Here is a 277,579-nt window from a genome sequence, read left to right as displayed (position 1 = left end):
TCGTCGTCTGTTTCCCTGTCCAACATTCATCCACGTCTGTTTCTCCCAAAAAATGATCTTTTCAAAATCTTACTTCTTTGTGGTTAGGGTTGGCTCGCTAATTGGTTTTGTAATTATTTTGTGGGTTACAAATGTTTGTTGACCCATTTTATGGATGAAATCTAGTAGGGGTCTGATTTTTCTGTTCGTTTCCCACATTAATAATTTCGAAAACAGGACGTCCTTCAACTTCACAACAATCGCAATTTGAAGGTGGGCATTCTATTTGAGTAGCATGTCGAATTACTGGGTGATTACAACTGTATGTTCAATGGGTGAATGTAGTATTTGTATGCTCATTAATTGATTGGATCTGTACATTACATAGCTGTATATATGCATTATATAATTTGTTTTATGCATCATGTGACTGCAGTTGTACATTGGTCAAAGAGTGAATGCAATATTTGTATGTTCATTACTTGGTTGAATCTGTATATTACGTAGCTATATCTATGCATTATATATTCTGTTTTATGCATCATGTGACTGCTGATAGTGCATTGGTGAAAGATGAATACAGAATTTGTATGTTCATTACTTGATTGAATCTGAACATTATGTTACTATTTCTATGCATTATATATCATGTTTCTTTCATTATTTATGTAGTAGTTTACATTATTTGTCAAGTATTTGGCATTATTTGAATGCTTGCTGAGTGATGTGGGTGAAATGTTGAATGCAATATACCTATGTGCATTATTTGATTGAATCTGTACATTATTTAGCTAGTAGTTTACATTATTTACCATTTATTAGGCATTATGGGACTGCTTGTGTACATAGGTGAATGGTGAAAGTCATATTCCTTTGTGCATTATTTGATTGCTTCTATACACTAGGTATCAAGTATTGTACATTATTTATCAAGTATAAGGCATTATGTGACTGTTGTGTACATGAGTGAATGAGTGAAAACCAGAACTCCCGAATATGCTTGTATAATATTCCTTAGTGCATTATTTGATTGAATCTGTACATTATTAAACTAGTAGTATACATTATGCATCGAATATTATGCATTATTTGACTGCTGTGTACATAGGTGAATGGGTGAAAGTCATATTTCTTTGTGCATTATTCCATTGCTTCTGTGCACTATTTATCAAGTATTATACATTATTTAATGAAAATGTGACACAATATTGATAGCTTCCCATTTAAATAATGTTCTGATGTTGTATGTTGGACAGCAGCGAAGCAGCTGAGATTCAGGAACAACGAAGTGAAAAAAATCGCAGATAAATACTGAGAAAGCAGATGGATGAAGACGAATCTGTACATTATTAAACTAGTAGTATACATTATGTATCACACATTATGCATTATTTGACAGTTGTGTACATAGGTGAATGGGTGAAAGTCATATTTCTTTGTGCATTATTTCATTGCTTTTGTACACTATTTATCAAGTATTATACATTATTTACCAAGTATTATGCATTAATTGACTGCTTGTGTACATGGGTACAATCACCACTGTATAAAATCACCAAAAAATATCTCATCCAACATTTACATTATATATCATAAATGGTCCATTACAGAAACTAAAAAAACCATTATAGAGTAATATATGTACATTATGGGTATCACTAAAAACTACTTCCCTAGCCGAGATGATATATAAACCCTAGATGAATGAATGAAACACGTGGACTTTGGCGGCGGTTTTGTAACTTAATACAAACTACAACCTATCCCCATGGATTGCTAAACCCTTGGGGAATACATGAAACGTGCTCAGCAAACATTTACATTACAGATCATAAATCGTCAATTACTGAAAAAAAGTCATTACAGAATAATATATGTACATTATGTGTATCGGTAAAAACTACTTCCTAGCCGAGATGATATCTGAACCCTAGATGAATGAGTGAAACTCGTGCATTCAATTGGTCATCCTCGTTCGACTTCTTCTTGCCTTCCCTATTGCATACAAAATAATACGAGGTTGTAACATCGTCCATCTCTAGGGACTAGAATTTCTGACCGATGACATGCTTCAACTCAGGAGAACAATCAGGTACAACCACTACTGTACAAAAACGAAAATAAAAACGGCTCAACAAACATATACATTACAACTCATGTCTCGACCATTACTGAACCTAAAACAACCAGTATTTAGTATAATATGTACATTATGTACATCATGCATTATAGATCCTAAAACAACCATTACATAATATAATACGTACATCACGCGTGGCATACTCGCGGTCCTTCGTACAGATTGTGTTTCACCCAATATACTACAACCCTAGCCCCAGAATTGGGCAACCCTAGGGGAATGAAGAAAACCTAAACCCCACCATATCAAAACCTGGAAATCATGTTTCCATATAAACATAGTGAGCTACGACGACCGGCTCATTAAATCTAATCATTGCCGTTTACATATCATGCATTATATAGACAATAACATCCATTACATATTCATATTTTGTGCATTATTCGAAGCGATTTAAACTACTAACCTAGCCACGACGAAAACTAAGACCTTCATCATACTCGCGGTCATTCGTAGAGTTTTTGTTTCACACAATATACTACAATCCTAGCCCCCATAATTGGGGCAACCCTAGGAGAACGAAGAAAACCTAAACCCCACCTTATCAAAACATGGAAATTATGTTTCAAAATAAACATAGTGAGACACGACGACACAAAACACGAATTGTCTGCTCTACAACGAACGGATACTGTAACTGATGTTGATTGAATTTAACATCTCCGATACGAAAACAAGAACGGAAAGAGAAAAATTACATTCTTCCATTATCGAGAGAACGATGACTGCCACAACGCCAACAACAGACGTTTATAATACTGAGCATGCGTCGACCACAGCAACGCCGATAAAGATTTTTGAGGGAGTAAAGCGTGAAGAGAAGGAGTAGGGAGAGAGAGAATTCTAGAGCGTGAGATTGGAAAAAAACCTCAAAGATTTTTGAGGGAGTAAATCATGGATATTTCCTTAACAACCATATTGTTGATTCTCTCTATTGCCCTTTACGTATTTAATATGGATTAAATTTAATGATTTCAGCAAATAAGTTAGGCCATAGGATTACCATAAAGCAACGCATGAGATTTAGAAGGAGAAAGGATAAATTATGGGAAAAGGATTTGAATACAACTATATATATATATATATATATGGGAGCGTTATTCTCATATTCACCCCTTAGATCCTTTATTCTTCTTAATATGGTCCGTTAGATCTCATTCATCAACGGTCCAGATAATCTGCATTATTACACTATAATGGTGCATTATTAGTCGGTGTGCATTATTCAATTGAAAATCTGCATTATTAAATGACACGTGGCACCAATCTAACCGTCGGATGACAAAATCGTGGAGCTGAGATTAAAAAGAACAAAGAACAAAAGATAAAAAAAAATAAGGACGGTTGTGCAAAAGATAAGGTGATGAGAGCATCCACATCCGTGCTTTTGCCAAAGAGCACGAATGCGGGCCCGAACCTACTTTTATTATTTTTTTACTCCATGTTCTTAGACAAGAGCATAACACTTATATCCATATTTTTCTGCAAGGACATGCTCAAGAGTCTCACCTTGCGAATGCTCTAAGTTTCAAGAAGTGGTTTTCCAAGATTTTGACGAATTCATTATCTTTCCCTCTTATTTTTTCAGAATATAAAATGCATGATTTCGAGCAAAGTCTTTTGTTTGTTGCGAAAATTATGACACAAAGTGAAAAGAGCTATCACAATAAAACACACAATTTTATAAATATATATATTTAGAAAGTGAAAATTAGAATATGGCCATGCCGATTTTTTAGCGTGCTAAATTTGACACGGCAAAGAATCATCATATCTTTTGGCTTTTACTTCAACCCCAATTTTCGCTCTTTATTTTTTAACAAACATTTCTATTTCAGTTTTTCCTTTCCAACTTTTTCCCTAGATTTGAAGATAAACGCGGAAAATGTGACCTGTACAATAAAATATGGTTAGAAAGATTAATTTTTTAGTCAAAATCAAATTTGAATTTGAAACTAAAAGATTTAGTATGCATTGGAATTAATAAAACATGGAAGTAAATATTTATTATATTTAGAGATTTGAATGGTATGAATACATTATAATATTATTAATATATGGGAGTGAGACCTTCTTCTAATTGAACAATATTCGAATCGTATTATTATCTCCTTCAGTTACAATATTTGAATATTTATTCAAAATCCAGTACATAAATATTATAAACGTATTTGTTATTAAAACCATGACTCAACAAATAGATTCTATCCTCCACATAAAAGAAACCGACATCACTCAAATGTAAAAATTAGTCTTTGCTAATTAATTAATTGATTTTAGAAGATCTCACATTTATATATATTCCCTAAACATCATTCCCATCTTCTTATCCCATGAATTATCACAAAAGTTAATCCAAGAATAAAATCCCCACACATATCCTACTCACCCCATCTATGTGTAGAAATAGTGTGATTCAATAAATATATATGTAAAATTGTCATGCTACATATGGACGACCATCATTATCATTTAATGCACATTACCATTACTGCTTTTTAGCAATTTTGTTATAATCTAGTACATTAACAATTAACATAGACGTTATTAATTTAACCAATTAAAAAAAATCAAAGCTCAGTTTGTAGGTTATTCTTTCCTTCAAAGTTAGATAAAAAAAAATAGACCAATAAAACATAAATATTAAAATTAAACTAATAATCCATCAACTCATTTTGCTTTCTCTATTTACTCCATGTTTTTAATAAACCCAAGGGGTCGAGGTTGTCCTTGCTAGAGCATCTCCAGTGGACGGACATCCCACTAGGACATCCACTAGGACATCCCAAAAACACCTCCTGCCACGTCACTAGGACTTCCCATCCCACTGCCACGTCACTAGGACATCCCCTCCTATGTCCGCCCTTCCCACTAGGACATCCCGCAATAAAAAAATCACAATAATTTAATTACGTAAAAATGGAAATATAATTTTGACACGGAATACGGGCAAGCAAAATACGGGCAAAAATACATATTCATAAAACATAAAAAAAAACATAGTTAGAAAAAAGCAAAATACATAGTCATTCGAAAAAAGAAAAATACATAATCTGTTGGATATTTTAGTGTAATTGGATTAACTTGATCAATATAATTATAACGAGACATCAAATAAGTTGGAAGTGCGGAGTGCACACTTATTTGAATTCGTTATGATTAGACGGGGGTTCGGGGGCAGCGCCCCCGAGAGCGGGGTCCAAGGGGCGGCAGCCCCTGGCTGGGCCAGGTCAGTTTGGAATTTTTTTATTTCCATTAAAGTTACTGTGCAGAAATCTTCATCCGGAAATGAAATTTTCGATAATTGAAGGACCAAATTGCAATTTTATAACCCGCCAACAATCAGTTATTTTCGGTTGTGAAATGAAGGGATGCAACGTTTCATCCTAAACCTCTACATAATCCAACATCCCCGGCTCACTCCGCGTTGAAATGAAGTTCAAAGAGCCGTATATATAGAGTTTTTAAAATAAAAAAAAAAATTCCGGACGTCCGACCGGGACGTCCGACCCTTGCCACAGTGGCGGACGTCCGCCCGCCCGTCGCCGGGACGTCCGAGGACACCCGACGTCCTCACGGGACGTCCGTATCCGACCTAAACGCCACAATGGCGGACGTCCCGGTCGCCCGTCGCGATGTCCGACCGGACGTCCGCCATTGGAGATGCTCAACGCCCTTCTCTCACCAAACAACTGTGTGAAAATACTCATTTTCTTTTTTATTATTATTAAAAAAAGTTGAGAATCAACTGTTGTCTGTCCGCATACACACGCCCCCTCACACGTGCTCCGTTTACTCCAGCGGGACCCACCTCCCCCAACCCCTCACGTTTCTGCAACTGCATCTCCTTTTCAGAATTAAATTAAATTAAATTAAATTAGAAAATAAGGAAACTGTGGCGTACGGGTGGTGGTGGGGTCCAGTACCTGCATCTGCAACGTGGCGTAGAACCATGCTGTCAGTTACCGTATCTGCCCTCACCGCCACGTCAACTTTCTATTTTATGGTATTTTAAGTTTAGTAATACTAATACTAGTAGAAGCAGTATATTGTTTAGATTTTAGAAGAAATAAGTATTGAATTTATTCAACGATATTGTTATTTATATAAATAGTATTTTATAATTAATTGGTATAGATTTATCTATTTATAAGAAAAATAGCTACAGATCTTCTATTTTCATGTAACATAACACGCAAATTTTGCTAAATAAGGACTAATTCTCGACATATCTTTTTTCCAAAACGTATTTTTTAGTTTAATATAAATAGGATTGAGTTCACCCACTTTATAGTTTACGAAAAGTCCATCAAATACACTCCTAATAATGGAAAAAATTCGATGAGATTGTTCTAATTGTATGGGTAAGATTAATTAAGTAAATTACATATTTTACGAAAATTAACGTATCCACGTAAAAAAGAATGAGTATATTTGAAATGGAAATCATTCAAAATCTTATATAAATATTTAGTAAATGAATAAGAGGATAACGGTATGAAAATAGTGCTGACTTAGGGAATGGGAAAATATTTAATGTGCTGATTTTGCTCTAAGCACAAATTTTAATTAATTGAGTGAATTAATGTGACATATTTGCTTTATTTTAATATACATAATCAGCCATACTGTTTGCTGAATTCAATGTTGAAATATTAAAATAACAAACTGACCCCGTTCCTCTCTCAAAATAATTGATTTTCTCTCTCCTCCAATACCAAACTCTTTAAATAAAATCCATAACCCCATCCATTTTCTCTTCTCTCACTGCATGCTTCTCTCGCAATTCTCTCTCTAGAAATTGAGAAACCACAAAAACAAACTAAATCTCTGATTGATTCGATGGCAGTCGATGCAAGGCCTCACAATCTCTTCTCGCCTCCGCTCATCCAAGACAGGTGCGGTTCCTTTTATCAATCTCTTTACGCTTCGTTTTGAATCTGAATTTCCGATCAGGTCGATATTGATTTTTTATTTTTTTGATTATGCAGAGAGTTGATGAACGTGATGAGTCAAGGAAACGGCGGCTCCGCCGCGTACAACGCGCAGCAGATGCGGTTCCTCGGGATCCCCTCCGCCGCGGCATTGCCGGATAATCAATTCTACCACCACCACCACTCAGCGGCGGTGCTGTGCGAGGCAAAGACGTCGGTTAACACCGACAGCGGCGTCACGTATAACAACATCTCCGCGCCGAGGAAGCGCTCATTCGCTCAATTCAACGCCGTCCAGAATTTCGCCGCGCCTCCGCCTCAGAAGAGGCTGAACCAACTACCGACGCTCGCCGGCGACGAAATCATGCCGCAAGCGCAAATCCAGCAGTATCAGTCCGAGATCGACGCAATAATCTCTCAACATGTACGTGTTTAGTTTAATTCAATCGTTTTTCCGATACATCGAATTTCTGCATCTCAACGGTATCTAATCTGAGTTTTAATTTTCAATAGACGAAGAAGATAAGATTCGAATTGGAGGAGCGGCAGAAGCAGCAATCTCGACTTCTCGCGGCGGCGATCGGCGAAGGCGTGATGAAGAAACTCAAGGAAAAGGACGAACAGATTCAGAGAATGGGGAAATTGAATTTGGCCCTTCAAGAGAGGGTCAAAAGCCTCTACGTCGAGAATCAGCTATGGAGAGATTTAGCACAATCAAACGAAGCCACCGCGAATTCGCTACGGATCAATCTAGAACAAGTCATCCAGCACGTCGGCAGCGGCGGAGAGGAGCGCATCGCCGCTGCCGCGGCGGTGGAAGACGACGCTGAGTCGTGCTGCGGCAGCAACGACGCCGAGGCGCAGGATAAGGAGGAAGGCAGCAGCAGTTGCTATAGTGACCGGCGGTGCAGGCTTTGCGGTGACAGACAATCGTGTGTTTTGCTGCTGCCGTGCCGGCATCTATGCATGTGCTCCGTCTGCGGGAGCGGGTCCCACCAGCTGCAGTCGTGCCCCGTGTGTAACGTTAGCATGACCGCCACATTGCATGTTAACATGTCTTGATTTTTCAGGCGAGAATTAGGAAAAACAATTAATCGAAAAAAAATCAGGATTTTATAGATTTTTGGATGTAAATTAATAGTTGAAATCTTTTATTCTTTTGTTACTACTATAATTCATGATTTTTTTTATTTCTATGAATTAAGTTTATTTATGTAGTGATTTATTAGGAAATGGTAAAGTCTTATACGGTGAAATGTGGACAATCTTCTGCCATACTTTAAAGCTTTTAAAAGATACCATTACCTTTTGTTGGCAAAAACACGTCAACTGTCAAACAGTAATATGAAATCTTTCAATCTTTTCTTTTTCTTTCTATGTATTCCCAATTGAAGTAAAATAAATAAAGTCATGATTCAGATCGTGATAACTTATGTTGGGAATCCCACTTTTTGTTTGAATATTTTTTACTCGTGACGCTTTTTAACCGGCTAAGTCTTGATTGTTGTGTGGTCCTATTGAAATTTCATTAGGTGGGTTAAGATTATGTAGTGGGCATTGATTACAAGCACAATGGCATAAGCGTTTGTGCTCATTAATGGGGCTGTCGTTTGCATAAATTTTGTGACAATAATGCCCCCACTTATTGAAAGCTAGAGTGGTTCCCTTATTCATTAAGTGAGTCAGGTTGGGTTGGATTGGATTGGGTTAGCTGTTATCATCGTGCAATTCGCTTCAGGTCTTGATCTAGCCACTCGGTGTCCCTAGCTCTCCCTAATCCGATTATCAATGGAAAGACTGCTTACAAACATCCTATAGCGTCTAACCATATCAAAAATATTCAGAATTAAGAATTGAAATTGATTACTAAGTAGAGATGGCTCGAGTTGTGTTATTGAATCTCACGGTAATTGGGTGGGAGTGGAGGAGAATTCATTCCCGAGCTAGTCTCTTGAGTCTGTGTTACTCCTCATATTTGCTTTTCTACAAGGTCTACTTTTAGGTATGGCCAAGCCTTTTAGTTTGGTTGAGTAGGTTTAGGTTAAATTGTAGGAAGCCTTTGCTCGGTTGCTTTATCTCATAACATTAGGCATAAAATTTTGGAGATTCGTTAGCATGGTAAATATTAGTTGTGGATCATTTTAAATTGAAGTTATTTGTGACAAAGATTCATTAGAATATCACTATATATAATTATGGATCATGTCAAATTGTTTTTTTTTTCAATTGAGATTTTTCTTTTAATAAAAAATGAAATTGGGTTGGGACGAGTCAAGACAAAAATGATGTCAATGGTAGTAGTTTTAGTTTTTGGTGATATATATTGCAATAAAAGGTGAGGGACCATTTTTTTAATTTCTTTTCCCTAGTAGATTTGTCAGACCATGTGAAAGCAAAACCTATTGGATTGATATTTGATAGAGAGTACCAAGTTCAAAAATCATGCCTTGGGACTTTAGCCTACATTTAATGCAAAATAAAATTTCTTTTCTTTTTATCTTTCAAAGATAGGTGTGAATTATTTATTGATTGATTTGTGAATAATAGTAGTAATATTGATTGCTCATGGGGTTTTTGTCATCACATCTACCCGTGAAAAAAGTGGCATAGTCAAGTCATAAGGCATTGGGTTATGATTGATGCTAAATGGCCATATGGCCGGCCATAAAGAGTTAATTTAGTTAATTTATATGTATAAAAAAATTAGAATTACCGATATAAATTTATATGTGTGTGAATGGACTTGTGAGTTGATACTTATCTTTGAATTCCATTACGTAAAACACATTATTATCACGAATTACTGTATACGTTGAGCAACAATCAAGAAATGATAGTAGTATTAAGTTGAGCAAAAACTACGAAAGAACAACACTAACATGTTGAGCAACATATAATGAAGATGATATAAAAGTAAAATCAAGTAGTATTAAACCAAAAATTTGAAAAAAAAATAATTTTTTTTATTATTTAATTAATTTATGGCTGGCCATAATGTGGCCGCATAGCATTATTGTTGGGTTATTTTAACTACTTAGGTGATTATTTATTACTATATATGTCATTTAGTGTCACACCTCACTTATTTATGGCCAACTTTCATGCTATGTTTAGTCAATTTCAACATGCGTCGTATTTATTATCTCGTTTCAACCACATATATATTGTGTGAATGCAGTAATGCGCATGTATATTAATTTTTGTGGGAATAAACCATGGCGTTTAAATTTTTGAATGAATTAATATGCAATTCATTAATATTTATGTATTTCTAAATAAAATACTATGCAATTCGTTTTATGTATCTATAAGATTTGAATGTATTAATAGGCTATCCCAGAATTTAATTAGGCTGGACTGAATTGGTGGAGATTAGGGTTGTTTTTTTTTCATTATTGCACTTATCTAGTTTATATTTTATAGTCTGGCACGATAGTGTATTTATGGGATCCATAATTTCAAATTAACTTATGGATTGTGACTTTTTATGTATTAGGTAAATGACAGACACAACTGACATATTTGTGTGAAAAATAACAAGGTAAGATAGTGAATCTAGCATTTAATTTTAGAATAATGCTATGTGGCCATATTATGGCCAGCCATAAATTAATTAAATAATAAAAAAATTGATTTTTTTTCCAAATTTTTGGTTTAATACTACTTGATTTTACTTTTATATCATCTTCATTATATGTTGCTCAACATGTTAGTGTTGATCTTTCGTAGTTTTTGCCCAACTTATTACTACTGTCATTTCTTTATTGTTGCTCAACGTATACAGTAATTCGTGAAATTAATGTGTTTTACGTTATGGAATTCAAAGATAAATATCAACTCACAAGTCCATTCACACACATATAAGTTTATATCGGTAATTCTAATTTTTTATACATGTAAATGGACTAAATTAACTCTTTATGGCCGGCCACATTATGGCCATTTAGCATCACTCTTAATTTTATTACCAAATTTAAATAAATATATATGTAACGTATATAGACCGTAACATTTGTCATTAAATATCACACTATAATTTGTTGTTGGAGTTTTCCTTTATGGGGCACAAATACAGGTGCAATGAAGACAAACATGTCACTGGAAATTTAAACACTTTCACATTCTCTATTATTGCTTCTTTCAATTCTGGTGGCTCCCATTTCTCTTTTTTATTTAAATTTCCAATAAAATCTATCAAGAAAAGGCCAATTTCCTCTTTCCTTCTATCAATTTCCTTTCTCCTTCACATTTCACATCTACCCCTTAAAAAAGTTAAAATATATATAAAAATTAATTCAATCAACTTTTTTTTTTGTGTTGAAAGATTTTGAAATGCATATAATAGTCCAAGAGTGGAGTCATTTTCCTGGAATCATCATATCCTGAGTCTCTGGCTTTTTTCAATATTTTTAATTAATTTGTTCTGTGACATTTGGAATCATTACAGTAAGGTAATGATGATTGTCTTTTTAAAATACTAGTATTTTTATTCTATATTTCACTGCAATCACATTATATTGGGTTTGTTTTTTATTAACGAAATAATTAATCATTCGTCCAGATTTGAACGTGGACCACGCAAAATCTGGACGCCTTTATTAACTGTTTTTGGAAGCTAGAATCCTCTATTATAAGTTAGAAGAGAGAGTCAATATATATCTTTAATTTGATGATATAATTAAAGCCCAATGCAAAATCTTTACTATTATTAGGTATAAATAGTACTCCCTCCGTCCCGAGCTACTCGCTCATTTCCTTTTCGGCTCGGAGATTAAGGAATGAGTGTATAGGAAAGTCAAAAATGACGGCTGTAGGTGAAATTTTTTATTAAATATGGAAAGAGTGCAAGTAACTTGGGACGCCCAAAAAGGAAATAAGTGCGAGTAGTGCGGGACGGAGGGAGTATATTTTAATGTTAGTTGAGGAGTAGTATTTTATCAATTTCCGAATAAATAAATTAAGTGTTAGTAACATAATGAAATTACATGATGTGATGAAACAGAATATACCTACAGTATTTTTTAAAAAAATTATAGTAAAAGAAAAGCGTAGATATTATAATTTTTGCTCTATTTAATTACCCAATCCAGAAACATACATGAACCAGAATTCTATTATAGGGACCATAAATTAGACAAGTGTGTGTAATTATATCCAAAATTGCCGAACTGATTAGCACGTGCCATGTGGCTGCCAAGATTCTGACACTCCACTTTCAGAAATTAAAAAGAGAGAAAAAAGAAAAAGGAAAAATAGTGAGTGAGGCCCACAACGTGTGAAACGAACATCACTTCGCATCATATCTGCTGGTGTGCGCCAGCGGCTGGGCGCATTTTAGCTGTCGTATTAAAATCAACGCCAATCTTGAAAAACAAACTTAATTAAGTTTGGTGAAGCAGTTGTCTGTGGGGACCACGCAGGCGCACCGACTAGGGAGATAACCCTTAAACTGCGCCGATACTCTACAGTGACCCCACAAGCTTACGTTAGTGGTCCTGCGTCAGGACGTTGTACTCGATGCATATTCGTTTATCTTTTTTTTTTTCAAATTTGTAAATTACTCCATTTTTCTAATTGAAATCATTGAAGGGCAATGCACAATATGGCACCCTATAGTACATGCATCCATAAGGGCACCCGTAACGCTGTGCCGCACCCGTTCCTATGCCGTTCCGGCGGAACGGTTCCGCGGCGGCACGCGTTGCAGCGTGCGTTCCGTCGCCATTCCGTGCAGCCCCCGTTCCTATGCCGTGCCGCGTTCCGTTCCGGAGGAACGCGGAACGAAACGTTCCGCCACGCGCCTAGGCGACGTGGCGGCCTCCCATTCGACGCGTGAAGCCCACTCGCTGCCCCGCGAGTGGGCTTCGTCCCGGTGACGCAATAATTCAATTTCTTTTAAATACGAATTTAATAAAAAAAAAAAATTGCAACGGTAATGTGACCGTTTTTTTATATCCGTTTTATATATTTTTTATTATTTATTTATTTATTTATTTATTTACTCTATAAATACTCCTATTTCATACTCATTTCAATCACAAACACACATCTATTCCTCTCTATTTCAACCCCAATTTCCATTTCAAATCAACTCTCGTTTCCTTCTCCCAAATTTAATCAAACTAATGGATCCTTTTGAACAAATGCGTCAAATATTGCAACAATCACTAGAAGAAGATCAACGACGGGAGGCCGAAGAAGCCGCGCCGCCCCAACGACGCTCCCGTACGTACATCCATCGTAACCGGGAGGAAGCCGCTGCAAGGTTAGTACGCGACTACTTCTGCGATAACCCGGTTTGGGGAGATACGTACGTACATCCAAACTAATGGATCCTTTTTTTAGGATTTTAATTGTGTGCTTTTTATTTTTTTTAAGTTTAAGTTGTAATTTTTTTTAATGTTGTGTGTTTTTTAATAAAGTGTGTTTGTTTTTTAATAAAGTGTGTTTTTTTAATTGAATTTAGTTGGAAATAAAAAAAAATGAAATTGAATGAATAGTAATTTAAGGAACGGTTAAGGAACGGAGGGTTGCAGGTTCCGTTCCTTAGTTAAGGAATGGAGTAAAAAAGTACAGTGGGGCCCTCAAATAGTGGTTTAAGGAACGGTATAAGAACGGTATAGGAACAGCGTTGTGGATGGCCTAATGGACGTCTAATGCTCCGCCACATTAGTATTTCATCCTCCTATCCTACCACCTGTAATGGGATGTCCTATAGGCCGCCCTATAGTCCGTTCAAAACATTTTATTTATTTGAATATTTAAAACACTATAAAAATTGGGAAAAAAAACTCCATTTCAATAAAATTCAAACATTACACTACGAAATAATAAAAAAAAAACTACAATTATCAACGGCGGTTACGGTCCCAAATTTCTTCAATCATATCGTTCATGAGCTGAGTATGGTCTTGTTGGTTGCGCATTGAGGTCGAGTCAAGGCGTGACCCGCAGTGGGCCGACAATACCGCAGACGATGTATAGGGCGCGGACGATGCATCGGGCTACAGTGGCGGACGATAGCCCGTCCGATGCATCGGGAGGACTATCGTTCGCCCCACTATGGATGCTCTAACATTTGGATCTTATTTATGATTAGATCGAGATTTTAAAGAATATTTTTCTTAGTTTGATTCGATATGAATAATTCATTTGATTCATTAAATTAGATATTAATCGATAGTTATTAAAATTGGTCATCACATTTTGTTGCTAAACAAATGTCTTATGATATAATTTTTAAGAAATAAAAATTAATAATTACAATTAATATTTTTATATAGAGTGAACTACGTAAATGGTACATGATCTTTCACTTTCGCACATAAATGATATCTGATCTTTATTTTATATCGTTCTTGGTACCTGTGACAAAAATAACCCTAGGTACCAAACATGTGATTTTTTTTTATGGAAGATATTTTTAGAAATTTCAATTATACCAAACATGTGATTTCTTTTTTTCTTCTCTAGTTCTTCTCCTTTTTTTTCTTCATTTTCTTCTTTCTTTTTAGTATTTTATCTTCCTTACTTCTTTCTTTTTTCTCCTTAGTTTATATTTCCTTTTTTTTCTTTTCTCTTCTCTTCTCTTCTCTTCTTTTTTAGTATTTTATACATACATCTAATTGCATTCGCAATATAAATCAAGAACAAAACACCTAATTAAATCAACTATTTCAACTAATTAAATCAATAAATATTTTTAATTAAATTATTTTATACTCATTTTAGGATGGAAACACTGAACTAAAATATTTATTAGTTTATATTATTATGAATACAAATCACAAATTTAAATTTTTATTAAGACTATATTGATTAGTTATTAATTTAATATAAAATAATAATAATAATAATAATACCAATAATAGTTATTATTATTATTATATAATATTATATGATTCATAATTTATAAAATCATACTATAATTATTTATTAATTAATACTAGGTTTTAGCATTGTAACAATAATATTATTATGATAATAATAATTAAATATAATTATGACTATAATTTTAATTAAATATATTTAAATAATATTAAAAAATAAATAAATTATTAATTTATAACATTACAATAATAATATTAGTATTGATTAATAATAATAATAATAATAATAATAATAATAATAATAATAATAATAATAATAATAATAATAATAATAATAATAATAGAATAAAGAGTGAAGAGAATGAGAGAAGCTATTATAATATCACTTTTGCTACTAATTTTGTGTATTCCTACAAATAACCTAAACAACACAAATAGAAAAATGTATTTGTTTAGAGGGTATTTTGGGGTGAAAACTACATTAGGTACAAAAAATGTGATTTTAGGTACTGAAAACTATATAAAATAACCTGGTCCGTTTATGTACGAAAGTGAAAGATCAGGTACCATTTATGTAGTTCACTCTTTTATATATTACTTCATAAAATATTAATATGAGGTCTATTTTTACAATATTTGAGTAATTTGAGATTAATTCAATATCGTGTAATCTTGAACAACTTTAAATATCGTTTATATTTAATTTTATTTTCGAATCGTTTGGAACTAAACACAAACAATCGAAAACTTACTACTTAAACTCACGAATTATTAACCAAATATTTCCTAGGTATAATGTGTATAATAGTTAATAAAATCAAGACGAACAAAATGATGAACATCCTAATAGCGTAGTAGTAAAAGATAACCATGTTTCAAGATTTTGCCGACATAATGAAACAAAAGAGACAAAGGTATAAATAGTCACTTTCTTTTATAAATTACTAATTGATTTCGTATTTTTTTTCCGTGATGCAAATGGACTATCTATCCCTATAAATATCCATCATTCGACAATATATTTCTGTTTTTAGTCATATATTTTCCACTCAATATAACATAAGAAATCTTTTTAGGGGATTAAAATTGGATAAATTGTTTAAATACAAATTCATCTATATAGGTTAGATTCTTATTTCCTTCCCAACAAAGTAAAATACTCCCTCCGTACCTTAAAAATATGCACTTTTTTCTTTTTAGTCCGTCCCAAAAGAATATGCAATTTCTAATTTTTGAAAGTCTTTTCTCTCTAATGAGATGAGACTCAATCTCGACTAACAATACTTTATTTATATTTCTCTCTTACTTTACCAATTTTACATTAAAACTCGTGTCGACCCTAAAGTGCATATTCTTTGGGGACGGAGGGAATAATTATTTACACAATACCGAACCCGCCTTTAGCAGAATCGACTAATCTTGCTTGGCCGGGTTTGCGGATTAAGGCCGAAAGTCTCTCAGCAAGTGGCGGGGTTTGAACACGTGACCTTAAGATCATCACAGCTCCGCACGTTTCATAAATGCAATTCATATCTTTATCGCAATTTTGAGTGTGTTTGGATTAAAGTTATGGCTATTAGTTTTATATCATTTTCACAATTAGGGTTGCCTCATGCTCATGTGCACTATTATTGTTGCTTTTCCCTCACCTATTACATACTCCTATTAATTTTGGGTAGACTCTAAGAGTAGTACATATTGCAAATAAAATTAAACTCTATGGTACTTAAAAAAGCATAGTGATTTGGCCCACATAGACTGGTCGATGATGGCTAAACTGATGAGGAAATCTTAAATGTGGACCCCACGAAATGGGACAGGTTTGTCCCTCTATGTCCTGCACAAAACAAAGTACTCTAGCTAGTTTTGGGATTATATTTTTGTATTTTACTTTTATTAATATTTTAATTTACTTTTGCGAAAACTGATTTTAGGTTGATGATAAGTTGCGAATAAATTTTGGTTTAGAAACCATGATGAAATATGTTAGTTTTAGGGTGAAATCTATATGTTAGCTATGGCCTATGGGGGGAATTGCATGTAACATCGTTAATTTTGGTCAATTCTTTTTTATGTTTATATCTTTTAAAGTTTAATATAGTAAATTGCAAAGATTAAAAAAACTGATTTGATTAGATGCATCATTTGATTTTTTTATTTTATAAATTTTGTGATTTATTATTCAACTTATAAAAGAAATCAGACAAACCAACATTGATGAGCATTTTTCATTATACTTTACGATATCACCAACATACTATAGTTCACATAAGTGTTTTAATAGTACTCCTTCCGTCTCATTTTTAGTAACATATTTTCCTTTCTGGAATATTCCATCTAAATAAGATTTATAAAGTGAATAATGCTACATATAAATCAAGGTTTTATATTTAATTCCACTTTTTGAATTGTAATGATGTTAACTAATCGAGTTTTATTTAAAATAATTTATAAATCTAATTATTGTAATTAAAATATAACCTCCGTTTGATATTAACGTAAAATGATCTTTATAGTATGTTTTCTCAAATAGTGTATATCAGTCATATAGAAAATCTGAAAATGTTGATGAATTTGACCATACTTAGTCACCGTAATAATTTGTACACTCAATTATTTTTGAAATAGTATTTTAAATTATAGGAGTACTAGTTTGTTTGACTAAATGAAGGTTCATAGCACGTCCCTCCTAGTTATTAAGCATAATTTATTGTTTATTTAGTAATAGTGCTGGAATATCAATAATTAAGGTTGGGTGGCCTAATTAATTTGACTAAGCTAACGGTTTATCTCAACGATTTCATCAAATTTTCAATCTACGTATTATAGTGCTATTGTGAAAGTGAGAAATGTTAATGCGATATTATGAGTATAGTATTATAGGGTACAAGTCAATAATAGAAGTTGCAATTTTCATATATTTTGTAACGTTTTCTAGAAAATATTAATTTCGAATTCAAATAATGCAAATGAAAGCAACGACGTATTATACCATTCCAACGCTCAATTTACTAACTTTTTTAGTCAATTTCAACGTTCATGTCTCACGTTTCTATCACTTGAATAGTTCTATAAATTTTTAGTTTGAGGAAGACTAAAAAAGTACTACTATTAAATTAAGGAGTATATATCTATTTGCCTCTTCTTATTAACGTAACGAAGAATATCCTTTTTTTCGCTAGAAGGATTGGATTTTATAAATTGATATATGGCCTTTAATTCGAATATGAAATGAACATTGCACCCAAGGTTAAAGATGAAATCTAAATAAAATACATTAGTTAAAAATTGTAAGATATATATGATTGAAGTGAAGGAAATTATGGCTTTTGCTATCCTCGTGGTAAAGCATGAAAAGTGTTTATATTATCACATAAATTCACTTTTTGTTGGTAAAGTTATTAATTAAATGATTAGTCGTAACTTGCTCACACTTTTTTCTATATAATGCTCTGACACTAACAAATTTCATCTAATTAATTGACTACCACTTTCATTTCTCTCTCTTCTTTTAAACAATTTTCAAAGCATTCCACTAGATCGATCCTTGGTTTCTATTGCCCAATTGATAATGGGAAGAAAGAGAGTATTGGCGTATGCTTCCATCAAGTAATCTTATCACATTCTTGAAATTATTTCTTTAATTATATATGAATCAAATCTAGTTCGACTCTATAATATAGGAGAAAGAGAGTTATGACACTGACATGAGATGAGTTCATATCCATACTAACAAATCTTTGATCCTTAATTAAATCTTAAGTTACAAGGCTAATATAAAATTTGATCATCAAATTGTAACATTGAGGACTCTTTAATCTCTAAATCATTCTAATAAGAAAATATCTCAACATGAGAAATACTAAAACAACGAGTAATAGGAGTATTGCGAACCATTGGAAAAAATTACATAAAAGTAAATGTGAATATTTTTTTTCGTTATTAAATATGAAATGTTTTCATTATCTAATTCGTAGTTTGACACTTTTGAATATTACTCCATAAATATAGGAGATTTAAGAAAAATGAGAGTGGAGAAATTATATTATGTCATGCTAGAGAGAAATTAAGAAGTAATGCTAGGGAATAAATACAATAGTAATCGCAAATATAATGAATGAATACATTAATTGTTTACCCATTTTAATACCATGTATATTTACTTTCCGAGGTTAAGCTAAGCTAAAAATTCCACTATCGTTTGGATAAAATGTACAATGAAAGAATATGTATAGGCAATACATTAATCACTAATTTAATAACAATGAGAAACATTTACACTATTATGATTACACATACAAACAAAGGTGAAAAAGATAAGAAAAAACCACTCGAATGCATTGCAATAAAATACCATAAATCGATGGAAAAGAGAGAGAGGAAGAAGACAAATAATTGAGAATTAGATGGAACAATTATAATGGCGTTCAAGAATAGACAATATCATGAAAATGCCAACCTAACAAAAACCCCACATTTTTATCTCCCCATGATTTTGGCAACCGAAAGCTCAAGAATTTATTGTTCAATTATATTTATACCTATTCCACTTCATGGGCCCCACCACACCCCCCATCAAGAATTGACCCAACCAAAGAATCCCAGTATTGTTGGCCCATGTTTGTTTATGTACACATTTGTGATGAGAGCTTTTGTGGGACCAATAGAAAGTGATTGTACAAGAAGTTGTCCACTTTGCACATTTATTCCCACATTCCCATTTTCTTAGAGTGTCCACTATGGGTAGGACGCGGCTATAGCCGCGTCTGGGGGCGGTGGGCGGGCGGCTATAGTGGGGAAGGTGGGCGGACGCGGATTCGGGGCGGTAGGACGGCGGACGCGGGATAGCCGCGTTCGGGGCGAGACCGCGGCTAGGGAGAATGGGTGGGGCGAGGGCCGGAGCGCCCTATTGTGTGGAAACGGGGCTAATGCGGGCGGCGCGGCGGAGAAACGGCTGTGCAAGAAGGGGGTGGCGGTGGGAGTCGGGCGTCCTCACCATAGTGGACACCCTTAGGTGGATCATATGTGAAAGTGGATAAAACAATGCAATGAATAAATTGACCCCTATTATAGGGGGTGGTGGGTGGGTTGTGGGGGACCCTAAGGGGGTGGGGGTGAGAGGTTTCAACCTTTTATGGCTTTTGGGGGCACATACAAATCTTAGCCCATTCACTTTCTTTGAGATGATTTTTTTGTTGTTGTTGCTGTTTCTATTGGATTGTGATTGTGATGTTACCATTTTTTGGTGTCGATGTGTTTTGCATTGTATGTGGACGTTATGTGTAGTAGTTATAGTGATAGGGCAATTAGTGTTGATTGAATTATTTTTGTCGGTTGATTCGAAGAGAGATACATTATATGTGACATACATAATCAGTGTTTTCAAATAAGTGAAATTGTTCGATTGCTCTTGGATTAACTTGTCCTGAGATTAGCGGAGTAGTTAGAATCCATTATATTATTTATTAATCTGCTACTTCCTCCGTCCCGCTTTAGCAGTCCTAGTTGCTTTTGAGCACTCGTTTTGTAAAAATGATAATAAATAGTTAAAGTGAAGAAATGATAAAGTAAGAAAAAAATAATATAGAGAAGAATCTTGTCTACATTATTCTCTCTCGTACTTTACCATTTCTCCACTTTAACTATTTATTATCATTTTTATAAAACGAGTGCTCAAAAGCAATTGTGACTACTAAAGTAGGACGGAGGGAGTAAAATCTAAAGTTTTGTTTGTAGTACTAATTGAGTCATAAAATAAGTGTTATGCTATATCTTGTTAATTAAGTTGTTATTGCGTTTAGACATAGTAGTAATTTTCAACATAAATATAAATAAATAAAAAACTTGGAGCTATATATATGTCTTACGAATGTGCTAATTTTATGTTTTGGGCTAAATTAAGGCCCATATATTTTTTAGGATCATAGGACTGCTACAAAGTATTTGGGCAATCCCTCTTAATGGACTTACTATTATATTTTATTTGGATCGTTTTATCTGCAAGGCCCATTTATTAATTTACCTCACTATACAGAATGTGGTTCACCAAAAGGTTGAACAAAATTATCCCAACCAAATAGCCTACAAATATTAGCCCAATAAAATAGCCTCCAAACTAAGTTAATGTCGTAATGACACTAAAACATCGTAAATCGGAACTCGTAGGGTCACATAGTGAAGAGCCCGTCGATGACATTAAAAGTCAAGAACGATGTAGCTTGCATCAATGACAATAGATGGCAGATGAAGCACATAACTAGATAGGGCTTAGTAGAACCGATGCATTGATGATAACTTCAAATACAAGATTTAATGATTTTTTTCGGATCCTTATAAGCTTGTGGTGTGATCGATCTACCCCGGAACTTACATGAATCGGACACTACAACTCTACTAGTGAGTAAAGAGAGCTAGGTGAAGATATAAAAGAGGAAATAATTACCAATGCAATTATTTAGGTGGTCTCTATCTAAATGCCCTTTCTCTCTAATTTCTAATTGTTTACCTACCATACCAACTGTTTACCAGAAAATGTGATTTAGTGGACTCACTACTAACTTATTTTCATTATATTCCTATACTCTATTAAATAATTGTGACAGTTCAATGTTGTACAATTGGTCACTAACCCCACATTATTTTGTAATAAAAACGAGCAAATATAATTATATAAAATCATCTGCGCCTTTCATATACACATTTCAATAACAAATTATTAATCATCTATGGGTTGATGAGTTGTGCCAACTTACTATTTTTCAATAAATTCATAATTTATGTTTCCAAATTTGGAAAATACTAGATTTAAAAAAAAAATCAAATTTAAAGACTGAATCAATCTGTAAAGACTGTAATCATCAATTCAATGTGTATAAATTAAATTATTAATTGATAATACTCGTTTCAATATTCATGTCAGTTTCATGCAATATTATTCTAATAATTAAATTCTTAATTGGTAATCCTCGGTTCAATATTATAAGTATTCATGTCAGTTTCATTAACTGCAATTTATAAAAATAAATATGGTCAAAAGTGTTTAACTAACTACCAACTCTGAAGTAAATTCCAAGTTATTTAGAGATGAAAGTTAATTGGGTGGATTCGAATAACCTACTTACCAATTACTTAAAGAAAAACTGGTCAAACAATTCCTGTACAAGTACTGACTTCTGACATGCAATCAGTAATTAAATTACATCAATGTTAGTCCCACTTTAAGGATGCCATAATCATGATTATCAAATATTTAAATAACACAATCAAACTATTGGATAATCAAACAATAAATAAATATATACTAATAACAGCTGGATAGAACTGTGATTATCTCATGAAAAGGTGATCTACACTTTCCGAATCGAATTAGTGGGTATTAGAGCATTAGCAATGGGGCGCCCTTAGGCGCGCCCTATGCACCGCCACATCATTATTTTTATCATCCTATCCTCCCACCTGCAGTGTGGCGCCTTAAGGCCCGTCCTATGCATTTTATTTTATTTAGAGGGAACATCATTTTAGGTCAACGAACTTTGCCAGAGTATCATTTTAGGTCCGTGAACTTTGAGTTAGTATCATTTTAGGTCCTTTTTACTATTTCCAAGTTTTTTGGGACGAAAATACCCTCAATACCTTAAAATATATATATTTTTAATAAATTTATCATATACTCATATTTTTTATAAATATCTTTACAATATATTTTTGACAAATTTTCTAAATATAATTTGACCTTAAATATTATCACTTAATTTTGTGACATGCAAGTAAAATTGCTTCTTCAATTTTTTATATTAATTTTTTTTAAAATTGAATAAAGAACTTTTCTTTAATAATAATAAAATTGAATAAAGATCTTTTTATAAATATCTTTACAATATATTTTTGAAAAATTTTCTAAATATAATTTGACCTTCAATATTATAATTTAATTTTGTGACATGCAAGAAAAGATCTTTATTCAATTTTTTTTTATTAGAGAAAAGTTATTTATTCAACATTAAAAAAAATAAGATAAAAAATTGAAGAAGCAATTTTACTTGCATGTCACAAAATTAAGTGATAATATTTAAGGTCAAATTATATTTAGAAAATTTGTCAAAAATATATTGTAAAGATATTTATAAAAAAAATATGAGTATATGATAAATTTATTAAAAATATATACATTTAATGTATTGAGGGTATTTTCGTCCAAAAAAACTTGGAAATAGTAAAAAGGACCTAAAATGATACTAACTCAAAGTTCACGGACCTAAAATAAGATTTTCAAAGTTTACGGACCTAAAATGATACTTTGTCAAAGTTCGTAGACCTAAAATGATGTTCCCTCTTTTATTTAAATATTTAAATAACTACAAAAATTGGGAAAAAGCTTCATTTCATTTATAAAAAGTAATACATTACAATACGAATTAAATAACTATAAAAATTAAGGTTGCATCTAAGGCTTCAGAGGTCGGACTACCTGACTCCGAGGAACTAGAACTAGTGTCGTCGTGGTGGTTCATTTTGGTATGTGAGAGAGGTAGAAATATGAGAGATGAGAGAAATGAGAGAGGCGAGATGTTCGTATAAACAAGTGAATGAGAAACGAGGTTTAAATAGACAAAATTCGAAAAAAAAAAAAAAAACGCGTGCCATCGTCCGCCGAGCCCACTATGGTGCCCGATGGCGTGGACGATAGACCATCGTCCGCGCTTCTTCGGCGCCCGAAGCTTTGGGCGCGCCCTATGGCCAGCACCCACAATGGAGGAGGCATCGTCCGTGCCCGAGGACGATGGCACACATATGGCGTGATTTTGAAATCTAGGGTAGTTTTCATACGTACAAAATCAGATTCAAATGCCAATCAGGTAAAATTTTAAACACAAACAAATGAACAAGGTCCTAATTTGGAAATATCATGAAAGGTGATCTACAAGTCTCAGCATAGGATCGATGACAACTATCAAACTGAATTTAACAAAGGTTTATTGATATTCATGAGCAAACAGTTAGATTGATCCAAAAAGCTTACCAGACCCAAGCATTATTTCAAAATAACTACAGCATGGTTATTTAAAAATTCATGCTACTAGTAAATTACAAAAAGCCAATGTAAAGTGCAAACAAGTCAAACAGATTAGGCTTGAAACAAACGCAAGGGACATGTGCTTCTACTGTTTGTTGGTTTTTGATTTTATTTTTCGAATCTTGAAATTAATTTAATACATTACTTCATATTTTTGTCTGGCAATTAAGTGCGTCATTTCTAAATCATGTGAACAGAATATAATGGGGGGGCTCACATTCCATGCGCTAACCTCCAAATTTAATCATGCACCTCCGCCTTTTTCAAGCTGCCACGTCCTTAATTAATCACGTGTGGGCCCCACCAACACAGTTTGTAATTCTGCGCTGTTTTTTAATGCAAAAAAGAAAATCATTTCCATTTTTTAAATAAAGTAAATCATAATTTGAGTAAATTAGCAAAGCATACACGAATGAATTATACGAAGAATTTGAGTAAAATACATGCAGTAACTAATTATTTTAATTTGACCTGCATTTTGTGTGATTCTAAGCTCGGATTTCAAACTTATGAATTTATTAAATTATATATTTATGTGACATAAAGAGAATATAGATCAGTAGTGCTTGAGTTGAATCTAGTGGGAGAATAAATACTAGACAAAAGTAAGAGATAAGAATATTTATTTTATACTCCTACTTCTTTATCTCTTTCTGTTAAAGATCATATTTTGTGGCTAATTTCTTGGATTTCTTTTGCCATTTCCACATAGTGGTAAAAGCTCCAAACTTCAGCTTTGCAAAAAATTAACTTTGTTAAATAGAAAATCAACAAAATAGGAGTATTAAGCTCTGCCCAAAGCCACAGTAACTGATCTCTCTCTCTCTCTCTCTCTCTCTCTCTCTGCAATCAAGAAAGAAAAATTATGCGAATGCCTATTTGCAGACACAAGGCAGGATTTGCCGGATTATGGCTCTGTGAATGCAAACATTTGTATATACATGTTTATTACTAATAAACAAAGTAATTCTCTCAGATACAGTGTCAGGTGATTCTTCCATTCTCTGCATATTTCTGCTTTGTTTTTAAATTTGTGGATTAATTATTTCTGCATACAGAATTGCGATGTGGGTTTTTTGCTTTGTTGGGTTTATGAACACATTAAAATAATTTGTTGAATGCCCTTTTTTGGTGGTGGGGGGGAGCTTCTTTTGTGGGCTAATTTTTATGCTGCATATTATATTTGTATTTGTATGCTTTATTTCGAAAAATTGGATCTTGAAGCTGATGTGTGGTTCTTGAATATCCGTACAGAGTTCGGTATGAGGATTGAAGATAATCAGGAATGCTGATAAGATTTTGGTTGATGTTTGGCGAAATTTGTTGATTTCCTGGCCATTCATTTCCTCCCCTGTATCTGGTTGAAGAGTGATTTGATTTTTTTTTCTATTTTGGGAGATTTTTGAATCTGAGATATCTGGAAATAAAGGAATTTTTGGTGATTGGGGGAAATTAGTGGATGGCAATGGATGAAGAAGGAGTTCTTGGCAGGAATTTAAACATGGAAGGTGGGAGTGAAGCATTGGGTTTGAGGGTGGAGGAAGATGAAGACGATTTCAAGAGCTGCTGCGAAGATGAGGATGAATTGAAGGAGAAGGAAGATCATGTGAAGGTGGATTTAGATGAGAATGTAGTTAAAATGTATTTTAAGGGTGTGTCTGTTATCTGCCCCGGTGATTCGGGGGCTAGGATTTCTGGAATCGGGGTGGTGATCGAGAGGCTGGGATGTTCGACTCTGGTTCAGGTCCAGAAGAAGCTTGATTTCTATGTAGAGGAGCTGGTTGCAGAGTGTTTGGCATTGCTGGATGGTTTCTCTGAGGCTGCACAGCACGAGGCTAGACGCGTTTTAGCCTTCACGGATTCTGAAATCTTGCATAGTCAGGTGAGGAGCTGCTAAACCTAAACCCCCAAATTCACGTTCTTGCAGAATTCATTGTTGAAATATATTGATCAAGAATTTTTTTGATACATTCAATGTTGAATCTTTTGTGAATTTCTTTCTCAGATTGTTGATAATAAGGTTGTTGAGAGTCCTCTTTGGCAGCATTGGGTCAAAGGATCATGGAACAGGCATGTAATTTCGAGACGTTTGTTCTAAAACTCGTCCCAACTAGTGACGTACTCAAGGCGTTAAGTTTAGCTCAAGTTGCTGTTGGTATAGTCTCCTCTCGTTGTAACGGGGAGGAACCAATGGAGAACTGCTCGATTTGCTGCGAGGAGAAGCTCTCCTCGATGATGCTCTCGTTCAAATGTTCCCATAGGTTCTGCTCCCACTGTATGAAAACCTATGTGGAGGGGAAAGTGGATTACAGTCAAGTGCCAATCAGATGCCCTCAGTTGGGATGCAAGTACTGCATTTCGGCTTCAGAGTGCAGGACATTTCTTCCCGTTGCCTCTTACGAGTCTCTGGAGAGAGCCCTCGGAGAAGCAGACGTGCTGAGCTCTAACAAGATGTACTGCCCGTATCCTACCTGCTCAGTGCTGCTTGACCCTTACGATTGCTTGTCGACTAGGGCAAGCTCGTCGAGCCAGTCGGACAACAGCTGTGTGGAGTGTCCCGTCTGTCAAGGGTTCATCTGTGTTGATTGTGAGGTGCCGTGGCATTCTTCCATGACCTGCGATGAGTATCAAAGGCTCCCGTTGGAGGAGAGAGATGCCTCTGATTTGACCCTGCATCGTCTGGCCCGGAACAAGAGGTGGAGACGCTGCTTGCAGTGCAGGACGATGATCGAGCTAGCTCATGGCTGCTACCACATGACTTGCTGGTAAGATGATTTTGTTATCTAGCGTGACAAATTAGTACTACCATAATCGATACTACGACACGAGTTTTAATGCACGATTGATAAAGTAAGAAGGAGATAGAAAGAAAAAGTGGTTGAAGTTTTGTTAGTGGAGAATGAGTCCCACCTCATTAGAGAGAAAAAATTTCATAAAATAGGAAGTTTCTAATTATAAGGGATAGACCAAAATAGAAGTAGTTTCTAGTTTTAAAGGACGGAGGTAATGTTAGGGTTGATTCTACCTCCAAAGTTAGGCAAAATAGAAGTAGTTTCTAATTAAAGGACGAAAGCTCGTACAGTTAGGCAAAGTTACCCCTTGATATTACCCGTCAAGAGTCGATAATTTCAAGCTCTTGCTCGTGTCTTTATTGTTCGTTGGGTTTCGTATTGGGGTTATGTGTTCCGCTCATAATTCACGTTGAATTGGCATGGTTAAATGCTGAAAGAGACGAACGAGGCAATTTTGTGTGCTCGATTCTCATCCCATTTCTCCTTTTCAGGTGCGGGCACGAGTTCTGCTACTCGTGTGGGGCAGACTACAGGGACGGCTGCGGACATGCCACTGCGCATTTTGGGAAGACGATCACACAGAGGAGATGGCCGCGTACCCTACCCAGCAGCTGGAGCAGTGGGCGTGGGACTCGTTTGCGTCACTCCCCGATGACAATGGACGCTTACTCGGATCAAGAGCGGTCGCAGCTGGCCCTGATCCAGAGGTTCCTTGCCGGAGGGTTCGGTTTGAACGACCAAAATCCATATCAAGCGCCCCCGCAGTGCACGGACTCGTATGCAGATGCGATGAAGGATCTGCATCAGCTGCCTTGGCTCGAGAGGTTTCGTCTCTGTTATAAGCGATAACTACTACGAAGACTACATACAGTGGACGCTGGAACGTATATAGGAGAGGTAGAGCACCTCACTCTCCACTCCTTCGGGGCTACCTTTCGGTATTGCTTTAGCTTCGTAAACCGAGCTCGTGCTAGTGCTCGTGCTCGATTACATCATATGTATAATGATCGAGATTTCTGTCCGATTCTTGATGAACAGATTCAAGAGGAGAGATATGAGAGGAAAATATATTGTTATCGTCATTGAAAAGCAAAATGAAAAAGAAATTAATACTCCATCAGATTTCATGTTATACTCCTACACTCCTACTGGTTCACCTCTTTGTTGTACACTTGTAGTAGATCACGTGTTCTTAATCTAACAAGTAGATTTCCACCTATGTTCTACACAGCATTATTTTAATGATTTCGCAGTGTTATTCGGACCCACCGAATTGGTTGGACAATTTAACCATATTGAAATTTTAGTTCAGTTAACAACATTATTACTACTCCTATATCCTCTACTTTTCTCTTTCAATACTTTAGGTGCTAGCCCAATAATCGATATTTTATATCTTTTCCTCGTCCTATTTACACACTCCGATAGTCGTTATTTCTTTACTTATACAACACAGTCAAACTACGTGACCGGCCTTATATTTCAACAATGGAAACAAGGTTGTCCATGTACTGGATTGGAGCAATCTATATATGGAATGTTGGTATGGTGTAGTGATACAACAATTGTTAGATTCGTATATCTTTACTCCATACCAAGTTGATATACTTGATATTAATGTAATTATGCACGTGAAATTGAACACACAAGACGAATTTATGAGATTCGGTTTAAAACATACATCCACGGGACAAAGATGATCTTTATTATTAATATGATTCAATGAAGAATGTCTACACAAGAATACTCAATATTCTATATCCATCACTAAACTCTAAACTTAGCTATATAGAAATTGCCGTTGATTCAGAGCAGAAGCCGTCTTAGCTCAGCTGGTAGAGCGCGTGGCTTTTAACCACGTGGTCGTGGGTTCGATTCCCACAGACGGGCGGTTTTAATTTTTTTTTAACTACAAAACCACTTCGCCAACCCTTTCCGTTTTGATTGCATTTCTAAACAATATTTTTGTTGCTTTGCTTATTAACAATGTTTTCTATCTTATGTTACTTGAACTTAATAAAATTTGCTATAAAATTATTTCAAAATTAGATATTAATTAAATATAAATTTTGCTAATATTTTTAATATCTTCAATAATTAAATTAAGGTAGGCCAGACCGTAAGTATTCACTAATTATCTTCCTATTTGACATTAATAATAATAATTAAAAAAAAATAGGAGTTCGTCATTTTGTAAAATAATTTTGAAACTTCAAACCTTAATTCTGCAACTGATTCTTCTTCAATGGACGGCGAATCGCCTCAGTCGCGGCGGCGGCGATCAGAGACCGAGCGGCCAACAACTCCGGGGGAGTCTCCATGATTCCCGCTACTGTTTATTCCGGATAGTCCTAACACAGTGGATCAATGTTTTTTGCCTGACAGCCGGCGGCAGAGGCGCCGCAAACAAAATACAGACCACCGCACCTCCGGATCCCGCAGTCTAGCAATGCCGGGGGTGAGCATCAGTCGCCGCCGCTTCAACGGCAGGGGTGTGGGCCGGTCTAGCGAGAGCGCTCCTGCTCTCACTCCCCAGCGAACTTCTATACTTCCTATACGTATGATTTTGCTGTTTTCCCCTCAATTGTGGTCTATAAAGTAACAAATCGATGTATTTGCCTTGATTCTATGATTTTCTCTCCATTTTTTTAGTTTATTACTGTGATAGCTTACTTGCCTCTATTATGATGAATTTATTGTTGTTGAGATTTTTCCCTCTGTTTTTGCTTTAAAAATATATCAGGACTGGTTTTTTGTGAGTGTAATTGCTGATTCCTTTGTACTACTACGGAGTATTATTTTGGTTGTATGATTTTCTGGATAGTGCTGAACTTGGAAACTTTGAATTGTTGAGCATTTCAGAACGGCAGCCCTTGTGGAGGCGCACCCCACCACAACAATCCGAGAACAGAATTTTACCTGTTAGGCGGCCCGGAGAGAGCAGGGTCCATTGCCGGAAAGATCAGTCAACCTACTAGTAAAACCATTTTCTTGTCAAATTCAACCAAGGAATACCATATACCATTATAGTTTGGATATCAGACAATTAGTATCGTATGAAAAAAGACCGGCAAGAAGGTTGAGGAACACGGGTGGACTTCGTTTGATACTGAACAAACTCTTCCTCGATGATCAAGCGCGGTTTCCAGCTAATTCGGACTGCTTATGATGGTGAAAAGAATCTCTATCAGTGCAGTTTCGCTACCCCACTGGCCAATTCAGAGTGGAGCTATCGGCTGAAGACTTGTCTACTCAGACATACGTAGTTTTCGATCAAGATAATGAATGAGCTGAAGCTTTCCAAGCTGGAAGAATATTTGAGTGGTAAGGTGCCTTATGTGCCTCGTGACATACTGCAAGGGATGGATATGGTAATGAAGGAGAATCCTTCGAGGTATAGGATCTCCATTGATAGATACTTTTACCCTTCCAGTTTCAGGGTCGAAGATGATATTGGGGGTGGTATGGCAGCATATAGAGGCTTCCAATCAACTTTGCGGCCTACTGCCCAGGGCCTGCATTGTGCTTGGACTGCTCGGTTATGTCATGCCGCAAGCCGTTGCCAGTTGTAGAGTTCCTCAGGAGGCATATACCTGAATTTGATGGAGCATTTTCTTGATTTGCACTTGAGGCGGAGGGTTGCACATGCTTTGAAAGGGTTGACAGTTAGAGTAACTCATAGCGTACCAAGCAGCAGTTCACTATAAGCTGGGTTGACTGAAAATTACCCGTGATCTTTGGTTTTGATTTTGTTGATCCCAAGGACAGGATCCTACTGTCAAAGTCAGTCTTGTGCAATATTTCAGGGAGAAATATGGGAAGGTGATTGTTTACCAGGATATCCCTTGCTTGATTTCTCGGCAGAAATATCGTACAAATCATGTTCCGATGGAATTCTGCATCTTAACTGAGGGGCAACGGTACAGAAGAGAGCTTTTGGATGAATCCCGACAGGAGAAAATGAAAGAAAAATGTTTGCCTCGGCCACCAGAAAGGAGAAACACAATCAGTGAGATGATGCAAGATCATGATGGACCCTGTGGGTGCGTTTCATTAACTTTTTCTGCATGTTTGTGTGTTATCGTATGACATCTAGCATCATTCTGCAATCTGATTAGCATACTTTTTTTCTTTCCATCTCCATATTTTAATCCTTTATGTGCCGTCCAGTTCAACTATTTTTCCCTGTATGTAGTTCGATTTGGAACTATTGCTGTAGTTGTTTTGAGGAAATAGTTATTATCTTGACTTGAACTCTGCTTGTCGATGTCTCTTTGATGGCATTGTTTGAAATTAAACGTGAAATATAAGCTCGCAATTAAACTCTCCAATATTTTTTGTCTCAGAGATGTCACTCGAAATTTTGGATTTCAAGTTGAGACGAATATGACATCTGTAGAAGGTCGGATAATTGGCCCACCAGATTTGAAGCTTGGTGCCGTTGATGTAGTAAGAGTTGAAGACGAGAAACGCCAATGGAACCTGGCTGAGAATTCTGTTGTGGAAGGAAAACGAATTGATAGATGGGCCTTGATTGATTTCAGCTTTCTTGATTTTCCAAAGCTCAGAGCAAAGGATTTCATCAGCAATCTGAGAAATCGATCCAAGAGTTTAGGAATCGTCATGGAAGAGCCTTTGCTCTGCCATTCAACCGGCATGCGCGACTTCTCTTCAGTGAGCAGACTGGAAGAGCTTCTCAGAAATGTTGTTCATGAAGGCAACAGAAAATGTTGGAACAAATTGCAGATAATAATTTGTGTCATGGCTGAGAAACACCATGGATACAAATACCTTAAATGGGTATCTGAGACGCGAGTAGGCGTTGTAACTCAGTGTTGCTTGTCCAACCATGCGAACAGAGGAGATGACCAGTTTCTTGGGAACCTCTGCCTCAAGATAAACGCAAAGCTTGGAGGAAGCAACGTGGAGCTCACTCGAAGACTTCCTCATTTCGAAGAGGAAGATCATGTTATGTTCGTTGGTGCTGATGTTAATCATCCACTCTCAAAGAAATCGACCACTCCATCTATAGCTGCCGTCGTCGCCACAGTTAACTGGCCTGCTGTGAATCGCTACGCCGCACGAGTTCGCCTCAAGACCACAGAACCGAGAAGATTCTGGACTTGGGGCCCATTTGCAGGGATCTCGTCAACACGTACCACCAGCTCAACGGGATTAAACCCAAGAAAATCGTTGTTTTTCGCGACGGAGTGAGCGAGGGGCAGTTTGATATGGTGCTGAACGAGGAGCTATCCGCCTTGAAGAGGGCCGTATTTGACTATCATTACCAGCCAAGAATCACCCTCGTCGTGGCTCAGAAGAGACACAAAACGCGCCTCTTTCTCGAGAATCTCGGGGACGGAAGCGCCACGGGGAATGTGCCTCCCGGGACGGTTGTTGACACGAAGATCGTTCACCCGTTCGAGTTCGACTTCTACCTCTGCAGCCACTACGGGCGGATTGGGACGAGCAAGGCCGTACGGTACTGCGTGCTGTGGGACGAGAACTCCTTCTCGTCCGACCAACTGCAGGAGCTTATATACAACCTGTGCTTCACGTTCGCGCGGAGCACGAGGCCGGTGTCGCTCGTCCCTCCGGTGTACTACGCGGACCTCGTAGCCTACCGCGGGCGTCTGTTTCAAGAAGCGGCAAAGGAGTTCCAATCTCATTCCGTTCCGGCTTCGAGGCCTCGCACTTTCGATCTAAGTTTCTATCAACTCCACCCTGATCTTCGGAACATCATGTTTTTCGTTTGATGTGCTTGTACACTGTAGAGTTTGTGTGTGAATCTAAAGACGTGAAGAATAATCGAGTTATTCGAATTCACGATGAAAATGCACAAATTGTTTTTGTTTGTTTTGTTAACGTATTCATCTTATGATAAGAATTATGATGTGATTAGGCAGTAGGGATAATACTTTGGAATTTTAAGTAAAGTATGATGTGATTAGGCACTAGGGATAATACTTTGGAATTTTCAAGTAAAGTAAAAGAATAGAATAAAGTGAATTATCAAGAAAGAGTACATGTCAAGACTGTTGGTCGGTGGGTCCCACAGTACTTGAGTCAATCAAAGTTGACGTCATCTGCTTAAACTACAAAGTCGTTTGTCGTTTCATACTATTGTTAGACTATGCTTTCGCATTTCTGTATACTGTAGCATGCTAATCCATGCAAGTAACTGATTTTCCTTTTGTATATTTCCACGCACTTTCGTTCTTTATCCTTTTCTTTTTTCAACACTCCTTTTCTTTTGCCTATTTACTTACTACTCCTTCTAAAATCTTTTGTTACCTACATTGTAACTTTAAAATTTGGACAAACATGTTTTGACAACATCAACTAAAATAACGTAATTGATGGCCGCAAAATTAGAATTAAGTAGTAATATTTTGGTTGCAAAACTTGACAAATCAATACAATAGCACAATATTTTAGAGTTGACATCGAGTCGGTATTGGTTTGGTGAGAGTTTAAGAATTATTAACAATTAATGATATATTTTATTTGAGAAATAATATGCCATGTACTTTATGTGAGATCAGCACTACTCTCATTTTATGTACATTTAACATTGTTCGTTTCGATTTATATATTTAGTTCAATTATAATATATTAAAAAATGTTATTGAAGTTTTTAATTTCACAAAATTCACGAAAACCAAATCGATTTGTTTGTTTATTAATTTATTTGAAGTTTAAAGAAAACGAGCAAATCGAGATTTGATTTTTTATGAATTTTGTAAAATTAAAAACTTCAATAACATTTTTTAATAGATTAGAATCAAACTAAATATATAAATCGAAACAAACAATGTTAAACGTACATCAAACGAGAGTGGTACTCACATATAGAGCTCGTATAAGGTACGTAGCACATCATTTCTCTATTTTATAATAATCCAAAATACTACGTTTTCTTTTGAAAGAAGCAACGCATAATTACTTTTCCTGCGTAATGTGTATTCATAAATAAGATCGTTTTTTTAACAAACTCTTGCTATCATACATTCCTCAACACACTTAAATCAGATCATTTTTTTCTCTTCCACTCAATTTTCCCAAAAACAAAATGGCCGGCGGCAAATGCAACCTCGAACGCGGTGGCAGTGGCAGTGGCGGAAGAGGAGGACGCTGGCATAACCAGAATAAACCGAATCGTTACCGCGGCGCACCTAAGCATGGATCTCCCGGTTCAGATAAACCAGCCCCCGCCACCGCAGGTAGGAGGTGCTGCTCCGCGCCGGATCAGCCTCCTCCGCAGCACGGTATGTTAATAACGGACACACATGTACCAATCAGGGGCTTAAGCCCCTAATAAATCTATTTTTTTTTTAAATTTCTATCTTATAAAGTAGTTCAATTTATGCAGATTTTGTGTAGATTGTAAGATAAAAGCTCCTATCAGCAATCTACATCACCTAAAAATATACTAGTACTTTCGAATAAATTTTACTAGTAAACATAGACCGCTCTTGATTACAGATCTCCACCGTGAATTTTCTGCATTGATCGATTCATCTCGTTCGTGAAATGCTTCAATTGATTACAAAATTCAGCGATTTAATTGACTAATTGTTGAACGATGTAGGAAATGAAGTGTTGATTCGAGTTCGCGGATGCGGACTAGGAGAATTCTGCTGGTCGATATCGGTGCAGTGGTGGGGCCGCTTGTTGATCTCCTTGAGCTACTCGCTGGGAGAGTGATGATGCGAGCCGTCATGTGTTAACCTCCCTCCTATGCATAAACGTTTGCTCTCCGCAGATGACACGTTTTTATGCATAGGAAGTAGTTTGTACGTGAATCTAATTGGACTAGGTCCAAGTTTGAGTGACTTTCCAATGTGTGAGATGTTTCTATTTGTGTGTGTGCTTGTTAGTTTGTACGTGAATCTAATTGGACTAGGTCCAAGTTTGAGTGACTTTCCAATGTGTGAGATGCTTCTATTTGTGTGTGCTTGTTAGTTTGTACGTGAATCTAATTGGACTAGGTCCAAGTTTGAGTGGCTTTCCAATGTGTGAGATGCTTCTATTTGTGTGTGCTTGTTAGTTTGTACGTGAATCTAATTGGACTAAGTCCAAGTTTGAGTGACTTTCCAATGTGTGAGATGTTTCTATTTGTGTGTGTGCTTGTTAGTTTGTACGTGAATCTAATTGGACTAGGTCCAAGTTTGAGTGACTTTCCAATGTGTGAGATGCTTCTATTTGTGTGTGCTTGTTAGTTTGTACGTGAATCTAATTGGACTAGGTCCAAGTTTGAGTGACTTTTCAATGGGTGAGATGCTTCTATTTGTGTGTGCTTGTTTTTTCCTTAGCATCAATCTCAAAATGTACTTAATCGATTGAATTTGGGTTATGGAGTCATCATTATGTTATTTGTGCGCCATATTGCACTCTGATAGGTTGTCAAGAAGCTACTCTAATGCTAGAATAATTAACCATGGATTGAAGTGAGATTATAATACCATAAATAGTTTTTATATATACTAAACAAAATTAAATATTCTAGCACATAAAGTTAAGTTGTGGGCTATATTGCACTAAACAAAATCAAATATACTAACTTCTTGAAGACAGTGTATACAGTACTTTTTTCTAAAGAAGATTGAGACGATCACAATTTTTAATTTACCACACTTAATTCGGTAATATATTTAAGCAAGTAGCAACGATCAAGTTGTAGCATGATAATATCTTTTTATCCACGGTTTATCAAATTAAAAAAGAATAATAGGTTGTAACAATATTTTGATAAAATTCTAATTTGACATAGTATTAATTTAAAAATCAGTTTCAGAAGTATTAAACTAATTACACTTTGGTCCAATTCAGTATACTTATCGGCTAACATTATTTACAACTTGTCATGGTTTTTTTACTGAAATGGCATGTAATCAATTGAATTTGATTTAAATACGAAACAGAGTCACGAAATTTGAAAATTTTCCTCGTACATAAACCACTATATATGTGGGCAAACTTTTACACACAAAATATGTTGTTTTTAATAATTTTGACGTAGGCAAAAAGAGCAAAATAACGTGGGACCTGATGGTTGGGCGAATTTTTGATAGTAGTAAATGCAGGTAATGAATATAGATCACAACACAAGGAATTACGTGGTTCGATTTACTGAGGTAAATCTACGTCCACGGGAAGAAAGGAGGGCAAGATTGTATTGCTTGATCTGGTTTTCCAGCTTACAAATACAAACTTGCTATATGATATTTGATGTCTGGCCTCTCCTCCATCTGATCTAAGTTCTATTTATACATTGAACTAAGATCGTGGCTTGCATCACCACTAACTAGGTCGTGGCTTACATCACCACTAACTAGGTCGTGGCTTACATCACCACTAACTAGGTCGTGGCTTACATCATCAGTAATTATGTCGTGGATGTCGTGGAGGTCATGAGATCCTGCATGGGTCCACTATCTCTTTGTTTGGTCCGCTATCCTGCATGAGATCCTGCATGAGTTGACACCACTATCTCCCAGTTCGGTCGAATAATGAGACCGAACTGCTGAACTATTGCCGAGCAGCTTTTGCCAATCTGAGAGTAGAGCTTGATTGGTCGGCTTTTACCGAGCTGTAGGCTGGGGCCGAACTCTTTGGTAATGCCGAACTGATACTCTTCCTTGGGGACCGAACTGCTTGGTCGGCTTTTACCGAGTTGTAGGCTGGGGCCGAACTCTTTGGTAAAGCCGAACTGATACTCTTCCTTGGGCTTTGGGCTGATGGGCCGTCACTGCTATTGGGCTTGTTTAGTACGTACCCCATCACTACCCCCCCCGAAAAGCGAAGTGAATCACTTCGGCGAAGCGAGTCACTTCGGCATTCTGGATAAAGGTACGGGGAAGGCTGACGTCAGGGGACGTGCCTTGCGCGTGACTGCATTAAATGCGACAGTAAAATCCGGCCGTTGAATCCTGAAAAGGTGGGATTCGAAACGGTGCGATGATTTTGAAATCTTCTCCGAATCTGATAAATACGTCCTTTCTTCATCATTTGAACACTTTTGCTATTGCTTCTTCTGCATTCTCTCTGTTTCGCGTAAAAATTTCCTTCCGCTTTCAAGAATTTCTTCAGAATTTCTTCAGACTTTCAAAGAGTAAGAACTATGTCTTCTTCTTCTTCTTCTGAGTCAGGTAGCGGTAGGAAAGGGGATAAGGGGTCTTCTAGCCGGAAAGAATCGGGGAGAAGACCGTAGAGTATTTTCACAGCATCTTGAGTAAGGATACTGTGATATCCCTACACGAAAAATATTTTTTTCCTGGGGGAAGGTTGCGATTCCCGACGACCTTCATAGGGCTGACTCGCCGCCGGAGGGTTACGCCACCGTTTATGAAGCCGGCTTGGAATGCGGGCTTCGTTTCCCTCTTCCCCCTGCCTTTGTAGAGCTGCTTGATTTTTTTCAACTCCCTTTAGGTCAGGTGACTCCGAACTCTTGGAGGCACTTATCGGCCTTTGCTGCCGAACTGCGTAGCTAGATAAGGATCTGTCTCTGAGGGCAATCCTTAATTTCTTCCAGTTTAAGAGAAAAGGATCTTGGTTTTACTTGATCCCTTTACAGCCTTTTAGGGCTTCTGCAAAACCAAGTGGCAAAGTGGCAACATCGCTTCTTTTTTTATAATAGGACAGCGGCTCCGGGCTTTCCCTGGAGAGGCCGAAGTCCGTGATTCCTCATCCTCGGTTAGAACCGTTGGACGAGCTCGAGGGCGCTCAATAAGATTCCTATGATTAGGAAGCAGTACCTGGAGTCTGAGCTCGTCAAGGGCGACTTCGTGTTCGACTCCTCGTCTTCGGACGAAGAGGCTGAGGGTGAGGATTTCTTTTTTATGCATTACTGCCTTGACGACGAAAACTAACCTTGTTTTCTTGCTTTTTGGCAGTGAACTTGCTAAACAAGTTCGGTCGCAAATCCTCCGAATCTAAGGAACCGGAGAGGCCGAAAACCACCAGCTCGGCGTCTGATGCCGAGAAGAATCCGAAGAGGCAAAAGACCTCTTCTTCGGATCCAAAGAAGCCGGAGTCGACTTCGGCAAGTAGGAAGGGGAAGACCCAGAAGCCCCCAAGAGCGCCGGAGAAAGACGTGGTCTTGGCGCCTCCTTCGGAACATATCTGTGAGCCCTTTTTATGGCCCACGGACTTCGCCGAGGTGAATTCTCTTCTTGATTTTCTGGCCTTGCTTTTTTCCTGTATTTTTTGTGCCCCTCGGTTGACTTTTTCCTTTTTCCATTTTCAGAGGAACGATATGCTCTCCAAGCTCGTCGCCGTTGAACTCTCCAAAGCGTCCAACGATTATGCTGAGATGCAGAGGAAGTTGGCGGCTGCTCGTCACCAGGCCGAACAGGCTAAGGCAGACTTTGAGAAGGCCAGAGCTGCTAGGATCTCGGCCCAGGATGAAGCCCAGTTTNNNNGATTTTTTGTTCATCATTGGTAACCTTGCATCACTATCCGGCATCGGTTTTTTTTTTCCCCTGGTTTTCTCACTTTTCATTTGAGATCAAGTCGTCTAGAGCTTAACGTAGAAACGGCTTTGCAAGAAGGGGTTGGGCGGTGGGAGTCGGCGTCCTCACCATATTGGACCCCTAGGTGGATCATATGTTAAAGTGGATAAACAATGCAATGATAAATTGACCCCTATTCTAGGGGGTGTGGGTGGGTTGTGGGGAAACCCTAAGGGGGTGGGGTGAGATGTTTTTCAACCTTTTATGCTTTGTGTGGGCACATACAAATCTTAGCCCATTCACTTTCTTTGAGATGATTTTTTTGTTGTTGTTGCTGTTTCTATTGGATTGTGATTGTGATGTTACCATTTTTTGGTGTCGATGTGTTTTGCATTGTATGTGGACGTTATGTGTAGTAGTTATAGTGATAGGGCAATAGTGTGATTGAATTATTTTTGTCGGTTGATTCGAAGAGAGATACATTATATGTGACATACATAATCAGTGTTTTCAATAAGTGAAATTGTTCGATTGCTCTTGGATTAACTTGTCCTGAGATTAGCGGAGTAGTTAGAATCCATTATATTATTTATTAATCTGCTACTTCCTCCGTCCCGCTTTAGCAGTCCTAGTTGCTTTTGAGCACTCGTTTTGTAAAAATGATAATAAATAGTAAAGTGAAGAAATGATAAAGTAAGAAAAAATAATATAGAGAAGAATCTTGTCTACAATTATTCTCTCTCGTACTTTACCATTTCTCCACTTTAACTATTTATTATCATTTTTATAAACGAGTGCTCAAAAGCAATTGGGACTACTAAAGTAGGACGGAGGGAGTAAAATCTAAGTTTTGTTTGTAGTACTAATTGAGTCATAAAATAGTGTTATGCTATATCTTGTTAATTAAGTTGTTATTGCGTTTAGACATAGTAGTAATTTCAACATAAATATAAATAAATAAAAAACTTGGAGCTATATATATGTCTTACGAATGTGCTAATTTTATGTTTTGGGCTAAATTAAGGCCCATATATTTTTTAGGATCATAGGACTGCTACAAAGTATTTGGGCAATCCCTCTTAATGGACTTACTATTATATTTTATTTGGATCGTTTTATCTGCAAGGCCCATTTATTAATTTACCTCACTATACAGAATGTGGTTCACCAAAAGGTTGAACAAAATTATCCCAACCAAATAGCCTACAATATTAGCCCAATAAAATAGCCTCCAAACTAAGTTAATGTCGTAATGACACTAAAACATCGTAAATCGGAACTCGTAGGGTCACATAGTGAAGAGCCCGTCGATGACATTAAAAGTCAAGAACGATGTAGCTTGCATCAATGACAATAGATGGCAGATGAAGCACATAACTAGATAGGGCTTAGTAGAACCGATGCATTGATGATAACTTCAAATACAAGATTTAATGATTTTTTTCGGATCCTTATAAGCTTGTGGTGTGATCGATCTACCCCGGAACTTACATGAATCGGACACTACAACTCTACTAGTGAGTAAAGAGAGCTAGGTGAAGATATAAAAGAGGAAATAATTACCAATGCAATTATTTAGGTGGTCTCTATCTAAATGCCCTTTCTCTCTAATTTCTAATTGTTTACCTACCATACCAACTGTTTACCAGAAAATGTGATTTAGTGGACTCACTACTAACTTATTTTCATTATATTCCTATACTCTATTAAATAATTGTGACAGTTCAATGTTGTACAATTGGTCACTAACCCCACATTATTTTGTAATAAAAACGAGCAAATATAATTATATAAAATCATCTGCGCCTTTCATATACACATTTCAATAACAAATTATTAATCATCTATGGGTTGATGAGTTGTGCCAACTTACTATTTTTCAATAAATTCATAATTTATGTTTCCAATTTGGAAAATACTAGATTTAAAAAAAAATCAAATTTAAAGACTGAATCAATCTGTAAAGACTGTAATCATCAATTCAATGTGTATAAATTAAATTATTAATTGATAATACTCGTTTCAATATTCATGTCAGTTTCATGCAATATTATTCTAATAATTAAATTCTTAATTGGTAATCCTCGGTTCAATATTATAAGTATTCATGTCAGTTTCATTAACTGCAATTTATAAAATAAATATGGTCAAAAGTGTTTAACTAACTACCAACTCTGAAGTAAATTCCAAGTTATTTAGAGATGAAAGTTAATTGGGTGGATTCGAATAACCTACTTACCAATTACTTAAAGAAAAACTGGTCAAACAATTCCTGTACAAGTACTGACTTCTGACATGCAATCAGTAATTAAATTACATCAATGTTAGTCCCACTTTAAGGATGCCATAATCATGATTATCAAATATTTAAATAACACAATCAAACTATTGGATAATCAAACAATAAATAAATATATACTAATAACAGCTGGATAGAACTGTGATTATCTCATGAAAAGGTGATCTACACTTTCCGAATCGAATTAGTGGGTATTAGAGCATTAGCAATGGGGCGCCCTTAGGCGCGCCCTATGCACCGCCACATCATTATTTTTATCATCCTATCCTCCCACCTGCAGTGTGGCGCCTTAAGGCCCGTCCTATGCATTTTATTTTATTTAGAGGGAACATCATTTTAGGTCAACGAACTTTGCCAGAGTATCATTTTAGGTCCGTGAACTTTGAGTTAGTATCATTTTAGGTCCTTTTTACTATTTCCAAGTTTTTTGGGACGAAAATACCCTCAATACCTTAAAATATATATATTGTTAATAAATTTATCATATACTCATATTTTTTATAAATATCTTTACAATATATTTTTGACAAATTTTCTAAATATAATTTGACCTTAAATATTATCACTTAATTTTGTGACATGCAAGTAAAATTGCTTCTTCAATTTTTTATATTAATTTTTTTTAAAATTGAATAAAGAACTTTTCTTTAATAATAATAAAATTGAATAAAGATCTTTTTATAAATATCTTTACAATATATTTTTGAAAAATTTTCTAAATATAATTTGACCTTCAATATTATAATTTAATTTTGTGACATGCAAGAAAAGATCTTTATTCAATTTTTTTTTTATTAGAGAAAAGTTATTTATTCAACATTAAAAAAAATAAGATAAAAATTGAAGAAGCAATTTTACTTGCATGTCACAAAATTAAGTGATAATATTTAAGGTCAAATTATATTTAGAAAATTTGTCAAAAATATATTGTAAAGATATTTATAAAAAAAATATGAGTATATGATAAATTTATTAAAAATATATACATTTAATGTATTGAGGGTATTTTCGTCCAAAAAAACTTGGAAATAGTAAAAAGGACCTAAAATGATACTAACTCAAAGTTCACGGACCTAAATAAGATTTTCAAAGTTTACGGACCTAAAATGATACTTTGTCAAAGTTCGTAGACCTAAAATGATGTTCCCTCTTTTATTTAAATATTTAAATAACTACAAAAATTGGGAAAAAGCTTCATTTCATTTATAAAAAGTAATACATTACAATACGAATTAAATAACTATAAAAATTAAGGTTGCATCTAAGGCTTCAGAGGTCGGACTACCTGACTCCGAGGAACTAGAACTAGTGTCGTCGTGGTGGTTCATTTTGGTATGTGAGAGAGGTAGAAATATGAGAGATGAGAGAAATGAGAGAGGCGAGATGTTCGTATAAACAAGTGAATGAGAAACGAGGTTTAAATAGACAAAATTCGAAAAAAAAAAATTCAAAAACGCGTGCCATCGTCCGCCGAGCCCACTATGGTGCCCGATGGCGTGGACGATAGACCATCGTCCGCGCTTCTTCGGCGCCCGAAGCTTTGGGCGCGCCCTATGGCCAGCACCCACAATGGAGGAGGCATCGTCCGTGCCCGAGGACGATGGCACACATATGGCGTGATTTTGAAATCTAGGGTAGTTTTCATACGTACAAAATCAGATTCAAATGCCAATCAGGTAAAATTTTAAACACAAACAAATGAACAAGGTCCTAATTTGGAAATATCATGAAAGGTGATCTACAAGTCTCAGCATAGGATCGATGACAACTATCAAACTGAATTTAACAAAGGTTTATTGATATTCATGAGCAAACAGTTAGATTGATCCAAAAAGCTTACCAGACCCAAGCATTATTTCAAAATAACTACAGCATGGTTATTTAAAAATTCATGCTACTAGTAAATTACAAAAAGCCAATGTAAAGTGCAAACAAGTCAAACAGATTAGGCTTGAAACAAACGCAAGGGACATGTGCTTCTACTGTTTGTTGGTTTTTGATTTTATTTTTCGAATCTTGAAATTAATTTAATACATTACTTCATATTTTTGTCTGGCAATTAAGTGCGTCATTTCTAAATCATGTGAACAGAATATAATGGGGGGGCTCACATTCCATGCGCTAACCTCCAAATTTAATCATGCACCTCCGCCTTTTTCAAGCTGCCACGTCCTTAATTAATCACGTGTGGGCCCCACCAACACAGTTTGTAATTCTGCGCTGTTTTTTAATGCAAAAAAGAAAATCATTTCCATTTTTTAAATAAAGTAAATCATAATTTGAGTAAATTAGCAAAGCATACACGAATGAATTATACGAAGAATTTGAGTAAAATACATGCAGTAACTAATTATTTTAATTTGACCTGCATTTTGTGTGATTCTAAGCTCGGATTTCAAACTTATGAATTTATTAAATTATATATTTATGTGACATAAAGAGAATATAGATCAGTAGTGCTTGAGTTGAATCTAGTGGGAGAATAAATACTAGACAAAAGTAAGAGATAAGAATATTTATTTTATACTCCTACTTCTTTATCTCTTTCTGTTAAAGATCATATTTTGTGGCTAATTTCTTGGATTTCTTTTGCCATTTCCACATAGTGGTAAAAGCTCCAAACTTCAGCTTTGCAAAAAATTAACTTTGTTAAATAGAAAATCAACAAAATAGGAGTATTAAGCTCTGCCCAAAGCCACAGTAACTGATCTCTCTCTCTCTCTCTCTCTCTCTCTCTCTGCAATCAAGAAAGAAAAATTATGCGAATGCCTATTTGCAGACACAAGGCAGGATTTGCCGGATTATGGCTCTGTGAATGCAAACATTTGTATATACATGTTTATTACTAATAAACAAAGTAATTCTCTCAGATACAGTGTCAGGTGATTCTTCCATTCTCTGCATATTTCTGCTTTGTTTTTAAATTTGTGGATTAATTATTTCTGCATACAGAATTGCGATGTGGGTTTTTTGCTTTGTTGGGTTTATGAACACATTAAAATAATTTGTTGAATGCCCTTTTTTGGTGGTGGGGGGAGCTTCTTTTGTGGGCTAATTTTTATGCTGCATATTATATTTGTATTTGTATGCTTTATTTCGAAAAATTGGATCTTGAAGCTGATGTGTGGTTCTTGAATATCCGTACAGAGTTCGGTATGAGGATTGAAGATAATCAGGAATGCTGATAAGATTTTGGTTGATGTTTGGCGAAATTTGTTGATTTCCTGGCCATTCATTTCCTCCCCTGTATCTGGTTGAAGAGTGATTTGATTTTTTTTTTTTCTATTTTGGGAGATTTTTGAATCTGAGATATCTGGAAATAAAGGAATTTTTGGTGATTGGGGGAAATTAGTGGATGGCAATGGATGAAGAAGGAGTTCTTGGCAGGAATTTAAACATGGAAGGTGGGAGTGAAGCATTGGGTTTGAGGGTGGAGGAAGATGAAGACGATTTCAAGAGCTGCTGCGAAGATGAGGATGAATTGAAGGAGAAGGAAGATCATGTGAAGGTGGATTTAGATGAGAATGTAGTTAAAATGTATTTTAAGGGTGTGTCTGTTATCTGCCCCGGTGATTCGGGGGCTAGGATTTCTGGAATCGGGGTGGTGATCGAGAGGCTGGGATGTTCGACTCTGGTTCAGGTCCAGAAGAAGCTTGATTTCTATGTAGAGGAGCTGGTTGCAGAGTGTTTGGCATTGCTGGATGGTTTCTCTGAGGCTGCACAGCACGAGGCTAGACGCGTTTTAGCCTTCACGGATTCTGAAATCTTGCATAGTCAGGTGAGGAGCTGCTAAACCTAAACCCCCAAATTCACGTTCTTGCAGAATTCATTGTTGAAATATATTGATCAAGAATTTTTTTGATACATTCAATGTTGAATCTTTTGTGAATTTCTTTCTCAGATTGTTGATAATAAGGTTGTTGAGAGTCCTCTTTTGGCAGCATTGGGTCAAAGGATCATGGAACAGGCATGTAATTTTGAGACGTTTGTTCTAAAACTCGTCCCAACTAGTGACGTACTCAAGGCGTTAAGTTTAGCTCAAGTTGCTGTTGGTATAGTCTCCTCTCGTTGTAACGGGGAGGAACCAATGGAGAACTGCTCGATTTGCTGCGAGGAGAAGCTCTCCTCGATGATGCTCTCGTTCAAATGTTCCCATAGGTTCTGCTCCCACTGTATGAAAACCTATGTGGAGGGGAAAGTGGATTACAGTCAAGTGCCAATCAGATGCCCTCAGTTGGGATGCAAGTACTGCATTTCGGCTTCAGAGTGCAGGACATTTCTTCCCGTTGCCTCTTACGAGTCTCTGGAGAGAGCCCTCGGAGAAGCAGACGTGCTGAGCTCTAACAAGATGTACTGCCCGTATCCTACCTGCTCAGTGCTGCTTGACCCTTACGATTGCTTGTCGACTAGGGCAAGCTCGTCGAGCCAGTCGGACAACAGCTGTGTGGAGTGTCCCGTCTGTCAAGGGTTCATCTGTGTTGATTGTGAGGTGCCGTGGCATTCTTCCATGACCTGCGATGAGTATCAAAGGCTCCCGTTGGAGGAGAGAGATGCCTCTGATTTGACCCTGCATCGTCTGGCCCGGAACAAGAGGTGGAGACGCTGCTTGCAGTGCAGGACGATGATCGAGCTAGCTCATGGCTGCTACCACATGACTTGCTGGTAAGATGATTTTGTTATCTAGCGTGACAAATTAGTACTACCATAATCGATACTACGACACGAGTTTTAATGCACGATTGATAAAGTAAGAAGGAGATAGAAAGAAAAAGTGGTTGAAGTTATGTTAGTGAAGAATGAGTCTCACCTCATTAGAGAGAAAAAATTTCCTAAAATAGGAAGTTTCTAATTATAAGGGATAGACCAAAATAGAAGTAGTTTCTAGTTTTAAAGGACGGAGGTAATGTTAGGGTTGATTCTACCTCCAAATAAATCAATTTTCAGTCGTTCTGATGCATAACACGATTGTTAATCGCCCCAAATTAATGCTGACGTGGATGCTTGAAACGTCTAGATGGCTTAACGACGCTTCAGTACATGGAACCAGAATTGGGCGAAAGCTCGTACAGTTAGGCAAAGTTACCCCTTGATATTACCCGTCAAGAGTCGATAATTTCAAGCTCTTGCTCGTGTCTTTATTGTTCGTTGGGTTTCGTATTGGGGTTATGTGTTCCGCTCATAATTCACGTTGAATTGGCATGGTTAAATGCTGAAAGAGACGAACGAGGCAATTTTGTGTGCTCGATTCTCATCCCATTTCTCCTTTTCAGGTGCGGGCACGAGTTCTGCTACTCGTGTGGGGCAGACTACAGGGACGGGCTGCAGACATGCCACTGCGCGTTTTGGGAAGACGATCACTCAGAGGAGATGGCCGCGTACCCTACCCAGCAGCTGGAGCAGTGGGCGTGGGACTCGTTTGCGTCACTCCCGATGACAATGGACGCTTACTCGGATCAAGAGCGGTCGCAGCTGGCCCTGATCCAGAGGTTCCTTGCCGGAGGGTTCGGTTTGAACGAGCAAAATCCATATCAAGCGCCCCCGCAGTGCACGGACTCGTATGCAGATGCGATGAAGGATCTGCATCAGCTGCCTTGGCTCGAGAGGTTCGTCTCTGTCATAAGCGATAACTACTACGAAGACTACATACAGTGACGCTGGAACGTATATAGGAGAGGTAGAGCACCTCACTCTCACTCCTTCGGGGCTACCTTTCGGTATTGCTTTAGCTTCGTAAACCGAGCTCGTGCTAGTGCTCGTGCTCGATTACATCATATGTATAATGATCGAGATTTCTGTCCGATTCTTGATGAACAGATTCAAGAGGAGAGATATGAGAGGAAAATATATTGTTATCGTCATTGAAAAGCAAAATGAAAAAGAAATTAATACTCCATCAGATTTCATGTTATACTCCTACACTCCTACTGGTTCACCTCTTTGTTGTACACTTGTAGTAGATCACGTGTTCTTAATCTAACAAGTAGATTTCCACCTATGTTCTACACAGCATTATTTTAATGATTTCGCAGTGTTATTCGGACCCACCGAATTGGTTGGACAATTTAACCATATTGAAATTTTAGTTCAGTTAACAACATTATTACTACTCCTATATCCTCTACTTTTCTCTTTCAATACTTTAGGTGCTAGCCCAATAATCGATATTTTATATCTTTTCTCGTCCTATTTACACACTCCGATAGTCGTTATTTCTTTACTTATACAACACAGTCAAACTACGTTGACCGGCCTTATATTTCAACAATGGAAACAAGGTTGTCCATGTACTGGATTGGAGCATCTATATATGGAATGTTGGTATGGTGTAGTGATACAACAATTGTTAGATTCGTATATCTTTACTCCATACCAAGTTGATATACTTGATATTAATGTAATTATGCACGTGAAATTGAACACACAAGACGAATTTATGAGATTCGGTTTAAAACATACATCCACGGGACAAAGATGATCTTTATTATTAATATGATTCAATGAAGAATGTCTACACAAGAATACTCAATATTCTATATCCATCACTAAACTCTAAACTTAGCTATATAGAAACTGCCGTTGAAATAGAGCAGAAGCCGTCTTAGCTCAGCTGGTAGAGCGCGTGGCTTTTAACCACGTGGTCGTGGGTTCGATTCCCACAGACGGCGATATTAATTTTTTTATTATAACTAGTTAACTACAAAACCACTTCGCCACCCTTTCCGTTTTGATTGCATTTCTAAACAATATTTTTGTTGCTTTGCTTATTAACAATGTTTTCTATCTTTATGTTACTTGAACTTAATAAAATTTGCTATAAAATTATTTCAAAATTAATATTAATTAAAATAAATTTTGCTAATATTTTTTAATATCTCAATAATTAAATTAAGGTAGCCAGACCGTAAGTATTCACTAATTATCTTCCTATTTGACATTAATAATAATAATAAAAAAAAATAGGAGTTCGTCATTTTTTGTAAAATAATTTTGAAACTTCAAACCCTTAATTCTGCAACTGATTCTTCTTCAATGGACGGCGATCGCCTCAGTCGCGGCGGCGGCGATCAGAGACCGAGCGGCCAACAACTCCGGGTGAGTCTCCATGATTCCGCTACTGTTATTCCGGATAGTCCTAACACAGTGGATCAATGTTTTTGCCTGACAGCCGGCGGCAGAGGCGCCGCAAACAAAATACAGACCACCGCACCTCCGGATCCCGCAGTCTAGCAATGCCGGGGGTGAGCATCAGTCGCCGCCGCTTCAACGGCAGGGTGTGGGCCGGTCTAGCGAGAGCGCTCCTGCTCTCACTCCCCAGCGAACTTCTATACTTCCTATACGTATGATTTTGCTGTTTTCCCCTCAATTGTGGTCTATAAAGTAACAAATCGATGTATTTTGCCTTGATTCTATGATTTTCTCTCCATTTTTTTTAGTTTATTACTGTGATAGCTTACTTGCCTCTTATTATGATGAATTGATTGTTGTTGAGATTTTTCCTCTGTTTTTGCTTTAAAAATATATCAGGACTGGTTTTTTGTGAGTGTAATTGCTGATTCCTTTGTACTACTACGGAGTATTATTTTGGTTGTATGATTTTCTGGATAGTGCTGAACTTGGAAACTTTGAATTGTTGAGCATTTCAGAACGGCAGCCCTTGTGGAGCGCACCACCACAACAATCCGAGAACAGAATTTTACCTGTTAGGCGGCCGGAGAGCAGGTCCATTGCCGGAAGATCAGTCAACCTACTAGTAAACCATTTTCTTGTCAAATTCAACCCAAGGAATACCATATACCATTATAGTTTGGATATCAGACAATTAGTATCGTATGAAAAAAGACCGGCAAGAAGGTTGAGGAACACGGGTGGACTTCGTTTGATACTGAACAAACTCTTCCTCGATGATCAAGCGCGGTTTCCAGCTAATCGGACTGCTTATGATGGTGAAAAGAATCTCTACAGTGCAGTTTCGCTACCCACTGGCCAATTCAGAGTGGAGCTATCGGCTGAAGACTTGTCTACTCAGACATACGTAGTTTCGATCAAGATAATGAATGAGCTGAAGCTTTCCAAGCTGGAAGACTATTTGAGTGGTAAGGTGCCTTATGTGCCTCGTGACATACTGCAAGGGATGGATATGGTAATGAAGGAGAATCCTTCGAGGTATAGGATCTCCATTGATAGATACTTTTACCCTTCCAGTTTCAGGGTCGAAGATGATATTGGGGGTGGTATGGCAGCATATAGAGGCTTCCAATCAACTTTGCGGCCTACTGCCCAGGGCCTTGCATTGTGCTTGGACTGCTCGGTTATGTCATGCCGCAAGCCGTTGCCAGTTGTAGAGTTCCTCAAGGAGCATATACCTGAATTTGATGGAGCATTTCTTGATTTGCACTTGAGGCGGAGGGTTGCACATGCTTTGAAAGGGTTGACAGTTAGAGTAACTCATCGTCGTACCAAGCAGCAGTTCACTATAGCTGGGTTGACTGAAAAAATTACCCGTGATCTTTGGTTTGATTTTGTTGATCCCAAAGGACAGGATCCTACTGTCAAAGTCAGTCTTGTGCAATATTTCAGGGAGAAATATGGGAAGGTGATTGTTTACCAGGATATCCCTTGCTTGATTCTCGGCAGAAATAATCGTACAAATCATGTTCCGATGGAATTCTGCATCTTAACTGAGGGGCAACGGTACAGAAGAGAGCTTTTGGATGAATCCCGACAGGAGAAAATGAAAGAAAAATGTTTGCCTCGGCCACCAGAAAGGAGAAACACAATCAGTGAGATGATGCAAGATCATGATGGACCCTGTGGGTGCGTTTCATTAACTTTTTCTGCATGTTTGTGTGTTATCGTATGACATCTAGCATCATTCTGCAATCTGATTAGCATACTTTTTTTCTTTCCATCTCCATATTTTAATCCTTTATGTGCCGTCCAGTTCAACTATTTTTCCCTGTATGTAGTTCGATTTGGAACTATTGCTGTAGTTGTTTTGAGGAAATAGTTATTATCTTGACTTGAACTCTGCTTGTCGATGTCTCTTTGATGGCATTGTTTGAAATTAAACGTGAAATATAAGCTCGCAATTAAACTCTCCAATATTTTTTGTCTCAGAGATGTCACTCGAAATTTTGGATTTCAAGTTGAGAAGAATATGACATCTGTAGAAGGTCGGATAATTGGCCCACCAGATTTGAAGCTTGGTGCCGTTGATGTAGTAAGAGTTGAAGACGAGAAACGCCAATGGAACCTGGCTGAGAATTCTGTTGTGGAAGGAAAACGAATTGATAGATGGGCCTTGATTGATTTCAGCTTTCTTGATTTTCCAAAGCTCAGAGCAAAGGATTTCATCAGCAATCTGAGAAATCGATCCAAGAGTTTAGGAATCGTCATGGAAGAGCCTTTGCTCTGCCATTCAACCGGCATGCGCGACTTCTCTTCAGTGAGCAGACTGGAAGAGCTTCTCAGAAATGTTGTTCATGAAGGCAACAGAAAATGTTGGAACAAATTGCAGATAATAATTTGTGTCATGGCTGAGAAACACCATGGATACAAATACCTTAAATGGGTATCTGAGACGCGAGTAGGCGTTGTAACTCAGTGTTGCTTGTCCAACCATGCGAACAGAGGAGATGACCAGTTTCTTGGGAACCTCTGCCTCAAGATAAACGCAAAGCTTGGAGGAAGCAACGTGGAGCTCACTCGAAGACTTCCTCATTTCGAAGAGGAAGATCATGTTATGTTCGTTGGTGCTGATGTTAATCATCCACTCTCAAAGAAATCGACCACTCCATCTATAGCTGCCGTCGTCGCCACAGTTAACTGGCCTGCTGTGAATCGCTACGCCGCACGAGTTTCGCCTCAAGACCACAGAACCGAGAAGATTCTGGACTTGGGGCCCATTTGCAGGGATCTCGTCAACACGTACCACCAGCTCAACGGGATTAAACCCAAGAAAATCGTTGTTTTTCGCGACGGAGTGAGCGAGGGGCAGTTTGATATGGTGCTGAACGAGGAGCTATCCGCCTTGAAGAGGGCCGTATTTGACTATCATTACCAGCCAAGAATCACCCTCGTCGTGGCTCAGAAGAGACACAAAACGCGCCTCTTTCTCGAGAATCTCGGGGACGGAAGCGCCACGGGGAATGTGCCTCCCGGGACGGTTGTTGACACGAAGATCGTTCACCCGTTCGAGTTCGACTTCTACCTCTGCAGCCACTACGGGCGGATTGGGACGAGCAAGGCCGTACGGTACTGCGTGCTGTGGGACGAGAACTCCTTCTCGTCCGACCAACTGCAGGAGCTTATATACAACCTGTGCTTCACGTTCGCGCGGAGCACGAGGCCGGTGTCGCTCGTCCCTCCGGTGTACTACGCGGACCTCGTAGCCTACCGCGGGCGTCTGTTTCAAGAAGCGGCAAAGGAGTTCCAATCTCATTCCGTTCCGGCTTCGAGGCCTCGCACTTTCGATCTAAGTTTCTATCAACTCCACCCTGATCTTCGGAACATCATGTTTTTCGTTTGATGTGCTTGTACACTGTAGAGTTTGTGTGTGAATCTAAAGACGTGAAGAATAATCGAGTTATTCGAATTCACGATGAAAATGCACAAATTGTTTTTGTTTGTTTTGTTAACGTATTCATCTTATGATAAGAATTATGATGTGATTAGGCAGTAGGGATAATACTTTGGAATTTTAAGTAAAGTATGATGTGATTAGGCACTAGGGATAATACTTTGGAATTTTCAAGTAAAGTAAAAGAATAGAATAAAGTGAATTATCAAGAAAGAGTACATGTCAAGACTGTTGGTCGGTGGGTCCCACAGTACTTGAGTCAATCAAAGTTGACGTCATCTGCTTAAACTACAAAGTCGTTTGTCGTTTCATACTATTGTTAGACTATGCTTTCGCAGTTCCTGTATACTGTAGCATGCTAATCCATGCAAGTAACTGATTTTCCTTTTGTATATTTTCCACGCACTTTCGTTCTTTATCCTTTTCTTTTTTCAACACTCCTTTTCTTTTGCCTATTTACTTACTACTCCTTCTAAAATCTTTTGTTACCTACATTGTAACTTTAAAATTTGGACAAACATGTTTTGACAACATCAACTAAAATAACGTAATTGATGGCCGCAAAATTAGAATTAAGTAGTAATATTTTGGTTGCAAAACTTGACAAATCAATACAATAGCACAATATTTTAGAGTTGACATCGAGTCGGTATTGGTTTGGTGAGAGTTTAAGAATTTATTAACAATTAATGATATATTTTATTTGAGAAATAATATGCCATGTACTTTATGTGAGCTCAACACTACTCTCATTTTATGTACATTTAACATTGTTCGTTTCGATTTATATATTTAGTTCAATTATAATATATTAAAAAATGTTATTGAAGTTTTTAATTTCACAAAATTCACGAAAATCAAATCTCGATTTGTTTGTTTATTAATTTATTTGAAGTTATAAAGAAAACGAGCAAATCGAGATTTGATTTTTATGAATTTTGTAAAATTAAAAACTTCAATAACATTTTTTAATAGATTAGAATCAAACTAAATATATAAATCGAAACAAACAATGTTAAACATACATCAAACGAGAGTGGTACTCACATATAGAGCTCGTATAAGGTACGTAGCACATCATTTCTCTATTTTATTATAATCCAAAATACTACGTTTTCTTTTGAAAGAAGCAACGCATAATTACTTTTCCTGCGTAATGTGTATTCATAAATAAGATCATTTTTTTTTATCATACATTCCTCAACCCACTTAAATCTCAGATCATTTTTTTCTCTTCCACTCAATTTTCCCAAAAACAAAATGGCCGGCGGCAAATGCAACCTCGAACGCGGTGGCAGTGGCAGTGGCGGAAGAGGAGGACGCTGGCATAACCAGAATAAACCGAATCGTTACCGCGGCGCACCTAAGCATGGATCTCCCGGTTCAGATAAACCAGCCCCCGCCACCGCAGGTAGGAGGTGCTGCTCCGCGCCGGATCAGCCTCCTCCGCAGCACGGTATGTTAATAACGGACACACATGTACCAATCAGGGGCTTAAGCCCCTAATAAATCTATTTTTTTTTTAAATTTCTATCTTATAAAGTAGTTCAATTTATGCAGATTTTGTGTAGATTGTAAGATAGAAGCTCCTATCAGCAATCTACATCACCTAAAAATATACTAGTACTTTCGAATAAATTTTACTTAGCAAACATAGACCGCTCTTGATTACAGATCTCCACCGTGAATTTTCTGCATTGATCGATTCATCTCGTTCGTGAAATGCTTCAATTGATTACAAAATTCAGCGATTTAATTGACTAATTGTTGAACGATGTAGGAAATGAAGTGTTGATTCGAGTTCGCGGATGCGGACTAGGAGAATTCTGCTGGTCGATATCGGTGCAGTGGTGGGGCCGCTTGTTGATCTCCTTGAGCTACTCGCCGGGAGAGTGATGATGCGAGCCGTCATGTGTTAACCTCCCTCCTATGCATAAACGCTTCCTCTTCGCAGATGACACGTTTTTATGCATAGGAAGTAGTTTGTACGTGAATCTAATTGGACTAGGTCCAAGTTTGAGTGACTTTCCAATGTGTGAGATGTTTCTATTTGTGTGTGTGCTTGTTAGTTTGTACGTGAATCTAATTGGACTAGGTCCAAGTTTGAGTGACTTTCTAATGTGTGAGATGTTTCTATTTGTGTGTGTGCTTGTTAGTTTGTACGTGAATCTAATTGGACTAGGTCCAAGTTTGAGTGACTTTCCAATGGGTGAGATGCTTCTATTTGTGTGTGCTTGTTTTTTCCTTAGCATCAATCTCAAAATGTACTTAATCGATTGAATTTGGGTTATGGAGTCATCATTATGTTATTTGTGCGCCATATTGCACTCTGATAGGTTGTCAAGAAGCTACTCTAATGCTAGAATAATTAACCATGGATTGAAGTGAGATTATAATAACATAAATAGTTTTTATATATACTAAACAAAATTAAATATTCTGGCACATAAAGTTAAGTTGTGGGCTATATTGCACTAAACAAAATCAAATATACTAACTTCTTGAAGACAGTGTATACAGTACTTTTTACTAAAGAAGATTGAGACGATCACAATTTTTAATTTACCACACTTAATTCGGTAATATATTTAAGCAAGTAGCAACGATCAAGTTGTAGCATGATAATATCTTTTTATCCACGGTTTATCAAATTAAAAAAGAATAATAGGTTGTAACAATATTTTGATAAAATTCTAATTTGACATATTATTAATTTAAAAATCAGTTTCAGAAGTATTAATCTAATTACACTCTGGCCCAATTCAGTATACTTATCGGCTAACATTATTTACAACTTGTCATTGTTTTTTACTGAAATGGCATGTAATCAATTGAATTTGATTTAAATACGAAACAGAGTCACGAAATTTGAAAATTTTCCTCATACATAAACCACTATATATGTGGGCTAACTTTTACACACAAAATATGTTGTTTTTAATAATTTTGACGTAGGCAAAAAGAGAAAAATAACGTGGGGGCCATGTAAATAGTGAATAATTTATTAAACAGAGTAAATAGGTAGGTCCGAAATTAGTGAATATTGATAAAATTATAATTTTATACAACATTAATTCAAAAATCTACTTTCACAACAGGTCCAAAATTTATTTGCAAGTACTACTGGTAGTAGTGTGCAAAAGAAGAAGAAAACGCGTCTCAAGATAAGTATCCATGAAATTGAATGTAACAACTAATTTTGTCGTTTATTACGTCAACTTCTACTCAATTAAATAAGTCTTGGTCTATGCGTGACATGTTAAATCCCTAGTGGAAAATTTTCCAACATTATAACGTAACTTTAGTTTTAGTTCTTTACTTTGATGAATATAAACGTTCCTTACTTATTAATAAGATCATACAGATTTTATTTAAATTAATTATATTATTTCTTAGTACTATTAAATTACTCCTACTTATATATCCAAAGATGTAATAAAAAACAATTTGGCTTGAATGATTTACAGTTTAATTTGAACATAATTGTGCATTTAATATTTTCATAAATTTGCACATATTTAATTTAAAATTTTGAACTTTAATAAATTCTTAAAAGGGTAAATATGTAAAATGTTACTACATTTTAAATTAATTAATATTCATAAACCGAAATTTTAATAGGTCCATTATTGCTACTCAATTATGTAAATTATAAGCTACTATATTTTATTATTATTATTATTATTATTATTATTATTATTATTATTATTATTACCATTATCAAGGTATACATTGGCGTACCTAATGACTATTTTTCGCGCTGATTTATAGTCACTTCAATAGATGGCACAAGTGACATCACTACTGTAGTACTGTACTTTAATACAACGTCTATTAACAAAGTGTCAATACAAGCTCCATGTATGTCTATTCACGAGTAATATTTTTACATTGGATATTTTAGGAAAAATACATGTAGCAATTTCTAACATTCAATACAATTATCTTTATTCTTATCTAAAATACAATTCTCTTGAAATATTTAATGTGACATGTAATAAAAACAATTATCCATAGAAATAAATCATGAACAAAGTGGGCAAGTGCCATAAATAAATCATGCCTTACAAATTAATATAATCCTATCTTCGAAATATATTGACTAAATACTATATAAGTCACCTATTCAGTATTCCATACATAAATTTTTATTTAAAAACATACTGTAATTCATCCTACAAACCAGGGCCCACCACTGCACCACGACCCACACACGACATTCAGTTTCAAGTTTAGAGCCTATCTGTTTCTCAGTTGCTTCTAAAACCTTAACGGATCTTTCTAGAATGTCCCAATCGGATTCCCATTCTACCCCGCGAAATTTAATCATATTCTAGTAAATTACTCATTAATTTCACTCATGCTTCCTCACTAAGCAAGAGCCCTTTTTCGTCCAATGAATTTCCACATCGTACCTTAATTAATAGGCGAATCCTATTCCGCTTAATCATCGCTTTACTAAATCACCTAAATTCTCTGCTCTTAAATTCGAAAATCCTTCGCTTTGCTTGATTCATTACAACAATGGAAAGTAACAGAGGCGGTAACTCCGGGCGCGGCCGTGGCCGCGGCGGCGGTCGGCGCGGTAACTACGACGATCAGCAACAAGGAGGCCGTGGCGGCGGCCGCGGAAGAGGATACGAGGGTTCCGGCCGTGGATCCTACAACCAGCCTCCCGCTCGGCCGCAGCAGTGGGTTAACCGCCCTCCGCCGCAGTCGAATCAGCCTCCGGCGTGGGGATACAGACCGCCGCAGCCGCAGCCGCAGCCGCCTCCTGCTCAGTCAGTTGCTGCGGGGCCATCCACGTGGACAGGAAGGCCGTGGGGCCCTCCTTCCTCCGCTCAACCCGTTCGCCCCCCTCCTGCTTCTCCTTCTGCAGCTTCTCCTCCGGCGCCGGCGCCAGCGCCAGCGCCAGCTGGTATGTGTTTTCAGTTAACAAAAAAATCTATTCCTCAATCGATGTATTTATTGATAAATCCATTCCTCAATTGGTATGATTTTCAATTCCACAGTTGAAATTCGGCGCGAATCTGAGAAACCTCTTTCCCCGAAGAGCAAAGAGGGGCAGATTGAGGCAATTCGCCGCCCCGATCACGGCACCCTTGCCGTCCGCAGAATCAACCTCGTCGTCAACCACTTCCCGATCTCCTTCAACGCCGAGGCCACCGTCTACCACTACGACGTCGACGTGAAGCCAGTTTCCTCCGACGGCAGCCGTCCGGCGAAGAAACCACTCCGGAAATCCGACCTCCGCTTCATCAAAGACCTCGCGTTCCCCGGCGCCGCGCTTCTCAAAACCGTCTACGACGGCGAGAAGAACGTCTTCAGCGCCGTCCGCCTCGGCGAGGGCAAGTTCCGCGTCGACGTCCCCGAGGGCGAGGACGTCCGATCCGGATCGTACACCTTCACCATCAAGCTCGTGAACGAGCTCCCCCTCTCGAAGCTCAAGGACTATCTCAAGGGGAACATCGCTCAGGTTCCTCGCGACACATTACAGGGGCTGGACTTGGTGATGAAGGAGAATCCGATGAGGAAGCGGATCGCTCTCGGCAGTAGAAGCTTCTTCTCGGACCGAAACGCAGCTGATCTCCGCGGCGGCCTTGCAGCTTACAAAGGCTTTATCCCGAGCCTCAAGCCCACGGGCCAGGGCCTGTCTCTATGTATCGACTACTCCGTTCTCGCGTTTCGGAAGCCGTTGCCTGTTATTGAGTTTCTGAAGCAGCATTTGAATCTGAGAGGTGTGAATGAGTTCCCGAGGGCGGGGAGGGATATCATCGAGGTTCTTCGGGGATTGAAAGTGAAGGTGAATCACCGTCGTACGAATCAGAAGTATACGATTCGAGGGCTGACGAGAGAGGTTCCTCGTGATTACTTTTTCGAATTGGTTGATCAAGAGGGTGGGGCGCCACCGAGGAGGGTTAATCTTGTTGATTATTTTAGGGAGAAATGGGGGAAGGAGATAGTGCACCGGGATATTCCGTGTTTGGATGTGGGAAAACCGAACAAGCCGAATGTCATACCTATGGAGTTCTGTGTGTTGGCTGAAGGGCAGAGGTTTCCGAAGGACAATTTGGATAAGGATACTGCTGTTTACTTGAAGAAGCTTACTCTTGTTAAGCCTTGGGAGAGAAGGGACAACATTTGTGATATGGTGAAGGCTGAGGATGGATGTTTTGGGTATGAAATTCTGTCTTTCTTTCTTACATTGTTAGTTGCTATCATTCTTACATGATTACATGGTAAAGTTTGGATAGTGTAATGTTGTTTGCTAGATATATATAAGCTGTAGATATGTGATCATGTGTTTTTATTTGGTGTTTTTGTAGAATTGTTTATGTTGTTAGTTCCTAACATTTGTAGATGTTTACTTTATGTGCTCAACTTATATGAATATACTTTTTTTGGGTAAAGTTTGGATAGTAAATTCTTTTTAGTAGATATACTGATGTAGTAGTTATATGTTAGAGGATATTTTGTGGATTTGATTACTTGTTTGTGATGTGATGGAAGTGTTCAAAATTTGATTGTTTGAATTGGTTATTTGTAGGGAGATTGCTAGGAATTTCGGGATCAGTCTTGATACAAACATGACGAAGGTTGGAGGCCGAGTGATAGGTGCTCCGGAGTTGAAAGTAGGTGGTTCGCGTCCAGTAAGAGTGGATGCTGAGAAATGCCAATGGAACCTTGTTGGGAAATCATTCCTGGATGCGAAGTCTATGGACTGTTGGGCCTTGTTGGACTTCACGCAAGGTGACCGTTACAATGGGCTGATGGTGGGTGCTTTTGTAGACAATCTGAGAGGTCGGAGCAGGAATCTGGGCATTCAGATGGCTGAGCCTGTTGTGTATCGTCTCACTCGGATGCAGGATCTCTCTTCTGTGGACAGGCTCGAGAAGATTCTCAAGGAGATTGTGAGTGAGGCGTCCAGATTGAGCAAGGGGAAGAAGCCGCAGATGATTGTCTGTGCGATGAGTATAAGGGATCAGGGGTACAAGTACATTAAGTGGATTTCGGAGACACAGATTGGTGTTGTGACACAGTGCTGTTTGTCACAACCAGCAAATAAGGGACAAGATCAGTATCTTGCTAATATTTGTCTCAAGATCAATGCCAAGTTAGGAGGGACTAACTTTGAAGTATCTGGGAAGCTTTCGGGTTTCGAGCCGACTGACCATGTGATGTTTATAGGGGCTGATGTGAATCACCCTGCACCTATGAACAAGGAGTGCCCGTCTATAGCTGCAGTCGTTGGTACAGTGAATTGGCCTGCTGCGAATCGCTATGCTGCGAGGGTGAGTCCCCAGAAGCATCGATGTGAGACTATCAAGAATTTCGGGGCCATGTGTTTGAATCTGGTGAATGCCTATGCTCAGCTCAATAGGGTTAGGCCGAGGAAGATTGTGGTGTTTCGTGATGGGGTCAGTGAGGGGCAGTTTGAGATGGTGCTCGGGCAGGAGCTGCTAGATCTGAAGGCGGCCATTTACAGCGATGATTACCAGCCGCCAATCACAGTGATAGTTGCTCAGAAGCGGCACCAGACACGCCTCTTCGTTGAGAACAAGAACGATGGTGGCCAGACAGGGAATGTGCCTCCGGGAACTGTGGTGGACACCACAATCGTTCATCCTCATGACTTTGATTTCTATCTGTGCAGCCACTATGGGGGGATCGGGACGAGCAAGCCCACTCACTACTACGTGCTTTGGGATGAGAACCGGTTCACATCCAACCATTTGCAGAAGCTCATATACGACATGTGCTTCACCTTCGTGCGTTGCACCAAGCCTGTGTCGCTCGTTCCGCCCGTCTACTATGCTGATCTTGTTGCTTACCGGGGTCGGATGTTCCAAGAGGTCGCATTAGAGAAAGACCCCCGAGGGGCCTCATTTGATCAGAGCTTCTACAGCATGCACACGGATCTGTTGAACAACATGTTCTTCGTGTAGAGCGTGGGAGACGGAGAACACCCATGAAGACGTCCAATCTCCTTTTGAAGGGGTTTGTGCGTGAATCTAATGGGTGTTGCTTCGTGTATCGTAGCGTCAGCCAACATGAAGCAACCCCCATTTGTTTTTGTTTTTGCTTTTGCTTTTGCTTTTGCTTTTGCTAGTGTGTGTGCCTGTTTTATCTGGTTTGGTGTTTGCGTTGAACTCTGTTGTTTTGCTGTGTGAAGTTTGTTTTGGATGAAATCTTCTGTCGTTGTTTGGTACTATTTTCTTGTTGAATAAAGACCGATTGTGTTCGAATTACGTTCCAAAATGTTGTTTTATTTTCGATTTTCACATGAGACAAACCTTTTTAGGTTTAAAGAGTCCAAAACTAGCATTAATTTTGCACAAATGAATCAAGAAAGCCTAGCAAATACTCTATTACAAAGATCATTATATACAAGAACACAAATTGGCTAATTACACTCACATTTTAAGACAAGCAAGATTTAGACAGAGAGAAACCTCACAGATGATGAACTGTTCTTGATGAGAGAAACTAGCTCCTTTGCTGTCCATGTCGCTCGAGACAGCTTCTGCAAGCAGTTCTGAACCTCGTTCTCGATTCTGGGCTGCTGCGAAAAATAATCTGATACAAGTTTCGTTGCGAAAATATTAAGTCACAATGTGTTATAAGTGATGCATAATGCTAAAGGTGAATCAAAATTTTGCCACATTTTCTTACCTGTACCATTTGTAAGACTGTACAATGAAAATGAGGCTAAAATCTTTTCCTCAAGGTTGTTGCTGTTATTTATCAAGCATTCCATCAATCGTGGGGCAATAATCGAGCATGCTGCAAGGCGGAGATCCCTATCCCCGATCGAAGGGAGATGGCTGCTGATCCAGCAGATGGTAACGAGGCAAGCCCGAGCCAGGCTCGGGATGCTGTTTGCAACGGACTCAGATAGGGCAGAGAGAAGCCTTGTGTTTCCGCTTGTGAGAAGCGCTAACGCTGCTTTCCTCTGCCAGTTTTCTCTCATCTGCTCGTCTTCCTTCTGAAACACGACAAGCACATTACAAAAGTGATCGAGGTGGTGAGTATGTATAAGCTGCTTGTATCCTTCGTTACCATTAGGCCGACGCAGATGTCTCTGATTTCCGCTCTTCTCAGGAGCCATTGCTCGATTTCCTCCTCCCCGGTGTAGGAGAAGTGGCCTCCGAGGATCAAGAGGGCTCTGGCTACTTGCTGCTGGACTTTTTCTTCGAACACGGAGCAGTCCAGCGCTGAAATGATTGCGTCCACTGCCTCGTCTCTGTAGACGCTGCCCCCAGAGGCGTCGCCCTAGCAGCAAAGGAGAAGCGTGTCAGCGCCACATCTAGTAAACATAATTGGAGAAAACGTTCGGCTTCAGACCAGAAGGTCCAGCTCGAGCAGCACGACAGCAACGGGTGGCCTCTCTTCCTGCCGCGCCTTGTGGAGGCGCAGCAGCAGAATGTGGAGTGTGTTGAAGCACTCCCACCCCTCCCTTAGCCCAGCCAAGAACTCAATCCTCTTGTTTAACCTAAACAAAACAACACAAAAATGAACAAAACTGCAAATCAAGTAAAGATCAAAGGTAGCATTATAGTAAAATCACAACCTGCTAACACAAAGCAACTCAAAAAGCAAAGCAAGAGCATGATTCTCTTGGTTCTTCTCAAGCACTAATAGTTCCAAAATGGCCTCCTTCTTCACATTCTTCACCAAGAAATGCCGGCAGCTCCCATCTGCCCGTATGCAGAGACGAAGAAGAGACGCTGCACGCCTCTTCTCAGACACGTCCCCCACGTCCATCCTCCTCGCCACCAACCCCAACCCCCCGAGAGAAATCATCTGCTTCGCATTCTCAAAATTCCTGTCCTCATCGAACCCGGTCAGGAGCTCGTTTAGGAAGTAATACGCCGCCTCGTGAGGGCTACACCTCACGGAGAAGAGTATCTGCAGCTGATCCCCGAACTCCAGCACCCGGAGCACCAACGGGACCCACTCTGTCGACACCATCTGCTTCGCCCTCGGCCTCACTAGGTAGAGCAGAGCCGCAGCTTTCAGGAAGAGGCTGCTGCTCCTCAGCAGCCTCAACCCCACGGAGAGCTGCGGATCCGAGGCCAGGACGCAGCGCTGGTTGGCCTCGCTCAAGGCCGCGAGCTCGGCCAGAATCGACACGGCCAGCTCCAGGATTTCGTCATCGTTCGAAATGTACAACACCTCCAGCATCCCCTGTATCACTGCAGCCTGAGACAGCGATGCCTCGAGCTGCAGGCGGGCGTCGCCCTGAGTGGCCAACCAGGCCCTGCTCAGGGCGCGCACCGCGGCCTCGCAGTCGGTTAGGCTCTCGGACGAGCAGACCGTCGCGATGGCCCCCGCCACGTCGCTCGACCGCGAGGGGACGTCGCTGTTGTCATCATTGACACTGATTTTCTCGATTTTCGATATGAAACACTCTGCTGGCTCAGTCTTACAACCTAGGAATCTGAAGTAATCTGATTTGTTGGTGTCTGGTAATAACTCTGCCTTTTGTATATCATCTTTTAAACTCGATGATCTTCTATGAGAAACTGCTTTTTTCTGGTGGAATTGAATAACGGTTATAACTCAAAATTGAATCATAATTGATAAAATAGCTACTTACATGGATATAATTGCAATGCTTGACATCCTCTCCCACAAAATCCCATACATTTCTTGAATCAAAATCCATTGATTGCCTCTTCACATTAGCACCAAAAACTGCTTGATATCTATATGCAAAAATTTGTAAGCTATTTTTTTTCTAATAAAAAAATTCTAATAAATGTAAAAAAAATGGAAGAAGAAAACTCAAAACTCACAGCAGTTTGCTGCTGGAGGAGTGATAAGAGCTCGTAGACTCCGATGATTTCCTTCTCGATTTCGACATCGGCTTGGACGGCAGCGAAACCGCGGGGACCGAAGGGGCTTGAGCTCCGGTTTTCAGCCACTCTTTGTAATACAAAGCGAATTCAACCGTGCCGGAATCCATTTTCTCACGATAGAGATGATTCAAGCCTTTGATTCTCTTCTCCTTCTCCGCGCCGTTGATTAATCCGGCGAGATTCTCTAGCTCGCTGCTGTACCATATCTTCAGATGAAGGAGATGCGGGAGGAAAAAATGCTCCCACAGCTCAGGCAGGAGGCGCGTGCGAGCAAGTTCCGGCGCGTCGCAGAAGACCTGAAGCAGATTCCGCGCCGCAATCTTGTCGTTTCTCGCGATTTTGTAGGTGATGGATAGGTAGAGGCGCGCGCATGCCGCCACGCGCGAACTTGTTTTCCGACACGAGTGAGAGGAAGGAAAACCGTCGTGGTCCGATGATGACGAGGCGGCGGAGCGGTCGAGGATTTTGATGCATCGCTGCAGCGACTCCAAATCCAATTTCTTCTCTCTGTTTCCGTCCACTAATCTCTCGACGCTCTCGATTCCAATCTCCATGAGTTTGAGAATCTCGCGGCTATCCTCATTTTCCGCCGCCGTCGCCGCCGATTTTTTGAGAATTTTGATGGATTTCTCGCGAATGCTGGCGCGGAAGGCGGCGGAGCGGGAGAACTGGCCGATGTAGCCGGTGAGGATGGCGATCATGGCCTTGGTGGCGGCGGCGTCGATGTCGGGGTCGGAGACGGACTTGGCATCGGAGGTGAAGCGGGGGCGGTGGGAGGAGGAGTCGAAGGTGCGGCGGCGATCGTGGCATATGTAGATGGGGAGAGTGATGGCGGCGGAGTCGGGATTGTGGTTGAGTTTTTTGGGGGGTTTGCGAGGGGGGAAGCCGTCTTCGGAGAGGAGGTTATGGAGGGAAGCCATGGGCGTAGGTTTTGGAGCTTAGCCTGTGGGCATTGTTTTTTAAGAGCCAATCAATTAACGTAGAATTCGACAAATTTTGCACCTCAATTTGGTTTCGAAAACCATGTGTTTTTACTGTGTTTTGTTGGTAATTTAATTTTGTTTTAGATGGGTTTACCTTTTACTGAGTTTGTTGGATTGGGGAGGGAGTGCTTTTCTTGACGGTTAGTTGGTTTAGATTGCGCAATTATGAAATTGGTTCAATTCAATGAGCCACATTTGTATTTATAGGTGGACGATGGAATAATAAATTAAATACCAAAATTAATATAAACTAGAATAAATGTAACACTCGCTTAATTCATACCCAATAGCCTTATTTTTTTCAATGCATCCCACAAAAATTAATCTACTTCTACTTTTTTTTTGCATGACTCACTGACTTTTTCATTTTTAATCCTACTAATATTTGGTTATTACTATTACTACAACTACAGCCATTCTTTTATCTTGTTATCAATTTTAGATTTAACATTTTCATCATCCAATAAATAATAAGGCTAATGATAAAAACAAATAGTTAAACTTATTATTTTATCTCTTGATTTACTATAAGAATAAATTTAGTTGTGAATTATTCTTTAAATAAGTTCACAATCCAATAATAGATTTAGTGCTGAATTGTCCCATTTAAAAAGGATAGAAAATGAAATTATCATAAAGATCTCTACTAATTTTAGAAAGAAAGAGATTACTAATTATAGACAATAGTGTTAAATAGGAGTGTGCCGAGCAAATTGAAAAGTCATTAATGCAAAGTACTTGAACAAGAATATGCACATTTTAGGATACGTGGATTGTGTTCAATTTAGTAATTCAAAAGGTTTAATAAATTGATCAAGCCAAAGAGAGATAGGAAAATGAGGGAGAGAGAGAGCATGTGCATGTGCATGTGCATGTGCATGTGTGTGTGTGTGTGTGTGAGTGCGTGTGTTGATAGCTAATGAGGTTCGTCAATATTGGTTGTCCCAAAAAGTTGATGTCGACCTAAACTAATAACCCTTGTCATCAACCCCTTCTACTTTCATTGCATGTGATGGGTTTCATTGTTTCAAACCTATCCCCATCCCCCACCATTTACTATTCTATTGTCCTAACATTCCCTCCTTCTAAGGGAATCCTTCCTTATAAATGCAACACACCCTCTCTTCAAACTATTTGACACCGGTACGCTAGTCATGGTTGAGTACGTTCACCACGACGATTTGAGCTGGATGGGCTCGAATAATTGCGTATACGGGCCGATTCGATTCTCTACTCTCGAGCCAGTAATCATGGTTACAGATGTACTGTTTGTTTGTTACTAGTGAAACTACTTATGTAACTATTTCAACTTTTATGTTTAATTTAATTTTTTTTTCTCAAGTCCTTAGCGATAAAATTCTGGCTCAACCGCTGATTTTTACATTGGCGTGGATGGAAAAATAAGTTTTGGGGTTAACATTATTAGTGTAGGGTAAAAAGCTTATATGTGTGGAGGAACACTATGCATGGATATCAACGTCGTGCTTTTTTCTATCCTTTTATATCAAGATTGAAGCAATAAATATAGTTACTCTAAATTATTACTATGAGATTTGAAAAGAAGTAAGCTATAAATGGAATAAGATAAGAGTCAAATGGAACCAAGTGCTTGAATATAATTAGAAACTTTTCTGGCACTGGAATTCTTTCACAGCTGAAAGAGTCCAACTGCTGGCCTCCAGCCAATGGGATATGACAAAAACCACTCAGAGATAGTGGTTTCTCTCTCTCTCTCACACACACACACACACACACACATACACACGAACAAATACTCCTACTTATTTTTTGTTGTCTAACATATCTTCTTTCAAATTTTATATTTACTTTTTTCAAAATTATTCGAACAAGTATAAAAAATGAATGTGTATGAAATAGGGGGTTTTCAAATTTTGAAATTGTATATTACTAGTATAATATTTGAAAATTGAAAACAAGTACTCCATATGAAAGGAGTCATTCACGTTTTTGTCTTTAAGTGGTGATTTATTATGTTTCTTTCTTATCTTATTTTTTTAATAATTAAATCAATGTTTATTTCTTATCGACTGGTCGTTTTTCTTGTGGATTTATTCAAATCTGAACAATTGTTATAGGAGTACTATATTAATCGAAGATAATGTAGTTGGGCTAGACTTTTGAAGCCCAAATATCGTGGAATAGATCCAATAAGCCAGAGGAGGCCCAAATTCCTGTTTTTAGACGAAGAGCACAACAATATTATATACCTCATCTTGTTAGCATTTTAAAAAGTAGGGTTGCGTTAAAGATAGAACCATTCTTAAGTGTAGAACCTAGAACTCTATATATTTTATTCATTGGATGAGGAAAAAATGACGGTCAAGATTAAAAATCATACATATTAGACTATGTTTTCACGACATTCCAGACTCAACATGTGAAAAAACTCACATGTTGATGGAAGAATGAATGAAACGAAGAAGAGTCCATGCATGCTTTATTTTTTCACTTCTCTGCATTCACCCATTAATAATAGTTTTGGTTGTAATGGGAAGTTGTTGTGCAAATCAACACCATTGGATTAAAAGATCTAACGACCTCCGTTCGGCATTTGTTCTACGTTTAAGAATGGTTCTACGTTTAAGAATGGTTCTATCTTGATCACAATCCTTAAAAAGTATACCCAAATTTTTAAAATCGATCTTCTACGGACTTTTTGATAAATAAACCTGAGTTGCAAGCAATCTATGGCAACAATCAAATCGAAAATGTTATACAAAAAGTAAATCAATCAAACTTGACGCCTGATTCCATCAAAAAATTCAAAGTAACTAATAAAAAACATAACAACATTTTAGTATTTTATCAGTGAAATTCATAATACTAGTCGATCTCATAGGTATAAGTTATAGCATGCACCACCAGCAATCTAGCCACTTTTGTACATTACATTTTGAATTTTTTTCAAAAAACAAAATATCATTCCTTCGTCGCCAAAAAAAAAAATCCCAAAACTTTTATATCGAGTACTGCTATTTTGCTGAGGTTAAATGGAGGGAAGAAAAGTACAAACCGACAAGCAAGGAGTACATGCAAGTAGCTTTGCTTACAATCCAGTATCAATTTGCTCATTTCTTGGTATGGGAAACGGAATAGTGTGACAAAAGAAGCATTCAGTTTCGTGCTATCTAATCTAAGCCTAACATTGTGGGACATGTCATGAGGTAACTATCCAACTTTTATTTCTTTTATATGTTCATTGAATTATTAATTTAATCAGTGATGCGTGAGTGTCATCGTTCTAATATTAGTGCACCAAAGTTTATGTGCTAAAATCATTGATTCTTCGTACAAAAATAATCAGCAATAATAGTATAATACAGCTTCACGTTTTTGCCATTTATTTTGTTTATTGTTAAATCATATATTTTGACAGCCTATATACATCTAATCAATAAATTTCACGCGTCATGTTATGCAACTACTTCAGTTAGGTTTGTGCATTATCATTTCATACTAACAACAATTCTATTTTCCTAAGTCGTTTTATATGGGAAGATGAGAAATAAATATATAATCATGTATCTAGTTGGAATTGGAGATAAAAAGTATTTCCAATTTGTTAAAAATTTATTGGTAATAGGATTACCACCTTGGTATTCCTTGACTTTGGAAATTTTTTCTCCTAAACCACCTCTTTAGTGGGATTATTACCTTAATAAATTATTATATTAATTAATTAATTACTAACATTATTAATCTCTCTCACCTCTCTCACTATCTCTCACACACAGAGCACCCAACCGAGAAAACCAAAAAGAAGCAGCATTCACGAATTCACGCACACACGCATTTACCATTTTCTCGATAATCTTGCATCGATTCTGCTTTCCATTCTCGTGCTTACTTCAACAACCTCTCTCTCACTTTCCATACTCTCTTTTCCCCCCAATATTCGCTTCTCTTTTGTCAATATTTTTCCAAAACCCAGGAAGAAACACAGATCATATCCATATCCACCTCTGGCTGAATGCGGAATGCGATTGACTGCCCTAGGGGTTTTTGCGGGTTTTCAAATTATTAGGTATTGCTAAAACTTTTTTCTGCATACTATTTGGATATTTCATTTTTTTTCTGATTTTTGCTGTTGAGATGTTTATAATTTGAATTTAATGAGTTTTGAGCTGAGTAATGTTGTGATCTCCAGCTGCATTTGCTGAGATTTGTGTGTTTTTACTTGATTCGGCGGCAAGGGGGTTAACGGCATCACCTTGATCTAGTGTTGTACATCCTGCAACTGATTGTGTACTTTTGGGTTTTCGAGCTTCACACTGTCACACTGGTCCAGATCAGGGTTTCTCTAAGAAAATCAATAGGTTTCGGTGTGTGAGATTTTAGGATTAGAATAGCAATTGGTCTGAGATTATGAGTTTTGTTTGTAATGATCTCTGCATATAAAGGATATGAATGTCAATGGTTATGGTTTTGAATCCGAACAGTGTGTACTGTGTTTTGACTAGGCATTTCTATGCGGAGAGAGGTAGATATTAGTTAATGTCAGTGAAATAGGTGGTCCTTATTTGTGTTGTTCATTGTTCCATATTTTCATATATTGACTGCGTGATGTAGTTCTAGAAGCACATGATGGCATCCTTTTAATTGGTGCAACTTTAATTCATGCACTTCCTTTATGTGCATTGATGATATGGTACACCAAGAATTCTGGCAAATGCTGCAGACTCTTGAAATAAGCACATGAAAACAACTGCACAAAAGACCCTTTGATTGCAGCAAAAAGGCGATTCCGTCGCCTTGGCGGCCCCCACACTCCGGCCCGACATCATGTGAGGGGGTTCAATCAGGGTACGCAGTAGTCCGTTAAGGGGGAGGCCTTAACCCACTGTTGCCAGAAACCCATCCCCCAAGGCCTCACACTGGTGCCTGAGAGATGGAAGCAACTACACGACAGCAGTGAGATTCGAACCCAGGCTCATTGCAGCAAGATCTGCCCCTCCGTTGCCAACTGCGCTACGCCCTTTGATAGCTATATCTAACAAGGCTCAATAGACTTTGATAAATCCTTTTTAAATCTCATTTCAAATTAGGTCAAATAGTTTCTGTGTTCGTTCATTTGGAAGGATGGTGCTTGTCTTTTCATTTGCTAACTTTGATTGTTAATACTATATTTTCCCTGTTGCTGGTTGTTGTTTGAGGTTATTATAATGGATTAAGCACGTAGAGGCTATTTGTTGTGTTGGTGAAAGGTGTGCCATTCCATAGGTTTAATGTTTCGTTTCTTTTCTTCTTTGTTTACAATAATCCATATGTAGATTTGGTTATGTATCGAGTCTGAATCTGTGAATTTGATTTCAGGAGACAGGGTATTATCAAGTCCTATAAGGTACAGTAATTCAGAGTGATGGGGCGTACTTTAAGAACTGTTGGGACACTTAAAGCTTATCAAAACCAGGCTGGTGTGTTGGTCAAAAACTATGTACTAGCGGATCCTTACATTCCATATACTTCTATTGTTCTTGGAATATTGACTTGCAAATTGGTATGTCAGTCCTTCCCAATTGCTTCTAGTTTGCTTCATCACTAGTTTTAAAGCCCAGATCGTTTTCTCTTACATTTGGAAGCTGTAGTGATTGAGTGTGAATGTCCTGCACTTATTCTGTTTTGCATCGTATAAAAGGAACAACCATAGATCCATAGTTTAGGTTAGGACTACATCTAGCAAAATCTAATTCTTTATGCAGCAATGAAACATTGAAAAATATCACGTTTTCCGTTTTGATGTATTTTCTTCGGCTTTCTCTTGGTTCCAAGACTCTACTGAAAGTCATTCTTTGGCCATCTGGCAGGCCTATGATCTGAGTCAGATAATCAGCACGTTTTATTCCAGAAATTATAATGCCCTCACCAAGATTCAAAGGACGGAGTGGAATAACCGGTGAATTACTTTTCTCTGCTGTATTGAGTTTTGTCTTTTTATTTGTATTTAGTTTGGTACACTGCTGACGGTTGTTATATTATCTTTCTTGCAGTGGCATTTCCACTCTTCATGCTGTTTTTATTTCGATTATGTCTTTGTACTTTGTATTCTGGTCTGAACTCTTCTCTGATAAAAATCATTCTGGATTAGTTACATTCAGAAATTCATCTATCTCAACACTTGCACTTGGGGTAAGTTCCTGATATGTCTATTCTGTTGTGTTTGTATTAGTACAAAAGGTTTCGTAATATGTGAAATGGCTTTTAAAATCTTAATTTAATTTCTATTATTCTTCTTAGACATGCTGCATTTCTTGATAGATATTTAGTTCAGCAACATATGCTACATTTCGATCAAGTATCACTTCCTATATCCAACTGAATTGGCCCAGTCCTTTTTGGTCATGCCTTACTCAACATATAGTTTAAGATATTTTTGCTGACAGTTTTCTGGGGAAACAGCCAGGCTTTATTACTCGTTAATCTCTATTGAGTTATGATCTTAATACTATTTGCCATCAAATTGAGAAGGACCACATTCACAGTTTCTAGTATTGTTAATAGCATATTTTTACTCATTGAATAAAATTTGATGGTGAAGCATTTTACTTTAGGGGGTTATTGTTCAGTTCTGATGATATATGTGGTGGTGGGTTGCCATGGCCCGTGTAATCATTTTCTTTGTTTGCTTTTGTGATTTTTTGGCAGTTATCTGTTGGATACTTCTTGTCAGATCTTGCGATGATCTGTTGGCGGTATCCTTCTTTGGGTGGACCTGAGTATGTAAGTAAGCTGCTAGAATGCAAATGATTAGACTTAATGTATTGCCCCACTGCTTCTGTCTCACTTTGAACATGTGCTTTTTATTCCCAGCTTCTCCATCACTCGCTTGCGGCAGTTGCAGTTGCATATGCAATGTATATGGGGGAGGGTCAGCTTTACACATTTATGATACTGATATCGGAGGTAACAACACCTTGGATCAATATTAGATGGTAAGTTACCGGACAGAAGCTGATGGAACAGGGGGAAAACTGATTAGAATTCTCAATAATTTGCCTTCAAATTTGGGCAGGTATCTTGATGTATCTGGATTGAAGAGATCCAGTGCATATATTATCAACGGAGTCATTATATTTTTTAGTTGGTTGGTAAGTCACTACTATACTTCTATGTTTTTACTTGCAATGTAAAATTTAGATGATTTAGACAGAGGTATATAGAATTGGTTGTGTCGTACATGATTGATACCCTATGGTTAAAATAGAATCAATTAGATCTCTTGCGACAGTGAAGCTTCTTTTCTTGTTTCATTTTGTAGTGATAATTTAAACAATCACTTCATGATGTTGTTATTGGGAAATGCAGGTGGCAAGAATTCTTTTGTTTGGTTACATGTTCTACCACGTCTATCTTCACCACAACCAGGTATACACTATACACACCTTCCTCTCATTGTGACATCTGTTATTTATCACATTTCATTCTTCAAGTAAGATATCTCCTCACAGATATCTTCTAGAACTCTGTATTATTTTCCATTTTCCTTGGCATTCTCCTTAAGAGCATCTGACATGCACTATGTAACTGATGATTCTTTAACTATTCGTAGTATTTTGAAATTGAAGGTTTCCTATCGTCTCTCATTTATAAAAATGTACTGGATGAACTTTAAGGAAATCATTGATTTCCCATGCTATCTAGTCTCAGACACCCTAAAAAATTTCTACCGTGTTTTGTTTGCAAGAAACAAATCTGGCTAGATACCTAATATAGTTCACAAAACTATGTGCAGGTAATGAGGATGCACACTGCTGGTTCTCTTCTGGTGTTTGTTGTACCTGTGGCACTCGCGATCATGAACTTGATGTGGTTTGGGAAGATCCTCAAGGGTTTGAAGAAGAACTTATTGAAAAAGACGTGACCATCTGTAGTAAACTACTTCACCAGGATATGGCAATGTTGTAGACATCCCCGACTTTTGTGCGATTAGTGACTCAGATTCGGAGGGAAAGAGGAAGGTCCAACAACATAGACAAAAGTCAGATAGGTTTCACACACTTGGTGCTGGAAATCAACATGCTGTCAATACTTCCAACCGACCACGTTCCATGTCTAAAGACAAAAAAGAGATGATATGATTCTCTACATTTAATTCTCTCTCTTGTATAGTGGCTGATATTGAGCAGGAAAAACAGATCTGTAGGGGAGAATGTAAAGAGCACTTTTCTATATGTACATTCTGTCTGTATTTGAGTCACTGGTAAAACATCGTTTTTTGGCTGTTCGAAACGAGGCGAAAGAGGAGGTAACAGAGTAGAGACATCGTTTAGGCCAAATTATAGCAGACACCATTCATGGAACATAAATTAGTACATTTTCCAAACTTTTAATTCTACTTTATGTTCAAACAATACTGGTTGTTGGGATGTCTAAAAGATATCTATAGTTCCCAGAGTTTGACTGACTTTCTAAAAAATGGGGACTTGGCTGAGAATATTATAAATGCAGGAAAAAGTCAAATACAAGAAACAGACTTTTCATGTTCGGTAATAACATATTGAGCTGAGGCTCTTCACTACATGGGAAGTGTATATAGAAAGTTGAACTCATGTACAAATCTGGAGGGCACACACGAATTAATCTCACTAGTATGGACACAACACGATTCGATGTCTTTATATGATCGACTTTTCAAGAACAACAAGAAGCACTGTTTGCCCTTTCTGTTGGTCGATCCACGAGGACCATGCCTGATGGGTTTGGTGTCTGCTGCAGCCGTGGCAATCTCTTTGCTGTAAAAGCACGACACGAGTTTAAATGAAGAAAATGAGTGATGCAAAGGAGTTGTTACTGTGCCTCTCCCTCTCTGTCACACAGAATGCGTCTGGACTAGTTAAAGAAAATGAAATGCTTACCTATCTCATAAAAGATTTCGTTAACGTTGGCTGCTGTCTTTGCAGAAGTTTCCAAGAAGAAAAGACCATTCTCTTGGGCATAAGTTTGAGCATCCTGCAAAACAAGGAAAGTCCATATTAAGTATAACTTCAATGCTGTCATTTGAAGACCAAAAAGTGTTGGATAATTATCATATAATTATATGCTCTTGATTTCAACTCAAGAAAAAAGATAATATCTAAATAAGTTCGTACTATATCGAGCCTAATATGAAGTATGAACTGGTCAAAATGAGGGGAAATTATAGTGCCACTTCTCCTGCAAATTCTAGCACCAAGATGGAAGAAGCAGGTGTTTGAATGTTTTTCTCATGCCAAAGCTTGGTCCATTATTCCTAAAAACTTTCAAGTACCCAAAGCTTGGTCCATATTGATGTGAGGTATTTAAGATGTACTCCGTACGTTCTATGCTAGTAGATAGGAGGCATAAAAAAACCTCGAATATCTATGGTAGCAAAGTTGGATGTATCTTGAAAACTAAAGGAAGAAAACATTTTCCCATGTTTTTTCTATTAAAAAAATTTCAGAACACCAAGGCTCCATATTCACATAAAATGAAGGAGTAGACAGAAAAATGCTTGCCTCAGGTGCCACCGCTCGTCCATCTAACATATCTGCTTTATTCCCAGCAAGTGCCATAACCATATTTGGATTACCTTATACCACAAAGCAAAAGAGAGACTTACAAAATTGATTATAAGGCAAATACTGCACATTGAATTCAAGATCATGTCTACATAACATGATCTTAGTAACAAGATATAATGGAGTTCAATAATATTATACGGAAGTTCATCTTTCCTTTAAGAGGTGTACATTAAAATTTAAAAGTGTCCATTTTCTGATATAAGCTCAAGTTACTCAACGATATTTATTAGTATATAAAAAATTTAGAAAAAGAAAATTAAGCTGCAATCAGCTTTTACAACTAAGACAATAATGAAAGTACCTTGTGCTTGAAGCTCTTGAACCCATTTTTTGGCTCGGTCAAATGAGGCCTACAAAGTTGACAAGAATGTAATTAGAACCCATTTCTTAGTTCTATTGTTCATGTTAACCAGTCGGACTTACTTGATTTGTGATATCATAGACAATGATGGCTGCAGCAGCCCCTCTGTAATACATTGGAGCCAAGCTGTGGTATCTCTCCTGACCAGCCGTATCCCATATCTCAAATTTTACAGTTGCTTCATTCGCGGCAACTGTTTGTGAAAAGAAGGCAGCCCCTATTGTCGATTCCTAAAACATCAGACCAGCTGAGTCACAATAGAGCCCACAAGACGCAATATCCAATATTTGACGTTAGTCATATACCCACCTGGAACTCAACAAACTGCCCTTTCACAAAACGCAACACTAGACTAGATTTTCCGGCTCCAACATCTCCTAGGAGTACCTAAAATAGGAGAAAATTCAACAAACCTCATTTAAAATTTCAGATAAAACCTTTAAATAAAATGTACTAGTCAGAAGAGAACCTCTTGAAACATAGGGAGCAAAATACATAAGAATAACACATCATCCCACAGGAAACAGAAAGGTAACCGAATCCTCCAAAAAATCATCTCTAAAAATTCATCTGCGATCTTATCATAAGAAAAGAACTACCAATTCTAACTCATAAATGCCGATTTACACGTATCGACATATCGAATAAATTCACTCTTGAAAATTGAAATTAATAGAACAAAAAAGAACTCAATGGAGTACTTGCTTTGCTCAAACCTCATCTAACATGGTTTTGGCTTTGGACAACCAAACTATTTTGAATTAATCTTTTCTCTGTTCAATGAAATGAATTGAATAACCAGCAGTTAATGCATAAAAGCAACACCTTAATAAATATACATAAAACAATTCAGAAGGCTAATAGCTAACTAGTAGTAGTACAATTTAGACAAGCAGATCATTTATACAGCTCTGGCAAAAGATTTCTCACATCAGAGATTCAGAAATAACCCGCGATTAGCCTAATTATCCAAATTGATACAATTCTCTAATACCTACAGCTGAAAACATAAAAAAAAAAACTCAAATTCGCAGGAAACCTAACAAAACATCATGTTCGTGACAAATTAAATCAACCACGGGTTTAAATTTGTAAATTTTCAACGAAGTAAGCAGCTGAAATAGATGTATAATATTGGGGAAAAGGTAGACACGATCGGATTAAAGTACAAACCAGCTTGGCGTTGATGTTCTTGTTTGCGCTCGACGCCATTAGGAATTTAGGGAAAATTAAGGAAACGAATCCGGCGGAGTAGCAATTGAAACCTCGCAGTTGAATTGGTCCGAACAAAATTTGATTGAAATGAAGGGATTTCGTTGTGGTTTTGCAATGGTTATGAATCAGTTGACTGCCAAGGTAGGAGACGACCCCCCAATTTTCGAGATTTACCAAATGACCCCTCCAATTGATTTCTTTTTGCAAAATAGCCCTTCCCATTTACTCGCCTATTTATCATTTCATGGATATATATGTGCATTTGAAAATTTCAAATAAGGAGAATAAAGAGATACTTTTGTTGTATAGTAAACTGAAAGAAAATACGCAATTTGTCCTCTCAAAATATATTCCAAAATTAATGCGTTTGTTAAATGTTGAATTATATTGAACATAAAAAATGCATACTCTATGAAATTTTTCATTATATAATATGCTTGTGAGTAGTTTTTTTTAGAAGAATAAAACATAGGGGATATAAATGTAAAGGGTTAAGACTTTAGGGGCCTAACTTCAAGTTTATGGCCTACCTTCTTCTAGAAGCCACTACACAATTTAAAAAATCTTGAAAAATAATCGCAACCGACAAACATCTTACATAATAAGTTCATATTTAGAATTCGATTTAGATACCAGGTGACACAATGATTTTGTAAGCCATTAGGGTATCCATTAAGGGTGTCCACTATAAGGCGGACACGCCCAATAGCCTCACCTCAGTTTTTATCCATAGCCCCAATTTTATTGTCCATAACCCCAAAATTCTATTTCCGCCACTATAGTGGACAACTCTAATAGCCCCCAAATTTTATAAGCAATTTTGTTGTCCATAGCCCCAAAATTCTATTTCCGCCACTATAATGGACAACTCCAATAGCCCAAAATTTTATAATCAATTTTCATTTTTAAATATTTTTTAGTTTCAATCAAGTGTAATTTAAATAATCGCAGTGTAAATAAGTAGAATACGAGGTAATTAGGGCCGAATATTCGTGTGATTCGTCGTCTCCTCGGTGCATTTTTTAGAGGGTGGATGTGTAGATTGTGAGTGGATGGATTTTGTGAAAATGGTGAAAAATAGGTGGTGGGAAGTGGTATTTATAGAGGAAAAAAGAAAAAAAAAATTAGTTCACGCCGCATGCGCCGCGGCGGAACTTCTCATCACTATAATCGCCGCGCCTATAGGCGCGGCTATAGCCTCCCCCGCCGCGTCCTCGCCCCGCACCCGGCGATTCCTCGTCCGGCGCCCCTCCCCCCAGCCGCCGCGTCCACCCCCGCGGTGGACACCCTTCCCACTATAAACCGCCCCGCTTCCGCCCCAAACGCGGCTATAGCCGCGGGTTGGGGCGAGGGCGGGCGGGTTGGGGCGAGGGCGGGCGGCTATAGTGGAGAGCGCGGGCGGACACCGAAATGGGGGCGGTAGGGGGGCGGACGGGCTTCGGCCGACTCCGGGGCGAGGACGCGGCGAAATGGGGGCGGACGCGGCTATAGGCGCGGCGCCTATAGTGGCTGCACCGACAGCCGCGGCTATAGCCGATTTTTTATTTTAATTATTTTTTTTTACATTTCAATTCACCTATAAATACACCCCACTCCATTCATTATTTTCACACCATTCCAACTCTACATCTATAAAAATTTCTCTCACTACAATTTGGGGTCGAAAATGAACAATTTGTGGAAAGACAGCTGGAATGCTCTGATTCAACAGGTGCAACACCAGGCCGCCCAGGAGGAAGCGGCCCGTTTGGCGGAGGAGGCGGAGAATGCGGAGGATGCGATCCCTCGTGCCATTACTCATCAGCGGACAATCCCACGAGACCACATCGGTGCGCACCATCGTCTAATGGATGATTACTTTGTGGATAACCCCCGTTATCCACCCGAGATATTCCGCCGGAGATTCAGGATGTCGCGACGGCTGTTCAACTATATAGCGACGAATTTGGCGGAGCGTTACCGGTGCTTCACTCTCCGGCGTGATGCGGCTGGTCGGATTGGGCTGTCTACCTAACAGAAGTGCACCGCTGCAATCCGGCAGCTTGCCTACGCCGGACCAGCGGACATGTTCGATGAATACCTACAGATGGGTGAGACGACTGGCCTCACAGTGCTCAGGCAGTTCTGTAAGGGGATCCGGGAAATTTTCGGTGGGGAGTTTCTACGGAAGCCCAACCCGGATGAGTGTCAGCGCCTACTGGATATGCACGGTTCGATGCACGGGTTCCTAGGAATGTTAGGAAGCATCGATTGCATGCATTGGGAGTGGAGGAACTGCCCCGTGGCATGGAAAGGCCAGTTCACTACTGGATTCAAAAGCAAACATCCAACGATGATTCTGGAAGCCGTTGCAGACTACCGTCTGCAGATCTGGCATGCGTATTTCGGTGTGGCAGGTTCGAACAATGACATCAATGTTCTTCAGTCATCGCCGCTCTTCAACGAGGAGTGCCGGGGGGAGGGTCCAGAAATAAGCTTCGTAGCCAACGGTACGCAGTACAGTAGGGCCTACTATTTGGCAGATGAGATATATCCGCGGTGGCCCGTATTCGTGAAGACTGTCCGCCAACCGGTTGGACCGAAGAAACAATATTTTGCGCGCAAACAAGAGAGTGCTAGGAAGGATATTGAGCGGGCTTTTGGTGTCCTCCAATCGCGGTGGGCTATTATACGGTGTCCGGCACGAGTTTGGCACGAAGATGATGTCGCGAATATTATGTTAGCATGTATCATATTGCATAATATGATAATAGAAGATGAAGGCTTTGCGGCAAAGCGATGGGCACCGGAAGAAAGCGCAAGTACAAGTCACGGTGTTGCCTCCGCGCCGATCCAGATGGGCGTACCACGGTGCAATGAATATTTGATCCAACGCTTCGGTGATATGCACAGGACCACATCACATAACACACTGCAGGCCGATTTGATTGAAGAAGTGTGGGCATGTAGGGGAGGTGGTGGCGCAGTGTAAACATGTTAGTGATTTGTACTAGATTAAATGTAGTGTGTAATTTTAATTTTAATCTTAATTTTAATTTTAATTTTAATTCTACTTCGTATAGTCGTGTTCTTCTAATTACGTATAGCCCGATAAATTTGTTCATACTTACTTGAAACATTATAAAATGAAAGTTGATTATAAAATTTGGGGGCTATTGGAGGTGTCCACTATAGTGGCGGACACAAAATTTTAGGACTATGAACAACAAAGCTAGGGCGGGGCTATTGGGCGTATCCGTCTTATAGTGGATACTCTTAAATAAATCATATGTTTTTTAGAGGTTACATGGGGATAGCACAATAAAATTGACCATCAAAACATTCTCAAAAAATATTGACCCTCAAAATAAATCATTTCTCAATTGACCAACAAGATAGTTACTACTATAGCTTTCTACTCCTCCTTTCCTAAATTAATACTTAGGTTAAATTCATTTACTCATAAAGAAAGAAGATAATGAAATACAGTTTAATTGGTAAAATGTTCCTCCTTCAGGTAAAAGATAAAGAGTTTGAGTAATGATATAGATAAACGAGGAGCTATTATTGCTCCTCTATTAGATAATAGTGATATACATATAATAAAATTTGAGCGACTAAAATCATTACATAAAAGTTTGTGATTTTTTATTCATCAATTTTGAAGTATATGTGAAAAATTAGAAAGTGTAATAAGTTAGTTATATTAGTGATTATTACTCTTAGTATCCAACTTTTCATCAAAAGAGTTTATTGGTGTACATGTTTAGCTTAAGACATTCCGAAAATAAGAACGAATCGATTTATTTATTATAGAAAGACTATTTTTAATTTGCCATTTTACATGAGAATTCATGCGAGGGCCTTTTGCCTGGCCCGCATAGTAGGCGATTGGGTCAAAGAGGTCAAACAAGATGTGGGCCGTTGTCTTTGGGCTTTAGGGCCCGTTGAGACAGCCCGACAGTATAAGAGGATTCTAGATGCCATGATATTACTGCAATTATTGAGGGCTTGCTCTAACATTATGCTAAAAATTAATAATATTTCATTTTCCATTTTAATCATAATATTATCACTATGTATGTTAGACAAATATTATGACAACCGTGATAAGAAATTCTTGTTGGTTGACATGAAATAGAGCAAACTTATTGGATCTGTCATTCAGTAAAAGATAAAAGTTGTGCTTCGTTCTCACATTTTGCACTAATTAATGTCCACGTATATATATGAAATAAAAATGAAACACATTGCAAAACTTATATTGATAATTTAACTATTTAAAACCAAACTTGGTCCACAAAACAGTACGTACTCAAGTGTACTAGTAAAAGTTAAGTAACTGGATTTACATGTGGGAAAAGACACTAGTTTTTTGTTTTATATGTTTGCTCTTGGGAGTCATGTTTAGGTAATAAATGAACGAAGGCTAAAAAATGTGAAAAAATTATGATGGAAAAATGGACACTTGAAAGACAGGCATACTTTTTAGATGCTCAAAATAAAATGGTTTGCACTATCTTGCAGGGCGAAGGAAATAATATTTTCTTCGAAATTCTCGAGTTTGATAGAAATTTTATGTCAGTTTAACAATTGCATATTTAAAGAGCAAGAGGGGGTCGCTGATCCTCCAAGACCGACAAGAGGCCAAAATTTTCCTTAAGGTCGATCTGAAATACCATGGCCAATCCTCGATCAGCAGAATCCAATTAGGAACAAACACATCATGACCATTGATTTGTGAATTTCTTTAATAATTAGAATACCTTAAATAACATTCTGGGATTAAATAAATATTCATTGTGAAATTATGACTTTTTCGACTCTCATTCATTTATTTTAAGTTGCAAATCATTTTTCAGAATAATTTCACCTCTCAAAATTATGTGATGGATCTGCCACGACGTAGAGCTATTAAATCAACCATCTTCGACAAAATCCCGTATCATAATACACAATAAAAAAAACATTAGATTAGTAAATACAAAGGAATGAGAATATATATGAGATTGTACATATATATGCAATGAAATTGAATACCAAAAGATAAACTTATTCCTCCGTAGCTTCGAAAATGTGTGCACGATATGGTGCAATGAATTTACAGTGATATTGGTGGCAGTCGGTCTCACGAATGGGTCTCAAAAGGCAAAAAGCTGAAATACCCATGAGAGAGAAGCAGAAGAGAGAGAGAAGAATCAACGGTGTGTGTGATGGGAAAGAGAAAGGCCAAACACCTTTTTTTTCTTTTCTTTTTCACATTCTTGAAATAAATAAAATAAAAATTTTAAAAATTCACACACACAACACACAGTGAGGCAAGGCAGTCCCTTGACAAAACAACAACGCTGACACCAATAATAACGCATAAATGGCCACTCTGCGCAATGGTGTTGCAGTGTTTCCCACACTTGAAATCTTGACTCCTAACCCTCTTTGACCATCACCTTTTCCCACGTGGCAACCAACATTTTTTAATTTTCTCTAATTAATCCATCACTACGCATGAAATAACAAGATTAATTACAGACTATTGGATGATTAACCTAATGAATCGATCCCAGCCAGCTCCCTCTTTCTCTACATTTATGCACCATTAATGGAAATGACTATATAGATATATATAAATATAAATATAAGAATTGATCATCAATTAATGAAGTAATTAATTATTTGGGAGAGGGCTGGCTTCTGTTGGCTGCCAAAGCAAGCATGGAGTTTGCGAGCTTGTTGATGGCGTCGACGAGGCCGTTGATGCCTTGCCGATTGATCTCAGCCTTTGATTCCTCAATTTGGAGCCTTCTCTTGTGCAAACTCACCATTTCTTTGTGCCTTTCCTCTTCTCTATCCTCGCATGATTGAATTGCTTCTGCTATGATTGAAGCACTCCTTGATATCGCAGACCCTACTTCTTGCAGCGTGGCGGCGCCACTTCCGCTCGTTCCTTCTCCACCTCCGCCTCTTCGCCGCCTTCTCTTTGCCGGTGACCCAGAGTACTCGCTCGTGTCGGAATCTGGCTAGCACAGAATTGGATGACCTTTGTAATGTATTCAGTTGAAATAAAAAAAAAACTCACAAAATATTCAAGGCTGGATTTTTATCTTGAAATCAAGAAACCCACAAAATTCAAGATTGGATTTTTATCAATAGAGCAATGATCATTACAAGAGGACATGTCAAATCCATGCATAGATATTTTTACTAAGAAAAGGGTTTTCATCAAAACAGTTGGGGGTTTTAGAAAATAAGGATAAGCCCATGATCAAGAAATAAGATTGATTGTACCTTAAAAAACACTAGTGTTCATCTCTGAGAAAAAAAAGGTAATAATGTGAAGAAAGTAAGTAGAAATCTAAAAACCTATGTCCATTTTCTAATTTTTAACTGCATTCTAGCTTTTAGAGTAGAGTTAGTTGTTCTAAATTTTCCATTCAGATAAAATAGAGGAATAAATACCTACTGTGGGTAATGGTTGAGCAGATGGAAGTGACGCCGGTGGCGGCAGTTGTGGCGTAAGCATTGCCGGAGAAGGAAGAGTCTGGCACTGAACAATAGGAGACGGCATTGAATGCTGCTGTCCCAAAAAATGTCCACTAGTAATTGCAACATTTCCAATAGAGCTCCCGGCCCCACCACCACCACCACCGCCACTACTACCTCCCGCCGCCGTGGCTGATTGCCCTTTTCTCTCCACCACCGCCACAAGCGCCTCGTATATCTGCGGCAGCATGTTCGAGGGCAAATTGTTGTCTTTCCTCTCCGTTTTCTCCATTCTCCAATACGACTTCTCCTGCTCCCCTCCTCCTCCGCCGCCGCCTCTCTCCGCCGCGATTTTCCGCTCAAACTCCCTCACTTTCTTGAAATCCCTCATCAGATTGTCCCACTTGTCGTTGCACTGATTCTGGCTCCGGAAGCAGCCGTTTCTCCAGCAGTAGTCCTCCACCCATTTCCACCGCAGCTCCGCCGGCTTCCCCCTCTCCGCCGTGTCGCCCAGCCGCTTCATCCGCCGCTCGTCGTCCATCCTCTTCGCCTCGATCAGCGTCATCGTTTCCTTGATGTTCCAGTTCCCCTTCCTGTAGTCGCGCTGAACCACCCCGCCGCCGCCGCCACCTTGGCTTGCTACTGTCAGATCCATGCAATAGAAAGAGAGAGAGAGAGAGAAAAAAGGTGCTATTTTGTGAATCAGTTTTTGATCAATACTGTATGAATCTTTTCATCGAACACGTTGTGTTCAGTACTGATTTAGGGATTTTAATGCAAACATGGTTATGGGTTATGGCTTTCTCTCTCTCTCTCTCTCTCTACATACATACATATATATATATATAAACACAGATTGCAAATCAGTAATCAGTAATCACAAATGACTATTCTCTCTCTCAATTGAAACCTAGCTTCGGCCTTAAAATTATCAACAATCTTGAAAGTTAAAAGTGGAAATCTAAAACTACTAATGCAAAGCACTAACCCCAAAAAGTGATGGACAGATTTAAGAGGGAGAGAGAAAGGAAAAGCGTTGGTAGTATTTATTAGCAATAAGAAAAGGCCAAGGAAATCCATTCAACCTGACACATCCCCACAACCAAAAGGCAAAAAAAATTGAAAGAGAGAAAGAGGGGTAGATCGATCAGGAGAGAGAAACACTATGAATTTTGACCGACTGACGACTACACAGTCACAATTCACAGAGGCCCAGATTCAAAAGGGGCAATCATTTCTTCTTACCAACAAACAAATCGCCATGGTTTATATACTCTAATCCTTCCCTCCACAAATTTACCATAGATTTGTCAAAATTAAAATGTGTGATGAAATGAGTAGTTGTTTCTTAAGGCCATCCACAATAGGCGCCCAGCGACCGCCCAGCCGAGCGCTGGCGCTGGGCGATCTATTGCAGCCGCCCAGCGGGCGATTGGAGAGAGAAACCGCGCAGCGCTGGGCGGTTGCGTGGCGCTGGGCGGTGCGCTGGGCGGTCCGTTCGGCGCTATTGCAGCGCCCGGATCGCCCAGCGCACCGCCTAGCGCGAAAAAATAAATTTTTTTTTTTTTCGAAACACTATATATACGCACTTTGTTCGTCATTTTCATTCGCACCACTTGTTTTAACGAGTATTCTCCGGCGACGACGGAGACGAGGAGTGAATTGTCACTCCTTTTTATTATTGTGTTTTTTTAAAATTTTATGTACTTTTTTTTATTATTGTATTTTTTTAATTAATGTACTTTTTAAATTATTGTACTTTTTAAATTTTAATAGTATTATTAAACTTTTCCCGTATATATCTCGTAAATTAAATTTCGCATATTGTGTGATTGTTAATTAATTCATTTTGTATATATTTGTTAATAGTGATGTGGATATTAGTGGCTAGGCTATTGCTGGGCTATTTGCTTGTTTTGATGATGTGGCAGGAGGATTTTTAGTGCTGCTGATGTGGCAGTGGCTGGGCTAAGGCTGGGCTATTGCTGGGCTATTGCTATTGTGGATGGCCTAAAAACTTAGTTTATTATCCTACTCACAAATTTACATTAAAAACGCAAGATTTAGATGAGGTATATAAACCCTAAACAACTAAAAAAGAAAATAGAAAAGATTACTAACAATAAAATACATTTCGTAGAATAGTAAATTAACTTTTTCGTCCTTAAATAATTTTGGACTACCAAAATCCATCATGCATCAACATTGAGAACACGAGGTGTGCTGAGGGCGATTCCTCACGCGCCTACAAGTTTATTGCATAAATATGGCCAAGATTTTATTTATCGACAAACATTGCACAAATAGTCTCATATCGCATCAAGTCTAATAGAATGTTGCGACAATCATCGTTTGTATAGAGTTAATGACATTTAAGGGTGTTCGATTGTCATATTCACTTGTGATTAATGTTTATGTCTAATTTTATTTTATTTTCCAGTAGGTTTTTTCCTAGTAATGTATCTTACTCCATCCCTACTGTACTAAAATTCCATTGTATCTAATGATTATAAATATGACCTCCACGCAATTTTATTCTGGATAGTCATTATTCTAGCTTATATTATAATTACACTATTAATTTATCTAACAAACTGAACACAACTTTTAATCTCTAAGTTAATGGATACGAGGTTGCTAGAAAGAGGATGCAATATTTTTATTGAAAAACAAACACAGGATAAAAAGAATCTGCTTGAAAGTTGAAATAGAGAGCATCGTGTTTAAAGGTGATCCCGTTAGGGCAGTGTTACGGACTCAATTCCCACATCGGTTGTGAGAACAACTGATGTGGGGTATATAGACTAAATGGACTCTCTCTCCTAACAGGCTAGTCTTTTGGGATGAGTTCTCCTGTTTGGTCTGTATCAATTGGTGATTTCATTGAGAGCCCAAACCACTCGGAGTGGTGGCAGGGCAACGAACTCGCTGAGACCAACGAGTGCGTTTGGGACCGCTCGGAGTGGTGACCCACGGAGTGGTGGCCGGGCAAAGAATCCGTCGTGACCAACGTGGCCGTGACCAACGAGAACTCGGAGTGGTGGCCCACGGAGTGGTGGCCTGGCAAAGAACCAACCGTGACCAACGAGGACGTTGGCCCTTAAAGGAGGGTCGAATGTTACGGACTCAATTCCCACATCGGTTGTGAGAATAACTGATGTGGGGTATATAGACTAAATAGGCTCTCTCTCCTAACAAGCTAGTCTTTTGGGATGAGTTCTCCTGTTTGGTCTGTATCAGGCAGTGTAAATTTTGTGTCCAATAAAAATTAACATTCTTTCTCTAGAGATTAGAGACAGTGATAGTGCACTAATCATTTGTTTGGTAACGTAATCCAATAAACTAATATGGGGACGTAGATGCATTGTAGTAAATGATTATGTTCGTATCGAAAAATACGCATTAAAGTGTGTATTGCCATTTATGATGTAGATTGTGCTCATAGATTGTATTCAATCTAATACTATTGTATGATTCCTTTCTACTCTTTTCATGAATTGAAATACTATATATCCATGAAATATACTGCATGAGCATCTCACAAAAAATCAAATAGAAGATACGAACTGTAGCTACGTCGAATAGTAGTTGATTAATAAAATCTATTTCAATTTTTTCCACCAATAATCATTTTTGTATACGCTCTTTTACCGGGGAAATGATAGTATTACTCATATAAGTCTAATTTCATTTTTAGATAATAAAATCAGTGCTTCTTTCGTCCCTCGTCAAACCATATTTTTAACATTATTTCGTTGTATGTGAGAATCGAATAAGTTGTGATAAATTAATCTCGCCCTATTTATGGAATTTAATATTTCCTCGTAAACTATATTCAGCATGTAAATCACAAAAGACATGCCATACATTTATATTCTTGAATGATGGAGTGTAATAATGTTGTGATCCGAAGTAGTAGAAGATTTCTTGCTATCAATTTTTTCATTTTAATTTTTATCGAATTATGCGATTAATTAACATGGCCAGGTAGTAAGAGTCAGCTTTAAAAGTGGTCACAGTTAGTACTTTTTAGGTGCAACCTTATCACTCTAATTCGCATTAAATAATTGATTCCTCACATTACCCGTTGGGTTATTCATTTGTATACATGCATGGTTGATACGTAAACAATAATGAGATAAGTTTTTGGTGAATAAGTTTTGTAACACCAAATAAGAATAGTCATATTTTTCATTTTGGTACGTTATCCAAATTGGTCTTATTTTAATTTATATATAATTTGCATAATTTTTTATCTCTCAGATTATACCTATTGTTTGTCTTTCTTTCAAAGTATATCATTACCGCAATTAAGCTATTGAGATTCACAAATTGTATAGTATTTTTTTTAAAGCGAGAAGAAGTAAATGTTTTTTTCCATAAGAGTATTAAATGAATGTAAATTATGTTATGAACGTGAAATGTCCATATATTATATGCTAACGAAGTTACAAAATTTTGCATCAAAATGGAGTACACATTTTAAAATTACAGTCTAGAGTCATTAAAGTAAGACGATATTAATAATAGGAATTGCAGCAAGATCTACCCCTCTGTTGCCAACTGTGCTAAATGTTTTTTTTTTGTATTTTATTACTGATAATGTGGGTTGAAAAAAAAAAGTTGAAAGTTAATAATTGGATGAAAAGGGCAAAAATACAGGCGTCAGTTTCAGCTGCTGGGGGTAGTCAGGGCATTTAAAGCTGGGGAAGCCACGTCATCATACTTTTTATGCTTTGCATCTTGCCAGCTAGGACAGCAGAGTGGGCCACCCATCCTTTGACTGGCTCTGACCCTTTGACCGGACCAAGGACGTCTCCCGGGACCCACTTAACCCCCTAACACGTCACTGTCGTTCTTAGTTCTTGGACTCTAGCCTGCCTCCCCTACCCAACAAACTCTTGAGGCTATTTTCGTCATTTCCTCCCTTCCCATTTTTTTCTTTTCCCTTCAAATTACCTGATTGGTCCACCTCATTTATTATGCAAATATTCGATTCCATGTATTGGGCCACCCGGAACGCGTTACGCGGGTGGCACGTGTCCCGTCCGTCTGTGACGAGACGGGCGTGGGACGCTTAACAGCGTCCCGTCCCATCACCATTCCGCCGGAACCCCCGTCACGCCGGGACAGCCCGCGAGCTGTCTCGCCAGGCGCTTGCGCGACGTGGCGCGCTCCTGGGCGATGCGTGACGCCCACTCGCCGGCCTGCGAGTGAATTTCGTCAAGCTGACGCAATAAATCAATTTTTTTAAAAAAAATCGAATAAAAAAATTAAAAATTCGAAAACGGTAATATTATCGTTTTCGACATTTTTCCTTTTTTATTTTTTACTCTATAAATACTCCTATTTCATTCTCATTTCACATACAAACACACATCTACTCATCTCAAATCATCTCTCTTTCCACTCCAATTTTCATCTCAAATAATCTCTTTTATTCTACCCCCAAATTTAATCGATCTAATGGATCCATATGAGCAAATGAGTCGAATAATGGAAGAATCACTTGAAGAAGATCGATGCCGGGAGGCGGAGGAAGCCGCGCCGCCCCAAAGACACTCCCGGACTTACATCCATCGTAACCGGGAGGAAGCCGCCGCAAGGTTAGTCCGCGACTACTTCTGCGATAACCCGGTGTGGGGAGATACATACTTCCGTCGCCGTTTTCGTATGCGGCGACCGCTAATTCTCCACATCGCAAATACATTGGCAACCTGGGAAGAGTTCTTCCAAGAAAGGTTCGATGCCGTCGGCCGTCCCAGCCACACAACGCTGCAAAAATGTACTGCAACAATCCGTCAGCTTGCGACTAGACAAACAGCGGGTGTGTTCGGCAAATACCTCCACCTTAGAGAAAGCACTAGGAGATTATGCTTGATCCAATTCTGCAAAGGCGTCCGGGCAGCCTTCACTGATGAATTTCTCCGGAAGCCAATCACGACAGATTGCCCGTTCCTGTTCCGCCTTCACGAAGAAGTGCACGAATCCCCCGGGATGCTTGGCAGCGTCAACTGCATGCACTGGCGATGGAAAAATTGTCCGGTGGCGTGGAGGGGGTCGTACACGAGCGGCCACAAAGGCACCCACCCCACGTTATACTCGAGGCCGTCGCCGACTACCGGCTATGGATCTGGCATGCGTACTTCGGGATCCACGGCTCGAACAACGACGTAAACGTGCTCCACCAATCCGACCTCTTCGCCGATGTTTTGGATGGTAAAGCGCCGGCCATCAACTTCACCGCTAATAACCGGCGCTATAAAATGGGGTACTATCTTGCCGACGGCAATTACCCGAAGTAGCCAACCTTCGTGAAGACGTGCACCAGGCCTGTGAACGCAAAGCAGACTCTTTTTACGCAGAAGCAGGAGGCTGCTTGGAAGGATGTGGAGCGGGCGTTCGGGGTTCTCCAAGCGCGCTTCAACATTATCAAAGCTTCGTCTCGTACGTGGTTCATGGAGAGCATGGTCGACATCATGTAAACGTGCATAATCTTGCACAACATGATTGTCCAAGTCGAAGGACCCGTGGCGGGAAATTGGTTCGACCATGAAGCCCCCAGAAGCTCAACGCAAGTAGTCCGCCTCGAAGTGGAGTGCATCCGTCTATACAAGAATGGTTGTCTATTCGGGCAAGGACACGTGACTCTACCGCTCACGCCCAACTCCAAGATAATCTAATGGAGCACATTTGGGCAAAATTTGGCGGGGGAAATTAAATTATGTATTTTTAATTTTTTAGGATTTTTAATTATGTTTTGTTTTATTATTTTAAAAATGTAATGTTGTAATTTTATTTTATTTTATGAAATGTGTTTTTATTAATTGAATTTGTTGGAAATACAAATAAAAAATGAAATTGAATGAATAGTAATTTAAGGGACGGTTAAGGGACAGATAAGTGACAGCGTTGCGGATGGCCTTAGTGTATACTACTCTCATTGTCATTATAAGTGATTCGTATTCCATTTTTGTCCGTCCCATTATAGATAAGACATTTTCATTTATAGCAAAAAAAACAACCATCTATCTAACTTAAGGGCACCCGCAACGCGGGCCGCGGGCATTCCGCGTTTCGTTCCTTCGGAACGAAACCGTAGCGGAACGCGTTGCGGCGCTGCGTTTCGTCGCGGTTCCGTTCCCATGCCGTCCCGGGTGCCGTCGGCACGAGACGCGGCACGGTCCGTGCCGCCACGCGCTTCGGCGACGTGGCTCGCCCTGCGTCGTGCGTGACGCCCACTCGCCGGCCCGCGAGTGGGCGTCGTCACGCTGACGCAATAAATTCATTTTTTTTTTAAAAATGAATTTTAAAAAAAATATTTTTTATTTATATAAATTGTTTTTTATATTTAAAAACAATTTTTACAAATAAATGAATACTAGAAATTCGTATTAGCCCATATATATTTGATGGGCTTGCGAATTTATGAAACTCATTCTTGGTTGTCTCTCTTTTATAGAGACATCCTTGAATGTTTCATGTTCCACTTTCGATGTGGGACAAACTCATTCTTGGTTATCTCTATTTTATAGAGACATACTTGAATGTTTCATGTTCCACTTTCGATGTGGGACAAACTCATTATTGGTTATCTCTATTTTATAGAGACATCCTTGAATGTTTTATGTTCCACTTTCGATGTGGGACAAACTCATTCTTGGTTATCTCTATTTTATAGAGACATCCTTGAATGTTTTATGTTCCACTTTCGATGTGGGACAAACTCATTCTTGGTTATCTCTATTTTATAGAGACATCCTTGAATGTTTTATATTCCACTTTCGATGTGGGACAAACTCATTCTCGGTTGTCTCTATAAAATTGTATTTTAAATTATGTCATTTTTTATTTTTTTAGTATTTTAATTATGTTTTTTTTTAATTTTTTTGAATTTTAAGTTGTAATGTTATTTTAATTTTAATGAAGTGTGTTTATTTAAATTGAATTGGGTTGGAAATAAAAAAAATGAAATTGAATGAATAGTAAATTAAGGAACGGTTAAGGAACGGAGGGTTGCAGGTTCCGTTCCTTAGTTAAGGAATGGAGTAAAAAAGTACAGTGGGGCCCTCAAATAGTGGTTTAAGGAACGGTATAGGAACGGTATAAGAACAGCGTTGTGGATGGCCTAATTTATCTTGTTTTCTATTACTTTTTTTCTCATTTCTCCTTTATTCTCTGCCTACAAACTTGTGGTCAAAATAAATGTGTCACATGTGACGTAGTGTAGATTGTACAGTATATTGTTGGGTTGGATGAACTCGACCTTATTTTGACATCACTTATCGTTATTTTTGTTTCATGATCTCCTACAATAAGATTATTTACGGATAGTTTTGAGCTAATTCCATATTGATTATTCGTGAGCTAATTTAATTTTACCCCCATAGTGCATTGTAAAATAAGAGGTAAAATAATTACTGTCTAATTGACTACTCATTGTGATCGAAAGTAATTATTTTGTTTTGTGTAATGAACAATTAATACGTATAAGATCGAAGCGAGGGCTAGAATGTTGTTACTAATGAGAGAAGTTAGCAATGGGCTTCAGCCCACTTTAAACAAGTGGATAGAAAAGTTTGAAACGGTTAAGTAAATAATGGGCTTGTTTACCAAATATTTGTAGATTTAAGTTATTATTAATGGCTTGGGCTTAAGTAGATATGTGATGAAGGCCTACTTTAATAGTACATGTCAACTTTCTCATGATAATTAATTGTAAACGAAATTATCTTTGGGCCAATGGATATACATGAAGAATAATAAACCTCCACACTTTATATTTTTATGTGTGATGTAAATTTATATTGGTTGGTATAAATACGGTTGTTGCTTGAATTTAGAAATCTTTAAACTGTGTCCTAATTATAGGTTTGAGTCTTTTATTTGGAGTTTACTATTTCACTTAGGTATTTAAATAAAGGTACTCTTTTTCCTACCTGGGGACAGGAGGTTTAGACAAGGCCCAGTCCGTGTGTTTTCATTTTTGTGATTTCTATGGCTTAGGATATGTTTGTTTTCTTTTTATTTTTTTTTGTATTCAATTTTAGTAAATAGTGTCTACTTCGGTGGTGTTCGGTTGCCACCCAGCCCTTAACCAGGGCTCTGATACCACTGTTTGAGATCGGGGGTGCGCACTCGAACTCCACATTAGTATGATATTATCCGCTTTGGGAAATGCCATCACGGTTTTACTCTTGCGATACTTCCACAAATGTCTCATACTAATAGAGTTGGTAACCATTATATATGCTTGCAACTCTTGTTCATTCTCCAGTGTGAGAATTGTTTGTCCTCACAAAGGCCTTGTAAGGGGGAAGGTTATCCATAGTTATATAGAGGAGTCAGGATCATCACCAAGACGATGTGGGACAAGATATAAGAATTTTAACATAGTACTATTAGTTTTCATATTTATTTATATTGACGTTCAACTAAATTAAACTTTTCAATTTTTGATAAAATTGTTGGCCATTGCCAACGAGATTCACCGCTACACCTCGTCATAGTCGATATTATAAGACTAGAACACGACAAAAGCTCAAATAAATTATTGTTTTCAGATCATGCAACTACAACAAAAAAAATCATTAAATATATTTTTTAATGCATTATGGATGCTAATTTATGTTTTTAAATATACTAAAGCTTGAAATATCGTCCTTCTTATTAGTGTCCCACACTAATAATATTCTTAATATACTAAAGCTTGAAAAATCATATTTTTTAATCTATGTTTCTAAATATACTACAACGGCAGCACGCGTGGATACACCCGTTCCGACGAGAGTTGGCGGGTAAAAGCAGTGGCGGCGGGGGCGGCGGCAACCGCGGTGGCAGCTTGGCGGTTTAGGGTTTAGGGTGAGGGCAGCAGCGCCGGCGGTGGACGGGCCACGCACTACACCAAAGCGGAGTCCATTGCTATGGCGCGGGCGTGGGATGCCGTCACATCGGACCCCATACTGGGCACCATCAGACCTAGGGGAGCTTTTGGAAGCGCGTTCTGTTGGCATACAACGAGTTCAAACCTCGAGGCGTCAAACCGCGTGACGGGGAATAGCTCTGCAAAAAGTGGTATAGGATTCTGCATGCCACCAAGCGGTTCGCGGGCATATACGAGAACAACCTGCTCAGTGCTGAGAGTGGCCGAAGCGAAGCCGACGTGAATGCGCTGTCTATGACCCAATTCAACACGGAAGGCTGGCCGAAGTTCACCATGTGGGAGGAGTATCTTGTTCTCGAGCACTGTCCGAAATTCAAGGCCATCTGTGCGCAAGAGCGGACAGGAGCTCCTAGGGCGAAGCGTACTAGACACAACATAGCCGGGGACTACAGCAGCAGCAGCGGCTCGCAATCATTCGACCTCAACGACGAGCAAACCGAAGAGCCCTCCGCTACACACTCTAGGCGCCCACGCCCTCCGGGACAACATGCCTATATCCGAAGCGCTAGAGTGACTGGAAGTTTCTTCCGCATATCATCGGCCGCGTCTGGATCGCGCATCCCGCCCATACACCGCAACCCATGGCCCCTGGTCCCCACGAGGTCTTGAGGGAGAATATAGATGTGTAGTTGATGAAACAACTGCAGGAAAACGGTCATTTCTACGAGACCGCATCCGACCCGGTCATCAAGGGTATATAGTGGAAACTCATAAGTCGGATCCAACGCCGGCTAGGCTTGTCTGATGAGGATTTGGCAGGGGCGGCAGGCGGCAGCGGGGGAGGCGGCGGAGAAGAGGAGGAGGAATCCGACTCCGCCACCGAGTAGACGGTGACGACGTTTTTATTTATATTGTTTTTAAATGTTCGTTGTATAATTTTACTGTTTCCAATAAAACGAATATTCGGTCTCAATTACCTCGTTTTCTAATTATTTACATTCCGATAATTTTAATTATAATTGATTTAAAATAAATTAAAAATAAAATAAAATGAAAAGTGACTACAAATTTTGGGGCTATTAGAAGTGTCTACCTTATAGTTACTGACACTTTTTTTCGTGGGCGCGGATAAATAAACAGGGGCTATGGACAAAAAAAAGAGTAGGGCTATTGGAAGAGTCCGCGTATAGGGGATGCTCTTAGATCCCCTATTGTGTTCAAAGGCATAGCAGGGTTGTTCCACGTAGCACTATATATAATTTCTTTTTTAATTAAATATTGTTTGTGTGGAACAGCACACCCTATTGTGGCTCTGAGAAAATATGAGATCCAAATCCGTGGTCACTGTTCCTCTTTCCATTTTATTGAATCTGAATTCAAATTAAAAATAAATATACATAAGTGTTTACCTTTGGCACAGGAAGAGCATCCACTACGCTGTCCCTCACCATCCCTTAAACTGCTATTTGAGGGCTCCACTATACTTTATTCCTCCGTCTCTTATTTCGTCCCTTAAATTACTATTCATTAAATTTCATTTTTATTTTTTTTCCAACCCAATTCAATTAAAACAAACGCACTTTATTAAAATTACAACAACATTAAAATTCAAAAAAATGGAAAATGGACATAATTAAAATCCTAAAAAATAAAAATGACATAATTTAATTTTCTCTGCCAAAGTTTTCCCAAATATGCTCAATTAGATGAAATTGGAGTGGTTATAGAGAGGATTTGAGAGGAATAGATGTGTGTTTGTGTGTGAAATGAGTATGAAATAAGATTATTTATAGAGTAAATAAATAAATAAATAAAAATTTAAAAAAAGAAAATAAAAAATTAACGGTAACATTACCGTTTAAAAAATAAATAAAAATTTTATTAAAATTCGATTTTTTTTTAAAAAAACGAATTATTGCGTCATCTGTGACGACGCCCAGTCGAGGGCCAGCGAGTGGGCTTCACGCATGCATCGGGGGCGCGACACGTCGCCCGGGCGCGTACGGGGCGGCGCGTCCCTTGTCTCGCGGCTATGGGCTACGGGACGGGACGAACGTTGCAACGCGTCCCGCGGTGGAACTGTCCCTACGGGACGGAAAGCGAGCCGCGCGCTGAACGCGTAGTGGATGCTCTAAAAATGGAGCTCACTCTTTCCTTATTAATAAATGAATAAAAGTTTGCAGAAGTCGTACCATCACTTTGTCCTACCTATAATGAGTGAACATTTATTTTTTCCCACAGTACACACACAGACACACTTACAAATACCGCTTCACGCGGCAAATTAGTGGAGTACTATATTGTTAAGTATAACCTAAAACTAATTATTAACAAAAAAAACAGATGAGGAAAAGGAGACGGAGACACCTAAAAATAAGAATGTATTTTGAATATACATGTAAAATGTAACGAATGATTTGTTTTCTTAGTAAACTTGTTTACTTTAAACTAAAATTCTTAAGGAGAAGTGTCATTTAATTACAATGACGTTCATCGCAACCTCATAACTTAGGTTCCGATTATTATTGAAAGATTTTGGATCATATCGATTACGTAGTGGATGAGTGCAGGGAGCTGTTCGGATCAATACATGGGAGAAATAAAAAAAAGGGGGAAAAATCTTCATCTTTTAGAGGGAACAACAGCCATATCTTCTTGAAGTCTTCTTCCAAGTCTCTATTTCATTCCTCACCCTCTCACACACATCTTCAAATTGTGAAATGAATTTTAAATTTATCGGGTTTTACTATACCGGAATTGTGACGTCATCGATCGACGCAGGGGTGTTACATGATGCTCCTTGCACAACATCAAAACTGAAGTAAAATAAATATTTGAAACCGCCGCTAATTAACCTAACCACTAACTAACATGATAACACCATAATTTAAAGCAAACACACTTAATTATGAATTTCGAAACCGCACTAAATTAGACCTGCCATTACTATCAAAATTAATAACGCCTAAACTATATATAACAACCAAATAATACATAACATAAAATCCGGAAAAAAAATTAAAAATAATGGCTTCCCATGCCCAAAAAATAATCTTACTCGCTCTAATCCTCGCGATCGCAGTTCCAATTTCAAAATGTGGCGAAGAAGAAAGTTCTAGAAGATTAGAAGACCTCTGCTCCGAAACCAACCGATCAAGCAAATGCCGGAATATCCTAAAATCCAATTGGAACCGATTCAACCTCTCCGACGACCGAGCAGTCGCCGGCGTCGTCGTTGCGCTAGCGATAGCGAAATCGGAAGAGATCTACGACGAAATCTACCGGCATCACTTGGATTCCGGCGACGAGTGGTTGAAATCGAAGTACCTTTCCTGCGCGATCAATTTCTACGATGCTAATTGCAATCTCGAAATGGCGCGAAGGACTTTAGATTTTGATGAATTTCCAGATATTTCCGATGATGTCGACGACGTTGAGGAGAAGGTGATGAGTTGCCGACGGGAGTTTAGGGAGGAATCGTTGGATCCGGGCCGGGCCGGGGACTCGAGCGAGGAGATCGGGCTTTACTTGGAAATGATTCGGGCCGCGGTGGGTCGTGTGCCAAAGGAAGAAGAGGAAGCTTTGATATAGTAGTAATAGTTATATTAAACCAATTTTTTAGGACTAATTAAAGTTAACTCATACTATAAACCAATAGTAATAGTTATATTAAACCAAGCTTTGTTTTGGTTTGAAAATGGAGGAATTGAATTGGAAGGAGGGATTTGGTAAATTATAAATGGATAGAAATAATTAAATTAAATTTACGAGAATAAACATAGAGTTAATTTTAGTGAACTTTATATGAGTCCGGATTGGGTAGTATTTTGAATTGCAATTTGTATTAAAAAAATTGATACGAATTACTACTGAAGTTAGGCTTTGCCTTGGTTGGATTGAGCTTATTTAATTCGACCCACTTGACAAATCTAGACATTACCGCGATTTAATAATAGCAAAATGCAAGTGATTAAATGACAATATCAATTGGTGGCACTAAATCAAATTGAATAAAATCATACAATTGGACTAGATATATCCCTAAACTCACAAGTCACATGGATACATATATGTTAATTAAAATTTGAAAATTAGTGATGAAGTTTAGCACCAATCATGAAAAACGTCCATAATTTGACTTTTGCAATTCATGTGTTTCATCTAGTTTAATTTTACACTATAGTTTATTCGACAACACATCATCTCGAAATTCACAACACGAGATTTGCCACCGATTTCATAAAATTATACTATTGACCAACCATATATACTTCATATTGTCAATGCATTCGTTTTTTATTCCTATAATCCGTATAAATATAATCATTGCAGAAGAAGATAAAATCTTTCATTTCTATTTGTGTTATACTATACTTCATTCATTTTACGTTTTTTGAATAGTATTCTATTTCGAACTGACTCACATTATTTGGGACATTTATTTCAAATATTTCTTATTTTAATTTTTTTGCCAACTTCACTCGCGCTTCTTGCTAATTCTTTATTTTCTGTTCATTAAATATTAAACAAAACTCTTTATAAATTTCGTGATCAAAAGAAACCGTTCAAATAACTTGGGACTTGATGGAGTTTTGATTACTGCATGTCTTACGTTGATATCCATCATAAAGCAATCTTTAAAAATTTATTATTCATCCACTAGTGTTTATTGATTTAGCCATGCTTCCAAGAATTTCCAAAGCATAAAGAGAGTGTGGGGCTATCATGTCTTGTGATATTTATTTGCAGTCTTTTTTTTTCTAAAAGAAATAAGGAAACAAAATTAATCTTAAAGCACAAGATTGTACTAGTGAATGACAAAAAAAAAGGATTACTAATTGATGACTTTAATTTGATGGTGCTTTATCACTTCACTATGTAACACTTTCGATTACTAATTACTACTATTATATACTCGCGGCATCTATACAATATATAAAAGGGGAGTTTTAGGGGAGTTTTAAAAATAAGTTTTAAAGTTAATGTAGTGTATAAAGAAGTTTTAAAAATGATGAGTAATTATCCATTGTGTTTAATTCTTTATTGTGATAGATTTTTATCTTCTTACTCCATGATTTAATGTTTAAACATTATATTATGTGATTTGTTTCAAATTTATTATGCTTTAATGTTGATTTGTATAGATTTTTGATTCTCATATAACTAAAATTGTTACTCATATTGTTCATTGTTAATGTTGATTTTAATTTTATTTAATTAATATAAAATTAAAAAACAATATTTTAAAAATATATTAATCCGTGCATCTACTAGTTTGCTATAAATATGGACTCCTATTATTGATTTATTATGAAAAAAATTGAATTTAAAGAGTGAAAGGGGATGCGTATTGATAAGTCATTAAATGAATGTTTAATTTATTGGCATTTATTTATGTTCTAATTAGTGAGGTATTTCAACTGGTCTAGAAGTAATTAAATTTTATTGTCACGTCTAAATAAATTAATTGTGAGCAGCTAAAAATTCAGGTATTAGGTTAATAAGAAGTGGAAATTTGTTGCTTATTTTTAACATGTAGTTTCAACGTCGCAATTTCAACGTATCTTATCTTCATAGAAGATAAACTTTTTTAAAAGTAAATTCATTTGTGTTTGTCTCTTTTTCTTTTTGTTTGTTTTTTATTTTGTACTATACGTTTTATAATGGAGAGTGATCTGATGAATGATGATGCAAGACTATATCAGATTTCAAATTTTGATACTATGAATATTTAGATAGGAATTTGTAATCTATAATATATAGTGTTACGTAAGCATGTGACATACAATTAGTTAATTAGTGCTCTATAGATTACAGTAGTTGTTATAGTACTGTAATAGTGGCATTTAAGTCTACATTGTGTTTATATGTATTTGAAATTTTAATATATTAACTAACAAAAAAAAATTACAGAAATCAGATTCTTTTATCAGTGCTTTAGTTTAAAGTGATTAGAAATAAATTATGGGGCACTGCAATTTGTCAATTCATTAATCAAATTCTTTCCGGCAAGAGGCAGACATTCTGTCTACATCGTACAAAAAAGAAAATTTTAATCAAAGGGACAGCTGAATATAATTTGAGAATCATAGACAGCAAAATTTCCATGACATCACTATCAAATTAACTAAATCCAACTTTTATTTATATGCGTTTTAATTAATAATCGATTCGTGCACATTATTTCTAAATTATACCTGCACATTTGAGTGTGATGATTTACCAATAAAATGTGGTAGATAGGAATATAGAGCTTATTTTGATCAAATGTACACATGCCTTTGTTTATTCCATAAAGCAACCAAATATAGTACTATAATTAAGAATCAAGTTCAATTAGTAATCCCCAAATGTCAAGTCTCAAACCTTTACTAGTTTGAGTTAGGTCAAATTTAGTGTATTTTATTTTACCAAAACAAAGCTACCGCTTTGGCATTTTAAGATGGATCAATAATCAATCGATCAAATATCTTTTAGACAGAATTGTTGAAATTGGTCACCTTTTCTACATTGTGGAATAATTGAAAAATATAACCATCTTGAAAATGGACACATCATCTACCCATTATCAAAAGTCTTACGCTAGAGTATAGTCTAAAAAAATTATTTTTAGGCGTGCTTGTTTTAGCACACAAAGTTGAGATGTTGATTTATCTCAGTATTTGTTGATTTTTAGCTAAACATCTTGATTAGGAACTTTAGTGTTGCTATTTTGGTTAGTGGCTTTTGCTAATCATACTTTTTTGGTATTTACAAATATGAAGTGAAATGTGAATTTTTATTTGGAAACCATAGTTAATAAAGAAGATGTGATGTTCAATGATTAATCTCTCTTATCCCCTCCCTAAAAAAGAAAAGAAGACGAGAAAAAAGATACTCCTATATGAACAAATCAACCTCTAATTAATATGCTACTTGTTCTTGCAATTATAACTTTTTCTACTAAGTTTCACATGCTCTCCACATACTCATAATGTCTATGAAAAACAAGGATATTATCTCATATTTTTTTTATTTTAAATTACACCAAACGTTCAAAAAGAAGTCCAACATTAGTTGCATTTAAATACCAACAAACTTAACGATCATTTTTACGTTATAAAATCTGTCCAAAGACACACACACGTGCCATCAAATCGGCCTAAATCTTTTGAATAGACACAATCATAAAATTATTCATTAATTTATTAGTAGGTGCACATGCCATGTAGCAAATTAAATTTGACAATTAAATATAACCAACCTCTCAATTATCATGGTTTAATTAATCAAGAACTTCTGCATACCTCTATTATTATATTAAAAGAAATCTCAACAAAATTCGAAGTGGCGGAAATTGAATTCCACAAATTTGGCCCCACAAAATTGCAAGTCCCATTATAAAAAGTACTCTCTCTACCCCTTCAAATAAACCTACTCTCTTAATCTCTTTCCCACTTTCACAAATTCTTAATCTTTTCCTTTTCTTCTTTAATCCCTTTTTGGTGAACGTTAACACCAACTATCTGTTTGTCTCAATTTCTCCATGTAGATTATATTAAACCCAATTAGTGCTCTTGATCACACAACCAAACTTTTTCTTAATTGATTTTGATAGAAAAAATAAAATAAAATTGATCATGTAATTAGGAAAAATAGATGGAAGTGAGCAGAAAACAAAATGCCTCATCGCCGTGCGCCGCCTGCAAGCTCCTCCGCCGGAGGTGCTCGCGGGACTGCGTCTTCGCGCCGTATTTCCCGGCCGAGGAGCCGGGGAAGTTCGCCGGCGTGCATAAGGTGTTCGGAGCTAGCAACGTCAGCAAGATGCTTCAGGTAAGTTAGTTTGGAATTGATCAGATTTTTATTTGTTTCATCTTCTATACTCATACTGGCCCGGCCCGGCCCGCAGGAGTTGCCGGAGGAGCACCGAGGCGATGCGGTCAGCAGCATGGTGTACGAGGCGAACGCGAGGATGCGGGACCCGGTCTACGGCTGCGTAGGAGCCATATCCTATCTGCAGCAGCAGATAGACGGGCTTAGGCAGCAGCTCGCCCAGACTCAGGCCGAGATACTGCACCTCAGGGTGCCGCAGGCCACGTCGCACCCAGCCACGAGTCCTAATTATAGCGGCTCGCAGCTTTCCTATACGTTCGTGTCCCACTCCAAGCCGTCAAGCTACGGCTTGGATGCAGGAGCGGTCGAACACGCGACCTTCAGAGAGTCCATGTGGTCGTCCACTTAGATACCAGAACTAGAACTGCTATTTATATTCATATATAGAAAAATGATATGCTACACACCCGACATAGGTGCTGCTATGAGAGCCTATGACTACTTTTTTTCAATTTGGGCTTGTTCATATTGTTATTAATTATGATTATGATTATCATTATGATTTTATATAGACTCACTATATAGTATAGTTTCATCTTTGCGCAAATTCAAATGTTGACCCTTTATCCATTTGAAATATTTCATTTCGGATTGTCCCATTTCTATTTGAGGTAAAAAAAATTCACACTATATATGCGACGAGACGCCACATAATCATCCAATTAACATTCACTTCTAGGAAACACATTCCTCATGATTTCCTTGGTTAATTAATGATTCCAAATACAAGTCCAAATACACAACAAAGTTTACATGTATAAATACAAGACTTTCTCCACACTACACAACCCCTCAACCTCAACCATCTTCACCTACAACAAAACAAACAATCAACAGCATTAGCCATTGCTCCAAAGCAAGCTCAACCCAATCAAATCCAACCAAAAAATACCCGAAAACGGAGGTTTAAACGTTGGGATCGATGAGTTCTCCGGTCACGAACGCTCTGTAGGCAGCAACGGGCCAGATGAAGCCTCTCCAGGCGAGGCTGTTGGCCAAGGGAACGTCGATGATGATCTCCTTCATGGTCGGCTTCTTCTCGTCTCTGATGGCGATCAAGTAGCTCCGCCCCACCCACCCGATCCACCCGGCAATGTACAAGAAGAGGATGCCTGGGGTGATGAACTCACCCCAGTGCCTCTGGTCGCCACTCACGATCAAGTGGGGCAGCCCATCCGCGCCGCACAGGAGCCCTTGCTTCCCGTAGTTATTGAACCTGTGGCCAAAAATTGAGCCGTTAGTTACAAACTAGAAGCCTAAGGCTAAGCTTATTAGTTTCATAATGTTTAAATACTAACGAATTAGATTGTTTAAAATATTTACTAGGATTGGAAAACCATTAGAAAAGAAAATTAATAAACTAGTAAAATTATATTAATAAACTAATAAAATTCCTTACTTTTTCATATTTATTTTCATGATTTATTAGTACTAGATGATCAATCAAAGAATTACATTAAGAATATATTGACAAATGAGATCAAATTCATTGACTTTTATTAAAGCAAAGGTATATACATTTGACACATCTAAGAACCAAAAAACTAGCATATATTTAAAAAGAACAAATTATAGTACAATTATATATGTAAATTAATTACTATAAGCATTATTTACAAGATTGTAAAAAACTTGTGATTGACTAACATGCAACATCCCTCTCATTTAAATTTTATTTATTCTGATGTTCTCAAACTCATTTCGTTTTTTACACTATTTTTGGTAAATGCGAATTTATTTTCCTGATACAAAAAATTAAGAACCACGTTCCACTACTTTTCTTTCATTCATTTTCTTTATGTTTTTTAAAATTCGTACCGAATCAAAGTGGGACGTCTAGTTTATAATTTGTTTAAGAGCTTATTTTGCCGAGCAGTTTACCTGCGCTCGGTTTTCTCGATGGTGGCTTTGATGGCGAGAGCTGGGGCGCTGTCGGGGGCGTAGAGCTTGAGGGATGACTCGAGCTTCTTGATCTCGTTCTTCTCGCGCTTGGCGAACTGTTTGGATTCCTTGCAAGGGGTGAGTCCGGCGATGTCAGCGGAGGCGGGGAGCACCGGGGCGGAGAAGATCACGGAGGAGAGGGCCAGCGCCGCCGAGAACGCTTTGAGCTGAGACGCCGTGGAGGAAGAAGAAGAGTCTTCTTGGTTGGGGGCGTTAGCTTGGCATATTATGGCGGCGGTTCTCGGCTTTGAGGAGCCCAATTTGGGGGTGGAGATGGATTTGGAGAGGGTGGTGGGGATTGTCAGTGACATTTTTTTTTTCTAGATTAGAATTGAAAATGTGTGTATTTGTGTTGCACAATATGAAGGGAAGGAGATGAATTTTTAGATTTTGGGAGAAGTGGTTCGGAGAGGATAAGGTGGGTTAGATTGTGTTAGGAAGGGGATGCTGACATGGACAGTTGTGATTGGGTGTGGGAGTTGTGATTCCATCTATCCGAACTGGAGTCGTGCTGCCGCCACAAGTTTAAAGATCCCAAAATCTGATGTAGGATTACTTATTACATCCAAGTATAGTATGTAAGTATATTTAATCGAATTTATTCCATAAATCAATCTACATTAGTTATTGACAAAAACAAAAGGCAGAAAAGAACTAAATGCTTGCAACAACATTAGAATAACATAATTGAATATGATCTTTTTCAGCTTAAGTAAGAAATTTTGCTAGTTTTACAAGATTATATACAAAAAAAAATCCACTAAAGCAAATTTTAGTTATAAATTTTCTGCATTATTATTACCTTGAGCCAACTCAAATATTACACATGGAGAAGGCCGAATACTTCCTCCTTTTAACTAATTCATTGATTTCGAGCAGCAGATGGGGTGACGGCTAACACGATGAAGTCCCGAACATCAGAGTAAGCGAAACTAACCGAGCAAAATAATGATTGAAAGACGAATGCGACTCATCTAGATATTTAGCATTTCATCGGGTGACCAGCCATCTGGGCTTGAGTAAGATATCGCTCTTGAAATCGCAACCGCTGACGGAAGTGGACTCGCCTTGATGACGGTAGCACTGGCTAGAAAGGTGTCCATCAATTAGAAAGCAAGGTAAAGCATCTAAATTGAAAATAAAACCATCGGAAGGAGGAAACGACAAACCTTGTAACAAACAACGGCATCATCTGGGTATATCCGGTGATAATCTCTGGGATAGGAAATAAGTAACATAAATAAGTGTTTTAATAATCACAAAAAAGATCAGGAACGTTATATGCTAGCGTCATGGGGCAAGCGGGATGCAAACTTATACCTCGAGCATTTTCAAAGGATCTAGCATTTCTCCATGATTGTGGAGAGCCGGACAGCGGCTTTGAACATGGGATCTCTGCCATCCTTACGATCCAAATATATGTCAAGCATCCTTACGATCCAAATATATGTCAAGCAACCTAATGTTACCTGCATTTAAGGAATAAGAAGAGAGAAAGATAACTGACTGTATATAAGCATCTGGCTTACCAATCTCCGCATAGTAGTTTTCAGCAGCTTCAAAATTCTCCAGTTTCCTAATAAAGTAAAATGGACACAATCTTGTTACAATAAACTTGATATTCACTGTGCTAACGAGATTATTACAAAATCTGTTAGTTGAATCACAAAGCAGCCTTGATGATCAATCTTCCCTCATTATTTACCATATAAGGACATAACAAATCAGTCCATAATTGATAGTATCTCATTCAACCGAGGGAGAAGTAAAAGGTAAGCATTACCACTACATAACAGTTCTCTGAAGAAGCAAGCCTTTCCATATTATCAACACAATTTCGAGCTCTATAAAGATAACATCAGAAGAGTGTCAACCCCCTCCTTCACAAAAATGGCTAGATCTCTTTTGCGGCATGTGTACAAATATCTACAGCAAATCAGTGAAAGTTGGACACACAAAATTAGCCCGATGTAGAGTAGCTCACAATACAACACCTCTTCAGATAAGAAGCCAAAATATCTCAAACACTCATAAACAGAACTCAGGCCATCGGACAAAATTGCATATAGTGAACATCAAATAACTACTAACAGAAATTTAGATAAACCTTATCATGTTCTCTATGGCAGACTCTAACAGATCAGCTCTTGTGGGTGGATGTAGAAGAAACTCATCATCAACAGAAGAATCTGCACCCGCCTTCTTAAGAAAAAGAGCTCTTTGAATAGCTTTCAGTCCATCATTTATTACATTTTCGAGAGGTGCTGGAGGAGGACGCAAACCCCAATACCGGTTTCTTGGGACCTGGATCCAAACAAATTTATTGTACTCCATGTAAGTAATCGCCATCTCAAATAACATGACAAACACAACAAAGAAACAGATGTTTACATGGACACAAGTGGTAAGTTTTAATGAGTAAGACTAGGATCGAGGTATGACATTCAAATGAACAAAAAAGAAACATGTTGAGCTGTGTAATAAACACATATAGAAAGAAATTTAGACATACCAGTCTGGCATGATAAAATGGAAAAAGTTCAGAAGGCTGCATGTTTTCTGAAAGCAAGAAATGATCTACTGCTTCCTTGAAATGCAAATCAAATAGCAACACTAATCCCACCTGTGAATAGACAAACGAGAGTATCTCGTGTGTTATTTCACCATCATTCTCTAGATCTTCAACCAAGGAGATGGCTTCCTTGAAGCTCTTTTTCCTGAGAAGATCTTTGATTTGTTCTTCTCTAGAAACTCTCCAGTAGAAGATCAGCTTCAATACAAAAAATAAGACACAATACAACAAAATAAGCATCCAGAATAAAGCAATCGACACTCAATTGTCAGTTAAAATTGACAATTACTTGAAACTCACTCCCGAATCCATCACGTTTCAACCTTCAGTACCAAATTGCTTACAAGATCAAGCAATCTACTGTACACAGCTGATGCCATGATCTAAACGGAATAACATGATATGAGTACAAACAAATCAAAATTGAGCATCGTCACAGTGGCATATTATACATTCAACTCAAGGTTCAATCACACTATTTCATGCTTTAAATTTACCTTTAGCTTCTACTTGGGAATTTCCGAGAAAACGCAGTGACTCCTTTGAAAAGAGCGATTCTCTTAGACGGTTCGGCTAAATCAGAGTCAATCAGATACAAGTATCCATCAACGAGGACAATGGCTTTACTGATGTGAACGAGCGGGAGGATCAAACTCAACAAGCCCGTGCCAGAATAATGTTTCGGTTCTAAGTCATAACCAGCTCGATAAATAAATTCAAGACTTTGATTTTGACTTTGATTTTATTAACTTTACCAATCCTTCCTCGATTTTCAATACCTAATTTGTGTTTTTTATTTTGATTTTCTTTGGGTCGATTAACAATCGATTATGGTTCCAAGAATTAGAGACGCAAAATCGAATTATGAACTATGATTAAATAGTGGAATTTGAATCCATTCAACGGCAAATGTGGTTATTTGAACAAACAATTATAAAATTAATATTTCATCATACAAGACGTACAAAAATTTGAATATCACCACAAATCAACATATATGTATACCATTTTTTTCACACAGAAAAAAGCTCTCTCATCGCAGGAAAAAGTAGCACTAAACATTAGCTGAATTGTCGGGCTTGAAGATGGGTTGTAGTGGCTGATGAGGAGCTTTGTAATCGGCGGCGGCGACGCTTCCCGGCGGCGGAGCTGGTGCGGTGAAAATTTGTGCGGTGGCATATGCTTCTTTCCTGCCCTTTGCTCTTCCGAAAAGATAACACCCAAATCCTAGAAGTAATGAAAACAGAATCAATGGCAAAGACAACACTATCACCATCCCCATCGCAGAGAGAGAGAGTGAGAGAATGAATTGCGAGTTATTTATTGAGATGGGAATATATATAGAGAAGAAGACAGTGTTTGAGCTGAACTGGACTTTTTCATGGATTTATAGAAGTGTCGAAATTTCCAAAGCCCAACGTTCAGCTTTTAACGGTCACATTTATATTATTGTCCGTGGCAATTTGACTGTGTTGTCACTTAAGATTAGCTGGCATTAATAATTAAAGTTACAAAAGATTTCTGATTTTTGCCACGAAAAATAGACATGATTAGTAAATGATACTCATGGTATTAGGAGTAATACAAATCGGTAAAAATTTAAAAGAAATAGACAGAACAAAAATGGTAGGAAGTATGATTAGTGAAAAATATGATTCACTTATTAAGAGAAACATACACTACAAACAAATAAATAGGAAATAATTTTGATGAATGGACCAAAATAAAAAAATAGATTGTTTTTTATAGACAAATAAATAGGGACTAATTTTGATGAACAGACCAAAATAGAAAATAGATTATTTTTTATTTTTTATAGATGAATAGAGTATAAACTATTGTCGTTTTATATTTTTATATGCATTAGCTACTTCACCTACATGGTGTTATTATTTGTGTGTACTCAAATCAATATGTGAAGGTTTCATTCTATATTGACATGTGAATTTTTGATTGACAAACCAAGCTAAAAACAGAACATAAAATTACCTCATAATGAAATTTATGCCTGTAAACTTATTAGGACCGATAATTCAAAGTAAAGAAAGTAAACCAATTTCCTGTAATAAATTAGGTGAGAGTAACATCACAGGATGGAATAATAGGAGAGGGAGGGATAGTGCACAGCACTTCTTCCCATCTTCAAATCAAAAGTCTACAGAGTTAAACTTAGCAAACTACAGGTCTCAATACATAAAGCAAAAATCGATAACTCAGAGAAAAGGGAGGGAAACAACACAATCCTTCTCGAATTTCATCAACAACAACAGCCAGCATTCGCAGTGTTTTTAATCGGCCTCAGCATCAGGCGCTTCGCAGATAGCCTGCTCAGCTTCCTGAACCTCCTTCTCCGTCTTCCTGCCCTTCTTCGATTTATAGTACACGCTCATGAAGGTGCCCACAGCTCCGTACTTCCTCCTGGCATGCTCGTAGAGGCCAGCGTCAAACATTCTCCAGAAGTTCTTCTCGTTGAGCTCGGACACAGCATACTGTGGCTGGAAACCGTGGTTCTCAATCAACCAGCTCTCCATCCTGCAGACTGCCTCAGACCCGTCAAATTCCTCACCTCTCAGAACTGGCCCGGGGGCGTAATAGACTCCAACATCAGTGTACATTTGAGCATACTGGGTGTCACCCTGTCTGCGCTGTAGCTCGAATCCTGGCTCAGGATACACCATGGTTTTCACTGGGAGTTTGTACAGCCTGTGTGGGCAGAGCCAGATTGGATATACCTATACAGCATTCACTTGTTAGTATAAATACAGAACTAACAACATCGATATTGTAAGACATAAGATAGGAAAATCTAATAAATATACCTCCATCTCTCTGTGGACCCATTCCAGAGCATCTCCCACCTTGTACAGGGGGACGAGCATATCCTGAATGACGTGCATCTCGTGGTAATAGTTTCTAATAGCATCACCCTGAGTAGCCTTGAGGAGGGAGACCTTAGGGGGCATCAACCAACCAAAGAGAAACCTGAACCACCACTGGTCAGCAAAGGGAAGAATGAGTTTCCCCTCCCAATACAAGCACCTAGTATGCCTGTGGTAGTATTCTCTCGTTGGGATATACTCAACAAATTCGCCTTTCTTCAATGCAGTCTGAGCATGCTGGTAGAACCATGGTTTGAACCACCAGCCAACACTGTTGGTCTTGTTTCCCTTCTTCTTGGCCTCTTCCTTTGAAGCATATCTACCTGTCATGAAGACAGCTTCAGTTGGAGAGTAGATCATGGTCTCAACAAAGTCTGGCACCTTGTCAGGATTGTCCTGATCCCCGTCCCTTGGTGTGAACGAATCAATATAACCTTGTGCGAGCTCCTTAAGATTACCCACTAAAGGCTTGTATGTTACCTTCATATAATCCTTGATAGGGATGAGCTTAATCTCAGCTGCAACAAGGAGTCCTAGTGTCCCCTGAGACCATGGGATGGCGTAGAAGAGGTCAGAGTATTCATTGTCTTTTGTTGCTCTAACCAACTGGCCGTCTGCCAAAACAATTTCATAAGCCACGACAGTATCGGAGAACAGGCCATAAATATGGGAGCTTCCTTCGATACCATAGCCATTGATCAGACCTCCAACGGTAAGATCATCGAGCTCTGCAACAACTGCAAGAGACAGATTCATCGGGACAGTGACCCTCGAAATCTGACCCATATTGACCAAAGGCTCAACTCTGGCTACCATTCTCTCCTGGTCAATTTCCAGAACATTTCTGAAGGCAGAAAGATCGACCTCAAAATGGCGAGCACGCTTATAGTCCACATTGCGCATTCCAACAGCAATCCAAGGCTTACGAGCTGTGCAGACTAGACCATCCTTCTTTGGGTTCCTCTCCTTGAGTCGCTTCACAACTTTCTCAACATTTTCGTCATGTTCCTGTTGGCGCTTCTTGAACGATTTGGACTCAGACCACACATCCCCAAGATATGTGAGGAAGTACAGCGTGAATGAAATCGGAAGGACAACAAAGATCACTATTATCCATCGGAATTGGACAAAGTAGTCCACCCAAATCTTCTTCCGCTTGGGGCGTAGAGGGGCCTCTAGATCTGACATTGTGGTAAAGTAGAGACCTACAGATATATTCAAAAAAGTTTTAGTGAGAAAAATGACAAATAATGCTGTAACAGGAAATGAACAAGCATAAGTTCCACTGCAGCATTTATAAAGATTTCATGAGGGTAAGTCAATCAGAATCAGAATATCAATAGATACCAGCAAAAAAATTGAGGTGTGAGATCAAGGAAATTAGGTCATTAATGTGGGATGGAGATACATAGCTAAAATTAACAGGGATATCTAATCCAATTTTAGTTCAGTTCAAACTTCAAAGCCACAACAATTTTGTAAATAGTGAGTCTATTAAGCTGAAAAAAGTCGACTCATACTAACAAAATCAAAGCATATTAGCATTATTTCGGTAAGGAAATTTCGCTAAAAATCAAGAAAGCAGTTCAATCATAATGTGCAACAACAAACTTGACTGGGACTTGGTCAAAAACCACAAAGCACAAGATTGACGCACTCAATCTTGTCAAATCCAGGAACAGATAATAACACACTCAAAATCTGTTAATTTCCGCTCAAAATGAACAACAAAAATTCTGGTGTCAATTAAAGCACCTCGTTTTCGTTTGTATCATATGTATCTATTTGAAAAAATCGCCTTGTTCAACTGTTCAAGTGCAATACACAAAGTTGTATTGGATTTTGCGTATTCAGTATAGTTAAAAAAGAACAAGAAGAAAGATGCTTGGAATAACGATAAAGATGCCTTAAGAAGTCAGGTTTGGATGCAGAAATGTTCATCTCTTTAACAAAAAGAAGATTTTCCAAATTCAGAAGCTCGAGAAATGCACTTATCGTAACCATAATGTAAAACCATGCATGAACTAGCTTGATCTGCAAATGAGGTATAGATGCAGCTCAGTATTCGCAATCAAGCGCATAAACACAAGGAACACACCAAATCAACACCATAAACCCCAAATTTGACCAGATTTCAACAGAGGAAAAGAATCTGATGCCGTTTCTAAAAAATATTCCAAACAATCACAACATTATTATTCTCTTAAGCACCACCGCCATTTCTCAGTGAAGCAAAGTTATTGAAATTAAAGCTCTAAACCTGCATTGATAGCCCACAAATAGCAAGACGGCTACATAAATCAGAGCTACAGAGAGAGTACCTCAGTGGTGAGAGGAGACGGTGTGAAGATTGAAAATGAGTGGGTGATGTGAAATAAGTATAAGCGTTACAACTGAAAATATAATGTATTTGAAAGGGTATTTTAGGTAATGCGGTTAAAAATTTTACTGTGCAAAATTGTTATTATTAAAGTACTCTGCTATGATAATTAAACAGATAAAGTAAGGCATTTTATACGGTAATTAACTGCTACTGACAGCGACGCATAGTAAAATAAAAATAAGTAAAAAACTAAAAACCAATAATAATCAGGTGCTATAGTTTTTGAAAAGAGGATCGTGTCTCGTGACAGACTGATTTTGTATGGTAAAAATGAATATTTAAAAGAAACAGACAAGCCATGTCTATTCAACGGCTAACTTGCTTTTTTTTTTATTTCTTCGACAGCACCAATAATTCTTAATTTCATATGAATAAATATATACGCATTTTGTCAATTATAATTTTTATAGTAAATTACATCCATTTTTATGACAAATGAGCAGTAAGGATGACACTGAAAATGAAACATTCCCCAATTTGTCTCGTTATAAGTTTTTCTAGCCATCTAGTTTCTTGTGGTATATGCTTTAAATTATGCACTCTCTATAGTATTATAATCTTGGTATTTATTTTCAAATTAGGTGAAGATGCCTATGCACACTCACGTAGCAATGATCACAATATAAAAAGGAGTATCCATATTTTTAGTTCAAATGTGTACTTATATCGCGGTTTATTTTATTTTTTATACTACCACGATTGGAGCTCTTTTGTTTAGTAGTGTATAGTAGGAATGCTGATCGATTCAATTAAACTATATTGTAAGATAAAGGACAATTTTATAAGTACTACTAATTAATTAATTTTAAAACACGACAGATAATAATGATACAGGAAATAGACAAAAGGAGGTGAAAATCTCGAAATTGGATCCCACCACGATTCGCGGATTGCTGGCGGTCACGTTCTGTTCAAGACATAAGCACGTGACCTTGATTACAATTCGCCATTACTGATTAATTTATTATTATCTCAATTTAAGTTTTGTTTATATTTAATTTGGGGAGCATTAGGGTGTCATCATTATAGTTAGAGACAACGTACCACCAACCTCGTGCTGCCACGTGGCACACTATCCAGCAATATTAGGGGCGTTTTAGATGAATTTTTACGAATTGCATGATAGTACTATGTGGATGGCAGTGTTGAGTGCTGAGTATTGCATTATTGTCTATAACAAAATAACGGTATAAAAAAGTAATCTGCATGTATATATAGGGGTGTGATAAACTACAAACTCTCTATAATACAAACTATACAAACTTTAATCCTACTCACTTCATACAATTAATCAACGGTTAATATAGGAGATTTTTCTAATGTCAACATTTCCTACAAATCTGTACACTCAGTTGACATCGAACAATCAGAATTTGTACACCCCCGTTGACATAATTTGTACACCCTGTTGACAAAATTTGTACACTCCGTTGACATCAGCCCCCCGTTGACAGAATTTGTACACTCCGTTGACACCAGTTTGTATAGTTTGTATTATAGAGGGTTTGTATTTGATCACACCTCTCTCTATATATATATATAGACAAAACTATATTTAAATACAGAAACGCAGAACAATATCATATGTAGGGCACTTTTAGGTCATAGTTAGTTAATTTTTAGGTCATGCTAACAAAGCATGACCTAAAATGATCTTAGCATGACATAAACCCAAATATTATAATATGACCTAAAATTGTTTAAATATGACCTTTCCGTGTTTTTTGTTATTTATTGACCATTAGATCATCTAATCCTAGGGCCAAGATTTGAGCTGCATTTATGGATTTAAATGCATTTTTATTTTGATCATCTCCCTATATATATAGAGAGAGAGGGGGGTGCGTTAAAATGATAATCATATTTATGGTGATAACCTAATAATCTATCATTTTATGGGTCAAAAATATCATTTTTACTAAAAATGATATTTATACACTATAAAATGATATTTTTTCAGCATACATAGAATGATACTTTTAATCCATAAAATGATATTCTATTTTATAAAATGATATATTTCGTCCATAGAATGATAGGTTATTAGGTTATCACCATAAATATGGGTTATCATATGATCACATCCCTATATACTGCAACTGAAACATTCTATGTCTATACTGCAATACTCAACAATCTACACTGAAATCCACTTATTACTATCACGCAATCTGTAAACGCCTACTAAATAAATATTGCTAGATAAATTTCAAATATTGTTGGATAACGTATCACGTGACAGTACATGATTGATATATGTTGTCACTTTAAAAAGGGTTGTCATCTTAATACAACTTTATATAACGGAGTTGTGAAGTTGCAATGTATAGTGGAGTAGTATTCTTTTCTCCGCTCTACAACGGAATTAAAATATTGTGGATAATCATTCGTTTTACTCCATAAAATTAGTCTATTTTTGTTTTTAATAAATTTTTCTTTCTTGTGAACCTTATTCAGCTAATAAATTATCATTCGTTTCACTCTATAAAATTAGTCTATTTTTGTTTTTAATAAATTTTTCTTTCTTGTGAACCTTATTCAGCTAATAAATTATTAATTATTTTTTTATTAACACCGAAAACAGATAGATTAATAATAATATTCGGTGTTAACACCGAAGGGGGCTTAGATAATAGATTATCACCCATTGGAAAATTTTATATACTACTGCCGTCTGTACTCCTACAAAATTCTTTTAGTAATAAATATTTAAACAAATAATAATATTAATAAATTATGAATATAATCAATGTATAAATAATTTTAGTATATTTAATTTCTTCCATTAACTATGGTCTATGAATAGATATTAACATTATGATTATTAATTTGTGTTTTTCTTATTTTATCCACTGAAATTATTTGCATGCACAAATTAAATTACCATTCCTTGGTTTTATTTTTAGAATTTATATTATATAATTAAAATTCTATTTCACGCTGTTAAAATCTAAAAATAATGTACTGTACTAAGTAATTGTTTAGCTGCAAAAACATTACTCTTTAAAAAATAATGATCGTAACATTCGATCCTCCATTAAGGGCCAACGTCCTCGTTTGGTCACGGCTGGTTCTTTGCCGGGCCACCACTCCGAGTTCTAGTTGGTCACGGCAGATTCTTTGCCCGGCCATCACTCCGAGCGGCCCCAAACGCACTCGTTGGTCACGGCGAGTTCATTGTCCGGCCACCACTCTGAGTGGTTTGAGCTCTCAATGAAAGCACTAATTGATACAGACCAAACATGAGAACTCATCAAAAAAAACTAACTTGTTAGGAAAGAGAGCTCATTTAGTCTATACATCCCACATCGGTTGTTTTCGCAACCGATGTGGGAATTGAGTCCGTAACAGTAGTACATAACTTAAAAGAAAATATACAAATCTACTACTATCACTTTACAATTTTAATTATATATCAATGAGATTTCAATTTTTTTAAACAATAAAGTTTTATCAAGTCCAAGTCCAACTACCCCATGAAGCTGACTTCAGATTCGTGAAGCACGTTTTTAAGGCCATCCACAACGCTGTTCCCCCACCGTTCCTAAACCGTTCCTTAAACTACTATTTGCGGGCCCCACTGTACTTTTTTACTCCATTCCTTAACTAAGGAACGAAACCTGCAACCCTCCGTTTCTTATCCGTTTCTTAACCGTTCCTTAAATTACTATTCATTCAATTTCATTTTTTATTTTTATTTCCAACCCAATTCAATTAAAACAAACACACTTCATTAAAATTAAAATAACATTAAAATTCAAAAAAATAGAAAAAGACATAATTAAAATCCTAAAAAATAATAAATGACATAATTTAAAATATAATTTTATAGAGACAACCAAGAATGAGTTTGTCCCACATCGAAAGTGGAACATAAAACATTCAAGGATGTCTCTATTTATAAAATAAAGACAACCAAGAATGAGTTTTTTCCACATCGAAAGTGGAACATAAAACATTCAAGGATGTCTCTTAAAATAGAGATAATCAAGAATGAGTTTGTCCCACTTCGAAAGTGGAACATAAAACATTCAAGGATGTCTCTATAAAATAGAGATAACCAAGAATGAGTTTGTCCCACATCGAAAGTGGAACATAAAACATTCAAGGACGTCTCTATAAAATAGAGATAACCAATAATGAGTTTGTCTAAACCCTAAAGTGGAACATAAAACATTCAAGGATGTCTCTATAAAATAGAAAAGAGACAACCAAGAATGAGTTTGTCCCACATCGAAAGTGGACACATGAAACATTCAAGGATGTCTCTATAAAAGAGAGACAACCAAGAATGAGTTTCATAAATTCGCAAGCCCATCAAATATATGTGGGCTAATACGAATTTCTAGTATTCATTTATTTGTAAAAATTGTTTTTAAAAGAGAGACAACCAAGAATGAGTTTCATAAATTCGCAAGCCCATCAAATATATGTGGGCTAATACGAATTTCTAGTATTCATTTATTTGTAAAAATTGTTTTTAAATATAAAAAACAATTTTTATAAATAAAAAATATTTTTTTAAAAATTCATTTTTTTAAAAAAATGAATTTATTGCGTCAGCGTGACGACGCCCACTCGCGGGCCGGCGAGTGGGCGTCATGCACGACGCAGGGCGAGCCACGTCGCTGAAGCGCGTGGCGGCACTGACCGTGCCGCGGGTCGTGCCGTCGACACCCGGCACGGCTTGGGAACGACACGGAGACGGAACGCACCTCCGCAACGCGTCGCGCGCCGGTTCCGTTCCGCCGGCACGAAACGCGGAATGCGGGCGGCCCGCGTTGCGGGTGCTCTAAGAATCGTCGTGTCATTGTTGAATTTGACGTACTTTCTCTTTTTCATCTTTTTTTAGTCCATCACACTTTTTCAACTGCATCAACAAAAAATGATGTAATTCAAAATTTCTGTTTTAGTTGAAAATGAAAATTGACTCTCAAACAACTTATATGACAATATAAGTTTGACTAACAAATTATACATGCATACAAAAACTTGAAAGAATGCATTCGATAAATTGACTAAATATTGGATTAACAACAAACATCACTTACTTGTTTATGCGTGGTTTAAAACGTATAATTGATTTTGAACATAGTATATGAGGAGGAAGGTAGGTAATTCAGTGGTAGGTGTGTGAAGTATAACTGATATATTCGGTATCTAATAGATTTGTCATGTACATACATTACACAGTATGTTGTCTCACAATATTTAATTTATTTTCTAATAAATCACAATAATATTTGCCAATAAATAAATCAAATAATTCAGACGAACACATCGCCAATAAGTATGAACTCAAAAGGGTTACATAACGACATCATTTACAGTGACTAATTCTCTTATATATCGAATTGTTTCTAATATATCTAAGTACGAGTATTATTTATAAGTCAATTATGATAATAACTAGTTTAATGTGCTACTCCCGCCGTCCCATTATACATGACACACTTCTATTGGCACAAGTTTTTATGTAATGGTTAAATAAAGAGAGAATAAAGTATAAGTGAAAAAAAATACTCCCAGATAGATAGAGTGTTACTTTTTTGTCGCAAAAAGAATTCTCACTTACAGGGAAATAATCCAAAAGGAATACATGTCAATTATAATGGAAAGAAGGGAGTACTTGTTATCTAAAATGATATAATGTCAGGATAAAATTATATTAGGTACTCATGATATTGTGTTGATTAATTAGCATCATGATATTGTGTTGATTAATTAGCGAATAGTATCGTGTTAAATAGTTAGCACATTGACACGATCCTCGATTTACACATGCGAATAAAGTGAAGTTAAATATAATCGGGCCGAAAAACAGCCCATTTATCTCGGCCCGTTCACCCATCTATTCCACAAACATGATTATTTTTGTAGCTGACCACCGTGACAGATGTAAGGTGTTTCCTCGTAGCCGTTACAATTTCAATGTCTCCAAAATGTCCTCCCGCAATCATATCCATTGCAGCAGTTACCGGAAATTACGTCAGGGTACTTTTGTCATTCCCATCCTTTCTCCTAGCTCTGTAGAATTCCTCATTCGGTGCAAAAATATCACAGACCTCTCTCTTCTTACTCTCCACACTCTAAATCTCTCGCTCTCCTCTCCAGCGATTACTAGTGAATTTCTCTCTCCCGCCGCAACAAGGATCGCGGCCATCGTCATGGCTTCCTCCTCGTCGGAGCACGCCGCCAAGCCAGAGGAGACTGGCGGCGGAGAAAGCTCCGAAGCGCGCCCGCCGCCCGATCATCTTCTGCTTTACCGAGGTCTGAAGAAAGCGAAGAAGGAGAGAGGTTGCACGGCGAAAGAGCGAATCAGCAGAATGCCTCCTTGCACGGCCGGCAAACGCAGCTCCATATATCGAGGAGTCACAAGGTATTTATAATTCGTCGAACATGTGGTGTGCACTTAGCTTCGTTGCTTGTACTGGATGTTGTTGTGGTGGATTGCGTCAATTTGATGCATTTTCTGAAATTCGGGGAGTAGGAGAGTTGTTTATGATTGTTGTTAGAGCGGGGTACAGGTTTTGAAGCTGATGAAGTGAACCGTTAGTTATCTGCATTTTAATTCATTGTTTTGTCGTTGATTCAGCTTTCAATTGAGGTTTTACTTTTTAGCGTTATGAGATTAGGCATCCTTTGAAGCTGATGGCTAATGCATTTTCCTGCTTAAATTCTTTGCATTTTTAATCATTATATTGTCGTTGATTTAGCTTTTGATTGCGGTTTTATTGTTACCAAATTAGGCATCGTTGGACTGGTCGTTATGAAGCACATCTATGGGATAAAAGTACCTGGAATCAAAACCAAAATAAGAAAGGAAAACAAGGTGAATTAATGCGTGTAAATTGATGTGTCTGTTTTGTGAACTGATAATCTTATCCATCTGTTTTTGCTCTTTGCATCATTGCTGGGAAACCGAATGCTGTTGCATGGTTGATTGTGCAGTTTACTTGGGTAAGCAATCTGGTCATATTTTGTATTGAAGCAGAAAAAGGACTTAGACCTGTGTTGATATTTTCCATCCGAAACTGCTATAGGTGCATATGATGATGAGGAAGCTGCAGCAAGAGCATATGATCTAGCTGCTCTTAAATACTGGGGCCCTGGAACACTTATTAATTTTCCGGTAAGTTTCTAACTCAGTATATAATTTGGTATGGCAATGGAGTAGATTGGTTCGTTTATCACGTGTAAAAAATGTTTATGGCTAGATGAACTACTAACTTTGTGGCAATTGCATTTTATTTCCTTAAACACTGATGTGGCTGCACAGGTCACAGATTATGCAAGGGACCTTGAGGAAATGCAAAACCTCTCTCGAGAGGATTATCTAGCATCACTTAGGAGGTCAATATCGGGTTTTTGCTGTTTCCGTTCTTAAATGAATTCAGGTTCTTACATGCCAAATCTTTTGCAGGAAGAGTAGTGGTTTCTCCAGGGGTGTCTCCAAATACCGTCCCCTTTCCAGGTACATTTTTACATGTTTTTGACAAGATTAGCTGGTATTGGGTCCATCCATCATTCTTTACTTTCTGATTTTCTTCTGTACATTCTTTTCTCAGTAGTCGATGGGATTCACAATTTGGCCGTACTCCTGGAGCTGATTACCACAGTGCACTTTATGGTGAGACTGGCTTTGAATAGGATACAATTGTCTTATTACTGAGTTCAAATCTGAATTTATGCATTAAGATGCTTTGTTTCTTAATTTTCCAAATGATTTGTGTGCCGGTCTAAGTGTGCTGTTAAAGGTGCAGGTGATGAGGCAGCCAGAGGAAGTGAAAATGCAGGTGTTTATAGTGTTGAGAGGAAGATTGATTTAACTAATTACATCAAATGGTGGGGTACAAGTAAATCTAGTCTGACTGATTTCCAGTCAAAAGCAGTAGATGAGACAAATCCTGGGGGTTCAGATGCTGTCGCTAGTGAACTGAGAGCCCTAGAACGGTCTACCCAACCCACAGAACCCTATGAAATGCCACGACTAGGTGTCCCTCCAGAAAGATTGAACCATAAAAAGATATCTGCCATGAGTGGTTTGTTGAACTCAGCAGCATACAAGAGCCTTCAGGAGAGAATCACAAAAAATAAAGGCAAGGAGGCGAATGACGAGAATGAAAACAAAAGCAATATTGATAAAATTGAGCTTGGGAAGACTGTTGAGAAATCATGCCATGATGTTGGAAGTGAGAGACATGATGTTGCATATGGGATAACCGGAGGATTACCTATTCACAGATATCAGTTGGCCCCTCTTCTGTCCGCTCCCCTTCTGACCAACTACAACAGTATCGACCCATTAACTGACCCCCTTCTCTGGAGCTCTCTTGTCCCAGTTCTTCCTGCTGGATCATCACGTATGAATGAGGTGTGATTTTCTTTTACTGAGCCTCTGAGAAGTTTTGTAAGTTGACAATCTTGATTCGCAATGCCGTTGATATGCTTAAACACCATGTTTCTGGACTATATAAGCCTTCTTAATTAGATACTACTACTACTACTACATAGTGCTCAGAGATACATATGATGTAGTTGATGTTTTCTTCAGAGAATATCAATTTAGATCACAATAAGCAATTATGTAAAGAGTAACAATAGTAACACCGTTTGATCGTGCCTGGTTAGTGGTTACTGAAGGTATAACACGTGGTTACTGAAGGTATAACACTACGTGCAGGTTAGAAAAAACGAGTCTGGCTCGGGTTATACCTTCTTCCAGCAAGGAGAGTAACCACAACACTCGCGTCTATCCAGACTCAAGGTAGAATCCGATCCCTGACGTGCATGTGCCATACAAGCAGCCCCTTGTCGTGTTACCCATTGAGAAGCAGAAACTTGTATCAGCATATTATGGAGTTGTGTATATTCCAAAGGTGTAAATTATTAAAGTTTTATACTTAAAAGCTTCGCCTATTTTGATGGCGGCTTTGTTTGGCATGTATACAAAGGTAGGCAGAGAGTTATACAGGCCTGCTCAGTTTTCCTTTTTACTAGTGCAATGTACCTCGAACATTGTCATGTGTGTGTAGGTAATGCAATATACCAGCTTTCATGTCGATGGACAGTAAATGCAAAAGCTGTGTTAATGAACCGTAAAACCACATGATTATTCCACAAACCCAAGCACAGTGGAAATAAATGAGAAGAGGATAATGTAAAAAGACTAGTATCAAGTTTCATTTATGTTAATCTCGATTAAAATTCAACTCAATGATAATAATTTCAAATACTACGATTTTTTAATGAACTGCGATAATAATTTTGAAGGACAAAAAATATTCTGGAAATTTTTGTGCTATGAACTGAAAAATTAGCTACATGAACCGAATAAACAGATAGATAGCCAGATAGGAGTATCAAGTAATAAAGCATCAACGTCAAACAAATAAGATTTTCATGAATTTCATCGCATGATTCATTGATGCAACCGTGTGTTTGCAGAACGTATGTTCCTCGGCTCGACTCTCCGCTGCAGCCTTTGATGGATGCTTCTGCCTTGCTAGTTGCTACTATAATCAAGAACGGGAGAGAGAGTTGTTTGTTTCAAGCTCGAATGAAGCGTTTGGAAATTGACAAATATCCCACATCGAAAAGAAGAAAATAGTGGTATGGATGAGAGGACTATAAAACGAGAAGGGCCAAGGATTAAAACTCATACCTTTCTCGGCCTTTTGGCTAAGATCAAGTGTAGTATCTGTTCTTATCAGTTTAATATCTGATATGTGGACCATTGGTTCACACGATATTAAATTTATTTTTTGAGGGAGAAGGCTCACCAAAGTAGCTTGCTACTTGAGCCTTCGCGCGTCGCTCATGCGTTGCACTACTGCATGAGCCTGGCGCATCCCACCAATCCAGTTCAAGCTTTTTTATTCTTGTTAGTACTCAAACTTTACCTCTTCTTCACCTTTATAAGTTTCTGAGCTATATGAAGTTTGTATTTATACTTATTTTAAGTAAATGTTAGTGTCATGTTAATTGGTTATGATTAATGATGATGTCTATTTACAAGTCACTTTGCAATTTTCAATTCTGAATGAAGAGTCGAAATGTTAATAAACAAGGGAGCTAAAAATTGGACAATAATCTTGTGTTCTTGGATGAATGTTTGTACATTTGAAAATTGTTGTTGAACAATTTGGTAGTGTAAATATTGTTCTCCTTTATAATTGTCGCAATGATTTTGGATAAATTGTACTCCATGATTGAAATTATTCGTATACAAGAACCATTTTGTGAAATTCAGACACACTCCATTATAAATTTTATTTTATCGAAATATCACCAATACGTCTATCCTTTTACAAGATAGTACACCACTTTACTCTAAATTTTACAATTAGCAAATATTCTTGAGATATTTCTCTGTACTAACTGAGTTGTTTTCAGCATCAAATCCTCCACCAAACTGCACATACATTTTCTTAGATCACTTTTTTTTTCTAGAAAAAACACTAAACTTTCCACATTTGTAGAACAAACTTGATGGTAAATGAAGAGGTATTATTATTGTGTGTGTATGCAAATCCTAAATGTCCAAATTTTCTTGCTTCATTTGCTTAAACAAACAAATGTGCAACTTAGAAATCAAACCTTGCTCAGAATTCCCATATCCAGCATCCAGTATGTGGCGATCTGGAACTCCTTGCAGTTCCTCGTCAACGAGTCTCTTGCTCGTAAAATAGTATCAATGCAGGGTTCGTTCCGGGAAAGTCGTTTATGTCAATGAGTTTCACTTCAAGAAACTAACTAAGAGGCGTTTCTCACCTCTCAGACATGGCTGCCATTTTCTTTTGATCTCTGTATCTGAACACTGCCTCTCAATGTGTCGGCCCTCTTCCTAGCCACTCGAAACACAGTCGAAGTTGATAGATTACTAGGCGAAAGGCCTAATTTGTGATATTCTCTTGGTGATTCACAAGAAAGCAGATCTCATTCAAGCCATTTTACAAATGCACACTGTCTTCAATGTTTTGGCAGACCGCATTGTTCACCTCTCGTATGAGGCAGTGCACGAATCCGCTTTGAGTCTCCACATCAGCCTTGATCACTCAAAAGAGAGAGGTGATTGAGATTTGAACCAAAGCTACTCAGACAAATAGGATCTAATTAATGTACTAAAAGCAAACAATTTTTGTATCACATTCATTGGAGCACATAAAACTATCAGATTGTCTTTATATTTAATCTGTTGCAAGTCTTCATTGGTAATATCTTGAACAGTTGCAACCTCTTTCTGGTAATTTCCTCATCAATCTTGAAAGGCGAAAAGCATACAGATTCCCACCTAATATAAACTGAACTCGGGCTTGATGGTTTTCCGAAGCTATGCTATAGTAACTGCGCTGTCGTCTCTTAAACACAAACTCACCAATCTAATGCAAGCGAGCTCTTCTACTTCATCCACCCTGCTTATTTGATGAATTGAGGGAAAACCAAGGAATGAAATTTGGTAACGTATCCAACATAAACAGCAAATGACATTAATTCTACATACACAAATCACTACAACAAGGCTAAGTACTAATAGAGATCAATCAATGAAAGATAACCAAAGGTTGAATTTTGAAGAAATCAATATATATGACTCAGATATTTTAGCAATGGTGGCTAAACTGAGTTGTCTGTTTCAGTAAAGGAGTATGTGTTTGGAATATGATAAAGCTACCATAATCCCACATCGAAAAGGAGAGAATAGTGGTATGGGTGAGAGGAGTATGAAAAGAGATGGGCCTAAGCTTTCGAACTCATACCTTTCTCGGCCTTTTGGCTAAGATCAAGTGTAGTATCTGTTCTTATCAGTTTAATATCTGATATGTGGACCATCGGTTCACACGATATTAAATTTATTTTTTAAGGGGAAAGGTTCTTCAAAGTAGCTTGCTATTTGGGCCTTTGCGCGTCGCTCATGCGTTGCACTACTGCTTGGGCCTGGCGCACCCCACCAATCCAGTTTAAGTTTTAATTCTTGTTAGTGCTATCATTACTACCTCGTTCAGTAAATATTAGTATCGTGTTAATTGCTTATGATTTTCTCTAATATATGAGTACAACAAATTCCAATTTTCATTTCGGAAGGTAGAGTCGAAACCAGTATATTGAGCTAAAAATTGGGTCTTTTTAGCATCACTAATCATGAAATATAGTTCTACTGATTACAGATTTTACTGTAACCGCGTAAATCTTCATCAAAACCTCATCCATTAAAATGATTTCTTCTCCAAACGTCAGTGAATAAAATATTCAACCAAGATTAGCTCACAATCTACATTGTCATGTCCAATTGAAGAAATCGAGATGCTTGGTGGTTTGTCCGTGTTGGAATCCGCCGCCGAAGTTTTTCTATTGGGCCGGAATTCGTCTTTTTCCCTTGTGGATTTCCGACATTTCCGAGGCCTGTTTCTGTTAGGAGGGGAGAAGCAGAGGATAGTTGCGGCGAGAAGCGGTTTGAAGGACTTAGATCAGTGTGTGATTCACATGCTTTGCTGATTTTGTTCCTCTGAGATGTAAGACATGGATATTCAGTTAAGTGGTGGGCATTCTCTCGCGTGTGCCAAATTGTGTGCAGTGTTTTGAACCGGCTACTGTTGTTCCGCTCATAATAAAGTAGTTTACTTTTACAGTCTGAATGGTGCAGACATTGACATCCCCGAGTGGAAGTTCTCTGAAATCATGCAGATCATTCTATTTTGAGGATAGTTCAGATATTAGGTAAGTTGGGAAATTGGAAGCGGGTGCTCCAACTTATTGAATGGCTCCAGTCTCGCTACCGCTTCAAATGTCACAGACCAAGGTACTTTGTCCATAATCTCGAGTTGCTGCACATCACAATTTACAGCCCATTGTGTTATAATCTTTTTTGTTTGTTGGGTTCTTGATTAACCAGTTGTATATATATATATTTAACTAGATTGAGGCTTTGATTATTACTCCTATGATTTTCATAGGAAATGCGATTGTGGCTGAAATTAGAGTTTCTCTTTTTTGGTTCCATATAGGCATTTTCCAGGTTCTGTTATTTTGATTCTTCTAATGTGTTCTTATTTTCTAGATATATTTGTACTGCTGCACTGTATGCTCATGGAAAAGCGAGGAGGCCAGTAGAGGCTCTCAGGTAAAAATATTGTACTATGCATTCTTGTATCAGTGCCTAATATATACGGATAGCTACATTGTCGTCTGATTTCTATCTGATAAATGGCTACCTATCCGGACATTGCAGCTTATCATTGCATAGCTGTCACTCTTGGACAAGCAGGGTATATAAAGGAACTATTTGACGTGATCGGTCCCCTCCCAAAAACAAGTTCAAAACTGAATTGCTTGCAAAGTGGGATCCAAGACTCGAACTGGATGTATAACGCTGTAAGGGGCATCTAGCAACTACGCATCTTTATGCTCTCTGTATTTGTTTATATTGCATCAAACGTGTTTTCTGTTTAATTTGTAGCATTGCTATTTTGTTTTGTTATATAGGTACTTAATGCTTGTGTTCGGCGCCAGAAATGGGAAGGGCCTTTTTGGGTTCTGCAGCAACTAAGCCAACAGAACCAACAACCTATGGACTAGTTATGGAGGTAAGCCGGACATAGTCATTTCTGGCTTGGCTCTGCAGAGACGTTGCCTAAAAATGCCTACTTTTTTTCTCTTTCATGTAAAATGAAAATTCAAGGAAAATACAAACATTCTATTCTGAGCTACTAAAATGCCTCTGTTGGAGCAGGTCATGTTGGCCTGCGGCAAGTATAACTTAGTTTATGATTTCTTCAAGAAGGTGCAGAAATCATTACCCTTACCACTGCTGCATCATAAGTATTACCTTGTAAACCTTTTCCCTGTTGTGTATAGTTCTCGTAAATGCTCTATGGAAGGAAGGAAAAGTCGATGAGGCCATACACGTTTTTAACTTTGTAGTTGGTACCGCTGGTCTCTATTATGACCTTGCTCGCTGCCTTTGTAGTGCAGGAAGGTGCCGTGAAGCACTATAACAAGTGCGTAGTATATATTTCATACACGTTTTTAACTTTGATTTGCAACTTGGTGAGTTTAGCCCGAGCAACATTTTACGCTATTACTGTGTCGGACTTGACAACTTTGGTTTTGTTTCCTCATTTTCGTTTTGGTTCGTTTCTGCATATTGACAAGATCTGCAGAGTTGCAAATAAACCACTTGTGGTAACTTACACTGGTTTGATGCAAGCATGTGCGGAGTCTGGCAACAAACTCTTGATCGAGAACGCCCACCGGTTCCCGGACCAAGCCCTCCACCAGCTCGTCCGCGATGGAAGCATTCTTCTTCACCGGTCCGAAAACCCTGCTCTTGAACATCTATTAGATTCTTGCAAAGATTTTTTAAGGAAACAAACATTAATAGATGTGAAGCAAGTAGAAGTAGGAACTAGGTTTCAAGATAATGCTGCTTTAGTATGCTAAATTTTGAAATACTATTTATTTTGTCTATTCATCTTATAATGTTGAATTTCGTCAATTTTTTAGATCAAGCTAATAAAGAAGTGGATGTTACAAGTAACTATTTATTTTGAAGTGTTAATACTTTAAAAAATGTATGATGTGTCAAAAGCTGTAACAAATGATTGCCCACATTCTCTGCATTTTCTCTGCAGCCTGGCAATATTTTTAATTTTGATATAACAATAAATAAATGTACTTAGGTTAGGACTTTTAGGACCATCTCTTTACTATTAGGGATAAATCAACAACAACTGCTGATTTACGAAATAAATTGTATAAATAATCGTGTAGGTTACTTGCACCCATAATTGAACTTGCATGTGCAAACTTGTTCCTTTTACAAACCATTCATCTTTTAAAACATATCATATGAATACAAGAATAAAATCAAAATTAAATACATAATAATAACAATAATATTAACATTTGCATAGAAATATCTTTTGAACATAGTAATTTTATTTGAAAATATGATTTTGTGGATACCTACAATAAATCCCTCATGGATTTGGAATTTTGCTTTTCAACGATTGAATAGATGAATTATGTGTAGTATTAAATAAAAGAAGAAGACATATATTAAGATGTGGGTCAATAAATTTGAAATTTCTAGTAGTATGAAAAAGAAAGCAGTTGTTAGTGCTTCACATCAATACAAATAACTATTGGCACATTTCGTCCTCTATCTATTTAACTTGTTGCATTGATAATTGATTTGCTAATATATTTTTTTTAGAACAAGATTTGCTATTATTTTCTTAATTGGCTTCCAAATGTTACACCTAATATTTGGCATATTATAAGTAGGTGCAGAGCATCTTTTACGTGGATTATACCTTACAAATTAATTAGTCGGACAATTTAATCCACGTAGTAACATGAACTAAAAGAAGTAATAATAAATTATTGGACAGCGTATAAAAAAAGATTACCATGACTGTAAGGTTTCATTAAGGGAGTAGCCTCATTTATATTCGATAAAATTAATTAGTTTTACCTTGTTATTTTCCTTATAAATTCATTATTGTATTAAGTTTGTTATACCTCCTTTCATTAACTGCGTTATACTATGAAAATGGGGAGACTATTATTTGTCACAAATATACAGGGAAACTTGTAATTGATGAATTTTAAAATATGAGCACTATTCCTTAAAAGAGTACTATATTAATCATACATATTACTATAATTTGATCATTTTCATTTTTTTTTCATGTAGCAAAACGGCCCTACAGTATCAAGGCCTAATGATTGTGTGTTTCATAGTAAAAGCAGCGGTCAACCTTTCTAAATATTAGTCCATATATTTCGTTTTCGAATAAGTTGTTGGACATTATAATCTGTATATTAATTAAAAAGTGGATGCTTTTTCATTATTATTATTATTGCATGAAAATTATGGAAAAAAGAAAAGCTCGGTCTCGCTTTCAATGAAATTTACAGTCCTGGCTATCATAATCTCTGTCACAAAATCACATTACTATACTCGCCCTAGAACACAACATGATAAACAAATTAACTTCTCTAAATTACACCACAAAACAGGAAAACAATTTGTCCGACTTATGATAAATAATAAATCATAATATGACCAAATAATAATTATTAATATACACTAACGCAACCGAAGAAAATGGCCTAAGTTGCTATATTTGAATTTGAACACTGAACTTAACTTCTTGTATTTAAATTCGAAAACGATTTAGCCGTGTTGCAAAAAGATATAGCTCGGCAATAACGTACGTGATGATTGTAACAGTAAAGGCAAAGAAGACCCATCGGACCCGAAGTTATCGTGACCTTATAGAGAGGCTCGATAAGAGTACGTGCATGATAAGACTTAACACTAACTCAATAACTTTTTGTTTCTTGTATTTAAAATGATTAGTCCAAATTTATTTATTTCTTTAACATTAACTTTTCCCTATTTAAAAGCATTAAAATGGAGGCACAGTTGAATGTGTGGGTCGCGTTTGGCATCGTGGTCTGGAAAAGTAGAGAAAAAGTTGGGAAGAAATTCTCCACACGTGGCGGTTTGTGGGAAGGGAAGAGAGGGGTTTGAGTTTGATGCGCTCTCTCTCTCTCTCTCTCTCTACACATGCACGACAGTTCACGGTTGGGTTGTACTGTACAACACTTGAAAATTAACATTGTCCTTTTTGTTATATACAACCATATTTAATGCTCATTTGTTATATTCCAACACTTGTTCTATACTCATTTGTTCATCGCCTCTTCTTCTCTATATCTTGGGTCCACTAAATTGAAAGTGAGACGTCGACGTCGACGTCGAGACATAAGAGCATCTGTAACGCAAGGAGCCGGGCCGCATCTCGAGAGTCCCGGCCCGTCCCGAGCGTTGCACGGATCAGAGTCAAGGCCCAGGCCCGTCCCGGGGCCGCGTTCCCGGCCTGTCGCGCGTCCCGCGTCCCGGCCTGGGACGGCGTTGCACAGTGACGGGCCGCAACTGTAGAGTCCCGGCCCAGCGTCACACGCTCCTCGGGCCGGGCCGCAACTTTTTTTTTTTAATTCGAAAATTTTTTCTATAAATACTACTCCATTTTCATACACATTCAACTTCATATTCAACTTCAAATCTCTTCCTAAAATTCGAAAAAATGCCTCCACGTCAAAGAATATTCGAAGATCAAATGTCATGGCCCGTTCAGCTGCGATGCGCCAAGAGGAACAACACACTCGCCTCCAAGCCGATCTAATCGAAGAAATTTGGACTCGCACCAATGTTTTCCAGAATTGACGTTATGTTTTTATGTATTTTATTTTCAGTTTTAAAATTTCTATGTTGTAATTTTGCAGTATTCGATGAAATTAAATTTTTCCGTGTTATAAATTTCCAGCGTTTTTTATTTTACGAGTTAAATAGGTTGGAGTTGTGAATAGTGTCATTTATTAGTTGCGGCCCGGGCCGCAACCTGCAGGGTTACAGCAGTTGGGGCATGGGCCGCAACTGTAGAGGAATGATGACGTGGAGGGGACTTGGGGCCGGAAATGGGGACGGGGTTAATGATGCCCTAAGGCCAATCCACGATGGGGCGCCCTAAGGCGCGCCCTAAAGCCCGCCACATCAGCATTTTATCATCCTGTCCTTCCACCTGCAGTGAGGCGCCCTAAGTATTTTCTTCTATTTAAATATTTAAATAACTACAAAAATTGGGAAAAATCTTCATTTCATTTACAAAATTAATACATTATGGCTAAGCATTCGTGAGCTAAGCATTCCGCCATTGCGTCGTGCACGGCTGCATTTAAGGCTCGAGTCAAGGTCGGACTATCGTCCTCCGAGGAACTCCGGTCGTCGTCGTAGTTCATTTTGGCTTGTGAGATTTGGAGAGATGAGAGAACTGATGTGAGAAATATTCGTATGAAAAATGGAATGACAATCGAGGTTTAAATAGACAAATTTCGAATTAAAAAAAAAAACAAAAACGTATTGCATCGTCCGCGCCTCCCACAGTGAGCAGACGATGACGCGGACGATGCCCTATCGTCCGCGGGCTAAGCGTCGGGCGCGGACGACGCATCGTCCGTCATCCGCGGAGCCACAGTGGCGGACGATAGCGCGCCCGATGCATCGGGCGCGCTATCGTCCGCCCCATTGTGGATGGCCTAAATACTCTTGTGAGACTGTTTTACTACGAATTTTAAGAAATATAAAAAAATTGATGAAAAATAAGTTAAATATTGTATATGGAATACTAAACAAATATTTTTAATTCTGCCAATGGATAATTAGGAGAAATGGAAGCATAGTTGTTAATGGTTTGGGTTCGGATTGTTCTTTCAATTAGATTTTATCAAATAAGTTAGGTTTTAGAATTGAACTTTCATGTTATAATAATATTTGACTAGACAGGATTAATTTGATAAACACATGGTACAAAATTGAGAATCAAATCGATATGATTTAAGCAACAAAGTTGCTCAAGTTTGGGAGCCCCAAATTAGAAAGTTTACAAAAACTGCATATAATAATTAATTGAACAACAATATAAACAAATCAAGAAATACGATAAATAATTTAGCATCAATTATTATCAAAAAGAGGAAAAACAGATCATATGAGATATAGTAAAAGGGAAACAACGCACGTAGTCTTTACTTTTAACTTTGAAAGGTAAATTGGGGATTGGCAGAAAGAGAAATAAAGAAATTATTTTTATACTACAGTACTTGTTTTTGTATAATTATTTCTTTATTTATTTTTGGATTAAGGAAATATCTACAAATTAATAATTTAGACATAACTTAAGAAAAATCACAATCTGATATTGTGTAATCCAAATTAACTATCCAACGCCTTGAAAAGCTCATCGAGATTTTATTGGAAAAATTTACAGTTTACTAGATTCGTTTCCATACATATAAAATTCATCTCAAATATGAGAAAAATATAATCAAAAAATTAAATTTACTCGAACTTAATAAAGACATTTACATGCTTTGAAAACTTTGGTGAAAATAATAAATGCAAGATATGACTCATGGGATAACGACAGCGAAAGGAGAAAAGGTACTACTATTTCACCAAATTTAATTTTCAATCTTATTTGCATCCAATTTTAAATATTTTATTGAAAAATATAGCAATGAAATAAGGGCATTCACAATAAGAGCTTATTTACGGAGGCTATCTCAGAGTCTATCTCCATTTTTTTTATGTCATGTCAGCAGACCCATCCCAGAGCCTATCTCAGAGCCCATCTCAGAGCCATATCATCACTATTTTATATTTTTCACTTTTAATTTAGTGTGAAATAAAATGATATAAAATAACAAGAAATAAAGACAATTCAATAAAAAATAAATTTCATTAAAAAACACCCTACATTTTAAAAAATTATAGAAAAAAACAAAACAAAAAATATTGAAAACAATGTGACTAGAGAAAAGTAAAATGTAAAGTGAGATAAAATGAAATGGAATGAATGTGAATAATTAGTGGGGAATAGAGCATATACATGGGATAAAAAATAAATAAAAACAAAACAAAAAAAGGACTAAGAGATCGGCTTAGCCGATCTATCGGTCTTTGGGGAGAAGCCAATGTGAGTGGCCATCGGCCCTTGCTCCACAATGGGAGCCTTAGAGAGCCGATGGAGGAGCCGATCGCTCGGCCATTGTGATCGGCTCCCATTGCCAATGCCCTAATGAGTTAAAACTTATCATTGAATTCTTTAATAGATTTATGTCTCAAGTTTGGAGTATAAAAAATAAACTAGAGGATACTTATTTTTTTTAGAAAACTTTGGAGGGGGATATACATAAGATTAAATTTAAATTCAATAAAAAGAAATGAATTAGGTCATATAATTTGGACCTTTTCTTCTCACATCAAAATCGAAGTGGGGCTTTTGATTTTTCTCTAGTCTTCCCCGCGTCACCTATTTTCTATAAGCAATTGATGCAAATACTCTATTGATTTTGATTAGTCAAATTTGGGCATATAATTAAATGCAGCTACTAATAGGCTATTTTCATTTGCCACCTTTGCGATTATGCATACAAAACAAACAATTTAAAAACAATTTAAGTTAGAGAAAGTCAATTACATAGTGTGTATAAATTACAAAAAAAATATTTTATTAAACAAAACAATGTCGATGGCTTTAAGATTTATTTTTTCTCTTTGCAGCATTTAAAAAACGTACACGCTCAGACCCAAGCAGGAACACCGCCACCTGCTCTCTCTGCTTTCTTGTAGGCTCTCTCTCTCTCCATTTCCTTTTTCTTCTTTCATTTTACAAGAAAATAAAATTCTGGGTTTCTTCGCAATCCGTGTTTCGCGTCGAGGGTGTATGCCAAAAATTTGATCTTGTTTACGATTTCTTGAGGGGTTTTCGATTGAATGCTCATGAGTCGTCGTCGTTTGTGTCTTTTTCTGTTAATCGATTTTATTGATTATTCAGATCTTGTGATCACTCAGATACATGCATACATGTGCCGAGAGATTTGTGGGATGAATAAGTCAAAGTCTTCTCTCTGATCATTGCTGTTTTTACAATGCTTGGAATGCTAAATTGGGTCTTCACTTTCGTCGAATATAAGTTTGGGGATTCATATTTTTTTAAGGTTTTATGCCATGGTTTTCCTATTTGTTTAGTACTTGGTCTAACTCAGAAGTGTTTTTTCTCTCTTATTTTTTCTGGGATTTGGTAATTCAAGAATGTTCTGCTTGGTTTATTGGCTGCGAAGTTTCAATTTTTTTACTAATTTTTTGTCAGCTCAAGTTGGGAATTTTGATTGGCATAAAGGGGATCTTGAGAGCTTTCACTCCAGTTTTGGTGTTTGAATCCGAAATGCATGTTTTTATGTTTCTGATATTCCTAAGATGTTTTGCAATTCTTATGTTCTATCACTCTCATTAGCTGCTGGAAATTGCTAATTCGGATAGGTTTATGCGGTTTTTGTTTCGATTTGTTGGTTGAATTGTCCCTATTTGTGACTATCTCCATCCTTTTCGATATGGCCCAGCTTAGTTTCAGTTCCTACTTCTTGTATCCAAACAAGATATATGATTTAACAGTGAGTTTCCATTTAAAATTATAGTCGTAACAGTTTGAACTTTTATGCAGGACATCCGAGGATACGGGTGTATTGGTTGGTGATTGATGTGAATATTTGAATATAGAAAACATTATTTTTTACGAATAAAAGAAGAGATTTTTCAATGCTGAGTTTCAATAGGATCAGAGCTCAGCCGAGGTCCAATAGATCTATGTCTCTAGGAGGTGGAGTTCTCTATCTTTGAAGCGTCGTTGCTTGTCTTTCTCCGTCTCTATAGTGGTTTCTGCGTCGTTTTTGTTCTTATTTCTTTGTTTCTGCAGGCATGGATTATGCGGATCCAAAGAAGAACAATTTTTGTGGTAAAATCTTGATGGTTTCCACTCTTACAGCATTGTGCATTCTTATGCTCAAGCATTCCCCAACTTTCAACACCCCAAGCCAAGTAATTGATTCGATTTCCAGCCTGCCATTGCTTTATTTGCATGTTTACGAGTCTTTGAGGATTAAATGTGCAAACTTTTTTGTGAATTCATACAGTTCTCCAGCCATGATCCTGGTGTGACTCATGTATTGGTAACGGGAGGTGCTGGATACATTGGTTCACATGCTGCTCTGCGACTTCTTAAGGATTTTTATCGTGTGACTATAGTGGTATATTTCTGATGTTCGTAGTTCTTTGCAACTCCCGATTTCCACGATTGATTCCTGCGACCGATCTGAGGTGCATTTTTTATTGACAGGACAATCTCTCGCGGGGGAACCTTGGTGCCATTCATGTCCTCCAACAATTATTTCCTGAGCCGGGGAGGCTTCAGTTTATTTATGCCGATCTTGGAGATGCTAAATCGGTATTGTCACTGTTCTATTTGTTTTATGATTCTTTTTCTTGGTGATTGAGTTCCCAAAGTTGTTTACCTTTGTTTTTTCCTTGGTTAACACACAGGTCCGGAAAATTTTCTCTGAGAATGCATTTGATGCAGTGATGCATTTTGCTGCCGTCGCATATGTTGGAGAGAGTACTATGGATCCTCTCAAGTGAGTATCTTTTGATATTGCTTCACAATGTGCATTAGATTATAAAAGATGGTAGATAATCTGAAACTGGTTAGCAAAAAAGGCCTCCTCGTCTTGAAATCTACGGTTCTAATGGTTCATCTCTGTGTTTTGAGATCTCAAACTTCATTGAGTGGCAAACTTGATTTTTTGTTCAATTCTTTTGGTATATGATACTCCCTATTATTGCTTGTTTTGATTAAGAACAACGGAACCTAGCAATGACAATATGTGCATTTCTTCCTTATATAAATTCCTGACTAACTGTTTTTACAAAACAGGTATTATCACAATATTACATCAAACACTCTTGTTGTATTAGAAGCCATGGCGGCTCATGAAGTGAAGACATTAATTTATTCTAGCACGTGTGCAACGTACGGGGAACCTGACCAGATGCCAATTACAGAAGAAACCCCACAGGTTAGGACTTAGGAGGGTTGATGTGTAGTTTACACTTCTAGTCTAGTGCTTTTGCTTTGTTAGGTGAGATCTGTCGACTAAGAAGCCCGTTTTTCTTTTTGACATTTTGCAGGTTCCCATAAATCCATACGGAAAAGCCAAAAAAATGGCAGAGGATATGATTCTTGATTTTCATAAGAACTCTGATATGGCTGTTATGATTTTAAGGTAGAGTATGTTACTGTGAATACTTTCTAACATCGGATTGCAACAATTATCAAGCAAACTACTTGTACTATCCCAGTTTAGTTCATCGAGCAGCTGAAACTCGTTTATGCTTGCATTTTGTACCTCAATCCTCTTACTTTTTTAATCTATCAGATACTTCAATGTGATTGGTTCGGATCCTGAGGGAAGGCTCGGTGAAGCTCCCCGGCCTGAACTGCGTGAACATGGGCGGATATCTGGTGCTTGTTTCGATGCTGCCCGCAGAATAATTCCAGGTCTCAAGGTCAGTGTGTTGCTACTAGACTCAACACCAATCAAATGCCTTGAAAATGTGGAGAACTGTTGTTGTACACGAGCTTTCTCTTGCAAACATCTTTCTTATAAAAATATCGAATATCTTCCAAACACAGGTTCGTGGAACAGATTACAAGACTTCAGACGGCACCTGCATCCGGGACTACATTGATGTCACCGATCTAGTGGATGCTCATGTCAAAGCCCTCGAGAAAGCCAAGCCCGGGCATGTAGGCATCTACAACGTTGGTACAGGAAAAGGTAACACCAGCTTTCGATGTTCACGCTTACAGGTCAAAACGTCAGGCTTGCAACTGAAACGGTTTGTTTCACCCCATCTCAGGCAGTTCAGTGAATGAGTTCGTGGCAGCCTGCAAGAAGGCGACGGGGGTTCCCATAAAAGTCGAATTTCTTCCCCGCAGGCCTGGTGACTATGCAGAAGTGTACAGCGACCCGTCCAAGATCAAGAATGAGCTGAACTGGACAGCGAGACACACCAACCTTGAAGAGAGCTTGCAGGTTGCGTGGAGATGGCAGAAGGCACACCAGAATGGGTACGACACTCCTCTGATGATGTCTGCGTAAATAGAAGCTCGAGGTATTCGGATTCGTAGAAGAGGTCTAACATGACGGAACCCCACGTCTGAGCCTTGGTTTCGGGAAGTTTTCGTAGAGCTGGGGAGAGAGAGAGAGAGAGTTGAGGGCAGGGGTCTGATGTATTCTTTTACATCTCTACTCAGATACATTTGATAGAATGGTAGGGATAACAATATATAATGACTATGATTTGGAGACATATTTAGTTGAATAATAGTTTATGAGAGGTATAGATTAATCTTATTCTTGTATTATAGCATAGCTTATAATTATTGTAGCAATTCTTGAGAGAAAAATCCTTTGGTTAAATCCTTCAGCAGGTTCTTTCCTCAGGTTTATAATTTTCAGAAAATGTCACAAAATACTAAATAAATGATAAAAAGAATGGAAAAATAAATATAGGGATATTGGTCTCTAAAATCATGAACTTTGCCTAAAATTTGGTATTTCCCATTAACTTTGAAATTGATATATAATATCCCAAATTTAGTATTTTGTTTGTTATTTTCCAAATTCACTCAAATAAGATATTTTCTTTAAAATCTTATTTTACGTAGGCAACCGTGATACGTTTTATGATATGTTAAACAACTTTTTAAGTTCATAACATGTAGGATAAAAAGTCACGTTGAAAACCACGTTGATTTATACGTGTCAAGTACGATAAAAAAAGCCTCGTAAGTTAGTCAACTATAGTAATAGACATGCCGCGGGAAATACCAAACAAAGTGCAAAGTTTGTATACTAATTTTAAAGTTGTGGAAAATACCTAATTTTAGGCAAAATTTATATTTTTAGGGACCAATTTCCCAAAAATATAAGGGAAAAAATGAAAACAATGAAAGGAAAAAGAAGATAAAATTAAGGAAAAAGAAATGGAGATGCGGGGTATCGATCCCCGTACCTCTCGCATGCTAAGCGAGCGCTCTACCATCTGAGCTACATCCCCAACATATTTGAACATCGAGTAAATATATATTTAACTGTAAACAATTATATATATGTCCAGTAAAGAGTAAGATTTTTAATAATTTCAGAATATTGAGGTTTCATTTGCTCATTAGTCATTTCAATATAAGAATGAATAATTTACTTTTATTTGTTGAATAGTTTATAAAAGAGTTAAATTTATAATAATTTCGGAATTCTTGTGTTTATTTGCTCATTTCAATAGAAGACTGAATAATTTACTTACAACGTGGATAAAAATATTTGGAAAGCAACTTGAACAAGAAGATGATGAAAAGTTCAACACAGGAAACAAAAGACAAATCCCAGAAGTATATAACAATAGTGTTTCGCTAGCAATAAAATTCTACAATTGTAAACGTAGGCAGTTGGTCGATCAAATGTATCGGTCGTGATATACAATATAGTGTACTATCGAACGAACATCAAATGGTCATGCTGCAACTTTTCAAAATAAAAAAGAGGCCATTCAACAAATGACGACATCCACACGCAAATTTCTTCGCAAGATTTTACACCAAAAATATACTTTGATGGACAGACTAGATGCAATCGCGTTGCAGCTGCTCCACTGATCATGCGACTGTTTGGACTGCTCGGTCGAAACCTTCCTCTGCTGCAGATGCACGTACAACGAGAGTGTGGTTTGGGTGTGACAGTTTCAATTGGCTACAAAGACACAAGGAAGACACAAAATATTGTCACAGGTCTTTAAAGGCAACTAAGGCCAAAATAGAGATAGAAAAAAATGCAGAGAGAATAGTTGCACAGAAATCCAAAACAAACAACACTGGCGGGTAGCACGATGAACCCTGATGAACTAAAGCAGCTCACATTCATTTAATGAACCGCTATGTAAATTTCTAGTCAGCACAGGATGCCAAGGATCCAGATGCCCTTATGAAAGGTCTAGAGTAAGCAGATTATGGTATAAATCATACCTGAGGTAGCGCGATGATGATTTACCAAGGTGAAGACTACAAACAACCAGATTGGCAAGGGTCTCTGGATCCTTGGCATCCTGTGCAGACCAGAAAATTACACGTTAGTATGTTAAATAGGCAATTACAGCACGTCTCTGACTAACTTAGTGTGCTACAGATCATTGTAGGATTTGGCACACAAAGGTAAGAGAGCATAAGTAAGTATGAAGCAAAAGGCACAAAGTACATACATAAGGGAAGGAGAATCTAACGGGAAAGCGGCTGTGCATGCTTTGCGTGAAATTAGTGTAGAGAAAATAGCAATTAAAATTGTTCAAATCTTCAAAATTACTCTCATGCTAGAGAAAAGCATTGGGGACATTAAGAAAGGAAATGTTTAACAAATTAAACTTACTCTGTTAAGGGCCTCAAGCAGGAGGGTCTCTGCCTCGTTAAATTCCCCCTTATGCATGCAGCAAACAGCCTTGCCATTCAGGACCAAGCTAGTCATTGCGTACCTCTCTGAGAAATCTTGGAAAATAAGATATGCCTCCTGGATCTTTGAACCACCCTGATTCAAACAGCAATATATGTTAAGTCTCGAGACAGACAGACACAATTTGGAATTTACTGCATATATCTCATGAAAAGGCCCTTACTTACCACAGCCAAGTTAAGCCATGCATTAGCAAGTTGGGTAAGTGGGTGGTCTTCATCTATTCCTTGCATGACTCTCAATTGTTTCTCAGCATAATCTGAACGGTGCATCTTAAGAAAAATTTGGACATTTAAAGCATGCCTGCAGAAGTATAATATAGTTAAGCTAAGAGTAAATGTGTGCACTTTGACCACACACTCACAAACAAGCATGGAAAACTCATAGCCAACTTAGTACAATATAATTGATCAAAAAATTTGCAAGCAACACATGAATCTGGCTACCAAAAGTCTCACTGAATCAAATTATCGAGCGAATATATCTATAGTACTCAGCAAGAACTAAGGGGATTTACAACTCCATAGTTCCTCCTGCATGTGTATGCTTCAAAGCTTCATTATAATCTTGTTCGTGCATGAATATAGTCCCGCCAATAAGACGTAAGATGGGGTTGCTTCCAACAGCAGGATCTGCCAACCACTCATGGAGACTTGAAATTACTGTTTCCTACACATGTAATGATCAGAAATTAGCTGGGGCAAACATCTGAGACAGGAAGTCGTCAAATGAAGTGCTAGTCTTCAGACATTGATCGTCAAACCACTTTTCCGCACAAAATTGATTGACATCTATCAGATTAACCCCTCGAGTCTGGAGAGAATCCCCACCCACAAAATTCCTTCAGGTACAAACTACCCTAAGTAATACCTTCATTCAAATTGATAGAAATGCAGATCAACAACCAGTAACAATATTTCTTCATTACATAATTTACCGACAAACTTGAAAAATGGCAGTAAATTTACAAGCAGAATTCCACGTTACAAGATCAAAGCCAAAGACACGTCGATTGCAACCGAAGGAAACAAAAAAATCAGCTTGCTCTTTAGAGCTGCGGATATTATGGAGCTAAGAAATTCAGATTATGATTAGGACTGGAGATATGGAGCCAAAAAAATTTACCTTGTTGTCAGGGCTGGAGAGATATAGGGCCAATAATTTCACTGCCTGAAGTGGTGTTGCCGCAGAGGAATCAATCTCACTTATCACCAGCTACACATAAAAAAAAACAAGAGCAGAAACCAACAAAAAAACTCAATCAGTAATTCCGAGACGATACAATCACCGATAAACTTAGAATCTGATCAATAGCGAATTCCAGCTCAAACACTGCTAAAATTCAAAGCAGATCCCCAAAGAGAAAGCGCAATCCAACCGCACCTGATAACTGCCGAGAGCAATGTAAGATCGGTGGACGAGGCAGTCCCTCTCAACGGCGTCATCGGCCGAGAGATTAGGGATTTCGCTGGTGTTGATTGCGCCCTGGTACGCCCCCAAGTAAAAGTTGTTCCTCAATCCGAACAACGGGTCGTGTCCTCCAACCGCCGCCATTTCTGATTCTCTGAAGCTTAAATCTGGGGGAGAAGATCAGATCTTGAGAAGGAAGGGAATTTCGATAGCGATCGAAAAAAACGAACTAGATCAAATGCGATTGATTTTACACAGTTGAGAAATGAGAAGAAAGAGAAGCGGAGTAAATTGTTAGCGATTTTTTGCTCATACTTTTTCAGATAAAGTCGCTGATTTCTGAATTTGATCTGAATTTTAGTGGGCCTCAAAATCGGGCAGCACTTATTATTTTCAAGTTTCACGGCCCATTTATGTTGATAATAGTATTATTAAGTTGTATACTACTACTACTACTACATATATTTATTTGGTTGAATGAAAGTCTAGAGGAGATTCAAAAATATTTGAAAGACTATGTATTCGTAAACTATACGCTTGTGTAGCCTTTTGAAATGTCACAAAACTCATGTATCATGGCATTTTACAACTTAATGGAGTAATATTTACTTACACTTTGGTGTCACATTAGTATATAGATGTATATAATGTGAATACGGCTAAAGTTTGTTACATCTTTGAGTTTGTAACAGTATATTTTATAAAATATCATCAATTGTTGCTATTAGCGAGTCGAATCGTTGAAAGTTCTCATTTGTGACATCCATTGGACCTAGGAGTGTAGCATTTACTTTATTCAAATAAAAATGACATTAATTGGTACCATTAAATAACTCTAAACTATTAAACTGTATAGAAAGAAATAAATAATCTAGGTTGACTCCTGTGAATTTCGATTGTTTTTTTAGCATCTAATCATGAAAGTGAAATTATTGGCCACATAATTTTTGCAAAAAAAAGATTGGCTGTGTTTATGCATGGGATTGGAAGAGAAATCTTTTAGACTTATTTACATATTTATTTGTTTTTAAGGGATGTGTTATATTGCTAATTCACTCTTAAATTGCTAACTATAATTAAATGATAAGCTTTGGATCACAAGATCATACAATCGAATATCAATAAAACTTAGTAAAAAAATATCAATTAGGGGTATTAATGTTCATTAACAAAAACTTAATTATAATTAACCTTTGAGAAGTATCTCAAAACTTTAAATAATTATAACTATCTCAATTTCAACTATTTTTTTCACATAACATATATCAAATTAAAGATAATTTTATAAGAATTCCAACGAGATCTTATATGCATATGTTCCGATGTCAAAATCTGAAGAAAAAAAATCCTAAATTTTCACATTTTTCACCAAACAGCCAATGTCAACATAGATAACATTATATGTCAACCTAATATGTGTACAATGTCAATATTAAATTGTGTTGACACATTCAATGTATTGTGTGATATATTTAATACACTATATTGACATGACTCAAAACACTAAATGTGATAGTTAATTTTATTTTTCAATATTAAAATATAAAAAACGAAATTACACATGACAAAAATTTGAACAATTTTAATGATGATAGAAATATTCAGCATATATGTATCTATTTACTGTGATCAACACTAACACAACTTGTATTCTATCTCTCAGTGATATATCATATGTGATGCGTTATAATGCTAATTTTTCTTAAATTGCTAACTTATCAACGTAGTGTATTAAAAATGTCAACACGATCACATTAAAATGTCAACATATATTTGTGTTGATATTTTAATAAACAATGTTGAAATTGAAATATTAATGTCAACATAATGTATTAAAATATCAACTTAAGTTTATGTTGAGTCGTTGACATTTCATTATTATCGTGTTGACATTTTTAATACACTACATTGATGAGTTATCAAGTTAGCAACTTTAGAGAAGTTAGCAACGGATCACACACCTATATCATATACTACTATGAGAAACATATTTACTCATAATAATTAAAGAAATAGGTATACATAACCATAGACCATAGTAGTACTAAAATTAGACAATGCATGTATACCTTTTTTATACAGCTTATAGAGTAATTTCTGTCAGCAACACTCCTGGAAAACATGATTAAACTCTACTTTCTTCAATCTTGCGAATGTTATCAACAATCCGCAGGCCATCTTCGGCGGCGATGACTGCCGTGCATCTGCCATTTTCAGCTGGATCAATGCTATTAAATATTGAAAATAAAATGGATGTGGCCAATTATGACATGAATAAGCAAATTACAAGGTAGTAATTGAGAAAATATATATCAGAATCGAGCAACAACATCACAGAGAAGAAGAAAGAGGGAGGAACTGACGGGATTCGGGAGATGACACCATGCTCGACGACACCAGCTAGTTGGTCAAGACTATCGGCCACTTCAGCTGCATGAAATCGATGCAATTCCATTGAAAAGTATTTTTTATAGATATAATTGATCAGACAAGATGAAGAGGTGAATAGAAGGATGCAGAAATGTACCAAGGTTTTGAATTGGAGATGTAAAGATTACGTCTAGAACATTATGCCCTTCTTTAGTGACAATAGGAAAGTCGCCTCCCAATGGACCTGCATACCCCACAGATGATCTTCTCCACACCTTAACAGTATATTCTTAGGTTACAACGGTGAGTGGAGGTATTCATAATTGGAGTATTAATGGAGTAATGCATTGAGGAGTACCTCAGCATCACCGAGAAATATGTCATCTATTTCTTCAGCAGTCTCCAGCCAGTTGACCTAGCATGTAATATACTATATCAATTGTAAGGTTCGACAAAAATATTTATCAACGTCACTTGCACTTAAACCTTACAGATTCAATTAGGACTGGAATGGATCCATCGACAGCACCTTGATATTGCTTTGCTGTAACGATGAGGACCAGTTTCCCAGCCGTTTTCAGTATGGTCTGTAAAGCAGATTTAACCAATGTATCTGAACAAGAAATGCCAATGAGAAAAGGAAGCCATGCTTAAATATGATATGACCAAGATGGCACATCATAGCCATATCACAATGAGAGATGCAACAAGAGATCGATTACAAAGCACTGGATATCATCAAGACCAAGCAAGGCATATTGAAACAATTGCTAAAGCGATGATAGTTCGTATTAGCTCTTTCTCTTGCTTCCATAGAAGACATTACAGAAGTAAGAATGAGTGTTTTGACTGACCTTCTCCTCAATTATCGACTCACCACCCTGCATCTTCTGGCGTCCGATGACTGCAGCAAGAGACTCTTCTTCCATAACATCAGCATCATCGAATGCCAAATCAATCTACATGTAAGAATATAGTAGTACTCCATGATTTAACTATTGGACCACTTAAGCAGATACTCCACAATATAAACTATGTATATATCCATTTCCACAATCATGCATTTGCTCCCATAAAACAAAAGAAAAGAAAAAACTTGCTTACTTTGAAGCTGTCTCTGTACTGGTCCAAAGGGACACCTGCTTTTGCCGCTTCACTTGCACTATCAACAGATCTGCATCATACTTTGCCAATCATCCTAGTAGAAACTAAGGAGGAAACTGTAACTACTAGAGCTAAATTTAACTAACATCCGAAGCTGAAAACGCCCTACTTGGTCCTTTTTTCATGGCATTGTTGTATAAGAAAAAGGAATCCAATTTCGCCATAACAAAAAAAGTGAACTATTTTTGTTCTTTTTTTTTCTTCTTCTTTAGTTCTTATAGGGAGTACTAGTATATTTTCATCATAAATGATGATCAAGAATAAAGTCCTCCTATCACTGGCCTCCATAACATCATTAATCCCAAAAATGTGCAGGCGATCACAAACATATCCAATCAGGAAAATGAGACCACATCAACCAAGAGGCCAAATTCAGCAACAACATTCAAAACTGCAACAATTTAACCCTAAAATCAAGTAATCCTGCTTACGTAGGAACGCCAGTAATATGTTTAATGGCTCCGGACCGAATCTGCCTCCCCAAATACTGGATAGCAAAGCCCGAAGCTCGACCAGAACCCAGGCCTATCACCATCCCATTCTCCACAAACGAATCAACCTTTTCAACACACACAGAAACCAAATTCCATGTATCCAATTATACAATTGTAAATTCCACTTCACCGCTCATGATAACGAATAGAAATGATGAATTCGAATACAGCAATCCAAAATTAGGGAAAATTGAACCACATTATTTCTAGAATCTAAGAATATCAGTAGAGAAATTACAGTGTGTTTGGCAGCTTGAAGGAGAAGTGCGGAGTCGTCGGAGTAGCTCGAGCGAACCACCATTGATAACGCATTACTGCTTCTATTTATTTTACTCGGATTACGATTTGCTACGGAATTAGAGAATGTGAGAATTGGCGAAGATGATGATAACGCCATTGTCGCCTTCAACTGTCGCTCTGCTTTCAACTGTATTTCAATGGCCACATTTGTAGATAACGGTATTAGTTGTTGTGGGCTAAGATATAAGCCCAATCCATTTCTTAAAGCCCGTTTATTTTTTGGGCCCAATAGTAATCTGGGCCGATAAACCATTGACGATTAATTGTAAAAAGTTACACTAATTATATGTTTTGAGGTAAACACTAATGTAGTAATGTGGTGTTAGCAAATGATTGGTCCAAAACTAAAATAAAAGAAAAGTGAGCAATAAAATTGTAAAACAAAAGGTTAAAGTAAGAGTGATGGCAGCCCACACCTCACAGCCTCACCGTTAAATAGTGTTAGCAATGTGCCTTTTTAAAGTTCAAATTATCTCTACAAAAGAAAAAGAAAAAGAAGAAGAAAACGTGAAAGTAATCATTTTAAGAATCTGATTCTCTTCTTTAATCTTTTCAAATAAAACCAAAAATTTAAAAAAAATCAAACGTCTCTCGTAAAATTGGCCTTTTTACTTTAGATATTTTGAGTCATAATTGGTAATCAAAATGACCCTTTTTTACTGTGGGGAGGCATGAAGAGATGGAATCATTATAATCCACTTACTATCGAAACAATGATAATATCGATTACACCACATGCATTAATTTATTTTTAATTAATCTCCAAATACTATATAGCATAATCGTGTGATCGATACATAATTAATTCAGAAATCATAGATACAACCATTGGTGAATTAATTGAAGTACTTATCCATGTTCGATTCTTGACATTATAATTGATGGAAATAATTGGTTGATGAGAAAACACAATGTATAAATAAATTATGTATTTTCAACTTTTTGAGATCAAGAATTTGTTCTTTTATTTAATTATTATTTGGAATTACACGTGCTGTTGTCTCGTTGAATACCTCCAAAAGTGCAGAATTAATGCAATTATTTGTTGTCACTTAATTAATAAATTATTATATACGTGCAAATACTTCATTGTGGTATCCTACCCATCCATTTTGACTTCATATTAATATATACTTTTATTTGAGATTCTTCTTTTGCCTTTATATCTTTAATTATTATATTTTATGATACACTTCAAGTACAACAAAAATCTAATATATTTTCGATCTCATATATATCTATATATATATATGAGTTATCTTATATAAACATATGAGTTGTAAAGTGGAGCATTATTTTAAACAATAAATAAAATACTACTCCGTAACCATAAAATATTTTTCTGGGGGGAAATCGAAAGAAAATGAACATGCAATTCTAAATAAAAGCTGTGTACATAATTTTATGATAAAAATGATTCCATATGTAGTGCTCCCCATTTGAGTGCCAGAAAATCAGGGTATGATAATATGCTTTAATAATGGCCACAATTTTTTTAATGCTCACCACATCTACACTTTACATTTCACAATTACCAACCATGCATTACTCTTTTCCCTACTCTTATTCATTTCTACATTTTAATTTTATACATTATTATTGTATTAGAGAAATAAATTTTTTTAGCCTATTAAAGTAGTTATTCTTCCATTCCCCTAAACTAACAATATTTTTAATTTTTGTTTCTATTTTCATTTTCATTTGGATCTTGTTGAAACTTGAAAGTTGAAAGGCATTCCTCAAGAAGGAAAGGTACGTAGAGAATATATATCATCTATTTACATTCTCAAGAAGAAAAATATATCCTTCTAAAAATAACAAATTTTAAAGGGAAAAGGATATATAAATAGGTAAATTATTTTATAAAGAGTGAACTACATAAATGGTCCATGAACTATGCGTTTTGCACACAAATAGTACATAAACTTTAAAAATATCGTGGATAGTCTCTTAACTAAGGTGTAATCACATTTTTTATACTTTTTCACTATGCATTATAATTTTGCACCAAAAATGCATAGTGAAAAAGTATAAAGGGCATTTTAGCTAAATATGAAAGGGCATTTTTGGACTTTCATATCTAGGTATTGTATTTGATATTTTCTTTATCTTTCTCTCTAGTCCTATGATATTTTCTTATAGTTTGAGTACCTAAAATGATATTATTCACTTCACTTTTTTCAATCACTTTATGTCATATCTTCTATCTCTATCTTTTTCTAAAATATTAGGAAGTAAAAAATTAAAAAAAAAAAAGATACACTTCTTAAATATGGAATAAAATTTAAAATAATAAATTTAATTATCAAAATAAATTTTAGCTAAATTTAATTTGATTCTGGTTCAATATTTTTTAATATTAAAAAATAATCAAATCAGAATCAAAATAAAATTTTGCTACAAATTATTTTTATAATTAAATTTATAATTTTGATTTTTATAATTAATATATTTAAGAATTTTCATATTATTTTTTATTTTAATTTTTACTTCCTAAAACTTTTAGAGAAAATGAGAGAAAAAAGATATGACATAAAGTGATTGAAAAAGTGAAGTGAATAATATCATTTTAGGTACTCAAACTATAAGAAAATATCAAATCTAGTATCTAGATATGAAAGTCCAAAAATGCCCTTCATGCCTTGGAGGCATTTTTGGTGCAAAATTGCGACGAATAGTGAAAAAGTATTAAAAATCTGATTATACCTTAGTTCATGGACTACCCACGATATTTTTAAAGTTTAGGTACCATTTGCGTGCAAAACGCATGGTTCATGGACCATTTGCGAAGTTCACTCTTTTCTAAAATAATAAAAATAGTATAAAATGTATTCTAAAATATAAAAATACTATAATATCTTCTCACATACCTTCCTCCTTGAAGAATGAATTTTTATAAAAATAGACAAATATGATAGTTATAAGATTTTATCTCTTCATTGATTGAAAACTAAAGATAATGCTTTAAGATCAAAAACGTATAATACCTTCTCAAATATCTTTCCACTTAAAAAATATTTTAAAATAAATAAATAAATAAATATAATAATTTATCACTTCATTTACACCTCCTATGCTCTAATAGCTCTCCTAGATGAATCCTTTAACCGTCAATAAGTAAAAACTAGTACTACATTTCTTACCAATCGGTTAAACGTTTTGGGCAGTTTTCATCACAATCAAAGGGCAAGAATTAAGAAGCAGACAAACAAAAACCTAGTTGAAAGGAAACGAATAACACCAAAAGATAAAAGATCCATTTTTTTTCAATATGCCCGTTGATGATTCTTGTTTACGTGTAAACAAAAACGTTTATCTGCACGCCGCCCAAGTCTAGGTGGCAGATTCACTCCTCTCTTTATCTTGCTTAAATTCATTTATAAATTCACATAAAAGAATTGAATATATAAATAGAAGCAAAATAAGAATGGAAATAAATGCCACAGTAGCAGTCAATAGCATCATACTGCCTAACATTTGTGTGTACCTATTAATAAATTTTATAATAAATGCAGATATTTAAGTGAGTAGTGGAGTGAGTGCGAAAAAGGGTTCATCTTTTTTTCTTCTACTGTAAAAGGGAGAAGCTTGTGCTGGAAAACCATTAAAGGGCTGTGAGTCTGCACATCTTGGAATTGGAGCAAGGGTTGTACCTCTGCATTTCAAGAAAGTGGGAAAGATTGAATCTTGGCGAAATGGGAGGTTGTACTTCTTGAAGAAAGCGACGTACCTTCCCACCTTCCCATTCAAGGAAGAATTCTGTGTTTCTTAGGTTTTTGGTCATTGCTAAAAAGGGGAAGCTTTTGCAATGCTAATGGAGGGAAGGTGGGGAGTTGGGTTTTGGGGTGTAATGCTGTGTTTGGCTGTGTTTGGCTGTGCTCAGGGTGATGCATATAATGTTACTGCTGTGTATATTGTCACTCTCAAACAAGCCCCAGCTTCTCATTTCTATGATGAGCTTAGAGTTAAGAAGGGGCACCATGTTAAAGGCAATGGGTCTGAGGGAATGAGTAGATTTGATAAACCAAGGTACAAATTTTATTGAGAATTTTGTTTTAATTCGAGAGTACTATAATTGTTTAAAGGCTATGGCGAGATTGAATTCCCCCCCCCCCTGTGTTCTGTGTTTTGTTTTGTATTTGTTGAGTTATTTTTAGTTTTTCTTGAATCAAATGTTGTTTCTAATCTAGTGGCAAGTTTGAGTAATTTTGTCCGTTTTTGATGTAGTGGGGTTTTGTATATTTTGGGAATCTAGTTTGTACTATTTTATTGCACTTGAGGTGCATTTGATTCTGGCATTCAGACTCAATCAAAGAATTGTTTTGTTTCCTTTGTTGGAAAACATTAAGTTATTAATGTCTATAAAGCTCTTATCTTTGTATGAAGATTGTTGTAGACTGTAGTGATTTAGCCTCTTGTAAGAAAATGTTAAAGTAATTGATATTGATCGAAGTTGTCATTTGCATTTGGCAATTAGGGCTATAGATTTCCTATTTATTGACTGTGTTATTATTATCACTGATAAACTCAATGTGCTTCAACTGTGGTGAAATCAGAAATACGTCAAGGACGGATCGGGGCCATAAGCCATACGTAGACCGTGTGCATGATTCTCTGTTAAAACGAGCATTGAGGGGTGAAACCTATCTAAAGCTCTACAGCTACCGTTACCTAATCAATGGATTTGCTGTGCTTGTCACCCAACAACAGGTTAGTATGGTCCCGAGTTTGGTCATTGCCATGTTACCTAATACACTGAGCAGCAAGTGTGTGTGTCATGTTGTCTGTGCTCATTGCGTGTTTTTGTGATGTTTTTGAAGGCTTACAAGCTGTCAACGAGGAGGGAGGTGTCGAATGTGGTGTTGGATTTCTCAGTCAGGACTGCTACTACTCATACACCGCAGTTTCTTGGTCTTCCTCAAGGAGCATGGGCACAAGAAGGCGGATTTGACACAGCGGGAGAAGGGGTTGTTATTGGATTCATCGACACTGGGATTGACCCCACGCACCCTAGCTTCTCTGATTATACGCCTGACAAGCCATACCCTGTTCCACAGCATTTCACGGGAATCTGTGAGGTCACACGAGACTTTCCATCCGGATCCTGCAACAGAAAGCTCGTTGGGGCACGCCATTTTGCAGCCTCTGCGATAACTAGAGGGATTTTTAATGCCACACAGGACTATGCTTCGCCATTTGATGGCGATGGCCATGGGACGTATGTCTTCTCCCTCTGCCTTTACCATTATTACGTAATTGTATTTGTTATATTCCTTTGCGTTATACAAAAACTATTGCAGGCACACAGCGTCTATTGCAGCAGGAAATCATGGAATTGAAGTTGTGGTAGCTGGACATACCTTTGGAAATGCCAGTGGAATGGCTCCTCGTTCACAGTAAGAATCTTGCTTCGACTCTCTATTTGTTGTTTGTAGGCTGAGTTATGCATTGACCCGATTCTGATATGTTACAGCGTTGCTGTTTATAAGGCGTTGTACAAGAGCTTCGGAGGCTTTGCTGCAGATGTAGTTGCTGCCATAGATCAAGTAAGAATGTCTCAACATATGTTGCCATTGTTCATCAAGATCAGTCTTTCTTCTTCAAAATTTCGTTATTCGATCACATTGGATTTCCAATATCATGTGTTTGCATTTGTAGGCTGCACAAGATGGAGTGGACATAATAAGCTTGTCAATAACACCAAACAGGCGACCTCCCGGCATCGCCACTTTCTTTAATCCCATAGACATGGCTTTGCTGTCGGCCGTTAAGGCAGAGATTTTTGTTGTGCAGGCAGCAGGAAACACGGGGCCGTCTCCCAGGAGCGTCTCTTCCTTCAGCCCATGGATCTTCACTGTTGGCGCTGCAACTCACGACCGGACCTATAGTAACTCTATAGTCCTTGGCAACAACATCACAATCTCTGGTGTTGGACTGGCTCGTAAGCTTCATAGTTCAAATTCTTGATCAACAACTATGCTGTCGATAAAATAGCATGAAATTTTACTCGGTTTTTATCTGTTTTCTCCACAGCTGGAACCGATGAAGACTCGATGTACACCTTAGTTTCTGCTATCCACGCCTTAAACACAACAACAGCAGCCGCGAATGACTTGTATGTTAGCGAATGCCAAGACGCCAGCAACTTCAATCAGAGTGTTGTCAAAGGGAACCTTCTGATCTGCAGCTACTCTATTCGGTTCGTTCTCGGACTCTCCACCATCAAACAAGCCCTAGAGACCGCAGACAACCTCAGTGCAGCTGGCGTCGTGTTCTACATGGATCCATATGTTATCGGCTTCCAGCTCAACCCAGTCCCAATGAGGATCCCCGGAATTATAATCCCATCACCGGATGATTCAAAAGTGAGTATGCTTGCTTCCAACTTCCTAGCATGAAAATGATTGTTCCATAACGCGTATATGCTGATACATTGATGCAGATCTTTCTACATTATTACAATTCTTCTTTGGTGAGAGATGACAGCTCGAAGAAAATAGTTAAATTTGGGGGACTAGCAAGTGTTTCTGGTGGAATAAAAGCAAATTTCGGCCACTCTGCTCCTAAGGTTATGTATTATTCTGCTAGGGGGCCAGACCCAGAAGACAATTCTCTTGATAACGCCGACATACTAAAACCAAACGTCGTTGCACCCGGGAACTTCATATGGTCCGCATGGAGCTCACGTGGCCTGGACTCTGTCGAGTTTCGAGGTATAACTTTGTATAAGAGGATCAATTATAGTTCCTCATTTACCCGTGACAATAGTAATTTTACCAATTAGGTTGCGCTTCATCATCGAGCTCACTGTTTTCTTGACTTGTGTAGGTGAGAGCTTTGCAATGATGTCTGGAACAAGCATGGCAGCTCCTCACATTGCTGGACTTGCAGCCTTAATCAAGCAGAAGTTCCCTTCTTTCTCTCCGTCCGCGATCGGATCTGCCCTCTCGACAACGGCATCCCTCAACGATCAAAAGGGTGGGCCGATCATGGCCCAGCGAGCCTACACCAACCCCGACGCGAACCAGTCTCCGGCCACTCCCTTCGACATGGGGAGCGGATTTGTCAATGCCACCGGAGCGTTGGACCCCGGCCTCATTCTTGATTCGGGTACGTCCCCCCTCTTTCGCTCTACTCCCGTTAAATTACTAAACTACCCTTAGAAGCTAACGTAAGTGGGGTTACTGCGCAGGCTATGATGATTACATCTCGTTCCTGTGCGGAATCAACGGCTCGTCTCCTGTAGTCCTGAACTACACGGGAGCGAGCTGCGGGGGTCCGACCTTGAACGCCACCGACCTCAACCTGCCCTCGATCACGGTATCGAAGCTGAACCAGTCCGTGACCGTGCAGCGAGTTGTGACCAATGTCGGTGGCAACGAGACGTACAGCGTCGGGTGGAGCGCGCCTTATGGAGCCTCGGTGAAGGTGACGCCGGCGCACTTCTCAATTGGCGGTGGAGAGAAGCAGGTGTTGAGTGTGTTCATTAGCGCCACCATGAACAGTTCAGTGGCAAGCTATGGGAGGATAGGGTTGTTTGGGAATCAAGGCCATTTGGTTAATATTCCTCTCTCTGTTATTCTCAAGATTTCATACAACAATACTACTGGCTGATTACACCACCTTATGTAACTCTAAACAACATTTTGATTTTTTGATTGGTTACTCTGTAAATTCTTTGAGAAGCAGAAATAGTAGGAGCCTGTTGACTGTCATCAGCCTTTGTATATTTTATTGTTCATTAGTGCTACCAAAACTTTCTTTTTTTTTGCACCAAAGATTCCTGCTAAAACAAAATGCCACAAACAGAAATATTACAAAAAAAACATCATTCAACGATGGTATAGTTAATTCTTTTTCTATTCTAAGATAGCAATGCAATTCCATAAGAAAAACAAAAAGACAAAGATGTTAAAAAAGAAAAAGCCAAATTCAAAGATAAAGAGAAAGGCATAGTGATTGTTTTACGTTCTTTTTCCATATTGTGTTTAGATGTAACAGTTACATGTACTAAAACACAAGCTGAACCATTCAGTTTGTGCTTTTAAAAAGATAGATCCTCAAAGCAGTGTACATAATAATTGAGAATATAATTAGACTCATCACTAAAAGATAATTACATGAAACAGAGAAAGGCAGAAGAAGAGTCTTTGAGTGAAATGCTTTGTTGTTAATGTTGAATGATTTTATTGATGTTTGTGCTATATGTTTGTCAGTAAATGTTTTCCGGAATTAGCAAAATGAGTGAGAAGATAGAGATGGAGGAGGAGGTTGAGAGAGAGATGGTCGATCATTGGAGCCACAAGCATCCACTCACTCTGGTGGAAACTCGCGGAGGAGATTATTTATGGTTGTGAAGTGCGGTTTGGTAGCGGGGAGCAAGCTTATGGATGCAGCATCAATGGATGTGAGTATTCAAATCTATTACACGAAGAATGTGCAGAGATACGGTATCCATTGCACCACCCTGGACACATACTCATCCAACGGCTCGAACCAGAGTTAAGTATGCGCGCATGACAGTGACCTGATCAATGCAGCAGCAGAAGCAACCCGTGATGATGACCAATGGCGCTCCATCATACGTCATCCATGTCACCCCATCCACAATTTGAAGTTGTGTAGGAGAAGGTGCTCTTTCAAGTGCGATGCTTGCGGGCACCACCAGGCGCAAGGATAGTTCTTATGTGCCAATATTGGATCCATGAGAAATGTGCTTCCTTGCCTCAGATTATCCAAAGGGAAGACCATCATCACTCTCTTTCTCTCTCTTTTCATGTCCCATCAGAATATATCATATTTAACTACAAATGTGATGTATGCAGCATATCTTTTTTACCCAACTATTGGATATACCATTGTACGCTCTGCAGATATATCGTCCACTTAGGATCGTCGACGGCAACATTAGTTTGATATTGTCCGCTTTGGGTCAAGCCCGCACAGATTTGTTTTTGGGTCACTCCCAAAAGGCCTCAAACTAATTGGAGTTGGGCAGGAATTATATACACCTTCCAACTTCCCTTACTCATCCGATGTGGGATAGGTTTGTAACCCAACAAACCTCTCCTCAAACCGAGACCACATCGGGAATGCAGTCGACACAAACATGGGTCGTTCCAACCCTGGCCCCTGGGTCATCCTGAGCCCGACTCTAATCCGAGTCCTTCAGGGCCCGACCCTAACCGGGGCTCATCCAGGCACAACCCATAGCCACATGGGCTCTGATACCACTTGTTAGGATCGTCGGCTGCAACATTAGTTTGATATTGTCCGCTTTGGGTCAAGCCCGCACGGATTTGTTTTTGGGTCACTCCCAAAAGACATCAAACTAATTGGGGTTGGACATGAATTATATACACCTTTCAACTTCCCTCACTCATCCAATGTGGGATAGGTTTGTAACCCAACAAACCTCCCCTCAAGCCGAGACCACATCGGAAACGCATTATATACACCTTCCAACTTCCCTCACTCATCCGATGTGGAATAGGTTTGTAACCCAACAAACCTCCCCTCAAACCGAGACCACATTGGAAACGCAGTCGACACAAACATGGGTTGTTCCAACCCTGGGCCCTGGGTCATCCTGGGCCCGACTCTAACCCGAGTCCTTCAGGGCACCGAGACCACATCAGAAATGCAATCGACACAAACATGGGTTGTTCCAACCCTGGCCCCTGGGTCATCCTGTGCCCGACTCTAACCCGAGTTCTTCAGGGCCGACCCTAACCGGGGCTCATCCAGGCACAACCAATAGCCACTTGGGCTCTGATACCACTTGTTAGGATCGTCGACTGCAACATTAGTTTGATATTGTCCGCTTTGGGTTAAGCCCGCACGGATTTGTTTTTGGGTCACTCCCAAAATGCATCAACTAATTGGGGTTGAACATGAATTATATACACCTTCCAACTTTCCTCACTCATCCGACGTGGGATAGGTTTGTAACCAACAATCAAGTGTGCCTTCGACACTGAGTATGATTCATCTCTATATCATGTCATTACTTGTTAGATTATCCTTATTTATTGTCATGTGTTTTTATATCCACCAGAGTTATTGAGAAAGACAAGATCCTTCTTCCAACAAATGAGGTGGTAGAGGAACTCATCACACCTTTTGTGATAAGAGGAAGAGGAGAAACAACATTGATACCACCCATCAACATACCTAACGACGACGATGAGTTGGTGAAGGCGAAATATGAACATCAACTCACTTTACTCTCATCAGATCATCGAAACCAAGAAGAAGAAGACGAGGAGAATTATGGAGAGAGATCAGAATTGATATGTGATGGGTGCATCACTCCTATATCAACATCAACTAGTAAGTACTACTATATGAGTTGCGGTGAATGCATATACAATCTTCACATGCTTTCACTTGCCACCTCGCCTCCCATCTCTTCCACTCCACCAACAACATGGTGATGATGATCACCACCTACTCCTCCAATCTTGTGACAAACTTCAACCTTGGAATTAGCAACATTGCAGTGTCTGTCGTCGCTCCCACCACAAAACGGCTTGAACCTCTACAGCATCGGAGAGCACACGAAGGGCTCCTTCAAGCTCCAGCCCGACCAGATGCTCATACTCTGGAACGCCGATATTGGCAGCGTGAACACCGACGTGAACTTGTACGGAGCCCACCCTTTCTACATGGACGTCAGGCCTAACGGAACCACTCTCGGCGTCTTACTGCTCAACAGTAACGGCATGGATGTCGTCTACTCCGGCGACCGAATCACCTACAAGGTGATCGGAGGAATTCTCGATCTGTACTTCTTCGCCGGTCCGACGCCGGAGCTCGTGATGGAGCAGTACACCGAGCTCATCGGCCGCCCCGCTCCGATGCCTTACTGGTCCTTCGGTAATTCGCACTCAATAAAATCATAATTTCAGCTCAATTTGATGAATTACTGAAAAATTGGGGCTAATTTTGTGAATTGATCATGAACTCCGTTTCTAGGGTTTCACCAATGCAGATATGGATACAAAGATGTTCATGATGTCGAAGGCGTCGTCGCCGGCTGTAAAAACGCAAGCATTCCATTGGAACCGATGTGGACAGACATAAATACAAAGATTTCACTCTGGATCCAGTCAATTTCTCGCCGATTTGATGAAGAATTTCGTCGACGAGCTTCACAAAAATAGCCAGAAATACATCGTCATTGTCAATCTAGGTAAAAATTAGTTCAATTGAACGAATTATTCTTTAGAATCGATGAATATGAGCTGAAATTTCACCCAAATCTGCAGGAATTGGCATCGATGAATCGTATGAGACTTACCAGAGAGGATTAAAAGCCGATATTTACATCAAGCGCAACGGCGTTCCGTACGAAAGCCAGGTCTGGCCGGGGAAGAAGACTTACTTCCCCGACTTCCTCAACCCGGCCGCCGGAGAATTCTGAATCGATCAACGTGCACGTTAGCGGCAGGAGCATCATAGCAATGCAGGGCGAGGCTATGACCGAAAGGAAATGAGTTATAATTAGATTAATATGGATTAAGTAATTATATATTAGTCCATAAGTCCAAGCCCTAGTGACTCTTCATCTATATAATGATTATTTATTCTTGGGGAAGAGAAATAGAATAACAGTATAGAGAACTACATAAAGTTTTGTAGAGAGAATTCCTAGCATTCTTCTACGGAGCAATTGTACCGGGATAGTTCCTGCATCGGATTGGATTGCACGTGGACCTCGATAGTAGTGGATTCAACTTGCATGATTCAATCGTAGAAGAAAACAACACAACAAGTAAGATTTAGTTCCGTTGTGTTTTATATGTTCAACTTGCAATATGATTATAAATCTAGATCTGTTATTCTTGTATGCAGTTTACGCTGCGCTCATTAGGTGAATACAAGAATTACTAACAATGACGACAAAAGCGGCGAGGGCGACGGCGTTCCATTTGCTGGTTGTGATTGGAGAGAGAGGGAATAGCTCTGGGCAAGTGTTCTTGGATGATGGTGGTGGGGAATGAAGTGATTGTTGAATCAAAGGTTTTGAATGGGGATTTTGCTTTGTGTCAAAATTGGATAGTTGGTAGTGCCACCATTCTTGGATTGAGGAAGAATAGCACACAAGGATGTGATCAGTTTGTAAAGTTGGAGCTTTCCAATTTAAATTTCCCTATTGGGCAAGAGTTTAAGATTCAGACCAATCCTTGTCAGCAAAAGAGATTTAAATGGTTAAGGGGTTAAGATTTGCATATTTTTTATTTATTAATTTCCGGATGGAATAAGCGGAACTGTAACTCTAATTTGTGAAGTTGGACCTGTCCAATTTTGCTGAAGTTTTTCTCATGTGTGAAATGAAATGAAATACATGAAATTTCGCTTTAATCGTGTTTTGTATACTTTTATTCTATCATCCAAGGAAATAAATATGAAAATATATTAGTATTTGATGGAATTTTTTAATATATTTGGCCAGCCAATACATGTTCACTTAAATTTGTATGGTTATATAGTCAGCCCAATTGAAGATTTACTAATGTTAAGTTATGGGCCTAAGAATATTAAAATAATTGAGAGTTAAAAAAATGTAGATACTAAATGTTGATTTTCTATTGGTTGAGCGAACAAATTGAAAATAAAATGAACTCATCGTTTAGATGGATTCTAATTGGTTGTAACTAATCGATTGGAAGGTTATACCCATTTTCACAAAGATTCTAATGAATTCATATGCACTTATGATTTGGGATTATCGCATTACATATCTCGGTTACTATAGTAGAAAATATCTTGTTGTGAGAATGGAAACTAGTAGTAACATATAGTAGTACTTATAATCATAGTAGGAGTAACATATAGTAAGTACTACTTATCATGTGAAGTTGAGGGTAGGGACATAGTCGTTCGTTCACTAATATGTTAATTGGTGGATGTTTTGGATATTCAACCAAGATTTAAAGTATGATGATTATAATGAAATACATATTCAAGATCTCATACAAGAAAGCCATATAAAGTGCCCACAATATTTGAAAACTATGTGCCAATTCCCATTAGTAGTGATTAGAGCATAAGAGTTAAAGTAATTGAAATAAGGCTGCGTCCGTTGATTTGAAATGAAAAATCGTCCGTCCATTTCCTAGACTTTAATTTATTTAATACTTTACAGAAGATATTTGTTTTATAGTCCAATACAAAAGTGACATTAAACTGCAAAAGATAGGCCGCACAAAGATAAAGCATATTCATGATTCATTATATCATTATATTCTTTTCTTTGGTATCGTCCAAAGCTAATTTATTACTTTAATCTTTGAGTAATTGGGGTTGAGAACAATTAATTAAGAAGATAGTTTATTAAATTTATTTGGTAAAACAAAGTTATCTCGCACCTAGAATACCCAATAATTATTTTACGCATGAAGAAAAATATGTAGCTAAGTTTGTCCTATAGTAATAAATTTCTTTAGTTTCTCATCAAGTGTGATATGAAGAGATAAGTTATAATATACTCAACTGCTAATCACATCTCTAATGTCACATCAAGTGTAGAGTAATGGATGATTATCATGAATTTGAAAATATCACAAGGCTTCATCTTTACTAGATCTCTCAAAACAAGCTTTAGTAATTAATTCACATCATACGAACACAGACTTGAGAAGTGAATCAAGTTATCCAATGTTTAGTTTCGGATTACTAGCTCAAGCATTCCCTGCAATAAGATAAGCATAAAAACGTAAAGCCACTTTAATTATTTGGGATCACTACCTAATTTTGCTTATAATTTATTTATAGTACGAGTAGTTGTAAAGGTTTTTAATTAGTCGCGAGGCGAATCGATTTTGGGAGAGGATCCCCTGCTGCGGACGAATCACAGCAGGGTCCTGCTGCTCCTCACATTCAAATTTTTTATTAATTTTTTTTTAATATTATTTGTTATTATTAAAAAAATTGGAATGTGAGGGGCAGCAGAGCCCTGCTGTGATTCCTCCACGGCCGGGGATCCTCTCCCGATCGATTTTTTTGCCTACAATCCACTACCACAAAGCTTCTTAATTGCGAAGCAAGGTTAATTTGAATACATTTAAGAGCAAAATATCCCTTGAGCGCACAAAATAGTGTACGCTAGATTGAATATTTTAATAGTGTCCCGTCACACAAAATAGTGTACGCTAGTCGCTAGGTAGAACGTACCGTGAGTCGAGAATACATCTCATTTTATTAGGTAGCTTGTGTTGTGAATGAATAAATTAGTAGATTATGATAGAGATGTCCAAGGTTTTTGGTTCCGGCGGTTAATCGCGGAACCGTAACCGCCGGTTCCGGTTCCGAACCGAAACCGTGACTTTTTTCTTGAACCGGAACCGCCATATTTTGAATCGTGGGCCGGTTCCGGTTCCAAATTTTACGAACAGAAATCGTGCCGGAACCGCCGGTTCTGGACGGTTCCAAACCGGAACCGTGAAAAATCGTCGGAAAATCGTGAAATCTAGCCGGAACCACGAAAAACCACTGGAAACCGGAGGTTCGGAACCGGAACCGCCGGTTTTCAAACCGAAATCGGAACCGTGAAATAGCCTCACGGTTCGGTTCCGGTTCCACATTTCTCGAAACCGGAACCGTCGGTTTACGAATTAGTAAACCGTGAGTCGAGAACACATAATCGTGGTAAAAAATAGTTTGAATTAGTAATTTGTACGTGGATACTGAAAACTAATGAATACAAGGTGTTCGGTTGGCAAGATTAAATCTCATGATTAAATATGTATCATGTTTGGTTCATAAGATTGAACCCTTCAACTTAATCCTAGATGAATAGTCTCATGATAATTAGTCATAGTCTCCCCCTCAAACTAAAATAATCCCACAACTTAATCCTATATGGATAATCTCATGATATTAGTCATGGCAATCGAACGCCACCTACTAGTACTATTTTTCGGTTCTTTATAACTACCTTTTGTATTTTCACTATAGCAAAATACTTTGATAAGCCGATTCAGTAATGAGTTATACAAATACAATATATAGTAGTACTGTAGTATGAATTTTCCGTTGTATAAAAAATTAATTACTAGACCAATTAACCCTTAATCATGCTCATATTCCTCAATATATAATACCACTCACAAATCATAACCATCTCATTTTCTTAAACTCTACATTATATACAAAGAGATATAGAGAGAGGATGAAGATTCCATTTATTATACTCACACTTCTACAAATGCATGAGATAACACAGCTCAAGGAGCAAACCCTAATCGAAACCGTATGCTCAAACACCCCAAATTACGACCTCTGCGTCGCCACGCTCCGCGATTTCCCGCTCAGCGCCACCGCCGACGTGGCAGGGCTCGGGCTGATTCTGGTCGACGCCGTCAAGTCCAAGGCGGAGGCGGCTATGTCGGCCGTCGAGGAGCTGAGGCGGCGCCGCGATCCGGAGATGAGGAAGGCGCTGGACCAGTGCTGGATCTCGTACAAGGCGGTGATCGCCGCCGACGTTCCCGAAGCGGTGGCGGCGCTGACGAAAGGCGTGCCGAAATTCGCCGAGTTCGGGATGAGCGACGCCGCGTGGGAGGCCGAGATTTGCGAGGGCAGCTTCGGGAATACGGCGGCGGCGACGCCGCTTAGCGCCGTGAATAAGGAGGTTCATGACTTAGCTGAGGTGGCAGTTGGTGTTATTAGAATTTTGCTCTAAGAGTTTTTTTTTATTCTTTTGCTTTTTTAAAATCATGTACATATGATAATGATAAATATGTACTAGTATTGTTTATATATATATATATATGTTTATTTTGATATTACTATATATATAGGGATCGCTATATATGTTTATTTTGATATTACTTTTTTTTGCTTTTCCAAAATAATCATGGAAAACTATTCTTTTACCCCTCCAAAGTGTAACAGACTAATATTTCGTTATTCATTCAGATTTCAGAATAAATAATTATACCCACAGTGATGATTTATTGAAACGCTACAAAACTAAAATAATTCAAATATAATTATTTAATACTCCATAATTATATCCGTACCTAAAGACTTGACATGTCATTTACTTAGGAAGATCGTCATTTTCTTTAGGATATGGACGTAAATAGATTAAATAGAAATTTATTGCGAGTTTATGATGAAATTAAAATCATCAAATTTTAGTTAATTGCATTAGAACAGAGATTAAATCTTAAAATACATCATTTTGTTCTTGTTTAGTTATATTTATGTGCAATTTATAAATTAGCTGAAAAATTATGTACTCCGTATAATAGGAGTATTAATTTTCTTTTATTAAATAAAAAAAGGTTTGATAGTAAGATAATTGAGAGTTTTGTGAAATGATACAAAAAAGTTTAGTTGTACATTTTATTTTGTAAAGAATTTCCATATATTTCGATAAAGCAAACGAAGGAAAGATGATTAATTAGAGTACAAACAATCGTTGCTTCATTAAGGTTAACACATAATCATTCTACTGCAGTGAGACCAGAATGATTTTTTCCATTATAATCACGTATATAATGTCCAAAAATAAAATAAAATCGTATAATAATACTCTATTAAACTGTATCCTTCCTAAGTTTAACCAAACTCCAATTATACAATATCTAAATATTATATTAATATTGTAAAATTAATAATAAAAAATCCCAAGAAAATAATTTTCTTTTAGTCTTCTTCGTTTGGGGGAATTCGTCAGAAAGTCAGGTTTTCCCTTATTGTAAAATTTTATAGCGGAGATTGGAGAAGAACAAAATTCTGAGTAATCTAATCCAATCTCATACGATTAACTGAATTTGTTTTTCGATTGCTGCAGTCAGATTCTCAGCGATTCCGAGTAATCATATCTCTAATTTGATAGAAATTCATCCAATTATTCGCAGGTAAGCATACTTCTCATAACTTGATCTTCTGTTCTTCATACAGTTTTCGTGGAGTATTATCAAATATTTAGTTTTATACACGGTTTCGCGATTCGCGAGATCTCGTCTCTGTTCCTTAAGGTTAGTTTTTTGCTTACGTGAAATAGATTAATAATCTGTTGTGATCTAGTTTTTCCTATTTATTCGATTATATTGTATCGATTTTGTTTCAAAATTATCATTTCGTGGATTTTTACCCACAAAAGATGACCATTAAGATCACCCGTACAGTTTGTTTTCGTTTAGCTTATTGTGATTTTCGATAATTGTTATAACTCTAAACTAATTAAGTTTTATTTTTGCTGGAATTGAACTCATTTACATGAATATGCTCGATAGCTACTTAAAGATTTCCATTAGCTGTATATGCTATTTCGTCTGCACCAAATGCTAATATTTTTTTGTTCTTTTACCCTTTTTCACAATTTAGGTTTCTGTAGAAATGCAGAGCCAAATAATTTGCACCGGGTGTAGAACGGTGCTTCTTTACCCCCGAGGAGCTACTAATGTTTGCTGTGCAATATGTAATGTGATCACTGCTGTCCCTCCTGCTGGTAAATCTTAAGACTCTTATATCTAGGAAACGTCATAATTTGATGCACATGTACTGCTTGCACTCCGTTGCAACTTCCTCACTGTGCTGATATTTTCAGCTGAAATTTCCGGTGGCAGTTTGCTTAGTCCTCTTAAGCTTCAAGAGTGTTTCTAATATCACTTAGAAATGTTATGATTTATCGATTGCACGTGCCTCTCATTGTCTCTCCATGCTTTCAGTTAGTTTCAATTTTACTGAAGTTTTATTGCTATATGCAGGGATGGAAATGGCTCAACTAATATGTGGAGGCTGCCGAACATTACTTATGCACGCTCGAGGGGCTGCAAGTGTTAGGTGCTCTTGCTGCCACACAGTGAACCTTGTACCTGGTATGAAATTGATGGATCATAGCTGTGTATATTGTGCTTGGTCCTTTTATCATGTTTTCCTCGAACCAATTTCAGTAATGCTTAGATCCTTGGCATTTCCCTGATTTTTATCTGATTGTTGCTCAATGATGAATTGGTAGGGCCAGCAGCAGTAGCACCACTACCAACAACACCTCCACCAGCTTCTAGTAATATCGCTCATGTCAACTGTGGAAACTGCCATACCATGCTCATGTATCCAGCTGGAGCTCCATCAGTTAAATGTGCCGTTTGCCATTTCATTACAAACGTTAATGTTAGTACTGTGCTCTTACTCTCCCTCACACGCACCTCTGAATATAAAAAATGTATTGCAAATATAGGACTGAGCCAAGTAGTTTTCTGCTAGTAGCCTTTGCCAACAACTTGGCGTGAAAAGAGAAAATATGCTATCTCTCTCTGTTCGTTAGCTACGTGCATGCTTATTTTTTTAATACCAGGCTTAACTGCTTCGCAATCAAGGAAAAGATACAAGAAATGTTACAATACTTGAACTCCATAGGTTTCTTACTACCTGGTTGTGGTTATGTTTTAAAGACACCAAATATTTTTGATTGTTTGTTACTTATTAGCCATTTATTAAAAGAATTAATACAAAGAGTGTGAGAGGGATTATACTGGGGGAATGAGGAGTCTCTTCTTTATCCCTCTTCTCTAGGTATGTATGCTTTGAGAAAATGATGAGGAAATGCCAATGGGGAAAGTGAGAAGGATATATAATATGTATCATTAGGGAATGTTATTCTTATCCTAGGTGTGTATGAGTTTCTTTTGTGTACTACTTTCCGTACCCACTTGCACTTCTTATGGGTTGCAATATGTGTTTGTAAAATGTGGACATGAGAAGGAGATTATTATTGATTAGTTACGATAATATATGGTGGTTTCTCTGATTAGTGGCTCCTGGATGGTGCTGATACTGCATATAATAAGGTGATATCGAATCATGTATGTTTTTTAATATAGTTATGTGTCTCTTCTTATTCAGAATGGCGACGCAAGGGTTCCTATTCCTGTACATCCACCTGGAGGGATTGCAACATCTGCATCGCCACCTACTCACTTGGTTAGTTAGTTCCTCCTCTACCCCTCCCAGGAAGAAATAGTACTGTACTACATGTTTTTTACACATGGATAAAATTTTTTTTCTTCTGTTGCAGGCGCCATCCCAGTCTCATAATCAAACAGTCGTCGTTCATAATCCCATGACTGTTGATGAAAGCGGCAAGTTGGTGAGTTGTTCGACTCTAGTCATTCGACTCCTGTCACTTTCCCATTGCAATAACAAATAGACACTGATTTGATATATCATCACAGGTGAACAACGTTGTTGTTGGTGTGACAACTTAAGAATGCAATGGAAATAGAACAATTCATAACATGTTCTGATCTTCTGTTGTGAATGACTATTTCTGGTCCTTGTCTTCTTCAAGGGCATAGAGATATGATGTGCATATCCTGGCTGTAGTAATATGAATTCTCTTGCATTATTTGTATAGGACTAAGAAAAGTATGACTTTTTATTGTCATTTTTGTATAAGTTCTATTGTTGTCATTTTTTTCTTGTTAATGTTATGCTTACCTAATATATGTATTTACTGTAACTTAATGTCATGAAATATAGTTGGAAAGACAAAGTTACCTTATGTGTAATGCTTTCGTTTCATGAATTGGCTTTGTTATATAAACACACACACACACACCCAGAGAGAGAGAGAGGGATACACACTGTGATTGCTTTATGGTGCAAGTTAGTGTAGTGTGTAGCCCTCTATGCTAATTTCCAATCAATATTTACCTACATTGTATCCATTTGAGTTTACTTATGGATTTTTCCCAACTACTGAAACTAATTGCATGAGATTAGCTTTTAGTTAGACTAACCAAACACAATTACTATTTAAATGCTTCTCTCTCTCTGTATATATATAATACATGCGTTTGTCAATGAAAAATCGCTACCTTCCCAACTTCACACCATTCAACAATCCTCCACAATACCCCTGACCACCACTGCGGCCACAGAAATGCCTTCAGAAGGAGGAGAAAAGCCGGAGGTCGGCCAAGACCAAGCTCCAGCAGCCTCCACGAAGGTAGACTGGATCATCAAGGTGCTTAGGTTGCTTGCATTTCTACTAACACTGGATGCTACGCTGGTTATGGCACTTAACAAGCAGACGAAGACCTTCACTGTTGCAACGATCGGAACAGTGCCTCTCCGAGCCACCCTCAGTGCCAAGTTCCAACACACTCCGGCATTTGTGTATGATCTTCTACACTTTAAACCCACAAAAATATTTATGCAACAAAAATTCACACACTTGACACAGTGGATGTGAAAACACAGGTTCTTTGTGGTTGCTAATGCCAATGCTGCTCTTCACAACTTGCTGATGCTGGCTGTTGGTTTTGCTGGATCCAAGCTCAGTTTCAAAGGGCTCGCTCCCTTGGCTGTTCCAGTCTTGGACTTGGTATGTTTTCGTTTTCGATGTCCTCAAGACTTATTATTTGGAGAAAAACGTCTTACCAACTAAGTTGTGCTTGGACAATTCATCTTGCGTCGCTTTAGTATATTGTGCCTCACTATTTATAACTAGAATTATAGTTCTACTATCAGCCACAACTTTAAATTTTATAACTCTAATTAATTACCTTAAAATTAGACTAACATATTTGAAAAAAAAAATAAATCAAAATTTGTAAAAAACTGAAAGTGGGATCCTTTGATTTTTAACCTTTTCAAGTTTATAGGTGAACGTGGCTATTGTCTCCGGTGGTGCAAGCGCGGCGGTGTTCATGGGGCAGCTGGGGAGGAACGGGAATTCCCACGCGCGGTGGAACAAAATATGCGACAAATTCGAGAGCTTCTGTGACCGTGGGGGAGCCGCCATGATCTCTTCGCTCGTTGGGGTGTTGCTGATGATCATAATCTGCGCTATTTCTATCATTAGGCTTCGTAATCACTATGGTTATAACAAGCTTGCTCTCAACTCTTCTGTTCTTCCTTAAATTAGTAAGCTTTCCTGTCTTGTGATTGTGGTTATATATTTGATGTTATATAATTGTGGTGTTGTTTTATCGAGGAAAATATATGCTTAGTTTGTAATGTTGTTTGATAATAGTACTATTTTGATAATGTTTGTTTCTGGAGTGGGTGAGATTGTAATTAATTTTTTTCACTTTTTTTGTCATACTCTTATTAGTTGTGAGCATGGATTTTAATGCAATATTGATGAAGCACGACAAATAAAAAAAATTAAGCAAATTATAAAAAAAAATACAAAATTTGATCGATTTCTGGTTAAATTCGTAACTTAAAGAAAATAGCCCATTTTTTGAATATGTTGAACATATCTTTGTCATGATAATAGAGAGGGAATAATAATAAATATTGATGCCTAGGAATGGAGCTATATATATTTAGGATTTAGGAAGATTATGTGATGACAATTAAGTCCTTATAATTTTTTTTATATCTAATGAATACTCGGTTAAAAGAGACCTTTCTTTAGGCGATCAATTAAACGTCTTTCCATAAATATAAGCTTTAATTAGGAATTAAATAACGTTTCATTTTATCTTTTTCTAAGAGTCGCGTTTTAATTAGTAAGTAAATTAATGCTCATAAATTTTTTGATCACTTCCCTAATAATATCATATTCATGCAAGATAGTATGTAATCACAATCTGCCTTTAAAACTCAAACTAACTTACAACTTAACTCAAAACCCTTTGCAAATTACTACAAACTGAAGAGTGTAAAGATTTTTTAGAGTATAATCTTGTATTGAGGTTAAATCTTCAAAAAATGAATGAAACCTGAATTATAGAAGTATGAAATTATTCCTTCAAAATAACCCTTTTTACACTTAGCAACATAACTTCAGATTTAGATTGCAAAATCTCCACTTAAAATTTTGAGTAAATAAAAAATTGCAAAAGTTTGAATTGCAATCTCAATTTAAATTTTGGCCAACTTTCAACCAGACACTTTAGGCGCTCTACACTATTTTTCAGCCATACAGTTTGCACATATTTGAATTTCAATCTCGACTTAAATTTCGGCCAACTTTCAACTAGACAATTACTCATAAAGATGCTTTTGGCTCTTCCGCTTATTTTCAACGCTAAATCAACATACATTTGAATTTTCCGTTAACTGAAACATGTATGAAACATTGAATTAGACCTTCCAAAATGACAATCTCAACAAAATTCGAACAACTTTTATCTAGACGATAATTATAAAATCACTTTCGGCGCTTTACATTATTTTTCAACGCAAAATTATCACCAAGTCGTATTTCTCTACAATCGAAGAGGCATGAAACATTGAATATGACCTTACAAAAGTGGCCAGGAGATGAAGTAGAATATGAAGTGACAATTCATCATATTTGAACAATACATTTGGATTCATATAACAAAATAATTTTAATAAACAAAACATACCCCAAAAGAACAATTCATTTTACCCATTAATATTTTAAAATCCAACTAAAATAAGCAAAGAGGGGCCAATATAATCAACAATAATTGGCTAATCTTTATGTATGTTTGAAACATGTTTTTTTTACTTAATAAAAAAAATTCAAGATTTTGATTGCATAATCACCATACAATACATAATGTCATAATATATGTACTTTGTTTTGTTCAGAGGCAATTTAGGGACAAACACTGACACCTCGGCCCATAGATTTCTATTGAACCAAACAGTCTTTTTCAATCAGATTCCATTCTTTTCTTGATTTCAGTTACAAGTTTATTTTCTTAATTTTTAATTTTCATAGAATAATAATCAAATCTAAAGAAGGTGGTGGGGTGGGTGGAGGGGGTACCCAGGTTTTTCTAGGACATCTTCATCTCGTTTGTAATACAATTCCTTATCCCACACAAAATCAATTCTCTCTTTCCCTTTTATTTATCCCTTTATATCTAAATTTTCCTACTAAGATTAGATTTTATATATGGGATGTATAAAAAAAGTATAACTATAACAAGATTGGCTCACAATTGGTGTTCGTCTTGAGGTAATTCTTGGGCTTCTCCTATTTCACAAAACTTCTGTTTTAGTCAGCACTTCATGAAGCATAAAATAAAATAAAAATCAAATTCCTTTTTGGTTTATATTTTGCCTTCATGTTATGAGGAACTAATTGTTTCTTTCGATTTGGAGATTATTATTATTATTAAGGTTTTTCATAGCTTCCTCTTTTCACTTTCCATTGAATAAATTAATGAAATTATGCTCTTTAGGTTTGGATTTTATTCAGCCTTCCTTTTGCAGTAAAGAATTTTTCAATAACTGTAATTTCTTGGAAATTGCTTGTAGTTTGAATGAGTTAATATCAATCGTTTTTCTTGATGTTGATTTGTTTCGCGGCAATATATCTTGAAGAATTTTGGTGCATTCAATTTGGGAATAGTTTCATATTTTTATCAGAGCACATTAGGTTGAAAGTTTGCTTCTGTTTCAATAGCTGAATTAGAAATTTTAAGATACTATTTTTAGGAGTGGAATCTGTGTTGATTGGTTGAGTTGTAGGTTCGGAATCATTATGTAAAATTCATGGAATTTCATCTGATTTGCATTTGAAGATTACAGCTTCGTGTTCTAACCCTTTTCTAGGTCTAATTTTCTGGTAACTTTTTTTTGTATGTATTTTTTTTATGCATAGATCAGATATCTTATCTACAAGATTGTTATTCATAATATATAATCAGGTTTTCATCAATTTCCATTGTGTTATGAGAAATTCTTGGATTTTATGGTACCATTACTTTGCTATGTGAAGTTTCTTGACAGATATATTCGTATATTTATTGAAGAATATCTGTGCTGTTGATGATTATATATTGATTGCTATTCATCAATTTTATAGTCATAAAGTCATGAATTTTAGTAAATGTCATCTATGGAAACAAATTGAGGAGATTAGGTTTTCATAAATTTTCCTTTTCTGGATCAGAATTTCTTTATTGAGAACTGCTGCGCTGCGAGGCTCTGTTTTGGAGAGGTTCGGAAATCGACCAGCAACTAATCGGCCGCACATATATGCTTCATTCATAATCTGGAAATCATGAAACTGAAGGTTTGAATGTCTTTCCGTTTCCTTATGAATGTATCGATTTTGATTTCTTTTACACGTTTTTTATCGCCACCGTTGTTTGGTAGAATCGAATGAGTCATATGGTTGTCGTATAATCTGCATAAGGTTTACCCATTTTGTTTTGTAATGACTTTTGCAAGGGATATAATGTTCAATCATCTTTAGAATATGTTAAACTAAGATATGAGAGGTTCTTTTATGTAGGATTATCCTTCCCGAAACACCCAGAAAAACGACGAGAGCCATGAGTCTCCTGGCAGTCCACGTCACAGAAAGGTAATAAGATGTGATGTACAACTAGCTTCATGTGATTGACTATCAATTTATCCACACCTTGATTTGTTTACCTTTTCATTTCTTCGTTTTTGTTGCGTATCTTTTGGAACAGGTCTTGGCAAGATGGGATCCGAATGAAGCCTGCAGGCCCGATATAGATGACGCTCCAATCTTTTATCCAACCGAGGAGGTATATACTTTTAACTTCAAATCATAAGTTTTGATTTTCAAGCATGTAAATTGTGTTGATATGTGTTAACGTGGATGTTCTGCTTTAGGATTTCCAAGACACTCTTGGTTATATAGCAAGCATTCGTCCGAAAGCTGAGGCTTATGGTATATGTAAAATTGTGCCGCCTCCATCTTGGAAGCCACCTTGTCCGCTTAAAGAAAAGGAAGTGTGGGAAAGATCAAAATTCTCAACACGGATTCAGCATGTCGACCTCCTTCAAAACAGGGAGCCAATGAGGAAAAAGTCGCAAAGAAAGAGGAAAAGGCGGAGGCAGTTCAATACGAGGCCAAGGAGACGTGCTCGTTCTGAGAGTTCAGAGGCTAATGCAGCTGGTGAAAGTGAAGAAAAGTTTGGCTTTAAATCAGGATCCGATTTCACGCTTGATGAATTTGAAAGATATGCAGACGAATTTAAAGAATCTCACTTCAGAGTGAAGGAAAGAGCACAAGAGTCCTCCGCTGAGATCGGGCAAGATAAGAGATGCTCTCCCACAGTTAATGATATCGAAGGAGAGTATTGGCGGATCATTGAACAGCCTACAGATGAGGTTGAGGTGAGAGAAAATGAGATCTTAACCATTTCCCAATCTCTAATATTCATGCCATCGCATTATGCAATCTTATATTTTACTTTGTATGTGAATGCAGGTGTACTACGGAGCTGATCTCGAAACGGGAACGCTGGGAAGTGGATTTCCTAAAGATTATCCGTTAATGACAGATGATTCTAAGATTAGTCAATACGTGACTTCAGGCTGGAATCTGAATAATTTACCTCGTCTCCCGGGTTCTGTTTTGGGTTTCGAAGAATGCAACATATCTGGTGTAGTTGTACCATGGCTTTACATAGGAATGTGCTTCTCGTCGTTCTGTTGGGTAAGCTATACTTATATAGGACATTACTTCACCATATTGTGGTTGTGCTATTAACGAATTACTGACGAATACTGTCATATATCCTGATTTAATCGACTTGAAAAATAAATACGGAATTCTATTTTATCTATGCTAAATAAAATAACATAAACGCCTTTGTTAGTGGAGGGGAAGATTAATGTATTTATGGTTTTGTTGTGTTTGTAAAAGCATGTCGAAGACCACCATCTCTACTCGCTCAACTATCATCACTGGGGAGATCCGAAAATGTGGTATGGAGTGCCAGGGAATCAAGCTTCTTCATTGGAGCAAGCTATGAAAAAGCACTTGTCCGATCTCTTTGAAGAACAACCGGATTTACTAAACGAATTGGTAAGTCAACTTTGCACTAAAGCTGCACAAATTCTCTGTATCCTTGTTCTTTTTTGTGCAAATCAAGCATGAATCTTTAATACTATGTTGTAACAGGTTACTCAGCTTTCGCCATCCGTTTTGAAATCGGAAGGGGTGCCAGTGTATCGTGTTGTCCAAAACTCCGGGGAGTTTGTTCTCACCTTCCCAAGGGCTTACCACGCGGGTTTCAACTGTGGCTTTAATTGTGCGGAGGCAGTAAATGTGGCCCCTGTTGATTGGCTACAACACGGTCAAAATGCAGTCGAGCTCTATAGCACGCAGCTTCACAAGACATCGATATCACATGATAAGTTGCTTTTGGCTGCTGCTAAGGAGGCCGTCCAGGCGCTATGGGAGATCTCTGTTCTAAAGAAAGAAAATCCCGACAATCTGAGATGGAAAAGCTTCTGTGGGAAGGACGGGATGCTTACCCGAGCAATTAAGGTAGCTTTTGTTTTTACAATGCACGTAAAATGCACGTAAACATACACTTCATTTCCTGTATATCTTAATTTCCGTTTCCCCCCGAAATCTCAGGCGAGGGTTGATTTAGAAGAGAAAAGAATCGAACGCCTCCAAGGGGCAGCACGCATCCAGAAGATGGAAAGGGATTTCGATGTGAATACAGAGAGAGAATGCATTTCTTGCTTTTACGACTTACATCTCTCTGCTGCTTGTTGCAATTGTTCGCCGGATAGGTATACATGCCTCAAGCACGCAAATCTCGTCACTTGCTGTGATCCCGAGAACAGACAAGTCCTTCTCCGCCACACCATCGATGAGTTGAAGTCATTGGTCGGGGCGTTGGAAGGTAGCATGTTTCCACAGAGAGCATGGGTGTCAAACGATCACCGTGGTCGTTTAGGCCAGAAGAATCTGAGCGACAGTATTCTCGCCGCTCATAATAAGTTGTTCGGGGCTGATCTTTCACCTCCAATGAAATCTGAATACGTAGAAGAGACTACGCATAAAGTTTCAAGTGCTGATTCAGATCCCGAACAAAGGACCAACGTTTGTGTTGAACTCATAACTCTCGGATCTGTTGTTAATGGGAAACTGTGGAGCAACAAGAAGGCCATATTCCCCTTAGGTACGTCGTGCTTGTTAGATTTGCCTATGAATATAATCTTTAGCAGACAATATCTTTAGACGCCTAAAATCCCACTGAATCGTCTTTGCAGGGTATAAAAGCCGTGTAATGTTCTATAATATCTGCAATCCGCTGGTCAAGAGCAGATATACATCAGAAGTCATGGCTGGTGGCCTCCTAGGCCCGTTGTTCAAGGTAGTCTCTTTTTATCCATCTTGGCATGCACGAGACATGGGATTGAGTATTTGATATGTTATCACTCATTTCTCCTCTCAACGGGACGTTGATGAGCATAACTGATATTGCGTGCATTTTTTGTGCCTAACGGTGCACCTACAAGAAAGCACGTTCTTACACGAAACTTGATGCTATCAGGTTACCCTCGAGGAGCTTCCACATGTGAGTTTCGTGCACATGTCAGCAGAGGAATGCTGGTCGAGCGTTTGCAAGAGACTGAATCAAGAAATACAGACACAACGAAGCTTGGGGAAGGAAGGGCTCCCCCCAATGCAGCCTCCAGGTAGCATCAGCGGGCTTGAAATGTTCGGTTTCAACACCCCCTCCGTCGTGGAGGTAAAATCCCAACTCAACCTCCATTGTTTCATCCACCGCCTTAACAACAACGGCTAACCCGCCTCCCTTCATCCAGGCAATCGAGGCGCTTGACCCTCATCACAAAAGCGCGGAATACTGGGGAAACAAGGCCCTCAGCAACAAGTCATCGTCAAGCACAGGCGATAGCTTAGCAGCTGAGAAGAATTCCTTGGAAACAAGGTCTGCTGGAGGGGAAATAACGGAGAGTTTTGAGGCTACTACTGAGGAGACGAGGTCGGTTTTCGGGAGGCTGTTGAGGAAAGCTAACCGTGAGGAGATGGAGATGCTGCACATGATATTGTGCAGAGGATCGACGAGTTCTTTGTGGAGAGTAGCTATTGAGACGCTGACAGATGAGATTCAGAAGAATTCTAAATAAAACTTATTATTTTCAATAATTATTTTTTCTAGACTTAGGTAACCAATTTTTGATATCTTTTTCGATTCTTTTTTGGCATCGGCATAAACAGGGTGAAAATTCATCCTGGTGTTGCACGGTGCATTTCTAAAGCTAATAATTTTCAATTGTTTCACTGCTGCAAATTTTAGTTTTTGTGATCGTTCTCTCTCAGAATTTAGATCACATGATAATGAAAAGTACTAATCAATTGAAAATGGGGGTGATCAAATCGGATAAAAATGATGCAATTGATATGAAATTGTTTACTCTGTGTATTGTGTGTGCGAGATCGTGCATGTGCTGTGTATTGTGTGTGAATGCGTTCAATTTCATGACTATTTGGAATTCCATTTATCTATTATTGATACAGAATTCTAATTTGAAATTGATGACTTCAATTCCAATTTTACATACTCAATTCTTTTATACCAAACGGAGCCTTATTGAATGAACACGACACAAAACAAGACAACAAATGAAGACAATATTGAAAACAATAAAGATAAATGTACATAAATTGTACACATACATAATATCATTAATTTTTAGATTTAATTGAATTCAATTAAAAATTAAGAATAAAGATATATGTACATAGGCAGGCAGTCCAAAATTCTGTTCCATTTATTTAGGATTTCTTTCTCTGATTTAGTAGTATTTGGTTGAGGAGATTTAGTTCTAATTAGTTAAGATTTTATGGGATTCCATTTCTCTTTCATTTACTATTTCTCTATATTTTTGGTTCCATACTTGTTGACATGATCATGTGAAACGGGGAGATTAAATTCATAGAATCGAAGAAATGTTACGAAAATGAAGATAGGCTAAAAACGGCTAACCAATTCCTATAGGGCCACATTTTCATATGTGAAAACCTCAACTAATATTGGCTATGAAAAACACAAAAAAATTACAAATCAGAACCGCCCAAATTCCAGCGCAAGAACGCCGGGCAGCGGCGTTCTTATTCTTCTTCTTCTTTTTCTTCTTCTTCTTATCATCACTCGCCTTCGAAAGGCTGGCAACGTACATCTTCTCCGCACGGATCATCCTATTGCCTCGACGCAGCGCTAACGCGGCGGCTTCAGGGATGCTCCGGAGGCGCGTGTCTTGATTCGCCTCCGCCGGTGAGGGTGGTGGTGGTGCGAGGGTTGCATGGCGAGAGGCTTCTGCGGCGGCGGTTGGGCGGAGGGTGGTGGCGGCGTCGACGGCGATGAGAGCTACTAGGAAGAGGCGGAGGGAAAAGAGAATAGCCATGTTTGTTGGCTTCAACAAGTTTAGTAAGAGAGGGAGGTGAGGTGGTCATGTATTTATAGTGCTACTAATTTAATAGAAATGCATATTTAGTCCTTCAACTTTTGTCAGTTTTCTCTAATTATAAACCTCTTAACAAAATTAGACTTATTTTATAAAATTTTGTTACATGACTATATATAAATAACCTTGTAATGCGATACTGTATCTGTACGTCTATTTATATATTATTTTATTGTTAGAAAGAAGAGAAGATTACGGAGTATCAAATCAAGATCAATCAAGAATATTATTAGGAATACTGTTTTTCTTGTTACCATAGATACGCACATTACCTTGTAAACCATACATGTATCTTATTACCATAGAAAAGTTCAACTGTTTCACTGCTGCAAAATTTAGTTTTAGCAATCTTCATCTCTCTCTCTGAATTAAGATCACATAATAATGAAAAATTGGAGATCTTGATGTGTCAAAAACACCGTAACTAATCTAGAAAATGTGAAGTCATCTCAAAACATAACTAATCAAGAAAATGTGATTTGGGGCGATCATATTAAGGGTATGTTCGGTACAAGGACTAGGAATTATACTTTTACGGACTAGAATTTGAATTCAATCCATATTTTTTTTGTTTGATAAAAATGGTAGTACAATTGATATGAAATTAAATTTGAAGAAATTACAGACACATGCTCACTGCAATGTGTGTGCGAGACCGTGTGTGCAGTGAGTGTGTCTGGGGCTTGGTTGGTATGGTGACGGGGCTTCTGCGACAGAGGCGGCAGTGAGAGCTACTAGGAAGAGGCTGAGGGAGGAGGAGAGAAATTTAATAGAAATGCAAATTTAATTAGTCCTTAAAATATCAGAGTTTCTCTAATTTCTTCCACATTTATCCAATGCATCCTTTTTTTATTTGAATTTCTTTAATTAATCTTATTATTAATTAGTATATCAACAAAATTGGACTTATTTTATAAAATTTTATAGATGGAACATTTTTTTTATCCGCGAACTTTGTCAAGGTATCAGACGTGATTATATCTCTGTCCAAATACCTCTTGTAATATTTGTTTAAATAATTGAGTACCGAAATATACAAATGCTATTTTCTATAGATCAATTTTGTAGTTCATTCATTAGTAAAAAGGAACTCTATGTTCTTTATTTATATTTTTTCACATAACTTTGAGTTACTTTAGTTCGAAATTGTCATGATTCTTGTCTTGTCAATGAATTTTAGTTAAAATACAGTAAGGTATATCTAAGAATAGATAGGGTGAAGCATATATTGTCGAAGCATTTTAATCTTCTATACATAATTTGTTACTACGTTTTATGTTCCGGTTTGATAAAAAGCGATATATTCATTATATGCTTATAATCGTAAGATAATTTAGTAGGTTATGGTGCGTATGTTACAAACATGTTCTATCCTCAACAAAACATTATATTGTAAGTTTCATGCAATAGAGGAAATAAAACGATATTTTAGCATGCAAAGTCCTTACTTTTCTATGTTTCTCTACTTGGTAAAAAAAGTAGAAAATCATTATGATTGAGAAATTGAGATGAACCAATTGAGCCTATATTGATATTCTTAAGGGAGAATTTCAAGTAAAAAATAGTCGAATTCAAAACACCTAGGCAACCAGAATATTTCGTCAAACGTAGAAAGAAAGAAAAACGAGTCAAGAATGGCAAAAAATATCCCAAAATAATGCAATAGTTTTTTTAGTAAGATAATTGCATGAACTTTTTGTGCTAGTAATATTTTTCCTCAGGAATTGTAAATTTAAGAGCGACAAAATTGAAGGACTAAAATGTCAATTTAAACTAACTTACAAACCTTTTCCTATAGTAATTAACTAACTTACAAATCATAACTGACACTCCCGCTTCACATCAAAATCCAATTTCAAGAATTTCGAATTATGATTTTAAGCTGCATTTCTTCTATAATTAATTTTCAAATATGAGGCTATCAAATTAACTGAATTAACTATCCATAGTAATCTCTCTCTATCGATTTGAACTAACATATCATAATAAAAAGTTGCTGATCTTGATAAGATATCTCAAACCAACATAACAAATCAAGAAAATGTGAAACGGGGGCGATCAAATTCATTGTGAATCAAAGAAATGTTACAAAATGAAGATCACACCCAAAAAAAATGGCCAACAAATTCCAACCACCCACATTTCGCGCGCTAAATCTCAACGAATCATGAAACCCCAAAACACAAAAAGGCAAGAAATCACAACCGCCGGAATTCCATCGCACGGACGCCACGCGCCGGTTTGGCCATGGGGCCCGGAATGTCCGGCACCCAGTCGCCTCCGCTCCCCGGCGGCCGGGGCTTACCCTTGAGAGGGGGTTGGTGCTCCCGAAAACGGAGTAGTTGAGCAGCCTATCGAGTCCATGCACGGCGAAGGCGGAGTTGAGGAAGATATCTGGCTGAGTGAGGTGGGATCCGTCGACGGTGAAACTATCCGGGGAGTTTTGGGTGAGGAGGATGGAGTTGGAGGGGAGGCGGGTGAGGTCGTTGAGGCGGAGGGGGGCGGAGATGGCGTCGTTGGAGGGGACGAAGAAGGTGGCGGTGAGGGGGAGGTCGGATGGGTTGGCGGAGGATAGGAGGTTGGCCCACCCTCCGTAGTCGCCGCTGCCGACAAGGGCGTCCAGGATGTTGCGGAGGTGCGTGTCTTGATTCTCCGCCGCCGCGGTGGGTGGTGGCGACGGGCCTTCTGCGGCGGCGGTGGGTTTCGGTGAGGGGGTTGCATGGGGATAGGTGGTGGCGGTGGGGCATTTCTTGCTTCGCTGCCGCGGTAAGGGGGATGGTAGGGGGGTTGAATGGGGATAGGCGGCGGCAGCGAGAGGTACGAGGAGGAGGGCGAGGGAGAAGAGAATCATCGCCATGTTAGTTGGCTTCATCAAGAGATCCAGATGTGTTAATTCATTTATGGAGTAGTGATTCAATCCAATTGAACCGCAATATTTATATCAATAGTCTCATTCATATTCGCACTCTCTGAAAAATATTATACTACTATCAACTCATTTTTTTCGCTATTTTTTCACTTTGTTCTTCTAGAGGGTATTTTGTTACATAAAAATGACGCCTAACCATAAGTTACATAAAAATGATAGTAAATCATTCATGCAATAAAAGAATCAAAACGATATTTTTAGCATGCAAAGTTCTTTATTTTCTCTATTTCTCTACCTGAGGAAAAGAAATAAGAGAAGAAAAGCATTACGAATATGATTGAGACAAATCCCCTTCGAAATCATGAATTTTGGTCGAATAACTTTCAAAATCGGGTGTAAAAATTATGAATTTTGGTAGAATATCTGTTAAAATCAAAATGGATGGTAAAAACTAAAAATTTGAATATAATTTTCAATTTTACCACGGGTCTAATTTTGGCTAAATTGTATTCGATGTAACATCCCAAAAATTCTACATGAATGAGACCATCAATGAATTTTACTAATACTAGTACAATTTTTCACAATACACTTGGCACATAATTCAACCACATCATCAATTTAATATGTGTACACGACAACTACATACATACTATTAGAATACACTCCATATTAAGACTTAGTTCATGAACTTTTAGTGCTAATATTTTACATTAATTAGGGCTTGTAAGTATACGAGTGACAAAATTGAGAGACTAAAATTTCAATTTCGTATGTCGTAACTGACACTCCCGCTTAATATCAACATCTAATTTACATCAAGATCCAATTTCAAAAGTAGGCAACAAATACCTTCACAATAAGCTAAATCCTAAATGTCAAATGATATACAATTCACAGTTCTAAAGCATTTAAAAACATACTCAGACAATCATGATACATCTTTTTATCAGAACTGAACAATTCGCCATCAACTATGAATCTCCCAGTACTTCACGTTTCTTTGCCCAGTAAGCTCGAAATCTTTGTCTTGCATACTCTACGTAGTCAAAATCGATATCATTGACATGCGCCTGTGATCATAACACACAAGCACGAAACAGTTGTTATAAAGTCTAAGACAATCGTCAGAAACAGGTGAGTTGTTCGATCTCAAGAATACTTGAGATATGATGATGATGATACGAGATTGATAACACATACCGAGATTAATCCCCATAACCCCCAAACAAGATGGCTAGCAAGAGTATACTTCTCCACTTCTTGATTCAATTGCTTCACCTCCGAGTCTCTAGGTTGTTTTCCTGGAGCAAAGTTCGTGCACTTCAGACAAACAAATATGAAAGAAGAGGGTAATAATAGTATATTATAATCATCCACAGCTACAGCTTTTCTCTACTCATCTTACAGATATTGAGACTCCAAAGGAAATCATCATCTCAATAGAGTTGAACTGTCACAAGCAATTTAAATATAATGGAAATTAAATTAACCACCAACCTGAGGCAGCCAGATAGACACGCAAGAATCTGTCACGCTCCTGCAGATCTGGATGAGAAGACAAACTGAATTTTAATTTCCCGATTACTAAAGGAGGTTGAGAAGTATGAGGCATTATTTGAAGGGAAGAGTAAATCCTCTACCTGGATATTTATTGTAGTCCAAGACATGAGGGGTTTCAGTATGATAGTCAGCAGCCATCTCACAAAAATGATTTGCAATGTCAAAGGACATAGGGTTGTAGCTTGCGTATTCATAATCCTGTGGACCAACACAAGATAACTGTGATCAGAAGAAAGTACATGTGAAACCAAAGAACCATCTTCATTTCATTGAGCTTATCACAGAGTCATATGTGTATCTCACTACATTTAAACATAACAAGGTATCCGATCAAATAACTACCTTGGAAACCACAATGAATGCAAAATGCTAGTATATCAGAATCGTAAATCTGTGGCTTCAAAGAATAACTATATATTCAGGTGTGTACTGTAAGTCTGTATTTCATATACTAATGCAGCTTGACTTGGGCTACCAGTTAATGTAGTTAAGGACCGAGTTGCCTCTAGTTGAAACTATGCAGGTGGTGAAATGATAGACGTAGGAGCTACGCTTGCACTACTGGAGCATATTAAGCAATAGCTCCATAAGATCAAGTCCTACTGGATGAAAACATTTTCATTACTGACCTATGTCAACCAAAGTCCACTAGGATACCTGTCGGCCCATCACCGTCCTATCAGTCACTCAACCACATAGTCATGTACAGAGAAGAGCACATCTCTCAAAGAACCCACGGCCAACTAAAAGCTTAAGTTAACCTACAAGTTCCCAAACATCAACATCTTCCTTAACTAACTCTGCTTCTGCATATATCGTCCTATAGCCTATGGAATTTACATCATTAGAAGAAGGAATTTAAGCATTTGAACATTATTTAAGATCGATCTCCACTAACGCCATAAAAGGCATAGCTTAAAACTCACAATTATGGTTATCGATCTGGTTTCTTCATCCATCATTATGTTACCATATTGCAAATCATTGTGGCAGAATCCTATACGATCATTGGTATAGAGTTTCTTCTCCAGAGCCGATATTTCAGCTTCCAGGTCCCCTAAGCGAAATTCCTTGGCTTCTTGAGGCGATGAAACACGTTTGGCTTCCGTAACCCATTTTCTGAAACATTATCGCATAAAACCTCATGTAAGCAATTGAATCACAAGTAGTGCATAGGAGTTACTATGAAATATCACTCTTTATTACAGAGAAAGAAATTGTTAGAGAGAAAGGGGGCGCACCTCAGTCTATCCCAGAGGACGATCTTCTTAGATCCAGGCATATCCAGGTCATGAAATTCTTTCATTTTAGAAGCTATTATAGCAGATATTTCAGGATCACGCAAATCAGCGGCAGAAAGAGTCTGAAAATCCGGCAATTTATTTACAAGTTTAGTTTAGACATCTATGGAGATTGTTCATTTAAAATTCGATTAATTAAACAAAACAACAGATACAAAATTCATTGAAACAGCAAGAAGACTAAATCAAGTTTCATCAGTCTTCCAGTATAAACAGCTGCCGAATTCAAATTTCTGAGTGAAATTAAACATCTAAAGAGATCGTTCATTTGCTTTCGCAATTCGATTAATTAAACCAAATATACTAGATTAGTCAAAACAGCAAGAAGACTCGACAAGTTTCATCAGGCTCTCCAGCATAAACAGATACCAAATTCAAACCTTCTGCCAACGTAACAGAGTCCAGGATTCGACTCTACAGCTTCAATTACAGTTGATCTCCACCAACAAACAAATTGAAGCAAAAATTCATATAGTAGCGATTAATTACCCGAGCGTGAATGAACTCCTCAACACGGCCATTAGCGAACCGTCCGAGCAGCCTAGGCCCCTGGCCTTGCTTCGACACGAACTCAAACGTGCGTATCTCATTCTCACGAGCGAAGAACACATCCACACCGGCGCCGTAAATCCTGACCAGCACTTTCTTCGATCTCGGCAGCGGCTCCTCAGGGCTGGAATTCCTAATCCACTTGATCTGGTAGACCTCGTTCGTCATGGCTCCCTTGAGCGGGACCACCTGCAGCGCCTGCGGATCGACGATGTCGCGCCACTCCGCCGCCATGCGCACGAGAATCTTCCTGGCGTCATCGGGAATGCGAGCGGATTTGTCGGGAGATCCCATGGGAGATTGAATCGGAGGAGAAATGGAGGAATCTGGAGGGATTTGAAAAGTTGGGGGGAAATCGAGAATTCCGCCTCACCAAGAGGGAAGAAGAGAGGAAGGCCTTCGGACTCGGAATGAATGCTAACCGTTGCCATTTGGCGGTGCTTCACCGGGAAACGGTTCGTCCACGTGGACCGCACGTGACGTGGCATCTCAATCCGGAAGCTCAGCTATTTTTCTCTACTAGTTTCACTAGGAGTATCTCTATAAATCATAATTTAGAGCATCCACAATACGGACGGATGTCCCGGCGGGTATCCCCGTGGACATCCTAAAACACCTCTTGTCATGTCATAAGGACATTCCACAGCACTGCCACATCATAAGGACATCCCACTCCATAATAGCGGACATCCCGGTGGACATCCCAATAATTAAAATTCACAAATTTACAAATATGCAATTTTACGGAATTAAAATTTCGACACGAATATTGGGAAAATGCAATCATTTTATTAAAAAACATATATAATTAAAAAAAATTACATAGTTCAAAAAAATACTACATAGTTCAAAAAAACATCCCAAAGCTTCAACACATGCGGCCCCCGACTCACTCCTCGCCATCCCCTTGGCTAGACCCGCCGTCACCGCCGTCACTCCCGGGCAGGGGTGGTTGACCCAACTCGCACCTCATACTGTCGATGACCTCCTTCAACATCTCCTAGTATAAGAGGTCAGTCGTCGCATGCCACTTTTCTATGGTCTCTAGCAAAATAAGATTGTGCTGCATGCGAGCAAGGTGGGTGAGTTCGGCACTGTCCTCGGTAGGACCTGGAGCTGGAGCTGCCGATTGGACCTCGTGGGACCCGCTGGCGTTTCCCCTAACTGCTCGCATCGCGGTCTTTTGCCCAACTAGGCGACGGTGACGGGAAAACGATGGAGAGGTCAGAACATATGTGGCGGCTTCGAGGAGGTCGTGGGAACAGACACTGCTGCTGTACTCGCCGGAGGAGTTGAGCTTCGTCCGCTTCGGCCAGCCAGCTTCAACACCCGCACGAAACTTGGCGGAATCCAGCAGCACAAGATAGACATCCAAGTATTTGAAGGCGCCGAATTTCTTCTTCTTGTCGATGAACTGGTGCATGGACAAACTCTTCACGTCCTCCATGGACATGCTACTGGTTGTCGTACGGACGTTGTTTTGGTAGATGCTGGTAAATCGGGTGAGTTGTATCCTCAGCCGCTATCATTGTTTCCGGCATTGCTCTCCACCGTGAGGCTTCCCACCTGGCGGGCTGAATTTGATGTAGTTCTGGCTAATGCGGCACCACATCCTGTCGATAGTCTTGTTAGCCCCGAGGTAGGGATCCTCGACTATACTCGTCCAGGCCTTTGCCAGCGCGACGCACTCCGCTTCACTCCAGACGGTCATCTTTCCCTCGTTGGCCTCCTCATCCTTCTCTCCCTAGTCCCCCGCCCCACCCTCGTCGATGAGGACACGTGAGGACTAACTAGTGCCCCTGGCCTTACCCTTACCCTTGCCCTTGCCCTTGCCCCTGCCCCGTCCCTCTGCCGCCGGTGGTATCTCAGTGAGAGACTCTCTGACCGGAGATAACCTCAGCTCCTCCAAAGAGAAAGTCTCATTGCCGGTGAACTGAGTCTCCAGTTGAGTACTGTCACTACACAATAAATCTACGTAGGGGCGATACATGTTGTCCCCAGGTGATTAGGAGACCCCCACTCTGCTACCCCCCGCACCATCCCGGGCATCACCATACCCGGCATCATATCCGGCATTTGGGGTACCATCCCTCCACTCACCCCTGCATTTGGGGCACCATCCCTCTACTCACCCCCGGCATTTGGGGCACATCCCACCCGCCCAAGGGTACATATTATAGTACCCGCCCATCATCGCTGACATTTGGGGCATCATCGCCGCCATTCCGGGCATCATCCCGGGCATCCCTGCAGTTTTGCCGGCGTTTCCCCGCCTCCAATGGGGAAGGTCTGAGTTAATGACTCGCTCGTGGCGGGAGAATCACGGTCGTGCTCCATTTATCTTCAAAAGAAATGAAAGTAGAGAGATAGAAACTCGTCAATACAAGTGTTGCGAATGAAACGAAGTGCAACGAGCCGTATATATAGAGTTTTTTTAAAAAAAATTCAGAAAAATAGGACGCCCGTCGTCACGCCGCAATAGCGGACGTCGGGGCGGACGTCCGCTGAAATCGACGGACGACCTCTCGTCCGTCGGGGACGTCCGCATCCGCCTCATTTGATGCAATAGCGGACTTCCGCTATTGCGGATGCTCTTAATCAGTTACAAAGTAAAAATATCTACTACTCACTCCTTCCTTCCATAAGAGTTTTAATTAATTTGAACACGGATTTTAAAAAAATATGGAGTACTCCATTTGTCCAACTATGAGTGAGACGTTTCTTTTCGGTCGTTGGTTTGCGAAGATGATAATAAATAGTTAAGGTGGAGATAAAGTGAAATAAGAGAGAGAATAATATAGAAGAGAGTTGTATCTATATTATTCTCTTACTTAAATTACTTTTTCTCCACTCTAATTATTTATTATAGATTTCGCAAAATAATGACAGAAAAGAAACGTCTCCCTCATAGTGGAATTGAGGGAGTATAAAGAAAAGAGAGTTGAATAAGTTAGTGGAACGATACAGAGAATATTGACATGACCCCTGATCAAGGATGACATGCATAAATTGAGAAATTGAATATGGATCTGATTTATATATATAATAATTTTATAAAAAAATGTGAGTAAAATAAGTTAGTGGAACGCGGAGCTTACTTATCATTTATGGTAAAAAGTAAAATACGATTCATATTGTGTGACGGACAAAAATGGCAAAATAGAGCACTTTTTTAGGACGGAGGGGGTACTCCGAAATAGAATTAATTTTGATACCCTTTATATATATATATATTTATATATATTTGATCACAATCCTATATAGGGGATTATTCTCCTTTTCACATCTTAGATCATTTTTCCTTCTTAATATTACGCGTTAGATCTAAGGCATCAACGGATCAGATTGATTCTGTAAAACTGGTTCCGTGTTGCATTATAGAAGGTGGTTGTATGCATTACAGGGTTATTATTGACATTTGACGGAAAAGTAACTGCCACATTTTGGTATCTGCGAATAATGCACCACATGGTCACGAGTAATGCATATAATTGACTATATAATGCACAATATGTGAACTGCAATGCATACGAATAAGATGTACCATGTTATGATGTTTGACACACGTTTCTTGTTTCCCCTAAGGGTTTAATAAGCTTAGGGGCTAGGGTATAGTACGTAAACATTACTAACAAATTGTTGTTATTGGAATATACGTATGTGCATTATTTGGTTTAGGTAGTGCATTATGTAGCTGTTAATTGTCATTATCTCAGTATATTATGCATTATTAGAGGTATTGTGTATATGGGTTAATCAACGGATTGAAGATTACATACGTGCATTTAGTAATGTCTACGTACTATACACTAGCCCCTAAGCTTATTAAACCCTTAGGGGAAACAAGAAACGTGTGTCAAACATCATAACACAGCACATCTTGTTCGTATGCATTGCAGTTCACAAATTGTGCATTATATAGTCAATTATATCCATTACTCGTTACCATGTGAAGATTACATACATGTCTACGTACTATACCCTAGCCCCTAAGATTATTAAACCCTTAGGGGAAACAAGAAACGTGTGTCAAACATCATAACACAGCACATCTTGTTCGTATGCATTGCAGTTCACATATTGTGCATTATATAGGCAATTATATGCATTACTCGTGACCATGTGGTGCATTATTCGTAGCAGTTTCCATCCATTATTAGATTACTATTGTACCCTCATATGCACAAAATAGGACAAATAATGCAACACGGGATTAATTACCCAATGTTGATCTTGATCGTCTATTTCTCTAATCTAATGGCTGATATTAAGAAGGAAAAAGGAGGAAATATAGGAAAAGGAAATGAATACATCCCATCCTATATATATATATATATATATATATAAAATCTATTTTGGAGATAGTAATTTTGATACTGTTCTCACATTATAATTTGGTTTTCAATTTTGATACTGTTCTCACATTTTTATGCATGACCCGTACTCCGACCAGCCACCGCGCTTGAGCCTACGACCGTGGGACCCGTAATATCAGTCCGCGCGTGTGACCAATCAGACCCCGTACCAGCCTTCGCGCTTGCCTACCTGTTGGGACCCGTCTGGATTGCGCACGCAGCAGGGATACCCGGCAGACGACATATCTTTTGAGAGGTTTGGAAGTGATGATCTATGTTGGGGGAGAAGATCGTCTCTTTCTCATAATAGGTATATTGAGTGCTCAATGTCAAGTTCAGCAACGAAGAAGAAAGCTACTTCTGCTCTTTTTTCACTTGAGAGTCGGTGTGAACCAGATTACCAAGTTAGTGTTGGATTGAGGGAGCAAGAAGGATATGGAACTTCTGATTCCTCGAGTTTAGATGAGAAGATTGCATATTCCTGTGTGGAAGCCAGAGTTTTCAACTGCGTTTATGATCGTGGTACGGGCGAAGAGGAGCTTGGTGATTTTGAGGACTCTGTATTAGAGAGAGCAGCAAAGAAGACCAAGGATCGTGATGCCGACAGTTCGGATACATAATCTGTATCAAATGTTGCCATTAGATTGCCTAACGAGAATCATGGATCTAGGGAAGGTAGAGATGACAGACCCGAAGACCAGCGAGTTTCATCTTTTGTGGAAATCTACCTACCGCGCAGCCCCGATATGAGTAAAGTGAATGAGGAAGAGGCATTGTTAGACGATGTAGAGGAGGACGATTCCACTGTGGAAGTGCCGAAGGTCATTGCCTCATTCACTGTTGTTCAAGTGCAATCCAAATCTATTGTTGAGAATTGTTGGGGCAAGAAAGGAGATGGTGCTTACACCTGCTTGCGCATAATTGCTGGTGTCTATGTGGATTTGAATATCAGTGATGTTACAAGTATGATCATCGATCAACATCGCGCGATACCGATGCAAGGTTGATCCTTCCGTGCAAGGACAAGCTAGATTCGAACATTCTTGGAGGTGTGGACAAGCTTGTCGTTGTGGCGTGGAATTTTGCCGACCACATTGGGTCTCCTTTGTTGGTTTTTTATGGATGTGATGAAGGGAGACGTTCAACTGTTCGGTGTGCGTTTGATCCAGGAGGAGACACCTTGCCAAAGCTTTTGCTTTCAACTCTCGTCATTACTTCGTGGTTTCCACCTTGAGGACAATGTGAATTTTAACCGTGTGGGAGTTGATACGATCCCATATCTTAGCAAATCCCAATTATTTAATTATCTTTTGATTCACCGTATCTTTCTATTATATGTTTAGATATTTGTTTCTTGTTCGATAAGTTAGGGTAATAGTATTCTAGTATTATAAATAGGAGGTATTGTTATCATTTAAATCAATCAATGAATGAAATATTTTCCTAGACCTAATGTGTGCTACAAGAATATTATCGTTTTCTCTTTGTTGTGAACGGAAGACGTCCGTGAATCAGCAAATTCGCGATCCGTCCTTCGAGCTCGTCGAAGGATTAATCGCTGTTTCTCCACGAGAAGTCAGTTACCGATCACGTTACGGAATACGTCTGTAACAGATGTCCGTGGCAGAAAATTTGGAAGGTGAGAGAAATTACAAGACATTTTTAACTTTATGTATGTCATTCGACAATGCTAGCCAACTAATGAATCAGTCGAGTCGAGTGGTCGACGTGCAATGAACAAACATGTTATAAAATCGCTTTTTTCTTCAAATTCCAATCATAATCCTTATACAAAGTTCGAAACCCAATAGACTCTAGAATTTTAACGGATTGATTTTAAAATTAGTACTTATAATTGATTGCGCAATAAATTAATATAGCGATCAGCATCGCAAGTTATCGAACCATATTTGGACAAAAGAAATTACTACTACTACTTATAATAACAACAAATATATCAACATAACCAAGTACTACAAGAAAAATGATGTTACAGAGGGCCCACATTCCACTTCCAAAGGGGCATAACTGTACCCAAAAATATAGTAGGAGTAGTAATTTTTCTAATTTTATTGTTATTAATATTAATATATCCTTGATTGTCATCTTGCCCCTAAAACGCTTGTGGCCCAACAAATAATTAAATTTTAAGCCCAATCCTGCTATTTCTCTTATTTGTAACCATTTGCAAAAATTGACAATGATAAATTATTGGGTTTTGTGTTTATATTTAGCATCTGTACAAAATATAAATACATATTTATTATTTTAATTTGTGTTAGTTCAAAACTCATTTCAAGATAAAATTCAATTAGTGAAATCAACTTATAAACTTGGAATGAGAGAATATACGAGACATGCTTGATCATTTGAGGATGTTTTTCGTATATGCATGATCTCATGCTTTATGTGTATATCAGAATGTAAATTTTAGTTATATACTTATTTGCTGCAAAATTTGCACCCACAAATCTAAAATTCTAGATACGCTATTGTTGCACCGCTTTCACCTTCTAATGCCGGCGAGGACCTTTTCCAATGTACCCGAATATACGAATTACGAGTTTTGTTTTCTAAAGTGGAAATCGAATTCCTCCAAATCGGGTCCAAAAATAATGCTAGGTTCTAATAGACATGTTGACATGTTTTTAGACGAGGAAAACTACAATTAATAGATTAACAAATATTTAGGGCATGAGCGATGCCGGCCTCTATCATATTATCATAGGCTATGGTGCAAAAATTATATAGATCATGCTTCCCTAACGTGACAACGTTAATTAAAATAAATTTGTTTCTTTATATTTTATTGTTATTCTGTATAAAATATGACCTTTGCTTTCTCTGTGGCTTCATTAAAATCCAAATAAAGGGGCGTGAGATCTCGTAATGAATCCCCAAAACTATGGAAAGGTAGAGCAATATTTTTCTTGTAATGGAAGTAAAGTTGTCATTTAGAGGCAGATATTGAACTAGCTTATAAAGATAGTGGATACTTATTAAAAATTGGTCGTTAGCTTAGTTTTAGAATTTTAAATTACATAACTAACTTTTTATATTTTGGAATAAAAATGCTTTTGGAGATTGTCCGATTCCGTTCTTTTCCATGCCAACTTTGCTTTTCTTCGATCAATAGCGCCCGCCCCGAATGAACCGGAGAATGTAGTCCACCGCCATTGCCGCCGCCTCTAAATCGCCGTTTATGATCATGAGTTGAATTGGCCAAATTGACTAAAATCGAACCATATTTAGTTCTAGATTTAAAAACCATGAGTATTGAGAAGAGGATTTACATAAGAAAGATGATCGAAAATCTCATCATCGATCGGTCAGGATGTATTCATCCACTAAATCAACGGTAGGATCACTACCTCATTAATTAGGAATTTTTAATGAATTAATTTTATTTTGTTAAGCTTATATTCAACGTGTTTTTAATCTCTTCGTTTATACTTAATTGTTGGATTGTCCTTATCTTCTTGAGATGATCAACATGCAGTTAAAATATCATCTAGCCTTACTTCACCAATCACCCACCTCGCAAAATAATTAATTAACTCATTGGAAATTATTCACAATTATTAAACTAGAATTGCAAGTAGATCTATTAAATTAATAAAGTGCTGACTGTTCCATATATGCTTCACTGGAATGAAGTGATCAAAGGAAAATTCTTGAATTTGTCCAACAATGATTTTAAACTCCCACCCATATTATAAATTAATAATCAATGTGTATAGGACTGAAGAAATGATTCATCTTGATTTGAGATCCATAAATTTTAGTGATTGCAAAATTCATCTCTGTTCAGAACTATATAAAAATTCCTTACATATCATCCCACCAATAACACCCTAACTAACAGCTTTCAAAATATATCATAAACAAGTAAATAACATAAACAAATTATATGTTTAAATCACATTAAATATTATTTGAGATTAAACACGACTCTTGCGGGAACAAAAGGCAGTATAATTAAGAAAAATCTCAATTATACCAAATAAAATCGGGGCCATCCACGTGTACAAAACGGGAAGATCGACGGTGATGATGAAGGTGGCGGGTGACGTAAGACGGTAGCCGCCGGTGGAGCAAGTGTCTCGCGTGCCGACCGATCGACACCAAAAGAAGACTTTTGAGGACTCACTAATAATTAATTAAGCACGACTTTGATCACAAATGTCTAATTAATAAAATCGGATGATAATCAAATAAATAATGAGCCGTAAGCATCGAGGGGGGTAGAATTTGTCGTAATTAGGGGTGAGTCACGGCTTCAATTAATTGTTAAGTACTAACAATTGATTAACAAATAGGGATTAAATAATGATTAATTATCACATGGAAGGATGCTTCAACTTAGGGGGGTTTTGAGAAAATAAAAAATTTAAGAGGACAAATTCCATGTCAGAGAATCCCAGTCTTAAATTTGTTTTTTTGTGGGTATTTTGTTTGATGCACGAACATGGGTTATGTGTTGTCTCTACCCAAAATTAAACAATGATTCGAAAACACTAAAAAAGAAGAACACTAGGGTGTTTTGGAGATGGACCACCACAAATCTTTCAAATTAAGACCCTCTTTATAATTTTACTATCTCATGAATTATTAAGTTTTGGTGTTTGTGATTAATGAAATGAAGAACTGAACTACCATAATTGCCCTCGACACCTAGAAAAATATTGCAAATGTCCTCATTGGATTCCATGAATTTATTTCGATTTTTTTTCATTTATCTTGCACGTTATCGTTTGTCACGGTTGTTCCTTCACTGGGCTACCATTCTGAATTCTTATTGGTTGCGATTAGTTTTTTGTCAAACCGCTTCATCAAATCTGCTCTCAAATGTTCTTGTTGATTACAATTGTCTGTATTCTACATACCACTAATCTGAGCTATTTAAACTCTTGACAAAAAAGCAGCAATATTGTACACAAAATATGTATGAGAAATTATTCCAAAAACTAAATAGTTTGAAAAAAGAAGTCATCCAATCTATAAATTCTATCTCAGTTGTCTTTCATTTATTAGAGTGCATATAAAAGTCTAAAATTTTCACAAGATGTAAATCTAGTAACTCTCGTAGTTAATTGGCACTAGATTAAAAATACAATTTACCCACCAATTGGAGCATTCTTAAATTCCCCACTCCATGTGCTGAAATTAATATTCGTTACAGAACGCCGTATCATAATCTTCACTTCCACATGACCTTGTCCATGTACGATCTATAAATAGCAATTTATCATTAATTACGAATTTAGAGCATCCACTATAGCCACGGCGCGCCTATAGCCCCGGAGGGGGCGACGCCGGGGCGACCTATAGTGTTCGGGACGTCCGCCCCGAGGCGGACGAAAAAATGGGGGCGAACGATGCTTCGGCAATTAAGGGGCGAGGACACGGCGGTGGGGGATAGGCGCGCCGGTCTATAGTGGGGCGGCGGTCGGCGCGCCTATAGCCAATCCGAAATTATTTTTTTATTTTTATTTTTTTGAAAATTAACCCTATAAATACAACTCCTCCACCATCCATTTACACCATTTTCACACACTCTCCCTTCATTCAATATCTATACTTTCACTCTCTAAAAATGCACGGTGGAGACGACGAATCACCCGGCTCGCACGAGTCGGTATATGACGGCTATTCGTCTCAGCCGTCGGGATATGGAGGCTATCCTTCTCAGCCGTCGGGATATGGCGGCTCTCCGTCCCAGCCATGGATTTGGAGTCAATCTCCCCCGCCGTGGGCATCGAGTCCAACTCCTCCACCATCTCAGCCGTGGAGGTCTTCTCCCACGCTCCAACCTTTGCCGAGGAATCTGAGCCGCTCGACGTTTGGAGATTACAGACCCAACCTCGACACCCTTCACCATCCACGCCCGGAGACCCTTTTCCAATCCAGCAGCTCTCCTTTCACTGAGGCAGATCAAGACGCACTGGATACGATGTTCGGTCTGCTTAGTTCCGGCGTACCGGATACGCCCGTTGCGACGAGATTCGGGGGGTCCGAAGGGGGTGGCTCGGGCGGTGGCGGTGGCGGATCGGGCAATGTCAGCGGCGCCGGCGGATCGGGCAGCGGCGTCGGCTCTGGTGGTGGCAGTTCGGCCAGCGGCTCAGTTCAAGCCGGACACAAAAAAGGCGCGCACTACACGAAAGCGGAGTCCATTGCTGTGGCGAGGGCGTGGGATGCCGCCACATCCGACCCCATAGTCGGCACCGATCAAACCGAGGTGAGCTTTTGGAAGCGCGTCCTGTTGGCGTACAACGAGTTCAAACCTCGCAGTGCCAAACCGTGTGACGCGGAACAGCTCCGCAAGAAGTGGTCTAGGATTCTGCCGGCCACCCGGCGGTTCGCGCGCATATACCAGAACAACCTGCTCCATGCGGAGAGTGGCTGAAGTGAGGCTGACGTAAAAGCACTTTCGATGGGCCAATACAACACGCAGGGCTGGCTGAAGTTCACAATGTGGGAGGAGTATCTGGTTCTCGAGGACAGCCCGAAATTCAAGGCCATTTGTGCGCAAGAGCAGGCTCCGGCGCCTAAGCGGACAAGACACAACATTGCCGAGGACTACAGCAGCGGCAACGGCTCGCAATCGTTCGACCTGAACGAAGAGCAAGCCGAAGAGCCCTCCGCTACACACTCTAGGCGCGCCCGCCCTCCGGGACAACATGCCTCTATCCGACGGGCTAGAAAAGCTAGCGGTTCCTCCCGCCGATCGTCGGCAGCGTCTGCATCGCGCGCCCCGTAGCCCGCGCCTATACCGCCGTCAAGGGTCCCTATTGCCACGTCCGTCTTGAGGGAAAACGTATATGTGCAGCTGATGCACGAAATGCATGAAGTCTGCAGCAAATACGAGGCCGCAACCGACCTGTACATCAAGGGTATATACTCCGACCTCATACGTCGGATCCAGCGCCGTCTGCAATTGGCTGATGAGGGTACTGGGGCAGCGGCGGCCGATGACAGCGAGGGAGACGGAGAAGGAAACGAAGAACAGGAGGATGAATCGGACTCCGCCACCGATTAGACAGTGGCGGCGTTTTTATTTGTATTTTTTTTGGACGTTCGTTGTATAATTTTACATTTGCTAATACAACTAATATTCGGTCTCAATTACCTCGTTTTATAATTATTTCAATTCAGCTGATTTAAAAACTAAACGAAAAAATTAAAATGAAAATTGGTTATAAAATTTCGGGGCTATTGAAAGTGTCCGCCTATAGTGGCGGAAACAAAAAATTGGAGCTGTGGACAAAAAATTGGGACCATGGACAAAAAAGGGGACGGGGCTATTGGGGAAGACCGCTACAGTGGGTGCTCTAAACAATCGAATATACTTAAGTAACTACTCACATCACATAATCCGACTCTGCTAATTTTTGAATTTGAACTAATTGTTGGATGTCAAATCTACACTTTCTTTACTAATTTTCATCAAAACGTGACGTTGTAACATTTCTTGGTGCAAAAACTTCTATTTTCGGTATTTAACCAAATAAAAATATTTAAATACATCCCATGCTAAATGCTTAAGCTACGTACTCAACTTTACACCATGTACGGAGTACCAAGAAATTTGTACTCCCTCTGTCCCCCGATTAATTGTCACTCTTTGACTGGACGCGAATTTTAAAAAATATAAAGAAAAGTTGGTCGAAAAAGTTAGTGGAATGTGAGACTTACTTTTTTATATTGGTTATATAATAAAATATGAGTGAAGTGAGTTAATTGAATGTGTGACCTACTTACCATTTATGGTAAAAATGAAGTGTGACAATTATTGAGGAACTGACCGAAGTAGAAAAGAGTGACAATAATAGAGGGGACGGAGGGAGTATAATTTTGAGAATAGGGTACGTATTAAGATAACAAATTTCTATAATTCTGGATATAATTTGACAATATTGGATAGACTGGGATATATAGTATAGAAGTAGTTAATAAATTGACCATATATTAATAAGTTGCTAAGTCGTGTGAGAGAGTTTAATTATTTCGATGGCGTCACATAAAAAATAAAGAGGCCGATGACGTGTTCGATGCCAATAGGCCCTTTAAAAATTTTCCAATTTTTGAAGCATACTCTAATCAACAGCCACCTCTGCATGTGCCCACTTTTACTTTTCACTGTATATATATACTCGTTCACACTCACACACATATACACACCTTGTGTGTGTGTATACACCAGCTGATGTATGTGTATACGTATGCATTTATTCTATGTATAATTATTGCTTTTTTTAAAAGGAATGTTACTAAACCATGAACTTTAATTCAATTCTAATTGGTCTTGTGTACTACATAGAAAATGGTGAGCTATACATGATTTGACAATTAAATTTTATTTTTGCATATATAAATCAGAAAGAAAAATTGAAAATTTAATTTGGATTGTTATTTAAATTTTAAAATCTTTGTATGGGACATTTTTAGAACATTGATGGAAGTTAATAATTAATTCCCTAAAGAATCATATTTCATGTTGTAGCAAATAAGAAGATGAATTAAAATAAAACACATTTTCGGTTCTTTGTAATATTGAAATTTTATTTAATAGGTTATTGAAATTTTATTCGTCTTCTTTTGTTCACATTAGTTCTGGTTATTTTATTTTATCTTCTCATATTGTGACAAGTTTATTGAAACTGTTAAATTATTGTTAAAAGTGACATTAAAACATAAAGTAGCCTTTAAAAATAATACTATGATGTAATTAACCTAAAGTGTGACCATCATTTAAAACAATAGTATTTCATAATGAACAATTTCAATGAAATCGAAGTTGATCTGAAAACTTGAAATGCCAACATAAACAAAACGTTTGACAAACTCGGCGTTATGTGGTGTGCGTTTGACACACTCGAGCAACTAGAGCTTTTACTCAGACTAGACACCTGAACGTTCGCATATTGAGCACCTGCTCACCCAGACTAGGCAACTAGACCTAGCACTCGAATTTGCACATTTGGGGCTCATGAGCACACAAATCTTGCATCAAGACATGTCATAATGGCTTGACACCTGAATATGTGCGTGTGAAGCCATCATATTAAGTTATTAACACATTGGCTAGTCCTTTCCACTACTTAATTATCAATGTAATCAATATTAATACATATAAAGAGCCTTCAACTTCAATTTGGCAATAAATCTTCGACGTGCGCGGGAAAAATAAAAAAAAATTGAAACTTTATGAATTGCCATTTTGATTTTTTAAACGTAGATGAATCAGAATCGACCCAATGCTCATGATTTAGCATCATCATTGATGACGTTATTATTTATAGGGTTTATTACATTAAGCATCAGGATTATTAAATTCCCTTGGTTTGATATATTTAACTTTAATTTCTCTTGCATCATGCCGTGCTTCAAATTCAAAATTAGTTCCTGTTAAAATTGTAGTATGACTGACCTAATTCTCATTAACGCATGCATGTTAAGTTTTTTTCAACACCACACCCTAGATTTTTCTATTTTTTCACTAATTATACTACAACTTATACATTCTACTTTAATTTGGTGAAGATGCATGTATCAACTATCAACTGTGGTGAATACTTGAGTGGTGAAATCGAAAGAGAATAATTGGTTACAAAACCTTATTGAAACGTTCTCCGCGAATTGCGACTACTTGCCGCCTCCATATACTTTTCAATTACAATTGTATTCCAAAAAATGACCTTTTCCACAACTCATTAATTTAATCGAATAATTTTTAAAACGCTTTTACACTTTGCAAAACAACAAAAGGCGTGGCCCAAGATAATTAGATGGATAGAGATGGCAAGGATTCAACTACATAAAACATATTAATTAAGTTAACAGAAACAAACAGTTGCACAATTTTGACCCTTTTGATGTCTTCATTTCCACTAATTAAATAATCCAAACCTTCTTAAATGTTAAAACCCTCTAATTAAATAAAATATTTCTTCCTTCTCCATCTCTCTTTCTTCAAGGTAGCGTATGGAATAGAGCTGTTTTATATACTGAAGTCAGCGACTTTCTTCTCTCTCTCTAAAGCTTAATCTCTCTTGTTGCCAACTTCCTAAATTAGGTTTTCAGTTCTGCAACAACAGCAAGCTTCAATCAAAAACTGCACGTTCTAATTTGCTGCGATCAAATCGAAGGAGTCTAATGAGACAGCAGCGATTATGTGCAGCCGCGACTTGCTAAAGTGGATGGAGAATTACAATCAAGGAGATCTAACCGACATAATCAGAGCCACCGGCGGCGCCAATCCGCCAGCTGAAACCCCCGCCGCCGCGCCGGAGTGGCAGTTTCCGACCAACCCGATCGCCTTCTCCGCCGCCGATTTCGGCGATCCGTTCGCGCAACTCGGCGATCCGCTGATCCACGCGCCTCCTCCTCCTCCGCCTCTGCCAGGATTCTTCGACATGATCAAACCTAGCGACGCCGCCGGGATGAGATTTGGGGGAAATAGCAATCTAGGTCAAAAAATTAGCCTCGACAAGGAGATGAAGAGACCTCCGAATATCTTCTCGAGGATGCTCCAGATCTCCCCCACCGCGAAGCTGCCGATACCACTGTCGCCGTGCGATTCTTCTCCGGCGGCGGCGGGGGCTCCGATGTTAGTGGCGAATGATCATCATGCATTAATCTCCCCGAGCTACAGCTCGAGAGGGAATTGCTTGATTGAAAGCAGCCTGCAGATCTCATCTCCGCGAAATGCGGGGATCAGGAGAAGGTGGGGAATTTTCTTTTCCTTGAAATGATGGCTCTCTTAATTAACATCCAAATCCAATATTAGGGATTCATTAATTACGCAATTAATGACAACTCCAAAACACCATTGAAATCAGGAAGACTTTTCATTAATTTAAGTCTTTGTATTAATTTAGCTCACTCTATCACATGTTGAGGATCTCAAGATTATTAGCTTCTTTCTTTTTTTCATCAAAAGTCAGTGAATCTCTGCGAGTACCATGAAAATCTGACTTTTTCTTCCATGCCACTGTGAGCCATATCCCACAAACACAGATTTTTTGTGTCAAGTCTTTCAAATTCTCCACCACTTTAGGCTTTTTTTAGTGAAAAGAAGAGAATCATAAAAAGGCCACTGATCATGTCTGAAAACTGCACACACAAAATCATATGTTACCATTTCAATCATTAAATATATTCATTTCATTATATCGTAATTTTGTGACAAAATCATCTGATTTTATTTAATTAAATTATTTTCATGCAATGAAAATGATCAGAAAAAGCCAGGCGAAGAAGGTGGTTTGTATACCGGCTCCGGCGCCCGCAAACAGCCGGCCCAGCGGGGAAATCGTGCCCTCCGATCTTTGGGCGTGGCGAAAATACGGGCAGAAACCTATCAAGGGTTCGCCCTATCCGAGGTATAATCGAGTTTCCTTTCTTTCCTCACATAGAGAGAAAAAAAACCCTTGTTTGAGTCCTCATATTAGATCTTTTGATAAATTGACATAAAACTAATCATTACATAATTATGATAAAATTAACTGGTTGTATGATTAATTCGACAAGTTTTTGTTTCAGAATTTTAAATTATCAACTTAGCTGCTCTTTATAGTCAAATTAATTGTATTAATGATTAATTTGGGAAGTTTTTTTTGAATTTTCAAATGAGCTATTCTTGGAAAATGTAGGGGTTATTACAGATGTAGTAGTTCAAAGGGATGTTCGGCGAGGAAGCAAGTGGAGCGGAGCCGAACCGACCCGAACATGCTGGTGATTACATACACGTCGGAGCACAACCACCCATGGCCCACTCAGAGAAACGCCCTGGCCGGCTCCACGCGATCTCAGCCGTCCAAAACCGCCGCCGCCAAAACCTCGCCGAAGCCGAAAGACGAGCAGAAGGAAACCAGCACGGAGACCGCCGCCCCGTCGTCGACGAATTCCGCCGCCGTGAAAGAGGAGGTGGATCAAGAATTCGACAACAACAACAACCAAACAATGGAAGCGGCGGAGGAGGCGGAATTCGACGATGAGTTCTCGCAGCAGAGCTACAAGCCGGCGTTGCCGGAATCCAATCAAAACGAAGACAGCTTCTTCGCCGGCCTCGGCGAGATCGAGGCCGATTCATTGGACTTGCTTTTCATACAGGGATTTGACGGCCGTGATCACGGCGGCAAGGGTTTGGACCCTTTCGGCTTCTACGATTGGGGCGGAACCACCACCGCAGCCGCCGCCGCTTCCAGCGGCGGCGCAGGCGGAGAGGATGAGGGGGATTCGTGACATGATGTTAAGCAACAGAAGCCCCCACTCAGTTCCATGCATGATTTATGAGTGTGAGTTTTTTACACGTGGGGAGGGTTTTTTTTCCCAACTTATCTTTATTTTACATTAGTTTTTTTATTTAATTTTTTCAGGGTTTAATCTAGATTCAGAAATTATATGGTGAAAAAAGGGTTTTATTTGTATTATGATAATTAATTAAGAAGTGAGAGAGTGGTGGTTAATATGGGAGCAGTTTGGAATATTGGTGGATGGGACAGAAAGCTGAGGAACAGAAGGTTTGAACAGTGGGGAAAAGTACATTTATGAGACATGAAAGGATGGCTCAATGAAGGGATTATGATGTGGGATGGGACTCCAATTTTACAATTGGGGTTGATTAATTAATTACTCTTATATATACATATATTATTAGTTATATATGTATTGCATGTGTGCAGAGTTTGGTGATTAATTATATATTGATACTACTTTGTAATGTAGCCATGAGATACAAAACCTTGGGTTCCTCCGCTTTCTGTTCTTTAATCTTCATTGTTGTACTAGTTAATTTAAGTATTTTTTTTTCTGATTTCTAGATTTAATTAATGCTCTGTGGTTGAGGTGGAATCATTTCAATTGTTTCAACTTTCAAGACATAATTGTGTGGTATACTTTGTGGTGGGAAATGATTCAATCGCAAGTACTCCACAGTTTAGACAAGAAAATAATTGAACTCTACTCTACACATGCAATGCAATTTACAGAGAAAATGGACGTTTAATTCTTTGGGAAGCTTCTGCATATTAATTCAGAGAAGTTACACTATTTAGACATTATAAAATGATTAATTTTGTTTTGATTACAATTTGAATTCCACGCCCATTATTTAGGTATGACAAAATCAAGATTTGAAAATGAAGTACATTCTTGGAATGCCAATGTATCAAATTCGGTTGTATATATATATGTTTCTAAATATGATAATTGCAAATCCACGGTCCTCTATTTAAATATGATAATTGCAAAACCATAGTCTTCCTCTATTTTAACTTATACATATAGGTCGGTCATATAATCATTGATGGTAAACTAATTATTTTCCCCAATAACTTCTATAATAGTGTTGATGCAATTGATAAGTGAGGTGTCAAATCCGTCCATCGATTAATAAGTGATGAGAGTATTTTGGTACCCCAATGCAACTCAAGTCATATCCTACAATGAAAAAAATAAGAAAAGTCCAAAGTTCATTGGATTTGATTATATTTGTGTCAAGAGCATCTATAAGATATGTGTATTGGGGTAACTGTTTGAGGTGTGATGATTTTGATTGGATATATCGCACTATAGTCTATAATTAAAACTCATTACAATGACCATGCAATGATTTTACTTAAAGTCGTGCTTATAAAACATCTTATCGCGCTTTTCTCCTAATTTTTAGTCAAATTCCGCATCATTAGTGTTCCACTTCACCCCAAATTTAACGTTATCCTCCACCTAATTAAGTTTGCTAATCAATATCACAACATAGGACTATATATATAAATATAATATTTTTTTCCATGGAGATTGACAGAAAAATGGAAAATTATATACTCTATAATTTACGAATTTGAATAATAATTGCATTATTTTTTTTTACTTTGCGGCATCATCATTGCAATTTTATGAAAATATAAAGAATTTAATTAAACTAAAATAAAATATAAATAAAAAAAACTCAATTATAACCACACGAACTTTCCATGGCATAGAAGATACAAAACCAAAAAAATAATTTAAGTATTGTGAATAGAAGATTCGAACAGGTCACACTTATCTGGGTGTTATTAGTGACTAATCGATGATTAAACGACTAAACATTATTTAATAGTTAAGCTTAGTCCCACATATATCTCAGTCATTGCTTATAGAATCTATATGTCGTTTTCTCATAGGATCGAGTACTATTTTTTTCTCATATCAGCATAAGTAATTCTTGTTTCAACATGTAATTGACCGCACACGTAGTCATTAAATAATTATATTTATTAAGTGTTTCGCCATTTTCGTTATATTTTATCACAATCATATTTTAAAAAAACACCTTACTGTTATTTATATTAACTAACATAAATTAAATACTAGTATAATATACTAATAAGTTTCATTTTCTACTCATAAAATAAATTAAAATTTGTATCACACCTAGGTGTGCATACTTTTCTAAGAGAGAACAAAAATATACTACTAGTATCGTACTCCCTATTTAACATTTAATTAGGCCAATATATAAATGATTCAAAGCAATAAACAACACCAATCAACACATCAAATTCTATGTGTTGAATTAGATGGTGAGTAAACTAATCCAATAGTAGCCTCTCTTACAAAAAAAGAAAAGCTACTTATTTTATTTTTAAGATTATCCCAAACATATAAACAGATTTTTGTAGAAAATATAAAAAATTAATCTCATTTTCTAATATATATAGTACTACTCCTCATGATTCCCAATTTTTTTAAAATTTTTATTTTGATAATTCTCTTAATTCTCTATTAACTCTTTGGCATTAAATCACAGTCAAATAATAAATGATAGCATATTACAAAGTTTATTGTATAATTTTCTTTTCTAATAATCTCTTAATTTAATTATCATAAAAAATTCAATCAATTTGTATAGTTGGGATGAAGAGAGTAATATATAAAAGCCACCTAATTAATGCTAGTTGATTATAATATCTAGGAAAGCGCACTTGTAATATCTTCAGTCAAGTCATAAAATTACTTTAGGAAAAAACAAATGTGATTAAGGCGATTACTTTAGTAAAAACTAAAAAGCGCAGTTATAATATCATGCGGATATAAAGTGATGTTAAAATTTTACTTAAAATCGCATTCACCAACATACACGAGTACTGATCCACTAATTCGACGTGGCGATTTTGTACCCAACCGGAAGTTTATGGCAGTTAATAAAGCGACGTCGTTTCAAATGTGGCCGGGAATCCTCTCCATTAGCAAACATTCCGGTTTCTCCAGTTTCATCATGAATCGCATTTACGCGCACTAAATTGAAAGCCCAATTCTGTCTATCTATGCACAGTTGGACTAGATAAGGAAGAAAATGGCAGCTATTGGAACTCATTTTACAATCAAATCAAATAGGATAATGAAGCTGAATTTAGTCGGCCAATGGGTTTTAATGGGGAGGCGACGCCTGAATCCGGTTTCAGGCGGCCGAGCGTTTTCTTCTGTGGTTAATCAATGGGACGGCGGTGTTTCGATGGTTCAAGGTGCATCCAGAGGCATCGGCCTTGAATTCGTGAGTTCTCATCACTTTGTTTTTCGCACAATGATGTAATGTAGATGTAGATTTTTTAATTAAACGTGAGATTTTTGTTTTGACAGCCTAATTTGATTTCGTGGAGTGGTGTTCTTCTCTATTTCATATGATTTCAGCTTCTGCTCATGATGTGATCTAGGTTTCGGTAGTGACATTGCTTTAGTTTGATTAGATTATAAGCTCTGGTGAATATGCCTAAATTAATTGGTTTCTGATTTAGGTGTGGGTGAAGATTGATGATTAGGAAATCAGAAACTCTGTTTCATTGGATAGTAAATAGTGGTTGAATAGTGAAGTTAGGTTTCTGTGAATGATTAGTGCTTATTTAATTCTCTTGATTAGTTTTAGATTGAACTTTATTTGGTGTTGCTTTAGGTTAAACAATTACTAGAGAAAAGCAACAAAGGGCATGTTGTGGCAACATGCCGGAACCCTAGTAAGGCGACAGAGCTTCATGATTTGAAGAATAAGTTTGCTGAGCGCTTGGATATTCATCAGCTGGATCTCACAATCGATAGCACAATCAAGGTATCAACCACAAGGTCACCTTATTATGATCTTTGTAGCAATTTTAAGTTCTGTTATTCATACTTTTGCACTCAATATGTCAAAAGAATGAACTGTGTCATCAGTTATCCTTATACCTTATGTGGATTTCCAGGAAACAGCAAAGTCTGTGAGTGATAAGTACGGTTATCTGAACCTCCTCGTAAATGCATCTGGAATTCTAACAGTGCCAAATGTTATGCAGCCAGGTAGAGATGTTGTCTAGTTTGTGTTTGGGTTTAGGCAGATAAAAGTAGATTCTGATGATGGTGAAATTTGAGATGATCTTCGAAGAGGCTATGTGAGTTTGCACTGGATTGAGTAGCTGTTTTTATGTTATGTTTCAGTACAGAGACCACATTGAACAAGGTTGAGAGAGCTTCCTTACTTCTCGCGTATGAGGTCAATGCCGTTGGCCCTATCTTGGTCATCAAGGTATGATCAGTTCACACATAATACTTCACGAGTTTCAGGGCAAAATCACGACTATGCTCACGCAATTATCATGAACAGCATATGTGGCCTCTGCTAAAGGCTGGAGGCGGCACTGGAACTGAACGAGATGCTGCAGTTATCGCCAGTATAAGTGCCAGAGTGGGTTCAATCGGAGATAACCGCCTAGGAGGGTGGCATTCGTACCGAGCCTCTAAATCTGGACTTAATCAGTGTAAGAAAAAGTTGCTTATCTGTTGGTTTAGAATCTTGAAATGACACCAGTGATTTTTAAACATCACAAACTCATTCCTGAATTTGGCAGTGACTAGGACTGTGTCAGTCGAATTTGCGCGCAAAAAAGATCCTATTATATGCATTCTGTTGCATCCAGGAACAGTAGATACAGATCTATCAAGACCATTTCAGAGGAATGTTGCAGAAGGCAAGCTTTTCACCAAAGAGTTTTCTGTCCAAAAATTGCTGGCCATTATTAACAGTGTGAAAGCATCTGATAATGGTAAGTTTTTTGCCTGGGATGGTAAAGAGATTCCTTGGTGATATGAACAAGTGTGAACATGTGCGGTACTAGATTCTAGGATGAAATAATGTATCACACCATCTTTGTCTTTCTTTGGTGGAGAAGAGTGATTCAATACTCAAATACTTGATTTTTTTGGTTATGTTATTAATTACTAAATATAGAAAATATTACTCTGTGTTAAAACTCATTGAATCTTTATTTTATGAGTTTATTGTTCGTAAATATATGAACTATGTCCAAATCTCAGAATAACCATCCAACACTATGTACCATCAGAAAATTACCATCTATTGATTGTCAATGATATCTTCTTATTACCCATTGCTCATCAGACTAAGAAAAGTTGAGTTTTTAACTAGCAACATTGGAATCATGCAAAATACAATAAAGTTTGTTGTGTTTCCTAAGTAAAATTTTAAATTTGATTAATAATTGGATTTGACCATAATTTGTATATTTATATATAATTAATCTGTATATTATTGGATTCTAGTGTTTAACATCCTTATAATATCGTTTGCACTATTTCTCATAGTTTTTAAGTAGGAGTATGCCTTAGGCTTCGATACCTGTCTTCTGTTTGATAAGACATACTAGTACATATATAATCGTAGTAAATGTAACTAAAATGTGTAGTAAATAAATGTCAATTTTTTCCTACTATATGAGTGTTTAAAACATCTAAGGAATTATACACTCATTATAATAAAGTACTTACAAAAACCCTTTAAAAGTTAAATTATTGCTCTAACCCATTCCTTTGTTTTATATATGATATTATTAGGTTAATCTAGATAAAAAAAAAGGTTAGACTTGGATCTTGCACATACAAAACAGCACTAAAATAAAATTTAAAAGAAAAAAGAAAAGAGGATAAGCTTGATGTGGAAGTAACGGTTAATAAATACAGTAGCTCCTAATTAAATTTAATTTAATAACCCCAATACCCATTAATAAATATCATCCAAATAATTAGGAGGCTGGTTAACCGTTATAAAATCCCATCCAATAAACTCCACTCCCACGTCCCTAATATCGAAAAGAAAATACTTACAATTTGTTTAGTAATTTATGGATAAAAAAACTTGTTTTTAGAATGAGTTAGTTTTAGTAAGAGTGCCTAAAGAAAACAGAAAACATGAAAAAACTAATCATTTTCTTGAAATCCTAACTAGATTGTGATGAATATTCCTTGTATGAATCTTTCATAACATGATCTAATCTCCTAGAAGGTCAACGAAAAAGCATGATTTCAAGGTGAAGAAGAAGAAGAGTTACAGAATCTTCTAGAATCTCCATTGATTCAAGAACTGAAAATGCTGTGGAACATCAAATACTCAAATCCCATCCACATTTACTAGAAAAGGGATCATTGATTTTAGCAAGCAAGCGTTTATAATTAACCGTTTCATTTCTAATTATTTTACTTTAGGCTAATCTTATTGATGTTTTTTGTTTTATGGCAACGTCTTCCGTTGTTTACTTCCTTACAAATTAGGATGTTAGTTTGTTAGGATCTTTATACTTGGGAGAAAATATTGTTTTTATATTTCCTATTGTAAGTTACCTGATCATAACATTGATTGATATGCAATGAGCATTTATTTATTTAATTATTGATTAATTAAATCCAAATGCGATTGATTGTGCATTTACTTATTGTGTTTGCTTAAATTAATTCGTCATAAATAAAATCTTAAACCCGCAATGAAAAAAGATGCGCCGTTTATCCATTATTAATCACTCGGCTCACGATTTTACTCCATATTATTTCAAGACATATTCTACAACTTTTCTAGTTGTCAATCCGAAAATTTGCACAAAGCATTCTTCAACTTTTGCATAAGACGGTTATTTGACATAGTCAAATTAACTTCAGCAGTTGGTTTTGGAGAGAGTAATTGTAGGAAACTCTGTTACAGTATATCTTGGTGGCTAATTTTACCAATTAATTTCTTTTATCACAATACGGAGAACTAAAACAATCAAATGTGAATAGAAAAGAAAAATAGAAAAAAAATTAACCTGATGTAAAGTAACGGTTAATCAAAAGAGAATTGCACTTGATAACCCTAATTTCCCCTAATTATAAGGAGAGTAGTTATTAACAGTTATAAAATCCCATCCCATAACCTCCCCTCCCCATTATCTCTCTCTGACACACACTGACACACAGAGCTAAAAATAAGCCTATAGTAGAATTTGTTAAGGTTAATTTCTACTGACATTCAAAGCTAGTGAAGTGATAGTTATTGTCTCTCTATTTTAAGTGTTAACTCACTCACACAAGTTCAATTTTCCCTCCTTATTTTCAACGAACACCCTCCCTTCTTATCTTACGGTTTCGATTCTTGGCAGATTATCCATTAATGGCGTTGAGCTACTTCAACTCCAATTGGGAATTAGATGTTGATCCGCAGCTCCAATCTGTCTTCAACCCCGACGACTACTTGGTGGACCCCATCGACGCCTTCTGCAACTCTCTCCTCTCCGACGACTTACCTTTTGCCGATGATGGAATTCCCTTCGACTTCGATCATCTCAACTCCAACTACTTCCAACACCAATATAACAATCAGCCCTTTCCCCCTTTCCCCAAACGCCAAAAGCTCTGCCATTCCCACCCATTCTTCGCCCCCTTCCAAGATTACTCCATCCCGGAATTTGTGCTTCCTCCGCCGCCAGCGTTTCCGGCGGCGGGTTTTACCATGGGGAGCTGCGAGAGCGTGAGGATGAAAGAGGAGAGCTTGTCCGCACAGAGCGCCGCGGCGAGGCAGAGACGGCGGAGGATCACGGCGAAGACGCAGGAGCTCGGGAAGCTGGTTCCCGGCGGCCAGAAGATGAACACGGCGGAGATGCTGCAGTCCGCCTACAAATACATCAAATTCTTGCATGCCCAAGTTGGACTACTCGAATTCCTCAAGGTACTATTTTAAATGGACAAAACTTATCATTTTTGTTGAATTCCTAAGAATATTCATTTGTATGAATCTTTGCTAACATGATCCATTCTTCTAGAAGGTCAACGATGAAGAAGCATCACTTGAAGGTGAAGAAGACTTGTTCCGGAATCTTCTAGAATCTTCATTGATTCAAGAGAAGTTATACTCCACTGAGCATTGCTTGATTCCACGGAAGCTGTTGGAAAAACATCCAATCGACATTTGCTGGAAAAGCGATCATTGATTTTAGCAAGCAAGCAAGCAAGCGGTTATGATTAACCGTTTTATTTCTAATTGTTTTAGTGTAGTCTAATTTTGATTAAAGTTGTTTTTGTTTAAGGCAACCTCTTATTAGCTTCTGTTGATTCATTGCTTACAAAATTAGGATGTTAGGCTAATTAGGCTCTTTACTTCAGGAAAAAAATGTTGTATTTTTTTCTTAGTATGTAAGTTCTCCTGATCCGAACCCATTGATTTAGTATTTGATTATTGTGTAATCCCAAATGTGATTTATTGAGTGCTCCTGTTTACTTTGTTTGTTTAAATTCTTCATAATTAAAATATTAAAACTGCAATGAGAAGTAATGTACACGAACATTTATTCTGGGCTTTGGGTTTTGCATATTATTAGTATAAATAACACAAGGGCTTTTCCACTTCTTAATATTCTTAATTGAGAAATTTGCAGATGCTTCTGGTTATGCTGCAGTTTGCTTTAGCAAAAGTTAATCTAATATAAAAAATAACTACAAAATAAAAAGTTAAATTTTAGATCTTCAAAATACATCTTTATTAATATTTACTAAAATAGTACTCCCTCCGTCCCACTTAAGATGACACATTTTCCTTTTTAGTTTGTCCTAACTAGGGATGGCAATGGGTGGAAACCCATCGGGTTTACCCTCTTCAGACCCTGATCCTTTAGAAAAAACTTTCACCCGTTGGATAACCCATCAACTGTCACGGGTGGAGTTTTTCACCCAGATCCAGACCCACCGGGTAAAATATACCCGTCGGGTACCCATACCCTCTAACCATCTTAAATTTTCAGCAGCATAACAACAGTAAATATGACAAAATACAGGAAAACAACAAACATATTAAGCAATTCAGCAGCACCATCATTCATCACTTAACATCAAGTACTACCATCAGTCTAATACATGATCAGAGAAGTTCAATATGTGAACTAGCACATAGCAGATTGCACTTGCATCTTGCAAACAGCGCACAAGCATGGCCCCTTGCTGCTACACCTTGCTGCTGAACTTGAAGAGGATTTTGGACTGGGGCTAGGGTTTGGACTTTGGAGAGGATTTTATATAATGTAAAGTTGGGCTATGTTGGGCTGGGCCTAAAGCAAAATGGGCTATCAGTGTATTTTGGATCGGGTCTCCACGGGTGACGGGTTCGGGTCGCGGGTAATGGGCATCCGTTGGGTGAGACTTTTCACCCATTACTAGACCCGGCCCACCCGATGGGTGAGACTTTTCACCCATTAGTAGACCCATGGATACAAGTTTTCACCCAAATCCTCATCCTAATAGGAGAAAAATCCGTCGGGTCGCGGGTAATGGGCATCCGTTGCCATCCCTAGTCCTAACTAAGATGACACATTTCCTTTTTTGGAAACTCTTTCTCTCCAATTAATACACTCAACCACTTTTTTCTTAGCCGGGACGGAGAGAGTAAAATTTATAAAAAGATATTTTGGATTAGAATGAATATAATTATAAATATTTTATATTTATGGTTAGAATCAACCTTTATCTAAGCAAAGTGGTTAATGCAAATACATATTTCAGTTTTAAGAATTTAATTCTTCCACCCTAGGCAGTAAATAATGAACAAAGATTTCCCATATTCCTTCGAGCTTCTTCAAAACAGAATACTGTGAGCTTGAAGTGTAGATAATATGAGTGAAATGCACAACACAAAATTCATGGGGTTTTACATAGAAAATATCTTCTTGAGCAATGGATTATCATCTTCATTCCTTCACTCTTATCTGATGATGCCCGGTCTGTTGACATGTTTCTTTGATTTCGAATTATTAGTTTGCTTCGGCAGATCAGTCGTTAATGCATACATCTTTACAGCGAATAATTCGCCGGGGAATCCCTTTTGATCCTGATAGCAAATGTACGAACGAAACTCCAATGATTCGTGTTTGTGAAGTCGGAAATATTGCATGGATGTTAGACTAGAATTCAGATATACCTTCATTTTGAGAATGTTTAGACCACATCTTTTAAAGAGCTGCTTGAAGTACGAGTCAGATCTTGTAATGCTCTTGTCTTGGTTATCCAACACGAAGCCTACAGAATGAGAATTGGCATCAGATTCATTGTAGAAACTGCAATGAAACTAGCTGTTTCATATGTTAAGATCATAAACGCGTATCCGCCATGCAGGAAAATTGATAGATCGAATCCTTACCACTCTTTGCAATGTTTTCCTTCAAAATAAATAGGCCACCCTGTTTAAGACCGCCCTGTACATTCCATTGATGAAGCATCAGATAATGATTAACGAAATTCAAATAACAGGCTGCAGATACATGAAATTATTTTATAACTAATCATGTTTTAGACATAAACTTGTATTCTCTGCTAAGATAATCTGCATAATATGGAATAATTCTTCCAATTCTGGTTGGAGTTAAATTTCAAGCTCTGAAGATATTAAGATGCATGCTCGTATATGTACTTGTAAGCACACTAGGTTAAAAGACAAAGCTACTTAGTCTAGAAGATTCAAGAAAAATAGGAATGGGTAAATCTAAATGGTCATTGCCAGTATGAATGAGCGTGAGAGACCTTTTGAAACGGACAGATGAGATGATTACTTATACTCAATTAAAACAGAAATAGTTTAGCTCTAGGGAGACCAATTAATATTGTTTAATAAGAGGGGAACAATTAGTCTATTACCTTAGCTCTCTCGAAGAATGACATAAGGTCATCATCTGAAAGATGCCCAATGCACCATTGAATCCATATAATGTCATACCTTTCTGCCTCAGGAGTAAATTCCTAAAATAAGATGTGGAAAAAGCTCAGCAAACAAAAATGTACTCATTTTCATGTTTTGAGAAAAAGAAACAAGGTTATATTGATATGGGCCATCAACCGAGAAAAGTTCACATCATAAAGTAAAACAAGGGCATCCATGACTATATAAAGGAGACCAAAAAATGCATAGAGAGAGTTTTAGAGTTTCCAATAATGATACAATAATCACAATAAGCTAATAAGTTTCACAACCATGGCATTTCCATTTTCCACCGGATTATATGTTGTCTCCATATAAATCATGCATTTCTAAACTGAAGACTAACTAAACAATATGAGAAACTAAAGGCAAATTACATCTTGCCTGAAGAGGAACACAGAAGAAGTTGACAGCCTTATGATCATCTGTGACCATCAAGTTTTCTGGGGCCAAATTTTTCCGAGCAGTATCTAGAAAATGAGAAACAGGCTCGAGAAGGTCAACCTGGATTGAAACATAGCATATTCACAACAATGTCAAGACGTCAAAGATTTTAGCCTTCAGTATGTGTTATATGCAACTACAACTGAGAAAGGCACAAAGTGTCGAGCAGAAGAGAAGATGGAAGTAAGAGAGGAAAGATCACCTCATTAAAATATCTAATAAGAAGATTCTTGGCGATCCTGCCAATCCCGGAGCCACAATCTGCAGGTACAAAATAAAAAATCAAACCTCCAACAAACTGAAGCAATCCTCACAACAAAATCTTTGGGAATACCAATCATAGAATTTCTAGCTGCTTCCATTTTAACACATAATCCAAGCTAATTTACCAATTTACTTGGATGGGCCAATAGCGGTTTCTGTAACTATCTAACTAACTCACAACTTTGCAACACTACTACGCATTCATAAAAATTCAAGCTTTTTTCACTCTATGCTACTATTCTTGGAAGATGGAGGAAATAATACCAAGAGTAACAAGACGTCTTCCTATGCCAGCATCAGGAAATCGTTCCGCCAAAATCGAGTTCAAAAATGCCTCACTACATTCTATATCAGGTTTATTCACATGTCCGTACCCTCCCAGCACTCCATCCACCGTCGCCTCGACACCCTCCTCTTCCAAAAAAATCAAACAAAGCTCACATTTTTCATCAACTAAACAAAATAGTTGCACAAGTAGCCTTCCATTTTTCTTCTATCTCAAACATACACCCTAACAAGCAGAGCTTACTGACCTGCCAGTAGCCGACGCCTTCCGAATACCACTGCGATTTCTTTAGGGGGTCGCCGTCCCCCACCGCTTCCCGCCACATCTCCTCCGCGCTAGTGAATGCGCGGCCGTCAGAGTCCACTCCACCGACGTCCATCTGGATACAGTTCAGCTTACTAATTCCACCTCTTGTCAAATTTGATTTGGGCGGTGACGATGATGGGGGGATTTTGGGAATTAGGGTTCTGTGCAGTAGGTGATGGTACATCCTGGTTTATGGCTTCATTCTGTTGTACCATTAAAAAATTGGATGGACAATATTGGGCTTATTACATGGCCCAATTAAGACCCAAGCCATTTTTTTCAATTTAAAAATGATGATTAAATGGAATTCCGGCAATTTGTTAGAAATGCAAAGCAGAAATGCCTCAGCTTCGTTAGCGAATTTGCTGCAAAGTTGCATAGATAATAAAGCTTATAAGGCAGGAAAAACAATCCAAGCTCAGATTTTCCGCACCTACCAATTTTCAAATACTTTTTTGGTGAATCGCCTGATTGAGCTATACTCAAAATGCGGCCACACCCAGGCCGGCCGCCGCCTGTTCGACAAAATGCCTCACAGAAACATATTCTCCTACCACGCTATTTTAGACTCTTACTGCAAATTAAATGATGTCGGCAATGCGTTTGAAGTCTTTGATCAAATGCCGGGGAGGAACGCAGTTTCTTGGAACTTGATTATTAGTATGCTGTCAAGAAATGGTCTTGAGGATAAGGCCTTGGCGGGTTACTACGCAATGAGGTTGAATTATTGCCCACCCGCTTCACGTTGGCCAGTGTATTGAGTGCTTGTGGGGGTTTGGGCAAATTGGCGTGTGGCAGGGAGTGCCATGGAATTGCTACGAAGCTCGGACTCAACGCGAATTTGTATGTGGGGAATGCTTTGTTGGGAATGTATATGAAGTGTGTTTCTATAGAAGATGCGGTTATGGTGTTTGGGGACTTGCCGGAACATAATGAGGTGTCGTTCACTGCAATGATGGAGGGGTTGGTAGGAGCTGATCGCGTGGATGAAGCGTTTGATATGTTTAGATTGATGCATCGAGAGAGGATCATAGATTGTGTGTCTCTTTCAAGTGTGTTGAGTGTTTGTTCCAAATGTGAATTTGGTGTAGATGATGATGGCAACGAAGGGAAAAGGCATGTGATGCATGGAGCACAGATACATGGGCTTCTTGTTAAAGTTGGTTTCTTGGGAGATTTGCACTGGAACAACTCGTTGCTTAACATGTATGCAAAGCTTGGATGTATGGACTGTGCAGAGATATTGTTCAACAGTTTGTCTCAAGTCAGTGTTGTTTCGTGGAATGTTATGATCGCAGGATATGCCAAGGGATACCATTTGCAGAGGGTGATCGAGTGTATGGAGAGAATGCAGAGCTGTGGGGTTGAGCCTGATGAGGTCACATGTGTTAATATGCTTGCTGCCTGCTTGAGAAGTGGTGATATTGAAACGGGGCTTCGAATTTTCAATGGTATGTCGGTGCCAAGTTTGGCCTCGTGGAATGCTATGCTGTCGGGCTATTCCCAGAACGGATACCATAGGGAGGCGGTGATGCTCTTTAGTGAGATGCAGTTTAGAAAAGCGAGGCCTGATCGAACTACATTTGCTATAATTCTCAGTTCTTGTGCTTCCATGGGGCTTTTAGAGGGCGGGAAGCAGATTCATTCTGCCTTGTGGAAAGCTGAGCTTTCGATGGATTTGTATGTTACGAGTGGAGTGGACTGATTGTTGTTTACTCAAAATGTTGCAAAATAGAAGTGGCAAAAGCTATCTTCAACATGGCTCCCAAATATGATATAGTGTGTTGGAATTCAGTGTTGGCAGGTTTGTCCCTTAATTCAATGGATGCAGAGGGATTTAACTTTTTCAGGTGAATGTTCCGTGAAGGCATGCTACCGACTGAGTTTTCTTACGCTAGCGCACTGAATTGTTGTTCGTCTTTATCATCTCTCTCACAAGGGAGGCAGATTCATGGTCTGATAGTGAAAGAAGGACACTCAAATAATGTTTATGTCTGAACTGCTCTGGTTGACATCTACAGCAGTGTGGCGACGTGGATGGGGCCAGACGGTTCTTCAATATGATGGTGTGTCAAGATTTAGTCACGTGGAATGAGATGATACACGGTTATGCTCAAAACGGGCGCAGAGAAGAAGCTGTTGATCTATTTAAGAACCTGATCACATAACTTTTGTTGCTGTCTTAACCGCCTGCAGTCATTCTGGATTAGTAGATACTGGTTTGAAGGTGTTCAAATCAATGCAGCAAGAATATGACGTAGAGCCGCTTAGTGATCACTACACTTGCATAGTCGACACCTTGGGCCGTGCTGGCCGGTTCAATGAAGTCAAAGAAATCATAGAAAAGATGCCATACAAAGATGATCCTATTGTTTGGGAGGTATTACTGAGCTCTTGCAGGGTTCATGGCAATGTGAACTTGGCAAGAATGGCTGCAGACGAGCTTTTCCGTTTGGACAGTGGTAACTCTGCCCCGTATTCCCTCCTAGCCAATATGTATTCCTCATTAGATAGATGGGATGATGTTAAAGATGTCAGAGATATAATGGGAAGACAGCAGGTCTCCAAAGAACCAGGCTACAGTTGGGTTTGAAACTGGCACCTGTCGTTCGGGAACGATGAGGCTCAGACATCTGTTGAAGGAGATGCAAGATTAAATATTGGCTCCCAGTTTCAATCAACACTGAATGGAGAAAGTAATCACTGATCATTGTAATGGTTTATTCTTCATTCATTTTCAGCTTCTGCAGCCATTTCCATTGGTTTCTAAATTCTTGATGTTTGCTTTGCAGGCTTCACTGAGATCATAATAGATTTTACTTCTCTGGAGTTGGTAATTTTAGTGGTGTCCAGGTGAAATTATGATCTCAAATAAATTAGTATTTTTTTTCATTATTCAGTGTATTGTAATTGTAATTGTAATTGTAATTGTAATATCAAGTGAGGGTTAATTTTACTAAAATATAGTAGTACTATTATTTGCAAAACTTGTTAGTAAATATTATTGCAAAAAGGTTCAATTTGTGGATACATTACTTAAGACTTAGTGTAACTCTTCCGATTTACATGGAAGTACGGATCCTGCAATTTGATAAATCAAAATATCGAGACATAGTGGAACTAAAAAATTATAAAATAAATAGATAAATTAGTATGGTTAAATTAATTATGCACCTAAGAAATATTAAAACAGTCTCTCCTACAATCACTCAAAAAAATTAACTGCTTAATTTCCTTTGACTATGTCAAATACGTCTGTTATTTTTTGAAGAACCAAAATATCAAGAAAACATGCTAATTTCCGATGAATGATTATAAATAATTAGGAAACCCTACGTCTTGAAATTCTTCTCATTGCGGTTGTAAGATTGCGGTTATAAGATTTTATTTATGACGAATTTAAACACACACTAAATTCTAGTAGTAAATGCACAAGCAATTGCATTTGGGATTACTCAATAATCAAATAAATCAATGCTCATTGTTTGTCAATAAAGTTAGGATCAGGAGAACTTACAGTAAGAAAAAAACACAGCATTTTTTCCTGAAGTAAAGAGCCTAATTAACCTAACACCCTACTCCAATTTGTAATGAACTAAACGTAAGGCAGGCAAGAAGAGGTTGCCTTAAAACTATAAAAACATTAATCAAGATTAGCCTAAACTAAAACAAATTTAAAAATGAAACGGTTAATCATAACCGCTTGCTTGCTTGCTAAAATCAATGGTTGGATAATTTTCCACCAGCTTCTGAGGAATCAGGCAATGCTCGGTGGAGTAGAGCTTCTCTTGAATCAATGGAGATTCTAGAAGATTCTGGAACACTTGTTCACCTTCAACTGATGCTTCCTCTTCGTTGACCTTCCAGAAGATTGGATTATGTTAGCAAAGATTCATATTCTTAGGAATTGAAGAAAATGATTGGTTTTGTCCATTTAAAATAGTACCTTGAGGGATTCGAGTAGTCCAACTTGGGCCTGCAAGAATTTGATGTATTTATAGGCGGATTGCAGCATCTCCGCCGTGTTCATCTTCTGGCCGCCGGGAACCAGCTTCCCGAGCTCCTGAGTCTTCGCCGTGATCCTCCGCCGCCTCTGCCTCGCGGCGACGCTCTGCGCTGACAAGCTCTCCTCTTTCATCCTCACGCCCTCGCAGCTCCCCATGCTGAAGCCAGCAGCCGGAAACGCTGGCAGCGGTGGCGGCGGAGGAAGCACAAATTCCGGGATGGAGTAATCTTGGTAGAATGGCTGGGAATCGCAGAGCTTTCGGCGTTTGGGGAAATGGGGAAAGGGCTCATTGTTATATTGGAAGTAGTTGGAGTTGAGATGATCGAAGTCGAAGGGAATTCCATCATCGGCGAAAGGTAAGTCGTCGGAGAGGAGAGAATTGCAGAAGGCGTCGATGGGGTCCACCAAGTAGTCGTCGGGGTTGAAGAGATTAACACCTAATTCCGCCGGCGCAAAGGAGTCCCAGTTGGAGTCGTAGTAGCTCAACGCCATTAATTGGAATTGGATACTATATTAATCTGCCAAGAATCGAAACCGTAAGAGATAATATAGTTGAGAATATGGAGGGAAAATTGAAGTTGTTGTGACTTGTGAGTTAAAAGAGAGAGACAATGAATTGAATGTCAGTAGAAATAAACCTTATCAAAAAATAGGCTTATGTTTAGCTCTATATGTTTTGTGTGGGTGACAGAGAGAGATAATGGAGAGATGGGACTTCATAGCGGCTAACAACCTCCGTGTAATTAGCAAATATAATTAACAATAATTGACTGCAATTCTACAGTGATTAACCGTTATTTAACATCACCTGTTTTTTTCTTCACCTTTATTTTATTTTCTTTTTAAAGAATTTTAACGAGAGAAAAAAAAGAAAATGAAAAAAGATAAAAACAATAGCCAATTAATTACTCATATAGTGCGAGAATTTCAAGAAACGCTTTAAACCGAAGTTTTATCTTCTTCCTCAGCAAGCAGCTGCATGCTCAATTCACCATTGTCGAAGGCGGAAGCTTGAGATGCCTCCTACGGCGCTCCTCCACCGGTCACCACCTCCGCCGCCGTGCCTCGTTGCTTCCAACACTTGGCTAAATTTGCTATCTTTGGAATGCCCCAACACTTACTTGCCCTACTCTGCTGAATTAGTCTCAGGAATTCCGTTAAAGAGTAATGGGTTTCGATGTTTTTCTCACCCCCCTTTATCCAAGCCAACAGGTATTCTTCACTCACTTTATATCCTCCTCTCTTTCTTTCTTAATTGTAATTTCTTGGCTCTTCTGTCGATTGAATTAGCAGTCGATATGGATGTGGAGAAAACTGATTCAGCTAAACTGAAGCCAAAAATTGAGGCCCTCGGAGTAAAGTTCGAATCTTGCACACCTGGCCAGTTTGATCTCTTGTATTGTCCTAAGGTATTTTACTGTCTCTATTTTTACTTATATATTTGGAAAAATAAATCTCTATTGCTGGATAAGTTACTATGTTCTATTATAATTCATCGATTTCCTCTAAAATTGATAGAGAATGTCTTAGGCTTCTACCACTTTTTTATCAAAAAGATTTGTAGTTGGTCTCATAGTGTAAGATATAAATTTCACCATTTCCAGAACTCTGCCTATGTCTGTCTTGTTATCTGTTAATGTTGATGGATTCTTCATTTGCATCAGTGCAAAGGGGGGCGGTCGATTCAGAGGACGCTGTCGTTTCACATCAGCCAAAGTTGGTGAGTTGCATTTTGGATAGTTATGGTAAATTAGTTGATTTTTTAGAACATTTGCTGATATATACGAAAACAGGAGTTATGCGATATGGAGGTGTTTTGATCTACAATGTGGATGGGCCGGCCAGGTTTCGTGATATATGGTTTATATTACTTCTCCTTAACTACTCTTTTTGAGCATTGGAGCCGTGCTCCCTTTTCCGGATAGTAACCTTGGTTCCAGGTCTTTGCAGACAACAATAAGGAAAATCCTCGTGTCAGCCGGGAAAATCTGAGGCTTGAGCCTTTGGATAATGAGGTATGACAGTCATTTTTTGCTGCACAGCTTTGCTATCTGAAAAATGTGGAGATTAGGCTCTTTGTAACTTTAATTAACACTTGGACGATTGTTGATGATACGTTTCCTTTTGGTATGGTGCAGTTGCTTGGATACTTTGCTGAAAGAATGATATCAAAGGAAACACTGCAGAGGAATAATGTCATGCAAGTTGTTGGTGGAAAGGTAAGAAACCACTTTTACTACTAACTCATTCCATCGTATATTACTAAATCGAGTGAAACTTATAAACTTCTTGGTCTCGATTTCAACTATCTTGGTGATGGAGATTCTTAGTCTTGTTTGACGATGTCGATAACAATCTCTTTGCATTTTTATCGAGGCAATTCAATGTGTTAAGGAATATAAGTTTGTTCTCTTCAATGCAGAAAATCATTGCTTTTCCTTACAGACGAAATGGACAGCATGTTGGCTGCAAATACCGGACACTTGATAAAAGGTTCTGGCAGGTACTCTCGTTTAAGTGCAATGCGCTGACTTCTTACTTTCGCGCATGAATGGTAAATTGTTAGTTTTAATACTTTTTGATATTTGCCATGAATTTTCAGGGGAGAAATACGGAGAAGATGTTATATGGGATCGATGACATTGTGGACGCAGATGAGATCATTATTGTATGCACTTGATTACTTAAAGTTCTCTATAGTTATCTCCTTGTTTTCACTACTCTGACCTCCTCCTTTCTGTTTACAGGTTGAAGGCGAAATAGACAAGCTATCAATCGAAGAAGCTGGTTATTGCAACTGTGTCAGTGTCCCTGGCGGTGCACCACAGACAGTTTCAGTCAATCGAATACCATCAAAAGAAAAGGTTACTAACTTATGATCAATGTTGAAATTATTCTTCTTTACGGTTGCCTTTATAGTAAATTCACTTGTATCGTTGTGTTTTCGTTACATCAGGACACTGCCTTTCAATACTTGTGGAACTGCATAGACTATTTCGAAAAGGTTTGAGATATTCTAAAACAACGAGAGTAACAATAATACCATACTTAAAAATCTGCATGAACATGAGATTCTTGCATTTCTTGATCTTTCTTTCAGGCGTCTCGTATAATCCTGGCAACTGATGGCGATGCACCTGGCCAAGCCTTAGCTGAAGAGCTTGCTCGTCGTCTTGGGAAAGAAAGGTTATATTAGGGCATGATCTTGCCTCATCAAACGTTGTTTTTCCTTGCATCGTGTCACGTTTAAAAAACATTAAAAAAGGATCTTTTTCGCTGATTTCTACATTTCTTTTGCCTGCCATTAGATGCTGGCGTGTGCATTGGCAGAGGAAAGATGAGAGCAGCTCGTTCAAAGATGCAAACGAGGTTTGATCACTAGTGTTTTACACGATCTTTCGTTTCCAGAGTCCCGTTTTTAGTAATGATCGACCTCTTTCTTCGGTATAAAAAGTCCTCAAATTATGTTATCTTGTTATGCAGGTTCTAAAGAGTCTTGGTGCAGATGCTCTAAGAGCTGCAATTGACAAAGCAGAGTTATATTAGATGCTTAATTTAGAGTAATCAGGTGTAGCTGTTTGACGAACTTGTGCAAGCTAGATTTTGATTATTTATAAGGGGATCTAGATTTTGATTGTTTGAGGATGATTTGTTCTAAAAATATTCAATTGGTAATTCAATTTGACTACATTGGCAACTTACCGGAACTGATGCAGCAACAGCCTTACTGCCCGTGCTCTGTCGCTGCGATTTTGCCTTAAGTTACGAGGCTATTTTGTCAACTTCGGTAGAGAGGGTCTCTATATATTTTCTAGAAACACATGTACAAGGAGTACTATTTTTATTTAAAATGTATGCATGAGAGTTTACTCTTTGCCAATGCCGGAAGATCAAGACAGTTGGTGACCTGTTGATGACAAGAGAGCCGACCGCTAAACTACGGTCATAATTATAACAGTCCTAAGGTAGCGAAATTCTTGTCGTGTACGTTCTGCCTAGCATGAAACGCGGAGAAATCCCCTTGACTTGATAGGATAGAGAATCCTAGTTTCCAGATATAATAAACCTAACGGTACAAAAAGCAATAAGTAACACCAAAAAACAATTATCCCATAATAATTTATCTAAATGGGCCGTTGAAGATATCAATCAAATTGGGCCAGGCCTATTTCATTTACCATACAATATTTATCGCATAGTACTATTAATCTAAGTTGGCTATTGAAAACAATAATTAAATTGGGCCATGCCCTTTTAATTTCTACTTTATAATAAGGATAAACACGATTTTTAAATTTATTACTAGTATATATTTATTTTATCAGAAAATAATCGGAAAATGGCGTGTGCTCCTTAAACCCTTCCTGCTTCACTCCCGCCTTCCATGGCAGCTGAAACCTCACTTCTCTTTCTTGCTAACAACAACTCTCTCTCGTGAAACTATGCTTTTCACACCGCCTCGTAAACTTTTGCTGAGTCCGTCTTCGAAGAGTGGTAGAATTATCGTTATGGGTTCGAAGAATTTTCTGCTTCTGAAATCGCCGGCTGCTCCAGCTACTTACGCCTGCTTACACTCGCTCCATGATTCTTCTTCTTCTTCTTCTTCTTCTTCTTCTTCTTCTTCTTCTCTGAGAACATTTATTTTTGACTCGTACACTCGGAAATGCTCAAGGCTTTTTGCCTCTCCGAAGCAATTGCAGCTGAGTTGTCAGAGGGCTAATGGCTACAGTTTTACGCCCTATGCCGCCTTGCCTATTCCGAGACCTAGTGAGTGTTTGTTATTTTATTTTTTTTATTTGATTTTTTCTGCCAATATTTCGAGTTTGTTTTGTTTTCTGAATGGATTGCTTTTATTGATTATTTCTCCGGTTTACTAATTGGATTTCTTTTATTGATAAAATCTCGCTTTTTTGTTAACCTCCTTCGTTTTATTGGTTAATCGAATAAATTGGAAGTGTCTGTGAATGGCTAACATAGAATTGCCATGTACTTTGATTTGATTGTGTAGTTTCTGATGTTGAGTCTCTGGAGAAGCAATTCGTTGATGATAAGAAGCTGATGATATTGAAGCAGAAGTTGCAGGAAATTGGAATTGATGGCAGTTCATGCATGCCGGGCCAATACAATGGTTTAGTTTGTCCAAGTGTATGTGATTTTTTCAGGCTTACTGGAAAATTCTGTAGGATTTTACATGTCTAAGAGAAATATTTGTAATTTTAGTTTGACATTCTATAAAGAAAAACTATAGAGATGCCATGGAAGTTAGATGAGCTAATGTTGATATCATTCTTATCATCAGTTGCATACTTGCATTTCCTTTTTATTGATTTGCTGCATTTTGTAGTGTAAAGGCGGAGAATCGAAGGAGAAAAGCCTTTCGCTTCATGTCGATGAAGATGGGTAATTCCAGTATTCGACCTATATAATATGGTCTTCTTGTTTTACTTTCAATAGCTGTCTGATATATTCCTGTATGTCATAGTGGTGCAGCAGTGTGGACCTGCTTTCGTGCTAAATGTGGGTGGAAGGGTGCTACCCGTGTAAGCTTTTGAATTAAGCTAACCTAAGCTAAGCACATCTACTGATTCTTTCTCATTTGCTCTTGCTCCTGCTCTTGTGCTTTTAGGCCTTTGCTGGTGTAAACTCAACTTATTCAACAATGAATAGAACCAAAACAAAGCAACCAATAAGAACAATCACAGAGGAGAGTTTAGGACTGGAACCTTTGTGTAGTGAGGTAATTATTGTTACTATCATTACGATCTTCGTACTCTCCTGTCCCATGAGCTTGAGAAATTACCTGTTGTTGACTATACTTTTACTCATGAGCCTGGAATCTTTTTCAAGTACTCTCTGACTGATGTCAAGTAAAATGATCTGTCGGTCTGCAAGGAAATTTATAGGCTTCTTAGTTACTTTATAGGCTGCTATTATAGGTGATTGTCGATTAGTTGTGTCCAATTACTCTCCTCTTGGGTGTATAATTTTCTCTGTTGTACCATTTATTTTGGTCTATTGTACAATAGAAGTACTAGCTTCTTAAAAAACTGATTCATTATGTGGGTTGAATTTTCTTCCAGCTACTAGCATATTTTGCTGAACGCATGATCTCTGGAGAAACCCTGCGGAGAAATGCTGTTATGCAGAAAAGGACAGGAGATCAGGTGCATGATTTGTACTTGTATTTGAGAATGCTGCAATTTTATATGGCAAAACATGATCAAGAATTCATCTTGATTACATACAATACTGTTCAGTCATCAAGAGTAATTAAGACTATGTTATAACCTGGCTCCAAAGTTTGAAGAATTTTGCCCATGACATGATTGTCTTATTGGGCCTTCATGAGGACTATTTGCATCTAAGTCTTTTTAATCGTATTGTTATTTTGCTGTAAACTTGTTATGTTGGAATTTCTTGACTAACTTTTGGTGATTATTTTGGGTAGATTGCTATTGCTTTCACTTACCAAAGAAATGGAGAGCTTGTAAGCTGCAAGTATCGTGATATTAACAAAAAGTTTTGGCAGGTATCTAAATGTGTTATTGGTTTATGACCATTTTATTTATTCCTCATTGATCTTCTGAAACAAAATGTGGGGCCCATCATTGCATTTTCTTGATTTACCGTTCTGTAATTTTACATTTCAACTGTGTCATCTGACTTGTCTCATAATGTTCTACTGTTAATGCAGGAAGCAAATACTGAAAAAGTATTTTATGGACTAGATGATATAAAGGAAGCAAGCGACGTCATAATTGTAATTAACATTCTTCTACTGGGTATATTCAGTTAAGAGTAACTGGCGAGAACTAATGTTTTTGTGATCTTATATAAGGTTGAGGGTGAAATGGACAAGCTTGCTATGGAAGAAGCAGGCTTCAAGAATTGTGTGAGTGTTCCTGATGGTGCGCCTCCAAAAGTATCGGCAAAGGAAGTGCCTGCAGAAGAAAAGGTACTCTTTTCTATCTTATTTTTCAACCCCCCACCCCCAGAAAAAAAAGAAGATATATTGACATTGAGTCATGGGTTGGAATCCTTTCTGTCCAAATGGTTAGTGTACTATTTTGGTTTTCAACTTCATTTTGGAACTTTCTGCATGAGCTCTCTTGTCTTATGCCCGTTGCATCAAATTCTGTGCTGCATACAAGGGGGTCAATTTGTTGCTAGGTTTAATGTGTAAGACAACCTCTCTGTTCTTGTACCATCTTTGAGTTGCACCTTTTCAAATGTACGCACTGCTCCAGATAGTTACATTGTTCCTCAGGTGCCATACCCTATGTAATAAGTTTAGATCAATGGCAGTGGACGTAAATGCATTATTATGTGTTTAAGTGTCTTAATAAATTTTTTGTTTGACCTTTCCTAATCTCTCTGTATGTGTTCTTTGAAGCTAGGACACGAAGTATCAGTATCTATGGAATTGCAAGGCATATACTGAAAAGGTTCATTACCTCACCATTTTGTTATTTTTCTTAATTATGCATGCAAGTGTGAAGTGGCAGAATATAACACCATTGTTCTGATTTCAAGGCATCTCGCATAATTCTTGCAACTGATGCTGATCCTCCTGGTCAAGCCTTGGCCGAAGAACTTGCACGACGCCTTGGAAGAGAAAGGTATTTCATAGTTAATCCCTTGTATGTGTTATCATGCTTATGGTCTCTTCTGAAAAGCAAATGAAATCATGGTTTGTTTGGTGAATCAGGTGCTGGAGAATCAAGTGGCCAAAAAAGAATGATACTGAATATTTTAAAGATGCAAATGAGGTTAGAATTACTGCTTTGTACTTACAAAATCCAGCTCTGTTATATTACTCATCTATATTCAAAGCTGAAGATTTCTGGATCCGTAGATTATAAACTCTTTAAAGTCCTGCAAGTTTAGTAACTGCTTTGTTGTTTAACTCGTTTTACTGGATATAGATCCCATCTCCAGCATATATGCAATAATGGGACATAACTTTATGGTCTTAAAACCGTGTTCCGAAGGGGTTATTTGATGCTAATTATGCATTATAATTGAAGCTTAGCTTAAGGCACATAAAAATAATTCTGCAAGCAAGTATTATTTTTGGTTCATTCTGAAATATCTTGTTATGAATGATGACATGGTTGCATTTTGGGTTTCCTTGTTAATTTCTTCTTTTGTAAATATAGGTGCTTATGTATATGGGCCCTGATGCACTGAAGGAAGTTATTGAAAATGCGGAGCTTTATCCAATAAGAGGGTTGTTTAATTTTAGAGATTACTTTGATGAGATCAATGACTATTATTATCAGTCTCTTGGTTTTGAGCTTGGTGTTTCAACAGGATGGAGGGCCCTCAATGAATTGTACAATGTAAGTATGACAATTGAATGCTTATTGAGTTTACAAATTACAAGGCAGTTTATGTTTGTCTACCACCTTGTCTGTTTCTGTTTATTTTCTAAATGCCTTCTTTGAGACAGGTTGTACCTGGGGAATTGACAATTGTCACGGGAGTTCCAAATTCAGGCAAGAGTGAATGGATTGACGCTCTATTAGTCAATCTCAATCATAGTGTAGGCTGGAAATTCGCACTTTGTTCGATGGAAAATAGGGTAACCTATTACATGATGTTTTTTGGTTGCTGTCAAGTTATAAGTATCATTCTCCTCATATGAATTTTTTGGTTGTTGTAATGTTTTATAATTTAAAGGCAAGTATTATTTCTTAACAAATGTAGACACAGAGATACACATGCACACAAGAGAGAGGGAGGAGCTCTACCTTTTTCTTTTGTAGATTCATACATGTAACCTTAATCTCTATCTCATTCGTGATTCCATGGATTTCTAGGTTAGAGAGCATGGAAGAAAACTTTTGGAGAAACATATAAAAAAGCCTTTCTTCGATGTTAGGTATGTGAATGAGCTGTCCTAACTTTTCTATCTTTCATATAAACTGGAAAACTCAATCCCTCCTTTCCTGTCTTTGTACACTTTACACTGTTTTTTCGTTTGTTTTGTGCAGAATACATATTATACCATATTACATCAGCATGCAACAACTTTTTCAGTTTCTTTATTGTGTATTCTCATTTGCCCCCTGTCTGTTTTTCTCTTGTTTCTGGTTTTTTCTGATAAACAGGTATGGGGAACGTGTTGAGAGGATTAGCACCGAGGAACTGGAGCAAGGAAAAAAATGGCTCAGCAATTCATTTTCTCTAATAAGGTTACTTTGTTAGGTCATATGCATGTGTAAACACGTAGATGCATATCATATTATCATTACATAGGAACATTCTTGAGGAAATGCAACTTCTGTATGCTGATTCTTTTTTTTTTGCATGCACATAATTGGGAAAAACACCAGGAAATCAATCAACTAATTAGTCAGATATTTCCTTAGTATTAGCTTCATTTGGGTCAGAACTATTGGCTGAATTAGTTATTTGCGAGGAAATGGAGTGGGAAAGAGATGAAGAGGATAGAATAAAGTTGTTATTTGTGTAACAAGCGAAACATGTCATGGAAATGTAGTTTCTTGGTAAAGTTTTTCATGCCTATATTTTCATTTTCTGGAGTGGAAGGTCTGATCATAGCTTTTATTTTATGGGTGATAAAACAGGTGTGAGAACGATTGCCTTCCAAGTATAAATTGGGTTCTTGAACTTGCAAGAATAGCAGTTCTGCGCCATGGGGTTAATGGGCTCGTAATTGATCCATACAATGAACTGGATCATCAACGCCCTCCTAATCAGTAAGTCATCTTGTTTTCACATCAGAATTCGTCCTTGTACCAGTTGTATGTTACTGTAATAAATCTATTGAATTGCAGCAAATAAATAATCTACCGTTTTAAACCGTATTTTATTCGACAAGACAATGAGAGCCTCTACGGACGAAAAATTTGTAATAAGTAGGATAGTGAAAAACTGCTGAAATGATGAAAAAGGGATGTTGATGTAATTTCCGATGCATATTTTCTAATCCATCATGATATGGAACAGGACCGAGACTGAATATGTGAGTCAGATGCTGACCAAAGTGAAGCGGTTCGCTCAGCATCATTCATGTCATGTTTGGTTTGTTGCTCATCCAAGACAGGTTAGAACTTGCAAAACCTCATCGAGACGACAAAACTTGGTTCTGGTATTTTTCTTGTAATAACCTCTTAGCTTAATGTGCTAGTTGCATAATTGGATTGGAGGCCCTCCGAATATGTACGACATCAGTGGGAGCGCACACTTCATAAACAAATGTGACAACGGGATTGTTATCCATCGTAACAGGGACCCGGATGCTGGCCCTATGGACTTAGTTCAGGTCTGCACAATTATGATGTTATCACAGCTCTTGACACTGTCATATATTTGTTGCCAATTCTTTAACAAATGTTTACGATTTCAGGTTTGTGTGCGGAAAGTACGTAATAAAGTTATAGGAACAATTGGCGATGCATATCTGTCATATAATAGGTACAACTACAACCTCCTCTATGACTGGCTTATCGCGACTAGCTGAATGGCGAAAATCGTCTATTGTGATTATGTATAGCTGATGGTTTGACGACATCCTATCAGGGTCACTGGTGAGTACTCGGACATTGATGTGACGGGCTTGCTTTCTAAGCACAAGCGTGGTCCGTAAGGCTTGAGGTTCGTGGTCTGCTAGAAGCTCGAAGTTTGTTAAATTAAAGTTATGGTTCGAGGCTGGCCATCGTCTCTCTCTCTCTCTCTGTATGTTTGTCCAGGTTAGCTAGCCAATTTTGTGTCTCGTAGTCGTAGGCCTGGGATTGACATCATTGATTTCTGTAAATACAAATATCATTATTGGCTGAATCAAGGCTGTATATTTATTTAAACTTGTATTTTCCATGTTTTCTATGAAGTTCAATTAATTTAAGTACAGCACTCCTAAGTTGCACAACAAATGAATTATTTGAAAGTACAACAAATAAAGTTCAAGATGATTGGGTACTACCACCACCGGCCATAAAAATATTGGAATTTTAAGTTGAATTCCAAAATTTTTGTTCAAATTAATTATTAAGTTGGAATGATGGTTATTATTAAAGTTAGCAAAAGTGTCTCTCTGATTCACGTGATAAAATATTTATACTATGAATAAGTTGGAATGTGTAGTTTTTCATTTAGTTATGTCGTTCATTCATGTTGATCAGTTCGCTTAGGTCTTAGGTTTACGTGCTTTAAAATCTTGTATTTCCTCGGAGTGCCTCAACTGATTTTCTAGAGATCTTGCTTACAAGCTCGTCCTCCATCTTAAAATATCTCCCAAACATTCTCTGTGACCTTTCTTAGCACAATCAAGAGGCTTGTGATTATTTTCAATAGATGCTACCCGACCAATTTCGACATATTCTCTTTTGGGGAAACATATAGGTGTTCCAATCTGCATGATGGAAGAATGCAGACATTATAAGAGATAGATTGTAGTGTAGAAAAAAGTGTATAAACTAAGATGTCTAGAAATATGAGACCATCTAACTACTCCATTCCTTTTGAAGTGATTTGAATCCCTAGTTTTATTTCAGATAGAAACTCAATATTTAAGAATTTAACAGCAAGCAGAAAATTGAAAGGCAGTTACTCCCTTTCTTTCTTTACTTGAAAGCTTCTCCAACTTCAATGTCATTTCAGATAGAGGAAACTACCAGGGAACTGGTTAAGTATAAAGCATTTAACACATATCAAACAGCCAGAAGTTCTCTAGACCCAAATACTGTGTATTAATAGGCAAAGTTTACTTGGAGCATTACCTTTATAGTGCCGTCAACGACATGAACCCCTAATAAAATTGGGTAGGTCTTGTTGATAACACAGTCCCGCGCAATCTTGAGGACACAAGGGAAAACTGCTTCCTCCGCAGCTTCCCTCTTCTTTTCCTCCTTAAGATTGTCTATGTAAGCCTTGAATTGATCGAAAAGGTGGTATATAATGTCAGCTATGTTTCTCAGCAAGTTCCTGAGCCTTTGGTGTTACTTTAACATCAAAAGCTAGTATAGTCCCATATTCATTTTCCTTATCACGCATGGCAATCACCTTCTTCACATCCTTCATGTGTACTGGACCAATACTTATAGCACCGACGGGTATGTTAACTGCCGGAGTCTCCAAAAAGTCCAGCAATGCTTCTAAAGACCCAAGTGTAGATGCCTGAAGAAAAACCCCTTTACCACTTTTTGATATCCTCCTCCTTAGAGAATTTACATACTCCATAGCAGATTTTTTGATGCTCTCTATATCATCATTAGGCCCCACAACATACAGACTAGCTCCTGCACTAGCATGCTCAAGTCTCTGGAGAAAGAAAGGGGGAGAAGTATTAGCCAATGCAACTAGCACAACAGAAGAAACAAATCAATCACATCACGGTTACCTGTTGTGCAGCAATCTTGATACACTGAGCAGCCTTGATTTCTTTGTGATGCAAATACTTTCCCTGTAATGAAATAATGGGAATGTTAAATTCAATCTGTAAATTTATCACTTCCAGACGTATGCTTTGATCCCAACACAAATCTATAACAAGATGGCAACTCTTACAATCGTAATCCAACAAATTCTAGGAATACTTGCATGCAGAAATAGGTAGCTTAGCAATAATAGAGTATGAAGTTTCACCTTGTCTCTGATCTCCCTAATGGGGTGGGGTGTTAGCAATGCTCTAATTGATGTTTCAATTGCTCCCTGCACCGAAAAGGCCAGTAGAATGCTTGAGAGTAACTTCTCCAAAAAATAGAAATGAAACAGGGAATGCATACCTGCATGCTACCAACAACTATTTTATCTCCTTCATGAAGCACACCATTTACTAATACCACATCAATGGTGGTCCCATGTCCTTCAACCACCTTAACATCCAAAACAGTACACTGGCAAAGTTTGAGGGTAAATGGTGAGAATTCCCATTGGAGTATCATTCTCATTCTAAAGCAGTAGTAGTATGTAAGGGAACAAACCTGCACTTTCTCTCTATATGTAAGCCTTTTAACCATTGTCTTTTGAGCCCATTTGACCAGCAGTAACAATAAATCCGGGATGCCCTCGCCACTGTTTGACAATGACCAACAAGCCAAAAATTATAGCCTCGAGCGAGAGAAATTAAGAAATAGTAGTAAACCAGATAGTAAAACCTTATGGCACTTGTTGGTACAATGTTATACGTTTCCCCCATTTCTTTGTTCTTATAATACAACTCTGCATTGAGGCCCTGCTCCTTAACTCAGTGATAATCTGTAACAGAAAACCGCATTAGATAAGAACGAAACTTCTTTTGAACATCCACATTCTCCAGTTTTTGTGGCATCACTGAAGTTGCTTTCTCATCCAAGCAAACTTCTCCATCAGCAAATCCACTTTTTCCTGGCAATTTCAAGTCAGCTTCATCCCAACCTTTTGGCATCCCCATCAGCTCCATTATTGGCTGAATACAAATATCATTATTGGCTGAATCAAGGCTGTATATTATTTGAACTTTTATATTCCATGTTTTCGAGTTTTCTATTAAGTTCAATTAATTTAAGTACAGCACTTTTAAGTTGCACAATTGCATTATTTAAATTACAATTTTTGTTTGAATTTTTTAAGTTGAATTCCAAATTTTTTGTTTAAATTAATTAATATTAAAGCACTTGATAAAATTTGTATACTATCAAGAAGTTATGGAAAAACCTTGCTGTCTTACTAATTTTTGAGATCTAATTATTTCAAGAAGTTATGCCAAAATCTTGCTGGCTTACTAAATTAATAAGTGAACAATAAATAATTTTTATTCAAGAAGCAAAAAAAAGCAACACAGAATGAATCAAAATCCAAATAGTGATTGATGGATTAACACAAAGAAAAATAATTTCCCACCACGAAATTACAAACAAATCAATCAAATAAAGAATCAACATCCATCTTTAAGTTAAAAAAAATCCTCAAGAATCAAAATCCATGTCTCAACCAGCATGAATCAAAAGCAAGCCTTCTTGATCTTGTATCTGTAGAACAACTTCTTCTTCTTCCCAGATGAATTGTGCACAGTTATGGCGATCTTCCCCGCCTCGTTGTTCTTGAACGTATTACGAACCGCTTCCTCATTGGTCCCCATCTTCTTACACTTGTGCACAATCATAGTGTATGAATTCTCATCTGCTGGCACAAACTCCTCTGTGTAGCTCACCTCCCATCCAAGAACTGTCACATCCCAGATAAATGTAGTCCCAGCCTGCAAATCACAACAAACCCTTTAATTATTCACCATCCAATTCCACCACCCAAAAAAATTGAATACAAATTCAATCTTGCATCACCTCTGGAGTTGGGATTTCAATGGTTTCAGTGGCTCCAGCCTTGATCACAACTTCTGTAGCCTCACCATCAGCATTGGAGAACTCAAAGTCATTCTCCCTCTTCATCCCTCCATACTGAATTGGAATTTCTTGGATCGGAATGTACCTAAATCAAGAAGCCATATATATGAGAGAGTGATAATAAAGAATCCATTTTTAGATATGAGAGAGAGAGAGAGGTAAAATGACTCACTTGAGCAGAGTTTCAGTGACCTTAGAAGGCCGAGCAAAGACCAATTTGCTCCTGGTTCTTTGCGTCAAGAAAGGAGACATCAATGAATGAAAAGCATAATACCAAAACGGAACATTGATGAATATCTGCAAAACAAAAAACCAAATCCAACAATCAGCATAACACAACATAACACCACCATTCTCAAAACCAATATCTCAAAAAAGGAAAAAAAGCTCACATTTTTAGCAACAAATTCAGGGTAATTATCCTGAAGAACCGCCACGGTCTTATCCACGGCGGCGCGGACCTCCTTCTTGGAAGCTCCGGGAGAGTTTTTGAGATCATTAATCTGCAGCAGAGAGCTGACCCCACCAGCCTTGAAGTCCAGCTTCTGCACACCCTTCTCCATCAGCTGCACTCTCCACCTCAAGAAACGCTCCCTCTTCTCCTCCGTCGCCACCGTCTTCTCGTCCACCACCCCGAAGATGTTGTAGCAGATGGGGTGCCCCTCGCCGTCCACGCCGCTCATGTAGGCCGCGCCGCCCAGCTCGGGCTCAAACTCCTCCTCCAGAAGAGCGTCGGCTCTGAAATCCTTCCGCCACTGGAGAGTCTTCTTCAGCATCTCGAAGGCCTCGTTCACTTTAAATTCGCGAGCTCGGAGGAATTTCAAGAGCACCACGTTTGTGCTCTCGTTGCCCTTGCTCGGCAAAAGGGGAATTCCCCAAATCGAGATGTCTTCCGCTTCGGGCTCCTCGCATTTCTCCACGGGCTCGGGCGCGGGCTTCTCTGTTTCTGCCTCGCAGACTTCTGATTCCTCTTTCTTTTCACATGTTTCTTCTGAGGGTTTCTCCTCATCCGGCGCCGCCGTAGCAGCAGTCTCCTTTTTGGGGGATTCTTTCTTGGTGAAAATGGAGTTTTCGAGGATGGCTGCTTCGAGCTTGGTTTTGAGCTCGTTTAAAGCCTTCTTCTCGTGATCTTTGAGATCGGAGAGGAAATTGCTCTCTTCTCTGTAGGAAGAGCTTTTCTCCACAATCTTAGGCTTCAATTCTTCCTTCTCGCACTTCACTTCCTCCGCCGCCGCCGCCTTCTTTACATCCTCCACGGCCACCGGCTCCGCTCTACATTCAACCTCAACCGTCATCGTCTCTGATTAATCGATTGGCTTCCTTCAAAAGCTAGACACAAAAAAGCGCAATTCAGTTAGTAAATTGATGAAAAAACTTGACTTCGTTAACGAAATTTGAGAAATCGAAACTGAGATAGCAGAATGATTCAAGAATTACTCACTTTGTTGTTGAGATTTGTGTTAGGAGAGGTGATGAGAAATGAGGAGTGGAGGCAACGGTTATTTATATTTTTGTTTGAAAGGAGAAATGGGAGGGGCCCACAACGGTCATTTCTTTGGTGTCATCCCACGTTAGAGCCGTTAGTTAAGATTCCTAATTATAGTTTTTTTTAAAAAAAAAATTATAAATTGTGCTAGACTGGACTCCAGCAAATATTTGTTTGTCAGAATCAATTTCGGACCCGCTGACTGCGATTAATCATTCATTGCGCTGCTTAATATTAATCCACCACTAATCTTTCAATTAGTCATCATTGGGATTAATCCAACGGCTCCAAAATAGAGTATAATTCAGAACGTAGTCTTGTTGTTTTATGTCATTAAATAACAGATAAAATCATTGTTATAGGGCTCAAATAGGATTAAATCACCAACTCATAAGCGAGACTGAGATCCAAATTGTCTGCTAAATTATTGAAAAATCTACGACATATTGCATAGTGATAAAAAATAGCAAAAATATGTACTCACTCCAATCTATTGTCCATAATTTTAATAATAGACTACGTTATAAAATTAATAATACAAGAGAGAAAAAAAGGATCAGAATATTGTTTGGTGAAGGTTGATTAATACTAGAAGGAAGAGAAAAAAAGGAATGAAGAGTCAGTGGTGGGTTGTATTACTAAAAATGAAAATGACTAATTTTTATGAAGAATCAATATGGATAAAGAAATTTTTGATTGTAGACAATGTAGGATATTATTGGATTTTTTAAGTATTTGCTATTTACAAATCTATTTATGGGAAAGATGATTTATTATTGGATATTATTCCCAAATCAAATTGGAATTAATGTGTTAATTATAATAAAAAAAAATTAAATCAAACCTTTTTTTATTGATATCTTTAAAATATAATTGGAAAATTCACTAGGAGTTTGTTGTGTAGACACGATTCATACACGCACATCTTCATTCATTGTGAATGTTGAGAACTGTATTAGTAGCTAATTTTCTCTAACATTGTGTCCAAAATATAACTGTCACTTGGACGAGGTGTCAAACGAATAATATGAATGTCGTTGATCAATGAAAATAAATTAATGACGTTTTTAGGTGGCATGAAATGGGGATTAGTTGGACCAAATGAAATAGTAGTACTAAGCTGTATGAATAAATACTTAATTGGGCTGTAAAGTAAGAATAAGAATAGAGGGCCCAGAAATAAGTTTGGACCTAGTAATTAATTTCTTTTCAATTATTTTTAACTTTTTAGGCTTGAGTTGGTAGAGATGGATTTGAGACACAGCAATATTTTTCTTTTAAGACCAACATTATTTTTGAGAGTTTAAACTTGTCACACGGAAATATTCACACACCCGAATAATGATACTCTTGGAAATAGTAGTACTTCTTATGTTTATCAAAAGTACGAATATTTTATTTAAAATGAATTTTAATATATAATTGGTAAAGTAAGAAAGAGAGATAAAAAATAGTGTAAGTAGTGTTAGTGGAGAGTGTGCTCCATATAGTTAGTAGTGTAGTACAATAATATAAGTTATAAATAAAATGATGTGTAGGGGTAATATATATGTTAGTGAAATATAGAGCTCACTTTTTTATTTTGATTTTATAATAAAATGTGAATGAACTGAGTTAGTGGAGTGTGAGACCTAATTACCATTTATAGTAAAAGTAAAATGTGACTCTTATTATAGGACGGACCGAAATAGCAAAGTGTGGTTCTTGTTGTGGGACGAAGGGAGTACTTTTTCAGTATGGATGAAGTAGTATTTTGTTTTGCTTTTTGTTGGAATTATATTTCTTAGTAAATTGATATATTGACGAAGGGAAAATGATAAATTACATTGTTTTTATGTGATAAAGATATTACTTATAAAAGTTTCTTGATAAAAACATTTTGTAAGTTTCGAGATAATTATTAGGTAAAAACATATAATTAACTTTAATGTGTTACATAATTAAAGAAGAGATGTAACATTATCCAACACATATGTTCATAACACCGTAATCTATTGAATTCGAATCCTTTATTTATATATTTACACACATGCATGTATTTTTCCTATCAATCAAATAACCTAATTTTCAATAGTCGTATATAATTCAAGACTTATCATGCATGCAAACTTCTTCAGCTGTAGATTTTTCTATGAAAGAAAAAAACACGTTAATCTTCTTGAAATAGGAGTACTTTTCTTTGCAGAACTCCAATTTTCTTATCCTGTATCCAAATGGAGTATGATTCATCTCCTATTTTCAACAAGAATAATCGCTCGCGCATAAAATCCTTCTATATAAAGAAAGATTTCAACCACCGTTAGCAACATACTCCCTTCGTCCCTTCGTCCCCGATTAAGAGTCACTCTTTTCTATTTCGGTCCGTCCCCGATTAAGAGTCACTCTTCCTACTTACTATATTTGGGCATAAAAAATACCCTAAAAGTCAAAGATGTCCCACATTCCACTACCTAACTCCATTTATTACACCACACATTCAAACACTTCCTTAAAACCCGTGTCTGGTCAAATAGTGACTCCTAATTGAGGACGGAGGGAGTACTATATAGCAATTTAAGAAATGGAGTCTCCTCGTCTCATTACACTCCTTTCATTACTAGCAAACATTCTACTCATCGCCACTTCTTCTTCATCTTCACCCAATCAAAACTACGACGATTTCCTCGAATGCCTAACCGATCAATTCCAACTCTCAAACTCCGCCACCGACATAATCTACACCCCTCAAAACGCCACATACGCTTCCCTCTTACTAGCGCAAAATCACCGCCCCGCCGCCACCGCGCCGGAGATGCCGGAGCTCATCATCACGCCGCGCCAAGAGTCCGAAATCCAAGCAGCCATTCACTGCTCCAAGAAGCTCAACCTTCCCATCAGAGCCAAAAGCGGCGGCCATGACTTCGAAGGCCTCTCCTACACTTCCCAAACCCCCTTCGTCGTCGTCGACATGCGAAACTTCCGCACAGTCACCATCTCCGGCGACGGAAAACCGCGTGGGTCCAAACCGGCGCCACCATCGGCCAGCTCTACCACACGCTCGGTCGCTCGCCCTCCGCAGCCGGACTCTCGCCTTCCCGGCGGGCGTCTGCCCCACCGTCGGCGTCGGCGGCGGGTACGGCATGATGTCCAGGAAATACTCCCTCGCCGCCGACCACATCGTCGACGCAAGAATAGCCAACGCCGACGGCGAGATCGTTGACCGGAGAAACATGGGCGAGGATCTGTTTTGGGCTATCAAAGGCGGCGGAGGTACCAGCTTCGGGATTGTTCTCGAATTTAAGGTGGCGTTGGTAACCGTCCCAGAGATTGTGACGGTTTTCAACGTCACCAGACGCTTGGAGGAAAATGCGACGGAGCTAGAACGGTCGCGGCTTCCTTCACCTCCTTGTTTCTAGGCCGGGCTCGGGATCTTCTGCAGATAATGCATAGGGAATTTCCCGAGCTCGGACTTAAGGAACAAGACTGTCTTGAGATGAGCTGGATTGACTCGGAGCTCTTTTTTTCTCAAGCTCCGGGATCAACCCCTTGATGTTTTGCTAGACAGAGTTCCACGTGGCTCCACATATTTCAAAGGGAAGTCGGATTACGTCAGCACTCAGTTTCCGTTAGAAGGACTGAGAGGGATATGGAGATTCCTTATCGAAGAAGACGGTTCGGAGCTGCAGTTTAGCCCCTATGGTGGGGCGTTCAATGCTTTCTCCGAGGGCGGAAACTCCGTTTCCGCATCGGAGGGCAACATTTTCATGATAGAATATATTGTGGGATGGGCTAATCTTAACCAATCAGAGGCCCACCTTGATTGGTTAAGGAGATTGTACGATTACATGGAGAGTTATGTGACAAAGTCTCCTAGGGCAGCCTACATCAACTACAGAGATCTCGATATTGGGAGGAATAATATCGAGGATGAGACAAGCTAGTGTTTGGTGGCTTCGATATTTTAACAATAATTTTCGGAGATTGGTTTGTGTGAAGACCAAAGTTGATCCTGACAACTTCTTTAGAAACGAATAAAGTATTCCTCCTATGTCGTCTTAAATAAAAAGCGAAAGACATCTCAGTCAAACATATATATCGACTTATATTCGTATAGAATTAATGAATAAGAATGCTGCATGTATTTAGAACAAAGCGATTTAGGATTTAATGTGTATTATATATGGCATTGTGAGTTCGAATTTGGTTGTAACTATGTTGGTTGTATTTTATGTACATGATTGTTCTAAATGAATACTCCCTCCGTTCCCGATTAATTGTCACTCTTTGACCGGGTACGAGTTTTAAGAAATGTAAAGAAAAGTTGGTTGAAAAAGTTAGTGGAATGTGAGACTTACTTTTTTATATTGGTTTTATAATAAAATGCGAGTGAAGTGAGTTAGTGGAATGTGAGACCTACTTACCATTTATGGTAAAAATGAAGTGTGACAATTATTGAGGCACAGACCGAAATGAAAAAAAAGTGACAATTAATCGGGGACGGAGGGAGTATAATGTAGGATCAATTCTTTTTTTGGTAAAGGATTTTAATGGAATTCCATTTTAATGAAGAGCATTAGTCGTATTCCGCTTCAGGGAGTGACGCATAACTCTTATGCGTCACTAACAAAAAGACGCATAATCCTTATGCGTCGCTATTAAACGACGCATAATCATTGTGCGTCGTTAGTTAATGACGCATAACCATTGTGCGTCGTTTATTAGAGACGCATAACACTTATGCGTCGTTTATTAGAGACGCATAATACTTATGCGTCGTTTAATAGCGACGCATAACTCTTATGCGTCTTTAGTTAGCGACGCATAATACTTATGCGTCGTTAGTTGAGTTTTAAAACGGGCAGAAGGCAGAATCAGGCAGAAACGCGACGAAAGAGGCGAAGCAGGCGAGGCAGGCGATTTCCGACGAATCCGAGCAAAATCCGGCGAATTACCACCATTTTGCAACCATTTTCCGGTAATTGTTCTTCAATTTGGCTAAATACATCCTTTAATGTTTAATTTGGGCAGGTTTTCCGTTATTTAGTAAAAGTAGGGTTTTTGATTAAATTGATGGATTTTTGGTATTTTTGTGTTGTTTTGTTGCATATAAGTAGCGATTATGATGAAATTATGGGTTATGATGAAATTGATGGAATTTTTGGACGACTTTCCGTAATTTGTGTATTTCATATGGATTTAATTTAGCAAAATTAGCGTTTATGATGAAATTGTTGGATTTGTTGGTCGATTTTCCGTAATTTGGGTATTTCATATGCATATAATTGAATGGGTAGTAGCAATTGATTAAGTTTTTGTAATTGTGCCCCTTTTGGTGGGCGATTTTATGCATATATTGTGCCCCTAAGTTGCAATTTAGTTAGCTTGTTGATTGTTGAGTTGTTATGAAAAAAATTTGAAGCATGGGTGAATGTTTTGAAGTAGATGGCATCTGCAAGTTCCGAACAACAGTTATGCTATGGACCTGAGGATCCATCACTACTGTTTCATCAGAGCGAACACATTTCAAGCTCGTTGTTGGCGAATGGCACAACAAATGTGTTGAGAAGTCGTAGGACGGAGAGTAAGGTGTGGGCATTGCCTATACATGAAAATGTGATGTATTGGCTAGGTGTATGGGGGTTCAGAGGCGTGGTTGAATGTGGAAGACCGATGAGGATGGACAATGAGCTAATAACTGCCTTGATCGAGCGCTGGAGGCCTGAGACACACTGTTTCCACCTTCCAGTTGGGGAAGTTACTGTTACCTTACAGGATGTGCAAAGCCTGTGGGGTTTGAGAGCAGACGGTCGTGCTTTCACTGGCCGTGACTACCCTGTTGGATTTGAAGATTGGTCCAGCAAGTGTAGAGATTTGTTGGGATGGATACCTGACTCAGAAACCGAAACGAAGCACGGTGGTTTGTTGATGACGTCTCTGATCCACCAAGCGACGATGCCGTTGGGTGATGGGCTGCCTGTGTATGCATACATTCAAAGAGCACGCATACATGCTCTGATCCTGTTAGGGGGGCTTATTTTACCGGACACCACAGGGTGCAAGGTCCCCTTTATGTGGTTAAATGCCTTAGACGATCCGGAAGATGTGGCTAATATCAGTTGGGGTAGTGCTGCGTTAGCATACCTGTATCATTATTTGTGCGAGGCTTCTGTAGGCAGACAGAGAAGAGATGTCGGTGGACCTATGGTTCTCTTGCAGCTGTGGGCCTGGGAAAGAATGCCTACATTGAGGCCAGCCTTCTTGATATCGCCTATGCACACGCCGTATACCCCGTGCGGAGCCAAGTAATGTTTTTGTTTAAATTAACTCACATAATTATGTGTTTTGTTGATAACTTTTGACATTAATATTATGTATAGGTGGCACGGAGTTACTGAAATTGGAAATGCGCCCCGACATTCAGTAGCTCATTATCGTGATCAGTTATCACTGATCCGTCCTGGCCAGGTGAAATTTATTTGTGTTGTCTTAATTAATGAATTTACTTACTATAGTATGAAATTAATTGTGTTTTTTATTTTATTTGTTTGTAGTTTCTGTGGACACCCTATGCAGACTGTATCCTCCCTGAGTACTGCATTGATTCGACTGCATCCTACTTGTGCGATACTTATTTGGTGTGCTGGTCATTTGTCGAGGCACACGAGGCTGGACGCGTTTGTCGACAATTTAACCGCTACCAGCGTATTCCTCAGTACTGTGATAGGATGCTACATAGCTCCGGCCATTTGAGTAAAAGTCATCGCCGTGGGAGGAAGGGCGCTGATTGGGCTAAGGTACATAAGTTCTTCATTGATGAATGGGACTTGCGCCACGACAGGTTCCAAGCAACTTTTGACCACGCAACGGCGACACTAGGTGGTCGCATTAATCCGGGTTATATGGCGTGGTACAATAGGATCACCGTGTCGTACCTAGTTCAACCTGGGACACAGTCAACTGACGGGATGAACGAGGCAGCCTCTTCTAATTTATTGGCGGTATGTGATGTTTTTGTATATAAAAACGTCTTTAGTTTAGTTTAAAGTTTGTATTGCTCCAAGTGGTATGATGTCATTTGTATTTTTGTTATCTAGGTTGAGACCCTTCAGGGGATATGGCATTTGACCTCTGAGCATGACACAGACCCTCGGTTCATTCAGATTCGAGACATGGCTGCTTCGGCACTTCGTGCGATGAACCATGCTGATGCGATGGAGTATCCATCTTCTCAACGGCAAAATGTGGTCGTGCCGCCACGCCCACCAACTTCTCTTCGTCATGGACTGCCGGGTGTCCGGACGGGTGGGCACGGGATTACACGACAGCATAGGTTGGCGCAGCAGCAGCAACCGCAACCTGAGTATGCGGTACCAGAGCCCTTGAGTCCGGAGTACGATCCCCCAGGATGGTCTCAGTTGAGTGGTGCAAGCATTGAGCCCTCGCAATGGGGAGCACGCGCGTCATGTGATTCATTCTTTGGAGGTGTGTCTGATTGGGATGCATCTCAACAAGGACGTGACACGTACTTTCAGAATTATCAATTTATGGATCGTGTGGGGGAAGAAGAGGGTCAGGAAGAAGAGGGTCCGGAAGAAGAGGGAGGGGAAGAAGAGGGTCAGGAAGAAGAGGGTCCGGAAGAAGAGGGCGGGGAGGAACATGACGAAGTAATATTCCGACCACCGACCGCGGGATCCTCACGATCATCAAGTACGATTGGCCGGGCTATGCAGAATGTATTCAGGGGCTTCTCAACAAGGAAGAACAAAGGGAAGGCTCCGACAAAGTTCACGCCTCCATCTAGATAGATTTCGGGCATATGTCAGTATTTGTGTCTATTGAAACAGGTTGTGGTTGATTATTTTTTATGTGATGAAAAATAGGATCAACAAATATTATTTTGCTATGGTTGAATGAACAGTATTATGATTTTGATAAACAAATATAAACGAATATCAACATATGACCGAGCGAAGTATTATGATTTTGATAAATCAGTTACAAATATAAACGAATACCAAATATAAATCGTATTATGAAACAAATAACAAATTTTGAATCATAAAATTGCCCGATCGGGCATTTTAGGCACGTAAATCGCCCGACCGGGCGAAGTTTCTGGACTAAACAGTGCTGAACGAAATTGCTTTTGTGACGCATAACTATTATGCGTCTCTATTTGGTGACGCATAACTCTTATGCGTCGTTCCTTGGTAACGCATAAGTGTTATGCGTCGTTTATTGGTGACGCATAATGCTTATGCGTCACCAAGTGAATTTCGTGTCTACACTGAATTCACATTTTTGAACATTTTTTCCGGGTTGTGTGTGGCTTTTTGAAACACATAATGTTACAAAATTTTTAGTCTAGACATAATAAAACACATCATAAATGTCGACAACATCTCACAAATGTTGATACATACATAACATCTCAAATACACAAGTTCAGATGCAAATGGCTACCATGACTTTACTGAACGGCACCGGCTGAGCAATTTCTTCGGTCATGCCCCTCTATCCCGCAATTTCTGCAACGACGGGGAGCTCTCGGTTCATCCTCCTCCTGGACATCCATTTGATTAAGTATCCTCCTTCTTCTAACTCGGCCACGCGTTCTAGGAATCAACTGCTGAGGGGTGATGCACAATTTCCATGAAGGTGCAACCCAATACTCTTCATGTCTTGGTGCATCAAATGAAACTTCACTATAGTACTGTGATCTCCATGTACCTAGGTAGTACTTCTCATCTATCAGGTCAATCATAACATGACCTCTGTCTCTAGCAACCGCACAAGCATGCGAACAAGGGATTCTCCACATCTGCCACTTACCACAACTGCAACTCGATTCCAAATACCTGACTATTTGAACATTGTTGCCCTTTGACACTCCTTGTACGATTCTTCCTCGAGTTCGGACATGGTACTTCCCTAGATCTCGGTCAATGACAGTGATGTAATGTTTTCGCCCCTTTGAGTCATTCTTAGCAAGTCTGTCCCTCGCCCATGGGGTTAATTCACCTTCGGTGTGTTCTATTGTTGTCTTCTTCTCCGCCCACCATTTTACCGTCCTCCAAAATGTCAAATCAACCAACGCTCTAATCGGCAACTCTCTCACACCCCTCAAGACGTTATTGTAGCACTCCGACATGTTTGTGGTGGCCACCCCCCACCTAAGTCCACCATCGTAGCACAGTGACCAACATTCTTTTGTAATCCTATTCAGCATTCGAACCGCACCACTGTTGACATCATATAGTGCTCGACGTCTTCTGGCAAATTTACGTTCCTGAGAACTGACCCCCAACTTCCATATAATGGCCTTCACATTGGGGCCCTTGTGCTTCTTCAACACATTTGCCCTCACATGAAGCAAACAAAATTTGTGGTGTATCTGCGGGGCCCTAGTCATGATTTCAGAATCCATTGCATTCAAGAGTCCTTTATGCCTATCTGATATAATGCACACCTCCCTCTCGTATTTCACTACATGAGTTCTGACATGATCCAAAAACCACGACCAACTGTCATTGGTTTCTTCATCCACCACAGCATATGCAATAGGCAAGCATGTCTTGTTAGCATCAAAACCACAAGCAACAAGCAACTTACCTTTAAATCTTCCTCGAAGGTGAGTCCCGTCCACTGTTAACACCGGTGCGGCCTTCTGGAACGCATGTATTGCAGGCCCAAATGCCCAGAAAACATAGTTGAACACCATTGTACGCCTCTGACTCAACAGATCGTTATGCTTCCACTCAACAATTGTGCCCATATTCTGTGACTGGAGTTCAAACATGTAGCTTGGCAACTGCCTAAACGACTCCTCCCATCCACCGTATACAAACTCTATAGCCTTTCTCTTTGCATACCACGCCTTCTTATAACTGATTAACACACCAAATCTGTCTTGAATATCAGCTATTATTGAGAAGACCTTGAAATCGGCACATTGTCGCACATGATGTCGAATCAACAGAGCTATCATTGGGGCTGAAAAGTTAGCATGATCTCTATTAGCACGATGGCCTATACAGGTATGTCGATTCTTCCACTTCCTAACTTCCCACATATCGTCATGCGACCTTTGTGTAACTGAAACCTCCCACTTACATTCCCTCGCCTTTTCAGCATCGGTGGTGCTGATGATGCCTGCCCCTGTGACTGTCGTTCCTGCTGGAAATTTGCATACAGCATGCCACCTTCTTAATTTGCTCTCGACAACCTTAAACTGTTTTTCATTCCATAAACTCCACATAGTTATAGCAGTTTTCACGTGTAGCTTGGAATCAAATTTTGTTCCCAACACAATCCGATGCGGCTCATTCTCATTCCAATACAAAAGGCTGTGTTCATTACCTCCCACATCATCCGATACTCCAGAAGGACGACTTGGTAATTCACGAAAGAATCTAAACCCATTAGGATTGTATTCCGGAAGTGGTTGTTCACCTTGCATAACAGGTTTACATGGTACTATCTCATCATCAGAACTAGCACCGACATCATCAGCACCATCACCATCACTGAGATCGGGGTCTGGCTCTGTCTCGGATAGTGGCCTTGGCTCATCAAGATCATCTGCATCATCTACCTCATCATTCAATCCAACACCAACATCAGCAACATCTACAACATCTACAACATCTACAACATCTCTCTGCTCATTCATTTGGTCCACCCTCGCAGATGATCCAATACCACACTCAAAACTCATTTGTTCAAACCTCGCAGATGCTCCAATACCATAATCAACAACTGGTGGGATTTCTTCACTCCTCACAGGTGAATACTCAACAAATAATTCAATACACCCACTTGAATTTTGAGCATTGTTGAACATAAACATTACACTATCATCATTGCGAATCACAGAACATGTATAACTCATACCGGAACCATAGACTATACATTGTCTCCATAATAATTCAATTGTGTGTTGGTTCATATCTATTCCCATCGCATCACAAATCATTGCTACCAACTCATAATAGGAAACACATGAATTTAATATAATGGAGCTCCTCGCACGAGGTGGGTCATAACCAATACCCATATGTGGTAGTTGAACTACTCTACCACCCCAATACAAACTCACAAATACTTGCATGATTTCTGCATCAAAAACATATAAACCAACGACAATTATGGACATTTTCCTACAAGCCCTAATTTGTATAAATTGGGTAAAACTAACAAATGAAAGCACAATAAACATGAATAATGATGAATGTAGCTAAATTGATGAACAAATTACCGGATCTTATGGAGAAATCGCCGGAAATTGCCAGAAAACGCCGGAAATCGCCGAGATAGAGGAATTGAAAGTGTATGAAGGTGCGTTCTGTGATCTGCGTGTGACTGGAGGCAGATAAAAGCCGCCTTAACGACGCATAAGGGTTGTGCGTTTCATTAAGAACGACGCACAATCATTATGCGTCGTTAAGCGACGCATAATCCTTATGCGTCATTACTTAACGACGCATAATGGTTATGCGTTTCATTAAGAACGACGCACAATCATTATGCGTCACTCCCTCAATTAGAATGAATCTATTCTCCTTCATTAAATTGGAATTCCATTACTCTCTTAGCACAAAAGAAGAAAGACCTCGTATAATGTAGCATCTATTTTGTGTGTAAGTGTGAGTTGTTTTCAAGCCTAGCAGAATGAATACTAATTTTGATCATGTTTATATATAATATACATTAATTTTGGTAAAATGAAATTTATGCTTAACCTACAAAAAATGTAATACAAATTAATAACTTGGTATGAATTTATTCAAATTCATCATTAAATTCCAAACACGATTATGATGCAAAATACTTTTATCCTATCATTATAAAGGGGTAGAACGGGTTGATTAAGGTTAAATTTAATTATATAATCTAGAGATGAGGACTATGGTAATCTCTAACTATTTATACCAAATTCGAAATTTATGCTATATTTATGTCGACATATATCTTCTAAATTTTTGCACTAGCTACAATATACACTCATATTTAGTATAAATTTGGACACTTTCGTTCATAGCAGTTATCTATTTACATACGTTCTTGAAATGGACATTTTACGATTTATTTCAAACATCAAACAAAATAAATCTGAAGTAAAGGCACCTGTAACACATACAATTCGAATACAAATTCTTAAATACTGACACAGAAGTAACGTAACAATACAAGATTATTTGATATAATATGATTAAGAAAAGTGCAGGAATCGGTTACCTTGTAATGGAGCGTTGCCTTTAATGAAAAATAACAAAAATAATTGGTAAAATTCGAAATAGATAAAAAAAATGGTTGAAATTGACTAATTTTGTGGATGAACTAAAATAGAAAATCAAAACTATTGATTATAGAATGGTGTGATAAAATCTTCACATTTTTCATAATTAAATGAACAGAATGAAAATCAAAACTATTGATTATAGAATGGTGTGGTAACATCTTCACATTTTTTATAGTTAAATGAACAGAATTTTAAAAGCTTTGTCCCAAAAGATTGGGACATAAAACCTTTGATCCCAAACATTAACCACTCTACTACTAGGTCAACACACACATATTATTTCCGTTATTTTTTTATCTAATTAGTTATGTTCCATACCCCCATTGATTACCACGAGCATTGCATTGCGATAGAAGTTGCGATATGCTTAATAGTTTAGCATTCATTATTACTACAATTTACACGTAAAATATTTCCCAATACTAGTTAGATTTCCTAACTAATGACATTTAATTTAGATAATATGAATTTTACTTTATGCATAATGCTTTGGGGACATATATGTACTTAATTTATTTTTCTAATTCTTATAGTTAATAAGAAATCTAATAATATAATTCATTGGTGTTTACCTTTTAATTTTCTCCTACAAAATCAATTGTCTAATACTCTGTAACAAATATATTTTATGATTCATATAGTTAACTCATTAGCTACCAATAATTATTTATATAATTTTAATTTTCACAGACTAGTCATTTTGTGTAATTTTTTTGTTTATATTTTTCATTTGTGTAAATATTGTAAAATCATAAAATAATATATTTTTAATTCATATTGCTCGTCATCCATCTCTCTGGTAGCTCCATTATGTTCATGTCGGGCTATTTGTTAATAATACTTCATCCGTCCACCAAAAATATGCCTATTGATGGACGACACAAGTTTTAATTCGAAATCTATGAAAGATAAATATATAAAGTTGGTAAGGTAGGAGAAAGAAAGAGAAAATGTTGATAAAGTAGAAGAAATAAAGATAAAAAAAGGTGAACGATAATTTGGGGACGACTTTCCATTTCTGTGGACGGACGTAAATGAAAGATGAGACTATTTTTTATGGACGGACGGAACTGGAAAGATAAGATGAAATAGTAATTTGGACCTCCAGTATTAAAATCCTGCGTCCGCCACTGTTTATATTACAAGCTTGAAGTGAAATGTGTTTCTAGAATAATTAATGTAAAATTGAAGGAAAAGTATTTTCATTGGCATGTAGGAATGCAAGAAAAACAAGATCAGCAAAAACAATAATCTAATTGGCTAAGTAACGAACTTATATTTGTCAAAGATGTGATATGGAAAACTTACTAGTAGACCGTTTGAAAAACGCTATTGCAAACTTGCACGTTTAATTCATATTTATTTACGTATATTTTATTCATTGCAAGTTACCTATATTTGACAATTATTCTGGTTTTAGTTGAGATAAAACAAAAACTTACATAAATGTCAAAAATTTTATTCATTTTTGAATTATTTTACAGTATGAAATGTGCATATGAACTTAAAAAAAAGCGAAAATTCTATATTTATTCCCAATGGCGTGTTGTATTGTTTGAAAACCCTTTCGCATGTCAAATATACTAGTGCTATTATATTGTTCTTGGGATATCAAATTTAGATGACAACTTTCATGCTAAACTAACATTTAGATATGTTCCGCGTTACTTGAGTCAATTTTTTTTCCACTCATTTTAGAAAAATGAAAAAGAACAAGTTAAAATGAAGAGAGAGTAAAATAAGAAATACAATACGTATGAGAAGACTCTTCTCTATATTATTCTTTTTATTACTTTACTATGTCTCCACTTTAACTATATATTATTATATTTTTAAAACGAGTAAAAAAATAAGATACTCAACTAATATAGGACAAAAGAAGAAATTAACATTGTGAAAAGTTAGACGTGATGAAATCATACAATCGACATGTTCAGTGAATCATGATTGTGTGTCATAAATAAACTGAATTTTTTATAATATTTTTGTGTGCTGCTTGATTATGTTTCTGAACTTTGAAGGATATATATCATTGATAATAAATCGTTTAATAATTAGAAGAACAACTTAACAAATTAATTTACACTCCATGTTTATTCCTTCAAATTTATACGTGCAAATTATCCACGTTGTTAGGTTTCCATTGTCAACTTTATTTTAATATTTTATTTAGAAGCGATTTACTATATATTCTACCACGGCACATATATATTCTTCAACGACGCATTGTTGATTGGCTGGAGCTGTGCAATATCTGTAAATTATCCACAAAAATCTGATTGACAACTCAACTTGGATAATTTATTCAATTCTTAATTAACTCATTTCTCTGTATTTAATAAAATATGTTTATATTCTAGCAATTAATGAATAGTGAGAGACTAGTCCACACTTCTTATCTTAAATAATACAAGTACCCGTCCTCGATATAGTAAAAGTCGAAATGAGTCTTTATTTCGGGGACAGATGAGCAATATGAACACGAATTTGGACACACAACATACATTTCTACACAGACATTTCTATAAATAGAAGACCAACAGACAAAACTAACAACAAACAAAATGGCGTCTCTTCACACTCTCACATTTCTCTTCTTAATTTCCACAAACCTCCATCTCTTCGGAGCTTCTTCATCCAGCAACCATGGGTACGACGATTTCCTCGAATGCCTAACCGATCAATTCCAACGCTCAAACTCCGCTACCGACACAATCTACACCCCTCAAAACGCAACCTACGCCTCTCTCCTACTCTCACAAAATCTCCGCCCGGCCTCCGCCCTCCCAGGGCGGCCCGACCTCATCGTCACCCCATTCCACGTGTCAGAAATCCAGGCCTCCATCCACTGCTCCCGTGTTCTCAACCTCCAGATCAGAGTCAAGAGCGGCGGCCACGACTACGAAGGCCTCTCCTACGCCTCCGCGTCAGCACCCTTCGTCATCGTCGACATGAGAAACTTCCGATCAGTTTCAATCGACGAGAAGGCGAAAACCGCTCGTGTGGAGGTCGGTGCAACCCTCGGCCAGCTCTACTACACGATCTCCCGGAGAAGCAAAACCCTCGCTTTCCCCGCCGGCGTCTGCCCCACCGTCGGAGTCGGCGGCCACTTCAGCGGCGGAGGCTACGGCATGATCTCACGGAAACACTCCATCGCCGCGGACCACATCGTCGACGCTACCCTCATCAACGCAGAAGGCCAAATCCTGAGCAGGAGAAACATGGGAGAAGATCTGTTCTGGGCAATCAGAGGCGGTGGAGGGACAAGCTTCGGGATTGTGTTAGATTTCACGGTGACGTTAGTCACCGTGCCGGAAACCGTCACGGTCTTCAACGTGACACGAACGCTGGAAGAAAACGCAACGGAGCTAGTCGATAAATGGCAACACATCGCCGATAAAGTCGACGAGAATCTCCTCCTCAGACTTTTCCTAAACCCTACCAACTCTCCGGCGACCGGAAACCTAACAGTCGCCGCCTCATTCACGTCGCTATATCTCGGTGGGGCCCGTGACCTTCTTCGTATAATGGAAGAGCAGTTTCCCGAGCTCGGATTGACTGAAGATGATTGCATGGAGATGAGTTGGGTGGAATCTCTTCTCTTCTTTGCTAATGTAGACGACCAAACCCTTGACGTATTGTTGGACCGGACGCCGGCGGGTGGGTTTGGATCCTCGTATTTCAAAGGGAAATCGGACTACGTGAGCGCTCCGATCCCTATCACTGGTCTCAGAGATATATGGAACTTCCTTCTGCAAGAAGAAGGTTCTAGCCTGCAGTTCAGTCCCTACGGGGGAGTTCTGAACACCTACTCTGATGAGGAAACTCCCTTTCCTCATCGGAGAGGGAATATATTCATGATCCACTATGGAGTGGGGTGGTTAAACCTCAATGAATCGGAAGCGAGTATTGGTTGGATTAGGGGGCTCTACGGCTACATGGCGCGCCACGTCACCAGGAATCCGCGGGCCGCTTACTTTAACTATAGGGATCTTGATATTGGGACAAACAACATAGGGAATACGAGTTACGATCAAGCTAGTGTTTGGGGGCTCAGATATTTTAAGAATAATTTTAGGAGATTGGTTCGTGTAAAGACGAAAGTCGACCCTTCGAACTTTTTCAGAAACGAGCAAAGTATTCCGGTGTTGGGATCGTAGTTCGTTGCTATAGTTAACTAATGGTGAATAAAAATGTTGTGATTTGATTAATGTATGTATTATGGAAATAAAGCAATGTACTTGCTTAGATTATACATGTATTTGAACGTGCCCTCTACCCCTACTTTATAGGTATTATGATTGTTGATTTGTGACCACACGCTGGCTAAGTACTCCCTCCCGTCCCACTTTATTTGAGTCGTATTTGTTTTTGGATCGTCTCACTTTTCTGAGTATCATTTCTTCTTTTTAACAAATATCAACACATCCAAAAAAATTGCATCTACTAGTGGGACGTGGGACGGAGGGAATAATGCTTATGGAATTAAGCAGAATTTTATTAAGTCTATGATGTCACATGATCAAATATTCGTGTTTTAAAAAAATACTTTTCCTATAATTCAATCTAAATACTGTGGTAAAGAAAAATTGTAGCTATATATAGTAGGGTTGCGTTAGTGTGCTAACTAATTTACAGTAATAACTAATAACTTTCAATTCTGTGTATTAAAATTATCAACACAAAGATATAATTATATCAATACAACATGTAAATTTAAATATCAATACAAGAAGATTGATAAATTTATGTCTTTGTGTTGATATTTTTAACATACAAAATTGATATTTAGTTATTAGTTATTACTATAAAAAGTTAGTATTTGATCACACACCATATATAGTCAATTTTCGTGTAAATATTCAAATGTTAAAATTAAAGAGGTTAATTAGTATGCATTTATTAGTTCTATTCATTCTTAATTTCTTAATCAACTTGAGTTTTATTGCTCGCTTTGTATATAATTACCGAATTCATCGCAATTAAAACATTAAACCGAATCTATATTCGTCTTGGACTGACTATTTCATTTGGATTCAGATCTGCCATTATTTTGCCTTGTTGTCGATCTACCTCTTTCTTTTTCGTTCAGTTCTAACATTGTATAAGATCTAGATTTTCCAAGCGAATGAATCTCTTAGCTTATCATCACATCTCATACTTAGTCAAAACTGAACTTAGCCTTCACGGATGGAGAGCTAACTGTATCACTATTTCTGACACGAAAAGCATACATAATTATGGCAAGTATCATCAAACTCGATTTCTAATGGCAAGTATCATCAAACTCGATTTCACTTTGTGCATGCAGAATGCTTTGGGAACATATATGTGCTTTTATTACAAGCTTAAAGAAAAATGAGTTTCTAGAATAATTAATGTAAAATTGAAGGAAAAGTATTTTCAATTGTATGTAATCTAAGTGGCCAAATAACGAACTTATATTTGTCAAAGACCTGATATGGAAAATTCACTAATAGGTAATAGCTAGTATAAGAGTGATTTAGTTCTTTCCTATATTTGACAATTATTCTGATTCAGAATTCTGATTATAGTTGAGATAAAACAAAATCATATATAAATGTCACAACTTTTATTCATTTTTGCATCATTTTATTGTATGATATGTGCATATGAACTTATAAAAGCGAAAATTCTATATTTATTCCCAGCAGAGTGCTGTTTTCTTTTGAAGCCCTTTTCGCGTGTGAAAAATACTAATCGTTTCTTTAAAATAAAAACTCTTTCCATTGTTACATGTTTCCTAAAAATAGAAACTTTTCATTTTAAAAAATTCTCTATAAAGTAGGATCCATTTTTCATTAACACGCCTTTTCTTTCTCTATATCTCTTACTTTACAAATTTTATATTAAAATCCGTGTCGTTTCAAGAGTGTCTATTTTTAGAAAATAGAGGGAGGAGTATATTATATATTGCTCGTGGGATATCAAATTTTACTTGCATGGTTGGTCCGAGTTGGGTGCATTAGGGGAGGCGTGAATTATCTTAGATTTATAGTACTAGTTCATTATTTTTGTTTCCATTGCGGCGCTCCTCCCCCACACAATTCTATACGTGCGAATTGTCCACGTCGTTAGGTTTCCATCGTCAACTTTACTTTAACACTGGTACTACTCTATTTTATATAGAAGCGATTCATATATTCTTCTGCGACGGATTATTGATTGGCTGGAGCAATTTCTGTTAAATATCTCCGAAAAATCTGATTGGTTATGCAACTCTTAACTCATTTTTCTGTATTTAGTAGTATAAAATATGTACATATATTCTAGCAATCAATGGTAGGAGAGAGACTAGTTCATTCTTCTTATATCCTAAATAATAATACTCCTTAGGAGTAGTACCACTAGTACTTCCTCATCTCTATCTATCTATCTATCAAATAAAATCTCATTTTGATTCCAAGTCCACTTTTGAAAAGTACTCCCTCCGTCTACGATTTAAAAAGCCCTTTTGACTCGGCACATGTTTTTAAAAAATTGTTTGATTTGTAAGGAAAAGTAAAAGGAGAATATGAGTGGAATGTGAGACTCATTTAAAATATTAGTTATATATTAGATTGTGAGTGTAAAAAGTTGGTGAAATATAGGGTTTGCATGCTAAAAGTGGAATAAAGTAAATGTTTCTATAAATCGGGGACAAATCAAAATGGTAAAAAGGACTCTTTAAATGGTGGACGAAGAAGATGGGCTACAACTATTCTACAGAGAGGCATTTTCTAGAAATAGAAGACCAAACAAACAAAACTAACATCAACAAAAAAAATGGCCTCTCTTCATACTCTCACACTCCTCTTAATTTCCACAAACCTCCATCTCTTCGGAGCTTCTTCATCTAACAGCAATGGATACGACGATTTCCTCGAATGCCTAACCGATCAATTCCATCGCTCAAACTCACCTACCGACACAATCTACACCCCTCAAAACGCAACCTACGCCACTCTCCTACCATCACATAATCCCCGCCTGGCCTCCGTCCTCCCGCGGCGGCCCGACCTCATCGTCACCCCATTCCACGTGTCCGAAATCCAGGCTTCCATCCACTGCTCCCGTGTTCTCAATCTCCAGATCAGAGTCAAGAGCGGCGGCCACGACTACGAAGGCCTCTCCTACGCCTCCGCGTCGGCTCCCTTCGTCATCGTCGACATGAGAAACTTCCGGTCAGTTTCAATCGACGAGAAGGCGAAAACCGCGCGTGTGGAGGTCGGCACAACCCTCGGCCAGCTCTACTACACGATCTCTCGAACAAGCAAAACCCTTGCTTTCCCCTCCGGCGTCTGCCCCACCGTGGGAGTCGGCGGCCACTTCAGCGGCGGCGGCTACGGCATGATCACGCGCAAGCACGGCCTCGCCCTCGACCACATCGTCGACGCTAAGCTCATCAATACCGACGGCGAAATCCTGGACCGGAAAAGCATGGGAGAGGATCTGTTCTGGGCAATCAGAGGCGGCGGAGGGTCCAGCTTCGGGATTGTTCTAGAATTCACGGTCACGCTAGCCTCCGTCCCAGAAACCGTCACGGTCTTCAACGTGACACGAATGCTGGAGGAAAACGCGACGGAGCTAGTCGATAAATGGCAACACATCGCCGATAAAGTCGACGAGAATCTCCTCCTCAGACTTTTCCTAAGCCCTACCAACTCTCCGGCGACCGGAAACATAACAGTCGCCGCCTCATTCACGTCGATGTACCTCGGTGGGGCCCGCGACCTTCTCCCTATAATGGAAGAGCAGTTTCCGGAGCTCGGGTTGACGGAAGATGATTGCAAGGAGATGAGTTGGGTGGAATCTGTTCTCTTCTTTGCTAACCTTGACGACCAACCCTTAGACGTATTGTTGGACCGGACGCCTGCGGGATCCTTCTACTTCAAAGGGAAATCCGATTACGTGAGCGCTCCCATCCCGGTGAACGGTCTCAGAGAGATATGGAACTTTCTTATGGAAGGCGAACGCTCTAGCTTGCAGTTGCAGCTGCAGTTTAGTCCGTACGGGGGAGTGCTCAACACCTACTCCGATCACGAAACTCCCTTTCCTCATCGGAGAGGGAATATATTCATGATCCACTACTCAGTGGGGTGGTTTAACCTCAATGAATCGGAAGCGGGTATTCGTTGGATTCGGGGGCTCTATGGCTACATGGCGCGCCACGTCACCCAGAATCCGCGGGCCGCTTACTTCAACTATAGGGATCTTGACATCGGAAGAAACAACGACGCTGGGAATACAAGCTACGATCAAGCTAGTGTTTGGGGGCTTAAATATTTTAAAAATAATTTTAAAAGGTTGGTTCGTGTCAAGACTAAATTCGACCCCTCAAATTTCTTCAGAAACGAGCAGAGTATTCCGGTGTTGGGAATGTAGTGCGTTGGTGTAGTTAAATTAATGGTGAATAGTTAAAATTGTTGTGAATTTTATGTATTAGGGAAATAAAGCAATTTACTTGCTTTGATTATATATGAATTTAAACGTGCCATATTACCCTACTTAATGGAATTAAGCAGAATATTAGTACTACTAAGTCTATGCATCACACGATCAAATATTAATTGTCTTTTTAAAGGATTTATAGACATTTAAATCATGAAATTTAAACAAATTCTGATCGGTCTCGTGAACTTTGAAATTGAAATATTAAATTATGAAGTTTTTATTTTTCTCAATTGTCTTATCCATACACAAATCGATATGATTTTGTAATGTTAACATAAGAAGATAAATGAGAATAAATATAAAGCAATATAAATAAAATACTATACTTATTTTAGTGAAATATATTATTTTGAATATCATTAAAAGACGACATTTTATACTATATGAATAAGACAATTAAGAATAATTGAAATTTTATAATTAAATATTCTAATTTCAAATTATAGAAACAGACCAGACCAGAATTTGACCAAAAATTCATTAAGTCAAAGTAACTCATCGTCAAACTCGATATCTAATGCTCCGTGGTCACGTGGAACTTGTTCATATGTTGTTGCATTCGTGTAGCTCTGACATCAGTAGGTTGTATATAATGCCCCTAACAATAGTCAGTATTTGCTCTTTTCCATCAAAACTTGTCCTCATTGATTAATAAAAAATTATTGAATATTAATCCAACATTTTTGTTTTGGTACTGACAAAGCTCATGCATCAATCAAATGATATTTGAAAACATTTTCAATTATAGAATATAGTTATTGAATGATTGAGATGATACATTTGAACTTGCTATTTTTTATGAACACATGCCAATTTGGATGACCAATTAAAAAAAGTTATATCGTGTTCAGTTTATAGTAGCTTTTAACTTTGACTTATTTTGCTTAAAAGTCTGATTTTTTAAAAATAATTATAACATAAATTTTTATTTTGCTTATTTTATAACCTAAATTTTGAGAAATATATTCGAGTATTAGCCTTAATTTTAGAAATTGTTTAATTATGGCTATTAATCTCCAATCGTTTTATATCAAGTTTTGTTCGATTAATGCATGAATATTGCTGTCCGAAATGACAATATTAAGATTATGGTGTTACGTATTATAAGAATTTCGATTTGATACTGAGGACAAATTTTGGCAAAGCTAAGATAGCAGTCATTATTTGTTCTTTCCCATTAATTTCGGTTTAATTTGGTTTGATCTCTTGTTTTATTTCTTTGATACTCTCTTCATTTCCGATTAATTGACACCGTTTAACATGGCTCGACTTATATTGTTCGCCTAATTGGTCCACTAATTAAGGAATTATTTTATATACTATCGTTACTAAACAAGCCTAAAATTAGTAGGAGTACATCGATATAGGTTGACATTGACTTTGGAAATTCCCCACTTAATTTAGTTGGGATATAAGTGTATTTAAAGGCTTGGACGTGATTGCGTGAATGACTTTTGAGCTATGTATAGAAGAAACCCCAGAAAAATTAAGTGCAAATGTAGATAAAATATTTTCAATCGGATTTCGTTGAATTGCTATTAAAAAATGTTTCGTTTACATTGATGGAAAGTTGGAGCCCAAATAAATGCAAACTTCCAAACCATGCATGATCTTGAGAATTTGGATGAATTTATAAATTTTAAAGTAACTGGACTGGATTGAATATATAACTTCAAATGATATAAAAATGTATTTTATTATATGATTTTTTATTTTATTAAATGGATAATAACATTTCAAGGGATCCATCAATCCTTACACCAGAAATGATGATAATAATAAGATATATTGGCATTGCATGCCCTTTCGGCTTTTTTTGTTGGTCCTGTTAAAATATTGTTGGCCCATATTCTTGGGCCCTATTAGCTCATATTTATTGGGCCTTTTAGCCCACACCAGAAAATTCATGTTGCAAGCCTGCACACCAACTCTGATGTTTCATGTTGATTTTTATCTCTTCGTCTAAAATATTTATCCAAAATATTTCAATAACTGGGAACTCATCGCTGTACATAATATGTCGTACTAAAATTATATGTATATTGAGCAATCAAAGAAAGTGTAATTTTAGGTAATTAACTTTTAATTTCAATGTCACATTGATAATCCAAAGTAAAACCAATTTACACGAACTTTTTTTCCGCAGAAATGAAACAATGCGCAGTAAATAACGTAAGCATCTAAGCGTTGGGACATTTTCAGGTGAACGCCCAAACGATGAGACAAAATCGATTCTTTATCCTTTAATTAGTTTATCATCAAGTCTGGTGTGTCATATGAATCATAACACGAAGTATGAACTTTAAATTGTTGACCGTCAACCTCTAAAGAATTTATAAGAACTAACTGTATTAGAAAAGAAATCAAAGATAAATAATTTTCATTTTATTTCCATTTATAGAATCATAATACTCCGTATTTCTCGAGAACGAGAATAGCACATAGTTTTATAGGCATACACAATCATCATGTGTCGTAAGTCGTGATAGTAATGTTTTTGGTCCAACAAAATAAATTAAACAAGTTTAACACGAATAAAGACGTGATACAACGACGTAATAATGATAATGTTCTTATAATTAATTTCGGATTGTTTTTCTATTTTGATAAATGATACTTACACTTGCAACAAAAAAATTGGATAAGGACACTTTTTAATGCTAATAAAGACGTTAATTTGTGTTTAATTATATCATTAATGCTCTATAAAATGTATTTATGGTTGGTATCCTAGCTAAAATTAACAGGGAATACAAATAAAAACTTTTTAATAAAGCAAAAGATTAAGATAATTTGCCTTCAACTTAGAGACGATTTCTTTTACGTATGAAATTACGGTTATTTTAAAAAAAATTCAAACACTAATAATTGTAATTCAATTTTTGTATTCCTAAAAAAATAAGTTTTATATAGTGGTTCAAGTACTATACTTTTTCTTATAAAATCGCTAATGCTTATTACTTTCTATACTAAAAAATAAATATGTATACTTTGTCAAATTACATAATTAGTCATCTACAATAAAGTAAACCACGTTAAACACGAATAAGGAATTAAAATCAATAAGGAGTATAATATATGTCTAGGTGAGATTTAAAATTAGGTGCCGATTTCAAGAATGTGGTCTGCTGCTTAAATAACGATGTAATGTATCAACATGCATAAGTCGGGTGCGTTATAATGATTAAAACGACAATTTGACAATCTAATTAAGCAATATGTGATACATAAGCATATAATCTGCTATATATAGGTAAACAACTCGACATATTGTTCTAAATAATTTGAGATACGAAATCAGAGCACTATGGTAATACCATAGTTAAAATTACAACTTAGGCAAGCAATCTGCAATATATAGGTAAGTTATTCGGCATATAGTTCCAAGCAATCTATGATATGAAATCAGAGATAACAAGCAATCTACGATACATAGGCAAACAAGTCTGCCACGTGGCAAACTAAGGTTAAATCTGCTTTTAAATTTAAGGGTCCTTATTGATGGTAGATTGTCATTTTAGTACAATCCTGCTTCAGTATATACTTATAATATATTATATTTATAAGAGTGAACTACATAAATAGTATCTGATCTTCCACTTTCGCACAAAAATTGATGATCTTTGTTTTATATCGTTTTTGGTACCTAAAAATCACATTTTTAGTAACTGGTGCTAATTTTCATCCCATAATATCCCCTAAAAACCACATTTTCACATTTTTGCCATGGAGGACATTTTCGGGCATACACGGAAAGAGGACCTAAAATGATATGTAATCCATCCGTCCGTGATTAAATGTCCCATATTCTAGCAAATAATATCATGATACATATTTTTTTCGCAATTTATTGACAACAACTTCTAGAGCCTCAAGTGCTTCAATCTTTGAAGATAGTTTTTCTTGAAGCACACCTTCCAAAATTATTCTTTTATCCATTAATATAGCTAAATTTTTTTGTTGATGAAAAATGGAGTAACAAACTCGGATAAAGTTCGTGATATTATTTACCAAATTGAAAGTTTGTGGAGAAAACTCTTTGAAAATTCTATTATGGGCCAATATCCCTATATTATATTACATTTAGATATACGTACTAATATATAACACTCTGTATAAGTATTATATTGCAGTTAGGTATGCCATTTATATAATAGTAGGTAATCCTACTCCGGGTGCAAGCTAATGTAATTGACACACTATATGTTTAAAATTTACACCATTAAGGCTTTAATTAAATGTTTTATATATTTTCTTATTTAGAAGGTTATTAATACACATTTCATTTCATTTTTATTATTTTAAAATTTTAATAAATAGATGTCACGTTTCAACCACTATGTTTAATAAATTCAAATAATTTTTAAAACTCTGCAATCGGTCAAATATAGGTCATTTAATGGTGTGTTTATAAATACAGGAGAAGAAAAACAAACAATTATAGCAAAAACCTAGAAATGGATTGTACTACTACACTCGTCATCTTGATTTTAACAAACCTCGTCTTCCTCTTCGGAGCTTCTTCATCCAACAATCATGGCTACCACGGTTTTCTCGAATGCATAATCCATGAATTCCAACTCTCTAATTCAGCAACTGATATAATCTACACTCCTCAAAATGCAACATACTCATATCTTTTACTAGCACAAAATCTCCGGACAGGTTTCACCTCCCCGGAGAAACCCGACCTCATCGTCACGCCATTCCACGCGTCAGAAATCCAGGCCGCAGTCCGCTGTTCCCGCATTCTCGGCCTCCAGATCAGAGTCAAGAGCGGCGGCCACGACTATGAAGGCCTTTCCTACGCCTCTGAGTCGGCGCCTTTCCTAATCGTCGACATGAGAAACTTCCGTTCAGTAACGGTCGACGTGAAGGCGAAAACCGCGCGCGTGGAGGTCGGCGCAACGCTCGGCCAACTCTACCACACAATCTCCCTCAAAAGCAGGACTCTTGCTCTCCCCGCCGGCGCTTGCCCCACCGTCGGCGTCGGCGGCCACTTCACCGGCGGCGGCTACGGCATGATATCGCGCAAGCACGGCCTCGCCCTCGACCACATCGTCGACGCTAAGGTCATCAACGCCGACGGAGAAATCCTGGACCGGAAAAGCATGGGAGAGGATCTGTTCTGGGCAATCAGAGGCGGCGGAGGCACCAGCTTCGGGATTGTTCTAGAATTCACGGTGACGCTGGTCTCCATCCCAGAAACCGTAACTGTCTTCTGTTGGTTTCTGGGGATTACAAGAGATAAAAGCCGAGCGTAATACAACCCAAAAGAAGGAATACAAAAGAGGAAACTGAACTAGAATGAGATTACAAATGTAAAAACGAAACAGTAACCGTGAATAATGTTTGAGCCGAGTCGAGGAGGCCTCTTCCCGCAAGACGAGATACGCCCCGGTAGTGCTCTTCGGTTTGGCGTGTCGTCCCCAAAGGTAAAACGGCTAAGTCACTATTGATGCAGCACCGCAATCAGTAGAGCTCCGGCGAACTGGATGTAGGAGAGGGCAGAGCTTCGACAGAAAGACAATGCAGAGAGGGAGAGAGCTTATGCTGTAATGCTTGTGAATGATGTAGTGTAATGCATGGAGTGGCTAGCCTATTTATAGGCTCAGTCCACTGCCGTGACTATGCCTCGCTTGACGACGTGTCAAGCCACTTGGATTGCTGACTCGGCGGTGGTCCAAAAAGAATAGTTTGGGCCAAGCCCCAAGCCCAAAGACCACCCAAAGACCAATTGCCAAGATCCAAGATCCAAGATCCAAGTCCAAGATCAAGATCGAGATCGAGATCGGGATCGGGCCCGCGGCCCGCGAGCGCGAGCACGAGCACGGGCGGGCGGCGGCGGCGCGCGCGTGTGCGCGCGTGTGGGCTCTTTCACCCATCTTGGTCTACTATAATTATTAAGTAACATAAAGTCACTTAATTTATACACATTAAAAGATGTGTTAATCCTCCAATGCGGGATAATTAACACTAGTTAATTATTCCCTAAGCTCCAACTCCAAACTTTAATAAAAGCTAATTATGCCCAACTTTAATCCACTATTTCTCACTCACCGGAAATCGGATTTGAGAAAGTGAATATACTACATTTATCTACGTAAAATGTAGATCGACGCTATGTCATTTAATTTCACAAAATTAAATGTCTCGTCACATTTATTATTTGGTCAAAATCCATTGACCGGGCATATTTAATACCATGATTTCTACAATCCCCCACATGAGTGGAAATAGCCGAATGCATATGCATGCAGACACAAGCTCAACCCTCGAGAGGTATATAAGCATAAGGATAGGTAGTTGTTGACTTTGAACCCTCCATAGTCGACACCATCGGATACACAGGCGGCTTAGTAGCGCGATGCTTTGAACTAATCCCCCACGGCGTGCACCGAGACAATGGTGTTAACGCTTAAACACCTCAACCTCATCCGTTCTCACGTTTTGTGTCCATTGCGGTCTTGGACACCACTTTGGATTCATAAGTGCATTTTTTATGAAGCGACCACACTTCGCACTTACATAGGTGATTCTTAGTCAAGTACATTGCCATACTTGGTCTCTTTGAGAATTCCATCTCTATGAGATCCTTAAGAACCATTAAAAGTCATAGACTTAGCCTTTACCACTAGGCAAGCTCTCCAACACTCTATTGCTCTCTAGGGAATAGATATAGTTGAGTGTTTCTCATGAACTCTCATAGCTTAGTTGTCCCTTTGAACCAAGTTCTTGGGATCTCCAGTCATCATGGTTGGGTTACCACTATGATAATTCTTTAGTTTGTGGATTTCAAACCCATTCCCTCTAGCAACTTATTCATTTGATCACGGTTTAACCCTTTGGTTAGCGGATCCGCTAGATTATCTATTGACTTCACATAGTCAATTGTAATCACCCCTGTCGTCGACGTATATGTCGAGACTTACCGTTATAGAAGCCATTGTTTGCCCTTCCAATAGCTGCTTGGCTATCGCAGTGGATCAGCACTGGTGGCACTGGCTTAGACCAACATGGAATGTCTTCAAGGAAGTTCTTAAGCCACTCGGCTTCCTCACCAGCCTTATCCAAGGCAATGAACTCCGATTCCATTGTTGATCGGGCTATACAGGTCTGTTTTGTGGATTTCCACGATACAACACCACCCCCAATAGTAAAGACATATCCACTTGTTGAAAGTGAGTCTCTATTATCGGATATCCAATTGGCATCACAGTACCCTTCAAGTACCGGGGGGTATCTCGAGAAGTGTAGCCCAAGATTTTGAGTGTGTTTTAAATATCTCAAAACCCTCACAAGAGCTCTCCAATGCTCTTTGCTTGGATTGCTCGTGTAACGACTCAACTTGTTCACGGCACAAGCAATGTCAGGTCGAGTGCAATTAGTCAAGTACATAATGCACCCGATGACCCGTGCATACTCTTCTTGTGCAACGGGCTCGCCTTTGTTTTTGCTCAAGTGAACGTCGAGTTCAATTGGAGTCTTAACCGGCGCGCCATCATAGGCTTTGAATTTATTCAATATCTTCTCAACATAATGTGATTGTGTTAAGATGATTCCATCATTCGTTCTTAGAATCTTCATTCCAAGAATTACATCGGCTAGACCCATGTCTTTCATGTCAAAGTTTCTCTTTAACATGGCCTTTGTATCGTTAATTACTTGAGTGTTGCTACCCAAGATTAACATATCATCAACGTAGAGACACACTATAACATGACCGTTATTAGTGCTCTTGATGTAGACACATTTGTCGCACTCGTTGATTTTAAACCCATTTGATAACATCACATTATCAAACTTCAAGTGCCATTGCAATGGCGCTTGTTTCAATCCATATAGGGACTTTACGAGCTTGCATACCTTTTTCTCTTGTCCAGGTACTACAAACCCTTCGGGTTGTTCCATATAGATTTCATCTTCTAGTTCACCATTTAGAAACGCGGTCTTTACATCCATTTGATGAATCTCAAGATTGTGCAATGCAGCAATAGCGAGAAGCACTCGTATAGATGTAATCCTTGTTACAGGTGAATAGGTATCGAAGAAGTCATGTCCTTCCTTTTGTTTAAAACCCTTTACTACTAATCGGGCTTTATACTTATCAACTGTTCCATCGGCCTTAAACTTTCTTTTAAGAACCCATTTGCATCCTAAAGGTTTAGCACCTTCGGGCAAATCAACCAACACCCATGTGTGGTTTAGCAAAATTGAATCAATTTCGCTTTGAACAGCTTCTCTCCAATGCAGCCCGTCTGGGCCAGCAAAGGCTACTTTTATCGATGTTGGTTCTTCATCCAACATGAAAGCAATGTAGTCAGGACCAAAAGTTTTTGGTGTTCTGACTCTATTACCACGTCTTAGTACTGTATCTTTTGGATCGGGCCTTGCACGCTTGCGCGATTCAGGTTCCGCATCTGCTGATTTAGAACTAGTGGCTTCTTCTTCCACTTGTTTAGAACTAGTGGCTTCTTCAATTCTTGTCTCAGAATTGGTTGAGACATTTTCCTTGTCTTTGCAAGGAAATGTATTTTTGAGAAATACAGCATTCCTCGACTCAATTGTTGTTCCTACTGTGATAGTCGATATTTCAGACTTGTGAATAACAAATCGATATGCACTACTGTTAAGTGCATACTCAATGAAGATGCAATCAACCGTCTTAGGTCCGATTGTAACTTCTTTGGGCGGAGGAACCATCACCTTTGCCAAACACCCCCACACTTTGAGGTATTTGTAGGATGGCTTCCTTCCCTTCCACAACTCATAAGGAGTGACATCTTTTCCTTTGAGAGGGATCTTATTCAAGATATAGTTGGCTGTCAAAACAGCTTCCCCCCACATGTTATGTGGTAATCCTGAAGTTAGAAGCAGTGCATTCATCATCTCTTTTAGAGTTCGATTTTTGCGTTCTGCAACACCATTAGATTGTGGTGAATATGGAGCAGTTGTTTGATGAATTATACCACTTGCGTTGCATAACTCCTCAAACGGGGCTACATATTCGCCTCCTCTATCGCTTCGAATCATTTTGATTTTACAACCAAGTTGATTCCCAACCTCGTTCTTATAATTTTTGAACGCTTCTATTGCTTCATCTTTACTTCTTAAAAGATAAATGTAGCAATACCTTGTGCAATCATCTATGAAAGTGATAAAGTACTTTTTACCACCTCTTGTTTGCACCATCTTTAAATCACATACATCCGTGTGAATTAATTCAAGGGGTTTTGTGCTTCGTTCAACCGAGTGAAACGGCAACTTAGTCATTTTTGCTTCAAGACAAATTTCACATTTATCTTGGATATCCAATTCATTAGCCTTTAGTAAGTCTAAATTTACTAATCTTTTAATGGCTTTTGAATTTACATGTCCCAATCTACAATGCCACAAATTTGAAGACTCGGTCAAATAAGAGGAAGTAGATGCTTTATTATTATTAGCCAATGGCTTTGCAACACTGCGAGTTGCTACACTAAGCTTGAAAAGCCCATCGGTTACATAACCTTTTCCGAGGGATTTTCCAAACTTATACAAGACAAACCTATCAGACTCAAATACAAGTTTAAACCCCTTATTAACTAGTATTGATCCTGACACTAGGTTCTTGCGGATGTCCGGGACATGCAGCACATCCTTCAAAGTGATTGTGAGGCCAGACGTCATCATGAGAATCACGTTGCCAACGCCGAGGATTTCAGACTCCTTCTCAACGACGTGGGCTGCCGGCTTCTTCTTCTTGCTGCGGCAGTCTTTGGCAAAGTGGCCCGGTTTGCCACATTTGTAGCAGTCGCCTTCAAACTTCTTTGAAGGCTGCTTTCCCTTCCCTTTGTCGTTTGGACGGTTTGGGCGAGGGCGTTTGTTGGAGGGACCGCCCCGCTCCAACAGGTTGGCTTTGGCTTCATTTGGGGTGAAGCCCTTAGCCTTTTGATCACTTTTGCGCACGTCGGCCTCAATGCGCAACTTCACGATCAAGTCTTCAAGGGTCATCTGCTTTCGCTTGTGCTTGAGATAACTCTTGAAGTCCTTCCAACTTGGAGGGAGCTTGTCAATGATCGTGCACCTTAGGAACTTATCGGGCAAGGTCATCCCTTCAGCCACTAAGGAGTGGATAATCATTTGGAGCTCTTGGACTTGCTCCATGATTGGTCGAGAGTCGACCATCTTGTAGTCCATAAACTTGGATGCTACAACCTGTTCAGTCCCTGCAGCATTGTCTATGCTATATTTCTTCTCTAGGCTTTCCCACATTTGTTTAGATGTGGTTACATTGGAGTATACATTATAGAGGCTATCATCTAATGCACTTAAAATAAAGTTTTTACATAGATAATCCCCTTTTCTCCAAGCCTCATAGTCCGCCATGACTTCGAGCCTAGTCTCTTGGTCGCTTGGCGCGGGCGGCTCGTTCTCCGTGAGGAAGTTGGCGACGCCCAATGTTGTCAAGTAGAACAACATCTTTTGGTACCACCTCTTGAAGTTAGATCCTCCAAACTTAGGTGGTTTCTCGGCCGGTGGCATCATACTTGGTGCCAAAGGTGCCGCAGTTGGTCCTTGGAAGGAACCAATTCCGTTGCCCCCGAAGGAGCCAACAACGTGGTTGGGCATAGAGCCCCCACCATTCACGTTAGTCATAGAGCCCGCCATGAACGTACTATCCCCGAAGGGACTAGCACTCGCATGAGACCCGAAGGCCCCAACATTCGTGTGAGGCCCGAAAGCCACAACACTCGATGTAGGAGAGGGCAGAGCTTCGACAGAAAGACAATGCAGAGAGGGAAAAAGCTTATGCTGTAATGCTTGTGAATGATGTAGTTGCTAATGCATGGAGTGGCTAGCCTATTTATAGGCTCAGTCCACTGCTGTGGGTCAACAGCCATGAAGGCTCATCATGGCAGATTTGTAACCGCCGACGGTTACGAGCATGTGGCAGGAGTGTGCCATCCGTGTGTGGAGCGTGTGGATTTCTCACGTGGCAGCCGTGACTGTGCCTCGCTTGACGACGTGTCAAGCCACTTGGATTGCTGACTCGGCGGTGGTCCAAAAAGAATAGTTTGGGCCAAGCCCCAAGCCCAAAGACCACCCAAAGACCAAGATCCAAGTCCGAGATCGGGATCGGGCCCGAGGCCCGCGAGCGCGAGCACGGGCTCGGGCGGGCGGCGGCGGCGGCACGCGCGTGTGGGCTCTTTCACCCATCTTGGTCCACAATAATTATTAAGTAACATAAAGTCACTTAATTTATACACATTAAAAGATGTGTTAATCCTCCAATGTGGGATAATTAACACTAGTTAATTATTCCCTAAGCTCCAACTCCAAGCTTTAATAAAAGCTAATTATGCCCAACTTTAATCCACTATTTCTCACTCACCGGAAATCGGATTTGAGAAAGTGAATATACTACATTTATCCACGTAAAATGTAGATCGACGCTATGTCATTTAATTTCACAAAATTAAATGCATCGTCACATTTATTATTTGGTCAAAATCCATTGACCGGGCATATTTAATACCATAATTTCTACATCTTCAACGTTACACGAACGTTGGAGGAAAACGCGACGGAGCTAGTCCATAAATGGCAATACATCGCCAACAAGGTCGACGAGAATCTTCTCATCAGACTTTTTATTGCTCCGGCCCACAGCCCGGAGACCGGAAACCGTACGATCATGGCATTGTTCGTCACGCTTTACCTAGGTGGGACCCGCGATCTTCTGGCTATAATGGAAGAACAGTTTCCGGAACTGGGATTGAGTAAATCAGACTGCATCGAGATGAGCTGGGTTGAATCAGCTCTTTTCTTCGCGAGAATTGAGAATCGGACGGTGGACGTTTTACTGGACCGGACGCCGGAGGGCGGCTTCGGCTCCGCCTACTTCAAAGGAAAATCCGACTACGTGAGCTCTCCGATCCCGGTGAGCGGTCTGAGAGAGATATGGAACTTCCTTCTAGAAGAAGAAGGGCATAGCTTGCAGTTCAGTCCGTACGGTGGAGTCATGAACTCCTTATCTGATGAGGAAACGCCGTTTCCTCATCGGAAGGGGAATATATTCATGATCCATTACGGCGCGATTTGGAGCAATGAATCAGAATCACAAGCGCATCTTGATGGGATCAGACGGCTTTACGGCTTCATGGCGCGCTACGTCACCCGGAATCCTAGGGCGGCTTACTTCAACTACAAAGATCTTGATATCGGAAGGAACAACGAAGTTGGGAATACAAGTTACGATCAAGCTAGTGTTTGGGGGCACAAATATTTTAAGAATAATTTTAAAAGACTGGTTTGTGTTAAGACTAAATTTGACCCCACAAATTTCTTCAGAAATGAGCAAAGTATTCCGCCATTGGTATCGTATAATGAGGATGGACTTCATAAACCATACTAGTCCGCCATTGGTATCGCAAAGTATTCCGCCGTGGACTTCATAAAACCATATAATGTATTGGTACTTGCCTTGTTATTTAATTAAGAGTCGTAGAAGATTATTTCTCATTTGGAATGTACTATAAATTTGGCCTATGGTGAATGTATAATGTTTAATTGAGGTATTTTTTACAATTGAAACAATTTATTTTTATTTTACTCATATCATTCTCAATTGCCCTTCCCCAAATCTCCTCTCTTGTCTTGGTATTCTGGAAATCTACATGTGATATCTCCGTACATCTCAGTCTCTCTGGTCATGTCTTTTTGTCGTGGCTCTATCTCCCCCTTCTCATAATTGGATACATATGTATATCTTGTAATGACGTAATAGCACTACAAAAGAGTCGGGTTTCACCAAGCACCAGTTTGGGAGCACTGCCAGTGCTAGTCTCCTTTAAATAAATAAAAATAGGTATTACTTATATTACATCCGTCGACAAATAATAGATAAAGTTGTAAATGACACGGTTTAATGCGCAATTGGTAAAATAAGAGAGAATGAGAAAAATGTGGTGGAAGTAGTGTTAGTGTATTGTGGGGTCTACATTTAGAATGATGTATGAGGTCAATATTTGTTTAAACCTTTCTATATTTCTATGTTTAGAAATGACCTAATTTGGTGGATGACCGAAAATGGTAAAATTTTGTCTATTTTTTTTATATAGGTAATATATCATTGTCCTTCAAATAAATAAAAATAGGTATTTAATAGGCAAACCAAATTTTTTTATATAAGGCTCTTTTATAATGAGTATATAATATATTAAATTATTCTTTGTAAAGAAAAATATTTTCATATGTTAAGCTTCTCTATGGTAAAAACTTTCCCTGTCCCCATAATATAACTGCATATGGTGTTTTGACTGTTTATTTATTTTAATAATTTATCACAATTTTGTTACATTTGTTGTCTTTTTTCCCTTATAATAAATGCGAAGAAGATACTAAACGCCGGCGTTGAGAAAGGATAATCCTTTGATGCTAAGCTAACATATCCATCTTCTGGAAGTTCAACTCTAATTTGTGCCTTGTGGTTACGATCCTAACTCCTGACCTAGTAATAATTGATACTAGTTTAATAAAGATTAACACATTTCAGTCACAAACGACTTGACAATAATTCATTTTTACATAAATGATTGATGAACTATACGAATAATTTAATATCTTGAGAAGAAATTGCAGTATTAATTCATATATTTTCCCAAGTTAATTCCTACCGTTTGACTTTTGGTAGGCGGTTCAAATTTGATTGGATATATTATTACATTAAAATTTAATAATCTTCAATTATAATAGTTTTTCTAGTCTAACTTTATTATTAATAAGTGTTAATTATATTAATTAAATTCTTAATATCAAAATCGGATATTGAGTCTAATTATATATTAGTATGAGATAAAACCATGGAAAAAAAATCATATGGTGCTGATGACATGCATTTATTGGTCAAAGATTAGCACATAATAATTTTTACTAATTATTCCGTTGAAATTTATTGGAATGCGATTACTAATTTAACATATCTATTTGCTTATGTATAACCTAATGTGATACAGAAAAGAAAAAAAATATTAAACATACCCTTATCCTTGCCAATTGTGTTATTTGGACTTTTGATTAGCGGTTTTTTTTCGCATTCAAGCTGAATCAGTGAACAAATCAAAAGATAATGTCAAAAGATGTATCTTTCTTTCGCTCTTACAAGAAACTTTCAACTTTGAAGAACTAATGCAAAAGAATGACATTCACACTAAATTAATGTGGCCTTGATTAATCTACAAAGTGAACAATACTTCAAAATCTAACGTATTGAATTCACACTTTCGCATACTATTTTTTTCCTATAAATACATTAAGATGGATACTCCCAAAATCACAAATTCACCATAATATCTCAATGATGAAGATTCCAAACATAATCACTCTTCTTCTCCAAATCTCATTATTCTCACTCGCAGCTTCAGCTGACCAAGATTTTGTTGAATGTCTAACCCAACAATTCAACAACTATTCTTTGATTTCAAGCAACGTTTACACCCCTACCAACTCATCCTTAGATTCTCCATCCAAAGTCTAAGATTCGCCTCCGATTCCACTCCAAAGCCCCTTGTAATAGTCCAACCGGAAAACGAATCTCAAATCCCTCCCGTCATATACTGCGCCAAGGCCACTGGCTTGCAGATCAGAACCCGAAGCGGGGGCCATGACTACGAGGGACTATCGTACGTCGCCCAAGTCCCGTTCGTGATCCTTGATTTGATCAATCTCAGTGAAATCACAGTTGACGAAGTTGAGAAAACCGCGTGGGTTGGGTCCGGTTCAACCACCGGTTCTCTTTACTATGCGGTCGCACAGAAAAGCCCGGTCCTAGGGTTTCCTGCAGGAGTTTGCACGACGATAGGCATCGGCGGGCATTTTAGTGGAGGAGGCTACGGGACGTTGATGCGAAAATACGGCTTGTCGTCGGATCAGGTCATCGATGCCAGAATAATCGACGTCAACGGTAGAATCCTCGACATGGAATCAATGGGCGAGGATCTGTTTTGGGCCATCAGAGGTGGCGGAGGCGCCAGCTTCGGCGTGATCACTGGCTGGAAGGTACAACTTGTGGATGTTCCAGAAAAGGTCACCTTTTTCAACATCGGCCGAACACTCGAGCAAAACGCGACTCAACTAGTCCACAGATGGCAATCCATCGCACCCGAATTCGACAAAGATTTGTTCATTAGAATCATCCTAGTTCCGGAGAATGTGAGCTCCGGCGCACAAGGAAGGAACAAGACGATTCGAGCTACATTCAACTCACTCTACCTCGGAGAAATCGAAAAATTGCTTCTGTTGATGCAAGAGAGCTTCCCTGAATTAGGGCTAGTGAGAGAAGACTGCACCGAGATGAGCTGGATCCAATCCATCTTAACCTTCGCCGGTTTCCCAATCGATGCACCGGAGATTCTACTCAACAGAACTCAACCTGCAGTGAGATACTACAAGGCGAAGTCTGACTACGTGGAGAAGCCTATTCCAGAATCCGGGCTCGAAGGTGTGTGGAGGCGGATGTACGAGGCGGAGGCTGACTAGTCGGTTCTCATCTTTAGCCCTTACGGAGGGAGGATGGACGAGATTCCGGCCTCTGCCACTCCGTTTCCTCATAGGGTTGGAAACTTGTACAAAATCCAGCATTTGGTGTATTGGGACGAAAGTGAGAATCAAGATTCGAGCAGCTACTTAGATTGGATGAGGAGATTGTATAGTTACTTTGCTCCTTACGTTTCGAGCTCTCCTAGAGCTGCATACCTAAACTACAGAGATCTCGACATCGGAGTTAATAACCCTAATGGGAGGACGAGCTATGCGCAAGCGAGCGTTCGGGTTAAGAAGTATTTCAAGGATAATTTCGATCGTCTTGTTCGGGTTAAGACAGTGGTTGATCCGCAGAATTTCTTCAAGAATGAACAAAGCGTTCCGTCGTTGTTCTATCTAGGATAAATGAATCAACTCTTAGCATGCATACAGGTTTGATTGCATGCGTCTCTTTATATATGTTATTGTTTGATTATGAATAAGTGTATTAATAACCGTTTGTTCCCATGCATATTGTAATAATGAAGATTTAATTTGTTTTAGGTTTTTGTAAATTGTAATATCTTTGAATTAGATGTTGTGTTAAAAGTGTTGTTAGCCTGAAAAGATGAAATGTTGTGAATGATGATGAGACGATATTGACAACTAGGAGAATATAGTACTTCATATAAGAATGAGTACGGAAAAACAGCCCACTAAGATGATTTGTGAATTTTAATCTAAAAAACAATTTAACCTTAAAAACAGCCCAATAAGTTATTCTCACAAACGTGAGTTCTAAGAAATTATACAAAACCCTAAACCTTTAACCTCCATCATCATGTCTAGTTATGCTATTATTCAAAGGCAAATATATATTCCCTTAGTCCTACCTTAAGTGGAGCATTAACTTTTCAGCACGAGATTTTATGTAGTGTTGTTTTGTGAGTTAAGTGGATAGAAGATAAAGTAAGAGTGAGAAAAAAGTATAGAGAGATATATAAGTGTCATTTAAGCGTGATATTCCAAAATGGAAAATATGTCACTTAAGATGAAATAAAGGGAATTAGTTTGAGATGACTAACTAATCAATTTAAAATGAGGCCTATTTGATTGAAAAACTCATCAAAGATAGAAGATGAACTAATATTCCAAGATAGAAAAATAAGAAAATAAGATTAATCCTGAAAAGAATAGAAGCCAGCTTATTAATTAGCTTAGTACACTTCTTGACTTGCACAAAAATAGTTATGCCTCGTTGCCAAAATTATAAAAGATCAAAGTCGATAGCCTAGTTAGCAAATATCTATCTAGGTCAATGGTCAAGATTCAAGAATTGCAACACGGAAATATCTAACTCTCGTTTATCTAAAGTTTCCAATAGTCTGCGATAAATCTTTGATTAATATTAAAGACGAGGAATTTGACTTATCAATTTGTTGGAATTTAACTCGGAATTGGGCTCTGCTAACTTCTCTTTTCAACAGCACATTTATTGAAGCTGACCGAAATGATGTGATTCCTTGCAAAATGACAACTCTTTTAGAAAAGATCACGTAGGATAGTTGGCCGGACTACCCATGGTAGGGGTGTATTATTAATTTTTGTAAGGATTTACATTAATTTATTGAGCATATTCTCCATTTATGGGAATCTATAAGAGAGGTTAATTGCGACAAGAATTACTCAAACCATTTAAAACCTAAACTTTTTAGTTTTCTACTCCGTTCTTGAAATCATGAAATCTTCCACTATTTTTACTACTACTTTGATTCTTCTTACTATCACCTCGTTCTCACAAACTTCATCATCTACTGAAATTTTTCTTGAATGTTTGTCCAAACAATTTACCGACTACTCTTCCATTTCCAACCAAGTTCACACGCAAATCAACTCTTCTTACTCATTAATCTTGAACTTCTCCATCCACAATCTGAGATTTGCATCAGATTCTACTCCAAAACCGCAAGTGATCATCACACCAGAGCAGGAATCCCAAATCCCGCCGGTCATATACTGTGCCAAAAAGACTGACATACAGATCAGAACTCGAAGCGGGGGTCATGACTTCGAGGGACTCTCTTATCTATCACCGGTCCCGTTTGTGATCATAGATTTGTTCAAACTCAGTGATACCAGAGTTGATGTCGCGGCAAAAACTGCGTGGGTTGGCGCCGGTGCAACCATCGGTTCTTTATATTACAGGATAGCTGAGAAAAGCCCGGTTCTAGGGTTTCCCAGTGGGAACTGCGCTACCGTTGGCCTTGGCGGGCAAATCAGCGGTGGTGGCATCGGCCTAATGCCTAGAAAATATGGGCTCGCCGCAGACAACGTCGTTGATGCAAGAATAGTCGACGTGAACGGTAGAATCATCGACAGAAAATCAATGGGTGAAGATCTGTTCTGGGCCATCAGAGGCGGAGGGGGCGCCAGTTTTGGTGTAATTACTGCTTGGAAAGTGCAACTGGTGGATGTTCCGAAAACAGTCACTGTTTTTAATATTGACAGAACGCTAGAACAGAACGCGACTCAACTGGTTCACCGCTGGCAGTACATTGCTCCAGAAGTGAGCAGAGATTTGCTCATCGGCCTCGTCGTAACAAGGCAGGGTTCCACAGTTAGGGTTTCATTCTACTCATTGTTTCTGGGCGGAGTCGATAGATTGCTGTTGATCATGAAAGAGAGTTTCCCTGAGTTAGGGTTAGTGAGAGAAGACTGCACTGAGACGAGCTGGATAAAGGCGGTATTGTCCATCGGAGCTGGTTATCCTATTGAAACTCCGACACAAGTTCTTCTCAATAGAACTAATATCTACAAAGGATACTTCAAAGCCAAGTCTGATTTTGTGCAATCACCAATTCCTGAATCCGGATTCGAAGGCGTGTGGAGGCTGTTGCTCGAGCCAGAAGGCGCTCAAGCTCGCCTCGAGATGGTTCCGTATGGAGGAAGAATGGCGGAGATTTCTGACTCCGCCATTCCGTTTCCTCACAGAGTTGGAAACTTGTACGAGATCTTGCAGCTGGCAAACTGGAGAGAAGACGAGAATCGAGATTCGGGAAATTACATAAGCTGGATCAGAAGGCTCGAGAGTTACTTGACTCCTTATGTTTCGAGGAATCCGAGGGAGGCGTATATCAATGCTAGAGATCTCGACCTCGGAGTCAACAACGTTCAAGGGAAGACGAGCTACGCGCAAGCCAGCGTTTGGGGGAAGAAATATTTCAAGAACAATTTTGATCGTCTTGTTAAGGTTAAAGCACTGGTTGATCCCAAGAATTTCTTCAGGAACGAGCAAAGTATCCCACCATTTCTCTTACGTTGAGAATTAAATGTGTTTGATTCCGCCATAAATATGCCATGAGTAACATAATAAATAAAGTAAAAATATGTCACCGTTTGTACTATTTGATGTGTTGCTGCAATTTGTAGGGGAAAAATGATTTTAATAATTATTTTTATGGTAATCTGTTGTAACAATGCAGGATTTGTTCATGAAAATAACCACCCCCAATTCCATAAAAATATACACAAATTTGTGGCTTGAATTTTAAAATATGAAGTGCTTGAGGTAGCTACGAACCAACAAGAAAAAAACAAAAAAAAAATCACTGGATTTGGCGAAGGATGCCTGATCTTGAAAAAAATTAAAAAACAACACTTGTGGCCTCATTTTCACTAGGACGACAATCGATTGTGGAGGGTATCTTAAAAAAAGAAGCAATAATATTTAAAAGAAAATACAAGGGCTTGGGCTAGTTCTGGATGCTCTTAGACCCATATATTCAGTTCACTTCTTTTCTATTTTTCTGTTTATTGTTTTTCGTTAATAAATTTTCAATTATAAATTAGGGTTCATTATATATAGTAACTAATAAATTTTCTGCATTTAGTTCAGATATGCTGTTAACACTTTTACGCAAATCCATTTATCACATTCAAACACAGATAGTATAATATTCTTGTGATATTTAGTTAGACATTTATTGCGAATGATGTGATGATGAAAATGCTTCTCATTGTGAGAAACATTTTTAGTAATTGGACCATGAAGATTTGTAGTGAATGTTTTTTGTTGAAGGATAAATTCAATTTCCGGGTTCGAAATCTCATTTAAAAAATTCATATTTTGTTAATGTAGTTAATTTAATTGCAAAAGTGGTAATTTTATATATTCAGCATTTCACGTTCGAAACCCCCATAAACAATAAAATTTTTATATTTTTAATGTAGTTAAATTACTTAGGAATGTAGTACGTTTCCACAATAAATAATTCTATAAATATAAGACGAAATCAAATATTAGAATAATGAGCCCCATAAAAACATGACCTTTTAAAAAATGAAAGAAAGGGACAGTTTGAAATTTACAATTACTTTATAGAAAAAGAACAATGAATAGGACAGCTGAAATACCTTTCAAAATAATGGAATAAAAAAGAGTGGAAGAGTGTTAAAGTTATAATGAAAACAATTTTTCAGAAAAGAACATTAGAAGTAGGCAATAATGCATCAGCGCGTACGCCATGCTCCAATATAAAATATCCATCGGTTGACAAGTCAAGTTGTGTTATCCTTAACTTAATCGGTCGTAGTTCTATTTTCTTTATTTTAGTTTATTCATAAAATAAATATCATTCTAATTTTTATAAATTTCTCTCCATATATCTACTTACTTACAATTCAAACAAATTTGTCCCTTATTTTTATGTTCCTTCCTTCCGACCCCCATTAATTGATATCAGTTTTCTTTTTCGTCCATCTCCAATTAGTTGACATTCTTTCTTTTCATTATTTTTTATAATGAACTTTGCATTCCACTAACTCATTCTACTCACATTTTATTATTATTATAAAATTAATATGTAGTATAAAAGTAAGACTCACGTTCCACAAACTTTTTCACTCACTTTCCACTTTATTTCTTAATTAAAACTCGTGTCAAGTCAAACAATGCCAATTAATGGGGAAGTATCTCTCTAATACATTTTCTTTTTTCTAATTTATTTATTTATTTCAACTAACAATATTTTAATTTTGATTCCCGACAACACAATCTCAACTAATACCATTAAAATGTATTGATATCTCATGGATTGCATCGCTAAATATTACTAACAGACCCATTTTGCAATAAGTCCTCGCCACTACTTGGATATATAGAAGACTAAAAGAGTAAATGGAGTATATACTTTACATTGTTACTCATTATTTCCACAAGCACTGATCAAGAAAAGAAAACACTCTAGTAATATTTTCTTCAATCTAGTGCAACAATCACAATAATTCAAAATTGACAATAATTAAAACCTATAAATTGAACATACATTGACAACATTAGTAACTCCACCAACAAATAATCATGAAAGCTCTGAGCATTCTCATTCTCAATTTCATGCTTATTGCCCTCATTTCACGGTCACAAGCTTCATCTTCTACTGATAATTTTCTCGAATGTCTATCCAAAAAATTCAACAACTACCCTTCCATTTCCAACGACATCTACACCCCAATCAACTCTACATATTCCTCAGCCCTACAAATAACCATCCAAAATCCAAGATTCGCCACAAATTCCACATCAAAACCGATCGCAATCATCACTCCTCAACACGAATCACAAATCCCACCACTCATCCACTGCGCCAAACATACCGGCCTTCAGATCAGAACTCGAAGCGGGGGCCACGACTTCGAGGGACTATCTTACATATCCCGAGCCCCGTTCGTGATCGTTGATTTGATCAAATTTAGTCAAGTAACGGTCGATGTCGACCGCAAAACCGCTTGGGTTGGAGTAGGCGCAACCATCGGTTCTTTATACTACGCGATCGCAGAGAAAAGTCCGGTTCTGGGCTTCCCGGCCGGGCTTTGCCCGACCGTGGGGATCGGCGGGCACTTCAGCGGCGGAGGCTACGGGCCAATGATGAGAAAATACGGCCTCGCTGCTGACCACGTGATAGATGCAAGAATAGTCGACGTCAACGGCCGAATCCTGGATAGAAAATCAATGGGTGAGGATCTGTTCTGGGCCATCAGAGGCGGTGGTGGGGCCAGCTTCGGCGTGATCGTTGACTGGAAGGTGGAATTAGTTGACTTCCCAGAAACAGTCACTGTTTTCAGAGTGAGCAGAACGCTGGAACAGAACGCGACTGGAATCATTCACCGCTGGCAACACGTGGCTCCGAAGCTGGAAAAAGATCTTTTCATCGGGATCGTGTTATCCAGGACGAACTCCACGCAATCCAAGAACGGGATGACGGTTGATGCTTCGTTTTACTCGTTGTTTCTTGGCCCGATCGAAAGGTTGCTCGTAATCATGGAAAAGAGTTTCCCTGAGTTAGGGTTAGTGAGAGAAGACTGCAGAGAAACGAGCTGGATACAAGCGATGGTGTTTATATCAGGTGTCCCCATTGAAACTCCGAAGGAAGTTCTGCTCAACAGAACTGATCCCAGCACGAGAAGGCCCCTCAAAGGAAAATCGAATTATGTGAAACAACCGATTCCTGATTCTGGCTTGGAAGGGCTGTGGAGGCGTTTCTTCGAAGATGAAGCTGAATCTGTGCTGTTCATGATGAATCCTTACGGTGGAAGAATGGCGGAGATATCAGAATCCGCCATTCCGTTTCCGCACAGAGCTGGCAACTTGTACAAGATGCTGCAGGTGGTTTTCTGGGGAGAAGACGAGAATCGAGATTCTGACAAGTATGTAGGGTGGAGTAGGAGAGTGGACAAGTATCTGACTCCTTATGTTTCGAGGAATCCGAGGGAAGCGTATCTCAACTACAGAGATCTCGATCTCGGAGTCAACGAAGTTGAAGGGGTGACTAGTTATGAAAAGGCTAGTGTTTGGGGGAAGAGATATTTCAAGAACAATTTCGATCGTCTTGTTCGGATTAAGACTCTGGTTGATCCTATGAATTTCTTTCGGAACGAACAGAGCATTCCGCCTTTGAACTAATTGTGGGGAAGAAAAGATTCACAAATAAAACAACACATCCGCTCTCTCGCATATATGATTTTCATCTAGGCCTGTCTCCGGCCCGCGTCAAAAACACGTGAAAAATATTGTTCGATTTTGGCAACAATCGCAAAATTATCATTAGAAGATTTATTTTCCAACGTGTATATCATATTTTACATGGGCATTTATTATTTAAATAACGATTTCTAATAAATCAACATTACATCATATGCAAATAAATCTGACAACACTATCCAAACCACCATATTGAGTCATTGACATCTCTAGTCATTATAAACCGGGCTGGGCTGGGTCGGCCCAGCCCATTTGGCAACTCTAGTCATTATAAACCCATTTCATGAAATTCCAGGAAGAATTCATTTAAGACCCAAACCACCATATTGAGTCATTGACACGATAGCAAATTCATTATCAATAAATTAGGATATGCTGATTTCATTGGCAACTGATTTCAGTAATTAAGGACCTAGAATAGTTGATACTAAGTGATCGAATCCTAATTTTTTATAGTAATAATTAATAATTAAATATCAATTTTGTATGTTAAAAATATCAATACAAAGACATAAATTTATCAATCTTCTTGTGTTGATAACTTATGTTTTTGTGTTGATATTTAAATTTACATGTTGTATTGATATAATTATATCTTTGTGCTGATAATTCTGATACACAGAATTGAAAGTTATTAGTTATTACTGTAAATTAGTTAGCACACTAACACAACCCTACTAATAACTTTAAATCTTGGATTAATCTCTAAAAGGTAAATAGAAGTAAATTTTTTATATATGCCTACTACTCCTTCCAACCCACACACCAATTTTTTTCCACTTTTGCCATTTTTGGTCGGTCACTTCTTTATTGTTCACTTTCACTTTTTATCGTAAATAGTATAGTCATGTATTCTACTAACTCGTTCCACTCACATTTTATTATGCAATAAATATATAAAAATTGAACTCATATTCCACGAACTTTCTCAATCTATTTTCCTTTACCTTTCTTAAAATCCATGTCCAACATAAAATGGACTGAAAATAAAAAGACGAAGGGAGTACCATTATCGAAATTGGTAGTTGACACCAATAATTTTGCACTAAACTATGACCAAAAATGAACACAACAACTAAGTGGCATCTGTCTAATAGAAGTGGGCTTTAATGATAACGCAAAGGCAAACACCCCACTACCAAGTTTCAATATTCAAACATAAAATGATTTGGACAAGAAGATAAAGGACAACTAAGTCTCTGTAAAATTGTATCGTGATTTAGAAAATTATTTAGTGGTTTGTAATTGCAAATAAAATGATTTGGACAAGAAGATAAAACCGATAGGTTGAAAAATTAGAATAATATTGATACAATTACAAAATATCAGGATACAATTAGGAATCCCTATATCTTATTCAAAATGACATTTTTTTTCTGAATAACGTCAGAGTTTAGGTGGAGTTAAAAAAAGTACTTCCTTTGTCCCATCACAATTGATTTTAGGTGGAGTTAAGTAGAATAAAAATAAAATATACAAAAAAAATACTAATAGAGGAATGGAGAAAAAATAATTGTGTTATATCTTACCAAAATAGGAATTACTCAATCCAAGTGGGGTATTTCAAAAAATAAAAATATGAGTATGTAAAGGAAAGTATATTAGTTGAACATTTTAATTATAATAGAAGAGACAACTTTTTTACTTAATAAATAGAGTCGGACATTTTAATTATGATAAGAAGAGACAACTTTTCTAATTATGCTGTCCGGATCAGTTCGGGCAGCCGCTGCCCGACGTTCTTCATCTTGGCAGTCCCATTTCTCCTAAAACTTGATAGGAACTTTAAATTGTTTTCTTCTTTCTCTCAATTTCTTGAACAAAAATATGGAGGGGAGAACTTTGTGAATTGTAGGAATATAACAGTGATTCCTTCACGAATAGCTACTGATATTTGGTGCTAAGTTTTTTTTTTTGATTTTTGGGTTCAAGAACCCCGATTGAAAAGTTTTTTTTTTTGGTTTTGAACAAACTAACGAAGGATCGTTAGCTGCTCTGATACCATGTTGAAAATATAATGCGGAAAATAAAATACAAATGCAGAAGGTAAAAGACGGGAAAAGCTTTATGGACTACATTGTGAATGACTTGTGTTCTATTATCTCTATAGTTACACGACTATATATAGACTCTACTTCTAGCTGTACATGGAAATATATTCTAATTCCATAAATATTTCCTCAACTTGATTTACCATAATCTTTAATTGATTTCCTTCAATATTCTTGACATAATTTCATCTCTTACCTTCTTGTTCTCCAATCAATTAATTTCCTTATTCCAACAGAATCATCGACAGAAAATCAATGGGTGAAGATCTGTTCTGGGCCATCAGAGGCGGAGGGGGCGCCAGTTTTGGTGTAATTACTGCTTGGAAAGTGCAACTGGTGGATGTTCCGAAAACAGTCACTGTTTTCAATATTGAAAGAACGCTAGAACAGAACGCGACTCAACTGGTTCACCGCTGGCAGTACATTGCTCCAGAAGTGAGCAGAGATTTGCTCATCGGCCTCGTCGTAACAAGGCAGGGTTCCACAGTTAGGGTTTCATTCTACTCATTGTTTCTTGGCGGAATCGAGAGATTGCTGTTGATCATGAAAGAGAGTTTCCCTGAGTTAGGGTTAGTGAGAGAAGACTGCACTGAGACGAGCAGGATAAAGGCGGTATTGTCCATCGGAGCCGGTTATCCAATTGAAACTCCGACACAAGTTCTTCTCAATAGAACTAATATCTACAAAGGACACTTCAAAGCCAAGTCCGATTTTGTGCAATCACCAATTCCTGAATCCGGATTCGAAGGCGTGTGGAGGCTGTTGCTTGAGCCAGAAGGCGCTCAAGCTCGCCTCGAGATGGTTCCTTATGGAGGAAGAATGGCGGAGATTTCTGACTCCGCCATTCTGTTTCCTCACAGAGTTGGAAACTTGTACGAGATCTTGCAGCTGGCAAACTGGAGAGAAGACGAGAATCGAGATTCGGGAAATTACATAAGCTGGATCAGAAGGCTCGAGAGTTACTTGACTCCTTATGTTTCGAGGAATCCGAGGGAGGCGTATATCAATGCTAGAGATCTCGACCTCGGAGTCAACAACGTTCAAGGGAAGACGAGCTACGCGCAAGCCAGCGTTTGGGGGAAGAAATATTTCAAGAACAATTTTGATCGCCTTGTTAAGGTTAAAGCACTGGTTGATCTCCAGAATTTCTTCAGGAACGAGCAAAGTATCCCACCGTTTCTCTTACATTGAGAATTAAATGTGTTGGATGAAGCCATAACATGACATGATTTACTTGTATATGCAAATTTCATGTCGTCTTAAATAAAAACTACACATATGGTGTCGTGTGTATATGATTGCGTTGCTGCAATTTGGTAGTGGAAATATGCTTGTTAAAATAATTTCACGACAATCTGCTGTAAGAAAGGGATTTATCTATGAAAGTAAGGCAATCGGTAACACAACCCTTTAGGATAAAGAAGCATTAGATTTATACTTATATAGTTTTATTAATTATTTCTTATTTTATTTAAATAAATTCCTTTATAAATAAATGGACACACTTATTTTATTACAATTTTAAAAAATAGAAAATAAAATAAAATAAAATAAGTAAAATTACATAAGTTTTATGGAGTAGTATTTATTTTACTTAATATAGTTTTGCTGAATATGATTAAAAGTTTAAAATTAATTCAGTAGCTATTTTTCTTTAATTACTTTAACGGCTATAATTTTGATTGAAATTCTTAAAAGGCTAGAATTTAGCCCTGGCGCACTGCAATCACTTGTGCAACACGCGCCACTTTGAATGGTTGAAGAGGGCGCTTGAATTGCACCGCAAGTGGCACACACTTACGTAGTCAAAGCTTAGTTGCATTGATAGATACTTATCAAAACAATAAGCAAAGCTTAATTGTGGAAATAATATGAAGAAATTGAGACTAATTCTTTATATCTATATATTCTCGTTCCATTAAAATTTTACTATATAATTAATATATAAAAGTAAGATTCATATTTTATCAAGTATAACTAACTATTTACTTCTTTTATAATATTTTTTAAAACTCAAACTGAATCAAAGTGACACACATATTCGCAGACGAACGGAGTACTTGAAATCAAGATAACGTGCGTGGCCGCATGCATGCACTGATGCAGGCCATGCCGGAGTATTTTCTAGTTGGCATCCTCTATTTTTATTCTATTTCTTATCTTATAATTAATTTTACACCATTGATTAAGTTATCTATGCATTAATCACAATCGTCTTATTATATTAGCACAACCCTTGATTAAAATTGTATCACATCGGTTCCACTAAATTGGTGAAATTATGTATAGACTAAGTAACCGATAATTTCCAGAAATTAACCATGTTTCAAACTTCTTGATTTCATTGAAAACTCTAGCATGAAATTTCCTCTTGTTAAATAGAAATTGAACGCTAGTTTTCTTCCACAAACAAATCATTTCTCAACTATTATCACTCCGATAAGCATTTTAAGTCTTACTTTGATTCTTCTCACCACCATTTAATGTTTACAACCATCATCTTATGCACATAGTAATTTTCTGGAAAAATTCTATAATGCATGTTAATGGAATTCCATTTTAATGAAGGGTTTTAGTTGTATTCTGAATCAGAGAGTGACGCATAACCGTTATGCGTCGTTAATAGAGAGACGCATAACCATCATGTGTCGTTATTTAGTGACGCATAAGCATTATGCGTCTTTAAAGACGCAACACAGTTGTGCGTCTTTCTTAAATGACGCATAACACTTATGCGTCTTTTCCTAGCGACGCATAACACTTATGCGTCTTCCGTCGGGTTTTAAAACAGGCAGAAGGCTTCGCAGCACAGAGCAGAAGCAGCGAACCAAGCGAACAAACCGGCAGAAATCGTATAGGGTCGACTTCATCCGACGAATCCCAGCAATTTCCGGCGAATTTCCATCATTTTCAAACATATTCCGGTAATTGTTCTTCAATTTGGGTAAATACATCCTTTATTGCATAATTTGTGCAGGTTTTCCGTAATTTAGAAAAATTAGGGTTTATGAAGAAATTGATGGATTTTTGGTCGATTTTTGTTGTTTTGTTGCCTATTTGTGTATTTCATATGCATATAATTCAATGGGTAGAAGTAAGTGATTCAGTTTTTGTAATTGCGCCCCTTTTGTTGCCTATTTGAATCTTGATTATGTTTTCAAATTGGAATATAGCTTGCCGTGTTCAATTGAAGTTGCAATTTAGTTAGATTGTTGAGTTTTTATGATAAAAATTGAATCTTGGTTATGTTTTACAATATATTTCAAAAAAATTTGGGTGAATGTTTTGAAGTAGATGGCATCTGCAAGTTCCGAAAAACAGTTATGTTATGGACCTGAGGATCCATCATTACTCTTTCATCAAAACGAACACATTTCAGCCTCATTGTTGGCAAATGACACAACAAATGTTTTGAGAGTTCGTAGGACGGAGAGTAAGGTTTGGACAGTGCCAATACATGAAAATGTGAAGTATTGGCTTGATGTATGGGGTTTCAAAGGGGTGTTGGAATGTGAAAGGCCGATGAGGATGGACAACGAGCTTATAACTGCCTTGATCGAGCGTTGGAGGCCTGAGACACACTGTTTCCACCTACCAGTTGGAGAAGTTACCGTAACCTTACAGGATGTGCAAAGCCTGTGGGGTTTGAGAGCAAACAGTTGTGTTTTCACTGGCCGTGACTACCCTATCGGATATGAAGATTGGCCCAGCAAGTGTCGAGATGTGTTGGGATGGATACCTGACGCAGAAACAGAAACGAAGCACTACGGTTTGTTAATGACATCTCTTATCCACCAAGCGACGATACCTTTGGGTGATGGGTTGCATGATTATGCATACATCCAAAGAGCACGTATACACGCTCTGATATTGTTAGGGGGGCTTATTTACCGGACACCACAGGGTGCAAGGTCCCTTTTATGTGGTTAAATGCCTTTGACGATCCGGAAGAAGTGTCTACTATCAGTTGGGGTAGTGCTGCTTTAGCATTTCTGTATCATTATTTGTGCGAGACTTCTGTAGGCAGGCAAAAAAGAGATGTTGGTGGACCTATGGTTCTTTTGCAGCTGTGGGCGTGGGAAAGAATGCCAACATTGAGGCCATCATTTTTGATATCGCCTATGCACACGCCGTATACCCCGTGTGGAGCCAAGTAATGTATTTTTTACATTAACTCACTTAATTATGTATTTTTGGTAACTTTTGACATTAATATTATGTATAGGTGGCACGGAGTTACTGAAATTGGAAATGCTCCACGACATTCAGTAGCTCATTATCGTGATCAATTATCACTGATTTGTCCTGGCCAGGTGAAATTTATTTTTGTTGTCTTAGTTAATGAATTTACTATAGTATGAAATTAATTATGATTTTTATATTATTTTTTTGTAGTTTCTGTGGACACTGTATGCAGATTGTATCCTGCCTGATTACTGCATTGATACGACTGCATCATTCTTGTGCGATACTTATTTGGTGTGCTGGTCATTTGTCGAGGCACACGAGGCTGGACGCGTTTGCCGACAATTTAACCGCTACCGGCGTATTCCTCAGTATTGTGATAGGATGCTACATAATACCGGACATTTGTGTAAAAGTCACCGTCGTGGAAGGAAGGGCGCTGATTGGGCTAAGGTACATAAGTTCTTCATTGATGAGTGGGACTTGCGCCACGACAGGTTCCAAGCAACTTTTGACCATGCAACGACGACAATGGATGGTCGCATTAATCCGGGCTATATGGCGTGGTACAATAGGATCACAGTGTCGTACCTAGTTCAACCTGGGACACAGTCAACTGATGGGATGAACGAGTCAGCCTCTTCTATGAAAAAATGGTATGTTATGTTTTTGTATATAAAAAGTATTTAGTTTGAAGTTTGTATAGATTGATTGTAATGATTTTGTATTTGTGTTATCTAGGTTGAGACCCTTCAAGGGATATGGCATTTGACCTCTGAACATGACATAGACCCTCGGTTACGGCAGATTCGGGAAATGGCTGTTGAGGCCATTCGTGAGACGAACCATACTGATGTGATGGAGTATCCAACTTCGCAATGGTGAAATGTGGTCACGCCCACCAACTTCTCTTCGTCATGGACTGCCGGGTGTCCGGACGGGTGGGCACGGGAATACACGACAGCATAGGTTGTCGCAGCCGCAACAGCCGCAACCTGAGTATGCGGTACCAGAGCCCTCGAATCCGGAATACGATCCCCCAGGTTGGTCTGTCTACCCAGGGTCACAGTCTCAGTTGAGTGGTGCAAGCCACGAGCCCTCGCAATGGGGAGCACGATCATCATGTGATTCATTCTTTGGCGGTGGGTCTGATTGGGATGCAGCTCTAGCAGGACGTGATCCATACTTCCAGAATTATTAATTTGTGGATCCTGTGGGGGAAGAAGAGGGCGGAAAGAAGATGATGAAGTAATATTTCGACCCCCGACCGAGGGATCCTCACGACCAACCGTGAAGAATTCATCGAGTAAGATTGGGAAGGCTATGCACAATGTATTCAGGGGATTTTCAACAAGGAAGAACAAAGGGAAAGCTCCAACAAAGTTCACGCCTTCGGGGAAATAGGTTTTGGTCATATGTTGGTATTTGTTTATATTGAAACGGGTTTTTGGTCATATGTTGATATTTGAAAATTGTTGATGGGTTGAAACAGGTTTCGGGCATATATTGGTATTTGTTTATATTGACACAGGTTTTGGTCACATAACAACCGTCAACAAAAGTCAATAAAATCATAATAACTGTCATAATACAAATTATAATAACTTTCGACAACATCTCACAAATGTTGATACATAAACATAGTAACTATCAAATAAGATCCATCAAATATGCCCCAAACACAAATATCAACATCATACATCCTCGAAGCCATGCCCTCTGTTGTCAGCAGTTCCTGCAATTCAACAAAAATGTCAATACAAAACATAACAGATCTCCAATACACAACTCAATAGCAAATATATACCACGAAGTTACTGAACAGCATCAGCTGAGCAATTTCTTCGGTCATGCCCCTCTATCCCGCAATTTCTGCAACGACGGGGAGCTCTCGGTTCATCTTCCTCACGGACATCCATTTGATTAAATATCATCCTTCTTCTAACTCGGCCACGCGTTCTAGGAATCCACTACTGAGGGGTGATGCGCAATTTCCATGAAGGTTCAACCCAATAATCTTCGTGTCTTGGTGCATCAAATGAAATTTGACCATAGTACTGTGATCTCCGTGTACCTAGGTAGTAGCACTCATCTATGAAGTCAATCATAACGTGACCTCTGTCTCTAGCAACCGCACAAGCATGCGAACAAAGAATTCTCCACATCGGCCAGTTACCACAACTGCAGCTCGAATCCAAATACTTGACTATTTGAACATTGTTGCCCTTTGACACTCCTTTTTCTATTCTTCCTCGAGTTCGGACATGGTACTTCCCTGTATCTCGGGCAATGACAGTAATGTAATGTTTTCGTCCCTTTGGGTAATTCTTAGCAAGTCTGTCCCTCGCCCATGGGGTTAACTCACCTTCGGTGTGTTCTATTGTTGTCTTCTTCTGCACCCACCATTGTACCGTCCTCCAAAATGTTAAATCAACCAACGCTCTAACAGGCAACTCTCTCACACCCCTCAACACGTTGTTTTAGCACTCCTTTTCCTCACAGAGCTGGTAACTTGTACATAATGTTGCAATCGACGTTCTGGGAGGAAAGTGAAAATCAAGAATCGGAGAAGTATGTAGCGTGGAGTAGGAGGGTTGACAAATACTTGACTCCTTTTGTTTCGAGGAATCCGAGGGCAGCGTATGTCAACTACAGAGATCTTGACCTCGGAGTGAATAACATTCATGGAGAGACTAGCTATGAACAAGCCAGTGTTTGGGGGAAGAGATATTTCAAGAACAATTTCAATCGTCTTGTTTGGGTTAAGACTATGGTTGATCCGAAAATTTTCTTCAAGAACGAACAGAGCATTCCGCCGATCTAGACACTAAAACATAGTCCGTAAAAATTTAAATTGTACTACTAATTAGTATAATTGCATTAACTACTATCATAATTTCAGTATGTATGGTAAACTAGATTATAAAGAATAAACACATCTAGCTATTAATTATCAGCATTATTTGTGGATGTTAAATTTCCAAGAAATACCCAATGTGGAGTCGTTATAGAACAGGGGAACGGTGAAATTTGATCCCTACACGGCTACACCTCCCCTACTTATGAAGGTTTTCACCACACTTGTGATGGAAGATAAAAATGATATATCAACCACTGCCAAAAACATACTAAGCTATCACACTAATTAAAATAAAGATTATTTTTATGTTTTTTGATTCTCTGTCTCCGTTGTGGATGTGACTTGCGAAGATCAGTAGCTCCATTGTTCCAAAAAATGCTGAACAAATAAACCCTTTAATTTCAAGAACGAATGCATGATGAAATTCTTGAAATGCTTGATTTGATCACAAACGTGGGTGAGTGAAAGGAATAAAGTGGGTGAGTCAGAGTCAAAGAATAACAGGCGTAAAAATAAATACTACCTCCGTCCCCCAAAATTCGTCCCGGTTTGACCGGGCACGGGTTTTAAGTAATGTAATGGAAAGTGGATTGAAAAAGTTAGTGGAATGTGGGCTTGACTTTTATATATTAGTTTTATAATAAAATGTGAGTAGGAATGAGTTAGTGGAATGTGGGGTCCACTACCAAAAATGGTAAAAGTGAAATGGGACAAATTTTGGGGGACGGACGAAAAAGGAAAGTTGGGACAAATTTTCAGGGACGGAGGGAGTATGTATCAATACGACGACGTTTTACTATGTTTAATCGACACATCATTCATATTTTTGCCAAATTGTATTCAATGTTGGGGATTTCTCAGTTCGTAATACTCCCTCCGTCCCGGACTACTTGCACTTATTTTCTTTCTGGGCGTCCCAAGTTATTTGCACTCTTTCTATTTTTAGTAAAAATTATCACCTACAGCCGCAATTGTTGACTTTGCTATACACTCATTCCTTAAATTCCGTGCCAAAAAGGAAATGTGCGAGTAGTCCGGAACGGAGGGAGTATTAACTACCTGTATAGCCTATATATTAATAATGATATCTATATCGTAGCATATAATATATCCATACACCTTTTGACAAAATCGAATATATGGTTTGCCGGCTAGTCAATATAGTGATCATCTAGAAATTCCATCTTTTTATATGTAACAGTGGAAATTCAAATACGAATGCTTAGTCAAACAGGTATATGTCACCAAATGTATTATATTTGTCTCAATAATATGGAAGTACTCAACCAGCATGTAGTAAACACTATTACTGTTAAAAATATATATTAGACAACATATTATAAATAAAAAATAAATATACATAAATTAGTACATGTATGTATATCCTAAAATTTAAAATTAAATTATATTACATTACAAATTAGTTTTATTATTCTATAGCAATAAAAAGAAATGATATAAAAATATTTTGACATTTTTTTGTATGATTTTGAGATTGATTCGAAAT

General features: G+C 37.9%; 37 protein-coding genes, 2 long non-coding RNA genes, 5 other non-coding genes and 8 pseudogenes across 79 annotated transcripts; 39 read left to right on the top strand and 13 right to left on the bottom strand.

The window, feature by feature from the left end:
* Positions 1–6,856: 6,856 nt before the first annotated feature.
* Positions 6,857–8,266, top strand: LOC121769761 (BOI-related E3 ubiquitin-protein ligase 1-like). The gene is made up of 3 exons (XM_042166515.1): positions 6,857–7,017; positions 7,111–7,477; positions 7,567–8,266. The coding sequence occupies exons 1-3, from the start codon at positions 6,962–6,964 to the stop codon at positions 8,113–8,115; spliced, it is 972 nt and encodes a 323-aa protein (XP_042022449.1). The 5' UTR covers positions 6,857–6,961; the 3' UTR covers positions 8,116–8,266.
* A 16,277-nt stretch (positions 8,267–24,543) lies between these two features.
* Positions 24,544–27,669, top strand: LOC121772332 (annotated as a pseudogene).
* An 895-nt stretch (positions 27,670–28,564) lies between these two features.
* On the top strand, positions 28,565–28,638 carry TRNAK-UUU. The gene has a single exon. It is a non-coding gene; the product is annotated as a tRNA-Lys (tRNA).
* A 331-nt stretch (positions 28,639–28,969) lies between these two features.
* Positions 28,970–32,612, top strand: LOC121771935 (annotated as a pseudogene).
* Positions 32,613–33,769: 1,157 nt separating this feature from the next.
* LOC121771138 lies at positions 33,770–35,122 on the top strand. Its single transcript, XM_042167930.1, has 2 exons — positions 33,770–34,015; positions 34,339–35,122. Exons 1-2 carry the CDS (start codon positions 33,820–33,822, stop codon positions 34,452–34,454), a joined length of 312 nt encoding a protein of 103 aa, XP_042023864.1. The 5' UTR covers positions 33,770–33,819; the 3' UTR covers positions 34,455–35,122.
* A 7,869-nt stretch (positions 35,123–42,991) lies between these two features.
* Positions 42,992–46,395, top strand: LOC121772002. Its single transcript, XM_042168915.1, has 4 exons — positions 42,992–43,381; positions 43,647–44,277; positions 44,401–45,161; positions 45,770–46,395. The coding sequence occupies exons 2-4, from the start codon at positions 43,855–43,857 to the stop codon at positions 46,149–46,151; spliced, it is 1,566 nt and encodes a 521-aa protein (XP_042024849.1). The 5' UTR covers positions 42,992–43,381; positions 43,647–43,854; the 3' UTR covers positions 46,152–46,395.
* Positions 46,396–47,091: 696 nt separating this feature from the next.
* TRNAK-UUU lies at positions 47,092–47,164 on the top strand. Its single transcript has one exon. It is a non-coding gene; the product is annotated as a tRNA-Lys (tRNA).
* Positions 47,165–47,462: 298 nt separating this feature from the next.
* LOC121769778 (protein argonaute 2-like) lies at positions 47,463–51,136 on the top strand. The gene is made up of 4 exons (XM_042166536.1): positions 47,463–47,591; positions 47,665–47,836; positions 48,143–49,313; positions 49,617–51,136. The coding sequence occupies exons 1-4, from the start codon at positions 47,529–47,531 to the stop codon at positions 51,025–51,027; spliced, it is 2,817 nt and encodes a 938-aa protein (XP_042022470.1). The 5' UTR covers positions 47,463–47,528; the 3' UTR covers positions 51,028–51,136.
* A 1,128-nt stretch (positions 51,137–52,264) lies between these two features.
* LOC121770849 lies at positions 52,265–53,387 on the top strand. The gene is made up of 2 exons (XM_042167625.1): positions 52,265–52,534; positions 52,859–53,387. Exons 1-2 carry the CDS (start codon positions 52,339–52,341, stop codon positions 52,972–52,974), a joined length of 312 nt encoding a protein of 103 aa, XP_042023559.1. The 5' UTR covers positions 52,265–52,338; the 3' UTR covers positions 52,975–53,387.
* Positions 53,388–55,512: 2,125 nt separating this feature from the next.
* Positions 55,513–59,331, top strand: LOC121772758 (protein argonaute 2-like). The gene is made up of 3 exons (XM_042169973.1): positions 55,513–55,996; positions 56,091–57,255; positions 57,626–59,331. The coding sequence occupies exons 1-3, from the start codon at positions 55,603–55,605 to the stop codon at positions 59,022–59,024; spliced, it is 2,958 nt and encodes a 985-aa protein (XP_042025907.1). The 5' UTR covers positions 55,513–55,602; the 3' UTR covers positions 59,025–59,331.
* Positions 59,332–59,420: 89 nt separating this feature from the next.
* Positions 59,421–62,895, bottom strand: LOC121772759 (putative E3 ubiquitin-protein ligase LIN-1). The gene is made up of 7 exons (XM_042169974.1): positions 61,878–62,895; positions 61,679–61,787; positions 60,650–61,614; positions 60,424–60,571; positions 60,139–60,351; positions 59,752–60,064; positions 59,421–59,655 (listed from the first exon to the last, which is right to left on the bottom strand). Exons 1-7 carry the CDS (start codon positions 62,858–62,860, stop codon positions 59,516–59,518), a joined length of 2,871 nt encoding a protein of 956 aa, XP_042025908.1. The 5' UTR covers positions 62,861–62,895; the 3' UTR covers positions 59,421–59,515.
* A 3,761-nt stretch (positions 62,896–66,656) lies between these two features.
* On the top strand, positions 66,657–71,170 carry LOC121771643 (TLC domain-containing protein 4-like). 3 transcript variants are annotated; one of them, XM_042168466.1, is made up of 10 exons: positions 66,657–66,968; positions 67,623–68,148; positions 68,258–68,441; positions 68,749–68,837; positions 68,932–69,070; positions 69,587–69,661; positions 69,752–69,873; positions 69,954–70,029; positions 70,247–70,306; positions 70,674–71,170. In XM_042168466.1, exons 3-10 carry the CDS (start codon positions 68,304–68,306, stop codon positions 70,800–70,802), a joined length of 828 nt encoding a protein of 275 aa, XP_042024400.1. In that variant the 5' UTR covers positions 66,657–66,968; positions 67,623–68,148; positions 68,258–68,303; the 3' UTR covers positions 70,803–71,170. The 3 variants fall into 3 exon arrangements, with proteins under 3 accessions (XP_042024400.1, XP_042024399.1, XP_042024398.1); XM_042168465.1 differs by having other exon boundaries at positions 67,623–68,164; XM_042168464.1 differs by lacking the exon at positions 67,623–68,148 and having other exon boundaries at positions 66,658–66,968.
* A 180-nt stretch (positions 71,171–71,350) lies between these two features.
* LOC121771642 (ras-related protein RABF2b-like) lies at positions 71,351–74,185 on the bottom strand. Its single transcript, XM_042168463.1, has 7 exons — positions 74,018–74,185; positions 73,154–73,231; positions 72,907–73,074; positions 72,785–72,833; positions 72,418–72,491; positions 71,797–71,890; positions 71,351–71,673 (listed from the first exon to the last, which is right to left on the bottom strand). Exons 1-7 carry the CDS (start codon positions 74,054–74,056, stop codon positions 71,573–71,575), a joined length of 603 nt encoding a protein of 200 aa, XP_042024397.1. The 5' UTR covers positions 74,057–74,185; the 3' UTR covers positions 71,351–71,572.
* A 4,781-nt stretch (positions 74,186–78,966) lies between these two features.
* LOC121769886 lies at positions 78,967–81,765 on the bottom strand. 4 transcript variants are annotated; one of them, XM_042166654.1, is made up of 3 exons: positions 80,495–81,765; positions 79,858–80,055; positions 78,967–79,503 (listed from the first exon to the last, which is right to left on the bottom strand). In XM_042166654.1, the coding sequence occupies exons 1-2, from the start codon at positions 81,171–81,173 to the stop codon at positions 79,883–79,885; spliced, it is 852 nt and encodes a 283-aa protein (XP_042022588.1). In that variant the 5' UTR covers positions 81,174–81,765; the 3' UTR covers positions 78,967–79,503; positions 79,858–79,882. The 4 variants fall into 4 exon arrangements, with proteins under 4 accessions (XP_042022588.1, XP_042022587.1, XP_042022586.1 ...); XM_042166653.1 differs by having other exon boundaries at positions 79,858–80,051; positions 80,495–81,761; XM_042166652.1 differs by having other exon boundaries at positions 78,967–80,055; positions 80,499–81,760.
* Positions 81,766–97,802: 16,037 nt separating this feature from the next.
* LOC121771279 (LOB domain-containing protein 4-like) lies at positions 97,803–98,780 on the top strand. Its single transcript, XM_042168062.1, has 2 exons — positions 97,803–98,213; positions 98,290–98,780. Exons 1-2 carry the CDS (start codon positions 98,040–98,042, stop codon positions 98,620–98,622), a joined length of 507 nt encoding a protein of 168 aa, XP_042023996.1. The 5' UTR covers positions 97,803–98,039; the 3' UTR covers positions 98,623–98,780.
* A 166-nt stretch (positions 98,781–98,946) lies between these two features.
* Positions 98,947–100,606, bottom strand: LOC121771278 (photosystem I reaction center subunit III, chloroplastic-like). Of its 2 annotated transcripts, XM_042168060.1 has the most exons (3): positions 100,155–100,604; positions 99,166–99,489; positions 98,947–99,085 (listed from the first exon to the last, which is right to left on the bottom strand). In XM_042168060.1, the coding sequence occupies exons 1-2, from the start codon at positions 100,523–100,525 to the stop codon at positions 99,180–99,182; spliced, it is 681 nt and encodes a 226-aa protein (XP_042023994.1). In that variant the 5' UTR covers positions 100,526–100,604; the 3' UTR covers positions 98,947–99,085; positions 99,166–99,179. The 2 variants fall into 2 exon arrangements, with proteins under 2 accessions (XP_042023994.1, XP_042023995.1); XM_042168061.1 differs by having other exon boundaries at positions 98,947–99,489; positions 100,155–100,606.
* A 4,212-nt stretch (positions 100,607–104,818) lies between these two features.
* LOC121772618 (delta(24)-sterol reductase-like) lies at positions 104,819–108,108 on the bottom strand. 3 transcript variants are annotated; one of them, XM_042169794.1, is made up of 3 exons: positions 107,987–108,108; positions 105,606–106,870; positions 104,819–105,518 (listed from the first exon to the last, which is right to left on the bottom strand). In XM_042169794.1, exons 2-3 carry the CDS (start codon positions 106,851–106,853, stop codon positions 105,075–105,077), a joined length of 1,692 nt encoding a protein of 563 aa, XP_042025728.1. In that variant the 5' UTR covers positions 106,854–106,870; positions 107,987–108,108; the 3' UTR covers positions 104,819–105,074. The 3 variants fall into 3 exon arrangements, with proteins under 3 accessions (XP_042025728.1, XP_042025729.1, XP_042025727.1); XM_042169795.1 differs by having other exon boundaries at positions 107,926–107,987; XM_042169793.1 differs by lacking the exon at positions 107,987–108,108 and adding an exon at positions 107,667–107,697.
* A 5,951-nt stretch (positions 108,109–114,059) lies between these two features.
* LOC121769728 (AP2-like ethylene-responsive transcription factor At2g41710) lies at positions 114,060–117,123 on the top strand. Of its 4 annotated transcripts, none has more exons than XM_042166470.1 (9): positions 114,060–114,427; positions 114,798–114,880; positions 115,000–115,008; positions 115,092–115,180; positions 115,328–115,401; positions 115,472–115,522; positions 115,620–115,678; positions 115,806–116,422; positions 116,732–117,123. In XM_042166470.1, exons 1-9 carry the CDS (start codon positions 114,216–114,218, stop codon positions 116,783–116,785), a joined length of 1,248 nt encoding a protein of 415 aa, XP_042022404.1. In that variant the 5' UTR covers positions 114,060–114,215; the 3' UTR covers positions 116,786–117,123. The 4 variants fall into 4 exon arrangements, with proteins under 4 accessions (XP_042022404.1, XP_042022406.1, XP_042022403.1 ...); XM_042166472.1 differs by having other exon boundaries at positions 114,062–114,427; positions 115,812–116,422; XM_042166469.1 differs by having other exon boundaries at positions 114,063–114,427; positions 115,617–115,678.
* Positions 117,124–117,708: 585 nt separating this feature from the next.
* Positions 117,709–117,904, top strand: LOC121773063. Its single transcript, XR_006044639.1, has one exon. It is a non-coding gene; the product is annotated as a U2 spliceosomal RNA (small nuclear RNA).
* A 1,899-nt stretch (positions 117,905–119,803) lies between these two features.
* Positions 119,804–119,999, top strand: LOC121773067. The gene has a single exon (XR_006044643.1). It is a non-coding gene; the product is annotated as a U2 spliceosomal RNA (small nuclear RNA).
* Positions 119,824–122,584, top strand: LOC121769805. 13 transcript variants are annotated; one of them, XR_006043695.1, is made up of 5 exons: positions 119,824–120,024; positions 120,344–120,847; positions 121,106–121,168; positions 121,277–121,419; positions 121,531–122,584. It is a non-coding gene; the product is annotated as an uncharacterized LOC121769805 (long non-coding RNA). The 13 variants fall into 13 exon arrangements; XR_006043694.1 differs by having other exon boundaries at positions 120,216–120,847; XR_006043704.1 differs by having other exon boundaries at positions 119,824–120,560; positions 120,692–120,847.
* A 5,536-nt stretch (positions 122,585–128,120) lies between these two features.
* Positions 128,121–131,868, top strand: LOC121770027 (UDP-arabinose 4-epimerase 1-like). Of its 2 annotated transcripts, none has more exons than XM_042166821.1 (10): positions 128,121–128,244; positions 129,372–129,493; positions 129,589–129,702; positions 129,792–129,899; positions 129,995–130,086; positions 130,386–130,527; positions 130,640–130,734; positions 130,888–131,017; positions 131,145–131,289; positions 131,372–131,868. In XM_042166821.1, exons 2-10 carry the CDS (start codon positions 129,374–129,376, stop codon positions 131,611–131,613), a joined length of 1,188 nt encoding a protein of 395 aa, XP_042022755.1. In that variant the 5' UTR covers positions 128,121–128,244; positions 129,372–129,373; the 3' UTR covers positions 131,614–131,868. The 2 variants fall into 2 exon arrangements, with proteins under 2 accessions (XP_042022755.1, XP_042022754.1); XM_042166820.1 differs by lacking the exon at positions 128,121–128,244 and adding an exon at positions 128,267–129,275.
* A 633-nt stretch (positions 131,869–132,501) lies between these two features.
* Positions 132,502–132,574, bottom strand: TRNAA-AGC. Its single transcript has one exon. It is a non-coding gene; the product is annotated as a tRNA-Ala (tRNA).
* Positions 132,575–132,888: 314 nt separating this feature from the next.
* LOC121772430 (coatomer subunit epsilon-1-like) lies at positions 132,889–135,725 on the bottom strand. Of its 2 annotated transcripts, none has more exons than XM_042169539.1 (7): positions 135,397–135,725; positions 135,139–135,228; positions 134,531–134,682; positions 134,181–134,316; positions 133,933–134,088; positions 133,536–133,615; positions 132,889–133,263 (listed from the first exon to the last, which is right to left on the bottom strand). In XM_042169539.1, exons 1-7 carry the CDS (start codon positions 135,565–135,567, stop codon positions 133,170–133,172), a joined length of 879 nt encoding a protein of 292 aa, XP_042025473.1. In that variant the 5' UTR covers positions 135,568–135,725; the 3' UTR covers positions 132,889–133,169. The 2 variants fall into 2 exon arrangements, with proteins under 2 accessions (XP_042025473.1, XP_042025475.1); XM_042169541.1 differs by having other exon boundaries at positions 134,534–134,682.
* Positions 135,726–137,413: 1,688 nt separating this feature from the next.
* On the bottom strand, positions 137,414–139,866 carry LOC121772033 (probable ribose-5-phosphate isomerase 4, chloroplastic). The gene is made up of 9 exons (XM_042168959.1): positions 139,690–139,866; positions 139,389–139,516; positions 138,898–138,967; positions 138,648–138,752; positions 138,285–138,380; positions 138,152–138,208; positions 137,951–138,068; positions 137,787–137,853; positions 137,414–137,627 (listed from the first exon to the last, which is right to left on the bottom strand). Exons 1-9 carry the CDS (start codon positions 139,846–139,848, stop codon positions 137,549–137,551), a joined length of 879 nt encoding a protein of 292 aa, XP_042024893.1. The 5' UTR covers positions 139,849–139,866; the 3' UTR covers positions 137,414–137,548.
* A 3,323-nt stretch (positions 139,867–143,189) lies between these two features.
* On the top strand, positions 143,190–147,501 carry LOC121772032 (subtilisin-like protease SBT2.3). Of its 2 annotated transcripts, none has more exons than XM_042168957.1 (10): positions 143,190–143,780; positions 144,308–144,461; positions 144,572–144,969; positions 145,040–145,147; positions 145,225–145,297; positions 145,410–145,692; positions 145,785–146,116; positions 146,194–146,464; positions 146,580–146,861; positions 146,944–147,501. In XM_042168957.1, exons 1-10 carry the CDS (start codon positions 143,560–143,562, stop codon positions 147,363–147,365), a joined length of 2,544 nt encoding a protein of 847 aa, XP_042024891.1. In that variant the 5' UTR covers positions 143,190–143,559; the 3' UTR covers positions 147,366–147,501. The 2 variants fall into 2 exon arrangements, with proteins under 2 accessions (XP_042024891.1, XP_042024892.1); XM_042168958.1 differs by having other exon boundaries at positions 143,191–143,780; positions 145,052–145,147.
* Positions 147,502–149,746: 2,245 nt separating this feature from the next.
* LOC121771930 lies at positions 149,747–151,496 on the top strand (annotated as a pseudogene).
* A 3,348-nt stretch (positions 151,497–154,844) lies between these two features.
* On the top strand, positions 154,845–155,547 carry LOC121770939 (cell wall / vacuolar inhibitor of fructosidase 1-like). Its single transcript, XM_042167715.1, has one exon. The coding sequence runs from the start codon at positions 154,927–154,929 to the stop codon at positions 155,434–155,436; it is 510 nt and encodes a 169-aa protein (XP_042023649.1). The 5' UTR covers positions 154,845–154,926; the 3' UTR covers positions 155,437–155,547.
* An 851-nt stretch (positions 155,548–156,398) lies between these two features.
* Positions 156,399–159,153, top strand: LOC121771020 (protein LOL2-like). 3 transcript variants are annotated; one of them, XM_042167821.1, is made up of 8 exons: positions 156,399–156,446; positions 156,556–156,622; positions 157,092–157,215; positions 157,475–157,585; positions 157,726–157,880; positions 158,613–158,690; positions 158,785–158,856; positions 158,942–159,153. In XM_042167821.1, exons 3-8 carry the CDS (start codon positions 157,104–157,106, stop codon positions 158,972–158,974), a joined length of 561 nt encoding a protein of 186 aa, XP_042023755.1. In that variant the 5' UTR covers positions 156,399–156,446; positions 156,556–156,622; positions 157,092–157,103; the 3' UTR covers positions 158,975–159,153. The 3 variants fall into 3 exon arrangements, with proteins under 3 accessions (XP_042023755.1, XP_042023756.1, XP_042023754.1); XM_042167822.1 differs by lacking the exon at positions 156,399–156,446 and having other exon boundaries at positions 156,453–156,622; positions 157,102–157,215; XM_042167820.1 differs by lacking the exon at positions 156,399–156,446 and having other exon boundaries at positions 156,453–156,622.
* Positions 159,154–159,308: 155 nt separating this feature from the next.
* Positions 159,309–160,846, top strand: LOC121771019 (CASP-like protein 1B1). Its single transcript, XM_042167819.1, has 3 exons — positions 159,309–159,887; positions 159,972–160,095; positions 160,376–160,846. The coding sequence occupies exons 1-3, from the start codon at positions 159,529–159,531 to the stop codon at positions 160,631–160,633; spliced, it is 741 nt and encodes a 246-aa protein (XP_042023753.1). The 5' UTR covers positions 159,309–159,528; the 3' UTR covers positions 160,634–160,846.
* A 1,639-nt stretch (positions 160,847–162,485) lies between these two features.
* Positions 162,486–167,745, top strand: LOC121769890 (lysine-specific demethylase JMJ18-like). Of its 5 annotated transcripts, none has more exons than XM_042166659.1 (12): positions 162,486–162,657; positions 163,597–163,719; positions 163,942–164,013; positions 164,126–164,203; positions 164,292–164,798; positions 164,893–165,120; positions 165,331–165,492; positions 165,589–165,957; positions 166,051–166,603; positions 166,695–166,798; positions 166,979–167,176; positions 167,253–167,745. In XM_042166659.1, exons 2-12 carry the CDS (start codon positions 163,708–163,710, stop codon positions 167,574–167,576), a joined length of 2,607 nt encoding a protein of 868 aa, XP_042022593.1. In that variant the 5' UTR covers positions 162,486–162,657; positions 163,597–163,707; the 3' UTR covers positions 167,577–167,745. The 5 variants fall into 5 exon arrangements, with proteins under 5 accessions (XP_042022593.1, XP_042022595.1, XP_042022596.1 ...); XM_042166661.1 differs by lacking the exon at positions 162,486–162,657 and adding an exon at positions 162,704–162,821; XM_042166662.1 differs by lacking the exon at positions 162,486–162,657 and adding an exon at positions 162,851–162,883.
* A 4,805-nt stretch (positions 167,746–172,550) lies between these two features.
* LOC121770563 (probable choline kinase 2) lies at positions 172,551–175,689 on the bottom strand. Its single transcript, XM_042167295.1, has 7 exons — positions 175,137–175,689; positions 174,588–174,709; positions 174,273–174,465; positions 173,427–173,544; positions 173,284–173,331; positions 172,987–173,087; positions 172,551–172,856 (listed from the first exon to the last, which is right to left on the bottom strand). The coding sequence occupies exons 1-7, from the start codon at positions 175,488–175,490 to the stop codon at positions 172,758–172,760; spliced, it is 1,035 nt and encodes a 344-aa protein (XP_042023229.1). The 5' UTR covers positions 175,491–175,689; the 3' UTR covers positions 172,551–172,757.
* A 2,448-nt stretch (positions 175,690–178,137) lies between these two features.
* On the top strand, positions 178,138–178,227 carry LOC121773086 (annotated as a pseudogene).
* Positions 178,228–189,479: 11,252 nt separating this feature from the next.
* On the top strand, positions 189,480–192,448 carry LOC121769818 (probable WRKY transcription factor 14). 3 transcript variants are annotated; one of them, XM_042166579.1, is made up of 4 exons: positions 189,480–189,528; positions 189,627–190,277; positions 190,795–190,935; positions 191,206–192,448. In XM_042166579.1, the coding sequence occupies exons 2-4, from the start codon at positions 189,724–189,726 to the stop codon at positions 191,795–191,797; spliced, it is 1,287 nt and encodes a 428-aa protein (XP_042022513.1). In that variant the 5' UTR covers positions 189,480–189,528; positions 189,627–189,723; the 3' UTR covers positions 191,798–192,448. The 3 variants fall into 3 exon arrangements, 2 of the variants coding, with proteins under 2 accessions (XP_042022513.1, XP_042022512.1); XR_006043707.1 differs by lacking the exon at positions 189,480–189,528 and having other exon boundaries at positions 189,536–190,277; positions 191,206–191,850; positions 191,932–192,448; XM_042166578.1 differs by lacking the exon at positions 189,480–189,528 and having other exon boundaries at positions 189,536–190,277.
* A 2,315-nt stretch (positions 192,449–194,763) lies between these two features.
* On the top strand, positions 194,764–196,815 carry LOC121770728 (C-factor-like). Its single transcript, XM_042167489.1, has 6 exons — positions 194,764–195,089; positions 195,486–195,638; positions 195,772–195,865; positions 196,009–196,091; positions 196,170–196,323; positions 196,414–196,815. Exons 1-6 carry the CDS (start codon positions 194,892–194,894, stop codon positions 196,647–196,649), a joined length of 918 nt encoding a protein of 305 aa, XP_042023423.1. The 5' UTR covers positions 194,764–194,891; the 3' UTR covers positions 196,650–196,815.
* A 2,186-nt stretch (positions 196,816–199,001) lies between these two features.
* LOC121771929 (transcription factor bHLH53-like) lies at positions 199,002–199,818 on the top strand. Its single transcript, XM_042168831.1, has 2 exons — positions 199,002–199,556; positions 199,654–199,818. The coding sequence occupies exons 1-2, from the start codon at positions 199,002–199,004 to the stop codon at positions 199,816–199,818; spliced, it is 720 nt and encodes a 239-aa protein (XP_042024765.1).
* Positions 199,819–201,411: 1,593 nt separating this feature from the next.
* LOC121772606 (alpha N-terminal protein methyltransferase 1-like) lies at positions 201,412–204,058 on the bottom strand. The gene is made up of 8 exons (XM_042169777.1): positions 203,810–204,058; positions 203,541–203,685; positions 203,215–203,273; positions 202,953–203,072; positions 202,508–202,609; positions 202,014–202,068; positions 201,795–201,892; positions 201,412–201,704 (listed from the first exon to the last, which is right to left on the bottom strand). The coding sequence occupies exons 1-8, from the start codon at positions 204,050–204,052 to the stop codon at positions 201,579–201,581; spliced, it is 948 nt and encodes a 315-aa protein (XP_042025711.1). The 5' UTR covers positions 204,053–204,058; the 3' UTR covers positions 201,412–201,578.
* Positions 204,059–204,194: 136 nt separating this feature from the next.
* LOC121770862 lies at positions 204,195–206,768 on the top strand (annotated as a pseudogene).
* A 789-nt stretch (positions 206,769–207,557) lies between these two features.
* Positions 207,558–208,533, bottom strand: LOC121771928 (transcription factor bHLH53-like). Its single transcript, XM_042168830.1, has 2 exons — positions 207,815–208,533; positions 207,558–207,728 (listed from the first exon to the last, which is right to left on the bottom strand). The coding sequence occupies exons 1-2, from the start codon at positions 208,364–208,366 to the stop codon at positions 207,558–207,560; spliced, it is 723 nt and encodes a 240-aa protein (XP_042024764.1). The 5' UTR covers positions 208,367–208,533.
* Positions 208,534–208,673: 140 nt separating this feature from the next.
* On the top strand, positions 208,674–211,571 carry LOC121771953 (primase homolog protein-like). 2 transcript variants are annotated; one of them, XM_042168854.1, is made up of 13 exons: positions 208,674–209,086; positions 209,165–209,283; positions 209,539–209,594; positions 209,668–209,719; positions 209,815–209,889; positions 210,013–210,093; positions 210,297–210,377; positions 210,477–210,542; positions 210,622–210,738; positions 210,831–210,878; positions 210,975–211,060; positions 211,183–211,243; positions 211,358–211,571. In XM_042168854.1, exons 1-13 carry the CDS (start codon positions 208,891–208,893, stop codon positions 211,418–211,420), a joined length of 1,101 nt encoding a protein of 366 aa, XP_042024788.1. In that variant the 5' UTR covers positions 208,674–208,890; the 3' UTR covers positions 211,421–211,571. The 2 variants fall into 2 exon arrangements, with proteins under 2 accessions (XP_042024788.1, XP_042024789.1); XM_042168855.1 differs by having other exon boundaries at positions 208,677–209,086; positions 209,168–209,283.
* A 641-nt stretch (positions 211,572–212,212) lies between these two features.
* Positions 212,213–218,749, top strand: LOC121771952 (twinkle homolog protein, chloroplastic/mitochondrial-like). Its single transcript, XM_042168853.1, has 21 exons — positions 212,213–212,641; positions 212,883–213,019; positions 213,219–213,274; positions 213,357–213,414; positions 213,501–213,611; positions 213,955–214,038; positions 214,323–214,403; positions 214,569–214,634; positions 214,713–214,829; positions 215,272–215,319; positions 215,408–215,493; positions 215,583–215,643; positions 216,034–216,216; positions 216,327–216,458; positions 216,697–216,758; positions 216,988–217,071; positions 217,468–217,599; positions 217,850–217,946; positions 218,031–218,165; positions 218,250–218,317; positions 218,423–218,749. Exons 1-21 carry the CDS (start codon positions 212,317–212,319, stop codon positions 218,487–218,489), a joined length of 2,190 nt encoding a protein of 729 aa, XP_042024787.1. The 5' UTR covers positions 212,213–212,316; the 3' UTR covers positions 218,490–218,749.
* A 299-nt stretch (positions 218,750–219,048) lies between these two features.
* Positions 219,049–221,279, bottom strand: LOC121771927 (annotated as a pseudogene).
* Positions 221,280–221,662: 383 nt separating this feature from the next.
* Positions 221,663–223,767, bottom strand: LOC121772716 (patellin-4-like). Its single transcript, XM_042169914.1, has 5 exons — positions 223,661–223,767; positions 222,612–223,548; positions 222,392–222,516; positions 222,160–222,304; positions 221,663–222,074 (listed from the first exon to the last, which is right to left on the bottom strand). Exons 2-5 carry the CDS (start codon positions 223,512–223,514, stop codon positions 221,820–221,822), a joined length of 1,428 nt encoding a protein of 475 aa, XP_042025848.1. The 5' UTR covers positions 223,515–223,548; positions 223,661–223,767; the 3' UTR covers positions 221,663–221,819.
* Positions 223,768–226,265: 2,498 nt separating this feature from the next.
* Positions 226,266–227,743, top strand: LOC121771460 (annotated as a pseudogene).
* Positions 227,744–229,952: 2,209 nt separating this feature from the next.
* On the top strand, positions 229,953–232,980 carry LOC121770681 (serine/threonine-protein phosphatase 7 long form homolog). The gene is made up of 5 exons (XM_042167447.1): positions 229,953–229,986; positions 230,062–230,149; positions 230,236–230,682; positions 230,779–231,016; positions 232,844–232,980. Exons 1-5 carry the CDS (start codon positions 229,955–229,957, stop codon positions 232,873–232,875), a joined length of 837 nt encoding a protein of 278 aa, XP_042023381.1. The 5' UTR covers positions 229,953–229,954; the 3' UTR covers positions 232,876–232,980.
* Positions 232,981–233,487: 507 nt separating this feature from the next.
* On the top strand, positions 233,488–233,872 carry LOC121771691. Its single transcript, XR_006044198.1, has 3 exons — positions 233,488–233,522; positions 233,606–233,721; positions 233,816–233,872. It is a non-coding gene; the product is annotated as an uncharacterized LOC121771691 (long non-coding RNA).
* Positions 233,873–238,549: 4,677 nt separating this feature from the next.
* LOC121770794 (berberine bridge enzyme-like 18) lies at positions 238,550–240,317 on the top strand. The gene has a single exon (XM_042167570.1). It carries the CDS (start codon positions 238,550–238,552, stop codon positions 240,143–240,145), a length of 1,596 nt encoding a protein of 531 aa, XP_042023504.1. The 3' UTR covers positions 240,146–240,317.
* A 2,376-nt stretch (positions 240,318–242,693) lies between these two features.
* On the top strand, positions 242,694–244,441 carry LOC121770646 (berberine bridge enzyme-like 18). Its single transcript, XM_042167405.1, has one exon. The coding sequence runs from the start codon at positions 242,772–242,774 to the stop codon at positions 244,368–244,370; it is 1,599 nt and encodes a 532-aa protein (XP_042023339.1). The 5' UTR covers positions 242,694–242,771; the 3' UTR covers positions 244,371–244,441.
* A 4,455-nt stretch (positions 244,442–248,896) lies between these two features.
* Positions 248,897–256,836, top strand: LOC121771926 (berberine bridge enzyme-like 18). The gene is made up of 2 exons (XM_042168829.1): positions 248,897–249,656; positions 255,971–256,836. The coding sequence occupies exons 1-2, from the start codon at positions 248,897–248,899 to the stop codon at positions 256,834–256,836; spliced, it is 1,626 nt and encodes a 541-aa protein (XP_042024763.1).
* Positions 256,837–258,780: 1,944 nt separating this feature from the next.
* On the top strand, positions 258,781–260,598 carry LOC121770900 (annotated as a pseudogene).
* A 1,044-nt stretch (positions 260,599–261,642) lies between these two features.
* Positions 261,643–263,404, top strand: LOC121769696 (berberine bridge enzyme-like 18). Its single transcript, XM_042166431.1, has one exon. It carries the CDS (start codon positions 261,679–261,681, stop codon positions 263,260–263,262), a length of 1,584 nt encoding a protein of 527 aa, XP_042022365.1. The 5' UTR covers positions 261,643–261,678; the 3' UTR covers positions 263,263–263,404.
* Positions 263,405–265,081: 1,677 nt separating this feature from the next.
* On the top strand, positions 265,082–267,141 carry LOC121769695 (berberine bridge enzyme-like 8). Its single transcript, XM_042166430.1, has one exon. The coding sequence runs from the start codon at positions 265,300–265,302 to the stop codon at positions 266,896–266,898; it is 1,599 nt and encodes a 532-aa protein (XP_042022364.1). The 5' UTR covers positions 265,082–265,299; the 3' UTR covers positions 266,899–267,141.
* The last annotated feature ends 10,438 nt before the right edge of the window (positions 267,142–277,579 follow it).

The sequence above is a fragment of the Salvia splendens genome, chromosome 16, assembly GCF_004379255.2.
Source record: "Salvia splendens isolate huo1 chromosome 16, SspV2, whole genome shotgun sequence".
Classification (NCBI taxonomy): domain Eukaryota; kingdom Viridiplantae; phylum Streptophyta; class Magnoliopsida; order Lamiales; family Lamiaceae; genus Salvia; species Salvia splendens.
This window is presented reverse-complemented; position numbering and strand designations above follow the sequence as displayed.

What these genes read in the sequence shown, in the direction of transcription:
- LOC121772606 (XM_042169777.1), bottom strand. Translation starts at nt 204,052, where the DNA reads ATGTACCATCACCTACTGCACAGAACCCTAATTCCCAAAATCCCCCCA. An exon ending in AAGACGTCTTGTTACTCTTG is followed by an intron (nt 203,274 to 203,540) that starts GTATTATTTCCT and finishes TTGTACCTGCAG; the next exon opens with ATTGTGGCTCCGGGATTGGC. An exon ending in TCTTCTGTGTTCCTCTTCAG is followed by an intron (nt 202,610 to 202,952) that starts GCAAGATGTAAT and finishes ATCTTATTTTAG; the next exon opens with GAATTTACTCCTGAGGCAGA.
- LOC121770646 (XM_042167405.1), top strand. Translation starts at nt 242,772, where the DNA reads ATGGCCTCTCTTCATACTCTCACACTCCTCTTAATTTCCACAAACCTC.
- LOC121770681 (XM_042167447.1), top strand. Translation starts at nt 229,955, where the DNA reads ATGCACACGCCGTATACCCCGTGCGGAGCCAA. An exon ending in CACTGATCCGTCCTGGCCAG is followed by an intron (nt 230,150 to 230,235) that starts GTGAAATTTATT and finishes ATTTGTTTGTAG; the next exon opens with TTTCTGTGGACACCCTATGC. An exon ending in CCTCTTCTAATTTATTGGCG is followed by an intron (nt 230,683 to 230,778) that starts GTATGTGATGTT and finishes TTTGTTATCTAG; the next exon opens with GTTGAGACCCTTCAGGGGAT.
- LOC121771278 (XM_042168061.1), bottom strand. Translation starts at nt 100,525, where the DNA reads ATGTCACTGACAATCCCCACCACCCTCTCCAAATCCATCTCCACCCCC. An exon ending in ATCGAGAAAACCGAGCGCAG is followed by an intron (nt 99,490 to 100,154) that starts GTAAACTGCTCG and finishes TTTTGGCCACAG; the next exon opens with GTTCAATAACTACGGGAAGC.
- LOC121771953 (XM_042168854.1), top strand. Translation starts at nt 208,891, where the DNA reads ATGCCTCCTACGGCGCTCCTCCACCGGTCACCACCTCCGCCGCCGTGC. An exon ending in TTGAGCCTTTGGATAATGAG is followed by an intron (nt 209,890 to 210,012) that starts GTATGACAGTCA and finishes GGTATGGTGCAG; the next exon opens with TTGCTTGGATACTTTGCTGA. An exon ending in CGTCGTCTTGGGAAAGAAAG is followed by an intron (nt 211,061 to 211,182) that starts GTTATATTAGGG and finishes GCCTGCCATTAG; the next exon opens with ATGCTGGCGTGTGCATTGGC.
- LOC121772033 (XM_042168959.1), bottom strand. Translation starts at nt 139,848, where the DNA reads ATGGCGTTATCATCATCTTCGCCAATTCTCACATTCTCTAATTCCGTA. An exon ending in TTCAAGCTGCCAAACACACT is followed by an intron (nt 139,517 to 139,689) that starts GTAATTTCTCTA and finishes TGTGTTGAAAAG; the next exon opens with GTTGATTCGTTTGTGGAGAA. An exon ending in CATATTACTGGCGTTCCTAC is followed by an intron (nt 138,968 to 139,388) that starts GTAAGCAGGATT and finishes AGTATGATGCAG; the next exon opens with ATCTGTTGATAGTGCAAGTG.
- LOC121770794 (XM_042167570.1), top strand. Translation starts at nt 238,550, where the DNA reads ATGGCGTCTCTTCACACTCTCACATTTCTCTTCTTAATTTCCACAAAC.
- LOC121771928 (XM_042168830.1), bottom strand. Translation starts at nt 208,366, where the DNA reads ATGGCGTTGAGCTACTACGACTCCAACTGGGACTCCTTTGCGCCGGCG. An exon ending in GACTACTCGAATCCCTCAAG is followed by an intron (nt 207,729 to 207,814) that starts GTACTATTTTAA and finishes ATCTTCTGGAAG; the next exon opens with GTCAACGAAGAGGAAGCATC.
- LOC121771020 (XM_042167821.1), top strand. Translation starts at nt 157,104, where the DNA reads ATGCAGAGCCAAATAATTTGCACCGGGTGTAGAACGGTGCTTCTTTAC. An exon ending in CATCGCCACCTACTCACTTG is followed by an intron (nt 158,691 to 158,784) that starts GTTAGTTAGTTC and finishes CTTCTGTTGCAG; the next exon opens with GCGCCATCCCAGTCTCATAA. An exon ending in TTGATGAAAGCGGCAAGTTG is followed by an intron (nt 158,857 to 158,941) that starts GTGAGTTGTTCG and finishes ATATCATCACAG; the next exon opens with GTGAACAACGTTGTTGTTGG.
- LOC121769778 (XM_042166536.1), top strand. Translation starts at nt 47,529, where the DNA reads ATGGACGGCGATCGCCTCAGTCGCGGCGGCGGCGATCAGAGACCGAGC. An exon ending in CGAGCGGCCAACAACTCCGG is followed by an intron (nt 47,592 to 47,664) that starts GTGAGTCTCCAT and finishes TTTGCCTGACAG; the next exon opens with CCGGCGGCAGAGGCGCCGCA. An exon ending in GATCATGATGGACCCTGTGG is followed by an intron (nt 49,314 to 49,616) that starts GTGCGTTTCATT and finishes TTTTTGTCTCAG; the next exon opens with AGATGTCACTCGAAATTTTG.
- LOC121770939 (XM_042167715.1), top strand. Translation starts at nt 154,927, where the DNA reads ATGAAGATTCCATTTATTATACTCACACTTCTACAAATGCATGAGATA.
- LOC121772430 (XM_042169539.1), bottom strand. Translation starts at nt 135,567, where the DNA reads ATGGCGGCGGTTGGAGGACACGACCCGTTGTTCGGATTGAGGAACAAC. An exon ending in TTGCTCTCGGCAGTTATCAG is followed by an intron (nt 135,229 to 135,396) that starts GTGCGGTTGGAT and finishes TTTTATGTGTAG; the next exon opens with CTGGTGATAAGTGAGATTGA. An exon ending in TCATCATCGCGCTACCTCAG is followed by an intron (nt 133,264 to 133,535) that starts GTATGATTTATA and finishes GTGTCTTTGTAG; the next exon opens with CCAATTGAAACTGTCACACC.
- LOC121769696 (XM_042166431.1), top strand. Translation starts at nt 261,679, where the DNA reads ATGAAATCTTCCACTATTTTTACTACTACTTTGATTCTTCTTACTATC.
- LOC121771926 (XM_042168829.1), top strand. Translation starts at nt 248,897, where the DNA reads ATGGATTGTACTACTACACTCGTCATCTTGATTTTAACAAACCTCGTC. An exon ending in CATCCCAGAAACCGTAACTG is followed by an intron (nt 249,657 to 255,970) that starts TCTTCTGTTGGT and finishes ATAATTTCTACA; the next exon opens with TCTTCAACGTTACACGAACG.
- LOC121771279 (XM_042168062.1), top strand. Translation starts at nt 98,040, where the DNA reads ATGGAAGTGAGCAGAAAACAAAATGCCTCATCGCCGTGCGCCGCCTGC. An exon ending in ACGTCAGCAAGATGCTTCAG is followed by an intron (nt 98,214 to 98,289) that starts GTAAGTTAGTTT and finishes CCCGGCCCGCAG; the next exon opens with GAGTTGCCGGAGGAGCACCG.
- LOC121772759 (XM_042169974.1), bottom strand. Translation starts at nt 62,860, where the DNA reads ATGGCTTCCCTCCATAACCTCCTCTCCGAAGACGGCTTCCCCCCTCGC. An exon ending in AGCATTGCAATTATATCCAT is followed by an intron (nt 61,615 to 61,678) that starts GTAAGTAGCTAT and finishes CAATTCCACCAG; the next exon opens with AAAAAAGCAGTTTCTCATAG. An exon ending in TGCTCGAGCTGGACCTTCTG is followed by an intron (nt 60,352 to 60,423) that starts GTCTGAAGCCGA and finishes CTTTGCTGCTAG; the next exon opens with GGCGACGCCTCTGGGGGCAG.
- LOC121772716 (XM_042169914.1), bottom strand. Translation starts at nt 223,514, where the DNA reads ATGACGGTTGAGGTTGAATGTAGAGCGGAGCCGGTGGCCGTGGAGGAT. An exon ending in CTGAATTTGTTGCTAAAAAT is followed by an intron (nt 222,517 to 222,611) that starts GTGAGCTTTTTT and finishes TTTGTTTTGCAG; the next exon opens with ATATTCATCAATGTTCCGTT. An exon ending in TTGAAATCCCAACTCCAGAG is followed by an intron (nt 222,075 to 222,159) that starts GTGATGCAAGAT and finishes TGTGATTTGCAG; the next exon opens with GCTGGGACTACATTTATCTG.
- LOC121771952 (XM_042168853.1), top strand. Translation starts at nt 212,317, where the DNA reads ATGCTTTTCACACCGCCTCGTAAACTTTTGCTGAGTCCGTCTTCGAAG. An exon ending in CTTGCCTATTCCGAGACCTA is followed by an intron (nt 212,642 to 212,882) that starts GTGAGTGTTTGT and finishes TTGATTGTGTAG; the next exon opens with TTTCTGATGTTGAGTCTCTG. An exon ending in CATCAACGCCCTCCTAATCA is followed by an intron (nt 217,600 to 217,849) that starts GTAAGTCATCTT and finishes GATATGGAACAG; the next exon opens with GACCGAGACTGAATATGTGA.
- LOC121769761 (XM_042166515.1), top strand. Translation starts at nt 6,962, where the DNA reads ATGGCAGTCGATGCAAGGCCTCACAATCTCTTCTCGCCTCCGCTCATC. An exon ending in CCTCCGCTCATCCAAGACAG is followed by an intron (nt 7,018 to 7,110) that starts GTGCGGTTCCTT and finishes TTGATTATGCAG; the next exon opens with AGAGTTGATGAACGTGATGA. An exon ending in ACGCAATAATCTCTCAACAT is followed by an intron (nt 7,478 to 7,566) that starts GTACGTGTTTAG and finishes AATTTTCAATAG; the next exon opens with ACGAAGAAGATAAGATTCGA.
- LOC121771929 (XM_042168831.1), top strand. Translation starts at nt 199,002, where the DNA reads ATGGCGTTGAGCTACTTCAACTCCAATTGGGAATTAGATGTTGATCCG. An exon ending in GACTACTCGAATTCCTCAAG is followed by an intron (nt 199,557 to 199,653) that starts GTACTATTTTAA and finishes TTCTTCTAGAAG; the next exon opens with GTCAACGATGAAGAAGCATC.
- LOC121770563 (XM_042167295.1), bottom strand. Translation starts at nt 175,490, where the DNA reads ATGGGATCTCCCGACAAATCCGCTCGCATTCCCGATGACGCCAGGAAG. An exon ending in GTCCTCTGGGATAGACTGAG is followed by an intron (nt 174,466 to 174,587) that starts GTGCGCCCCCTT and finishes ATAATGTTTCAG; the next exon opens with AAAATGGGTTACGGAAGCCA. An exon ending in TGTCTATCTGGCTGCCTCAG is followed by an intron (nt 173,088 to 173,283) that starts GTTGGTGGTTAA and finishes ACTTTGCTCCAG; the next exon opens with GAAAACAACCTAGAGACTCG.
- LOC121771642 (XM_042168463.1), bottom strand. Translation starts at nt 74,056, where the DNA reads ATGGCGTCGAGCGCAAACAAGAACATCAACGCCAAGCTG. An exon ending in TCAAGAGCTTCAAGCACAAG is followed by an intron (nt 72,492 to 72,784) that starts GTACTTTCATTA and finishes TTGTGGTATAAG; the next exon opens with GTAATCCAAATATGGTTATG. An exon ending in GACGAGCGGTGGCACCTGAG is followed by an intron (nt 71,891 to 72,417) that starts GCAAGCATTTTT and finishes CTTGTTTTGCAG; the next exon opens with GATGCTCAAACTTATGCCCA.
- LOC121771019 (XM_042167819.1), top strand. Translation starts at nt 159,529, where the DNA reads ATGCTTCTCTCTCTCTGTATATATATAATACATGCGTTTGTCAATGAA. An exon ending in CAACACACTCCGGCATTTGT is followed by an intron (nt 159,888 to 159,971) that starts GTATGATCTTCT and finishes GTGAAAACACAG; the next exon opens with GTTCTTTGTGGTTGCTAATG. An exon ending in CTGTTCCAGTCTTGGACTTG is followed by an intron (nt 160,096 to 160,375) that starts GTATGTTTTCGT and finishes TCAAGTTTATAG; the next exon opens with GTGAACGTGGCTATTGTCTC.
- LOC121771643 (XM_042168466.1), top strand. Translation starts at nt 68,304, where the DNA reads ATGGGGCGTACTTTAAGAACTGTTGGGACACTTAAAGCTTATCAAAAC. An exon ending in CCTTGGATCAATATTAGATG is followed by an intron (nt 69,874 to 69,953) that starts GTAAGTTACCGG and finishes AAATTTGGGCAG; the next exon opens with GTATCTTGATGTATCTGGAT. An exon ending in TTATATTTTTTAGTTGGTTG is followed by an intron (nt 70,030 to 70,246) that starts GTAAGTCACTAC and finishes TGGGAAATGCAG; the next exon opens with GTGGCAAGAATTCTTTTGTT.
- LOC121769818 (XM_042166579.1), top strand. Translation starts at nt 189,724, where the DNA reads ATGTGCAGCCGCGACTTGCTAAAGTGGATGGAGAATTACAATCAAGGA. An exon ending in AATGCGGGGATCAGGAGAAG is followed by an intron (nt 190,278 to 190,794) that starts GTGGGGAATTTT and finishes GAAAATGATCAG; the next exon opens with AAAAAGCCAGGCGAAGAAGG. An exon ending in AAGGGTTCGCCCTATCCGAG is followed by an intron (nt 190,936 to 191,205) that starts GTATAATCGAGT and finishes TGGAAAATGTAG; the next exon opens with GGGTTATTACAGATGTAGTA.
- LOC121771138 (XM_042167930.1), top strand. Translation starts at nt 33,820, where the DNA reads ATGGCCGGCGGCAAATGCAACCTCGAACGCGGTGGCAGTGGCAGTGGC. An exon ending in TCAGCCTCCTCCGCAGCACG is followed by an intron (nt 34,016 to 34,338) that starts GTATGTTAATAA and finishes TGAACGATGTAG; the next exon opens with GAAATGAAGTGTTGATTCGA.
- LOC121772758 (XM_042169973.1), top strand. Translation starts at nt 55,603, where the DNA reads ATGGAAAGTAACAGAGGCGGTAACTCCGGGCGCGGCCGTGGCCGCGGC. An exon ending in GCCAGCGCCAGCGCCAGCTG is followed by an intron (nt 55,997 to 56,090) that starts GTATGTGTTTTC and finishes TCAATTCCACAG; the next exon opens with TTGAAATTCGGCGCGAATCT. An exon ending in GCTGAGGATGGATGTTTTGG is followed by an intron (nt 57,256 to 57,625) that starts GTATGAAATTCT and finishes GGTTATTTGTAG; the next exon opens with GGAGATTGCTAGGAATTTCG.
- LOC121769695 (XM_042166430.1), top strand. Translation starts at nt 265,300, where the DNA reads ATGAAAGCTCTGAGCATTCTCATTCTCAATTTCATGCTTATTGCCCTC.
- LOC121770849 (XM_042167625.1), top strand. Translation starts at nt 52,339, where the DNA reads ATGGCCGGCGGCAAATGCAACCTCGAACGCGGTGGCAGTGGCAGTGGC. An exon ending in TCAGCCTCCTCCGCAGCACG is followed by an intron (nt 52,535 to 52,858) that starts GTATGTTAATAA and finishes TGAACGATGTAG; the next exon opens with GAAATGAAGTGTTGATTCGA.
- LOC121770728 (XM_042167489.1), top strand. Translation starts at nt 194,892, where the DNA reads ATGGCAGCTATTGGAACTCATTTTACAATCAAATCAAATAGGATAATG. An exon ending in CAATCGATAGCACAATCAAG is followed by an intron (nt 195,639 to 195,771) that starts GTATCAACCACA and finishes GTGGATTTCCAG; the next exon opens with GAAACAGCAAAGTCTGTGAG. An exon ending in GCCAAATGTTATGCAGCCAG is followed by an intron (nt 195,866 to 196,008) that starts GTAGAGATGTTG and finishes GTTTCAGTACAG; the next exon opens with AGACCACATTGAACAAGGTT.
- LOC121769890 (XM_042166659.1), top strand. An exon ending in AGCCTACAGATGAGGTTGAG is followed by an intron (nt 164,799 to 164,892) that starts GTGAGAGAAAAT and finishes ATGTGAATGCAG; the next exon opens with GTGTACTACGGAGCTGATCT. An exon ending in TGCTTACCCGAGCAATTAAG is followed by an intron (nt 165,958 to 166,050) that starts GTAGCTTTTGTT and finishes CCGAAATCTCAG; the next exon opens with GCGAGGGTTGATTTAGAAGA.
- LOC121772032 (XM_042168957.1), top strand. Translation starts at nt 143,560, where the DNA reads ATGCTAATGGAGGGAAGGTGGGGAGTTGGGTTTTGGGGTGTAATGCTG. An exon ending in CATCACCGGATGATTCAAAA is followed by an intron (nt 146,117 to 146,193) that starts GTGAGTATGCTT and finishes ACATTGATGCAG; the next exon opens with ATCTTTCTACATTATTACAA. An exon ending in GGACTCTGTCGAGTTTCGAG is followed by an intron (nt 146,465 to 146,579) that starts GTATAACTTTGT and finishes TGACTTGTGTAG; the next exon opens with GTGAGAGCTTTGCAATGATG.
- LOC121772618 (XM_042169793.1), bottom strand. An exon ending in GGGTCCACAGAGAGATGGAG is followed by an intron (nt 105,519 to 105,605) that starts GTATATTTATTA and finishes AATGCTGTATAG; the next exon opens with GTATATCCAATCTGGCTCTG.
- LOC121769728 (XM_042166469.1), top strand. Translation starts at nt 114,216, where the DNA reads ATGGCTTCCTCCTCGTCGGAGCACGCCGCCAAGCCAGAGGAGACTGGC. An exon ending in GAACACTTATTAATTTTCCG is followed by an intron (nt 115,181 to 115,327) that starts GTAAGTTTCTAA and finishes GTGGCTGCACAG; the next exon opens with GTCACAGATTATGCAAGGGA. An exon ending in TATCTAGCATCACTTAGGAG is followed by an intron (nt 115,402 to 115,471) that starts GTCAATATCGGG and finishes AATCTTTTGCAG; the next exon opens with GAAGAGTAGTGGTTTCTCCA.
- LOC121772002 (XM_042168915.1), top strand. Translation starts at nt 43,855, where the DNA reads ATGGCAATGGATGAAGAAGGAGTTCTTGGCAGGAATTTAAACATGGAA. An exon ending in CTGAAATCTTGCATAGTCAG is followed by an intron (nt 44,278 to 44,400) that starts GTGAGGAGCTGC and finishes TTTCTTTCTCAG; the next exon opens with ATTGTTGATAATAAGGTTGT. An exon ending in TGCTACCACATGACTTGCTG is followed by an intron (nt 45,162 to 45,769) that starts GTAAGATGATTT and finishes TCTCCTTTTCAG; the next exon opens with GTGCGGGCACGAGTTCTGCT.
- LOC121770027 (XM_042166820.1), top strand. Translation starts at nt 129,215, where the DNA reads ATGCTGAGTTTCAATAGGATCAGAGCTCAGCCGAGGTCCAATAGATCT. An exon ending in ATCTTGGAGATGCTAAATCG is followed by an intron (nt 129,900 to 129,994) that starts GTATTGTCACTG and finishes GTTAACACACAG; the next exon opens with GTCCGGAAAATTTTCTCTGA. An exon ending in GAATAATTCCAGGTCTCAAG is followed by an intron (nt 131,018 to 131,144) that starts GTCAGTGTGTTG and finishes TTCCAAACACAG; the next exon opens with GTTCGTGGAACAGATTACAA.
- LOC121769886 (XM_042166652.1), bottom strand. Translation starts at nt 81,173, where the DNA reads ATGGATCTGACAGTAGCAAGCCAAGGTGGCGGCGGCGGCGGGGTGGTT. An exon ending in CTGCTCAACCATTACCCACA is followed by an intron (nt 80,056 to 80,498) that starts GTAGGTATTTAT and finishes ATTCTGTGCTAG; the next exon opens with CCAGATTCCGACACGAGCGA.